Genomic DNA, 229,663 nt, shown 5'->3' with positions numbered 1-229,663 from the left:
CTAAAGAACAAACAACAAGCACCATTTTTTCCCACTAAGTAACTAGAAGCTGTTTTAAATTACACTTTTCAGTATGCCCAAGATTAACAGCTTTTTATGGATCAGAATTTTACCAACTGGCATAAAGGTACAAATCAGGTACTTTCTGCTGCAGCTTTTGTAACAAAAGGCAATTAAACATAATTATTCCTGGACTGCAGGGTGCATAAGGCCTTGAGCGCTCCAGCAGATGCTTCTATCTGTGCTGATCTTACCAGGAAAGAGGAAGAAAAGCCACAGCTGCCAGGACTGCTCACCAAATATGCCTGCAAAAGGACAACATGGAGGTTCACGTTTTGAAACTGCAGTTTGCACCATTACAAAATGCATTCTACATTTAAAATATTCTTGGTCCACCTTTTCCCACTATTTCACATTTGCTTATTGCTTCACACATTCCAAGGCTTCATGAATTGTCTCTCTTTTGGCTTTTTCAACAGGCTGGGAGGTGGGGAAAGAGCAATTTTAACCTGGAGCCACTGAGCAGCACCAGATGTAGAGCACTCACACAAAGCAAAGACATCTGTTTGAAATATGTGAGTGGAGAGGCAATAAGCCTCTTTTTACCCTCACAGAGACGTAGCAGTGATCCTCTGCCTTTCCTAGTCTCTTCTGAATTACATTTAAGAGAATAGATCTCCTAATGCCTTGCCACACACCCCTAACCCCCACCTATTCTCAGTCTGTATTTTTCTGCTTAAAAGCTGGTGCTTCCACAGTTGATTCAGAGTCATTGACCCTAGCAGTATCCTATTTTGTTTTGGGGCTTTTAAGAAAACAGGGAAGAGAGTTTCACGTTTTTTGCTAGTCTCTTGACAGGGCAGGAGAAGTTTCCCTTGTTAGCATCAGTCTTCATCACAGGATTTCACTACAGGCTTGTATGGCAGAGCAGTTTAAGGCAGGACAGCTAGAAACAACACATGGTAAAACACTGACCCATGATGAAATTAGCAGCCTTCCCCAGAAGTATTTTTCAATACACTAGGGCACCCACAATTTGCTATTTGATTTGTGTTGCCCCAAATTCCTGACAGTGCATAAGCAAACCACAGAAACTAACTAAAAAGGTTTTGTCTTATGATCCTTTTTATAAGGCTAGTGTCCTTGTTTTCTTAGGGCAAATCAATTTCTTTCCTGCCTCTGTTCTCCTGGTCAGATGAATGTGAATTTAAATCTCAGATCCCAAGGAGGAGGGATTTAATTTTACAATATGCTATCAAATGCTGAGAGTTTAACAAATAGTTGCTCCAAGGTGAGCACCTGGATTCTGTGTCATTTACAATGATTCAATTAGCAGACATCTAAGGAATTCTGAACATTTGCTGGGTATGAATATACTGGCTCACAGACATTTGCTGTTCTTAATCCAAATCCAACCCTGGCAAACAGATGTGCAAAAAAAACCAAACCCACATCTAGTCCAGCCAAGGTGAAGGCACTGCTCACCTAGTGCTTGGCTGGACAACAGCCTGCATCTATCACCTAAGAGAAGACAAATGTTACTGTCACTCAGTCTCCTGAGCTCCATCCATCACTGCTCAGCCAGGATGGATTTGGTTTGGGTTGTTCTTTAAAGAGGTGGATGTTAAAACTCACCTGCCAAACGATCTGGCAGGCAGAATTATCAGCCATGATAGACCAAAGAAACCTTTTGATTTGATCCCGATGGAGCTCCATGAATAGATTTGGTCTTTCTCTATAGTTGGTCCTACGAGGCACTCCAAAAGCATCCTCTGCCCTCCACAGCCCCTCTGTGCCTGGTGGGAGGTTCTGCAGTGCACAAGCACCTTCACACTGAGCGTAGCCTCAGGGCCACCACCTCCCTCCTGCCCTGCCTTCAGCCTGGCTGCCTTGGAAATTACCCAGACAGGGAGACAGAACCCAGAGCATCTTTCTAAATCAAGGGAGGGAGGAGTAATTTTATCATTCCTTGGGAGTGATCTGGGAACCAAAGTGCCTTAAAAAAGGCCCTAGAGCAGACAACACATCTCTGTGAAGGGCTAAGTAGGTAGCACTCCCTTATTGTTTTATCAGATATTACTGCCTGGCCATGGCTTGGCTGTCCACACTAGCAGGAAATAGGCACCGACTCATTCTGTTGCAGTCCTGCTCTTCCTGACTCATGAAGGCTGAAAGAGTCACCGAGCTCAGTTTGTTTTCCCGTTTCTGACCACACTCTCAGTTCTGGGTCAGTCTGCAGTGACTAACATCTGCCTCATCAGCTACTGCACAGGCACAGAGTTATCTCCAACTAGCCCTCAAACAAAGAGGCCAGAGGCTTTTGGAATAGCACTGTTTAACAGGTCACCCCACAGACAGCTGTCTCAAGCTGGATGAGAGGGTGAGGGATTTGAACAAACACTGCCCTGAAACAGGAACCAGCACTAGCGCCCTTTGCTTTGTTCACAGATTGCTTTGCTGTGCAGCTCTGTCCTGCAGAGTCTATGTAACAGCCAGCTAACATCCATCCCCTTCTGTTTACAGGTGTGATTTGCCCTTTGATTTGTCTTTAGGCAAAAGCAGTTGAACTGGACAGTGAAGTTGTGTCATTTTAGGGAATCTGAGCAGCTCTCTGTTCCTCTCTGTCCTGCCTACTGACCCCTAGCCTGACTTGCCACTTACTGCACTAAGGTGCAAATCCTCTACAGAGGGAGAGCATGTATTGTGTTGTACAGGCATTTAGTGAACATACAGGAAGGCCTTGAGTTTGTCACGAGTCACTACAGAACAGGCTTACAAATTAAAGCAATACTCGGTACAGGAGAAAAGACCCCATGCCTTACATGTATAGCTGCATAGAGATAGACTGGGGAGCATGGAGAGAGATTTGGCACCAACCATACCCCATACAACTTAACAAGGTTGGGAGAGGTGAAGGGAAGGAACAGAGCAGTCAGCAAAGAGCAGCCTATGCCCTTTCCCAGTCTGGGGCTGATCAGGACCAACCCTGGACTGGCAACAGCAAGTCCACTCCCATGCTGGATGGGACCCTTGCCCAGCTGCTACACCAGGAACAGTTGAGGAAACCTGCGTGAGGCTTGGCCTACGCCACTTACTAACACTATTACCAGTATCTCCCCTTTACAAAGAAGCTTTATTGCCAACACCATTCCTCTAACTTGCTGTACTGTTTTCTCCCTGATTTCAGCAATCCTTGGAAGAGGTTCTGTTCTTCAGCCTGCCTGTGCTGTCTTTTGTTTGACTTTGTTTAACAAGCCAATTTTCCAGCTCAAGTGGGACACTTAAAATTTTTACTCACCAGGAAAGTTTCACCAGAGGAAAGGCAGGGGGACCACTAGCTTTCACAGAGGCTTTTATTGTCTCATTAAGTTCTCCTTAATGAGAACTTCCTCACCTGCTGCAGTCTCTCTCCCACCCATTCACACCCACCATCATGCTGCTGGTGCTTTCAAGTCCATCTTAGCATTCATTCCTTCCTCCCTCTTTCCTCTTAATTATTCTGAGCCCAGTTTCTATTTCCATGCTCTCAACCAGGTCACAAGGAGAAAATACCTTTTCCTCTTGAGCCACTTCTTGGCTGCTTTTCCTCTCCTCCCAAGCCAGGCAGTGGCAGCTCATGTTGAGATCTCTTAGGCACTTGCTAAAAAGGTGTAGAATTGCTGGGCTTAGCAATAATCCATGGCTGTCCAGGACCTATCACATGCTGCAATTTGCCCCTGGCTTTAACTCCTTGAGATGCCCGATACATCCTCATCTAAGATCCTGTCTTCATTACAGAAAGAGCTGTGTCATAAGACCCAGTTACACTATGGTTGTCCCTCACTATGATTAAAACACCATGGTTATTTTCTCTTGCACTAGAGATGTTACCATCCTGCTAGACACTAGTCTGGCTAAAACCTTGAATGCTGATCCAGTGCCACACAGGCCTGTGACTGAATCAGGACAAGACTCAACCAGGCTGTAATTGGATTTTGCTAATTCTCTTTTCAGCATGTAGAGGTTTGATATCTGTCACCTGAACCAGCCCCATGACAAAATTCTTCCCATCTACACTGGCTAGTGAAGTATTACTGTCCCTTGCTACCTTCCTTGGAGCGCAGCTCTGGATCACAGCTCCGACCAGTACAGTTTCTGCACTCAGATGGGACAGACTGTGACAAAATCCCTAGCCAAAAACCACCTGACAAGTCTTCCTGAACTGTCCACTAAGATGTTCTGGTGATTCCTTCTTTACCTTGCCCAACACCAAAGTATTCATGACCTCATCAAACTGCTCACCATGGTCTGCTAACACATACCAAATGCTCTGACTATCAAGACTTGCTCATTCTCTCAGCTAAGACACAGCCTGAACCCCACATGCCCCAAGGGCTCTGCCTGGACCCCGCACACTCCAACAGCTCTGCCTGGACCCTGCATACACCAAGGGCTGTGCCCATCCCTGCCCGCTGTTTATATGAGCCGGGCTGTCGGATCGGCCCCTCCGTGGGACCAATGAGGGCCTGACACCAGCAGGGCAGAGGGTTCAGCACCTTTCTCAATGACTGCAAATACTGGGGGTTCAGGCTGTTCCACCCATCTGATGGCACCTGAAAGAGCCTTGAGAGCAAAGCTGCTGCGTCAGAGGCAGGCACAGCTGCCAGAGGAGTCATTCAACCCCTCTGGATTGCTTGCATGCCTTTAGAAAAAAAAAAATCCCTTTTTTGTCTCATTCAGGCTTTTCTAGATAAGTGCATGACAAGCACAAGTATCAGAGAATGAGCAGCCTGCCTTCCAGTTAGGAATGAGGAACTATCGCAGTTATCTCAGTGATAATGAGATAGTCTGAACAGCTCAATACAATGGGAGATTTCTCCTGGAACCAGTCCCTTGGCAGCCTGACCCCATAGTGATGTCAGCACAGTTTTTCATTGCACAAGGGCTGGGGATCAGACCCGGAGTGACAAACCCATCTCCATCTCAAGTGCGTTCTGTAACGCAGCAATGGTTGTTACCACTGATAAAATATTTGCTTCCTCCTTTTTTCTCCCAACAGAAAGTATTCTGAATGTGTGTCTGAAAGCCTTCTCAGCCCCTTCCCAGTCACAGAGGGAGATGTTCAGCTGTTTTGCTTAGGCATATCACGCTGCTTAGAGCGGTGGTAACTTCTGAGAGGGATGTTGCAAGAGCTGCTTGGTCTCCTATCTGGAGTGGGAAGGGGTTCAATGTCTGATGAAACAGAGCTGCAGTGTGAAAAGCATGCTGGGCTTAGCTGCGATGGCAGGAAGGAAGTGGTCATCACCTACCAGTATTGCCATGGTAATTCCTTAGATCACCCAGACACTCTGCATAATTTACATCATGTGGTCCCATGGGAATCCTGTACCCACCTGGCATGTCCAAATGACCCAGAAAATTGCTTTCTTTCCTACCACAAACCGGGTCAATACTCTCAAGTCCTGACCTTTGTGGTGCCGGGATGAGGAGAGAGGCACGACAGGAGTCCAAGGCCTTGGTCCGATGCTCTCAGACACTTGTCACAAGGAATTACGTGGGCTCTGCAAACAGATAAGGAGAACCAGAGAGAGCAAACACAGGTCTGCACAACCTTGACACAGCAATCGATGCTGTAGTTTACCACCAGGAGCGAGTAAATGGCCCTGGAGCTGCATGCTGCATAGCAAACATTGCAGTTCCATCAGGATGACAGGCAGCAATTTGTGGCAAAGGGTAAATCTCTCTGTTCATTCATGCTTGACATATGGATGGTCTTGTTCCACTCCCTGTTCTCAGTGGGTGTATGTGTGAATTTAAGGTTAAGTACATGCATGCCTGTAGGATCATGACCTTCCTTTAATATTGCATGGCCTAGCAGACCCATAATTAATCCCTAACATGTCTGAGTGACAGCTCCTTCCCAGTAGCGTCATCCACACAGAAGAGCGAGGTACGTGTAAATGTGTGCATTGAGGCTGGGAGTCAGAGATTTTCCAGCCGTGGGAGCAGTGAGGCTCCGAGGCAGGTTTGTGACAGGATGAGCAGGACAAAAGGGAGCATGGGCCACTCTACAGGCAGATGAGAGGAGTGATACAGTCATCTCCTCATTCAGCTGTCTAGGGTGGGCTGGGAGTGACAGGACTTTTTACATCTCCAACATTTTACACCACCACATTTTACACCACCAACAAACTATGAGAATCAAAGCAGTTCAAAGGCTGATCAAGCCTGGGAAGAAAACCCCCACCATCTTCATCTTGAACTGTTTGCAAATGTGAAACTTTACCAGGCGCAGCTCAGCCACATTTGCTCTTCCTTCTTCTCAAAATCACTGGTCTTCAAATGTGCCAAAATGTCTGAAACACACTGATAAAGCAGAACTGAGGGCGGGCAGTCAGGTCCACATGGACAGGGTGCCCTGGCAAGTCCTCACACCCAGGTCAAGTCCCATCTACTTCAGACATGAAAGTTGCTGCTAATGCTAGTAGTTCCCAAATTCTGGGTATTTAATCTTTTTATCTAGTCATTTTGTCATTGAAGATGAGGATGATCAGTCTGGTTGGATCAACAAGTGTTTTATCACCCAGGCAAGACAACAGGCTTGGTACATTTTACATCTGTTTAATGGGGTTTGGTATTTGTTCACCAACAGTACAAAAGGTTGGATCCCCACTACTTCAGGGCTGCAGACACGGCAAGCACAGACACAGACAAGCATTGCTCAGAAACAGTTATGCTGTATAAACTTTAAACCAGAGTAACGGGAGCACAATCAGTAATTTGCCCTGCCACACATCTGGGCAGAGAAAAGATGAGTGTCTTACTAGCTATTCCAGACCCTACAAAAACACATGTAGCGAGTTCATGTAACCCTGTTTGTTTAAAAGATACATGTGTGGGAGTGCCTTCAAGGGATTCCACTGCAAATTCGTGCTGCTTTTTAAAGATTATTTTCTCCTTAAGCTTTAGCAGCCCATTTGTCAACTGGAATGATACATGGGAAAGGACTTCTGTATTTTCTTTACTGATTTAATTACAAGGGACTTTGGGAAGAGCTCTCCCCACCCTCCTCTCCTCTGGACAGCCAAAATGCCAGCACAGCCATACACCTCCAGCACAGCTGTATTCCACCACTGCAGCTGCACTCATTTTGCCTCACGGTGGAAGCCCCACCAAGATGAGCTGCCAGGAAAGTCTGGCAAGGGCACAGAAGATCTCCCATCAGCTCGCCACGTGCAAATGCACTGTAGGCAGATGAACCCAGTGGAGCTGCAAATAGCATTTGTTCCCAAATGCCACCCTGGTGACCCTGGGCCCAGCTGGGCAGCATGGAGAGCACCTGAGAGCTCCCTCCTTGGGAGCCAGGAGGAGAGGACTGCAAAGGGAGCTCTGCCAACCGAGCCACAAGTCTGGTGCATTTTATGTGAAGGGTGGTCTGTAAGAAACTGGAAGCTGTAACACATCAGCAGCGCTGAGGCAACCACGTCTGAGGACTGCAGCCACCACCCAGGCTGTGGTTGCCCTCAGCATGGCCAGCCAGGGAGACATTGTATGATGGACCAGAGGGGATGGAAAAGATACAGGGAAACAGCCACAGAAGTAGCACAAGGAGCAAAATGTACTTTGACTTTCCCACCCTGTTGCAGCTCCAGATGGTTGTTTCATTTTCATAATATATTAAGTCACCATAAGTTTGAGATACCTCCAAAATGTCAAGTCACATTTTGCTAGCGTGCACAGCCCTTTGTAGTCCCCAGTCCTACAACTGCAGCTCAGAAATGAGGGGAAAATGCAGAGAGCAGAAGCTGCCCCTCCACACCAGCACCCACCTGCTCAGACCCTTGGGATCTCTGCTTCCGAAGCAGACCTGGACTTTCGCCTGCTGGCCAGGCTACCCAGCACAGACTCCTCGCTGAAGGCCCCTTCAAAGGTGGACAGAATGGACTGGCAAAACTTCTCCTTGAAATCTGGCCCCACAAATACATACAGGATGGGGTTGATACAGCTGTTGAAGAAAGCAAGGCTGGAAACCAAGGGGATCCCTATGTAAAGGGCCATTTTCATCTCATGGCTGGAAGAATTTTTGGATATTTCCAGCAAGGAGAAGACATGGTAGGGGAAATAACAGAGGAAAAAGGAGACGGTGACAGCAATGATAATTCGGTACGGCTTCGCAGAGTTGGCTAACTGCCTCCTTTTCAGTTTGACAGCAACAATGCTGTAGCAGATGAGAATCACTGTGAAAGGGATGAGGAACCCACACAAGAACCGCGTTACGATCATGGCTTTGTGGCGCACCCTCCACAGCCTCCGCGTTCCCTCGGTCGTGTAGTCGTCGGACAGCGCAAAATTATTATAGCAGGTGGTGACGTTCCTGGAACTGACCACAGTGTCCCGAAAGACGAGGTACGGGGAGCTGAGGAGGAGAGCCAGGACCCACGTCCCCAGCGCGATCCTGGCCGCCAGCTCCGGTCTCCGGCGGTTGTGACACCAGACGGGAAAGGCGACTGAAACACAGCGGTCCATGCTGATGACCGTCAGGAGGAAGACGCTGGCGAACATGTTGAGGAAGGCGATGGTGCTATTCAGCTTGCACAGGAGCTTCCCAAACGGCCAGTGGAAGCCCAGGGCGGTGTAGGCAATGCTGAGGGGCAGGAAAAAGGTGAAGATGAAATCAGCAACGGCAAGGTTGAGGAACCAGACAGAGTTCACCGTCTTCTTCATCTTGAAGCCAGTGATCCAGATGACGAGGCCGTTGCCTGTCACCCCCAGCAGGCAGGCAATGCCATACACCACCATGGAGAGGATGTGCATGCTCTTCTGGAGGCTGGAGTAGTAGTCGTGGGCAGTGGCATTCTCCAGCGGCACAGTGGGGGAACTGGCAGGGAAGGGGGAAGTGGAAGAAGAGCTGCTCTCCATCGCCAGGAAGCCAGAGTCCTGAAACCATAACAGCACATGCTGCTGTTATCTGCAGCTCCTATGGCTCAAGAGAGGTGAAAATCTTTGCTAGCAGCTGTGCCAAATGTGTATGCAGAGGTAGATTGTGTAACTTCATTTATAATTAATATAAAGTCCTTCTCTACAGCATCTGTATGTCACAGAAACCACCGTGACCAGAGAATCCTCCCCCAGGTATCAGAACACCCCACTGATGGAAACCCAAATCTCTCAGCCATGACAAGGCCTTTCCAGATGACCGCTGACAAGTAGGAAAAACCATCCATATTGGTAAAGATTTGAGTAAAAGATTGTTCCTTCAACAAGCACCTTCCAGGGAAGAACAGAAGGGTACCAGAGGTGTGTTCTGGTGTAACTGCCAACCCTTTACCCCCAGCTCACCCTCCCAGTGAGCCTGCCCTCATCCCTTCTGCTCACCCCAGCCCCATTTCACCCCATCCCATTGGCACTCACCACGGCGCTGTGCTCCTTTGCCACTCTGTCCAGTGATGGTGGTCTCGCCTCCCGGCTTATTGCTCTCTAGAGTGACTCATGGCTTGGGATCACGAGGAATTTAGTAGGATCCCTTATTCCTTAATCTTGTTCCTCAATTTGTGGTGCATTGATTTAACCCCTGAAGCACCGGCAGCCACAGGCCCCTTGGGCAGTTGCCCGAGCCCACCCACTAACTGGGCTTCGAAGCGCAAGGAAAACATGGCCCCACTCCCTCTTGCCCTGCTCACCCCTGCGAGGCAGCTTCTCCCTGCCCATCTTGCAGGGCTGCCCCACCATGCTGGGGTGGGCACAAGACAGGCTCTGCTCCCCATGGCAGCGGCACCACACTGGCGCTGCCAACCCGTGCCGCGGCCCGGCACGCCTGAGACGTGGCTTCGGCCAGCAGCTTGGCCGGCAGCGCCTCGGGGAACGTGCTCCCTGCCCGGTGCGGGTGGTGGGGGCTCGTCCTCCAGCTCACGGGGGAGGCGAGAGGCACCCGCGGATGGCGGTGGGGATGGGGAGGGCGCGGCAGCGGGGCCGGGGCTGCGGGATGCCGCGGCGGGGTAAAGGCCACAGCCGGGTAAAGGCCGCGGGGCGCCCGGCCAAGGTCACCCGCGCCACGGCCGCCGCGTGCCGGCAGCACCACCAGCCCCGCCCCGGCTCGGGCCAATCAAGCGCGGGCAGGAGCAACAGCGCGGCGCTGATTGGCCCAGGCACTTCCGCAGCAAGTTGCCCGCCGCCGGCCTGCCGGGGCGGAGCGAGGCGCTGATTGGCCGAGAGGCGGAGGGGCGTGTCTGAGGGGGTCAATGCTAGGCGCGCGGGCTCCCGCGGGAGCAGTGTCGGTGCCGCGGGCGGGTAGGGGCCGTGCGGGGCCGGGACAGGGCGGGCAGGCAGGGGCCGTGCGGGGCCGGGACAGGGCGGGCAGGGGCCGTGCGGGGCCGGGACGCGACGCGACCGGGACGCGACGGGCAGGGGCTGTGCGGAGGCGGGACACGGCAGGTGGGTGTGTGAGAGAGAGAGGGAGAGGAAGAGGAAGTGAGAGAGGGATAAGCGGCGCACCCTGGAGGGGGAGAGCCGAGAAGCAGCGCTGCTCCCCACCGCTGGTATCAGGGCTAGGGGAGCATGTCAGCAGGAACCTCTCTAGGTTGCGGCGGGTGCATAGCCAGGCTGGGATGGAGCCTCAGCACTGGGATTTGCAGTTAAATGCCAGGGATGGACTGGTGTCCCACCACGAGGATGGAACTGGGGGCCTTGTCTCAGGTGGGGAATGGGGAGCTCTGTGTCCCCCAGACTTCTGCAGTTCTGTGAAAGCCCTGGGTGCAAGTAATGCTATGACGAGCACTGGGGCAACACAATGGACCCAGCTGGCCTGCTCAAAGCCAGAGCAGAGCACCCTGCCCTTTCCCCAGCCCAGCTCTTCTGACAGTGGGGTTCCCTCCCAAACAGCAAGGCCCTGGGCTCGGGCAAGATGGTGGCTGATGCTCCATGGCTAGCCGGGGCAGCACCCAGCAGAGCCCTGCTAAATGGACTTTAGCAAGCTTGGCACAAGCAGCCTAAGTGTGATTGCTTAAGAACCTGCTCAAGGCCCTTCCTTGCCCTTGCAGGGTTAATGGGTAACAAGATGCATTGTTTTAAGCCAAAGCAGAAGCTGAGCTGTCACGCCTGCCTGGGAACTTGTGCTCTGCGTTATTAATGCTAGCAAGGATCGGGGGTCACATCAGGGGGCTGCTGCCAGGCCTGGGCATCATGCCTGCTGTGGAGTCAAGATGAGGCAGAGCTGCTGCTTCTTGGGGCCCTGCTCCTTGAGCTATGCTTGCTTCAGTTAAGGTTTGGGGCAGGACTCTGACCTGTGGGGGTTTGCCCTCACAGCTCTGCATGGGGGAAAGCAGTTGATAGGTTTAAGCACTCTAATTAATGAACTGGTCCTAAATTGGTGGGGAAAGCCTGACCATTGTCCTGTTACTGACCCAATGAGTGTCAGCCTGTGGCTGGTCCCTCTGGGTCTGCAGGGAAGATGTGGGATGGGAGCAGGCATGGCATGGGGATACAGCCCAGAGACACCCGGCTGCCATCTCACAGCCTCCCCTCTCCACTGGCAGGTGACCTTGGACACAGAGCAGGACAATGGCAAACTCAACACAGAGTGACAGGGGCCTCCCGAGCGCCGAGCTCTGGGCCTCCCATAATAAGATGGTAATGGAGCCGCTTGACAGCAACGACCCAGAGGTGAGAGCCCCTGCAGGGCCCCTACCCAGCAGCTGCTGCATTCATCCCCTGGACAGCGTGGGGATGCTGACCTCCTTGAGCCAGAGATGTGGCAGGGGGACAGACCAAAGCTGAGCTGATGGGACCCATCCATCCTCCCTGCCTGCTCTGCCTGCAGCTAGAGAGGGAGAGAGAGGACATCTTCCAACCATCTGTAGAAAACATGTTTGTAACTGCATCTATTGCTTATATCCCCCTGCTTGAAGCTCTGATGTCCACACCAGACCAGCTGGCCCACACAACCAGGCGGCAGCTGCCCTTGACCCTCAAGCCCAAATGACATCTGATTTATCTGGCAGCTTCCTGGCAGGTAGAAACCCCAAACATGGCCTGGGACTGGATATATAAACTGTTTGGGATCAGCTGTACGAAGAAGGGAACTTGTCTCCCTTCTCCAACACCTTTTCAGGCCTCTCTCTGACACCATCCTCTCCAAGGTGCATCTCCTACTGCATAACATCCATATCTCTGTGCAGAGCCAGCATGGGTGAGGCTGTTTCTTTCCTCTCCCAAAGGTGCACAACATCATCAAGAAGGAGAAGCAGCGGCAGCGGCTGGGGCTGGAGTTAATTGCATCGGAGAACTTTGCGAGCCGAGCGGTCCTAGAGGCCCTGGGATCCTGCATGAACAACAAATACTCAGAGGGCTACCCAGGCCAGAGGTATGGGGCTGGGGCAGAGTCCCACCCAACCCACACCCTCACAGAGGGGGAACAGTAAGCTCCCATGCTGCCAGACCTCACCTTGGAGAGAAAGCAATGTCCTGGCCCTGGCAGCCAAGCTCCTCCAGGGCAGGATCTGTCCCTCTCAGCTTCTGTCGTCGGCCACATATGGAACAATCTCAGCAGGGTTACAGCTATAGCTGCTGTCCTAGTGTCTCCCCAGCTTGGTCACAGGGACAGCTCCAAGTATTAAATTTGGTTTTAACCCCTGCCCCATCCTTTACTGGCAGGTACTATGGTGGAACAGAGTTTGTGGATGAGCTGGAAAGGCTGTGCCAGAAGCGAGCACTGCAGGCATATCAGCTCGACCCCCAGAAGTGGGGTGTCAACGTCCAGCCCTACTCAGGTAACAGGGTGCTCAGAGAGCCAGGCTGGCTGCACCGGGCTGCACATATCCCAGCCCCATAACCGGCCTGATGTGCTCTCACCACAGGCTCACCTGCCAACTTCGCGGTGTACACGGCCCTGGTGGAGCCCCATGGCAGGATCATGGGGCTGGACCTGCCTGACGGGGGCCACCTCACCCACGGGTTCATGACGGACAAGAAGAAGATCTCTGCCACCTCTGTCTTCTTTGAGTCCATGCCCTACAAGGTATGGAGAGCTGCTCTAGCTGGAGCCAGGCTGTGGTGCTCATAAGTGCTGGTGCCTCTTAAGGTTAAAAGTTCTAGTGTTGGGCTCCCAGCAGTCCTCCTGTGGGATGACATCTAAACTGAGTGGGCCAAACCCTCCTCTCCCTTTCCCAGGTCAACCCCAAGACTGGTTACATTGACTATGACAAGCTGGAGGAGAATGCCCGCCTCTTCCACCCCAAGCTGATCATAGCAGGTAAGAGTCAAACCCTTACCAAGTGCTCTGGGAGCACACCCTGAAACCAGTAGCATCCTGGTCAGCCCATGGACAGCCACAGGTGCTGCAGTGCTAGAAGGAGACCTCCAACTCATCCACACTGGCAGGAGCTTGTGTGCTGTCCCCATTGTAGGGCCGGACCTGGCTCTGTCCCAGGGTCCTCCTGTGTGTGCTCCTGTTCCCCCCACATCCCGTCTCCCCACAGGCGTCAGCTGCTACTCCCGCAACCTGGACTACGCTCGCATGCGGCAGATCGCCGATGCCAACGGTGCCTATCTCATGGCTGACATGGCCCACATCAGCGGGCTGGTGGCTGCCGGTGTGGTGCCCTCGCCCTTTGACCACTGCGACGTTGTCTCCACCACCACCCACAAGACCTTGAGAGGCTGCAGGGCTGGCATGATCTTCTACCGCAAAGGTGCCTGATCCAGCTAGGGAACCGGGACAAATGCTGCCCCCAGGCCAGGGGGGCTGCAAGTTAAAGTTCCTTCCTGCTCTAAGCTGGGAAGGACGGAGGGCAGGAAGGTCCAGGGCCTCCTGGGAGCTTATGGGGAGCTTCCCAAGGCCAGCAGTGGCCCAGATTTGAAGAGGAACAACCATCATGTCTGCTCTGAGTGTCCAAGGCAGCTGGGAGGAGGGCAACTGTGCTGCCTAAGAGAATCCTCATCCTCCCCTCCCACAGGCACCCGCAGTGTGGACCCCAAGACGGGCAAGGAAACACTCTACAATCTGGAGAGCCTCATCAACCAGGCGGTCTTCCCCGGGCTGCAGGGAGGCCCACACAACCATGCCATTGCAGGTATGCACCTAGGCTGTCCACCAGCTCCAGGGCAGCAGAGGCAGCTGGCAAAGGTGTCCTGGTGGTCTCCGACTCCAGGCAACAGTGTAGGGGACTCCAATGGCCCCGAGGGGCTCATGGACTGGAGATACTGCAAGGAGCAGCCTGCCCTTGGGCTCATGGTGTTGCCACCAGCCTGGTTAGGGGAAAGGACTGACCATCACTTAGCTTCCAGGATTACTTCTGATGGTCGAGCCACACACTGCCCCTGCCACCTGTCCCAATGGGAGTCCCCAAAAGCTCACTCTCATCTGCTTTCCTCCCCAGGCATCGCTGTGGCACTGCGGCAGGCCATGACGCCTGAGTTCAAGGCTTACCAGCAGCAGGTGGTGGCCAACTGCAAGGCGCTCTCAGCAGCGCTGACGAAGATGGGCTACGACATTGTCACAGGTGAGGATGGGGCCTGGCAGTGGGACAGGGCTGACCCTTGCATGTGGCCCAGAGTCTGAAGGTGGCACACACATGGACACGATGGGCAGGTCTTTGTCCTCACATTTCCTCAGGACAGCCACAAAAGTGTTTGGAAGCAGCCTCCCCTTCCCAAGGGCAGCCTGCCTTCTGCCCCCCCAAAACCAGGAGCAGGGCCTGGCACAATTCCCAAACTCCTTTTGATGAATTTTCATGGGAGCAGCATTTACCTCAATCTAATGTCCCTCCTCTCTTTGCAGGGGGCTCTGACAACCACCTGATTCTCCTGGACCTGCGCAGCAGAGGCACTGACGGTGGCCGGGCCGAGCGGGTGCTGGAGCTCTGCTCCATCGCCTGCAACAAGAATACGTGTCCTGGTGAGGCATCTCACAAGCTCTGCTCTGCACGCTGGGCATCTCCCACAGCCTGTGCAGGACTTCCTGCAGGGCTCCCAGCTCCCAGCCAACCCCAGGCACTGGTAACCAGGCTGAAACCCTGTGTGTGGTGGTTCTGTGCCAGGTTTGATCACGTGTGGCTTCTTCTGGTGCAGGTGACATAAGCGCCCTGCGCCCCAGTGGCCTGCGGTTCGGGACACCAGCTCTCACCTCCCGTGGCTTCCAGCAGGATGACTTCCGCACCGTGGCTCAATACATCCACCGAGGTGAGGCCAGGGGCTGTGTGCATGGCTACATCTCCAGAGGGGCAGCTCCTCTGGACCACGAGGCAGAAGCTGGGTGGCCTCGCCAGCAGCTGGTGAGGAGCAACTGTCCCACTTGCACGTTGAGGTGTGGGCGAGGATATCTGGCCACAGCTGGGACCAGCCAAACCCTCCCCACTGCACAGGCAGCAGGCTGAATGCCTGGATGAAAACTGCCCCCATTCCAGCCTAGTTCCAGTTGTACTCGGGGTCCCAGACTGGTTTCCCAGGGCAGTGTGTCCCCCGCAGCTCTGCTCCTGCTCTCCCCCATCTCGGGCAGCAGCCCCAGGGCCTCCCAGGCTCTTTGTGGCAGGGCTGGGAGAGCTGTGGGCTGAGGTGGCTGGAGGCAGAGATGCTGCACCTGCGAGGGCTCACCAACGTGTCTCCCATCCTGGCAGGGATCGAGCTCACACTGCGTGTGCAGAAGGACATGAGCCCCAAGGCCACGCTGAAGGAATTCAAGGAGAAACTGGCAGAGGAGAAATACCAGAGGGAGCTGAAGGCGCTGAAAGAAGAGGTGGAAGCCTTCGCAGCAACCTTCCCACTCCCGGGGCTGCCTGTCCTGTAAGGGGAGATACCTGTGCCTGCTCCCTGGGACTGCAGCACGCTCACCCCCAGACCAATGTCCCAGTGCCTTCTCCCAGCACCTCCCTGCTGGCACTGGCTGCAGTCCAGCAGCAGCTCCTCATTTGCCTCTTACTTCTTCCCTGCTGTTTGGGGCACAGGACTCCCCCTGGGGCAATAAGCCCTTTCCCCTTCAGATGTAAGCAGGAACCCCACGGCCAGGCTCCATTCAGCTCTCACTGGCTGTGATGAGATTCATCCCAATGCCCCCACCCACAGCGCTGGGAGGGACGGTGTGGTCCATGGTGGTGGGAGCCACCCCCTCCTGTCCTTCCCTGCACCACAGACTTAGTAGCTGACACAAGGCTCCCTGCTGTCAGCCCCAGGATTCCCCTTTGTGCGCACAAACCTCTGCCTTCCAGCCTCTGTGGGCTGCAACACGGGACCACCGCCATCCCCCCCCGGGATGCCATCCCTTCCGAGCCAGCCAGCCTCTCTGGCATTGCCTCAGACCTCTCGAGCACAAAGCTTTAGGTAGAACCATTTTTTAATAAGCACGATAAAATTAAGAATGTAACCACACTGTATGACAAGAAGTAGAAGCTTTAAAAAATACAACCAAGTTGGGTTTTTTTGTATTTCAAAAATATCTCAACCCAAATAAATAATTTTTTGTTTTTAAAAGTACATTTCTCAGACTAGTCATTTGGTGTTAACGTCTGTTAAACTCTTGTGCAGTAACACTTACAGCACGACACTAAGACATGCTTCAGGGATTTCTCCCGGTCACACTCGCTCTAACTACCGCCGCAAGCATCCGGCACGCACAGGCACACACACCAACTCCACATGCAGTAATAGGATGATACAGTGCTTTAAAAGAAGATGAGACTCCACTGCAGCCTCCTCACGGCTCTGCGCCCAGCCCAGGGCCAGCGCCCAGGCGGCCTGTGGGCCCAGCTACCCTGTGCTTCTGCCTTCCAGTTAAAAGGGGTGGGCTGGAGGCCCCTCTGCTGGCGGGGTGCAGCCTGCTGCAAGGCTGTGCTGGGGGCTGGCCCGGGGCCAGGTGCTCCCCTTCAGCCTCAATTCCCAACCCGCCTCCTTACTGGAGTCTTTTCAAAGTGCAGTGATGAGCCCCCAGCACTGCCCTGCTCTCTGAGACACTGAATCCACAGCCTGAGTGGTCACCCACTGCTAGACTAGGGGGGGGTGACGGCCCCCCAAGCTCAACCAAAACCAAAGCCATAGTCCAGGGGCAGAGAGCTGGCAGCTCTCCCCCCTGACATGCCTCTCCCACCCCATACAAAGTGGTGAATATTGCTAGAGTGTAGGCAGTACTTCCCCAGGCAAGGCAAAGCAGCTCTGGAGCTGCCTACAGAAGTGATTGCTACTGGATGACAGTAAATCCGAGCACTATTCTCTGAGAAATGAAACCTGTGTAGGGTTAGTATCGCCCACTCCTATGGCTGATCCTCCTGGCGGGGATCTGAAAGCATCGGGTTAGCATAGAGCAGAGCAGGAGAAGGGAGCCCTGTGCTCCTGGCAGAAGGACAGGGGAGACTTTATCTGAAGAATTCCCCATCAGGCTTAAAAGCCTCCGCTCCCCCAGAGAGAGAGAGAGAGAGAGGCGGGCAGCAGAGCGTGCGTGCGGGAGGCGGGGGCATGCGGGCAGCACTCACAGAAGCAGGCGGCGGCCATGCGGAGTCCCGCAGCACTGGGAGGGAGGCGGGCAGGGAGGCAGGGCCCGAGCACATCGCGCTGCGGCTGCCCGGAGCCTGCCCTGCCTGGGCCAGGACGATGGCGGGACGGCGACACGGGACGGCACAGACCTGGGTTGGTTGCAGTCAGTGCGAAGGTGGAACTTGTTACAAGTCTGATAATATTGGAAACGAGTGAGGTAACACAGTGAGATGAGGAAAAAGTCTTAAAGTGCCGATACAGGGATCGTTACTGTACAGGAGCAGACGGTCAGACTGAGAGGTTACTGAGCAAGGAGGACTTCAGCTCCCGAACTACCAGCTCCACTCAGATCCCTCCTGATTGCAGCAAGGGCCAGCTGGGCACCGCTGCACCGAGGTGCCACAGCCCAGTGTAACTCCCCCTCTCCTGGAGCGGGAGCTCAGCCGTTGCCCTGCACTGAGCCAGCTCTAGGAGGAGAAGCACACCACGTGTCTCCGCAGCTCCTGCTCCAGAGCCGAGCTGCAGAGAGCGCAGAGCTCCTGGTTTGAAGTGAAGTCCCAGCAAAGCCCCCAGGGCAGCCTCCCAAATCAGAGCTGCTCTGGGGGAGAGAGATGGAGCAGGTCAGCTGGGGGGTAGTGCAAGTATTGCTCCACACAGCCTTGAATATCAGATACTACAGGCTTGGTAGAGGGAGCAAAGAGAAGCAAGTTAGTTACCAATTTATGAGTGCAACTGACTACCACAGGTCGAGGTGGCTGTGACTGATCAGTCAACCCCAACCATCCACCCTTCTCTGCCACTCTGGAGGAAGACATGAGTGAGTCAGCAGGATAAATGTTCATCCCTCCCTTCTCCAAGCCAAACAGCATCAGGTTGTTTTCTAGTAGGAAGCAAGCTCCAATGCTGAGCACTTCTCCAGAGCTGGGGTCAGGCAGAATCTTGCCTCGGCTTTAGTGTGGAAGTCACTCAAGAGTACACGAATCGACAAGGAGATGCCTCAGGTCAGTTCAGAAAGTAGGGGTTTGTGACAGGCATGGAAGCCTGTCACCAGCAGACCCAGTTCATGTGGGACAAGAGATACAGTTAGGAAAAGAAAAGGCCTTGAAACATCCTTCAAAGGGGTGCAGCCCCAAGCACCGGCACACCTCTCCCTTTGGCAAAGGCAACGCCACGCTGCTTCCCAACCATGACCTAAACACACCCTCACAACAGCCCCTGACCTTGGAAATCCCTCTGGAGAATGCCACAAGCTCAGCTTGCCCCACTGAGCTGGCCTCACTATAGGCCACCAGAAACACCGCTGCCATTTAAAATAGCCTCTGCCCTGAGGGCTCACACCCCCCGCACTGGCCCACAGCCTGTTCCAGTAGCTGTACTGAAACACAGACACTGGGGCCAAACATCAGCCTTCCCAAGGGCCCTCTCACCTTTGGGACAGGTTCTGGAGCAGTGCAGATCTCACAGAGGGGTTTAAACCAGACTGACAGACATCGGTGTCTTCACAGGGACTTCCCCAGGCACAGAGGTAGCATCACATTCATCTCCAGCACCGCCTCACATCACCATAGTAAACAGAGGTTTAAACAACATCCAAACCAAACAGGGCATCAGCTCATCCTGTACAATCTCATCCCATCATCAGAAGACTGCTAAACACAAATAAAACCAAGAATGTATTTCCTAGCAAGGCTCTTCTTGTGTAGGAGGTACCACGGAGGCTGCTGCTGCTGCCACACAGCACGAGGCAGAGCAGAGCACAGCCCGGGACTGGTGACCAGCATCTCCTACAAGACTGGAGGAGACATGCCCATGCACAAAGCCTTCTGCACCAACAGGAACAACCTGGGAGCATCACCATGTTGGCAGCACAACCTTTATGGCACAGGAGCTTTGGAAGGAAAGCCCTCAGCATCCAGGCTGGGAGAGCAGCAGTTCTGCCTTGTCCAGATCTACCCAGGAGTGTCCTGGGAGAGGTAGTCGAGACATGCCAAAGGCTCAGCAAAGCAGCAGCATGCAGTGACCCTGACCCTGCTTTACCACAAAGCACTAAAGTCAAGTCCCTGACAAAACAAAACAAAAACAAAGAACCAAAACAAAACCAAAAGAAAGTATTTTGGATACCACATAGAATCCAGTACATTCATCCCCTGTCTCTCCCCAGCCCTGGTATCTCCCCAGCCAGGCAGCCTGCTGTCTCACTGCGTAGCTTCAGCTGAATTGAAGTTAGTTTCCCCATCACAAAAAGCACCTAAAAATGAGGGGTCCCCACAAACACTGTTCAGTTCCCCCTCTTTCCTTAAATGTCCACCCTCAACCTCACACGTTTTGAGGACTCCCAGTCTCTCTCCCACCGTTCTCAGAGGTTGCCCAGCAAACAGGATGTGACACGTGAACAAGGCACAGGGCTCTACATTCACAGCAGCAGGTGCCTTGGTGCTTGCCAGTGTTAGAAACTTCTTCTCCATCCCAGATTTCAACAAAACTGAGAAAAAAAACCAGAAATCTGTCCTGGGAAGTGCCAGGAAACTCAGAAAAATGCACCAAGGGCCACACTATCTCCCACCACAACACATGGACAGGCAACTGCAAGCTTCCACTCTGCCAGGGACCTTCTGGGCTACACGCCCCCGAGACACTGGTGAAAAAACTTGACGTGGCCATTACATCTCCCCTCTAGTCTCAGTCCTGACTCCATGAAAGGGACCCACCGCATTTAGGGCTCTGGCAGAAGTGTGCAGAACAGTGAGTTATCTGGGTGGCTGCACACTAGTAAGTACTGATCCCCAAGCCAGCCCACACCTCTCTCCCCGCGCCGTAATCCCCCTGGGACGCTGCCACGATACGCTTCACAAGTTCACAGTGCCCCTTGTAATGCTGAAAACCAGAATGCCTGGTGGTTTATGGGATGGAACATCTACGTTCTTGGCTACGGGGAAGACCACAGAAGTCCAGACACGGATTTCTGTGGAGCAGAGGGCGCAAATGCATCGGCTTCTCCGGCCCTTCCCGCCGTGTGAGAGCTACCGCAGTCAGCGTCAATGTCAAGCACGGATGAGCTTTGTCAGGCTCAGAGCACGCAGGCAGACAGCCCCTGCAAGGCTAGATTTTGTACAAATAGCTGGGAACGTAGTCAAATCTGAGCAGGGGGCTGCCCCCCTGGCCGGGTTCCTGAATGTACTGCAGCTTCAGTAGCTCCGCTAGGTACTGCACGATTTTGATATCTTCATTGGCAAGGCCCAGCTGAAGCTTCAGAAAGTTCATCCTGCGATTCACAACGGATTCCTCGGGTTCCCTTTCGCTGATGGGAAGGTGCAAATGGTGGCAGAAGGCGAAGAGGAAGGCTTTTGAGCACAGCTGGGTGAGGATACTTTGGACGTGCATATAGTAGGTGCTTCCGCGCTTGATCTGGGTGCGGTGGTCGGCCAGCCGGGACACCACGGTGCCTTTGTAAAGCGGGCAGCGCAGGGTCTTGCTGTCGGTGTCCAGGATGCTGACGTAGCGGCTGTAGCGGCTCAGGGCGTGCAGCACGTTCACCCCCCCGGGAGACCCCGTCCTGAAACAGCAAGGAGAGAGGTGATGGCTGAGAGGGGGACAGGGCACACTGCGAACCTGCCATGGGAACTGTCCTGCTGCCCCACATGCTGCTGCGAGAGCCTCTGTGGGTAAGCAAAGCCTGGCACGGAAGAGAACGGCCAAATGGTCTCTCCTGACTGCCAGATCCCAAAGGAATCTCCATCCCCTGGATCCCCATGTACATGGAGCCAGTCCCCTGCCACACCTCGGGGCCGCCTCACAGAATCCCAAGGGTTGGAAGGGACCGCGAGAGATCACCTAGTCCAGCCCTCTGCCAGAGCAGGACCATCTAGAGTAGGTCACACAGGAACTCATCCAGGTGGGTTTGGAATGTCTCCAGAGGAGGAGACTCCACAACCCATCTGGGCAGCTCATTCCAGTGCTCCATCACTTTCACAGTGAAGTTTTCCCTTGTGTTTCTTTGGAACCTCTTACGTTCCAGCTTGCACTCATTGCCCCTTGTCCAATTGGACATCAGTGAGAACAGCCTGGCTCCATCCTCCTGACATGCCCCCTTTAGCTATTAATTAGATCACCCCTCAGTCTCCTCCAAGCCGAAGAGCCCCAGATCCCTCAGCCTTTCACCATAAGGGAGATGCTCCACTCCATCATCTTTGTGGCCCTGCACTGAACTCTCTCCAGCAGCTCCCTGTCCTTCTTAAACTGAGGGGCACAGAACTGGACACGATATTCCAGATGTGGTCACCTCCCTCAACAACATGGTGAGGGAGCGACAAGACAGCTCTGGAGAACAGAAGCAAACCTTGCTGCAGCTGGTAGCTCCAGAGTGTGACAACAAGGGCCCAGAAACCCAAAGCAGAGCCCCCTTACCCAGAGCTCCACCTTCCCCTGGGACAGCCGTTTCGGGAGGAAGCAGTTCAGAGGCAACCGAAGCCCCAAGCAGAGCAAAACCTTCAGCCTTCCCTTTAAACAGGAACCATCCTTAAACCAGAATATTCCCTGTCTGAGCCTAGGCATTGATCACTCAGGTGTAAACCCACAGCACATTCACAACCTACAATTATCCAACAAGCCTAAATTAAGGTTATTTAAATGCAAATGACAGGCCTACGCGCACTCTACCTTCTGCTCCTCAGTTTGGTATGGTTGAAGCTGTTTGGCTGAGATACAGCTCCCAGTCCCAAACTGGGAGACCTGGTTGAAAGGCTTCCCCGTGCCCAGGCAGCATTGGGCCTTAGGAGACACAGCACCCTCACGAGAATAATTAATTTAGCCTCTAAGTTCCTTCCCAAAGCTCTTGTACAAATGGTTTGCTGACAGCAATCACGTTAAACTCAGCCTGTAATTAACATTCCAGGGAGGAGAGCTTCAGTGACTGACACATGTTACAAGCAGTTCTTAAACCTTCAAAAAAACCCCTTTTGTTTATAAAAATTGCATCTAACCACAAACCCTGAGCAATGAGTAAACACTTAGGGCTTTTAAAAACCCCACCGACAGTCAGAGAAGTTTGGGAGCAGCTGCTGGCAGAGCTGTCGTCCTGCTGCACCAGCCCAGGAACAAGGGGAAGCTCACAGCTCAGGATAATCTCAGCAGCCACAGCCCCCAGTGACACCAGATGCAGATTTCTGCCTTTTGCTTTTTGTGTTGCTCAGAATCCAGGAGTTATTCCAGCCTGGCTCTGAGCAGTGGGGCTGCTGCTCTGAGGCGTGTCTTCCACACTGAGGCCGCCAGTACTGGCCATTCCCTGTCATACCCACGGCCAAAGAGCCCCAACACACCCCAGGAAAACACCAGGAAAATCCTTTTCATAGCAGCAACAAAGGCAGGGCCGAAATCCTGAGAGCTGAGCAATCTCCACTTGCTAATATAAACCAGGACGCCACATTTCAGGCCTGGGGGTCGGGCAAGGGGTGCTGGCTTTCATCATGGTCCCCAACCTGAGCAGAAGTTTCCTTTGCACCTGGGCTCCAACCCCAACACCGCAGCCCACACAGCTCCATGGGCCTTTTTCTTTTCTTTCCCTGCTCTAAGGCTTGTGATAAGTCTCTGTCCATCTGCATCTCCTTGAAGAGGGCCCAGTAGCTCCACGGGCTCCGTCCTCTGCCCTTCCCCACACAACACCCGGCCGGCATGCCTTTACTGACATAGCCCAGGGTGCTGCAACTCCCTGATCCCCATTTCTGACCTCCCCATCCCATCGACAGAGCATCAGCTTTTCATGCAGGTCTGCAAGGGAAAAAAATACCCTCCCTGTATCAAAACATTCACTTCCAAAACCAATGTTCCATCTAGAAATGTCCAGAGAGTTGAGGAAAGTCGAGGGCACAAGGGGACTCTCGGAGCATGCCGCTGTCACATCAGCCAGGAAACCACTGGGAAACTACTGGGTCATGCTTGGCTGGGCAAAGGCCTAAAGCAGAGGGAAACCTCCTGGCCAAATAACTGCTGTGAGTCAGGCGGCAAGCGCTCAGCGCAGGTTTTAGATATTGACTCTCCAGTGAAGCTGGATATAAAGAGACAGGCAGATCTCCCTCCCTTCAAAACACATCCCACGAGCTGAAAGTCACATCAGCTGTGCAGGAAATCAGAGGCCGCTGCTGTGCTCCCACTCTCCTCTGCAATTCTCACTGAGGAGGAGAAGTTTGTATCATACACCTCAACCCCGACAAAGCAGAGAGACTCTCGATTTACCTCTGGAGCCCGATCAGCTTCCACTTCTGGAAATCCAGCAGGTGCAGAGGGGAGGTGACCCAGTGCTTCACGGGCTTGGCGTAAACGGCGCCGTTGGGCACGAAGATGGAGAGCGCCGTCACCAGCTTCCTCACGACGGCTTCCTCCTCCCCCAGCACGACCAGGGTCCTGCCGCTGAGCAGGGAGTAGATGGCGGGGTGGGCGAAGGGGTACTGCCTGATGAAGCGCAGCGCGCCCTGGCCAGCCCTCTTCCTGTGCCTGTCGCCCGCCCGGCAGCCGGGGTGCGCGGGGGACGGCGTCCTGTCGGAGCACGTGGAGGCGGCGCTGCTGATGTAGCTGGTGGAGTCCGAGCACTCGTCCAGGCTGCTCTTACTGACCTCCCTGCTGCCCGTGAGGTAGCGAGAGTCCAGCTCGTAGGGCAGGAGCCCCCCCGAGACGCCCTCGTGGGAGGGGAATCCCCCGAAGGCCCCGTGCAGCCCCTGCTCGGCCTCACGGTAGGGCTGCGGGGGGATCCTCACCACCCCGTCCTCGTCGCAGGGCTTCTGCCCCAGCTCGGCCAGAGGCTCGAGGAAGCCGGGACTCTCCTTCCCGATGCAACAGGCGGAATCGACCTGCACCAGGGCTTCCTGGTTGGCAGCGTCCTCCCGCTGCTCAGCGCCGGCCGGGGCCGGCTTGGGGGCGAAGCGCAGGCCCCCGTCTTCGTCATCCGCGTAGGGCTCCTCGTTAATGGCACTTGGGTAGCTGGCCTTGAAATCCTCCGGGATGAGCGCCTCGGAGGGGCAGGTGCTGAGCACCTCGATGCTGTCCTCGCTGACGGTGCGCCGGCTGCCCACCTTGCTCCTGCCCGCCTGGGGGCTGGGGCTGACAGGCAGGCTGGCCTGGCTCTCCGATTTCGTCAGGCCAGACGCAGACTTCTCGGTCCCCAGGACCTCGATGCTCTCGCCGCTGCTGATGCTGCCTTTGAGATCCGCGTCCAGGTAGTCCAGGTTGTCCTGCTGCTCGAACGTGACGGACTCGGACATTCTGGACTCCTGGGAGTCCTTCATTTCCTGCTCCATCTTGATGGGCACACACTCCACGCTGGACTTGTAGGAGCCCAGGCTGATGACCACTTTAGGGGCCGAGGACTCTTCCAAACACTTTCTATCGATGTCATCGTGACCGAGCCCCTGGCAGCCTCTGTACTGGTTTTCAGGTTGTTTCTCGTCCAGAAGGGACACATCCTCGAAAAGAAAGTTGGTTACTCTTTGCTGCTTTAGAAGTGCCCGGCTGATCTGTTCTGTCAGGAGATAGCACATGTCCCCTCTGAAAGTCCTCTCGATCTGGTACAACTGGTCGAGGGTCTGGGTGAAAAAATAAACGTCGCAGAGTTCCTCCAGCGTCTTGAGCTTCTTGTCAAAGCACTTGGCAGACTTGGCTTTGATGAGCTTGGGGGTATAGGAGGGCATGTGATTGTAAAGTTGCATTTCACCGGCCTCAGCGAGGTCTGAGGCTGCCGGGTCCTGCTCACTGCCCGCGTCAGCCTGCTCCAGCGCACACTCTGGCTCATAGGGGTGGAAGTCGGACTCCTTCAGCTTCCTGTAGGGATACGACCTGATCTGTTTCAGCAGATCTTGGTGCTCGATAATGGACTTTTCCACGCTGGCCAGCTCGTTGGCCTTCTCGATGGCTTGGGTGGTGTAATACCCTTTGTCGTTGGCTTTCTTCTGTATCTCAGTCTCGTTGTGCAGCACAGTCCTCGTGTAGTCAAGATCCTTCAGCTTCTTCTCCAGTTCGTTCGCGAAGGCTTTCCTGTTCCCTGTCTTGAGGCATTCAGAGGCTTTGGAGAACTCGGCGGAGAGTTCCTGAAACTGCTGCATGATTTTGTGCTCGTCAGCAGAAATGTAGGCCATGCAGAAGGGCCTGACGAAACCCCTGGCTTCGAGGTCATACAGAGTCAAATGGTGGACGTAGGCGAAGGCCCCTTCCTTCGAGTCCCCCAGCACCACCTTGGAGTCCTCCACAAAGTTCAGCTTCGGGTAGGCAGAGCCGGGAGGGTGCCCCACGAAGGACGCCTGGTAATCCACAGACATGATCCGCAGGGAAAAGTAGTTGAGGTCGAAGGTGCCCGACACTTTGGCGTCATCGGGGATGGTCAGGAGGGGCTGAGGCCCCACTTGCTCCGAGAACTCGGAGATGAGGATGAAGTCCCGGGTGAACTTGGAGCTGGCGACCTTGGCCCAGGGGTTGGCACCGTGGCTGGAGAAGGGGAAGAGAGGCACCGAGTACTCCTCGGGCAGGGGCGGCTCGCTGTACAGCGCATCGTCCAACTGCTCCTCTCTGGTGAAGGCCACCACGTCAGGGGCGCTGATCATATTTCCCGCAGGAGGGGACCGACATGGAGCGGCGAGGCCCTCCCCGGAGCGTCCAGACCCGCCACCGCCGGGCCCTGCGGGAGGCCCCCTCCCGCAACCTCAGCCCCCTGCTCCCGCCGCCTCCGCTCGCCTCACGCCTCCGCCATGGCCCGGCGCCGCTCAGCCGCCTCCCTCACGGCCGCCGCAGCCCCGCAGCCATCTTGGGGTCACATGACGCCGCGTCCTCTCCCCCGGAAGCGAAGCGGCCGCCGCCGCCTCCCCGCGCCCTCGCCTTTGCTTTCGTCCATCGCCGGCTCTCGCTGTCACGTAGCCGCGGGAGGAGGCGGTGGGACGGCAGGGAGGGGGCAGACGGCCGCGGGCCGCCGTGGGGCATCCGGGGAGCCGCAGTTCCCGCCCAGGCGCGGCCGCGCTTTACGGCAGGACGTAACGGCGCGGGAAGGCGCGGGAAGGCGCGTCCCGTCCCGCCGGCGGGTGCGGCAGCGCGCGCGGTGCGTGAGGGACAGCGGGTCCGGAGCGGGGAGCCGGCGCGCGGCGGCACGGCGGCACGGCGGGGAGGGGGCCGGCCCGGGCGGGGGAGAGCTCGGCGGAGCGGACCCGCCCCGCCCCGCCGGCGGACAGCGCCGGGGCCGTCAGGCAGAGGAGACCCCGCGCCCTCCCGGGGTCGACGGGTGAAGGCTGCCCGGGGCCTTGCAGGCACCGTTCAGCGATCACTGTCCATCCTCAGCAGGCCCCGGCCGCAGGACAAGGACCCAGCAGCATGCCGTGGCCCGCCGGGAGCTGCCGGCGCCCCCTGCCATGACCCTTGGAGCGCGGCTCTTCGCCAGCTGCGGGGTGAGGATGCTGCCGCAGCCCTGGCGCCTCTTCTCCCGGGCTGCAGAGGACATGGCCTTGCAGAGGATCCGGAAGGTCCTGTGCGTGGCCGAGAAGAACGATGCTGCCCGAGGGATTGCAGATCTGCTCTCCAACAGCAGGATGCGACGGGTAGGAATGCACCACATCTCCTTACCCCTCCCTGGCACACATAGGCCTGGCTCAGCTGGCTAGAGAGGCTCAGCTCACCAGGGCCACTGTGCAGCGCAGCCCTGGGCCTGGGTACAGCCTGTGTGGCGGGTACAGCCTGTGTGGCAGCCCCAGCCACAGAGCTTGGCGTGAGCAGGCGTGCTCAGCACCTGCAATATCCTGCACTATTTTTGTCTCTGTCCGCTTGTGGCCACACAAGGGTACAAGGACAGCTTGCTTTTGTGGACAAACACCAGTTGCCCAAATATATTTGGGTGTCTCTGACCTCTTTTCCTTGTGACTTAATTCCTGTTGGAATCTAGATACGCTCCTGCTGCCCCAACTGCCTTCCCTGGGCGCTGAGCTCCGTGGTGGGGGCTCCCTGAGTCATTCCTGGCTTTGCAGCGTATGTGAAAGGCTTCAGGAACTGAAACCATCTGTTGGCGTATATTTCCCTGTCAAAAAGCACCACTTACACCACATCAGCAAGCGTTAGGGGGTTTTACCAAGGTTCAGATAATAAAGCAAAGATGGCCTGTGGTTTGGAGAAGAAATGTTCAGAGATCTGTCTTCCCTGCTGCTTTGTTTTGTGTCCTTTAACAGTTTGCATAATTGCTTGGTATCTCCAAGCTAAGGAACTAGGAGGTGCTTCTAGACAGTGATAGTCGAACGGAAGGTGTTCTGAGAACCTGAGTGCTGACAGTTCCAATCAAGGAAGATACAGTGCTGCTTTTGTAGAATAATCAGCAAACGCCCAAACTGGAAACTCCCACGAGTCTCAGTGAGGTGGAAGGCAGTCTTGGGGACCTGAACCTCACACACTAATTGTTGTTTGGAGTGAGGCAGTTGTTTGTCAGGATTGTAACTGGCCATCCCTATTGAACAAGCCCGTCCCCCTCTGTCTGCCATTGCCGAGTGGGATGATAACCCTGGCATCCTTCAGACATTGTTTAAAATAATCTTAGGATCAGAAAGCAGCATTTCAATGGCTCCATGAGTGTCATGTGCAGTTTCCATTCACCCTGCTATAGTTTCCCATTCCTGCAGTGCCTGGTCTTCACTTCGCTGTCTCTGCTCTGCTGTACCAGACCGTGTAAAGCAAGGGGGGAACGCGTTTGGTTTCTGTGAGGAGACAGAAACTCAGCACCTCTCCTTTTCCTTCTAGCGAGAGGGGTTTTCCAAGTTCAACAAGATCTATGAATACGACTACCAGCTGTTTGGTCAGGTAGAGTTTTCTTTCATTCTACTGCTGGATTAGTGCAAAATGCTGATTAAGAAATTCCTCTTGTCAGAAGTTACGAAACACATACCCGGTGATGGGGACGTTTTGTCTAAAGGTGAGAAAAAGACAGATGTTCTTTCCTTGGCTCAACTACTGACGTGGTTTGAGCCCCTCACTACAAGAGGGACACTGAGGTGCTGGAGCGTGTCCAGAGACGGGCAGCAGAGCTGGGGAAGGGTCTGGAGCACAAGTCTGATGTCCCCATCAGCTGAGGGAACTGGGGGTGTTCACCCTGGGGGAGGCTAAGGGGATACTTTCTTGCTCTCTGCCTGACAGGAGGTTGTATCAAGGTGAGGGTTGGTCTCTCCTCCCAAGTTACAAGGGACAGGACAAGAGGAAACTGTCTCAAGTTGCACCAGGGGAGGTTTAGATTGGAGGTTTCTCCGAAAGGGTTCTGAAGCCTTGACATAGGCTGCCCAGGGAAGTAGTGGAGTCCCCATCCCTGGAGGGATTCCAAAGCTGTGTAGATGAGGTGCTGAGGGACATGAGTTAGTGGTGGGCTTGGCAATGCTGGGTTAACTGTTGGGCTCAATGATCTTAAAAGTGTTTTCCAACCTAAAGGATTCTGTGGGCCTGTGCTTTCCTGCTTAAAGTCTTTCAGTTTTCTGGGTTTATATCACATCCAAAAATATGTTGCTATTTAGAATTGGGAGCATCTGACAAAAACTGAGGATGAGGCCACAGATGCAGCCATCAGTAGAGAGAAGAGCTTGTTACAGTGTATTAGGAAGGAGGTGTCACTGATTATGTGAGAGCTGCACCAAGGTCTTGGTGCTGTGGGTAGCTTTTAGCAAACTAAGGGCACTAATTGCCTTGCTCTGTCTCTTGCAGAATGTTACTATGGTGATGACATCTGTGTCAGGGCACTTGCTGGCTCATGATTTCAAGATGCCATTTCGCAAATGGTTAGTACTGAGAGCTCCTTTGCTGGATGAGGGGCTGTTCTTCCTTCCACTCTGAGCTGAACACTGCTCACAGAGTCACTCCTCACTGAGTTTGAAGATGAGGGAGCAAGGAGGGGACTCATGACACCATGTAGCAAGCAGGGTGATAGGAACAAAATTTTATGTAGAGCATCTAAAACATTGTTTCCAGAGGCTGTCTTCAGGCTGCTGAAAAGCCTCCAAAGTTGTAATACTGGTTAAAACACATAAAGCAGACCCAAGGGATTCAACTGATCCCTACACTTGACTGATGGTTTTTTGGTTGTTGTTCAACTGAGACTTGTCCTGGGCAGTGAGGCACTTCCTCTGCCCTCCCCTTTCTTCTCCATGCTTCAAATAGGAGAAGTTCCTTGTTTAGGGCTGTTTTCTCTGGTTGCTTTATGGTTCCATTGTTTTTTTAAGCATAACTCAGCATTTCATGCAAACTCCAAGTTGTTTAAGACAAAGCCCATAATGTAATGTACTACTGATTCCAGTACCTCAAGAGCACTTCTTCACAAGGCAGCACCTGTTAGTGTCTCACAACATATGTTTTAGTCTTTGCTATGCACACTGTTTGTCCTCTGTTTACCAGGCATGGCTGCAACCCTCTAGCTCTTTTTGATGCTGAAATCGAGAAGTATTGCCCTGAAAATTACCTGGATATCAAGGTAAGTTGTTTTTAAGAGCCTTTCTGAAACTCTGGAGTTCAAAAATTAGTTCTACAGATACTGTCTCAGACAGAAGGCAGATTGTACCATTGCCCTTAATGTGTTAAGTTTTGGAGTTTAGCAACTTCCTCCTGCCTTTCCTAGGACTATATATGCTGATCATTTGTGACAGGGAGTCTCCTGCTCGTGTACAACTAGTGCATTAAAGAAACAACTGCTTGGTAAAAGTAGAAATCTCCTTTTTTCATTAAGGTGGAATTGTTAATTGCATCTCAGTTTTGCAAAACAATGACACTTTCAGGAAAGAGGCTGTGGTACAGCTCGATCCAAGCCATGCTTTTTCACAGCTAGAGGTAAATAAGTGACTCAGTTCTTTTGAAAGCTGCCTAATCTCACAAAAAGACATCTTTACAAAATGCTATTGCTGCAGTCTCTCTTGATACACGTTGTGTCTCACGTTCAGTTAGTGAGTCATTCTAAAACTAAATGCCAGGTGTCCCATTTTGCCTCGCTCCTTGTGTTCTTGTCTCAGAGAACCCTTGAACGAGAGGTCCAGCAGTGCCAAGCTCTGGTGATCTGGACCGACTGCGATCGAGAGGGAGAGAATATCGGCTTTGAGATCATTCACGTGTGCAAAGCTGGTGAGTAGAGCATCTCCTGCATCCACCTGGGTTCCATTAAGGTGCTGAGTTAACAGGTATCACTGCTCAGAGTTCTCACAGCAGGCGTGTTCTCAGTCTTACTGTGTCCAGGTTAAATGTAGTGACTATGGTTCTGACATATGTCGCTCTGATAAATCAAAAGTATATTCAGCTGTTGACAGCATACTCTTTCAAAGACAGCTCTTTGGTAGTTGCTCCTTTCTGATGGGGCTTGAGCCACTCTGATTTCTTTATTGTTTGTTTTCCTATCTGACAGTAAAGCCAAACCTGCAGGTCTTCCGAGCCCGTTTCTCAGAGATTACACTTCATGCTGTCAGAACAGCCTGCCAGAACCTCACCCAGCCTGACCAAAGAACCAGCGATGCTGTTGACGTCAGGCAGGAGCTGGACCTCAGGATAGGTACGTAAACTCGTGGTGGAGGGACAGCAGGCTGCTGGGCACACGTCTTCTACAGGGAAGTGAGCAAGAGCGTGGTAGGTAGGCAGAGGACAGCTTTATTATCATTGTCTATAGATACTCAAACTTCCTTAGACAAACGAGGTAGCTGGCGTGAGGCTCCTCCTCACTTCTCATCTAACCACATTGATTGCACATCACTGAAGCCCAGCAAGGGGTGTTCAGAAATCATCCGTTCCTGTAGCCTCAACACAAGACAGAAATGCCCTCTGTGGTATCATAAGTCAGATACAGGCAAGTCTGGGAACATGCTCTTTGAAGCAAACATTGGGTTTATAGCTCATACAGCCGTGACAGGCTGCTGCAACTTTTGGTGTTAACATGAGAGGAAAATTTGTACTCAGAAGTATTAAAATGAACCATCTGAAGCGTTGTGATTCTCCTCCACTGTTGTATTCCATTCTGCCGTCCCTTCTGTTTTCTCAGGGGCTGCCTTCACCAGATTCCAGACACTGAGGCTCCGGAGGATCTTCCCCGATATTTTAGCAGATCAGCTGATCAGCTATGGTAGCTGCCAGTTCCCAACGCTGGGGTTTGTAGTTGAACGCTTCAAAGCCATCCAGGCCTTTGTTCCTGAAGCCTTCTATAAAATCAAAGGTATGCTTGGGAAAAGTGAGTCCCAGGCTCCATCTTAAAGGGTTTGACATGTATGGAAAGGAAAAACATCAGGGCAGCTAATAAACAGTGCTGCTGAGGGAACTTCCTCTTCCTTTGCCATGACCACTCAGCAGAACTGAGAGGTTTCCCAAGAGCATGGCCTCTTGTGTTTCCATTGTATTACTCCTGTCACTGGCATCTGTTCTTCACCACAGTGACACATGATCATGAAGATGGCAGCGTGGTCTTCAACTGGAAGAGGAACCGGCTCTTCAGTCACACAGCGTGCCTGGTCCTTTACCAGATGTGTATGGAGGTAGGAAAGCCTGTAAATAGTTTTATAGGCCACCATCAGCCAAACATCCTCTGTGTCTGTCTTGCTCAAGGCCTCTAAAGAACAGTTTGTGGAAACCCTTCAAGGTGATTGTGTGTGTGATATTTTGCACTTTGCTTACTCTCTGTGTTTAGGATCCAGTAGCAACTGTTGTTGAGGTTGGGAGCAAGCCAAAGAGCAAGTGGAGGCCCCTGCCCCTGGACACTGTGGTAGGTTTGATGTTGAAAGGACTTACCCCAAAGCAGCTTGGAACAGATATTATACTCACCACTCTGAATTATGCACAAATATGATGTTTTTTTCCTGTCTCCTCCCAACACAGGAACTTGAGAAGTTGGCTTCCCGCAAACTGAAAATAAATGCAAAGGAAACCATGAGAATAGCAGAAAAACTCTATACTCAAGGGTAAGACTTGGCTTGGAAAACGTAATTCTTCCAAACTAAATGGTCTTTAGGCCAAAATGGGAAGCATCTTGGAGCACCTCTTAAAGTGCTCTTCTGTCTTTCTTCTTAAGGTTCATTAGCTACCCTCGAACAGAGACCAACATTTTCCCCAAGGAGCTGAACCTCTCAGCCTTAGTACAACAGCAAACACAGGATCCAAACTGGGGAGCATTCGCACAGAGGATCTTGGATCAGGGTGGGCCAACCCCTCGGAGTGGAACCAAATCCGATCAGGCTCACCCTCCCATTCACCCCACAAAATACAGTGCTAACCTGCAGGTGAGTCTAACAAAGGCAGGGGTAAATGGACAGTTTGTGTTGTTTGATAAATAAACCTGGAAGGCTTAAGAATACAGTCATTAGCACTGAGATCTCACTGATATTTCTTGACATCTGCTGAAGACAGGAGGTCACTGACCACTTTTCCCCTCGCTGTTAGGGCAACGAGCAGAGGCTGTATGAGTTCATCGTGCGCCATTTTTTGGCTTGCTGCTCTCAAGATGCCAAAGGGCAGGAAACAACGGTAGAGATTGACATTGCTAATGAGCGATTTATTGCTCAAGGACTAATGATCCTGGCCCGAAATTATCTGGAAGTCTACCCTTACGAGAAGTGGAGCGATAAGGTAATCATAGAAACACAGAATGGTGGGGTTTGGGAGGGACTTGTAGAGATCATATAGTCCAATCCCCTGCTAAAGCAGGTTCCTCTTCATCAGGGGGCACAGGAGCGTGTCCAGGCAGGTTTGGAAACCTCCAGAGCAGGAGACTCCACACCCTCCCTGGGCAGCCTGTGCCAGGGCTCCCTCACCTCAACAGCAAAGAAGTTTCTCCTCATGTTTCAGTGGAACTTCCTGTGTTCCGGCTTGTGCCTGTTAGCCTTTGTCCTGTCACTGGGCACTTGAGAAAAAAAGTCTGTCCCCATCCTCTCAACACCTGCCCTTTAGGCATTTATCAGTACTGATAAGGTCCCCTCTCAGTCTTCTCCAGGCTAAACAGCCCCAGATAATGCCCTTGAATAACACAGATGGGAGAGGTTAAAGTGCCTGGAGTTTAAAATGGCACTTCACTGCCAACTTCAGACCCCTCTACAGAACTTCCTTTGACAATTTCTGGCCCACTGGCTGTTTGACTCGAAGCCATCTCAGCTGCTGAAAATCTATGCAGCTTCCTTAGGCCAAGTTTGGATAGATTCCTCCCCTCCTGACTCTGCAGCAGGGACCATCCAGGACTGTGGATTTGGCTTTACTTACCAAGAGGAGCTGCAATTGCTGTTCCATGGTCTCTCTGGCAGCTGAATACTGGCTAATCCTGAGGACCCTGAGACTGGATCTCCTCTAGAACAGGATGCTGCTCTGTTACTGCACCAGCCTGCTGTTAGCAGGACATTTTATTTTCAGTGACTGGACCAGAAGGCAGATTCAAAGAGATTCTCCTTCCCTTCAGGTTATCCCACTGTATCAGAAAGGGTCTCGCTTTCAGCCCACTACAGTGGAGATGGTGGATGGGGAAACCAGCCCTCCATTGCTCCTCACAGAAGCGGATCTGATTGCTCTCATGGAGAAACATGGCATTGGTCAGTATTGGCAGCATGGCCTTTCGCTCTGGGGACAGCTCTGTTCATAAGCTGCTTCTTAACTGCTGTAATACCAGTTCTATCCCACCCTCAGAGTAGGGACTTCTCTAAATGTCCCTTCAGATAAGAAATCACTGAAATGTACAGACCCAAGGGATGGTAGAGATCTGTGGGCAAAGTCCAAAGATCCTAAGGAGTCTGCAGGGTGCCTCCAGTACCTAGGGAGATGTGCAGTTTAAGGTCCAGTTAAAGACCTTAAATTGCACCTTGTTGGCCTCAGTGCCCATGGGACCTGAGGGCAGTGCTGCTTCTCACCGTTTTGTCTCCTTATCCCTTTAGCACCTTACACTCTGCCCTAGGCCTGGGGGAAATCACTTCTTGGCACCCAGTTGCACTAACAAGCTGTCTGCTTCCAGGGACTGATGCAACTCACGCCGAGCACATTGAGACGATTAAGACACGGATGTACGTGGGCCTTACGGCGGATCAGCGGTTCCTCCCCGGCCACCTGGGCATGGGGCTGGTTGAAGGTAAGGGCAGTGCCCCCTTGGAAGGTCCCAGACTCCTTCCTTTCTCCTTCCTTTTGCTTACCATACAGTATGTTCCTCAGGCTATGATTCCATGGGCTACGAGATGTCCAAGCCTGACCTTCGAGCTGAGCTGGAGGCTGACCTGAAACTGATCTGTGAGGGGAAGAAAGACAAATCTGCTGTGTTGCAGCAGCAAGTCCAAAAGTACAAGCAAGTCTTCATCGAAGCTGTGGCCAGAGCCAACAAGTGAGTCCTGTGGTTGCCATCTTCCATTTGCTCTGCCCCTCTGTGAGATGCTGACTTCTCACCTGGGCTCAGCCTGGGGTGGGATTCTGTCACACCATTTCACTGGAGCTCTGCCCAGTGTGTGTAGGCAATTGCATGGGAAGGGGTGACTCGCAGCCTGGCACGCTGTTAGGAGTTGGTGCCAGCTGACTGCTCATCTTGGTTAAAAACCTCAAGATTAAAATCAGAGCTGGCTGAAGGAGACAGCAACGTGCACCAACCTCTCCTGTTATAGCCACACCTAGTCTGCTCCAGAGGCACAATGCTCAATTCATGTACCCACGGAGAAGCTCAGAGGGGCTGTGGAGGGGGCAGCAAGTGCTAATTCACTGTGGTGCCTGACTGCTCTTTGCAGAGGAGACACACAAGATGCTCTGCTTGTTTGTTTATAGGTTAGACCAGGCCCTGGCGCAGTATTTTGGAGAAGCCACAGAAATTGCAGAGCAAGAGGAGGTCTACCCAGCAATGCCTGTTCCTGTCCGGAAGTGTCCACAGTGTAACAATGACATGGTCCTGAAGACCAGGAAGAACGGCGGGTTGGTGATCTCCTGTGTAGCTTTCTGTGTTGATTTGTGTTTTTCTAGGCACCATTTGTTTGCCTTCCCTCTGCAGCAACTTGGGCTGCAGCTAGCTAACTCCACCAGCTATGTGAGCTGTGTGGACTCAGCTGAAGCTCTTCTCTCAAGCACATATTTGATCTTAAAAGTTGTTTTGATGATTTCAGTGGCTGAGAAGATGGGAGAACAGATGATTGACTTATCTTGGCTTTGCCTCTTGCTCATCCAGTGCCTTTGTCCCATGGCAGGTTTTATCTCAGCTGCACAGGCTACCCAACTTGTAAAGTTGCAGTCTGGTTTCCTGATTTTGTGCTGGACGTGGCCAGGGATGAGAGTGTCTGTGCTGTGTGTAAACCTCATCCAGTTCACAGGTAGGTCATGGCAGTTATCCGTTGTGGACATGTAGTCCCTCTCACAGCCATCAGAGCCAGAGACTTCTGTGCGCTGGGCAACTGGTCTCCATTCCAGTCTGGAACAGCTGGAGCAGCACTGTCATGGCTTGGGGACAGAGAGAAGAGGGGTTGAAGAAACTGGTGTAAAAAATATTAAATCAAGCTCAAATCGAGGTCTGCTGATGAGTTCCTTGTTCTTCCTTTCCTTTTAGACTGAAGTTTAAGTTCAAGAGAGGCAGTGTTCCACCCATGATGCCCCTGGAGTTCATTGGTTGCATCGGGGGCTGCGATGACATGCTAAAGGAGCTCCTGGACCTGAAGTACTTACACAGGTCATCCCAGCCCACATCAGCCAGCCAGCAAGCGAATCACCTGCAGGCCAACAGCTCCTTCAACAGAGCCAGTGGCGACAACAGGCACGTGAGGGGGAACACAAACCTGGCACCAGGACATCTGCTGTCTTTGAGCTCAGCGAGAACACCCAGGGCCGCTCCTCCTGCTGCTCCAGAGGACGGGACCAACGCGGTGGTGTGCAACTGCGGGAGCGAAGCGCTGCTGCTGACCGTGCGCAAGGAGGGGCCCAACCAGGGCAGGCGCTTCTACAAGTGCAACGCTGGTGCCTGCAACTTTTTCCTCTGGGCCGATCAGCAGCCAGAGGACAGAAATGAGGCGGCTCCACGGGGCTTTGCAGGAAGGGGCCCTGGGGCTGGGAGAGGCCCCGAGCTGTTTGGCAGCAGCAGCGCGGAGCGGGGAGGCAGCACGGTGTGCAGGTGCGAGCAGCCGGCTGTCACACGCACTGTGCAGAAGGACGGGCCCAACAAAGGGCGCCAGTTCCACACCTGCGCCAAGCCCCGCGACCAGCAGTGCGGCTTCTTCCAGTGGGCAGATGAAAACGTGGCACCAGGTGAGGCTGGGCTTGGGCTGGGAGGCTCTTGAAGCTGCGCCGAATACACGTGCGTAGTAATACAGCAGCATGAGAGCCGCTGCTGCAGTTGCGTGTCTGACAGGCTGCAGGTCGGTCTGCACATCTGGCAGCAGCATTACGGCACTTCAGATGTTGCTTGTAACAGCTGAGGCTGCCATACCTTTCCAAAGGCTGGCAGGGTGCATCCCTGTAGCACCTGTCTGCTGAGCTCTGAGCAGGGCCTTGCATCTGGGAAGGAACAACCCCATGCACCAGTACAGGCTGGGGGTCAAACTGCTGTAGAGCAGCTCTGCAGAGACCTGGTTGATAATAAACTGAACATGAGCCAGCAATGTGCCCTCGTGGCCAAGAAGGCCAATGGCATCCTGGGATGCATCAAGAAGAGTGTGGGCAGCACACATTCTAGGAGGTTCTTCTCCCTCTCTACTCTGCCCTGGTGAGGCCTCATCTGGAGTCCTGTGTCCAGTTCTGGGCTCCTCAGCTCAAGAGGGACAGGGAAGTGCTGGAGAGAGTCAAGCACAGGGCCACCAAGATGATCAGGGGACTGGAGCATCTTCCTTATGAGGAAAGGCTGCAGGAACTGGGGCTGTTTAGTCTGGAGAAGAGGAGATGGAGGGGTGATCTTATTAACATTTATAAATATCTAAAGGGTGGGTGTCAGGAAGTTGGGACATCCCTTTTTTCTATAGTAGCTACCAACAGGACAAGGGGTAATGGGATGAAGCTGGAACACAAAAAGTTCCACTTAAACATAAGAAAAAAACTATTTCAGTGTTCAGGTGAGGGAGCCCTGGCACAGGTTGCCCAGAGGGGTTGTGGAGTCTCCTTCCTTGGAGGTCTTCAAGACCTGCCTGGACACGTTCCTATGTGACCTGATCTAGGTGGATCTGGTTCTGCAGGGGGGTTGGACTAGATGATCTCTAAAGGACCCTTCCAACCCCTACCATTATATGATTCTATGATAAGGACATGGAGCTGTTGGAGCAGGTCCAGAAGGGACCAGGAAGGGCTGGAGCCCCTCTGCTGTGGAGACAGGCTGGGAGAGTCGGGGGTGTTCAGCCAGGAGAAGAAAAGGCTGCAGGGAGACCTTAGAGCAGCCTCCAGTCCCTAAAGGGGCCAACAAGAAAGCTGGAGAGAGACTTTGTTTTACAAGGGCCTGTAATAGGATAGGGGGTGATGGCTTCTAACTGAAGGAGGGTAGCTTTAGATTAGGTATAAGGAAGAAAATCCTTGTGGGGGTGGTGAGGCACAGGTTGCCCAGAGACGCTATGGCTGCCCCATCCCTGGAAATGTTCCAGGCCAGGTTGAATGGGGTTTGTAACAACCTGGTCTAATGGAAAGTGTCCCTACCCATGGCAGGGGAGGTGGAATGGGATGGTTTTTAAAGTCCCTCCACAACAAACCATTCTAGGATTTTATGCCTTGCTTCTAAATGCAGTAAGCATCAGCATCTGTCTGTCTGTGACTCATAGGATAAAGCTCAGCACTCTTTCCAGCTGTCACTTTTTGGATTTTTTTCCTCCCAGATTAGGGTGCTCAGCTTTGTGACAGCTGTTACTGACTTGGTGCACACTTGAAGCAGTGGCATTGCTTTTGGAGATCTTAAGCCCCATTCTGTCATGCCAGGGAAACCATGCTGCTCCCCCTGCCCTATCTTAGGAATGCAGGAAAAGGCCAAGTCTTCCTAAGGCTTTGATCAGAGCTGAGAAACTGAGCATGGCTGCTGTGGAAAGATGCTGAAAATAAATACCCATTAAAAAAATGATGACAAAATAAGGATGCAAAGAAAACAGTGACACAGAGGGACAGCAACCAACATACAGAGGTGGAGATGCAGTCTGAGAGATCTTCAGCACTGGCCTCCTCCAATGTTTGATGTTTAGATGTTTGAGCCTAAAAGGGTACAATCAAGTTTTCAAAATACTTTGCCACCAAGTTTTCCTTTGGCATGTTTTGTTGATTCTGCCTCAACTGCAGACCAGAGCATGCAACCAGGCAGGTCGGTTTCCCTTGTTCCCACGTTTCTCTAATGCTGCAAGACAAATGGGTAACATTAAACTATTGTGTCAGGAATAATCTGAGTGTCTGAGAGAGCAAAATCCTTCATCTACCATTTTGAACTTGTTTTCTATTTCTCACCTACTTAAAATTTCAAAGGCACTTAAATACAACCTGTTCCTCTGTAGGGCCTTCAGGAGATGCCCCTCTCAACCACTTTGGGAGCAGCGGATACTCAAGAGGGTTGGGAAGTAAAGCCAAGAGACCAAGTAGCCTGGCCCCAGGAGCTGCTGTCAAGAAACCACGGACTTGTAGCATCTGCCACCAGCCTGGCCACACTAGGAAAACCTGCCCTCAAAACCACTGAGCCTGGAAGGACATCTCTTGGGAGCCTGAAAGCTCCAGGGTTGTGAGCTGCCCCAGGCACACCTGCTGCCAAAAGGAAGTGGGGTCCAGAGCCAAGCGTGGGGTGCTTTGTAGCAAGGCAGCGTGCAGGCTGCTCCTGCCCTGCCCAGGGCCACCAGCCTCATGCAGGCATCGCCTGCCCAGGCACCAAGGGCTCAGCCAGCTTTGAAAGGTGGCTCCACTGCTGCTGGCAGCCTTTGTTTTTTCAGCTGCTCTTCTGCTGAGCAGATTGGGATAGTCTGAACATTTCAAGGAGGCACTTGGGATCAGGATCCGCAGAGCAAGCCACAGTGGATCTGGTCTGCGTGCAGCCTTTCTGCACAGGGAGGAGGGAGCAGCGCTGCTAGGACAGGCACCAGGGCTGCTCAGCTCTTCAGGCCCCTCTTTCCCACAGCAGGGAGTTTCAAGTTCCTTTCTAAGTTGATACCACCTGAGCAACGTTCCCCCTGTCCCGGTGCCACAGCCCTTACCTTGGTTGTCCCTGCTGGTGACAGAAGGCCCGGTGCAGAGAAGCTGGATGCAGTGCTTGCCCTGATAGGGAAGCTCAGCTGCAGTGCTGAGGCAAAGCCTCCATTTTAGACAGTTGCTGAATTTGAAACAGAGTTCTTCCTCAAACCTAGAGAGTTATCTCCATGCTGCTGCTAGCTAGTGGAAGTTATTTTTGTCCAATTAATAAGTTTCTTATTAAAAGGTTATTTAATTTTTTAATTTGATACAGTGACATTTAACTCTGCCACATTATTTCTTCCTACTTGAAACAGTTTAGTTAAAGGATTGCTGTGAAAGCATCCTCTCAAACCCTGCTCTTTGCACTCACTCATTGGGACACCACAGCATCTTTCTTGGCCGAAACTCTCAGTAGTTACGTAGCAGTCGGCTGCCGACAGGTAGGGAAAGTGGTTCTGTCTCAGCAGCTGCATCTGCTGGAGTAGTGCTGCCCAGGGACAGACAGACAGCTGTCTGAGCTGATGGCAGGCTCTGGGTTCCTGCACTTTTAGGCTAAACTGCTGTCTCCTCCCTTACTGTTGGGGCTTCCTGTCCTCATCAGTGTAGATCCACAAGACTCCTGTGTCCTCTTCTGCCAGAGGACAGCCATCAGTTTTTCCCCAGGGCTGCTCAGGACTCTGTTCCTGGACACAGGGGAGTTCCTTGGGGTCAGCACTGAGCAGACAGGCAGCACACAAAGCAGGCAGGAGGCTGAAGCACTTTCTAGAGGGTAGCTCGAAGCAGGGGAGACCACAGCAGCACAAATTCACTTAAAGGTCTGCACAAGAGAGGGGAAAGTCTTTTAACTCTGAGCAGTCCCTGGCTGTTGGGCCTGCACATCTCTGGAGTAAGGCCAAGAGAGCTTGGGTTGCATTTCCCTGTACCCCTCCCACGATTAACAGCTGTGGCCTAAAAATACAGACCCGCTGGCTAGAATAACAGGATTAGGAGGCTTTGTAATGCCATCACCTCTCTGCTGAAACCACAGTCAGGGACTCATGGGGGTTAGGAGGAAGAGGAGGGCCTTGGAGGACAGAGCTGGCCCACCTTGAGCTCTCAGGGCAGGGAGAACACGCTGGGTGGTTCTCAGGCTTGCCCACCACAGCTGGAGCATCACTTTGCCCCTTGTCATGGGAAAGGAGACAAAAAGCTGACAAGAGAGGGATGGTATAGGCAGGGAAGGTTTATTCTCATTGCTACCACCTGGGAGTGGTTGGAGGAACAACTTAAGTAATCGTCAGACCAGAAGGACAAGCACAGGGGTTTTTTCCTCCCATAAACAAGACACTAGCTGTAAAGAAAACTAAACCACAACAGCTGCTCACATTCAAGTCCATGGGATTCCTCCACCTTCACCAGTGTGCAAAAACAGCTCTTCCCATTAAATAGAAGAATATAATCCTTTGCCCTGGGACTACAGCCAGAACCAAAGACTACTAGCAGCCACTCAAATGAAAAAAAACAAATCACAACACTACCCAAACAAAACATACCTTCCTCATAAAAAGCATAAACCATGTCATTTCTTGTAAGTGCTCTGCTCGGAGCATCATTCCTCTGCTGCTTTCCTGCCCTCTACCACGAGGCTCTGAGGGAACAGGACCTCAGGAGAGCAGCAACATGGGTGTGAGAAGATACCTGGGCAGACAAAAGCAATGCCGTGGGTTGTGGCAGAGCTGTGAGTACCTGCAGACAGACGCTGGGAGGGGACACACAACCCTGAGCAGCTCCCACTGAGGGACTAACACCAGGAGCCTCCTGGGAGTCAGCAGCTCTCTTCTTGCCACTTTCTTTTTTGGGACATCTTCCCGCAAAACACAGCTGTAGGACATGGGGCAGGAAGCCCCAGTGCTGTGCTGGAAGCACACCCCTTCCTTGGGGCAGAGCCAGCACTGGCAGAACAAAGAGGTAGGGCTGAGCTCACCCGTTATGGCAGCCAAAGGGTGTCCAAAGAATAAACTCACAGCCCCATGTGCTATGGGTGTACCTTCAAGTGCCCAGAAAAACACCCCAGGTGGTCACCGGGGCCTTATTTCAGATTGGCAATATCCTACAGATGGATGAGGCTTCCAAAAAGCTGTCTTGTAGCTATGGCACAGTAAGACCAAGCTGGGGGCTGCTGAAAAGACCCACCTAGGATGCTGCATGTGGGGTGTGCAGGACACAGCAGCAGCGAGGAACTGCTCCACTCCAGCTCCAGCTTGGCCTCAGAGCCTGAGGGGAGCCCAAGTTGTGACAGCAGGCTGGGACAGGCAGAGGATGCTGGAGCCAGGGACCAAACATGCTTCCCATAAGCACCTCGTGCCCATTGGACAGGACTTGAGATGTGGGCTGCACTGGCTCCGAGCTCGGCAGAGCCTCCCAGCCACGAGCTCTTCACCCAACACCCACCTCTGCTCAGGCATGTTTTACTCAAACAGGAAATATTAAAGTGCAAGAACTTTGCCTCGTACTGGCTAGTCAACTAGAAGCATCACAACCCTCACAGTAGGGAGCAGCAGACGAGTGAGGAACACCTTATGTTCGGGAGATCCTGACGCACCAGTCACTTGTCCTTCAGCAGCAGCTCGGGCTCAGCTATGGCCCTGTAGAGCATGAAGCCCATCTCATCGATTTCCTCTTCCAACAGCTCGCAAAAGAGGTTGATTTTGTGGTTGAAATAGGAAGGCAGGACCCCTTTCTCCAGGTAGACTACCAGCTCCTCCAGCACCTCCTGGAACCTGTCAGCAAGGCTCTCTTCTGCCCAGTCCGAGGTGGTGGCACTGAGGTGCAGGATGATGTGGGTCAAGGGGCTGCCACTCAGTTTGTACAGGGCAGGGTGGCTCTTGCAGACACCGTTGAGGATGCGGAGGCAGTGCTGCCGAGCCCCGGCGTCGCCAGTGTCCAGCTCCTTCACCTTCGAGACCTCTGCCCTGTAAAAGCTCTCAAGCCAGAGGTTTTCCACAAATCCTTCAGGAGGACCAGCCAGAAGAACCTTGTCCTCCATTTCCACCATGGGGAAGAGGGTGATGCTCAGCTCAATCTGGTCGTGTTTGACTTCCAGCTTCAGCTCCTGGGAGGCCACGACGGGGCGGATGACACTCCCTAGCAGGCTGCCTATGGCAGGCCAGTTGACAGAGGCCACCAGCATCTTGTGGAGGGTCTCACTCAGTGTATTGGAGGAGAGATACTGGCCCACGATGAATCTGTCCCAGGGGCTGCGCCCACGAGGGAAATACTCCAGATCAGTCCTCTTGATCATCCAGTACTGGGGGTTCCCCACCACAGTGTCCTCTCCCGGGATGAGGCTCCAGAGAGCGGTATCCAGGACCACCGGCAGCATGAGGTGGATGTGGTCAGCTGCCAGAACACCGAGGCCATCGAGCAGGGGACCGCTGAGGAAGAGGCTGCCAAAGGGCAGCTCCGGGCACTTGATGCGGAGGAAGTTCTGCAGTTGGGTGCAGATGCTCCTGGCCAGCTGCAAGGCAAGCGACGCTTGTGCCTCAGGCACGGCCAGATGGCTGCTGTAGTGTGAGAGGAGCTTCTCCTGTAGCGTGAGGCAGGGAGGGGGGCTGGGTTCCACATGAGGAGTCTCTGGAGGAGCAGAGCAGACCCTGGGCTCTGTGAGAAGGGGATGGGGCAGAGGGAAAGAAGTCACAGGTCTGAGCAGGTCATATGCAACCTACAGCAGCAGCTTCTGCTGCAACCAAGGGGGAGGTACTCACCTATCAAGCCCACCTCTCTGAACAGGAGGCTGACCTTGCCAAGGGGGCCACCACCAAGTCCTCTAGTATTAACAGCACTTCTCAGCCAAAGCAGATCCCAAAGTAACCTCAAAACCCCCCAGGCAGAGATAGGTAAGCCAGCCTAAGCACCAGCAGCCAGGCAACAGACTCACTGCTGGGTTCCCTATGAGCCTTGGCCCCACAGAGGCTGCTGAGGTAGGTCCAGCCTGTCCCCATGGCTGCCTGGTTCCTGCGAAGGATCTCACTCGGGGAAGGGGATCTCAGGACCTGCCCTGCACTGAGCTGGGCTGCTTTCCCACTTGGACAAATGCTGTCTCTTTAGGCAGCTGGACAAGGCAACCTTTGTCTCTGGCAGCTCGTGAGCACACCTCCTCTCGGCAGAGCTGACCCAGAAAATGAGCTCAGCAGACACTGCTCCAGAGGAAACAAAGCCCTGACAGCCTCCACCATGCCACGGCAGCCCAGGAGGGGCCGTTACCACAGGCATTGCCTAAAAAGGGGCCACAGCTCAGGGGCCTCCCAGGAGGGAGGGCACAATCAGGTCAGCTTCCCAGACACCGAGCTAAAAATAACACAGAGCAGGGAGCAGAGGTACAGACAGCCCAGAGCACGTCAAGGTGATCTTTGGGAGCCGATGTGCACACCGTGAGCCTCACCTGGTGCTGGTGGCTGGGCTGAAGCAAGCAGAGGCTTGCTGAGGTCTGACTTTCTCTGCTTCACGGGGGGTTTTGGCGTCGTTTTGATTAAGGCCAAGTCCTGCCAGCTCTCTTCCAAAGTCTTCTGCTCAGCTTTGGGATCGCCTTCGTCACGAGGACTGGTGGCTCGGTCTATCAGCTGGAGGGAAAAGAAACCCACGGGGACAAGTCATTATCATTGTACCATTTCCCCATAGTCTCACTCTGAACCAAGAGGGACAACAGCCCCTTGAGCACAGGTGCAGGGAAATACAATCCCATGCAAGGCTTCTGCCAGCAAAAACTATCTGAAAGTCCATTAAGATGTGTGTTACTGTCTTGAAGATTTGAGGTGGAAAACGACTAGGTGTCCAAACAGGAGTTAGGCCTAAGGTGCCTTTCTGTACAGGACAGCATTTCCCACACCCTCCAAATGCACTGTACCAGGAAAACTTGGGTAGAGTGGCAGGGGGAGCGTGTCCCCACAGGGTGGGAGCAGGCAGTTCCCTGCACCAGCAGCATTCCTGCCAGACATGAGTCCGGCTCGGTTAGCCAGCAATGGGCAGCGAGGTTCATAGCGCATCTTCCCCCCACCACAGTCGGGGCATGAAGCAACTCTCCTCCACGGGACGACCAACCACTCCCTCCCCGGTCCGCTGAGCCCCGGCGGTGGCCACACCAACCTTACCCGCTTGACGGCCAGCGTGGCGATGGCCAGCACGGCCGCGCCGCTGACGCCCAGCACCAGCCTGGCGTTGGCCAACAGGAAGTCGAGGACACTGCCCAGCCCGCTATCGTCCTGCCGCTTGCCCCGCCAGCGACTCAACTCGGCCATGGTCGCCCTGCGAAGAGGGAAGAGAAGAAGCGAGGGTGTCACCCTGCCTGGGGGTACCCCGGAGGACGCAGGGCGGGAGGGTTTTGGGGAGGGAGGAAGGTGGGTTTCCGCTGTGTCCACCCCGCCGCTCCGCTCCACCTCCGGGACGAAGCCTCCCGCGGTCACCGGAACGCCTGGGCGCGGCGAAGGAGCAAGGGTCACGGCGGAGAAGGGTCACCCCGCTCCGAGCCCAGGCTCGGTGCAGCCGCCGCGGGGGGAAACGAGAGGAACCGAGGGGTGGGATGGAGACGGGAAGGAGGCGGGTACCGCGGCCCGTGTCCCGGGAGGGACCCCCGGAGCGGCCGGGCCGCAGGGAACCGTCCGGGACCGCCTCCGCGCTCCGACCCGTTCAAGGGCAGAACAGGACCCCACGTATCGAAACGAAAGAGACTGAAGCGGCCCCCGGCGCGGCCCCCGCCCGCACTCACCGCCGCGACGCGCGCGAGCCGGCGCGCCCGCAGCAGCCCCCTAGGCGCGGCCCCAGCCAATGGCAGCGCGCAGCGGCCCCAGCCAATGGTAGCGCGGCGAGGCGTGGCCCCGCCCACCCGCGCGCGGAAGTGACACCGACACCGCCCCCCCCACCCCGCGCGCAGCGTCACCGCCGGGGCGGGGGCGGGGCCTGGAGAGGGGCGGGGCCTGATTGGAGGGGCGGGGGCGGGGTCTGATTGGGCGGGGCGGGGCGGGGCCTGGTGGGGCGGGGGCGGGGCCTGGCGGGGCGGGGCGGGGCGGGGGCGGGGCCTGGCGGGGCGGGGCGCCGCTGGGTCCCCCCGCCTTCCTCCGCCAGCGCCGCCATGGCGGCCACCGGCGTCCTGCCCTTCGTCCGCGGCGTCGACCTCAGCGGCAATGACTTCAAGGTACGCGGGGGAAGGAATGGAGGACACCGGGAGCGGGGAGGACAGCCCGGCCCTACGCCCCGAGCGCCGGGAGAGCCCGCTCGCGGCCCTCGCAGAGCCCTGTCAGGCCCGGCCCCGCCCCGCGGGCTCGGCTCGGTCCCCCCGGGCCTGATCCCCTGGGGATGGGTTGTGGGGGCACCCCCTGGCTCCTGCTCCTGGCCCCAGAGCTGGGGCGCTCGTCATGGGGCAGCCTTGACCTCATGACAGGCGATCCCTGACCCCCCTGGGCAGCCTCTGTGCCCAACCCCAGGGGTCCCGGAGACCCGGGAGATGTTGGCCTCCCAGGACCTAATCCCGTAACACTGGGTGATTCCCCACCCTCAGGGCCCGATCCCATAGGCCTAGGTGGTCCCAGCCCTGCCAGCTCCCAGTCTCATAGAATCGGGTGATTCTGGGCCCCAGCTCCCAGCCCTACAGGACTGGGTGATCCCAGCCCTGCCGTCTCCCAGTCCCATAGGTCTGGGTGATTCCAGTCCCCCAGGTCCCAGTCCCATAGGTCTGGGTGATTCCAGTCCCCCAGGTCCCAGTCCCATAGGTCTGGGTGATTTCAGTCCCCCAGGTCCCAGTCCCATAGGTCTGGGTGATTTCAGTCCCCCAGGTCCCAGTCCCATAGGTCTGGGTGATTCCAGTTCCCCAGGTCCCAATCCCATAGGTCTGGGTGATTCCAGTTCCCCAGGTCCCAGTCCCATAGGTCTGGGTGATTCCAGTCCCCCAGGTCCCAATCCCATAGGTCTGGGTGATTCCAGTTCCCCAGGTCCCAGTCCCACAGGACGGGCTGATCCCAGCTCTTCCCCTGAGCTCATAGGGCTGATCAGCCTGAGATCCCCAGACCCTCACCCCACGGGGCAGGTGGTTTTCTCAGCCTCCTCCTCCTCGCAGGGTGGCTACTTCCCAGAGCATGTGAAGGCGATGACCAGCCTGCGCTGGCTGAAGCTGAACCGCACGGGGCTCTGCTACCTGCCTGAGGAGCTAGCTGCCCTCCAGAAGCTGGTGAGCAACACATTTTGGGCAGGGAATGGGGCTCGGGCTCAGACAGAACCCTGCACAGTTGTGCAGAGAGCCCAGTGCCTGCCAGCCTTGTGGCTCATCGGCGGATGCTCTGGTGTCTAATAATAGGGCTGAGCTACGACGTGTGGTTGAAATTGGATGCAGGAGCAGTTAGGAGTGGGCTTGAGACAGATGTGTATTGGGTTTCACCTTGTTTTCCTAGAAAACCAGACTAAAAACCATGTTTAAATTCTCTGACCTTTAATAGAAGGGAAGGGTGAAGGTTTAGTATGGGGCAGATTAAGGATTTGGGGCTTTTTTTCCCCTCCTTTCTAAAAAGTAGTAGCTGGCAGCTGCCTGGCTTTGTTTTTTGGGCAGCTTGAGCTTTGTGCATGACCAGGCCTGTATTGTAGGCCATGGCTAATGCTCTGTGGGTGTCCTGCAGCACCTTACAGCCATCGTTAAATTGGTGGCAGCCAATCACAATGCTTCAAGCGCTGCCAAAAGTCCTGGTCCCTGTGGTGGGTGTGCCCTGCTCAGGCCCAGGGCGCAGGGAAGCCCTCAGTGCCACTCTGAGCCAGTCCTGCCAGGTGCTGGGGGGGCCACAGCTAAATGTAAACCTTGGCCCCTTGCCCACAGGCTGCTGATTCCTCATCTTCCTGAGCAGGAAGCAACTGGGCTGGTGATGCCCAGAGGAAAAGAAACATTTCCCTTGGGCCCTCTGGTCCCAAAGTGGCTGCCCAGTTCTAAGTCACCCAGTATTTCCAAGGACTGGGGTCTGGTTGCTCAGGGACTGTACAGGACTGACACTAGCCAGCCTGGCAGCAGCCCAAAGCACCTCCAACCCTGCAGCAGGGCTTAAGTGTCTCAGCCAGGTCTTCCCCAAGGAATGTGGAGGCAGCGTGAATGTGCTGGGGCCAGACAGACAGTTTTAGACTGGGAGAGTCCCAGCAGCCTTGTGTGGGTCAGGCCTGAGCTCACTCTACGCCTCCACAAGCCCCTTATGCTCCTGGGATCGACAAGCCCCCACCTAGATGTGGCAGCCCAACTGCTACCTCACACAGCCCTGGCTCCTTTCTCTGCTCACTGGGGATTGTCTGGGGCTTCCTTGCAGGAGCACCTCTCTGTCAGTCACAACAGCCTCACCACGCTCCACGGCGAGCTCTCCGGCCTGCCCTGCCTCCGGGTAAGTGTCCCCATGGTGCAGCAGGGCTGGTGTCGTGTTCCCAGGCACCTCTCAGCCAGCCTCTGGCTCTGGGGACGTGAGTTTTGTCCCTGGCCACCATGGGAGACCCAGCAGATGTAGAGCTGGTGGGTGGCTGCAGTCCTGCTTCTGTGCCTCCTTTTCAAGGCAATAGTGGCTCGTGCAAACAGCTTGAAGAATTCGGGAGTCCCTGATGACATCTTCCAGCTGGATGACCTCTCAGTACTGGTAGGTGCAGAGTCTCCTTGGCTAACACAAGAGCCAGCTCAGACCCCTGCGTCCCAGGTGCCCCTTGAGGAGCACAGTGGAGCTGAGGAGTAAATCAAGAATTCCCGTGCCCTATCACTGACAGTCCTCCTGGCCCTGTGTCTCAGCTCCAGGGAAGCTATAGGCAGGATGACCCTGTGGCACTGCCTCCTTCAGTGGCCAGTGTTGCAGCTGGGTTCCCCATGTGCTCATCCAGCTCCTGCTGCTGGGCAACAAGCCACAGGGCAAAGCCCAGAGTAGCTGGCAGCAAGCTGTGCCCCAAGAGATGCCTCTTGGGTTCGGGTGGTGGTTGCTGGGTGTGGAGCAGAGGGTGATGCCTGCTTTGCTCTCCCATTTGACCCAGGACCTGAGCTACAACCAGCTCACAGAGTGTCCCCGGGAACTGGAGAATGCCAAGAACATGCTGGTCCTCAACCTCGGCCACAACAGGTAGACTCAGGCCAGGGCAACCATCTCTTCCTGCCTGTGGCCACCTCCGTCCGTCACCCCCCGTCCACTCTGGGCCCCTTTTCGAGGGAGACCCAGGGCTGGTGCAGGTCCCAGCAGCCCTGAAGATCCCCCATCTCCCCACAGCATCGACACCATTCCCAACCAGCTCTTCATCAACCTGACGGACCTGCTCTATCTCGACCTGAGCGACAACAAGCTGGAGAGTCTCCCGCCACAGATGAGACGCCTGGTCCACCTCCAGACCCTCATCCTCAACAACAACCCCCTCCTGCACGCGCAGCTCCGGTAAGGCCCCGTTTACCGGGCTGGATCCTGCCGTGCTGCGGCTGGGTCAGGTGCCAGCTCTGGCCCCAACACCACCTCTGCCCCTTGTGTCTCTGCAGGCAGCTCCCAGCCATGACAGCTCTGCAGACCCTCCACCTCAGGAACACCCAGCGCACGCAGAGCAACCTGCCCACCAGCCTCGAGGCCCTGGTGAACCTGGCAGGTATGTCCGTGGCACGGGGCTCTCCACAGGCTCTCTCAGCCCCGGTGCAGGTCCAGCTGGTGGCATCACCCCCTTGTCTTCCCCCAGACGTGGACCTGTCTTGCAATGACCTCAGTCGTGTCCCTGAGTGCCTCTACACCCTGGGCAGCCTGCGGCGCCTCAACCTCAGCAGCAACCAGATCACGGAGCTGTCCCTCTGCATCGACCAGTGGACCCAGCTGGAGACCCTCAACCTCTCCCGCAACCAGCTCACCTCCTTGCCCGTATGTCCCTGCCCTTGCCTCCATGACATGGGGCTCTCGTAGAATCACACAATCATTTTGGTTGGAAAAGACCTTTAAGCTCATGGCATCCAACCCCTCCCCTCACGCTGCCAAGCCCATCACTAACCCACGTCCCTCAGCACCTCAGCTACATGGCTTTGCAGTATCTCCAGGGATGGGGACTCCACTACCTCCCTGGGCAGCCCATTCCAGTACTTTACAACCCTCTCAGTGAAAATGTTCTTCCTCATCTCCAATCTAAACCTTCCCCGGAGCAACTTGAGCCCATTTCCTCTTGTCCTAAACAAGACAAGGGGACAAACGAGACAAGACAACTTTCCCTCACCCCGTCATCACCTTCTCCTTCCCCAGTCAGCCATCTGCAAGCTGACCAAGCTGAAGAAAATGTACCTCAACTCCAACAAGATCGACTTTGATGGGATCCCCTCAGGCATTGGCAAGCTTGTCAACCTCGAGGAGTTCATGGCAGCCAACAACAATCTGGAGCTCATCCCTGAGAGCCTGTGCAGGTAGGAAACAGCCTGCAGCCGGGTTTGCTCTGTCTCCAAGAGGGGACGTGGAGGCTGTGTGGTGGTAATACAGGGTCTCTGAGGGTCCTTTGAAGGCTGTGCCCCTGGCCTGGCCCTTCACCAGAATCTCTGTGTCCTGCAGGTGCTCCAAGCTGAGGAAGTTGGTGCTTAACAAGAACCGTCTGGTGACGCTGCCGGAGGCCATCCACTTCCTCACGGACATGGAGGTGAGAGCTCAGTGCCCACTCCACCTTAGGCTGGGACCACCCCAGCCCCAGCACATCCCTGGGATCCCAGGGCCGTAGGGAGGGGTGGGCTGAGGCGGGGACGGGGGGTTGTGGGGCAAATATTTGCAGCCTGGCCAGTGGTTCGGCCCAGACAGGTGGTGAATTTGGGGCTCCCTCCGCACCCCCTCACCTGACCAAGCCCAGCTTGCTCCAGAGGTCTCCTGCCCCACCTCAGCGTCCCCATGAGCCTGTGTTTCAGAGCAGTGAGGTCTCCCATCTCGTCCTTGGCAGATCCTGGACGTGCGCGAGAACCCCAACCTGGTGATGCCCCCGAAGCCGGTGGATCGCACCTCGGAGTGGTACAACATCGACTTCTCCCTGCAGAACCAGCTGCGCCTGGCCGGGGCGTCCCCGGCCACCGTCGCGGCCGCCGCAGCAGGTAAGCGTGCGGGGAGGTGGGGGACAGCCCCAGCCTGGGGCAGCAGCCCCGGGGGGGCTGGGGAATGAGCCGTGCCCCATGCAGGGAGTGCTGGCTGACTCTGCCCCCGTCTCCCCGTCCCCAGGGAGCGGCACCAAGGACCCGCTGGCCCGCAAGATGCGGCTCCGGCGGCGCAAGGACTCTGCCCAGGACGACCAGGCCAAGCAGGTGCTGAAAGGGATGTCGGACGTGGCCCAGGAGAAGAACAAGAAGATCGAGGTGGGGCCTGGGGTGGGAGAGGGACTCTGAGCAGCACCGCCGTGCCCTGGGCCCACCCCGGGAGCCAGCAGGGACCCAGTTGTCTCCAGCTTAGTGACCTGTCCCCGTCCCCACAGGAGAGCGGGGAGGCGAAGGCGCCGGACCTGAAGACACGGCGCTGGGACCAGGGCCTGGAGAAGCCACAGCTGGACTACTCCGAGTTCTTCAGTGAGGACGTGGGGCAGCTGCCCGGCCTCTGCGTCTGGCAGATCGAGAACTTCGTGCCCACGCTGGTGGACGAGGCTTTCCACGGCAAATTCTACGAGGCTGACTGCTACATCGTGCTCAAGGTACCCAGGGAGGACCGAGGGTCCCTCCCATCCCCAGCCCAGGGCTACGGCTGTCCCATCTCACACCCTGCAACCTCCCCAGACCTTCCTGGATGAGAACGGGTCCCTCAACTGGGAGATCTACTACTGGATCGGGCAGGAGGCCACGCTGGACAAGAAGGCCTGCTCTGCCATCCACGCCGTCAACCTCCGCAACTACCTGGGCGCCGAGTGCCGCAGCATCCGGGAGGAGATGGGGGACGAGAGCGACGAGTTCCTGCAGGTGAGGCCGTCCCCTGCCCCCCATAGCCCCCTTCCATGCCTCTCCACCCACTCACCTCCTCCTGCCCCCTAGGTCTTTGACAACGACATCTCCTACATCGAGGGTGGCACAGCCAGCGGCTTCTTCACTGTTGAAGACACGCAATATGTCACCAGGTACCGCTGGGGCTGGGGGCTGAGGATGTGTGGGGCAGGCAGTGCCCCATGTCCCACCGTGGCCATCTCTTACCAGGCTGTACCGTGTCTATGGGAAGAAGAACGTCAAGCTGGAGCCGGTGGCTCTGAAAGGGACATCGCTGGACCCCCGGTGAGCAGGGCAGCAGCCAGGGGACACAGGGGCCCTGTGCACAGACAGGGTGCTTGGCAGGGCCCACCCAGGGCATCAGAGCTGCACCTCTGGGGTGAAAGTCATCTGTGCCAGCACCTTTCTACAAGGATATGGGTCCAAACCCCACTTGTCAGCCCCAGCAACTGCAGTGCCCAGGGTGGGGAGGCCGCTTGGCGCACCTCACTCCCTCCTGACTGTCCTCTCACCAGCTTCGTCTTCCTTCTGGACCACGGCCTCAACCTCATGGTGTGGCGCGGGAGCCAGGCCACGCTGAGCAGCACCACCAAGGCCAGGTGGGGCTGGTGGAGGGGCTGGGGGTGCAGGGAGCCTGGCAACGCAGGGAGCCCCGCTGCCCTCTCACTGCTCCCACCACAGGCTCTTCGCCGAGAAGATCAACAAGAACGAGCGGAAGGGCAAAGCGGAGATCACGCTGCTCACCCAGGACCAGGAGACCCCCGACTTCTGGGAGGTGCTGGGGGGCCAACCCGAGGAGATCCGGCCCTGTGTCCCTGACGACTTCCAGCCCCACAAGCCTAAACTGTACAAGGTGAGGAGCCGCCGTCTGTGGGGCTGGGGGGCACCTGCAGCCCCCCTTCACCCCACCCCTGTCCCCTCCACAGGTTGGCCTGGGCCTGGGCTACCTGGAGCTGCCCCAGATCAACTACAAGCTGTCAGTGGAGCACAAGAAGAGGCTGAAGGCTGACCTGATGCCGGAGATGCGCCTGGTAGGATGAGGCGGGGAGGTTCTCCCAGTCTGACCAGCGAGACAGGTTTTGTGCCCCCTCTGCCTCCAGCAGTGCCCTGGGAGAGGCAGGTCCGGCCAGCCAGCCAGCACAGGGGCTGCTCTGCTCTTCCCGACTGGCTTCTGGGAGCAGGCAGGGCATTTTGCAGCCCGGGGGTGTGCCTGACCCGCTTTTCCCCGCGGTGCCTTCAGCTGCAGAGCCTGCTGGACACCAAGAGCGTGTACATCCTGGACTGCTGGTCCGACGTCTTCATCTGGATCGGGAGGAAGTCGCCGCGGCTGGTGCGGGCGGCGGCGCTGAAGCTGAGCCAGGAGCTGTGTGGGATGCTGCACCGGCCCCGGCACGCCATGGTCACCAGGAACCTGGAGGGCACCGAGTGCCAGGTACCGCGGCCCGGGCACGGACGTGCGGGCAAGGGGGATGGGGGCACAGAGCCCTGGGCCAGGGTGCCAGGGAGAGTGCCCGGGCTGAGATGCGTTACCTGCTCCCGATGCAGGTGTTCAAATCCAAGTTCAAGAACTGGGACGACGTCCTGCGCGTGGATTACACCCGCAACGCCGAGACGGTGCTGCAGGAGGGCGGCCTCGCCGGCAAGGTCCGCAAGGACGCCGAGAAGAAGGACCAGATGAAGGCCGACCTCACGGCCCTCTTCCTGCCCCGCCAGCCGCCCATGCCCCTGAGTGAGGTAGGGCCGGGGACCGTCCGTCCCCTGCGTGTCCCCACGGGGCTGGGTGCCGGCGGAGGGACTGGGGAACCGCGGGCTGACGGAGCACGTGGGGCCACAGGCAGAGCAGCTGATGGAGGAGTGGAATGAGGACCTGGACGGCATGGAGGGCTTCGTGCTGGAGGGCAAGAAATTCGCTCGCCTGCCTGAGGAGGAGTTCGGCCACTTCCACACCCATGACTGCTACGTCTTCCTCTGCAGGTGATGCCAGGCTCGTCCCCGCTTTGGGGCTGCTGGACTGCCTCATCCCATCTCCCTGCCCCGACCCCCAGTCTGCCCCATCCCTCACGTCACCCCCTCTTCCTGCCCTCAGGTACTGGGTACCAATGGAGTATGAGGAAGAGGAGGAGGAGAAAAAGAAGAAGGGTGAAGGCAAAAGGGAGGAAGAGGGTGAGGAAGAGGAGGAGGAGAAGCAGCCTGAGGAAGACTTCCAGTGCATCGTCTACTTCTGGCAGGGCCGGGAGGCCTCCAACATGGGCTGGTTGACCTTCACCTTCAGCCTCCAGAAGAAGTTTGAGAGTCTCTTCCCTGGCAAACTGGAGGTGACTCTGCTGCTGCCCACTCCTGGGGGGGTGACACAGGGGTCCCCCAGCTTTGCCTCACTTCTCCCCACTCCCCTCTCTGCCCTCCAGGCTCAGGGCAGGGGACAGCAGCAGCAATGGCGGCTGTTGGGGAGGGTGCACCTGGGCCATGGGGTTGTTTGGGGACAGGGGTCCTCATGGCCCTGCTGACACCCACCCCATGCCAGGTCGTGCGCATGACCCAGCAGCAGGAGAACCCCAAATTCCTCTCGCACTTCAAGAGGAGGTTTGTGATCCACCGGGGCAAGCGGAAGGAGAGGGCCAGCCCGCCCCAGCCCAGCCTCTACCACATCCGCACCAACGGCGGTGCCCTCTGCACCAGGTCAGCCCCTGGCGCCACCGGGGCCAGCCAGCCCCCGTGGGTGCTGAGCTCCTGCTGGGGTACAGCCCCTGGGCCTCTTGTTGACTCTGCCTTGGGGGGTTTCTTTTCCAGGTGCATCCAGATCAACACCGACGCGGGGCTGCTCAACTCGGAGTTTTGCTTCATCCTCAAGGTACTGCTTGTGGATGAGCAGGCTGGGGGAAGCCCAGATGCTTGTCCCCTCCTTCCTGGGGTAGCCCTGATTCTCTGCCCTCCCCCAGGTGCCCTTTGAGAGCACAGACAACCAGGGCATCGTCTACACCTGGGTGGGCCGGGCAGCTGATCCTGACGAGGCCAAGCTTGCCGAGGACATCATGAACCACATGTTTGATGACTCCTACAGCAAGCAGGTGTGTGGGGGCAGGGGGGGCACAGCAGGGCTTGGCCTGGCTTACCTGGAACAGGGACCAGTCCTGCTCAGCCCTGTCGCTGCGCTTGCAGGTGATCAATGAGGGAGAAGAGCCTGAAAACTTCTTCTGGGTGGGCATTGGGAGCCAGAAGCCCTATGATGAAGACGCCGATTACATGAAGCACTCCCGGCTCTTCAGGTGGGTGCTGGCTCAGTCGGTGCTGGTCCCCTTCTTCCCACGGTGCCCCAGGCTGTGCTGGCCTTTGCCAAGGGCTCAGCTGCCCCAAGGCAGCCAGGACACAGCTCCCCAGGACAGGCAATGCTCCTCTCCCAGCTCTGCACATCCCTGGGCATCAGGGGCCTGAAACAGCTGCTCCATCGTGTCCCTTCCTTCCACACGAGCTCAGTCCCAACACAGTGCCCTCTTCCCTGCGTCCCTTCCCGTTCTCCCCACAGGTGCTCCAACGAGAAGGGCTATTTCTCCGTCTCGGAGAAGTGCTCAGACTTCTGCCAGGATGACCTGGCTGACGACGACATCATGCTGCTGGACAATGGGCGGGAGGTGAGGAGGGGCAGGGGGCTGTCCTGGGGCTGGGGTTGCCCCGGCCCCCACAGCTGAGCCCAGCTGCACGTATTTCCCACAGGTCTACATGTGGGTGGGCACACAGACCAGCCAGGTGGAGATCAAGCTGAGCCTCAAGGCTTGCCAGGTACGGCCTCCCTCCTCTTGCTGCTTCAGGGGAAGGAGTTGGGCATCTCCACCTCCCTTTGTGGCCCCAATCCTGCCCCAGGCAGGGTGGTGCGGACGTCTGGGGCAGGGGAGCCCCAGCCCACAGCTGTGCTCTGCCCCAGGTCTACATCCAGCACATGCGCTCCAAGGACCCCACACGTCCCCGCAAGCTGCGGCTGGTGCGGAAGGGCAACGAGCCCTGGCCCTTCACCCGCTGCTTCCACGCCTGGAGCGTCTTCCGCAAGCCGCCCGCCTGAGGGCCAGGGGCGGCCTGGGACCCCCACCTGCACTGCCACACGCCTGCTCCCAGCCAAGCTCTGCTTCTCCCTGAGCTGGGGCCAGGAGGTAGCACTGGGACTGACCCTCTGTGTCCCCTTCTCCCAGCACCAGGCCCGCCTCTGCACCTTCCCTTCCTGGGGGGCAGATGAGACCTGCTGCTTGGGGATGCTGCAGCACCACACCAGGGCTGAGCTCCCCTGCATCCAGGGGAGAGGAGCTTTTCCCAGTTTGGGTGGGAGGATGCTTTGCTAAAGAGCGCTGAAGTAGAGATGGGGGTTGCAGCCCTGGGCCTGGCCCTGCACTCCTGGACACAGACTCAGGAGCAGAGGGGTCAGCCTAGTGGTATCGTATCAATAAAGGCTGCACTTACTTCTCACCCTGAGGCTGTGCCAGGCTCTGACTCCGCCCATGTTGCTCCCAAACGGATTCCCCCCACCTTGATCCTGCCCCTGCACAGCTGTGGGGGGTCCCTAGCCCCACCTGGCTCCCCACACACCTGCAGCCAGGGCCATTGATATTAAATGCTTTATTTTCAATATTAAAAACCAGTATTTTTAATAACTAAACAATGCTAAATTCATCTTACCAAAAAAAAGGATGAGGTGGGGGGGTTCTACCAGGAACGCTACAGCCCCAGCCCCGGCAGGCGGGACAGAGCCCGGGGCAGCGCTGCCCCCGGTCCCCCCACCCCACACGTACCACAGGGGAGCCCGGGGGTCTGAAACAGCCCCCCATCCCCAAAAAGAGAGGGACTGGTACCAGGCTCAGCACCCATGAGGCAGCCAGCATGAGTCAGAGGGGACACAGCCAGCATCACTGCAGCCCCCTGTGAGGCTGAGGCCAGGCTGGGCAGCCCAGCATGGGGGGAGGGATTTGGCACAGTGAGACCCCCAGGATGGGGAAGCCCCATGCCCTCTCTGGCCCCCGCCAGCACCAGGAGCAGGGCCAGGAGCCGGTGTATCCCTCGCAGCAGCATGATCCCATCCCAAACCCACCCGTGGCAGGAATTAGTGTCAGAAAGGAGCAGCAGGCACAGAGCCCAACCTGGAGAATAGCCCTTGGAGAAGCCACTAAGAGATAAAGGCCACCTGTGACCTCCCTCGTGCCCCCTCCCCGTGCCGCTCAAGCTCTCGGGTGCCTGCCCGGGAAGGAGAGAGTCCCCGGGTGGCAGCCGGAGCCTCGGGGCAGGCAGGGGCCGGGGCTGTAAACTGCAGGGAGCCGGGCATGTAAACACAGACAAGGGCCCAGGGGGGCCGTGCCGGGGCGGGGGGGGGCTCCGGGCCCCCACCTCCCCCAGGGACTGAAACCAGGGCACGAGGTGGGGGATCAACGAGCCGCAGTCCTCCCCGTGGAGCCGGGGAAGCAACAGCACCCCCAGGGGAAGGCGGCTGTGGAGCAGGGGACAGTGACACTCGACGGTGTATAAAAAAGAGAACGATCTTCCTCCCGGGGAAGAGCCTGTGCGCGGGGCTCGGGGCCGGGCGGGGGCAGCCGGGGCCGGGGCGGCGGCCGGCGTGGATGTTAGAGAAGAGACGAGTCTACGTTACGCGAGGAGGGGGCGCGGGGGGTCCAGTCGAGTCGCGCGTCCCGGGAATCCGAGCACTGAGATGGGCCGGTGATGCCTGTGGGTGACGGGGCCCCTGAGAAGGGGACCTGGGGGACACGCTGTCCCCCTGCTCCCCTCTCCTCCACAAGCCCCTGGGAGCACTGTCCTGTCCTCCCCGGGATGGATGGGGGTCCCAGCTCTGAACCCCATGGCACCTTGGGGTCTGCAGCCAGAGCCATGTCCTCCCCCTGCCCCCTCACTCCGGGGACCACCAGCTTCTCACCCACCTCACTTGATGAGGATCCCCGTGGGCCGGGCCTCATCCTCATTGGCGTTCCTCAGGTTCCTCTCCGCCTCCTCCGAGGACCTGGGGCAGAGCAGGGTGAGGGGCAGCCAGGGATGCTGGCAGCAGTGGCCACAGGCACTGGTCAGCCATGGCCACTGGTCACGCCTTTCCCCCCCAACAACTCACGCCAAGAAATCCTTCACTTCCTCCACAGTGATGTCCCCGGTGGTGTCCAGCGGGTTCTCCAAGCTGCTGTTGGGGGAATCGATGGGGCCGGGCGAGAAGGCAGCCGGGTGCTCCTCGGGGGACCCTGGGGAGCATGGGGATGGGAAGTCTGAGAGGCAGCCAGGACACAGGGCCAGCCCCGGAGCAGAGCCCACGGGGACACGGGGCACGGACGGGGAGAGGGCGGTCACTCACGGTCGCTGTCGGTGGGAGAGCTCTCGGGGCTGCGCAGGACGTGGGTGCCGTTCGCCTGCTGCAGCTTCGGCGTTGCCATGGAGCTGTTGCTGGAAGGAAAGGTGGGGAGAAGTTGGTGCCGGAGCCGGTGCCATGGGGTGGGTGCACAGGGGTGCTGCTGTAGCAAAGCCCCTGAGGCCCCCAGGCATATCTCACCTGAGGCAGGAGGTGTCCTGGAGCCGGGCAACCTCCAGCCGGCACAGCGGCTCCGTCACGTTCCTGGCGCTCAGCGAGAAGCGCTCGAACTCGGACGGCGAAATTAGGTAGAAACCTAGAGAGGGGGGAAAAAAAAACCCCAAAGAGCCTCAGAGACCCCCCACGGGGCTGCAGTTAGAGACAACGTCCCAGCTCCAAGGGCCAGCAATCACTCCCACACGGGGCTGGTGCCCTCACCCTGGCCATGCTTGGTGAAGACGCAGGAGGCGATGCCGCTGATGTCCTCCTTGCGGATGCAGCCGTAGTGGACCTGAGGCCGCAGGCCAGGCACGGTGAAGATGTGGATGTCGCCCAGGTTGGTGAGACAGGCCAGGCAGTTCTCCAGGCGCTCCTCGGAGCCGGCGCTGGCCAGGCTCACCAGGGCCACCTTCCGCACCCGGCAGCCCTCGTGCGCCGTCAGCTTGAACTTGGTCTTGGCGCTCACTTTGGGCAGAGTGAAGACCTGGGGAGGGTGAGAGGAGACAGGTGCCGGGGGGAAGAAGAACCTGTGCAGTTTCGGGAGGCACCTGAGAAGCTTCCGACTTGGCAAAGGGCAGCACCCTCCCCTCGGAGCCATCATCCCGAGGACAGGCAAGGGAGCGCCCCAGGAGCTGCACCCTGGGGTGATGGGGACACCGAGCAAGCCCCACGCTCACCTTGAACTGCTCCTCGGAGGAGATGAGCATGGAGTGGCTGCCCTGCATGTCGGGGGCCTTGGCCAGGTCCCGCGACACCTCATAGGGCTCGGGGAGAGGATTCCCCCGCCCGTCCAGCACGGCGATGGCCACCACCGGCGCCCGGTGCATCAGCTGGATCTCCTTCCCCAGCACCGCCTCCACCGCCCGCTCCGAAAACTTCTCCTGCGACGGCACCTCCAGGGCGTAGGCGAACACGGAGCCGGAGTTGGTCCCTGCCCACATCGTGGGGCCGTGGTGGGCAGCTGTGGGGATGGGAGCAGCGTCAGAGCCCCCTCCCCACAGCGTGACCCAGCCAGACCCAGCTCGGGTGGCTCTTCCCAAGGAGGATGGGGGGGGTCCCACCGTCTCGGAGGAAGGTGTCAGCGAAGTAGAGGCATCGCACCACCCCTGACAGCGAGTCGTCAGCTGAGCGGGGCTCGATCCGCCGCTGCACGGGTGTCATCTCCACCTCAGGGGGTCCGGCCTGCTCAGCCAGCTGCGCGTTGGCCTCCTGCACCTGGGGAGGGGGCACGGGGGTCAGTCCCTGCCCGGCGGGGCCGAGGGGCGGCCGTGGCTGCCCCGCTCCCTGCCCACCTTGCTGGAGGGGCTGCTGGCGTTGAGCCGCTTCTTGCCCGACACGCGGCTCTTGCGGATGCGGCGGAAGGACTGCCGCAGGGACTTCTTGAGGGACTTCACGCGGGACAGGGGCCCCTCCATGGCCAGCGAGTCGTTGGGGTGCAGCGTACACCTGAGGGCACCGACGCTGCTCAGCGCCCAGACCTCCACTACGTGCCTCTGGGGAGGCCCCCGGCACAGAGATGCCCCCCAAATACCTGGCCAGCACGGGGTTGCGCCGGTAATAGTCGAAGAGTCCGAAGCCGTGGCTGGTGCCAAAGGCCACGAGGTTCCACTCGGAGTGGAGGGTGACGGCGGTGACGGCAGCGGGGGGCACGCACTGCACCAGCACGCTGGGCTGGAAGCCAGGGGCAAAGGGCAGGGGCCCGTTCCTGGGGGCCAGCCGGTCATGGCCTTTCCAGGTGAAGCCCTCCCGGTCCTGCAGCAGGTCCACGGTGGCCACGCTGACCGCATGCTCTGACTTCTCGTCACTCAGCTCCATCACCAGCACCTGGCAAAGGATGAGCACGGATGGTGGGAGGGACATGTGCCAGCCCCACGCCAGCACAGTTGCCCTGCTGGGGGCTAAACACCACGGGTGAGAGCCCTTCATGGACAGGCACAAGGGTCTGAAGTGTCTGTACCCAACCCTCATCCTGTGTTTCCACAAGGGGCAGGGCAAGAGGTGGACAGCAGCTCCCTCTCTGCCCCCCTCACCCTACCTGTCCCGCCGTGCCGGCCACCACCATCTTAGCCGTGTACTTGCAGAGAGCAATCTTCTGTACGCCCAGGCGCGGGTCGTCGCTGTAGGGATCAAAGCAGCCCACCTGCAGGAGGGAGTGGGGGGCACAGGCACCTTCACACAGCTGTGGGGCAGCCCCACGGTGCACTCCCACATCCTTCACCCCCCCTCAGCCCAGCTGGCAGGCACCGGCTGCGGCGCACGGGCTGCTCTGGGCATTGTGCCCAGGAAAGGTCTGTCTCCACGTGTCCCCCAGCTCTCCCCCCATGCTGGGGCAGACCCACAAGACACGGGGAACAAGTGTCCCTTGTGTCCCCGCAGGGCGTCACACAGCAGCTGTGCCCCGAGCCGGGGGACATGTCCCCGGGACGCAGCCGGGACAGCTCCGGCAGGTGCATCCTCCAACACTCGCCTCTGGCACAGTGCTGGCAGAGGCAGGGGGGTGCTGGCAGAGGCAGCGGAGTGCTGGGGGCCCCAGTGTTGTACCCCCTGGCCCCAGAGACCTCACCTTGCGGAAAGGCGGCCACTCCTCCTCGCCTGCCTGGTTGAGGCTGTCATTGTGCTCACAGTCAGTCTGGAAGATGCTGGCGGTGCCCAGCTTGTAGAGGGGCTTCAGGGAGACCCCTGAGGCGTCCCAGAACCGCACTGTGCCATCCTCGTGCCTGGCAGGGGGACGGGGGAGGCCCTGTTAGTGCAGAGCCCTGACATCTGCCCAGCTAACAAGAGCTGCCTGTGTGCTGGCAGCCACACTGCCAGAAGGAGCAGTGACAAGAGGGGGACAATGCAATGGGTGACAAGTCCTGCCCAGCCATCAAGCTGAGCAAGAGGAGGGCAGCCCACAAGACAAGAGCAGCTGAGTCCCCCATCCCAATCCTCAACCAAAGGAAGGGGCTGAGGGGACCTGTGTCCAATGTGTTTTAGGTTTCCCAGGACCACCTTCCCACTGCTAGGCCACTCACCCAGTGAGGAGAAGCCCCCTCTGCGTGGGCTCTTGGGCCAGGTTCTTCCCTCCATCGATGGGCCAAGCCTAGAGGAAGGGACAGAGGGATGAAGGGAGCCCAGCCGCAAGGAGCAAGAGTGTCACTCCTCTGACAGTCCTGGGGGGAGCTTACAGACAATTCCCCTCCCCACCATCTCCATCACTCACTGCAGAGGAGAGCCGGGGGCTCTGCTCCTCGCCAGCGCTGATGATCCTCTCCCAGAGCTTAAGGGGCACGTTGGAGACGTGGCAGGAGCAGGTGATGGCAGAGGAGTGCAACGGCGCCAGGTACGGGGCAGGGATGGTGGGCCAGCCCGGTGTCTGGAGGTCGATGGCCACCAGCTCTTCCTCCACCAGTACCACAAGGGCACGGGGGTTCTCAAAGCCTGAGGAAGGGGGAGATGGCTGCTGCTAACAGAGAACTCCCTCCTCAACACCCGCTCCCTGGGGCCGCCTGGGCCGGCCATACCTCCTTCAGCCACCTCGGCGCTCTGGACGGTGAAGAAGTCAATGACACGGGAGGTGAAGTCAAGCGTGGCCAAGGTCTGGCCCTGCAGCACGCTGACGCAGTGCCGGTCGCCATAGCTGGCCCGCGGCATCCCCCCACTGAAGATGATGAACGGGTTCCTAGGTAGGATGAAGCAGCTCCCGTCAGACCCTGGACCCCACAGGGCATCTTCCTCACAGTCCAGCTCTGCCAACATGCCCACTGACAGCCCACCCCCACCACAGCATCCCCCCACACCCACCACCAGCCCACCCCCACCACAGTATCCCCCCACACCCAGTGCCAGCTCACCCCCACCACAGTATCCCCCCACACCCACCGCCAGCTCACCCCCACCACACCACCCCCCACACTCACTGCCAGTCCAACCACATCACAGCACCTCCCACACCCACCGCCAGCCCACCCACACCACAGCATCCCCCCACACCCACCACCAGCTCACCCCCACCACAGCACCCCCCCACACCCACTGCCAGCTCACCCCCACCACAGCATCCCCCACACCCACTGCCAAGCCACCCACACCACAGCATCCCCCACACCCACCACCAACCCACCCCCACCACAGCACCCCCCACACTCACTGCCAGCTCATCCCCACCACAGCATCCCCCCTGCCATGCCACGGGGACATACCCTGACTCGCAGGTCCGCCAGAGGATTTTGCTGATGGCTTTGCACGGGAACGGACCTGAAGCACAGAGATGAACCCTGTGGCTGCAGTGCTGGCCCCAAGGTCAGCCTCCAGCCTCGCTGACATCCCCGCCCCGGTCCCCGTACCGTAGGGGATAGTGGACATGACAGGCTGCTGGGTCCTCTGGCCGGCACCGCTCACCGCCCACACCATGTACCCGCCGTCGCTGTGGGAGCTGACGATGCTCTTCCCACTCTGCTCCCAGGCCAGGCTCTCCAGCTGCTGCAGGGGCACATGAGCAGCAGGTTCAACACCCAGAGTGGGGGGCACACACGAGGCCATGGCCTTGACAGCCTCCCACCAGCCCCGGTACCTGGTTGCCCAGGAAGAGGTGCTGGACGGTGCGTGTGCTGTGCTCCCACAGGACCACCAGCCCCCGGCTGTAGCCGATGAGGAGCCGGTTGCCATCACGGGGGTGCTCCTGGATGGACTCCACTGGCCCCAGCGCCTTCCCGCAGCGGTACTCATCGGGAACACTGTGGGGGGACACACACGGCAGGGGGTGGTCAGGGGGTTGTGGGTGGGGGTGGTGGGGAGGGGGTGCGGGGCTGTCAGGGCTCACCTCTGCAGGATCTCGTCTGGGAAGAGGGTTTTGTCCTCCAGCAGCACCAGAGCAGGCAGGGTGAGGAAGTACACCGCGCCGCCCTCCGTGCCCAGGCAGGCCACCGTGCAGGCGGCCATCGGCAGCACCACCGTCACCCGTGTGATGCCGGGGGAGCAGCTGGAGGGAGGAGTTGGGGAGGGTTGCATCAGACCTGTGGTGAGTCTGGAGGAGCGGCTGAGAGACCCCAAACCTCCCTGCTCTGCCCCAACACTGCATCCCCACCCCCCTCAGTGCAGGGTGATGGGGATAGGGACAGCCTCAGCACTGCAAAAAGCCCAGGGCTGCATTTCCCCCCCCGCCCCGCTGCAGCATCCCAGTAGGGATCAGAGGAGCATCCCAGGGACCTTGGCTGCCAGCCTGTCCTGAGCAGGGACGGCTGCTCCCACGCGCCATTCCCAGTCCACAGCGGTATCGCTCCCAGATACCAGGGCAAGGGGTGCAGCTGGGGACACCCCCACCACCCGCCCCAGGGAAGGACTTAGCGCTGTCGGACCCTGGGCGTCCCGGGAGGCCGAAGCTGCGGGTCTCTTCCAGGTGGGAGCACCCGTCCTTCTGGCAGATCTCCCAGAGGTGCAGCGTGTTGTCGTCCAGCAGCGACAGGAGCCAGCCCTGGGAGAAGGGGATGACAGCAGGGTGGGTGGGAGAGTGGGGGGGCTGCTGCCAGGCCCTCCTGGGGACACCTCCTTACCTGGCCAGGGAGGAAGTGCAGCTGGGTGACGGTGGCCATCTCCTTGTGCAAGCCCGTCAGCTCCACACCTGGCGCGCCGTATCTGGGGTGTCCGTCAAAGAAACAACGAGGGTAGAGCCCTCCCCCTGCCCCCAGGGAAACCCTGGACCCCTGAAATTCCCCACAAGTCACAGTTTTGCCAGCAGGTGCTAGTTCAGCCCTGTGCGACTGGGGAGCGCTGGAGCAGAGCATCCCTGGCAGCACCTCACACCACAGCTGGCCTAAGCCCTGCTTTCCCAGCAGGGACCCTCTGAACACTTCTGACCAGGATGCGGTCGACACATGGCTGGGGTGGGTATGCGAGGGCCAGGCAGGCTCCTGTGCCCTCTGCCACCCTCTTCCTCCTCCTCAGCTGGGCCGTGGCCCTGCAGAGGCGCCAGCAGCCCCGGCCAGCCCGGCACGCACCGGCAGCAGGGTGGGGTTTGGCATGCGCCGGCACAGCCTCACTCACCCGACAGGTCCCAGCTCCTGTGCCGGCACCGCCGCTCAGCAGGAACCGGGGCAGGACCCGCGCCGCAGCTCCAGCACTGCACGCTGTACCCCGACCTGGTGCCCTCCGCGGCATCCCTGGCCCCAGTGAGCTGTTTCCCTTGGGCCCATCACCAGGGTGTTGGCACATGGTGTGCTGGAGGTCTGTGACAGCCACCCATGGTGGTCCTGGCCCCCAGCCACCCCCTCGGCACTGGGAACCAGCCCAGCAGCTCTGCCCAGACCAACTGGCAGGAGCCGTCTGGCAGCACTGGGCACAGTTGAGCCAGCAGAGCCAGGCTAAGGCCATGGGGGCTTCAGGCAGGCCAGACAAGAGGCTCTGGGCTCGATGGGGACAGCGGAGGCCATCCATCCTCACCCACTCTGGGGTCCTTCCCCACCCAAAAGGCTGCCACCGGCAGCCCTAGGGGCAAGCAGCTAGTGAACACCGGTGGCACTGGCTCGCCATGATGGGGGTCCAAGCCCAGGGAGATGCCCCAGCTGCTCCAGGAGATCCCACAGGCAATAGCAGCCCCTCTATGCCGAGCTGTCTGCAGTCAGATCCGCCCAGTGTGTCCGGGAGCACCCATGGGTGCCCCCACTAACCAGTACTGCCAGTCAGGCCAGCTCTGGCTGCTGCCTCACCCGGCCCCATCAACCTCCAGAAGCATCTTCTCAGTGGGACTGGGGCATCGGCTGCAGTGCCACGGGCAGCCCCACTGCCAGCCTCACGCTGGGTACCACCCCAAAAACGTCCCCACAGAGGATGCTCGGGGCACCGCAGTTCCCGGCCACGGCAGCTCCTGGGGAGGTTTAACTGGGGGGGCGCTGGAGCCAGCACCCTGCGGCGGGGCAGCCACATGGAGCGGAGCGGCCGGCGACGTCGCGGCCGGGCTGGCACCGGGGCGTCCCCGGCATTGGGGAAAAAAAAGCAATCACGCCATCTTTGTGCTCGGAAGGCAGCGAGCCACCGGCCTGGGGGAGGGGGAGCGAGACGGCCCCCCCCAGCCCCGACCCCAATCCCGGCGCAGCCGCCCCCGCTTCACCCCCCCGCTCCCCGGACTCCCATCCCGCATTCCTGCGGCGCAGGGGCCCCCGAGCGCGGGCCGCATCCAGCCCTGGCCGCCCGCCAGCAGCCCTCTGAAGTCTCCCTGCACGCCGCCGGCAACAAAAGCCCGGCCGGGCCCCGCGTCCGCGCCCCCCACCCGGGGCCGGGCTCAGCGCCCGCTCCTGGCCCCTACACCCCGGCGCTGGGCCCGCCGCAGACCCCGCCGCCTCCCCGCCGATGAGGATGAGGCCGGGACGGACGGGAGCACCCCCCCGGGACAAGGGGGAGGGGGTGCCCGTGGGAAGGACCCCCCGCCTGGATGCCACCCGGGACGGCCAAGCCCCCTCACGCCCTCGGCGTTTCGGGCAAGGCGCGGAGTTTCCTCCGGCCACCCCCTCCCCGCCCGGCCCAGCTGCAGCCCAGCTGGACGCAGGGACAGACAGACGGACGGACGCCAGCAGAGCCGGGGCGCAGCCGGAGGGGCCGGCAGCCGCTCGGCCGTGGCTCCCGGGATGGGGGCAGCAGGGCGGGTGGGGAAGGGGTGCGGGGGGAGGGTCTTTACCTCGGTGGGGGGAAAAGGATACAGTTTGACGGCTCCCGCCTTGGTACCGATGGCCATAACGCGCAGGGCCGGGTCGTAGGCCAGGGCGCTGGGCTGGCTGGGGAAGCCGTGCTCCACCGTCTGCCGAGGGGACAGGCAGCTCAGAGCCAGCACCCCCGCTCCGAGCCCCCCCAGCCCCCCGCTCACCCCTACGGCTCTGCTCCCGCGTCAGCCCGAGCTTCACTCCTGCCACAGAGAACGTCAAGGACTCTGCCTTGTCCCCCACTTGCCACCAAGTCTCTGAGAACAGGGGACATCTCTCCTCGCCCCATTTCCACCTGACACCCCAAAACAGACCAAACCCTGTCAACAGCCCTGCCAAGGGCCGGGATGGGCCTGAGGTCACACAAGCCGCCCCCACCACCCACCGGCACTTTCGGGGCAGGATCCCCCTGCTCTAAAGCCCCTGCCCGAGGTGAGGGTGCCCCGGGAGGGGTGGGCAGGGTCCAGCTCACCCCCACAATGACATCCCCCGGAGTCCGCGGCGCCAGGCGGCAGAACCAGGCGAGCGGGACCCGCCAGCGCCGGGGCCGTCTCCAGGGGAGCCGCGTGCCGCCCGCGGGCACCTTCCCAAGGAAGTCCCGGTGAGCGACGGCGTGCCCGGGCTCGTCGGCTGGGGAGGGGCTGACCGCCTGGCAGCGGGGGGATGCGGGGGGCACCCACCGCCCCAGCCCACGGCGAGGGCACCGCGGGGCTCCCCGGGCAGGGAAGCAGCCCCGGGGCAGCTCGGCTGAGCAGCAGCGGCGCGATGAGGCGATAGGGAGGCTGCCGGAGCCAGACTGGCCGGATCCTGACCCGCTCCCTTTGTCTGGGGCGGCCGAGAGGCGCAGTGGGGTGGCTTTTCGCACCCGCTGGCACAGCCACCATCACCACGCTGGCCCTCGCTCCCCTCCAAAAGGACACCTTTAGGAGCGTGACAACGTCCCCAGACAATTTGGGGCATCAAGCCCGGCTCGGGGGTGAGTTAGTGGAAGCTTGTGGGTTCTGGTCCCTGTGGCAGCTTCATGTAGAATCACCCCGAAAAACCCCTGGGGACAAACGCCGCACCAGAGGATGGCGTCAGGATCCAGGACAGCAGCAGCATGGGGACACTTTGATGATGCTTTAGGCAGGGGATCCACGTGACAACAGCAAAGATCTCCCCACAAAGTACCCTCCCGGCTCCCCTGCACCCCCAGCCCTGGAGAGGGGACGATGTTGGCGGCCCCCCACGCCACAGCCCTTCCTCCCTCCCTCCCGCCCAGCAGCAGGGCCGCATCCGGCTATGCCGGCCCGGCCAAGGCGCACTCCCGGCCAAATTACAGCAAATCCCCGGCAGATCTGGAGCTCGGGAGGAAAAACAACCGTTAATGGGAGGCAGGTGGGACGCCAGCAGCCCCAGCGCTGGGGTGGCCACAGCAGGGCAGCTCCCCAGCCCCCCAGGGATGCCACAACGGGTGCAGACCCTCACCTTGCTTGGGCAGGATCCGTGCGTGGGACCATCCTCCCCAAAACCGAGGGGACTCTGGCTGGGCCCAGCCCCATACCCTGGCCAGACCCTTGCCCACAGCAGTGAGCTGGGGGACAGGGCTTTGCTGGGGATGTGGGTGCTGCCTCTGACCCTCATCTCACAGCACACCCCGACATGCCCCAGCCCTGTCCCGCCGTGGGGTCAACCGGGGGTCCCGTGGTGCAGGGCACAGGCTCCACCATGAGTTTGGGCAACTGTCCAAGGCCAGTGCCAGGGTGCTGCTGAAGGGTGGACAGACAGACGGACACGCTCTGGGTTCTGATGGCATTTACCTGCCCATGGGACTGGGGCAGGAGGATGGTCACAACACGGCAGGGCCCCAGGGATGGGCACCCACAGGCACAGCCCATCCTGCCCATGCACCGAGGGAAGGGTCTGGCACGCGACAGCTCACAGGGTCCCTCCCCAGTTGTTTGAGGAACCGCCGGTGCGTTCCCACCTGACATGAGGGGGTTGAGCAGAAAACATCCCTGGTGCCTGTGACGGGGCCAAGCTGATGTCCCCCAGCCCCCAGAGACACATCTTAGAGGTACAAGGCAACTCCCAGCCTTAGGACCACTGCCACAGCCCCTCCTGTTGACACAGGGAGTCCAGTGCCTCCGTTCCACTGGGGAGGTTGGGTACAGGGCTGAGCCCTGGCACGGGGCTGCAGCGCGGATGCTGCAGGGTTGGACAGAGTAGGGGGCCACTGGACACCCCAAAATGCTGTTGTCAGTGAGTGAGACCTGGGGGAAGCCAGGGGCCAGGGGAAGCTCAGGAAGCAGTGTGACTGGGAGAGGGGGATGTCACGCCTGGAAGGGGGTAGCTCGCTGCCCCAGGGTGTCCCCTGGGAGCAGGAAGGGTGCAGCCCCATGCGGGGATATCTGCTGCACCCCAAGAGACGAGGGCAGCCCCCTAGCCTGTCTCCACAGGGCACATCCTGCACCTGGAGGTCTCGGTACTCCCCGTCTGGGGGAGGGTGCATCCTTCCTGGGGTGCAGGCTGTGGGGGCACCCCTGGGATCCCCCGTACGCGAAGTTCCCGCCTCCCTGGGCCCAGACTGGCTCCCCGGGCAGCGCGGGGGTGCCGGTGCGTGGGTCCTCGCCGCGGCCGCCACCGGGGGTGCACCCCGGTCCCCGGGGGGGCGGTGCCCCGCTCGCCGCTCCCCTCCCCGGGGGGCGGCATCCCGGCCGGGGCGGGATGCCGGAGCCCGCGGCGCCGGGACGGGGCGCTGCCCGCACCCCGCCGCTGGGGCCCTGCCCGACACCCCCGGTAGCTCCCGGTGGTCCCCACCCCCCGGGGTCTGCCGCCGCGCCCCGCCCCCACACGCCGGACGCACCTTACTGAAGGCGAAGAGGTCGTGGCGGAGGCGGTCGCGGTGCGTGTCGGCACCCTGCCGCCGGAACCGAAACTTCATCATGGTGGAGCCGGTGGCGGCGCGGTACCGGGAGGGGCGGGCGGGGCCGACGATCCCGGGGGCCGGTACCGGGGCGGCAGCGGTGCCGCTCCCGGGGCGGGGGGGTGACCTGTCCCGGCGCGGGGGGGGGGGGGGGGACGGGGCTGGCTCGGGTCCCGATCCCGGTGCGGGTCCGGGTCCCGGTGCGCGCGCCCCAACGCCGAGCGCTGCGCGCCGAGCCCGGGCAGGCACCGCCGCGGCGGGGCGGGGCACGGCCCGTGACGGACAGCCCCCGCGGCCAATCGGCGCGCGGCCCCGCGCACCGCGCGGCGCGTCCCCGCCCATTCACGCTGCGCCTGCGCCGCCGCGGGGGTTGATGGGAGCTGTAGTTCCTGCCCCAGGCGCATTCCATGGGACGCGGGTTCGTTTCTATTGATTTTTGTTACCTCTTCTAGGCGCGGTTTGGATCACAGAATCCCAGAATGGTGGCGGTTGGAAGGGACCTCTACAGCTCATCCGGCCCAACCCTCTGCTAAAGCAGGTTCCCTTCCATCAGGGGGCACAGGAGCGTGTCCAGGTGGGTTTGGAAACCTCCAGAGCAGGAGACTCCACACCCTCCCTGGGCAGCCTGTGCCAGGGCTCCCTCACCTCGACAGCAAAGTCCTTCCTCGTGTTTGAGTGTAACTTCTTGCGTTCCAGCTTGTGTTCATTACCCCTCGTCCTGTCACTGGCCACTATGAACAGATAAAGTCTCACCCCATCCTCGTGACATCCACCCTTTAGGCGCTTACGAGCGTCAGTAAGATTGCCCCTCACTCTTCTAGGCTAATCAGCCCATGTCACACAGCCTTTCCTCCTGATAGCCTTATTGTTGGGAGTTTTTTGTGAGAGGGAGAGCAAGGACTCTCCCAGGCCCCTCATCCGGCCCCCCACGCCCATGAGGTGTCCTGGCATCAGAGCTTCCTCCCAGCCCACGGGCCCCAGAGCCAGGGATTGCCTCGGCACCACAGCAGCACCCTGCTCCTGGGACCTGTACCACCAAATGCTGAACAGGGGCTTGCTCGGACCTGATGCAGCAACGGTGCCCTCTCCCACCATTAGGATTCAGACCCTGTCCCCAGTTGGCAACTAATTGTTCCTGGGACAGCCTCATCGTGTGCCCAGGGTGGTGAGGGCACCCTGCCCTGCACCCGGGTGTGGGGTGAGTCACCTCAGGTAGGGCAGGGCTTCCCCTCCCTGCTGACTAACCCTGGCCCCGAGGAGATGCCACAGTGGGGTGACGCAGGGCTTCAGGGTGGAAAAACACCTCGGGGGGGCGAGCAGGGGCCATTGTCACAATGGCCCAGTGATGGGCTCCCCGATGGATGGAGTGAAGGGGTCTGAGCCCAAGCACAGCTCCGAGGCTGGAGCTCATTGCTGCTGGGGAGAAATGGAGGGGAGGAGAAGGAAGGGCGAGAGGGGGAGAGAGGAAGAGAAGGAAGAGACAGAGAGAGAGGAAGAAGAGCCACTGTATGAGGCCAGCAGACCACATCCAGCCACTGTCATCTCCCCGTTGCAGGAAGACACAGGGCAGAGAGGGTGAGAGTCTTCATGTGAGGCCAAAGCACAGAGTACAGACCCTTGGTGTGCTGGGGCCGTTTAGGGTGGCAGGGCAGAGTGGGAGCTGCAGGGAAACATCCGCATTTGCATCCTGGGCAAGAGAGAGCAGGAGGAGGAAGGCAGCGAGCCCCATCCCTGCTTTTTAGGGCAGCGGGGCGGGGGACAGACAGATGCAGCCAGAGACTCTCTTTATTTAGAAGCGGTTCCCCACTCCCTCCAACCTCCCTTCTGCCAGCAGGGACATGAGCACATGTCCCAGCCCTGTCACCACCACACGGCCAGCCAAAGGGATGCTTTCTGCTTTTATTCAATTAATGCAGCAATCTATACAAGAAAAAAAAATAATATAATGAAACCATGAAAATTCCAAACCCTGACAGTGAAGAACCAAATTCTTCCTAAGAATCAACCAGAATTAAAAGATTCTCCCCGCGTCAGACTGTACATAAAATAATCTCTGCCCCATTTACAGTGTTTCACACAGTACTTCTCGTATCTCAAACTTCAGAACTGTACAACTTTGTTACAAACCACGCTTTTTCCTAGGAAAAGCTTACGGAAAAAAATATTGCCACTTTCTTTTGTAGGTTTTTTTTATTCTTATTTGTAACAAAACCAAAGAAAAATTAGAATCTTTAAAAAAAACCCAACCAAACATCCCTCAAAATTAAAGTCAGCCAGAATTGTGAGGGCAGGGCCATGGGAAGGAGCAGAGACACGCTTCTCGGCCCAACACTTCTCCTCCCAAGGAAAGGGAACACTTGGCAGATAAAAGGTACTTGCTACTGGTGGAGGGGGTCCACATTCCCCACCCCTCCCCCAAATCACTGCAGCTGTTCCAGCCCACGGGGCTCAGCCCCTGCAGTGGTAAGAGTTGGGTACCTAACAGCACCCAAAGGCAGAGGCCTAAACTCAGCCCAGCAGAAGTGGGCTTGTGGTGGTGCTGGCTCACCCCAGCGTGGGTCAAAGCCCTGTGCCCCAGAGATCCCCCCCTAGATGAGCCAGGCCTCTGGAGCAGGATGGCAGCTCCTGGTTGTCACGGCTCTCACCTGCCTGGCAGCTGGATAGGAGTTTGGCAGATATGGAGCCAAACGTAGGCAGGCACTGCAGCCCACCAAGCCCAGCGAGGCAGGGGCCAGGAGAGCTTCTCTCCGGCAATTGCAGCCTTTCCTTCTCTTCCTAGCCACACACTGCACCCACACCACTCCTGCAGTAACTCGAATTCGATCACCGAGTCTTCTTGCGATGGAGGTAGCATTAACAACCCCCACATTTCTCCTGTTCTTTGCAGAAAAGCAGGGACAAAGCCCACTGAAGCAGGGAGGAACCCCACCTTCTTCCCTCTTAGGAAAGTCAGTTCTCAGGGTCTGGGTTGGTGGGATGGGCACATTGGACGTAGCCTTATTCCCCATTTTGGGCTGAGCAGGTTACACGAACAACACCCTGTGGGTGGATGGAGAGGTCGGAGCACACGACTGCACCAGACAGACACAACAAAGCCAACAGGATTGGGGGGGATGCATGAGCCTGCTCTGCAGAGAGGAGGGAAGTTTCACCTCCAAATTGGAACTCATCACTCTCCATCCTCCACACCAGACTCATGTCACCAGCCTGCCCCAAAGCCTGCCCCAGCCAGTAACAGGGAACAGGTATGGGCATCACCAGGGTTTCTGAGCCAGTTTTACCAGGCAGGTTACAGGAAGGGATCTAAGACATCTGGATCCGCGTGAAAAATGTGTCTTCTGGTTTCAGATCAAGGTTTCACTCCAATGTTGTTCAGTGCAAAAGAGTTAAAAAACCATGTTATCTACACATATACATCCGTGGGTATAGAAAATGTCTGTACAAGTGGGCAGACGGGCTGCCTGTGCCCTGGAGACTCCTCGCCTGGGTCAGAGCAGCGCGCCCCACTTTCTCTCTCTCTCCAAGGTGTGAAGTCCCAACCAATCGGGTTGGAAATGGAGAACAGAGGGCAGCTGCAGAGCAGCTCCTGTTTGGAGCTTGTCCTGTCCCTCCAGCCGCAGCTGCCAGCTCAGCCCCACCACACGGATGTGGAGCAGGGGGAAGGAAGGAGGGCAGAGCTCCCGACAACAGCACACGGCAGTACTGAAAGAAACTGAGAGAGGGGGGATACCTGCACAAGGACCGGGGGGGGTGACGGTTGGTACTGGGCTAGAGGCGAGATCTCAAGATGCCTTGTTCAGCCTTCAGTGGAGATAGAGCCTCATCCCAGGGGAGCACTGCTTGGAAAGGTGGGTTGCCTCTGGCTTCACTTTGAGTTGAGACACCAGGGTAGAGTGTCTGTATTGCAGAAGCAGGAGTACAACTGGCAGCGAGACAGGGAGAGCAGGTTGCGCAGAGCCAAGATCTCCACAGTGACCACTGTCAGTGGCACAGCGAGCAGAGCCTGGTACCAAGGAGAGCAGAGGGCACAGAGCATGCCCAGGATGAACCTAGAAAGACAATCAGAGCCAGCCATTGCTAGGCACCCTGCTAGCAGGTCTCTAGTTTGCTGGAGATGTTTGCACCAGCTCTAAGGAGGAGAGGGAGGAGGGATCACTGCTCCCTGCATGCGGTTCTGTTATCAGGGGAATGCTAAGCTTTCCAAAACAGGGAGTTTGTAGGCAAGAGCTGGGCTGGATTCTCTGCAGAAAGCTGGGAGGGTGAAGAACATAGCTTCCAAAGCTGAGTGTAGTCTGAAAATGTTTTTTTAAAGGTTTCAGAAGCAGCAGAAGCATGAACTTTCAGATCTCGGGGCAGACAAGGCAGGTTCCTTGAAAGGCTGGCCCTTCTCAGAGACAGAATGCCACGAGCCCACGCTGGCTTTGGAAAAGGGAATGAAAAGGAAACCTAAAGCATTTAAAACTGGTACTAAAGTGCAACAAAAATGTCCTAAACCTTTTGAAATCAGTTGTAGTAAGAGGGGTCTGCAAAGCTTCAAACTTCCAGTTACTGCAGGGCACCCTTAAAACAAACCCAACAACAACCAGGTAAGAGCAGACCAAGGAGCCCTCCGCTGAAGCACGGAATATGAGGCCACCACAGAGAGTTTTAGCTCCCGAGGTCAAACATCATATTTAGAACAACTGGAAAAGAAGACAGTTAAAGCAAAAAGAAAAAATAACTCCAAAAAAAATATAATTCTTGAATCTTGCGCAACGGAACAGTTAAACTTTTTGGTGTTTTCAAAAGAAATCACAACAGACAGCCTGGCATAACTTTATCTGCTTCCTAAGGGAGAGATGCCCGTTTGACCCATGACTCAGGACACCATGTGCACTGGACATGTTCCATCCTTACGTACGTCTCAGCATCCCTCCATTCATAAAAACAAATCTCTAGATCTTTCCTGTTTACTCTTCAAGCCTGAAAGGAAAAACCAAAACTGAAGCTAGATGGAAGAAAGCCAGAGGGAGGAGAAAGTTTTCACAGACTGGAGGCCAATCTCATCAGCTCCACGAGCCTGGAAAGTGCAATCCTCAGTGTCGCCTCATTTTAACTTTCCTGGCTGGGCTGCCGTCCTCCTCTTCCTCGTCACAGTCCTCCGTGTACTCGTAAGACCTTCGCCAATAGTTCTCGGAGCTGAAGTTGCTCCGTCTCCTATGTTTTGGTAAGAGGACTGAGCGCCTGTTCTCCTCTTTATCCATTTCTAGAATCCGTGGCCTACGGAGAGAAAGAGAGAGGGGGAGGGTGAGAGCACATCCACCAGAGGAGTCAAGCGTCCCTCGCACAGCCGCTATCTGCAGGTTTGTGTACTGGGAGCGATACGCCTGCTTCCACACTGCCTTCCTTCCCAGTCCTGGGCACCCAGCAGAGCAGGAACATCACCAAGTTGTACCTCCCATGAGAAGCTGAGAACTTTTGCTTTCCATGGTGCAAGCCCTTCCCCTTCCCAGGGCAAATTTTAGTCTTTACCTCAAGCAGGAATATTTCTAAACAGCCCAGGAACCTCTTTTCAAGTGCAGCTTGTGGCCACAAGGAACATCCCTTGTGCAGAGGGCTCCGTCCCTCCTACAGCACGACTTCTTTTTAAGCTGCTGAGGTATACGTGGTACAGGATGAAATCACAGCTCCCACCTCTTTCGTCCTCTCACGCATTAGCACAGTGCAATTGTCATTTCTACAAAGCTGCCTCTGCCCTCCCAATGATCTCTTTGTGGCAGGACTGAGCTGGTGGGCTGCACAGATCGTTTATTTGATGCTATGTGGCAACTCCCCACCTCCTCTAAGAAGTATCACAATCTGATATTTGTGCTATTTACCTAAGGAATGCTAAAGGAAGAGAAAAACATGTTTTTGATACCCAGAAGCCTGTGCAAGTCTCCTCCATCCTGATAAGGTCACATCAGGCTGATAAACAGTTCTCAGGGATCTGCAGATTTGTCCTGCATGATCGCTTCCCTAATCATACAACAGCCCACTGCGTGCTCAGAGGTAAGCCTTCATCTGCAGGCGCTTCTTCTTGATCTGTCTTCCCAGTTACTGAGTCCAGGTGAATGAACAGTGCTCACAAACAAGCCACCCCTGCTCTCCTCCCTCCAAGACAGGTTGAAACACAGGCTGGGGCTGCACCACAGCCAAGCCCCAGGACCAAGCTGACTTTTGTTTTTTACAGAAAGCACTGAGAATGCCGTTTAGGGAAGCCTAGGAATTGGAAAACACCAGAAACATTGCAGGACAGCTGGCAGACAGGCTATATCAGTCTGCTCACACAGAGCAAGGTGGTATTTAAGGGAAGCCTTGATGCAGAACTCAAGCTGTGTGAAACACCAGCAAGGACCTCCCCTGAAGGTCAGGCTTAACGCCTTCACACGGTCTGGTTACCTACACAAAGATATACACACGCAGCTCTGGAACCAAAACAGATGTGAGAAGCTTCCTGAGAAGGCCTTCACCTTTCCCAGGGAGCAAAACCTCACATTCTCTCCCAAGGCTGCTTTCATAAGATAGTTTAACGCAGCTGCACAGGTTGCTTGGCAATAGAGGTCAAAAATAATTAGCTGCAGGGAAACTGTTGTTCTGAATGACTGCATTATCAAGCGGCAGCCAAATCTATTGCTTCTTCATTATGCCACTCACAGGATAAACAATGTAAGCTGCTTACAGCCAGAGCTTAGACTCTGCAAACCTAGGAGGAACACAAAGAACCGCATCCTGATAAAGCAGACCTGTGCACCATAGCCAACGCCCAGGAGGTGCAAACCAGGGTAGCTTCTCAGAGAGGGGCCAGGAACCTCAGACAGAAGCCAGCCTGGAGATACCACCCACAACATCGTTCTTAGGAGAGATAACCCTACCTGTGAGCAGCGTCTGGATCTGCTTTGCGATGGGACCGCTTTGGTTTCAGGATCTGGTCCCGGTTGCTTCCCGACAGACGGTCAGAGTTATAACCTGGTGGCAACACAGAGCTACTCAGGGATTTTGTTTCCAATCGAGGTGCATCTAGTCTTGTTCTGCAAATATTTAAAAAGAAGAGAATTTGCAAGGAGTTCTCTACAGAAGCGCTAGTGTGCTGCAGCAGACAGCTGTCCTAGATGTGCTGAGGCACAACCCTCAGCCCCAGCCCTGCAGCTCAGGAAGAGGGTCAGGAGTGTTGCACTCAACAGCACAGCACGAGCTGCAGCTTTCTGGTGTCTGCAGCTTCAGCTTTAACCTTTGCTGCCTGGTTAGAAGGTGGCTCAGTGACACACACGGTGATGAGATGAACAATGCTGGGCCCGCTGCAATCCCGGTTACAGGTCACAGAGCAGAGGCGTTGGAGCCCCTGTGAAATCCCAGTGATTCGTCAGTAACTCGCAGCTCCAGTTAAGCCACCTGAGAGACATCCTGTGAAATTCATCATCGCCTACTACAGTAATAACTGCTTCTATCTGGAAACTCCCTACTATCTCATGATCTCATGGGGTCAGGCGTTTCTCAGCTTGACTAAGAGGTCTGAGGAGTCGAAGCAAGAGTTAGGAGAAGGTCTATCAAACAGAAGCCAAGTCATATCCCTTCCAGCAGTGCAGCACATGCTTCAGCTACACCAGAAAGCAAGCACAGCTCGTCCCAGAGCAGAATCATCACTGTCCCAGGCACAACTGCAGCCACACAAACGCAGAGGGAGGCAGTAGGCTGTGCAGCACAAATGAAAACTCAATGGTGCAGCACCTTAATAGTGGCACTATCACCATCTCCAAGCACAGCACAGGTAAGTATCAACTTACAAGCTCTGCTCAAGTCTATTTCAAAACACACACTGGCGCCTAAAAGTCAGAAAAACAAACTAGAAGGTGGGTGAAAATTTCAGGAGGATCCAAGCCACTTCCCAGAAGGAAAGGCACCCTGATATTGTTGCTGCAGCCTGTCTCCCACTTTGGGATTAGGGGTAAATACAGAAGGGTTCTGAGTGAAGGAGTTTGCTCTCTAGTGCTGAACTTCAACTGCTGAGGGAAGTTTACACAGGAGAATCTCAATCTAAACTCCTGTTAGGAAGCACCATCCAGATGCCAAGCTTCCTCTCTGCCATCAGGGAAAGGCTGTTCGGTTGGCCAGGGTGATGCCAGGATGGCACATGTGAAGCTGGGCATGGCAGTACAGCTCTGCCCAGCATGCCAGAAAGAAGGAAGACCTCTGCAGGCAGTTGCCAGCCAGGCTGGAGCCGGCAGTAGCCCAGAACATCATCATCCTGAGCTGCTCTCAGCTCCAGGGTGGACCCAGTCCAGCTTGAACACCAAAGACACTGCTGATCCTGCCCCGGCCAAGTTTGGCAGTTTAAATACATTTCAAATACAACAGTGACCACAGGCTTGCAATTAAAACAAATCGTCAAACACACTGCAAGGAAGTGTCAGCTTTCCTCCTTCTGAACAATGCAGGAGCAGGTATGAGGAGAGGCTACAGTAAAACAGGGAGCAAACCACCTACCAAAGTGAAAGTTAAGTAGAACAACTCCCGGATGTAACTACTTACAAAGAAGTGCTTACAAACAGCAGCATAAGCCTTCTAAGATGACTCTTGAGACCCGCTTGGATAGTTCTCATTTCTATCCCCACCTCCTACATTACCCCTTTCAGCATCTCATGAAATTGAGAGCACTGTTCCTTCCCCCGGCAACCCTCTTGCTCAAAGCACTTCCAAACCTTGCTGGGTCCCTGCCAACCCGCCCTCCAACCTGCAGGAAACACTGTAAATATCATCACACTGCAGCACTCAGGTGTTTATGACCTACTTGGTAACCACACTGCTCTCAAGCATCCTGCAAAACCCCACTGCTCCTCCAGCTTGCACTGTTTTGTTCTCCCACTGCTGCCAGCGAAGCCGTCTCTAGAGTCACGCACTCAGTGTAGAGGCAAGAACAGATCCAAGCTCAAACATCTGGGGCCCAGCAGCCTGTTCAGAGCTGAACGTCCCACCCCCGAGCTGCAGCAGAGTTTACGCTGCTCTGTGACCCAACTGATGTGATCCTGCTGGAAAGCTCGAAGGCAAGGAAGAGGAGTTTCAGGAGGCCGCTGGCTGCTCTGCTCGCAAGCCTCTCGTGCTGTAGCTGCCAGAGGAAGTGGCTGTTTTCCTGGTTGCATAAGAGGCTATTTCAGCCTGCGCAGAGTCGCATGACGCGGGCCCCGGGAGCGGCGGCGGCCGCAGCAGCACATGCCGTGGGGATGCAGGCGCAGGCAGAGGCCAGCGCAGCCCTGCGGCGCATGCAGGCGTGCAGCCGGGCTGCAGCCACCAGCACAGGCGATAAGCAGCGAGTCATAAGCTCTGTTTGGCAGCAATGGGAGCGCGCCCTGCGGCAACCCGGCCGTCGCCCTGTGCTCACCGGGGCTGCTGAGCTCCACGGAGATTACACTGAAATAATTACCAGGGGGTTTCCACTTTGCTCAAGAGGAAAAAAAAAATCCTGTTGTGGTTTCCTTCGGCCTGCCAGTCAAGTCAGCCCGTCGCTGCCTGTGTCTGACTGGGCAGAGACACTTCTAACACTAAGCAAAGTGGGCCCCTAAAGTCAGGGAAGGCAGGAGACGCTGCCACAGAAGGATGGCCAAGCAAACACAGCCAACACAGCTCTGCCCAGTGCTAACGGCCTTTGTCTCTTCAGCAGTGACGTGCCAGGTCAGCTGGGTACATCTCAGCCAGCAAGGTGCTTGCCCAGCTGCACTTTGAGGACAGTCAGGCTAGACCAAAATATCTCAACACGTCTCACTTACAAAGCAAGGGGTAGCACCAGTTTAAATAAGTATATTAGATATCTGCACCAGTTTGGGCAGCTTTAGCTTATTTAGCCCAGTCTGCCTTTCCCGGGGAACTGTTCCACAGCCTGAGACAGGCAGCTTCTCCGTCCCCAAGTCCGAGTAAAGTAGCTACAGGTTCTGGAGGTGCCTTCCAGTGGCACACACCAGCACTCACACTGCTTTTTCTTGGCTGAAGTAACCAACAACACAGTCACAATAGCCCGTCAGTTCTTATCACAGCCTTCTGACCTTAAACCTCAGGTGGCAATAACCAGCTATTGGGAGGTTTGGTTCCAATCTTGTCTTTCATCGCCCTCTACCACCTGCCACATCTCACTGTGTCTCCCCCGGGTCCATACTGATTTTGCCTGGCTAATGCCTCAGGGCTGCAGTCTTTCCTACCTTCATTTCACAGCTCTCTAACCAGATGTCCAACCCCACTCCAGTGGCTTTGTGCCATATCTTCACAACGTTGTCAGACTTGTTTTGAAATCAACTAAGCCATCCAAAAGCTCAGCAAGTCTGAATCCAGAATACTTGCCCGCTAGCCTTAATGCCAGTCCGGGCCACAGCTGCGGCCCTGCCACTGATGTCCACATTTTCAGCTGAACTTACAGGACTCAAGTCACATGTTTTCACTTGCAAATGGATTTCCTGGCAGCAGAATTACTGCTAACACCTTCTAAGGCAAGATCAACGTAGGTCAATGCATCGCAGTCATGTTTGTTGGAGTCCTAGCAGGAGGGACTGAGAAGAGAGGACATTTCTGAGCTCTAAAAAATGTTACACTGAGGGCGTTACACTTGGAGTGGGGTTGGTTTATTTTTTTCCCCATTTTCTGAAGAGCTGTAGGAACAGGCTGATGAAATGCCATCAGCTGACTAGGACGGCCTATCTTCTAAAAGAGGAAGAGATGTGACACAGCTTACAGAGCTTGGCTTCCCAACACTGACTCGAAGGATGAGCTCTGTAAAGCTATCACTAAATTCACCGCACTCGTTTCTCCTTCAAAGCCAGCGTGTTCCCCTCTCTCCCCTAGAAATGAAAACCATGCTACCAAGAAAACTGCATCTGCTTTACAGGAGATTCTTCATCGTCAGTCTCAGCTTCAAAGGACCATCCAGGACATGCATGTGGGTATCATATGATCAGACACCTGGATACATAGCCCAAAACAAAAGCTTGAAATCCTAGCTGTTTGGAGTTAGGCAGCCAACAAGAGCCAGGTGTTTGGATGTGAACAGCACATGCAAACCCAGACATCACAACAAAGTACTGCTGCACAGAGCCAAGAAGTGATTAACTCTGCAGTAACAAACTCCATCTACTTCCACCAGCCAAGTGTTGGGTACAGTAAGACAAGTGAGCATCAGTGATATCTAATCAAGATTTAGGATCAAGCCAGCAAATTATCCAGCAAGGCAGTTTTCAAGTGTTTCTTTAAAAGCACCTTAGGAAACATACAATACTACATTCAGGTTTATCTCACTGTCCAGAGGGCTTCAACACTTACTTTCGAAGAATGATGACAGCTCTTCTCTCCTTGATGTCTTGTGGTCGAATACAGTGTGTAATTTCATCAGCTGCATATCCACTGGCAACAAAAACAAAAAGCCACTGTGAGAAAAATGACAAGCAGAAGCACCTCTTAACTTCCACCAGGAATTCCTCCCCCAAAACACCATTCCCCAGATGCACAGCAGCTAGACTTAGAGGAAGGAAGAAACTTCAGGAAAGGACATGGACAGTCAGGAATGGGGTTTTCCTTTTTTTTTTGACTCAATTTTTTAGCATACACTAGAGGAAACCACCACTTGCCGTGACATAAGGCATACAGAAAAATGAGTTTATGGAGTGTAAATCACAGTCATTCATTTATCAAGAGATTGAAGAGAAATATATATATAAAAAAGTTAAAATCAGCATGTTGCTTCCAGAGCATCTTCTCACACGTCCTGGAGTAAAACACCATCTCTCATGGCTGAGGTGTGCAGCATTCCCAGACACGAGCGCGTATGGGACTTGATGCAAAGATCTGTCAGTCAAGCAGGAAGAGCCAAGGTGAGTGTCTCACCCTCCTCACCGAGGAGACACTGTCCTCTCACTCCCCTCACCTTCCCTGCCACCCCCTATGTGGTAAATCCTCTGCCATGGTACAAACACCAACACCCAGCACAGCCCAACCCAACGCACACAGGGCAACCTTCAAACTCAGACCTGCAAACCAAGCTGCCCTAAAACCTCCCTGCTACAGGGCTCTCAAGGCCAGACGTTGATTTGGGCTGAGGAGAATGACACCAGGCTCAAGCAGATACGTCACCATGCAGCAGCCATTCCCGGACAGAGAGTGTTTTGCTGTATGAGATGACTTCACCCACTCCACACTTCTAGCAGGTAGGAGGAAAGCCTCAGCCAGTTTGAGTCTCAGCTACCCACAACACACAGGAGTGTATTTTTTTTTCCCCTCTGGCTGCTTCTGTTGCTCAGCACAAGTCCTGGTGTCCAGCACAGCAGGTGAGACCACGGTGGGTCCGTGGACAGCAGCCATCACGCCTCCCTGGAGCACTTCCCGTCACTTGGGTGCTAAGGAGCTGGTCTGAGAGGTGGGCCTGCCCTCTACCTGCTGTTTGGAGAGCGCCTGATCACAGGAAAGAGCCTTCTAGAGCCCAGTACTGGTAAAAGAGAAGTTATACACCTTTAGAGCTTCCTGAAACAAGGCCAGCAATGCCTTTGAAGGCACTTGGGTGAAGGCAGCTCACACCACACATATTCTCAACGCTGGTTTAACTTGAAGCAGAAATCACAGAGCCTGCTCTCCCCACGAGGCCCTCTCCTGAGGCTGGCAGCCAGCCCTCCAGGAGCAGGGCCAGGTCCATCAGCTCACAGTTGATTTGGGACACTCAAGAGCAGAGACCATCACGCATATGCATGTATTTTCTGGGGATGGGACCGGGTTTCCTTTATCTGGTTAGATAATCCACCCACTCAGAGGAACACACACCTCTCAAAGATGGATTTACCGCTTTGAGAAGAGAGTTAAGAGCCTAAAATCTGATGGGTAAAACCAGGAGTTGATGTCAAGCCCCTCCCAGCCTCCAGGGCACTGCAGAACAAGACAGTTTTATGCGAAGGGGCTCACAATGATGCTCTATTATGTTCCAGGAACCTCTGCATCAAGCTCCAGCAAATTCATTACTATCACCCACGACAACATTCAACTCAGCGCATCCTCAGCAACACCCTGAGCACCTGCTTCCACCAGAGCACTTGCTGGAAGCAAGGCCTGCTTCCAGACCTGCGAGATCTCACCCTGACCACTTGTTCTCACTCCCCAGGCAGGAAGCCACCCCCCAGCTCACTTTCAGAGCAATGCTGGGCAAAGCTTGTGGTGCCAGGGACATGTGGGCAGCACCAAACAGCCCCCTTACCCCTGTCCAAAGCCATAATGCGGACCCACCAGTCTGCCCCAGTGCCACTGGTATAAGAAAACCCAGCATGCAGCATGTCAGGTATAGCGACAGCATCTCTCTGCACTGCCCTCAGGTTCACACAGGCACTAGGCAGAAAAATGGAAGAAAAAGACTACATGGCTGTGTCACACTCGTTCTGCTTTGTGCCAGCACGAACTTGTCACCCACTGCACGGCCCTGTCACATCCTGGTGATGGATGAAGGGGCAGAGGCTGGGACGAAACACCTATAATGATATCAAGGGCCTAAACAGAGATTTCTCACCCAAAGCATGAGGCGAGAGATAACTTAGTAGGGAAAACCCTGAACTGCTGCCCATGACAACATCCAAATGTTCTGTCTCCAGCCTATAGCATTTTCCAGAACATGTGCGGACAGCATCTGCACCTCCTTGCTTCCCCAGCTAACACTCCAACTCCTAACTAACCTGTCAGATCTCACACTCCCAACTCCTCCCCAGGTCTCTTTTTCAGTCCAGAAGAGTTGCTGCTGAGCCACAACATAACTGATCAAGGAAAGATGAAGGTAGCTTTTTGTGTACAAACATCACCAGAAAGGAGGCACTGAAGCTCTGCAGTGTCTCTAGTGAGAAATATTTGCCAGGGCTGACAAAAGCCAGGCCAGCTCAGAGGCAGAGGAACCTCACACACCAGCCCATGGCAGGGTTTGAGCAGCTCAAGCCTTTACTTGTGGCTCAGGAAAGCTGCTGCCACAAGCCACAGAGGTGACACTGACCAACTGAATCAGAGCTTGAACAAATCTATTTGCCTCATCACCACCGGCACACACAGAACTCCCTCTGCACCAGTGGCCTTTTCTAAGGGATCAAGACTTTTCTGGAAAAACATCTAATTCAGGCAGTTGAGGAGAGATTCCTCCAGCTGGGAAAAAAAAGAGGTTCATCCTCCAGAGACTGCACCCAGCTCTGATGATCAGGCATGCGTCCACACAACAGGAGACACAAACGCCACCATACTTCCACTGCTATGACAAACAGCCGGGAGGCGACCTGGAGCACTCCCCAGCTGCAGCAGGGAAGCCCACATGGTGTACAAGCTCTCAGAATCTGGGAAATGTTACTTCTGGGTGCTTATTCCTCTAGCTAACTGCACCTGCATTATTTCTAACCACAGCCCAGAGATGCAACACCCACCTGCTGAATAACAGCTACTTAGGGGCTCACATTTGCTACCAGGGCATGGTGTAGTGGTGCAGGGGTGCAGCTGGAACCACCTGCCCTGGCTGGCTCTGCATCTCCCAGCTCCCTTCCCTTTTTTCCAGGCTAAGCAGGCTTTAAAGTAAACATTCCCCAGATGAACAGGCAAATTCCTCCATCCCCAGTGCTTCCATCAATTGATGCTTATCAAATTTTTGTTAAAAAAAAAGAAAAGAAAACCCACAATGTGGCACAGCCATCAGCCCCCAACAGAGAGCTGATGGTCCACAGGACCCAATTCACCTTCACTCCAAGTGCCTGAGAAGAGCAGCACAGACTTGGGCTTTGCTGCCACTTCCTCTTGGCCTGGCTGGTAGCAGGACAAATCCACAGGAGCACCCGCTTCCTGGAGCTGCACGAGAAGAGACTGGAGGTTTTCTAGGTTTTAGAACCCACAAGGGCAAATTGTTACCACAGACACATAAGGAGGGAGGAAAAAAAGTGTCATGTGAAAGAGCAAAGGGCCCATCAGCAGGTCACGGGGTGGCTCAGCCTTTGTCCTGTTGGCAGAGGTGCACAGCCCAGCCAGGAGAACCTCCCTTCCACCTTTTAAACACTAACCTCTCATTGGAAATCTGAATGCTTTCCAACAAGCTTGAGGCAGGTTCAGTGTTTGCAAACATCACAGCCTGCTTCATGGTAGGCAAATAAAGTCAAGGGAGGGATATGGGGAAAGCCCCTCTGCGAGGCAGGGGGCATACCTGGCTACAAAATAGGGAGGACAATTTGGAATAGGCTGCTGAGAGCAGGAACAGGGCAGGCATGACCAGGGGAGACCCCAAGAACAATGTGGGGCTAAAGAGAGGGATGGAACAGCTTTCTTTTGATCCTCACGATTTCCAAATGGTAAGCAATGCCTGGCTTCCCCAGAAAGGCTGCGTGCCAGCAGCAGCCACTGACCCAGCAATATTTGAATCACAGACATTACAAGCATGCCATTTCTATCTGCAACATTTCCCTATCTCCAGGGCAACTGCCTTCAGCAACTGTTTACTGAGAGGCAAAAACACCCCAAGTTTGGAGAGTTAAACATGACCAAGGGCTGGAATTCAGAGATACAGCCCTGAGAGTACACAGACACACCTCTCCACGCTACTCCTGTATCAGTGAGGTTAGAAGGATGACAGTGAGCAGAGGAACTTGCATCCAGCAAGGATCATATCAATCCCAGAACAATCACTTTGGCAGAATCTCTCTTAAATGACTGCTAAGTATCTGCTAACTGCCATACCCAAATTGAAATAATCCCCATTTTAAAGTCTATTATTTGCTGGAAAGCAGAACAACTAAGAGTGGATTAAGCCAGTGAAGACATGCGGTAGGTGGGTCAGAAAGCAATCCTTCTATTTGCAGGGAAAAATATGTCTTCCTTTAATTTGTAGGATTGTTTCAACCCCGGGTGACAGCTTGTCAACAACCCAAACTCACAAGCCTGGGAAACATCCTGCTCCAGTTCTTGGAGCCCTGAGTCAGCTGCCTCTTCCTGGCAGTTTTGGGGGAAGAGCGAGGGTCTGGGACAAGAAAACATCACTCTGGTCCTGAAGCAGAGCAGAGCATCTTTCCCTCCTCCCATAACCTTCCACTGCGAGGCAACCATTGCAGACCCAAAGCCACCAGTGTTCCTACTGGCTTTGACTACAAGACTTCAGACTGTGTTAACAGCTCTGCCAGCATGCTCCTAAGCAAGGAAAGAAATCCCTCTGTCTTTAAAAAAGAAAAAAAGTTAACCTCTGCCTCTGAAAAGAAGGACAGCTATTTACTCCAGGCCCACCTGGGAAAGGCAGCAGAGGGGTTTGCATCACCAGCAGAAAAAAACAGGGTAAAAACTTTCCTTCCTGGTGTCTAAGGGAAGTGAGGGAGCAGAGCTGCTGCTTTGCACCTAAGCTTCCATCCCCTGGGACAGAGCCTGCGGCAGGATGGGTGTCACTCCTACCCTGGTTCCCCTTCACAAAATGACCCTGACCTCTGCCCAGCCCCTGCAGCCTCCCTGCCCTGGCCAGTTCACCAGAGAAGGAGAAAAAGTCCCCAGCGCCGGTTCCTGCTTCTCCCTGCAGCCTCCCTCATCCCCGGCTGAGCCACAGAAGTTACCTAACGGCGGGGGGACGGCGAGGATTAGTTAATGTTTGTGCAGCTTTTCCCAGATAAAAGCTACGCGAGATCTCCACATTTATTATTGATGCACCGAGGCTGGGGGGATGTGGGGGGGAACATTCCTTCCCGAACCCTGCGGCGATCGCTTTACAAGCCAAAGCAGGGGATTGTGTTACGGCCTGGGAGCCCTGAAAACCAGCCTGGAGCTTCACCAGGCCAAAAAAATAAACCCCAAACGAGGATCTAGTTGGTAGCTGGGAGCACTGCTTGGCAGAGGCCGGGCAATCCCTGCTCCTGGCAGGGAGCACTCTGACCTTCAGAGGCAGGAGGGACTGGTGCTCACCCAAGCAGGCAGTCCTGGCGTTGGCCTTCAAGCCGCCTTCCCCAAGCCCTGGGCAACAGCAGGTCCCTAGGCAGCAGCCTGCACGCACCCTGCCCGTCCCCTTACCTGCCCGCCCGGAGCCTAACGGGAGCCACGGGGATTAGGAAGCGTTTCCCAGCGCCAATCCCAGCTTTACTACCGACCAGCTGCATGACCTTGGGCAGGTCATTTCACCTCCACGGCTCTTCCTCTTCCACCTACACATAAGGTCCCTTCTCATGCCCATGACTGGCCCAGCTTCCAAGTGACAGTCCCCTGGGGCTCTGCACTCTGGTCTCCCTGTGGTGTGGGGCAGGGGAGGGTTTAGCATTCCCAGGTTATGAACTGGGGAGGCGAGGCCATCCACACCTCCTCTCCACACTTAAGGTCAGGTTGGGGAGGCACCAGCTGAGCTAAGAATAGATCCAGGAGCCCCGTCCCATCCAGCTGCTCCTCTGTGACCACTCTTGGGCAGAGAATCCATTTTGTGTCTCAATGTGTTATTTTAACTGTTCACAGAAACTATGGCAAAGCTTTGCTCTGCAACCGGCCACGCTCCTGCCAGGACCTGCCTCAAGCCCCACAGAGACAACACCCACCCTCCCCCAACCAATCATTCACCCACATCCCCATCCCCCGTGGGGGCAGGACCCCTCCCCTAGATCCCTCCATCATCTCCTCTGCCACAGCCAGACCCTGCATGCCTACAGGCGGGCAAGATCCAGCCCGAGCTGCCATGTGGGGTGTGTGTCCACGCGCCTCGTGATTAGCGTTACACAACCAAGCCCTGACACACGTTAGCGGAAGCCTCGGCAATGCAGGAGAGTTACCTGAGCACCGTGACACTTCCCCTCTTCACGGGCAGGAAGAGAACGGGCTCCGAGACCCTGATGGGTTTGAACTGGAATTTACACCCGAAGCAGAGCGCTGAGTCGCTGAAGAAGGAGACTGAGACGATGGGCCTCTCGAAGATATGGATGGGATCCACATGGGAGACAATGCAGCCCCCCGGCTGGTAGTCGTTGATGACGGCACTGTTCACAAAGCCCTCGGGAATCACCCGGTGCTCCACCAGCTTCCTGATCACCAGGTCGTGCACCCACTCAGGGATGGCGTCCACCTCCCCCCGCGGGTACAGGCGCTCCTGGCCGGGGCCTCGTCTCTGCAGCTGAGACCCGTAGGTGTAGCCCTCCCCGAAAAAATACTTGTTCCGCAGCGGGGCCCGATCCACCGTGTGCTCCTTGTAGAGCCCCTTCTCCGCCCGGGACACCACGTCCTCGATCCGCGCTTCAATCTTGGCGCACTCCTCGGCGCTGAAGAGGCGAAGCTGGCGGATGCCACTTTTGACTTTCCGAGCTTCTTCCTCCTCCTTTTGCTCCTCGTAGTCGCTGGGCTCGGAGCCGGAGTCCTGGTGCCGCCGCTTGCGATCGTAGGGGGGTTCGGGGGCCTCCCGCGGGAGGCTGCCGCCGCCGCCGCCTTTGTGGCCGTCCCGGTAGGGCATCATGGACTTGAGCTTCTCCCGCAGGTCCGTGTAGCCGCTGCCGGCCATAGTGCGTCCGCAGCCCCCGCCTCTATCGATCCCGGCGCTGCAGGCGGCGGGCGGCGGGGGACGCGCAGCTGCTATTCATGGCACCCGCCGCCCTGCTGGAAGAGCCCCGGAGAAACGGGGAAGGTGAGAACGGGACCCCCTCACTCTCACACACACACACGCACTCCCGGCGCCTATGGCACCCCGCCCCGGGGAGATGGGACCCCCCTTCCCAGCGGGCAGCACGGCTCCCTCCCGCCCCCCCTTCCTTCCCTCCCACCGTGACGCCCCTCCTGGGAGAAAGGAGGCGGCCCGGCGGACGCCACACTCACGGCTTCGCCCGGGAAGGGCGCGGACAATGCTGCCGGTGCCGCAGCCGAAGCTCACGCGGTGACCGGGCCTGGCACATGCCCAGCGGCGGCCCCGGCACGGCTCGATGCCCTTCCCACTCCCTCCGCCGCGGCGCTGCCCATGGCGGAGGGGGAATAGCGGAAAGGGGGGAGGGGAGGGGGGGTGGGGGCGGGCCGGAGCGCGGCGGCGGCGGCGTCCAGGAGTCTCGCGCGGCCCTTCCCGCGGCGCGCTACGTCACCAGCAGCCAGCCCGACCTCCCGGCCCGCCGCGGCGCCGCCCCCTGCACCGCCCCCCGCCCCGCCGCGCACGCGTCCGGCCGCGCCACCGCCTCCCTCCGTCCCCAAGATCCCGCCCCTCCCACGCAACGCGCGGCGCGGCCTGGCCGCCGCCATTACCTGCGCCTCACGCCGTAACGGTTACCGGCAGCTCCGCCAGGCCCCGCCCCGCCTCCCGGCTCGGCACTGATTGGCTAGAGGGGGCGGGCGCCTGCGGCGAGCCAGCGGCTGATTGGGCGGCTGGCCGGCGGCACTAGGGCCCAGTGGCGCGCGACGGCGGGTGGCGGGGGGGGGGGGGGGGTTGGGGTGGCCGCCCAGGTGCCTGCGGGCGCGCGGCGGCGGCGAGGCGCCACCGCCCCCTGGCGGGCGGACGGGGCAGCACAACTGGCGGGGCAGCACAACTGGCGGGGCGTCACCCGGTGGCGGGAGAGCGCGTGCCACCCGCCGGGCGAGAGCCGCGGCACGGGGCTGCGGGAGGCTGGTGTGCGGGGAAACAGGCTCAGCGAGCGGGGGAAGCGAGGCACACGGAAGGGGAAACTGAGGCACGGCACGCAGCAACCGCCCCCGTGGCACCGAGAGCAGCACAAAACCGTGGACACGAGTTGGGCCAGGCTCACGGGCGTGTATAAAACCTCCAGAACCGAGCAGCGCAGAGGGGCCGGCAACCAGCGTCCAGGCTGGGACCCCGGTGCTCGGCGCGGGCCCTGCGGCAGCGGTGGGGTCGGTGGTGGGCTCAGAGCAGGGTGATCTCACTGGGCGGCAGCGTCAGCCTCTTCTCCCGGGCGCCCAGCAGCATCTCCATGTGCGCGGCCACCACGCGGCACAGCTCCAGGCCCTGACGGGGGAGGACACACCATTGGTGGCCGTGCCATCACCGCAGGAGCCCTGGCAGGGCCTGTCCCCCCGCCCCACGCGTCCCCTACCTGCTCCAGCTGCAGCTGGGTGATGCCCTGGGCCAGGAGGTCACCCAGCGTGATCTCCACGTAGGGGTAGCTGGATCCGGCCGTGGGACGCTGTGTCCGCGTCGACTGGATCTCTTTCAGCGAGAACTTGGCGATGGGCTCCTGTGGGGGACGGGTTTGGGTTGGGGTGGCCCGCGTGCCCCGGGGACCCCAGCAAGGGGACCAAGGACCAGAGCGAGTGCAGACAGGAGCAGGGCAGAGGTGGCCACTGGTGCAGCACCCCACACACAGGCTGAACACGGGCAGGCAGACTGGGCCTGACGGGGCCAAACCTGGGGACTCTGTCTCCTTTAGAGAGGGATGCCACCCCTCACCTGCTGTTACACGCTGCCACCTGGCTTGGAGCAGAGAGGCCAGGTGGTGCCTGTGGGATCCCATGCCTCCCCCAACCCCCCCACCTACGTGGGTCTCCTTGCTGAGGAAGTTGAGGCCGTTTTGGTTGACAGCCAGGATGCAGGGTGAAACGATGGCATTGTTGCTGCAGCTCTGGATGTAGAAGAAGGATGAGCCAAACATGGGGTAGGCACTCAGCAGCCCTGTGAGGCAGAGGACAGGGTCTCAGCACTTGCTGCCACTCTCTTGTGTCTGAGCATCAGGGTGACTCACACCCACGAGGACTCTGCCAAAGGTCCCATCTAGCCCCGTGCTTGGCAGGAGCCAGGTCAACTCCCACAGCCTTGCACCACATGAGGGTGAAGAATAGGATTGCAGTCTGCTGGGAAAGCGGGTGGCTGAGCATGAGGCCTGGGAGCAGCCTGCCTTGCTGCTTTTGCCCTGCCACTGCAGTCCTGAACCCCATGTGCAGCACCCTGAGCTCCACACAGGGCCAAGATCTGCCTGACCCAGTGAGCCACCCAGCAGCATCACATCCCAGGCAGCAACTCTTCTTTGTTAGCATCACATCTCCAAAATTATTGCCTCCTGGGCAGCATTGTATCCCCAGCAGCCTCATGTCTCCTGCAGCCTCACAAACTCAGCAGCCTCATATCCCCATCAGGACGTCATCCCCAGCAGCACTGCATCATCAGCATCGTGTCCTGCTTAGCACAGCCTCCCCAGTTGCATCATCTCCCTGCCATTGTCCTGTGCCTGCTCACCCAGGAACTGTGCCCTGGCCTGGTGGGTGCTGAGTGCCTGAGCTTGCTGCATGTGCTGGGTCACCATCTGCAGCCAGGACTGTGCCTTCAGCAGGCGGAAAAGCTGTGGGGGGATGTAGTCCTGCACCTCCCGCCTGTGGGGAGACACTGGTCAGGTCTCACACCCCACGGGATGTGTGTGTGTGTGTCCTGACCCCCTGCCCCTGGCCATACGCTGTGGGGAGGTGGTGGTGGTCCTTGGCTCGGTGCTGGAGGGCAGCCAGCTTGGCCACCTGCGGGAAGTGGTGCTCTCCCGGCCTCGCGGGCGGCAGGATGGTGAACAGACCCTTGAGGTAGTCGGGGAGCACCTGAGGGGTACAGAGCACAGGGACATGGCTTGGGGACAGGCCATGCTCCTGGGGGGACACAGGGAGATGGCCTCAAGGTGCAAGTCTGTCCCAACCTGGTTGTAGTGGACAGTGACATAGAGCTCGTTGTCAAACTTGAGGGGCTGGCTCCAGACCACGCGGCGGCACCAGAAGTTGTAGCTGGCATCCCGGCGCTCGGTCTCCGCGGCCACATCCAGGACGTATTCCCGGCGTGTCAGTGGCCGCACGCTCTGCCCTGCACCGCCCCAGGAGCCTGAGCATGGCTACCACCCTGCCCAGCACCCGCCGGCAGCACAGTCGTCCTGGCCCCAACAGCCCCTCACCTCTCTCAGTCACCACAAAGAGGATGTACTCGTCAAAAGCCTCTGGGTGCTGCAGCCCCATCTCACAGCATAGCTCCTCGATCACGTCCAGAACCACCTTGGCATGGGGACAGGCATAAGGGACACTGCCACATGTCCCAGAGCCATGTGCCAGGCCACCAAGTGGTCCTGCATTGAGGCTTATCCCACGTGGCCACCAAGGAAGGGATCTCCCTTGAAAAAAGTCCCCTGGCTCAGGAACAGTAGGGGTGCTGGCTCTGCTAAAGCAGCTCCTGAGCTCCAGGACACCCTTGTGTGTTCTTCCCAACGTGCACCGAGCACCCTGAAGTGTGCACAACCCCTAGCCTGGAAAGGCAGCCCCAGGTGCCTGCTGGCATCCTGCAGGAAGGTCGTCAGCCCTTCCTCAAACCCACACCCCGAGAGCACCCACAACTGGGGGTCACCAGGAGCCTAGGGTGTCCCCTCTGACTCACCGAGCATGTCTTGATCTTGAGGTGCCTTTCGATGCCGCCAGGCAGGAGGAAGAGCTGGCGCTTGGCACTGCGTCCAGCCTGCATGGGCAGCACACAGTTGGGGTGCAGGGGGGCCCTTTGTACACTAGACTCCACACTAAAGGGTGCCCTTTTCACCCCAAATCTCCAAGCTATCCCTTGGGGACCATCCCATGGGGATCATCCTGTATCTTGACCATTCTACCCAGGTGGGCCATCATGCCCCCCACCCCACCTGCACAGAGTTGTGTCCCTGCCAGGGAAAGCTCTGGGTACCCTCCAAGTGGTGCCCCAAGAAAGGACTGGGGGAGGATTGGCTCAGCCCTAGGGCACTGTGTGGGGTGCATCCCCAGCCCATGGATCTCAAGGATCTCAAGCTGGCATCAGCCCTTCCCTGCAGCCCACAGGCACCCATAAGCACCCAGCCTCACCACCATGGCCCTGAGCTCCATGCTGCTGGGGAAGAGGCTGCGGCCGCCGAACTGCAGGGTTTTCCGCAGGTTTTGCTCGCAGGCTTTGGCGATGCCTGGTGGGGACAGGGACCAGGGGGAGGGCCGGGACTGAGCCACCACGCTGGCTCTGCAGAAGCACCTCCTGATCCCTGGGACACCCCTGAGTGTCCCTTTCCACCACACACCCAGCACCCTGAAGTGTGCACAGCCCTTACCTTGGAAAGGCAGCTCCGGGTGCCTGCTGGCACGCTGCAGGAAGGCTGTGAGGAAAGGCCTGAGCACCTCTGAGCACTTGTGGTAGGCAGCGAGGATGTAGAGCAGCCTCCAGCCCTTCTGACAGCTGTCCCTGCCAGGGAGAGTCAGGGCTGAGACCCCGGCGAAAGCCACGATGCCCACGGTGGCTGTGCCCAGGGCAGCAGCACAGTCTGCTGCGAGGATACGGTCCCTGAGTCTCCCCCCATGGCAGGGACACAGGTGTCCCCAGCGCCAGCCACTGCTGTCCTGGCCAGGGCAGGTGGCACTCACGGCTTGGCGCTGGTGTTGTTGGTAATCTGCTTGATGATCTGGCAGTACACCTCATCCTGCAGGACCTCGTGCTCCGCACATAGCTGGGAAAGAGGCACAGCATACTCTGCGGCTGGGGACAGCCCCAGCTGCCATTCCTGCCCAGGCCACCCCCAAGGCCCAGTGGGGGATTTACCTTGAGGATGGTGCAGATGGCATCCAGCTCTGTTTGTCCCCGCAGAGGGTGGTCACCCATGAACTTCATCACAGCTGGGGATGACAAAGCCACATGGTGACACAGCTCACCCTGTCCCTTCCCCAGAGACATGCTCCCGTGGGTGTGGACAACATCCTGGGCATTTGGGGCACTGGGACTGGAGGAGTTAAACTTCCCCAGACTATCCTATCTGCCCACTCAGGTCTTGCTCCCACCCTCTTCCAAGGATGGGGCTGGGGATGGCCACTGGGGCAGGGGGATAGGGTGTTTGTGGCCCCCACCTTACCTTGGAAAGCCTCAACGGCCAGTTTGTTGATGCTACTGTCTGCAAATTCGATGAGTGACTCCTGGATGGGGGTCTGGGGATGGGGAGAGAGGGTCAGCTCCTGGGATCAGCCAGAGGGATGGGCTAGGTGTTGGGGTAGCATTGAGGGAGCTCCCAAGCACAACAGGACCTCAGGGGAAGCTGCAGCTGCCAGCAGGGCAGGGGCACACAGGGGGAACCCCGCTTCTCCGTACCTTGGTGAACGTCAGCATCTCCAGCACATCGGGCACGTCCCTTTTGGCCTTCATCCCACAGGAGTCCCTGGGAGAGGGATGAGGGAATGGGTGGGCATGGGTGCCCCTGCTGTGGGGTGGCCTTGTCCCACTGCAGCCACTCACGTGGTCTCACGCCGTGCGGTGCGGAAGTACCGCCGGGCAAAGGCTGACATGGAGCAGATCCCTGAGCCGTCCCCAAGCCGCTCAGCACCGTCTCCCTCTGGCCCCTGCGCAGAGGCCGTGCTGCCCGGAGCTGCCTGTGGAGTGGGGAGGTGGGCACCGGGCACAGCTGGCACCGTGCTGGCAGCCACCCTGGGCCTGCACCCACCTCGGTTTTACGGTCCAGCTCCTGGGCCACAGCGGTGGAGGCGACGGCCATGGCCACAGCCGCTGAAGCCACCACCTTGCCCTGCTTGTCCTTGGGCTCCTCCTTCCTCTCCGCTGGCAAATGGACAAAGTCAGGCGCTGCGACGGGTTGGACACAGTCGGTGGGGAAGAGCCCCGACCTGCCGTGGATGGCCCCGAACTTCCACCCTGCACCAGGCAGACAGCAGGGATGGCCTCAGGCTGGCAGCCCTGGGGATCACCCCCTAAAAAGCCTCTGCTGACTCCCTCCTGCCCCCTGCACTCTGAGCCCTTTCCAAGGAGTCTGGCTGCAGGTTTTGGCAGGAAACAGCTGTCGTTTGGGATTGCTCAAGGTAAGGGCACAGACCAGGACTCACAAAGCCTGCAGAGACATGGGGCAGCAAGCACCCAGTGCCACTGAGGCTGGGAACCACCAGGGAGCATACCCCTGTGTCAGCCAAAAAGAGCCCAAACCATCCCGCTGAGGGGTGACAGAGGCAGGACCCTGCCTCACGCCCCAGCCTTAGGAGGCAACACAGCTCAAGGCAGTGCACACAGACCAGGGACTCGCAAGGGGACAGCATGGCACCCACCAAAATCCTGGGTGCCTGTCTTCAGATCCTCCAGGTACACCACCTTCTTGCGGACCACGCAGCCATAGTAGTGGTCTGTGGGGACATCATGGGCACACAGAGTGTAACGGGATGCGAAGACAAAGCCATCAGTCCTGCCACCCTCACTGGAGGCGTTTTGGCGTGGGGGGCTGGAAAGTGTGCTGACCTCTCTCAGGGCACTCCAGCGACTGTAGGTGGATGATATCCCCTTTGTGGAAGCTGAGCTGGCCCTTGTCCTCCGGGCTGTAATTCCTCACGGCCACCACGTACTGGGAGTCCTGGGTGCAGGGGTGCACTGGCACAGCCCATGCATGCAGGCACACGCAGGCACACTCATGCACACTCATGCACAGCCTCATTCCACTCAGCACTGGGACTTGAAGCACCCACAGCTGCAGGACCAATCCAGGGCCCCCCCCTGCCAAGCCCTCATCAGCCCAAACAGAGTCCCATTCGCAAGATCCCCTCCATTGCCCAGCTCAGCTCCCCAAACACAGGCACGCAGGCAAGACTTGACCCCCAGGACATGCCCCCAGATACCCCCCCACACCTTCCTGAGCTCCGTGATGAAGTGGTCAACCATGGCCTTGACCTGAGGAGCTTTGGGTGAGAAGAGGATGAGCTTCTCGCTGCTCAGGTTGAACTCCAGCATGTTCCTGGATGGAGTGGTCACGAAGAGCAAGTCGGCGTAGCTGTGTCAGGGAAAGGGGAGGCTGAAGTACCCAGCACCAACAGCACCCATCCCACCCCAAATACCTGGGCTCCTCGCCCCTACCTGTACGTCCGCAGCACCCGCAGCTGCTCCCCGGGGACGTTGCTGCCCTTCAGCAGCCGCAGCAGCTTGATGCCGGTGTGGGACACGGCCAGGATCTGCACGGCTGTCCCCACGCTGCCCTGTGGGCCGGATGCTGCTCAGCCTGGGGGCACGGGGCTGCTGTGACCCCACACTGACCTGACCTGTGGCCAGACCCTCACCGTGGCGGGGAAGAGGCGTGAGAAATACACCTCACAGCCATCACGGGCGGCAGCGATGATCTCCCTCTTGACGCTCTCGGTGGCCACAGGGCTGAAGGAGTCCAGCTTGTTTTCCACTGCGGGAGAAATACCCCCTGGTGAACATCACTCCTTCCACAGGAAGGATCTGGACACAGGGTTCACAGCCAGAGCAGGGATGCTAATCCCCTTCCCAAGCCTAGTAGGACCGTGATGTAGAGACAGGAGTTCTCCTGTCAGCAATCTTGGCTGAGACCAGACACAACTCATGACTTTGTGGAGCACCAAATGATAGGACAGAGAAAAACTACCCTGGCTTTAAGCAGAGCTTGTTGTGGCTTGGGGATGTCCAGGAGATGTAGAGGGGCACTGGAGCAGCTGGGTATGAGCCCCCCAAGTTTGTGCCCACACAGTGTGAGACCCCAGCCCAGGAGCAGCAGGACACAGGAGCGTGGGTGACAGTTACCAAAGAGGGATTTCAAGCGGAGCCGCTCCTCCTGACTGATCCGGATGCAAGTGTCGGACAGTGTGTCATTGAAGATCTGGGGAAGGGGGTGAGGAGCAGTGGGGCCATGCAGAGGGAGCCGTGTGCCCCTCAGCCCCTCTGCCCTGCACCTCAGCAGGGGAAGATGGGGTGATCATGGTGGGATGAGTAAACCATCACCTTGGTGAGGGGATACTCCAGCACCCAGGGGACCCCGGGGTGGCTGCGTGGCCAGCTGGATCACTCACCTGCCGGAAGATGAGGTCGAGCAGCAGTGGGTTGTTGATGCTGTCCTTGGGGTAGAAAACCTGCCAGGAGGGAGACCAGTCTGGCATCGCCCACCTTTGCGTGGCATCGAGCTCAGCAAAAAGCCCCCTTTGTCCCCATAGCACCGTGACACCTGCCTATCCCCATCCCCCTGTGCCCCCCCACACCTCCTTGCGGATGTATATTTTCCAGGGCACATTGTGGTAGGTGTAGAAGTCCTCACTGCAGCTCCGGTGCAGCTGGGTCTGGACCTGCTGCCCCTCAGATGGGAGCTCCCGTGAGACAGAGACTGCAAAAGGATGGAAAGCTCTGCACATCCCAGGGAGAAACACCACCTGGGGAAACTGAGGCACGGGCCCCAGCAATGAGGGCAGAGAAGGTTCAGCTGGGCACAGTGGTTATCCCATAAGGATGCTGGAGAGCCAGACCCGTGCCCAGCCACACCAGGCATCAGCCGGTGCCATGAGGGAAAGTGAGGTGCCCCACTCCACCCTGCCCCCCCCCACCAATGCCACGGCTCTGCCCTGTGATACCTGGGGGCCGTGTGGCCACCAGATGCCCCGTTGGTGCTCGCAGCTGGTACCTGCTGCTGGTGACTGGCTTCACTGTGGCCACCATCTCCTTGGCCCCCTGCAAAGCAGAGAGTGGGCTGAGGTCAGGGCTGGTGGCTCCCCCAGGCTGGCATGGGAGGCACAGGGCTGGCCACATCCCTACCACAGACACTGGCACCCGGGCTGCTGAGAGCTGCTCCTTCAGGATCTGCATGGCTTCCTCATGGGGATCCAGCTTCTTGCCAAAGAGCTTGCTGCAGAGACAGTAGCCCACATCATCTGTATCCTCACATCACCTGTGCCACATATCATCTGCATCCCGGTGTCACCTGCACCCCGGCATCACCTGTATCCTGCATCACCTGCACCCCAGCATCACCTTCACCCTGGCACTGGTTGCACTCTGGCATTGCCTGCACCTTGGCATCAGTGGCACCTCCAGCATTCACCTGTACCCCAGCAACACCTACACACTGCCACCTGCATCCTGGCGTCACCAGCACCCCCAGCATCGCCTGCACCCCAGCACTGCTTGTGCCCTGGCACCAGGGCCAGCACATGGACCGGGAGACAGGACAAGCCCACGGCTCGGCCGGGGCCAGGGTGGCTACCTGTGGGGCTGGGCGCCGCGCGGGGCCGGCTGGCACTGCCGGATGATGTTGCGGATGTCGTGCGTGGGCCGTGGGAAGTGCTCCGAGTTGAGCCGGGAATGTCGCACCAGCTCGCCCGGCCAGCGCCGGCCCACGGGAGCTGCGGGGCCAAGCACATGGCTCAGGGAGGATCAAGCACTGCCCTCAAACTTGGGGCACAGCTCGGTGCCACGAATCCCCTTTGCACTGGGACCTCTTACCGGCTTTCTGCGAGTAGGGCCGGGGCTGAGGGGCGTGGGCTGGTGTCCTCTCTGCTGCTCTGCCCTGCAAAAGACACCACACTGCGACCATCCAGCACCCCTCAGGCTGCCCTCATCCCCAGAGACCTGCCCGTTACAGCTGCCTCACAGCACAGGCAGGGCCTGACCCCTGCTAGCCCCCCGGCTCTGCCCCACTGACCGGGGACCCAGGCGGCTGGTGGGCATCTGCCCGCCACTGCGAGGACGGGACTGGCTCCGCTCCTGCCATGGCAAGGGAAAAGAGCTCAGACGGGGCATCCCGCACCCCACACCAGGGCAGCAGGGCTGCGGGGTGCAGGGATGTCCTCCACAGTGGGGACCAGGGATCAGATGAGGAAACTAAGGCATAGAGCCGGGCCAGACCGCAGCAGTGCTCGGGGTGCTCACCCCTCGGCTGACGCGTCTCCGCAGCTCCGGCGCCTCCGCTCCGCTCGGCATCATTGTCCCCGCCTCCCACGCCACCTCCTCCCTTCATCCTCTGTGACAGGACGGCCGGCTTCTCCAGCTCCTGGGCCACAGGCGTCAGGGGAGGGAGGCCGAGACACCTGCACCCCCAAAACACCAGAGTGCCTCTGCCCCGGGCAGGGGAACGCCCCACTCACCCCATTGCCATAGGACAGCACGGGGTCGAAGAGGCTGTCCAGGTACCGGTCCAGACCCTTCTGGCCACGCGGTTCCCCAAATTCTCCATCTGCCGAGGAACGAGATGAGCTGCCACCTGTGAGGCTTCACCGGCACGGCAGAGCCTCACCGGCACGGCCCCACAGGCAGCTCCGTGGGCCAAGGGGGGATGGTGCCCTACCATGGGGGTGGTACGCCTCCATGGATGGCAGCGTGGGGGCTTTCACGGCCGGGGGAGGAGGCACTTCATCCAAATCCAAGCTGTGTCCCAGCACCCTGCAGAGAGGGTCATCGTGCACCCACTGGGTACCAGATCCTCCCCAGGAGGACCCACACTGCTGCCAGCGTTGAGCCAGCCAGCTGCCGGCATTTCCCCCAGCCCCACAGCAGGCGTCCCATCCCTGCCCGGGTACCTACACCCGGCTGTCCCTGCCATGGCTCACGGCCCCCTCCCATGCGACGAGGAAGCAGGACTTCTGTTTGGGGAAGCCCCGGAGCAGCTCGAGGTCAGAGATGAGATCCAGGACATAGTCGTGGCCAGCCAGCTCAGCCCACCTGGCACCCGCCTTCATGGCCACAGACCAGCCACGCCAGCCCTCCGCCAGTCCCCTGCCAACAGGGGAATGCTGGGGACGGGCATGGGCTGCGAGCAGTGCCCCGACCCTATGGGTACACCCTGCCCATGAGCCAGGCATCCCACTTCCCAGATCGTGGAGTCACTTGAAATGGCCCCAGGATGACACTGGCGCCCCATGCTCGCCCCACTGGGTAAGGAGTGCCAGTCCAGCAGGTACCTGTGCTTCAGGACATCCCCTGCCAGGTCCTCGCCTGTGCTCCAGGAGTGGACAGGGCAGGAGAACTGGTCACCTGCGGAGGGATAGGCATTGAATGAGCCTTGCCGGTCCCCTCCTGCCCATGAGGGTGGCAGCGTGGCCAAGCCATGCCCAGCCCTCACTGCCACCGTCACCCCACACCGCCCCACACCATTGAAGCAGTGGAGGAGCAGCGCCATGCTGGCTTGCTGCCGGTTCGCCGTCCACTCCAGCAGCGAGGGCGGGTAGGTGCGGGCGGCCGCGGTGCCCAGCTGTGAGCGTGCCATGGCCTGCATCAGCTTGCGCTGGCACACTGCTTTGTATCCGGCGAAGGCGTAGTCAGAGACGAACCTGTGCAGAAGGGAGGATGCTGCAGGAGGCACCCCCAAGCTGGCCAGAGGGTCCCCGGATGGGTCTGAACATAATCCCTGGGTACGTGTGCCAGGCTGGCTCAAGGGATCCTGGAGAAACCTGAGCATAATCCCAGGGTACATGTGCCAAGCTGGCCCTCAGGGACCATGAGCACCCCCAGGGACCTCAGAGCCCAGAGGGACCTGGGCAGCATCCCCAGGCACATGTGCCAGGCTGGCCCCAGGGACCACAGATAGACTCAGTGCATGCCTGAAAGGACCTCGGTAGTATCCCTGGCCATGTGTGCCAGGCTGGCTCAAGGGATCCTGGAAGGATTGGTGGGACCTGGGCAGCATCCTTGGGCACATCCACGCTGCTGGCCCGCAGAAACCCTGGAGAGCCCCAGCAGTGTCCCCAGGCACAAGTGCCAAGCTATGCCTGTGGGTCCCAGCCAGTCACGGTGCCCGTCCCTGTGCCCAGCCCCCACTCACTTGAGCAGGTACTTGTCGAAGGCAGTCGAAGGAGGGAAGGCACTGAGGCAGGTGGCCAGCAGCAGCCAGCCCCGCTCCTCGTTGTTGACGTTGGTGTTACGCCAGACCTGGTTGGCAGCTTGTGCCAGGAGCTCATCCCGCAGCCCTGGCACCGACAGCCCCTTCTGCACGATGTAGTTGCCGAAGAGGGTCTCCTGGGAGCCACCCAGCCCCGGGTCCCCCATGAACCGCAGGATCTGCCGTGAGGACAGCGAGGTCCTTCCTCTGACCCCAGGCAGGGAGTGGGCAGGGGACCGTGATGCTGGACCCCGTGATGTCCCACTTACCAGCTGGAAGAGGCTAAGAGCCTCGTGGCACAGCTCCTCATCCAGCCGGGTAAGGGGGGCTGCCAGAGGGGCCGTCAGCATTCCAAATGCTGGTTCCTGCGGTGACACCCGCACCCGTGGCTACCTGGGCCCGGGAGACAGCCTCGGGCCGTGAGTGGCCAGCCCCACGGCACTGAGCATGGCGATGATGCTGGATGGGGACTATGAGGCTGCGACAGGGCTGGGGTGTAGGATGGGACCGCAGCCTCCCAGAAGCTGGGCAGGGACAGGCTCGGGCTGTGCTGGCAGCACCAGAGATGCCAGCACCTCGGCGAGGCCGAGAGCAGGATCTGGCCCCAGTGTTGTCGTTCGGGATTTTAGGGACTGGGAAACACGCGGCAAAAATAAGGGGCGAGGAGGAGGAAGAGGGCAAAGCAACCGCGGATGGGGCTGGGGTCCCGGGAGTAAAGCGACCTGGTCTCCCGCCCCAGCGTTGCCGAATCTGCCCCGCGTCAGGCGTCCAGGAGGGCTCGGCGGGTCTCTCTCCGATAACCTCAGCGGGGTCCCCCCGGCCTCTGGAGACGACAGGAACCCACGGGGAGGGAGGGAGGCAGCAGCCGGCTCCCTGCAGCACCGCGGCCGCTCCGGATCCGGCCCCTCTCGCGCCTCGCGCCGCCCCCGGGGCCGAAGCCGGGGCAGAGCCCGGTGGGATGATGCGGGGACCTGCCGCGGGACCCTGAACCTAAACCGCTCCACCACGACCGGGGCGCCGAGGACTCCCCAAAAGCTGTCTGCCCGCGGGGCAGGTTCCCCGCCGCCGGCCCGCGCCGCCCGCCTTACCTGGAAGTGGCCCCGCACGTACTTGGCCATGGGGTAGTCGTTGATGTCGAGCGGGAGGGTGAGCTGGGAGTCGGGCTGCAGTGCTGGGGGTGGCACTAGGACCACGCAGCCGGCGTTCACCTCCCGGGCGGCTACGGCACAGCGGGCAGCTACGGCACGGCCGTGGAGATGGGGATGCGGGGCCGGGAGCAGTGCCGGCGGCACCTCTCACCTGCAGCAGCCTCCAGCAGCCCCATCAGCTCGGCTGGGATCTCCAGGTGGGTGACGTCCACCACCTCCCTCCTCGTCAGCTCCTGCCGGCGCAGCACAGGGGTGCGCCCGCTTGCCGCGCTGCTTCCCTCCCCAGCGCCCGCCGGTGTCTCGGCCGTGGGCGCGGGGACACGCGAGCGCGCGGCAGGGACGAGGGCACGCAACACGGGTCGCAGGTGCATCACGCGTGCATGCTCCTCGCCAGCACCGCACGCCCGCCCCCCCCTACCTGCTTCATCCTCTCCTTTTCCTCCTCGGCCCGCCGGCGGGCATCTTCCTTCCTCTGCAAGCAGAGCAGCCGTGCTGGGGCACCAGTTCCCTCCCCGCTCCGGGGTGCCATTGTCCCCTCGGCATCACCAGCCTTTCACCCCAAAGAGGCGCTGTCCATGCCCCACGGGGCACGGAGGAGGTGGTGGGGATGGGGTCTAGGGGGTCCCTCCAGGGTGTGCCAGTCCCCGTCTCACCTTCAGGTACCTCCGGCGGTTCACATAGATGTGCACCAACGACCTGAACTTGATGAGCGTGCGTCGCATGCGCCGGTACCGCCGCCTGCGGGAGGGCACCCGTCACCCTCTGCCACCCTCCGCTGCCCCCCCGCCACCCCCAGGACCCCCACCTGGCCAGGTAGCCCCGCGCCCGGGTCTGCAGGAGGACGATCTTTCTGCGGAGGGAGCGGAAGCGCCTCTTGATGAAGAAGGTGCGAGCGTAGCGCTGGAGCGTGAGCGCGGCCAGGTGGTGGGCACGGGCTCGCTTGCTCTCCAGCGCCTGGTACAGCTGCTCCTTCAGGAAGAGCTGGGAGGGGACAAAATGCCGTGAGCCCCCGTCTCAGCCGCCTTCCCTCAGGGTAGCCAGGACCCTGGCCGGGACGGCTGGTACCTTGCTGACACCGACGTAGTACATGCTGGGGCTGACGGGGCAGAGGCTCCTCAGCATCTCCACACAGTTGGCTCCATTGGGAATGACGTTGGACCACATGTCAACGAGGCAGCGGTACCTGGGCAAACCCACCATACTGTCACCGTCACTGTCACTGTGTGAGACCCCACCGGGACATCGGCACAGCCCCTCCCTGCAGCAGTGAGCACGGTGCCTGGGAAAGCAGCTTCTGCTGCTGTGCACCAAAACAGGGGCTCCCAGCTCCCGCCATGGGGGAACCCCGAGTCAAACGCTGTGCCCTAAAACATCCACAAGCTCTGTGCTCGCCCCTCGCTGGGACAGTGGGGTGGGATCCAACTCCCAGGCACCTGTCAATGAAGACGAGGAAGGGGATGCGGATGGGGAAGCCTTCCTTGCGGATGCGGATGGTCTCCAGGATCCCTGAATACCGCAGCTGGCTGCTCACCACGTCAGCCTCAAACAGCCCTGGCTCCTGGGGAGGAGATGAGAAGCCTCGGTGGGCGTGCGGGCAGACCCCTCCCTACACAGACGAGGGCAGACACCACCAGCACCACCGTGGGTAGGAACCCCCTGAGACAGTTCTCACCTTCTTGTTGTTGGGTTTGAGACAGCGCACAAAGAAGGGATTGCACCTGCATCAGAGACATCTCATCGGTCACAGGGGACAGGGGACAAAGCCAGCCAAGCCACCTCAGGCTCAAGGATGGCGGTCACCCTGCTCCCGCCAGCTCGGTGTGTGGCCTGGCTGCCCACCCTGCCCTGCTGCCTTGGCCAGCCCTGACCTCTCCATCTTTTCCACCAGCTCCAGGAGCGATTGCTGGAACCGGGCGGCCACAGTGGGGGCCTTGTACCGCCGTGTCCTCGTGCTGCTCCTCCTGACCAGGCTCCTCTGCCGGGCCAATACCTGGGCATGGCCGAAGAAGAGGTTGGCCACCACCTTGGGAAAGATGGAAGGGTTAGGGAGAAGGAAGGTGGCCAGGGTGGCACATTCCTCCTTGTTCCTTTCCCCAGCCTGGCTGCTGCCTTTTTGCCCAGCATCAAGTGAGTCTTGTCCTCTATTTGTGGTTGGATTCCCCAGATGGAGATGGGGAAGCACAAGAGCATCCCAAATGCCCATTTGTGCCAATGCTTGAGGGATCAAAGCACAGAGGACTCCGTGGGAAGATGGCACAGAACAGACATATCTTCCTGCTCCTTGTCCTCCTGGGCTTCACCAGCCGTGGAGGACACGAAAAGTGTGTATGGACGGGGCTATCTGTGCCCAGTGCCCCTCCAGCACTGCAGAGCCAGGGCTGGGCAGGGCCCTACCTTGGTCCTGCTGCTGATGAACAGGTCCAGCACGTCCTGACGGACCTGGTCATAGTTTTTATCCAAAAACTTGTGAACCTGGCAAAAAGTGAAATCTCAGGATGAGGAGTCTGACAACACAACGGCAGGAGGTGAGGAGCTCCATCCTGGGATGGAGAGCCCCCAGCCAGACCCCTTGGTGCAGGCTCAACTCCTTAAACCTCCTCTTTAACCCCCGTCAGACCCCCAGCCGGGCATCCCACTGCCACACACCTGGTAGGTCACCTTCCCCGCATAGTGCTTGATGGTGAACTCGGGCAGCGGCATCTTTGGTTTGGTGTACAGTGGGTTCGTCCCATGGTGGTAGTGACACTTCTGGAGGAATGTGTGGTCAGTGGCCTGGGGATAGACATAGGAGTAAGATGTAGGCTGGATGGTTTGCCAGCCCCAGGGTTGCAGGCATCAGGGTGGGGACGCCTGAACAACCAGCCAGTCCCTGCTCTCAGCTCTGCCACCAAGCAGCCATGTGGTCATGGGCATCTGCTGCTCCGTGCCTCAGTTTCCCCATCAGCAGAGAAGGTGCAACCCCCTCTGCTCTTTTATAGGGCAAATGAGAAGGGGGTTCAGTAATTCCAACAGAAGTAAGTCTTCTGGGTGAAGCTGCTGCAGTGGCTCTGACCTGGGATCTCCTGGGGCTTGTCCAGCCCAGAGAAACCAGGAGGATCACCCAGGTTGCTCAGGACAGCCCAGCAATGGAGCAGTCCTGGGTTGTGGTGTCACCTCAGGCATGGTGACCACCCAGTGCTGCCACCTTGGCAGTCAGCAGCCCCTCACCTGGGGGAAGCAGCTCTGATCATCCAGGATCCGCAGGATGCCGTAGGGCTTCTGGGAAATGAGGTCGATGCAGGGCTGATTGTCGCTGAAGGGGATCTCCTTCCACTCAATCTGCTCCCGGAGGTACTCCTCCTGTGGGGCCGGCACCCGGTCAGCCTCTCGCTCCCAGCCCCACGATGATGCTGGCACAGGACAGAGCCTGGCACTGCTCACCAGCCCCACCTGCTCCTCCTGGAAGACGATCCTGTTGAAGAAGAACTGCAGGCACTCGTTGGCGTAGTTGATGCACAGCTGCTCGAAGCTGTTGAAGTTGAGGTCCTGTGAGAGGGAAGTTCCACAGCGCCTCAGACCCCACAGCCCCAGGGACAGCGGGGGGTTGGGGGGATGGAGCCAGGAGGGATCCTGCTCACCTCAAAGCCGTAGATGTCCAGGATGGCGATGGAGAGGGCCTCCTGTCGCGGGTACACCAGCTTGTTGATGCGGTCCGTGAGCCAGCCGAAGAGCAGGGCGTAGAGGGTCTTGGCAATGGCATCCCTGGAGAGTTGAGATGAGAAGAGTGATGGAGCTCTGACACAGACCCCCACCACGCATCACAGCCCCACATCGTGCCTTTGGGGCTGCAGTTTGAATAACCAGAGATCCTAATCTGCACCAGGGGACCTGCCCATCTCCTTTCCCAGCCTGGCATCTCACCCTCTCCCTGGGGTCCAGGCCCCCACCTCGCAGCACGGCTCCCCCTTCCCTCTACCTGGCATCCACAGCACTTTCGACGGTCAGAGGGGTAAATATCTTCTCCCGCAGTGTTTCCTGGTTGGGGTACACAAAGCCACCGGTGTGACAGAGTCTCAGCACCACCAGCTGTGGTCTTTGGGGACCAGGGATCCCCATCCCTGCCTGTGGCCCCCCAGCACTCACCGTCACCTTGAAGGTGATGGCTTTCTGCAGGCCCTCCGGGGAGACCTGCAGCAGCTCAGCCACGGTCCGGATCTCGGCAGCGCTCACCACTGTGGCGATCTCCTGGCAGTCAGTCTGCGGGACACGGTGAGGCAGTGGGACCCAGGGACACCCCCCACTCTGCCACATCCCAAATCAGGCCCGAGGAGCATGGCTGGGCTCCACTCAGGCTACCTCATGTTTCTCAAAGTAGACGTTGCCCAGATGGAGGACGGAGGAGAGGATGCGGAAGATGCTGTTCTGCTCCTCCACGCTGAAGCTCAGCACCTCCATGGTGTTCAGCAGCCGACGGAAATCCTCCGCGTCGTCCTTGCCGGGGATCTCACAGTTCCCACCCTGGCAGGGACCCCTCAGTGCCATCAGTGAGTGGGGGGCAGCACCCATGGAGGGGGGAACAGTGACACCCTGCCCTGAGCAACCTCCCCATCCCCACACTGAATCCATAAGGACTCAGGAACCCACCGGCGCCCCGAGCTTGGCCAGGCCCCCGAAAAGCAGGCAGCACGGGGGGCTTGGGCAGGGGGTGGGCTACCTGGTTCAGGTAGTAGTAGGTCTCGGCGCCCTGCAGGAAGTAGCGCTGCCGCTGCTGGGCTGGCAGCCCTGCCAGCATCTCGTAGAAGATGTGGTAGTTGCGCTCAGTCTTGGCCTGGGGAGCAGAGGACCAAGGTGTGATGGGGATGGCAGAGAGGGCAGCATCAGGCGACGGAGCCTGGGACCCCCTCATCTCCCACCTGGAAGACCACACGGGACTTCTCCAGCAGGTACTGCGAGGTTATGGCACCGCAGATCAAGCCGCTGCAGGGGCAAGAGCGGGCGCTGGGCTGGCAACCTTGTCTCAGGCAGAGGCTGTGCCCCTCACCCTCACCATGGTGTCCACCCCTGCCCCAGCGCTGCCCTCAGCACACGGCAAACCTGTGCCCAAGACATTCCTTTTCCCCCACCAAGGTTCAATCCCAAAAGCATCCCCATCTGCCTCCCAGGGCTGAGGGCAGCTTGGCAGCTCCTGCAGGGTGGACACAGGGCGTACGGGTGCCCACACACGGGGGTTGCTCAGCATTACTTACTCTTCCAGAAAGATTTCCACGAATTTCCCAAACCTGCTGGAATTGTCATTCCTCACGGTTTTGGCGTTGCCGAAGGATTCCAGCAAGGGGGTCGCCTCCAGGATCTGCCACAGGGATGGGGAAAGATGGGGGGTCATCCTGGACACTCCAACACACCATGGGCTGTCCCGCAGTTGGGGGACTCCCTTTGTCACCCTGCCACACTCCCCACCACCTCCTGCCCCACACAGTCACCCATGGGTGCCATAATTTGACATGTTGCATGAGGGTTTGGGAGAATGTGAGGACTCCAATGCAGGTGCATGCACCGAACTCCTGTTGCCCACCCTGCTGTCCCCTCACAGCTGGGGTGAGGTGGCAGAGATGCCACCATGATGCTCAGTCCCTTTGAACCATCCCAACCCACGTGTCCCCCAGATACCTCTATCTGCCATGGTCCAGTTGGAAGCGTGGGGACAAGGAGAAGAGCCATGAGCAAGGGATGTAGGGGGGAGCATGGGGATGTGGGATGAGGGGACACAGCCAGGGACGTCTCAAGGGCAGCAGCCTACCTGCGGGGCAGGGCTGCGTTTCTGGCTCACAGCTGCCAAGTAGCGCAGGATCAGTTTGGTGGCTTCTGTCTTCCCCGAGCCGCTCTCCCCACTGAAATGCAGAGGGGACAAATGGCCCAGGCCATCACCAGATGAGCAGGGGGCTGGGAGGTTGTGCTCACCCCAGACCCACCCAGCACTCCATCCCCACGGGTACCCATAGGCCCCATGATGGGGCCAGGTTGTCAGCAGCACCCTGCAAGTGATAATCAATGAGGGCAGCACTGATTAGAGGCCATCCTAGGGGGCTAGACGTCGGGGCAGCTGTGTCCCACCTGATGATGATACACTGGTTGTGTTTGGCATCCATCACTTTGGAGTAGGCGACGTTTGCGATAGCAAAGAGGTGCCTGGTGGGGGGAAGCAGATGTGGGGAGTGCAGTGCCACATCACCCTGGCACAGGGGACACCCGCTACGTCCTGAGCATTCACACACAGGGACACAACCGCTCCTGGGACCACCCAGGGGCTGCTTTAGGAGTCAGGGGTGGGTGCCAGCATTTTTTAGGGGAAAAGATGCCCTGATACTCACGGTGGGTTCTCACCCAGGGCTCTGCCTTCGTACTGCAGCACCTGATCCGTGCCGTAGATGTTGTAGAGCCGGTATGGGTTCACTGACACCAGGATGCTGCCGATGTAGGTCTGTGTGAGAGCGAGGGTTGGGGCTGGAAGCTTGTGGAGGGTGAAAAATCCCCCCCAGGAGCCCACGTCTGGGTGTTCAGGGGACACTGTGCACCCCTAAGCTTACGTAGATGAGCTGACGCTCAAACCGTGTCCGGATGTTGCTCAGCACTGCAGCCTCCTGGAGGTCCCTGGCATGGAGCAGAGGCTGTGACAGGGGGTGGCAGAGGGACAGGAGACATCCCCAAGCATGTCCCCAGTATCCCCAGCCCCAGGAGGCTGGAGTGGACCCCATCTCAGGATGGGATTGGGTGAGAGCAGTGGGGTCAGGAGGTGCCTGGGGGGGGAGGTTGCAGCCCCGTAGGCCCCTGTGGCACTGGGTCACGGCAGATGGTGAAGGGGACGGGGACACTCACTCCAGCTGGGTCATGTCCTCCAGCCCGTCCTCCTCCTGTGGCTCCTGGTACCGCATGATGGGCAGGCTGCACAGCGACTGCATCTGCACAGAACAAACCAGACCAGCTCCCTCTATGGCAGGGCTGTGCCAGCCTCCTCAGGGGTCCCACCTGCTCTCCACCAACATCCCAAAACCACCAGCTGTGACCCGAAACTGGGAAGCCTGCAGCCAGTTATGGCAGGAACCCTGTACAAGCATCCCGTTGCCCCGAAACAGGAGCCCCGGTAAGAGCGTCATGTACCCGGGGAGAGCAGCAGCACTGGAAAGAGGGATGTGGGGCCACCAAGGCGTCCTTGGAGACTGTCCCAGGACAGGCTGATCCTGGAGAATCCCAGCCTCACTCACCGTGAACCCAACAGGCAAAGGTGGCTGTGCCACTCCCGCCACAGCATCCTGCAGTTCACCCACACCCCTCACGGGGGCTGCAGGGGGTGGGCGATGGAGACCCGGAGGCGGGGTGGCATCTCTGAGGGAGATGGTGGAAGGGGGCTGCCGTGGGGGCTGAGCCGTTGGGACTAGGGGCTGCTCCCCATAGCCAAGCACAGAGGTGCCGGGGGGCAGGTGGCATTCGGGAGCCCTTGCTGGCGGACGGCCAGGAAAGCGGACACCGGCCAGGTCAGCGTGCCGCCCACCCCAGCCCGAGATCGGATCTCAGCATTTCCATACGCCGGAGTCAAGTGTCCCCGAGAGGCCCATGCACGGAGGGTACACACAACGAGCAATAACCGCCCCTTCCACCCTTCTCCCCTCGGCAGGACCCCCACCAGCGCACCCACAGCCGCTTGCCCCCCGCCCCGGGCGCTGCACTCCCCCGGCACCGGCGGCTCGGTGCCCCGGTGAGCCGGTAGCCACCTCAACACGCCGTCCCCGCACAGGTGCCGCCGGGTTGCCCCCACGCCGGCCCCCGCGGTGGGCTCCCCGCCGGCGTTACCTTGGTGCGCCAGGGCTGCTTGGTGCCCAGGTACCCGTCTGCCCAGGGGTGCCGGTCCCGCCAGCCGCCCGCCGGCGAGCGCTGGCTCAGGTATCGGGCGATGTCGACTCCTCGCTGGCTCGCCCACCGCCGGCCGCGCTGGGTGGGCTGCGGGGGGGGAACCTGCTCGGTCGTCCAGACGTCGGGCATCTCCCGCACCCGCACGACGTGCTGCGTGGACCAGTGCTGCTTGTACATGTGGGACGCCCGCCGGAAGGAGCCCAACCTCTGCACCTGCGGCGTCACCACCGCGTAGCGGCCCGCGCCCTCCTCCCCGGCCGCCCCGTCGCGCTCCACGGCCTCCGCCGGCCCTGGGCCACGAACGCTGCGGCGGAGAGTGGCCGGGGAGCCGGGGGATTGGCCGCGGGGGGCCGGGAAAGCGGCACGACGCTGCGGTGAGGGGCTCCGGTTGCCGCGTGAGATGGAGGAAAGGACGGGGCGGCCGGTGTCGGCCCAGCCCCGCTGCCCCGACGGTGGGCTCGGTGATCTGCGGGTGCTCCCGTCCCGCTGGGATGGGCGTCGGAGCGACGAGGGCGAGTGGGAGGAGGGACGGCGGGTGGGCGGCGGGGATGCGGGGGCTTTGGTGCGGGCTATGCTGTCCACAAGCAGCGACGCCAGCGACTGCCCCACGGAGCGTCCCGGGGAGGGGCTGCGGGCCCCCGCCGCCGCGGGAGGACGGGAGGTCATCCCGGCAAGGGGCTGCCCGATACGCTGGATGAAGGTTTTGGGAGTGCCAGGCGCGGGGCTGGGCGGGGGGGGCACGCCGGTGAGACCCCGTACGGCACCCTGCCAGGGGGACAGCTCCCCATCCCAGGAGGGACCGGGGCGGCCGAGGCGGCGGCTGCCGGGGCGGGAGGTCGGCGCCAGGAAGGGGGTCCTCTGCAGCGGCTTCACGGCCTTGGTGGGAGGCTCGGGAAGCCGGGGCCAGGCCTGGGGGAGCGGCAGCCCGGGGGGGCTACTCCGCCGCGACGGTCGTGGGGACAAGGGTCTCCCCGACCCCGCCGCGGGCATCCCCAAACGCCTCCCCACTGGCCCCGGGGAGCGGGGGGCGGGCGGCGGCGTGGCGGGCGGCTCGGGGCCGAGGCGCCGGAAGCTGGCGCCCAGGGACTGGGATCGCCGCGGCCCCTCGCCCCGCACGCTGCCGGGCCGCTGCCGGGCCGGCGGCGATGGGGAGCGCGCGGGGTTGGCGAAGGGGTTGCGGAGCGACGGCCGCCGCGCAGCGCCCGGCTCCCGCGGAGGCGGCTGCCCCCACGGCCCCGCCGCTGCGGAAGGGTCCCTGGCCAGAGATGGCCGCGGCGCAGGGTCCCGGCTCCCCGAGCCGGCGCTCTCCATCCCCGCCAGCCTGGGGCCAGAGCGCCTGTAGGAGGGCTGCGGGGTTCGGGGCTCCCGAATTCCCCCCCCGCCCCGCGGTGGGCGGCTGTGGGGCTGTGAGAGGGAGCGCTGGAGGAACTGCCCCAGAGGGCTCCCGCACACCCGCGCTGCCGAAAGCCGGCGTCCCGCGGCTGCCGTGGGGCCGGGGGCTGCCGCCGGCGGCTCGTACTCATCGTAGTCGTCTTCGTCGTGGGCGGCAGGCAGGTGTGGGGAGGGCAGGAGGGGGACGTCCAGGCGATCCCTGCCAAAAAGCTTGACCTGGGGCCGAGGAAAGAGCCTGAATTTCCTATTGAGGGAGAGTTTGGAGGAGAGCGTCTCCCGCATGCCCCGGAGCGAGGAGGCGTTGAGGATGGAGAAGGGGTATTCCCCATTCTCCTCCTCCTCGTCCTCCCACTCCTCGGGCTCCTCAGCTTCCGTGATCTCCTCCAGGCCCAGGGCGTAGGGGTTGCAGGAGGACTGGGCGTGCGGTGCCCATCCCGCCTCGCTGTACTGGATGCGATGCTCGGGGTACTCATCCCCAGAGTACCCCTCAGCAAGAGGGTCTCCAAAGTCCTCATAGGGGTCCCCCCTGTAGCCGAAGTGACCCACTGCCTCCTCTCCGTACTCGGGGTCACTGCTGTAAGGGTCATAGAGAGCTGAGGGGGACCCACCACCGAATGGCCCCTCCTCCTCGAGCTCTGCATAGCTGTAAGGGTGTGCCGGGGGGTCACCATCATCCCAAAACCCATCATAGAAGCCGTATTCCTCCTCTGCCTCATAGCCAGGGTAGTCAGCGTAGGGGCTCAGCACCGTGTCCTCAAAGTCATACTCTGTCGGGTAGGCTGGGTTTGGGATGTAGCCTTCCTCCTCCTCAGCGTAGCCATGCTGGGGGCCATAGGCCCCATTCTCCTCTTCGGTGTAGTCACGCCAGGGCCTGTAGGCTCCATCCTCAGCATAGCCATGCTGGAGGCCGTAGGCTCCACCTTCCTCCTTGGTGTAGCCATGCCGGGGGCCATAGACTCCATTTTCCTTCTTGGCGTAGGTACGGCGGGAGCCATAGGCTCCATCCTCCTCCTTGGCGTAGCCACGGCGGCGGCTGTAGGCTCCATCCTCCTCCTCAGCCCACCCGTAGCGCGGCAGCGGCGGCTTCGTGGGCGCGTGCATGGAGTGCCGCCGGGACGAGCGCCGTATGGTGCTGCCAGGCCTCTCCTGCCCGTGCCGCGCGGCGCCGGCAGCCAACAGCTCACTGCCGCCGGGGATCCGCTTCATGTTGGCCCGGTGCCTGAGGATCTCGTCTTCCGCAGGGAACGGCAGCTTCCTGGCACCGATACGGGAGAGCCAGGCCGCGTCGGCCGCGCGGACACCCCCCGTCAGCCGTCCCCGCCGGGAGAGCACCTTCCTGGCCAGCCAGCCCGTGGCAGCGGCCGCCTTGCTCAGCACCTGCGCCCGTGGCTTGAATTTCCTTTCCGGGCGCCGGCGGAAGAGGGACGCGCCATCCTCTGGCACCTGCCCGCCCCGCCGCAGCAGCAGGAAGGACGGCTTGTCCGGCGGGGAGCTCTTGGCTTCCTCCTTCCGCTTCTTGCCCACACGCTTGAAGCGAACCATCAGGTTGGAGGTGGATTTGAGCACGGCCTTGTTCTTCTTCTTCTTCCTCTTCTTGGTGCTCTGCTTCTGCAGCCCCCAGAAGAAGCGGGACGTGTTCTTGAACTGCCCCTTCTTGGGCCGGCGCAACCCCAGCTTCTTGAAGCCCAGGAAGAGCTTGGAGGTGCTGCGGAGGCTGCGCTTCGCCCGGGCCTTCGGCGCCGCTGCCTCTACCTCCTCGGACGGGCCGGGCTCTGCGGATGCTTTGGGCTGGCCCTTGGCCTCCGTGCCCTTGGTCCCTTTCTTCTTCTTGGCATTGTCGGTTGTCAGCCCCATCACCAGCTTGGAGGGGCCTTTCAGGTTCTTCTTGGCCGACTCAGCATTGCTCTCTCCCTCCTCTTCCTCCTCCAGTTGCACCTTCTTCCCTCGGCCTGGCTTCTTTGCCACCATCCCTTTGAGTACCCCCTTCTTTTCCTTCCCCTTCCCCTTCTTGGGCTCCTCTGCAGCCACCTCCTCCTCCTCCTCCTTCTCCTCCTTCTCCTTCTCCTCCTTCTCCTTCTCCTCCTTCTCCTCCTCCTTCTCCTTCTCCTCCTTCTCCTTCTCCTTCTCCTCCTCCACCACCTCCGTCTCCTCGTTCTCCTCCGCCTTCAGCAGCTCTGTGTCCGAGGTCTCCTCCGACTCGCTGGGTGCCTCCTTTTTGCCCTTCTTGCCATCTTTCCCTTTCCCTTTGCCCCCCTTCCCCTTGGCCTCCGCATCCTTCTTGGCCTCCCCTTTCTTGCCGACCATGCTGGTGGTGACTGGAGCTCATGCTCCGGCCCCAGCGGGGCCCTGGGAGAAGATACACCCCGGCAGCACGAGGCAGCTCCCGGCACACTGTCCGGCTCCCGCCCCCGCAGCCTGCCCCGGGCTGGTATTTACCTGCGCCTGGTTTCGGCGAGGCACATGCCGGTGCGTGGCTCCCTCGGCCGTCAGCGGCCCCCTGCTTGGCATGGCGCTGGGACGGACGGACGGAGGGCAGCCCCGGCGCAGCCCGGCGGGAGCTGCCTCCTGCCTCCCGCCTCTGAGTTGGGCAGCGCGGGGCTGGTGGCTCCGGCTGTAACCCAACCGCCGGGGCTCACGGCCGCATGAATAATGTAAGGAATGTGCCGCTCCGGCCCCGAGACTTTTCCGAAGGAGCAGGAGAGGGCCCCCGTGGCCAGGAGCATCCTCCCGGGGGAGACTCGGCAGAGGACGGCACAGAGCATCAGAACCAGACCCTGCTACCTCCCCACGCCTCAGGGTTGCTGGAGCTGTACTATGGGGAATCGGTCTCTTCCACCAGCCAGCACAGAAGAGAAGCCCAGGGACTTGTGTGACCCCCACAAAGCCAAACTGCAGCACTGCGAGAGGAGACAGTTTTGCAGAGCCCCAGGCACATGTTGCCCCGGCACTGGGAGCACGGCCAAGGGGAGAGACACAGGAACACAGCACCAGCCCCAATGCTGCAGCCCCGCTGGGAAGCAGAGAGGAGCTCAGAGCCCACATGGGTACCCCCACGCCACACCGTGCCATGCCACACCATGCCACGCCACGCCACACGTTGCAGAGTGCCAGATGCACCCGCAGGCAGCAGACAAAAGGGTTTGTATGTGCCATACGTGTGCCCCGTGGCAGTGCCAGCAATGTATTTGCACACACACATGCCCAAGCGCAGGGTGACCACATCAAATGTTAATGCCAGGGCTGGATTCCTGTGCCTGCAGGTTCATGAAAGTTTAAACAGCGGCAGTGGGAACTTGCTGGCCTGTGCATATCACCTGTGGGCAGGGACAGGACCCGCTCCACCCCCTCACAGCAGGTATATGGGGAGACCCAGGGGAGAAGCAGCAGTGGCATCCAGCTGTGCAGCAGCTGGGGGAACCCAAGAACCAGAGGCAATTGTTGGGGCTGAGCCCACTGGACTCCTCCAGTTCCAGTCCCAGGATAGTCCCACGGCTGGAACTGGATGGAGCTGTCTTCTCCCCAGCTCCATTCCTCTTGGCCACACTTGCAGCACAGGAGTTATCAGCCACCATCTGCAGCTTTGGCTTCCTCCTTACATTAATTTCTGAGCCTGAGACACCCCCTGGTGGGGTCTGAGCAGAGAGAGGTTGCCACAGAGCCAGAGGGAGAGCAGAGGGACAGAGCAGAAGGGGAGGCATCTGCAGGCATCAGGAGAGGGGCTATGGGCTGACATGAGTGTTGGATCAGTGGGAAAGGGCATCACAGAGCCTGAGCCACGTGGGAAATGTCGCCTCATGGGAGCTCAATCACAGCACTGGCACAGCCCAAGCACAGCTCGGCCATCGCCATCGTGCTGAATGGGGCTGAGGCAGCCTGCCCTGCCCTGCGCTGCCCTGCCCTGTCCTGCCCTGCCCCGCACTGCCCTGTGTTGTCTTGCCCTGCCTGCACCACTCCTCCTCCTGGCATAGATGCATGGAGTGATGCCTGGACACCATGATGCAGTGGGCGCCCAGCATGGTCACGGCCACAGCCCCTCCCTCTGCTGCTGGCAGCAAGCTGGGAGGTACCTGGATGGCGAGAAGATGCTGCAGGTGCTCACCTCTGTCCCACCACCTGTGCAACCTCCACCTCCCTCCTACTGCCCCTGCTGGTCGCTACCTTTGTCCCTGCCATCCTGGGCCAGCTCCCTGTGCTGTTGCCATGGCTGAACCCATGGTGCCTGCCCGTCGTACGGGCTCTCCAAGAAGAGATATGGAGGAAGGGAGAGAGGGCAGCCTTCCACAGCCCCAGCCCTACGTTCTTCATCTATGGGCACAGTGTTCACCTGCCCTTGGCATGGCAGAGCTGAGGAAGGGGCATTGGGCAGCAGGACAGTGGCAGACACTGGGAGTTGGAGGTAGAACTCGCAGCCATGAACCCAAACTATGGGGCACCTGCACTCATCTGGGCACAGTCACATCCAGCAGCAAGATGAGGGAGGGACCTTGGTTGACAAATCTGGCAGTGAGGGGTGCTGATAGGGACCAGGGCTCTGCGAGAAGATGCCCAGAGTATCTTCTGACCCCATCACCCTCTGAACAGCTCCAGACGCATGGTTGAGCCAGGGAAAGCCACCTCACCCCAGGGACAGGCCCAGGGCAGCCCCTGTCCCACCACAGTAGATCAGGCTGACACAGCTGAGTGCACAAAGAGGAGAGATATTTTTGGCCAGCAGCCCAGCGTGACACGTGGCTGCCAGGACTGTACCTTTGGAGCACCGGCATCAGTGGGCAGAGCTCTGCTGTCTCCAGGCAGGGCTGCAGTCACCACTGGCCTCAGGTCCCCTTACAGCCTGTTTCTGGTCACAGCAGGAGCAGATCCCCATGGAGCCAAACACCCCAATCCTGGGGCATCTCCTACCATGTTCCCTTCCCCACCACCAGCCCTGTACCATCGTGTGGCCACTTCCAAACCCCTGTGTGCCAGTGGGGCCCTGCCGTAGCTATTTCAGTTCGGGGCCCAAACTGGCTATTTCAGCCCCCTCCAGTTCTTCCCTCCAAATGGAGGATGGGGACATGGTCTCTGCCCAGCGATGCACTAAGGGCTCCCAGCAAGAGAGGAGTTAGGGAGGGAGAGAGGCCTGAGCAGATGCTGGAAGCAGAGACCAGCTGGGCACGACACATCCCGGGCTTGGCACTGGCATGCACCCAGGAACACTGGCTGGTGGCTTTGGGGCCAGGTCACAGCCCTGTGCCACCACCTTGGCCCTGCAACCAAGCCCATGGACCCACAGAGCTCAGCTTTGTGACCAGACAGCCTGTCTAGGGTCCCACAGCCCCAAGGCAAAGGAGTTTGGGGTGGTCAGAGGAGGAAGCTCCACTCCAGAAGGCAGCGGGAACTGCAGGGAAGGGGCAAGTCACAAGGTGAGATAAAAGGCCTATGGGCAGGGAGCAGACAGGCAGGGCCAGCCAGAGGTGACGCCGTCCACCCTGACCCAGGGCTCAGCCAACATCACACACAAAGGTCCCTCCCTGGGCCTTCCCACTGCGGCCTCCACGAGCCCCAGCGATGCGGCACCCGGCTGGGGGGCTCACGGCCACTCACCTGGGGTAGCCCAGCTCTCCCGCATGGCACGGGGCCGGCTGGGTGCTGCCCGAAGCGCGGGGCTCTGCCGGCGGCGTGCTCTCGGCCTCGCTCCCCGCTGGGGCCCATCCCTCCCCCGGCAGCCGCAGGACCATATTTGCTGCGTGGCAGCTGCAAGCTGCTGCCATCCAATGCATATTTGATGACTGCTATTATTCTCATCTCCACTCATGAGCAGAGGGACGAGAGCTAATCTTCTCTCTGCAGAGCTGCAGAGAGGCTGGGGGGAGCAGACAGAGGGGCAGCCAGCCCTGGTGTGTCCCCCTTTCCCTGGTCCTCATCCCTTCTTACCCCGGTGATGTGGCTGTAGATCTGTGCCACCGGCCCCAGCTGTGAACTCCCACCCTCCTCAAGCCCACACACAAGTTTAGGAGAAATCACAAGGAGATGAGGGTGAACTCACACACTCCCCTTACACCCCTGTCCAAATTGAGCTGGGACTAAGTCACCCCCCCATGCTGGGCACCAAGATGGGATCTAGACACACATCACCCCAAACCACACAGGCATCTCCCCCCGCTTCCCAAAGCACCAGAGCCAGACAAAGAGCCTCTTTGAGGCTTCCTCCCCCTTCAGGACGGGGTTCCTGCATCACACCAAACCAGGGACCATTTTCCAGCAGGGATGGAGGGAGCCTATGTCTCTCCCAAGGCCGGGGAGCAGCCAGAGCATCCTGCTGCTGCCCACAGCGGGATAATTTCCTCCTCCCCCTCCTCCTCCTCCCTGCAGACACCTCCCCGCTGCCGTAATGCAGTGGGTATTTATTATGCCGATTCCTCAGAAAGCGAGGGCTTAACTGCAAATTACAATCAATAGCTCCAATCCCCGAGGGGCAGGTTCATCATTTAGCAGGCGCAACCGGAGGAATTCCAAACTATTTGCCAGCCATAAATCCTCCTCCCCGCAGCCTGGCGAGCCCGCCCCGCGCCAGGCACGCTGCCTGGCTGGGGTGACCCCTGTCAGCCTGTGGAACGATTAAGCTGTCACTGCGGATCGTGGCTCTTATCTACAGCCCCGAGCGGCACTCGGAGGTGTCAGCGTGATGGGCTGAGGGAAGCTGGCTGAGGCGAGCCCGCCGCAGTAACTGTCTCTCATTGAATTAAATGAATGTATTTGGAGTCAGAGTCTCTTTTTATTACCCTGCAAACGATTCCTGACTAAATTAAATTATAAAAGGAGTGTTCAGCCAATCAAACCTGCTTGATTGCCTGGAACAGGCATTTTAAACAGAGCAAGCCTCGGGCCATGGCTGTTTCCAGGACTAGATGGAGGGTGGCTGATGGACTGTACAGAAGCCGATCCACCCCACTTCTCATCTCAGCATGGGCGCAGGGCCGTGCTCTATGGGCAAAGGGATGGGGCAGGACTGGGGCAGCCCTCTGGGAGAGGGGTACGTGGGATGGAAGGAGCAGTCCCTGCTGAAGGAGCAGGGGAACAGCAGGGGCTGTGGTGTAGGAATCACAGAATCACCTCAGATGGAAAAGACCTTCAAGACTGAGTCCAACCCCTCACCTCACACTGCCAAGCCTGCCACTAACCCATATCCCTCAGCACCTCAGCTACACAGCTTAGCAGTACCTCCACGAATAGGGACTCCATCACCCCACTATCTCCCTGAGCAGCCTGTGCCAATATCTAACAACCCTCTCACTGAGAAAGTTCTTCCTCGTCTCCAATCTAAACCTCCTCTGCTGCAACTTGAGTCCGTTCCCTCTTGTCCTGTCAGTCACCACTTCACTGTAACCTCCTATCAGGGAGTTGTAGAGACTGCTCATGTCTCCCCTCAGCCTCTTTTTCTCTAGACTAAACACTCCCAGTTCGCTCAACTGTTCCCCATCAGACTTGTGCTCCAGACCCTTCCTCAGCTGCATGCCCATCTCTGGACACGCTCCAGCACCTCAGTGTCTTTCAGGAGAGTGAAACCCCAGTCAGGCTCCGAGGCTGGTTTTCTCCCAGCATCATCCAGTCAAGCCTTCCCTCATACACTGAAAAAAACACAGCATGCTGCTGCTTCGGGGGGCAAACCCACAGCTCCTGCTTTCCACCAGCCCTCATCCACCTGACCAGAAGCAAATCCTCCTCCAATCACACTTAGAAAGGAAGCTCTGAGCCCATCGCCCTCCATTACCTCCCCTACGGAGCCAACAAGGGGTCTGACCAATTCCACAACCCTCCAGAAGCTCCAGTACAATCCTAACGCTGCAGCAGATTTCCCCCCAACCTCAGGACGTTGCTTTCTCAGGATCTGAAGAGATCTCCAGGCAAACCTGCTCCTGCCCCGAACTGCAATGTTTGCAGCTTTTAATGGTAGCGCAGTGCAATTAGGGAAGCCATCTGGAAGAATGAGCGCTGCAATTAAATGCAGCACTTTCCCACACAGCCACAAACTTGCTTGCAAAGAAAAAAAATAGCTACTCCCACTAAAAAAAAAAAAGAAGTCAGCTTCTTCTGGCTTGACTATTTTTACTTCGGGCCCATTCCAAATGTAATCAGGTATCGGTTCACTTTGAACCAGATGAAATGCCTAATTTCCTAACTGAAGAGTGAGGCTAATTAGACAGAGGGAGTTTTAATGATGGCAATGCTGGACTGGTTGACTTGAAACCTGAAGGCACTGAGAGGCAGGTGCTCGCTGACTGAGGACACGTTGCAGCAGGTACCACTGTGCAGTTCAGCCCCAGGCACACAGGGGCTGTTCCTCCCGCCCCACACACTCCCTGGCTGAAGGACAGGACTCCCTGGCACGGGCATTTCTGGCTGCTCAGGTGTGTGCCAGGGCTTGGCAGGCTCCCGGCATTGGGGTGAGAAACTCAGGGATGAAAGCAAAGGAACTCTTTGTGAGGGCAGCTCTGCCTGTGCAACCTTCACAGGAGATGTAAAGGGCAAGTTAATGTGCTGGAACAGCATCCCACCCAACTCACACTGAGAAGTGCCTGCTCCCTGCAGCCAGCTCCGGCACAATGCACCTAATTTGGGGCTCGTTCTCCACCAGCTGCCTCTGCAGCCCGGATTTGCTCTGCACCCCAGCTGTGAACAAAGCCAGGGACAGAGAAAGGCACTTAAGAGAGTTTAAAGTCACCTTCTTAGCTCAGGCATTGTGTACAGTATCCCACCACCACATCCCATCCAGTCTCTTCCAGCCTCGGAGCCCTCTCACAGCCGCTTCACAATCTATTCCCTGCTACAATCTCCTGCCACAGCATCCAGGATGCCTCAGGTGGCCAAAGGTAAAACAAAGAGAGATGCAGAAAACACATCGAACCATCTACCCGCTGCAGGCAGACACCCTACTCCAGTCCACATGAAATAGCAACTTTTATTTTCTCAAATAAAATAATCCTTTCATTTCTGCTCGATCAGTGTGTGAGGGGTGGGGAGGAGCACAAAGGACAGGGAAGGAGCCCTGCTCAGACAAGTTTGAGATCAGACCCATCCTCACAGTTAAGAGTCCACATCAGACCGAACCCTTTATTTTTTCTCCTAATGAAAGAAAATAAAAGCTATTGGCAGCTCTGGATCCCAGAAGGAAAGAGCTGTTCTCTATCAGGCACTCTGAATTGCTTAGCATCAGTGTTCAATGAAAAAGCATGAATAGAAAAATCCCAGCTTTCTAATGAGGAATACCCAGACAAGCAACAATGTTTAACAGGGCTGGGGTAAAACCCATGGCATAGGGTGGTGCTTGGAGCTCCAAGAGATGCTACTGGAATTTAGGGGCATGACTGAGAATAAAGGAGATCCCCAGAAATATTCTTGGGGACTAAGGGGCAGGAGAAGCAAAGGAAGAAGCTCCCCAGACAGCTCCTCGTCAAGCGATCCGCAGGGAGCGAGCCCTCGCTGCAGCCTACGGCTCTGCGACCGGACCCTGCCGAGGCTGGGACAGGCTGATCCCTCACAGAAAAGGGGTCACTTCTCATCTCTCTCAGTACCAGCAGGACCAGGGTGCCCCACAAACCCCACTGCAGAGCTGAGGAGAGGTACAGAGCGCAGGGTTTTAAAGTTAATTGAGGTGAGACCCTTACAAATTCACTGGGGGTTGTCTCGGGTGCAGAGAGTGAAGCCTCCAAGGGTGAAAGTGGCAGAGACAATGTGTCCCACGAGCAGGAGAGAGAGAACTTTGTTTCTGTTTCAGATCAATGCTTAAATTAAGTGACTGGATAAACAGCAAAGCATCAGCAATGTTCTCTCAGCCTGGGCTTCCCAGGTTTGTTCACACAAACCTGGAACTTCCCACTGCTGACGCATGGGCGGGTTAACACACGGATCCCCGTGCCAGGGGCAGGACATTGCCAGCTGTGGGAACTGTGTCCTAGAAGAATTGGCTCCTTTTTTAAGAAACATTACTTTGCCTGAAACGCTACAAGGTGGAAACCCATCTTCCCCATCCCCACCTGCAAGTAGAGCAGCCGCATTTTCTGCCTGTCTCCAAGAGAAGGAGCTTCACGGAAGCTTTCCTGCTTTCTTGGCCATGGAACACATCTCCCCTTTTTCCTTTCCTTTTTTTTTTTTCCTCTTTTTTTTTTTTTTTCAATTTTCTTTTGCTTTTTTTGTGGTCAGTTCCAATTCTAGTGATTAAAGACAAGGCCAGGCACCAGCAAAGAGGGTTACTTCTTCACAATCTGAATGACATCTTCATGCTCCATCATATGGGTTAAGCCCACTCTTTGAGGGCTGTATTTTGTGCTTGTCCCCTTTAAAGCAAAAAGGGGGAGGGGAAAGGTTAGAAGAGCAGGCTGAGACACCTGGGGACAAGGGTTTCGTTTGCTGTTAAACACTTACCCACACCAAGGCATATTTGAACTGGCTGGCTAAGGACCTGTGAATCCGATGGCACTGCAAGACAGACAGACAGACAGCACGTGAGGCAGCTCAGCAACAGGGCTTTGCAAACAATTTGCTCAGTGTCCAGGAACTAGAAGCAACTCAGGCCTGGGTCAGAAATTACATTAGTGACTTTAGGAGTCAGTTTACAGCACTTGAAAGCACACACAAGAGACACAAAGGAATCACCACTCCACCGCTTCCATGCACTTCCTCACTGGACTGATTGCTTTCAGTCAGTTTTTGTTTAACCTTACGTAGCTAGGAAAGCAACCTGAGGCACATAAATCAGTAAAGGCAACAAAGGAGAAGCCCAGCTAAAAACACTGACATGTCCTGAGCTTTCCAAAGCACAAATCCCAGCAGGCTCCAAGAGGAACCTGCCTTCTACAGGCAAGGAAATGTAAAAGATGCAGAGAAATTACCACGTGCTCCACAGAGGCCCCTTTCCGTAGAATAATGGCATCTGTAAAGTCTGGTCTCTCTGTGGAGAAGCAGAAGGGGGTGGGGGGAAAAAACACTGGCTTTCCATCAAGTGTGTCATAACACACTGACACCGTCTCACATTGACTTGTGCTTCCTACTCCCAAATTCCTCCTCCCCCTACACGTGCCATGTCCCAGATAATGCTGCAGACACTCCAGCAACCACAAGTTTCCCCACAGTCAACAGCTTCCCCACAATCCACCTGCTCCAACTCCATTCCAAATTCTTGACGTAGGACAAACAGAACACACCTGCTCACGTAAACCCAAATCACTCTGGAGTTTCCTGTAAGACCCCGAAGATTTCAGAGCTAAACAAGCTCAGGGAAAGTTCCCTAATCTTCTCACATCCACCCATTTTCAGTCACAGCTGTTCACAGCCAAATAGGAACAAGTTATAGACGTGCTTTCACCACTGGGAGAAGCTGCAAGGGAATTAGGAAGCAAAAGGAGGATCAAAGCTCTCCTGAGCCTCAGGAGCCTGGCACAGGAATCGCCACAACTCTCACAGTAGGATCAGGAAACCTCCTCTGGGTAGCAATGGGCTGCCCCATTCATCACAGGGTGTGCTCAATAAGGAAGCAAGCTGCCCACTTGCACACTTTGTTTCTTTATAGCGTCATGTAAAGTCTTACGATAATTCAGCTCTACTAGCACAGAGAGGAGGGCTGTGCTGGGATACAGGCGTGACTGGAGCAGGTGGAACAGAAAGCACTTGCCAAGAGCTGGAAGCTGAAGCAGTGCTGAGCCCAGCACGCAGCCTGTCTGCCTCTGAAGAGCAGCAGCCCTTTGTGCCTCTCACACCTGCTGCTTGGCTAATGGTCACTTACGTCCTCTTTTCTTAGTGTAGATACAGGTAAGTGCCAGGTACTCCCAGAGCTTCTCCAGCAAGTAGTCCAGGTTCAGTTTCATGCCACAGCTGCAAAACACCAGAAACATCTCTGTGTTTATTGCTGTGTTGATTTAGAGATCAAGAACAAAGTGAAATGTCTTATTAAAGTGCTAGGGAAGAACGAGGAAAGTCTTTAATGAGGCCAAAACACTAGTTGAAATAAACAAGGCTTTCAGAAGGGCAGGCAGCTTTGAAGCAGCAAAATCCCAGTCAGATATATCAGCACTTCTAAGGGAGCAAGCTAGACTGGCTTACTCTGGTCTGCAGACAGCATGGAAAAGCCCAGCAGCCTCTCTCCACAGCAGAGGCCTGGGAAAAGCTGCACAGCAGCTCTGCTGCTCAGCCAAGTCGCTGCAGGCCACCCTGGGAGAAGCCCCTTTCTGGGAGAAGCTCCAGCAAGGAGTATGAAATGCACCCGCACACCAGCTGTGACAGGCTCCTACCTGATAACAACACTGTGGGGTCTCCGAGCGAGGCGATCCACTTCTTCCATAGATATCTGGTCAATCTTGTTATAGACCTAAGTCAAAGGAAAAACAACATCCCCTTTAGAAAGTCCATTCAGCAGCACTGCACAGAAGCATAGAATCACAAAAAACCAGAATCATTTCAGTTGGAAAACACCTTTAAGCTCATGGAGTCCAACCCCTCCCCTCACCCTGCCAAGCCCAGCACTAACACATGTCCCTCAGCACCTCAGCTACACGGCTTTGCAACGTCTTCAGGGATGGGGACTCCACCACCTCCCTGGGCAGCCTGGGACAGTGTCCAACAACCCTCTCAGGGAAAAAGTTCTTCCTAATCTCCAATCTAAACCTCCTCTGGTGCAACTTGAGGCTGTTCCCTCTCGTCCTGCCATTTGTTACTTGGGAGCAGAGACTGACCCCCACCTTGCTACAGCCTCCTGTCAGGGAGTTGGTGAGTGATCAGGTCTCTCCTCAGCCTCCTCTTCTCCAGACAAAACACTCCCAGTTCCCTCAGGTGCTCCCCATCAGACTTGTGCTCCAGACCCTTCCCCAGCTCTGTTGCCCATCTCTGGACATGCTCCAGCACCTCAGTGTCTTTCTTGCAGTGAGGGACTCAACACTGAACACAGCACTTGTGGTTCAGCCTCACCAGTGCCCAGTGCAGAGGCACAAGTAAGATGCCAGCAGTGGAACAGAAACTCATATCCTGTCAGACAGAAGACAAGCCAAGGCCCTCACTAAAACAAAATTCTGAAGCTGAAATATAACTTTGTGGCTTTTAAAATTGTCCCTTTAGAGCAACTTTCAACACATTTTCCGGTATCTTTGATTTCACTATAGACCCAGCTGCCCTCAAGCAGCCGTTAAGTGATCTGTGGCACATGGGATGAGCAGTGACAAGCCAAGCACGGGCCGTGCGGTGCAGGAAGGGAAGGCTCCCAGCCGCAGGCTTCGTTCCCGCGTCAGCAGCCCAGGCTGCTCACGCTGCTCCACGGCTGGCAGCCACAAGAGGGCACAGGGAACACACACAGAGCACAGCACACACTGACGCTTCAAAAAGGCTTCCTGTCGAGCTTCAACCCCAAATCAAAGAAGCAACGTTTCCTTCAGCAGAGAAGGGAGAAGCTCGGTGCTGCTTCCGAGGTACTCACGTAGAGACACGGCATGTAGACCCTGTTGCCTACAATCACGTCAATGAACTCGTCAGGGGAACAGTCCTCTCTGAAGAGGACCTCAGCATTGAAGATTTCTGAGGTGAATATTGTCAAGGCTCAAATCCCAACACATCTACAGGCGGTTGTGAGGCAAGGGGTTGAGCTTGCATGTGAAAGCCTATCATCAACCCAGAAAGCACCAAAAATGACAGCCAAGCTGTCCCACAGCAGGGACCACCTGACTGGGGAGCTGCTGGTGGCTTAAGGGTCCCCTGGTTTAGGAAAGGATACTGTACTCATGGAGGATGAGCTGCACCAGCTTCTCGGAGCACTGAGTCAACGTGACAGTCGAGTTGAAGGAGATGCCTCCACCCTTCTTCGGCTGCAGGGAGGCAACAAAGCAACCTAAGAACAGGCTGCAAAGCCCTCAGGCCCCTCTTCAGTCTGTCCTGCATCAGGGGCAGCTCAGAGCAACCTGGCTTTGGGGAGGCAGCCAGACAAGCTGTGCCTGCAGCAGCCCAGGAAACCTCACCTTGAAGTAGATATTTGGTTTGCTTTTGTTCAGACGGATCCCGACCGACTCCAGCTCCTTCTCCAGCAAGGCCCTGTGGGGACACTGCACCTCAGTGCTCCTCAGACCCAGCGCAGCCAGGTCATCCCCACACCTTGCCTTTTTGACTGTCATACTGACACAGTCTTGTATTAAGCTTTCAGTACAACCTAAAAAAACCCCACAGCTAACACAGGACAGAGTCTGTAGTGGAAATGTAGGCTGGCATTCCCTTCTCTGAACAGCCATCCCGTGGGAATGGTCCCGCAGCTGAGAAGCTCAAGTGAGCTGACACGCTTCTAACGGCATATCACCTCCATCGCACACTCAACTGCTTAAGCACTGCTTCCCCAACATGCAAGGGACACACTTCAGGGAGCTGGTGTGTTTTCTGGGCATGTGAGAACCCCTGAACCTGGCCCACCACCCTCAGCAGCACACACTCACCTCTGAACTTCCCCCTTCGTGGCATCCAGCATCATAATAACGACATCGGCTGTCCTGGCCACCGCTATCACCTGCCGACCTCTGCCCTTCCCTGAGAAGAGAGGAGATGGCTGCACCTCAGCAAGAGAAACCAGCCACAAGTTCTGGGACAGGCTGCACTCCTGCCCTGCACAGCTGCTTAGAAGCAAGGAAAAAGACCCCACAGTGCTGTGTGGGCTGCAATCAGCTGCTGGGGGCCCTCAGCGAGCATGTCTGGTCCGCCCATACAGTCTAATGTCCAGCATAAGCCCTAACAACTGCTGCTGCTCCTCCAGCACAGTAACGTGAACTAGTGTAAGACAGTAGAGAGAGCTTCCCCACAGCAGTGCTTCCCCTGAGCAGATGGGTTACCTACCCTTGCTGGTCAGAAAGGAGAGAGATCTCATTAAGCATGCTGTGCCCCTCCAAGAAGAGACCACTAGGAGGTCTTCCAAAGTTTCCTAAGGCACCTTCTGACATTACCAGAAAATGAGGACAATGACAAAGCAGAGGGACAAAGCCAACACCTCTTCCCAGAATGTGGAGTCATGGGAGGACTGTCAAGAACTCAGGAAATTAGTCAAAAGAGGTTACTCTTTAGCTGTAATTTCCCCCTCCGCCTCTCTAGAATCTTTCTTTAGATATTCTCTGTGCCAGAAAACAGATGAGCAAGATAACACTCACGCAAGGAGGTGAGAAGTGACTGGCTTGCTTTGGCTCCCACCTCCAGAAAAGCAGCTTTCTGCTACATATAGAACATTCTGTGGGCTCAGGGATAAGAATCGTGCCTCACATAAGATCAAAGACTCTGAAATGTGGAAAGCCAATGCAGGAACTATTGGCCCGGAAACCTGCGAATGTCCCAGACACCCAGGCACACTGCTGAGGGCAAAGCCCTATTTCACATGACCCCAGAGATCAGCCAACAGAGTCACACCTTGTGCTGCTCCTTCGATGATTCCAGGCAGATCCAGCAGCTGGATATTGGCTCCTTTGTACTGAAAAGGAAACAGAAGGACAGAAAGTCCAACATCTCACGCAGGGCTGCCTCAAAAGCCCCAAAGCTTGCAGGGAGCAGAACCCAATGAACCTGACAGAGCAGGACAACTTTGCACAAAGCTGTGCAAAACCTGTGTTGTGCAGCTGCATCCACCACCTCACACTGTGCTGCATTTAGTCCTGACCTCCTGAAGCATCACATGGCAGTAGTTTGACACAGCACCAGGAAAAGAGCACAGCAGGAAAGGAAGAGGGAAAGAAGAAGGGGAAGGGAGGGTAGGGGAGGGTAGGGGAAGGGAAGGGAAGGGAAGGGAAGGGAAGGGAAGGGAAGGGAAGGGAAGGGAAGGGAAGGGAAGGGAAGGGAAGAGAAGAGAAGAGAAGAGAAGAGAAGAGAAGAGAAGAGAAGAGAAGAGAAGAGAAGAGAAGAGAAGAGAAGAGAAGAGAAGAGAAGAGAAGAGACGAGACGAGACGAGACGAGACGAGACGAGAAGAGACCCTTGCTTTCTTGGTCTAATGAGAAAGCACAGTGACAAGCAAGTGCCACCATTTCTTACTGCACTCAAGACCTGCTGAAGTTTCAAGCAGGAGTCAGCAGAGACCTTTAGATATTGCTGCTTCTTAGAGGCAGCACAAGTGTACCCAGCATAAACAGACACATTTCCACATCTGGGTTTCCGACCAGCACTGTTGTGCCAAAGGGAGGAGAACCCCACTTACCTCTATGACTCCTGGGATACATGTCAGGGTTGTGAATTCGTAAGAGGCAGCTTCACTGGCAGTTGAGGTCATTAAACTCAAAAAGGTGGACTGAAATGCAAGAGATCAGCGTCACCAGGGAGACACAGCAACACAAGCAGGACCAAAGTGCTCCTCAGCTTTTAGAAGTCCTGCTGTGGCCTGAAGCAGCGATGGGACAGGCAGCACTTTGGCTGAGCAAAGGTAAATCCCACCCTCTCACCTGTTTTCCCAGCAGTGCTGTGGCCAGGCAAGCCCCAGCTTCAGGCTGCCCCCATACACATGATGAGGAGGGGTTGCTCCCCTGGCTCAAACCCTCAGCTCACAATAACCTTCTGTTAACTCGTGGCAAGGTGGGGGGAATAGGAAGAGGAGACGGACATGGGCTTCACAGCCCGTGCAAAGCACAGACTGGGAACACAGCGGGCAGGTGGTTAATGCAGCTACTCACTGACCTTACCCACAGAAGGGAAACCGATCAGTGCCACCCGGGCATCTCCAGATTTCATCACATCGAAGCCTTCTCCCTTGGCAGCTGAGGATTTGGAGGGTTCCAGCAGCTGAGCTCGGTATTTGGCGAGCTTTGCCTTCAGCAGGCCGAGGTGGTACTCGGTGGCTGGAGAGACACAAACACAACAGCTGCTTGGCTGACAGAAAGTTGTTGGTAATTCACCTCTGAAAATAAGAACTTTCCTAAAAAGAAACACTGTGGAGGTCAATGTCTTAAGCACTGCCACACACACAAACACATCCCCCAGGTATTCTATAAACCTTTGAAAATTTGGGCTGAAAAAGTCAGATTCTAGGGAAATAAGCAAAAAAAAATGCTGAGGAAAAGGAGCAAAGCAGGAGGGAGTGTAGGTGCAGGGATGGAGTGTGAAGGCAGTCGGTTTGGAGGGAGAGGTCAGAGGTGGAGCAGCTGCTCCTGAGCAAAGGCTCTTCCTTACACCCTGTCACACTCAGCTCCAAAAAACACAAGGTTTTCCTCCCTTGCTCTTGTTGAGTTTTAAAGACACATTTAACCTGAAGCTCATGCGTGTGAAAGTACTTTGAAAACTCATTCTTAGCAAAACAGTTGAACTCATGCCTGATACAACAATTAAAAGGAAGAAAGTAGCTGTGTCCCTTTGCAGCAGGGAAGGGTACAATCTCAGGAGCTTATCAGGTTTGCTATTTTCCCTTCCCATTATTGACAACAGCCTCAAGCCTTCAGAAGCAGCAAGGCACTGGGGACCTGCTGGCAGATCCCGGGGGGAGCTCTGCTCCCCAGTCCCCTCTTTAAGGCACTCAAACTCCAGCCCAGGGCCCTCAGTGACAGCAGCACCCAGGCTACTCGGCACAGCTCTGAGGACACCTCCTCCGGGAGAGAGGCCTGAGGCTTGCATGGGCCAGGGCATCCACAGCAGGAAGGCTGTGGGAACAGGGGCTGCTTAGCCTGGGAAAGACTAAGGTGAGACCTCATTAACACTTGTAAGTACCTAGAAGATGAATGTCAGGAGGGTGGGTTGACCCTTTTTTCTGTGGTGCCAAGTGAGAGGACCAGGGGCAATGGGCACAAGCTGGAACACAGGAAGTTCCACTGGAACACGAGGAGAAACTTCTTTAATGTTGCTGTGAGGGAGCCCTGGCACAGGCTGCCCAGGGAGGGTGCGGAGTCTCCTGCTCTGGAGGTTTCCAAACCCTCCTGGACACGTTCCCGCGCTCCCTGACGGAGGGGAAGCTGCTTTAGCAGAGGGTTGGGCTGGATGAGCTCCAGAGGTCCAACCCGCCATTCGGGGACTCTGTGGTTCTGTGACAGCGGGCGGCGGGGCGGCCCCGCGCGCTTCCCGGCCTGCCCCAGCCCTCCCCCGCGGCCCAGGCCGCCACCTCCCCCCGCCCGGTCTCCGCGGGCGCCCAGCCCCGCACCTTTGTTCTTCTGCGTGCGGGCGATCTCCTTCTCGATCTCGGAGATCTTCTCCAGGATGCCCATGGCGGGGCCGGCCCGAGCGCCGCGCGCCGGAACTGCCTCGGCCGCCGCGTCCGTCCCCGTCACGGCTCCGGCCCGGCCCGGCCGGGCGGCGCGCTGTGCATCGCCGGCGCGCTCCGGCCGCCCGCCGCGCCCCGCACCACGCGTTCCGCCCGCCGCCACCTCTCAGGGGGTGCTCGGGGCCGGGGGAAGGGGCGGGGTAACGGGGGCCGCTCGCGGCAGCGGCGTGGAGGAAGCAAGGGGGTTTCGGAGGGACCTGCCCCACCAGCCCTTGCCCCTCCTGGCCCTCGCATTAAGGCCAGATCCTGCATCATCACTCCCAAGGAACCAGGGACAGGACAAGAGGAAACGCCAGGGGAGGTTTAGATGGGAGATGAGGAGGAACTTCTTCCCTGAGAGGGTTGTTGGACACTGTCCCAGGCTGCCCAGGGAGGTGGTGGAGTCCCCATCCCTGGAGATGTTGCAAAGCCGTGTAGCTGAGGTGCTGAGGGACTTGGGTTAGTGCTGTGCTTGGCAGGGTGAGGGGAGGGGATGGACTCCATGAGCTTAAAGGTCTTTTCCAACCCAAAGCATTCCATGATTCTATGATTTCAGGCAATCAGGGGCTGATGGGATTCCTGGGGAAGCCCTCAGGAGAGGAGGCGCAGCACAGCTCTTCCTGGAGCTGAGAAGCACTTCGGTTGACAGACAGACACAGACAAACATCCCTTAAATACATGTCATGTTTAATTTGGACGTTCATTGCTCTGCAAAAGGCCTCCTCAGCCCCTGCTCCCTCTGCCCACAAGCACACCCCATCCCCAGCCAGGGCCATTCCAAACAGACATCACAACCCCAGACCAAACACCTCATTTCTCATCTCCTCCCCCCAGATCCTCCCCAGGTCAGTTCTCTCTCACCACAGCAACATACCTAACGTCTCTCAGCTCGTCCAACAGGTCAAAGGAAAGAAAAACACAAGGAAAGCTTTGGTGGAGGGAAGCTCTGAACATCGACAGCCCCTGCAAACCTCTCAGCTCCATGACCCCTTCTGCACCCGCCAGACACGTCCCATGGGGCAGCAGCACCCCGACAGTTTGGGATTTCAACAAAGCTGGCTTCAATATGGTGGGAAGGAGAAAGGCAGAGAGCAAGACACTCCTTCCCCACCCTTCTCACAACATACCAAGCCTCAGAGAAATAACTTCAAGGACTTTGGAGTAGTTATTAAACAGCCTCACATTTCTTCTTAACCCAGCTTCTGCCAACAACCACAGTGTAATTCAACTAAAGCATGTCAGAAACCCGAGTGTCAGGCTCAAGGGAGGGAACTGCCATGGGTATTGCACAGACAGCTCTGGGGGTCTGCACAGAGCCAGCGCTGCTGTGCCTCTGCACCCACAGGGCACAGGGCAGCACCCTCACACTAGTCACAGCACAGCACCAGAGCCAGGACATCCCTCAGCACGCCTGTGGGGACGAATCCCCAGTTCCTCTGAGAGGAGCACAACAAACGGGGAATCCTCTTCCAAACTGTCCCTCTCACAGCTACTCTTTCCGCACTGCTCTGCACACCCATCCCAGAGGCCAGGCAATGGCACCCACTGCCTCCCTCGCAGCCCCCACGGGGCAGGGCCGGGCCTCCCCCTTCTCCCCTCAGCAGATCTCTCTCCATTTGTGCCGGGGAAAGGCTCCATCCCCGGGGCACAGCGCACACGAGGCAGGCGGCAGCCACACCACCCGACCAGCCACAGCTCCCACCATGGGAGACCCAGACGTGGGACAGAGGAAACGGGCTCACCCAGACCCCAGCACTTTCTCCTTAAGGCTTAAACCAGCAATTTGGCTGCAGCAACAAACCAGAGATGCTGCTGAGAGGAAGAAAGTGAATGAAAAAGGAGAACAGCCCGACCACCTTGGTGCAAGGCACGTAGGGGGCTCGGAGCGGCGAACCCGCCCTCGCTGCCGCTCCCTTAACGGCCGACACAAACCTGCTGCAAGGGGAGTGTTTTTAAAACAGCCAGGAAAACACAAACTAAACTCTCAGCAAAGCCCCACAGGTGGGACTGTGACAGTAAAGACACAACTGAGGCCAACTTTTAAAATGTCTTTAAAAAAACAACCCAACAAACCCACCCACACACACACGCAGCCACACACACTTTGGCACACAAGCCTTAAGTTATATCACTTGAAACATTTCAAAGTCAGAAGAAAGCAACTGGGAGGGGAGTGGGGGGGGTTCCTTTTCTTTTTTTTGCCTTGTAAAAAGGTCTGAAGCAGTGGTGTTGAAGCATGAAGAGCGAGCACGAGCGCTGAGCGGCGCCAGGGCTGTCCCCAGGGGGCTGCTCAGGGCTTGTCCCCCCTCCCCGTTCCTCTCCCAAAGCAGCGAGCTGAGCACAGACACAGACAGAAAAACTAATGAAACGTTCCCAGTTTTCAATGTGAAAACGGGGGAGTGTAACCAGGTACTTGTGCACTTGCCATGGGGTCCTTTGGAAAAGGAACCATAAAAATAGAGATTTATCATAAAAGTCTTTTTTTGTTGGCTTTTTTTTTTCTTCTTTTTTTTTTCCTTTTCTTTTTTACCCTTAACTTAAGTAAAGAGCAAATATACACCTATAAGCAGAGTTCAGATCCACTTTACTGAGAGCCTGGAAGTCCATACATCAAAAGAATTGCCAGTGGTGGATCCAGACACCAGCAGAGCTCCCAGCTCCAAAGGGCCAGCGTCCCTGAAAGCCCTGCAGCTCTGGCTATCTCCTCAGCCAGCACAAAGCAAAGGCTCCTTCAGCCTTCTCTGCCTCAGCCAACACTTCCCCGACAGCCTCTGGAGCCGTGCAGCTCTCTGCCGAGCAGAGCCGCACGCGTGGGACCCAGCTCTGGAAGCAGCAGAGCTGGCAATGTGGACAACAAGCCCCGAGTCCTGGCGATTTCCAACCCATATCAGGCCGTAACAATGAAAATATAAGCACTGAGCTTATATTTTCTTATTACTCAGAGGATAGACCACTGATTCCAGCTACTGAGAAACAGCTTCCAGAGGAGAGCCGGGAGGAAGGTTCAGTGATAGAGAAACTAGCTGTGCAATAAGAAAAGTGCATTTAAAGGTAGCTTAAAACCAGATTAAAGATCAAATCGCCACTCGACAGGAGGGAGGATCAAGCTCCAGCAGCCACACTCCTCGGGCTGGGTGAGGGGGGAAACGTTCAGGCTCTCTCTCGCGAGTCCGAGGGGCAGGAGAGGAGCCGTGCGCTCCCCTGCTCTGCTGGGGACACAGTTCTCCTGGCAGGCCACTCTCCCCTGCCCCTGTGCTTCTGTGCAGCATCAGTTCCAGGCAGCTGTCATCGGAACTCGTAGATAGGAGCGCTGTGCTCGGGGACGTGAGTTAAATTCAATGACTGATACCTGGGAGAGAAGGAAAAGACGGACGAGAGGATTACGGGCAGAAGTGCCCTGCTGCTGGCAGTACCCGCTGGGCCGGGCACACAGCGGGCATCCTGCTGCTCTCCTCCCCCGCTTCGCAGTCTCAGAGGAGTTCAGGTGCCCAACACCCCTCACTCCTGCTGCCAATCCTCTCTTGAGGACTCATTGGTCACCTCCATGCCGGTGCCCCCGAGCTCCCTGCAGCCAGGCTAGCTCCCAGCTGAGCTGACTGTGGCTTCTGGACGCTCTTTGAAGTCCAACAACTTTCATGTTCAAATGGTGTTTGCTCCAACTGCAAATTACAGTCTGGTCTTTCAAAGCTTAGCTCAAGAGGATTTGTGTGAAAGCTTCCCCAGGTACCTTCCCTCTCCCTGACAGCTTCCAGCCACCCTACAGATTCCATTGCTGTGCGTGACTGTATCCAAGGCTGTCAGAGGGAAAGGAGCTCCCCACAGCTACTTGTCAGGTCGTTGGTTCTAACAAGAAACCAACCAATTAACCTTGACCATTCCCTGTATCTTACAGCAACACCCCAAAGACCTCGGGCTGCAGAGCACTGGCTTAACAAGATTTCAGCCTGAAGGGACCAAGAGCTGAGCTGTTACCTGTGAGAAAGCATCAAGCTCCCTCTAGAAGGCCTTTCCAATGCCCTCTGAGGGGCCAAGGCACAAAGAGGCTCAAAGCTTGAATCACTGCAGAGTATAAATGGAGGGAGCGCAACCCTTCACACGAGGCCAGGCTGCCTTATGTTTGCCTGTCCTCACAGGACGGCAGGGGCAGGCAAGCCCTGGGAGAGTTTGGACTGAAGACCAGGCTCCCAGATGGTGATGGTGAACCACAGCTGCTGTTTGCCTCCCCATCAACCTCACCGACCCCCAACATATCTCCAACTCTTGTGTCCCTCCTCCTTGCAGCCCCATTATCCCCATCAAGTCATAGCCTAGGAACGGGCTGCGCTGGTCTGTTCTGGCCAAGCATGGCCCACACACCCTCCCCTTCTGCCCCGAGGTCCAGCTGCCAGACCACACATCCTTCCCAGCCCACAGAAGCCCCACCTGGACACTTCCAAGCAGAAGCTTGAGGAGCTACCCTTCAGTCCACAGGAGGAAGGCAGATTCCTTACCATTCTGAACTCCTATGGTAGTAATAGCCCTCTATAGATGCTGCTGACTTCTGGAAGCAGATGTAATAGAAACCAGCAAAGGAAGCACCACTGATGTCTTTGATGGTGTGATCTGGCACCAGGAACTGTTCCTGAACACAAAACATAGACCGTATTTTAAAATGCTGGTCAAATACTAACCCCCCCACCTCAATCTGCACCCTCAAACTGAACATGGGTCCCACTAACACAAAGGCACTCCTGGCTGAGCACTCCTTGCCCAGAGTGTTCTTTCACCACTTGCTACTAGAGGCCTCTCACGGGGAAGTGGGCGACTGAGAGCAGAACCAGTTTTAAAGAGTGCACAAGATCAGCTTCAGCTCAGCAGCTGTCCCCTGCAAACAGGAATTGGAGCCACTCCACGATGAAGAAAAGGCTCAAGGGACATCTTACTGCAGCCTTTCAATACTTCCAGGGAGGTTATGAGAAAGATGGAGAGAGACTTTTTTTTTTACCAAAGATGAGGGGAAAGAGTTTTAAACTGAAAAAAGGTAGAGCTATAGTAGATATAAGGAAGAAATTATTTCATGTGAGGGTGGTGAGGCGCTGAAGGAGGCTGCCCAGAGAGGTGGTAGATGCCCCATCCCTGGAAACATTCAAGGTCAGGTTGGATGGGGCACTGAGCAACCTAATCTAATGAAAAAACATCCCTGCCCATGGCAGGGGAGCTGCTCTGGGTGATCTTTAGAGACCTCTCCTGACACAGACCATTCTATGACCCCTAAGACTTCTTCCCCTCGCAGCTGCACAAGGCTCTTGTAAAGAGAGAGGAATGGATCCAGCTGAAGAACAGAGGTGAAGAGCAGCCAGTCTGCATCACACACACAGACCCCACTCTGGGACCAGAGACACCAATTCTCTCGTCCTCTGCAGCATCACCAAGCAAGATATTCCTGTTGCGTTTTGAGCCATGGCTGCAGCTCTTAAAGGTGCAATTAGCTGGTTACACAGGAGCCACACTGGAACTTGCAAGCACAGTGGTTACAAGGTTGGCAGGGTCAGATCCTTCATTAAACCAGTGTAGCTGAAAGAGCTTTCAGGCACCACAAGCCTTCGTCAGGCATTTGTAAGCAACTCAGAGAAAGAGACATGCAGAGTTTACCTTCCATCTCATGAAGACATAGTCCCCATTTTTCAGATCCTCATAATCAAAGTCATCTGAGTTAAATGTTTTTGCATACTGGTAAAAAGCCTGGAACTTTCCCTGAAACCAAAAAGAAAACAAGAAGACCCAGGATGCTTATTCTGGGAGTAGAGCTCACTAGTGCCAGACGCTATTTAGGAGGTAAAAACTGCTACAGAAGATCTCCTCACCAAAGGGGTTGCTCTTCCCCTGAAGCAGTGCTAAACACACACCCCAGGACTAGCACAGGGGAGCAGAGAGGACTGCCAGACACCCACAGCCATATCCAGTCCAGCTGGAGAAGCTCCTTTGCTTCCAGAGGAAGATATTTTGACAGAAACATAATAAACATCAAAGTCTGGCAAACAGCAGCAAAGGTCAGGGCGGGGAGGCAATCAGCAGGCTGCTATGGCCCTAATCCAGAGCACAGAGGCAGACACATCCTACCCTGAGCAGAGGGCTGAAACAGGGGTACAGAGAGCCCTGCCTGCACCAGAGGGGCACCTCTCCCCTTCTCGCCTCACTTTGCAGTAAGTGTTCAAAATAAGGGGTCAAGAGTTGAGGATTGCTCCTGCTCCCTTCCAACCCCAGGGCCAACAAACGGAAAATGAGAAGCCCTCTGCCTTCTCACGGAGCACCAGCTGGCTGAAAGGACCTCTAGGCTGAAAGGATCCCTGGGGGGCAAAAGGAGGGAGACACCCAAGAAGAAGATACTTCCAAGCCCTTCAGACAGCTCTTGCATGGGCACACGCAGTGCACCTCCCCTCCAAACCAGCTGCTCAGCGAGGACTGCAGCAGACCCACATCTGCCCCCTAGATTTCTTTACCCAGTGTTTACGATCCACGTCTTCATCAGCGTCCCACTTGCGTGTTAAGAAAGGGTGTTTTTTACTGATTATTTCACCTTCAAAGAACGTGGTGAGGGTTGGGTACTCCTAGGAGAGAAGACAGATGAACCAGAGGTCAGGAGATTTGTCAGAGACAGAAACACAAAGGCAGAGAGAGGTGCAGATGCTCAGCATAAAGCAGCATCACAGAGCAAGAGCTCCAGGCAATGCAAGGCCGGTGCTCCGGTCCCTCCAGCAGCAAGCTGACTCGTCCTGCTTCATGCCGCCTCACATCTGACAGCCTCCACCCTCCCTCTCATTCCAGCCTCCCTCTGCCTCTCTGGTCACTTCACAAAGTCAGCAGGAGCTGTGTGGGAGCTGGGAGGCAGGGAAACTCCCAGTTGGACATCATGAGTGATCTGGTGGATAGCCGGCTGCTGCTGCAGTGCTGGATGAAGCCACCCCACCATGGCAGAAGGTGCCCCTCCTCAGCTCTGCACTGGCACTGAGTTAGCAGCAGGCAGGCAGGGGGTTGCAGGCTCAGCTGGGCCAAGTGAGCTGCTCCAGGCACCCCCTTTCAACAACCCCCCTAGCAGTAGCACTGCCCCAGGACACAGCTTGTCCTGACCACACGACATCATGAGCCGTGGCAGAGGGAGAAGGCGAAGGCAGCCTGGAGGGATGTGTCTGTCTGGGCCCCAGTTTGGTTTCTTTCAGCAGCACAGTCCCACAGGCAGAGTGCCTCAATCTGACTGCAGGCTCAGGTTCAGCTCTGCTCAGACCTCAAGGGCCGCCAGAGAAGCTTCTCCCATTTCCCCTGAGCCCCCGTGCCCTTGCTCAGCACACCAAGAACAGGCTGAAGGTATTAAACTACGCAGTGGTCAAACCTACTCTCTATGCTCCATCCCTCTGCTTCTGTGTCTGGTGGCAGCTTCTCCCACCCCACCAGGAAAAACAAAAGCCTTTACACGGCTCCTTTTCTTGCTGTGCAGTTAACACTCACCTCTGTAAGGCCTTTAATCTTCAAGTATCCACAGAGATAGGAGTTTTCCATATCCACATGCTACAAGAGAGGGCAAAGTCCAACCATAAGCACAGGCATGAAGGCACTCAGTTGACCCAAAGTGGTTTCTAACCCCTCTAAGGCTAATTTCAGCTTCAAGCAGTACAGACTATCCAGCATATTGCCCCAGGCTCACACTGGCAGCCCTTCCCTGTAGCTGGGAACAGCTTGTAAAGCTCGTTTACAGGTGCCCAGCTCAACTCTAACAGCCTCCATGCCACAGGCCTGACAGCACTCTGCCTGCTTCCAGCTCCATCACACTGAGGCAGCACCCTCTGCCCAGAGGTCTCCAAGGGGAAGCAAACCTCCCTTCTCCCATACAGAAGGAAACAGTCCCACATTTTTCTCTAAGGGAGCACATCACTGCCAGAATCACCTCCAGCCCAAAACTTCTCAGCTAACTGCTGGCACGTGTTGAGGTGAGAGAATCAAAAACATCTATTTACTGGAGACAATTCAGGCTAGAGAAAGAACACTGTTCCAGGCTGCCCAGGGAGGTGGTGGAGTCCCCATCCCTGGAGACATTGCAAAGCCATGTAGCTGAGGGACATGGGTTAGTGGTGGGCTTGGCAGTGTGAGGTAGGTGGTTGGACTTGATGAGCTTAAAGGTCTTTTCCAGTCAAAATGACCTTATGATTCTGTGATGAAAGCACAGCCCCAGGCTTTGTCATTTGTTCATGTACCAGGCCTATCATGCTGTGCCCAGCACCCAGCTGCATGGCACACACCAAAGCCCGCTCAGAGCCACACAGCCCCTCCTGCCTTTTGCAAGAGGCCTTTTCCCAGCTCTAATGTTTTTATGTCAGCCTTCTTTTCAGTCCCAGGGCTGCAGCTCGTTGCCTCTGCCCTGCAGGAACTAGGCAGGGGGCTGTGTCTCTTCCAAGCACCTTTAAAACAAGGGTATTTTCCACACTTGTCCCCGACAGCTGGTTTCAAAGCCAGAGGTGAGTTATTTGGGGAAGCGCAAAGAGCGTCTGGGAGATGGCTCTTCCCCACCTGGGATCAAAGACAAGCACCACTGCTCTGCACTCTGCACAGGAGGAGCAGGCAGCCACCTCCCCTCAGCTGCCACACACACACAGCAGCCTTTGGAGCACAAAGACAGAGCCAGTTGCTGTGAGAAGGCAGCATGCAGGGGAGCTCATCAGCTGTCCCCAGCACAGCAAATCCTGCCAGGTATGCTGGGGCTGCTGAGAAGGGCAGGAACAGACTGTCTGGCTCAAACATGACCCCTCATCTGCTGCCCCTGGGGTTCTGACTCTACTCCAGCAGGCTGACACAAACGCCAAGCTCCGTCACTGCACTGGTCACATGCTCAATCCTGGGTCCCCAGATCCCTGAGCCACCAAAGTGGGAACAAAGGTGTGAGTTGCAGGGTGCTCTGCAGGAAAGTCTCTGTCACACACCTGCTTTTCCCCTGTGCTCATGACCCCACACCACAGCAGCTCTGCCCAAAGCCATCACACCAATGTCTGGCTCTAAAAACAAAGCATGCAGGGTGACTGTGACTGCAGGGAGGAATGGGAAAGGCAGACAGCCCAGCCCAGCCCAGCATTCAGGGATTCCCCAGCACAGCTGGGCACTGCAGCTGTCTTGGCTGCATTCCTGCCACAGCCAAACCATCACACTTTGCCTCAGACCCTCTGCTCAGCCTGGTGGAGCCTCTGACACCGCAGGGATGGGGAACCCTGGGTCCCAGGCCCAGCCAGGCCATGCTCTGCCTGCCAGGGACTGGGACGTGGATTCCTGCTGATTTCCAGCCAGGCTTGAAATACAGGCTGTCCTGCTGCTAGGGACTTCCCAGGACATCACTCACATCAAGCCAGGCTCTCGCCCTCCCATGCTGTGGCATGGAGGTGCACGGCCACTCCAGAGCCTGAAGAGAATGGAGAAGGGATCCAGGGATGGGGAATGAGGCAAAGCAGTGGGGAAAAAAAAGGCTTGAGTACTACGGGCCCTCCTCAAGAGTTTGAGGGGAAGGAAGCAAAGAGGTGGCCCTGGGCCTCACTGGGCATAAGAGAAATGGATCTTTCCTGGGGCCTGAGGGGAATAGGACAGGGTGTTTCATGCTGATCCTGAAAGGAAGGGAGACATACTAGGACAGAGATGTCTCCACCTGAGTGCTGATGGCTGTTACCGGGATGGATGGAACCAGGGGAATCACAGGGAGGCACTGCCAGGTCAGAGGGCAGGGGGGCAGAAAAGACCATGGGCCATTCCAGGCCTAAGGGGAGGGGCCTCCCTGAGGCCTCTGCCACCCTCGTCCCACCCCGAGGGGAACGGGTACGCTGAGACTAAAGGAAAGTGGGCTCCCCTTCCTCACCGGGGCTCCGGGGATGGGACGTACAAGGTTCTGACGGAACTAGGAGGGGAACACCTAGGCGAGCGGGGCGGAGCGCCGGTAACCGGGGCCTGGAGGGAACGAGGTCGGGGAGGATGGCCCGGGGAAGGAGGAAGGGCGACTGGGCCCTAGGGGACAGGAAACCGAACTACTGCGGCTTTAGAGACCGGGACAGCGTCAGGAGGAGCGAGCGCGACCCGAGGCGGCGGAGGGGCGGGAAGGGCGAGCGCGGCCTGAGGAGAGCGGGGCCCCGCCGAGCCCGGCCCGGGGCGCCAGGCGGCCGCCGCCGGGGCCCTCACCTGCATGACGACCTCCACCTCGTACGCGTTGCCCTTGCTGCGCTGCTGCCCGCGGAACTTGGCGCCGCTGTAGAGCAGCGAGGTGGCCACGCCGGGCTGCGCCGTGTTGATGGGGGGCGGCGGCACCAGGCTGCTGGCGGCCGCCCCCGAGGGTGACGAAGAGGCCGAGCCCGCCGCCCCGCCCGCTCGGCACCGCTCGCTGCGCACCGGCATCTCGGGAGGGTCCCCGGGCGCCAGCGTGGCCGCGGGGAGCGCGGGGCGCGGCCGGGGGTGGGGGCTGCGCTGCGCTCCGCTGCCGCCCGCCCGGGCCGCGGCCGGGACCGGCACCCGCTCACGGCCTCCCGGCGGCGCCTCCGCGCGCTCCCATTGGCCCCCGCGGGCGCGGCGGCGGGGGGCGGGGCGGCCGCCCATTGGGCGCGGGGCGCGCGCTTCCTCCCGGCAGGCGCGGCCGCGGGGGCCGCTGGGAAGGGGAGTCTCTCGCCCGCCCGGTGGCGGGACGGGGCGCGCGGAGGGACAAAACGCGCTCGCGGCCCGGATTGGCTGCCGCCGCGCCAACATGGCGGCGCTCGTGGCGCCGCGCCGGTGCGGGCGGGCTGTGGCTCCTCCTCCCCTTCCCCCTCGCCGCGATGTGGTGTGGCTGCCGCCGGCTGCTGTGGGGCCGCTGCGCTCCCTCCCGCTTCCCCCGGCCGCCCCCTGCCGCTGCTGGTGGCGGCCCGGCGGCGCCGGGCGGGGGCCGCGCCTACGCGCCGCCGGCAGGTGAGGGGGCGCCGGGCCGCTCGGGGCTGCTCCAGCCCGCGCCGGGGAGGGGGTCCAGGCCCGGCGCGTCTGGTCTCGCTCGGGGATGTCCCTCCCGTGGCACTCAACCCAGGCCAGGGGAGGGCTCAGCTCGCGTGAAAACGTGGGGAGCGGTCAAATACCGCGCCCGGCGGTGCCCCGGCTCCCCCAGCCCAAGTAGAGGATCATCTGACGCGGCTCCAGTGCTAGGCCTGCCTCTGCACCCTTAGCCTGGCGTTTGTGGGTTTCCAGAGGTGTGGGGGAGGATGTTGCTGGCAGCACAGGCAGGCCCTCAGTTCATCCATTTTGCTTTTGTCAGCTAACAGTTTTTAGAAACGGGGGGCATGGGACCTGCCCGGGGTAGTTTAGGCACGTTCTGGGCCGTGCTTTCCCTCCACAGATGTTGCTGGAAGCATGGGGGTGTGAGGACAGTAAATTGGTCTCATTCTGTCTGAGAGGTGAGGCTGCAGAGTGGCAGTGACTCATCGTGGGATGTGGGGAGCCCACAAACATGACTGGGGGCTCCTCTGGGGGTACATGCATGTTTCTCTCAAAGCTGTGCTTTAACAGCGTGGCTTTTCCCGAGGCTTTGAAGCTTGCAGGGCACTGAGCCTCTAAGCAAATTGTGCTCCATTTCCTTAGTAGGAATGGGCTTTTTTTAGCATAGAACAACAGCTTTGCTGCTTGGCCCTTCACAAGGTAGATTTCTGGGTTCAGGATTTGCAATCAGGCTTCTGTCATCAAGGGAACAGCTTGCAGGTTCTTCCGCTCTCTGTGAGCAATAGGAGCCTTCACACCATGTATGATCTGAACTGGTCTGCTTTGGAAACTGCCCACCACACTCTGCAGGAACTCAGTACCTGGCAGCTGGAAGGTGGCTGAGACCCTAGCCTGGCAGAGATGAGCCCCAGCCTGGCACAGGGGAAGCTGGTCCCATTCACTTGCCCATCATGCCCAGCAACCCTGAGGCTTTCACCAGTTTCATGGCACTTCCCCAGTTGCTTGGAGCTCGCTGGAACAATGTAGTGCTTGGAAGCTGGGGTTTTGTGGCCAGGCCACCTGACGGCACTGAGAGCTCTGTCCTGGGTTGTGATGAGGAGCAGGGGAAGGGACCAAACCTCCTCTAAGCCCTCTGAATGGCTCTGGTTTTGCCCCCAGAGAGGAAGCGGTTTTACCAGAATGTGAGCATCTCGCAAGGAGAAGGTGAGTGCGACGGATGGGATGGGATGGGATGGGATGGGATGGGATGGGATGGGATGGGATGGGATGGGGAGGAGTGTTGCCACCCCACACTGCTTCAGCAAGCAGGGTGCACCCTCAGCCCAGGCTGTGCCAGGGGCCTATCTGCTGCCAACTTGCTGTGCCCTTTCCTCATCCACAGTGAAGTTCTGTGGCAGGGAATAGCTTCTAAGACCAAAAACTTCTAAGTGTGGCCAAATGATGATGGGAAGCTTGAGCTTCCCTGGTCTCCTGCTCTGCATCTGCTCCCTCTCTGGGGTTGTCTGTTGTTTCTTAGTGCCTGCTCCTCTTTGATTCCCCAGGATTTCTAATCTGATTCCCCAGGCGGCTTTGAAATAAACCTGGACCACCGAAAGCTGAAAACGCCCCAGGCCAAGCTCTTCACTGTCCCCAGTGAGGCCTTGGCCATTGCAGTGGCCACAGAGTGGGACTCCCAGAAGGACACCATCAAGTTCTACACTATGCACCTGGTGAGTACGATGGGTTGGGATGCAGAGACCTCATGGGGCAGAATGCAGTCTGCTGGGAGCAGCTATGTCAAGGAAGGTGGGATTAAAGACAAAGAATCAAAATGCCAAGGGCTAAAAATAGGTTTGCCAGGCCACTGCTACCTGGTAAGGGCTCTGTCAGCTGCCTGAATAGATTGCAGAACAGGAGCTGAGAACTGTTTTGGGGTGTCAGCCTTGTGCTGGGATGTGTGAGATGGAGGCATCTTCTGAGAATACCTCTTCCGCACCCTGCTTCCCCCAGCTCTCCTGAGCACTTGCAGCAGAATGCATGTGGCTTGCTCTAAAACAGAGGTGGCCCCATAGATGTGAAAACAGTGTCCAAACACAGAACCTGGAGAGAGCAGCTTGTCCTAATGCTCATGGAAACAGGGACAAGAGGCTGGGCACAGGGAGAACTGTGCAGTTGTGAGGATGGTCAGATACTGGCTGGATAACTGACTAGGGGGAATCTGTGTCACTAGGGCTTCTGAGAAGGAGCTGGACAGTGTTATTGGGGATAGCAAGGGGCAGGAGGAAATCAGGTGAGCTCTGAAGGAGTCCATGAGCCCTCCTCCCTGGTGCTTTCTGGACTTGCTCCAAAAGCTTTTGAAGGTAGTGAGAAGATTCCTATTATGTGTTCTGGCCCTGCAGCCCCTTTATCTGTGATCTCAATTCTCTGTCTGACATGAATTCCTCTGCTGCTTCTTGGCTTTGTGCAATGGAAGCTGCTGCTTCCTCAAGCCTTAAGTAATGGGAGTTGGAACTGCCTTTCTCCTGCAGACCACCCTGTGCAACACGGCGCTGGACAACCCCACGCAGCGGAACAAAACGCAGCTGATCCGCGCAGCCGTCAAGTTCCTGGAGACCGACACCATCTGGTACGGGACAGGGGCCCCCTGGCACAGAGGCAGGGCTGGCTTACCACAGGCTGGCTCTGGGAAAGGTGCTTGGGGAAAGTGAAGGAAAATTGACTACTATAACCCAGCATGGCAGGGCTCTGATCTGCCCTGCTCTTGGCCCGAGTGATTGAAGTATTTTAGGTCAGTCTTACGTCTGCAAACCCAGGGGAAGTCTGTGCATCCAAAGGGCAAAGGTATGAGGGAGGGTGGGGATCTGGGCCTCTCTTGAACTCTTGTTTTCGACACCTCTGTGATGGGCAGGGGTGGGAGCAGCAGGAAATTTAAGATCTTCTTGAGGAAAATATCTTGGAAAGGCCTTGGGGAATCTGGCAGCCCAATCCCTGCTACTCCTGTGACAGTACAGGCAGCTCAGATTGCTTGTACCAGCAGCAAAATGCCCTTTGTTCCTTAAAGTCCCTGTGGGCTGCAAGATCAAGCCTGTTCATGTCCAGGTCCTTATCTCACAGTCTGAGGTGTCCACTGTCTCAGCTACTGTGGAGAGGGGGGAACGGGACTGCCCCATCTGCCTCAGTGGCAGTGGGGAGTGCTGAGCTGAGTCCCTGCTGAAGTGAGGCAGGAGTGGCCCCAGTGGGATGTGTCCCCTTCTCTCACCACTGCATCTTGTGGCTGGATTGAGGCTGCCTGAATTTTCTGTTGGCTGGTTTGCTGCTCTGTTGTAGTGAGATAGACTTGTCCTTCCTAGAACAACAAAAAGCTCTGAATTCAGGGAGGGGCAGGGGGATTGTTGGCAGTCTGCTGGTGCTGCGGCTGTCTGGGTGCACAGAAGGCCCTTGCTCCCTTTGCTGCGCTCTGGGGAGGGGGCTGTGCTCCCCTTGCTGTGCTCTGGTGGGGGCTGTGCTCCCTTTGCTGTGCTCTGGTGGAGGCTGTGCTCTCCTTGGTGTGCTCTGGGGCAGCCCTCTGCCTGAGGCGTGTGGTGGGGCAGCCTGGGAGTGACCACCCGGTGGGGTTGGTTCTGTGGTGTCCCAGCTATCGTGTGGAGGAGCCACCCGCCTTGGTAGAGCTGCAGAAGAACGAATGGGATCCCATCATTGCCTGGGCTGAGAAAAGGTAAGAGGTGAAAGATGTTTCTGTCTGGATATTCCCTGCCCTGCTGAGCCCAGGAGCTCGTGTGCTCCTGACCAGCATCCTGTGCTTTTCTAAGGGGCTGGGCGATCATTCCAGGTACAATGTCGCAATTGGCTCCTCGACCAGTATCCTGGGGCCAAACATCCCAGCCAGCACCAAGGAGACCTTCATCAGCCATCTGGCCTCCTACAACACGTGGGCCCTGCAAGGTAAGAGAGGCTGTGCCAGGGAGCCCTCTGCTCACACTGCCCCAGGGGAGGAGGCTGCTGCTCTCTCTGCATGGGGCAGAAGAGTGACTGCACTGATTTTCCTCTTTTGAGATAATGGGAGTGTTGAGGTTTATGTTTTAAATCTGCAGGCCTGTCCCTTAGCTGTGTTTGTTATGGGTAGGGACTCTCCTTGTAGTGCCACTGGCATTCTGGGCCTGACCAAGCCAGCCTGTCAGCTGTCTGCTCTACTCTAGTGCAAATAACTTTTCTAATGCCAAACCTTCTAGTGGCTTAGTCTGCAGCTCTGTGACCAGGGAAAGAAATGGGTTTTAGTACTCCAAGTGCCCATAGTTCTGCACACTGTCATCACTCTTTCACCCTTATAGCCCACTTGATCTTACTTGATACTGCTGAATGACACCTAAAGATAAATGAAGGAATGTTAAGGCCCCGTTGAAGGGCTCAGATGCAAGACTTGAATGAGCAGGGGACAGCAAAACCCACAAAAGGCACCAGCTTTGAGCCAAGGGAAGTGAACAGTGTTGATGCTGGGGATGGGACTTGCAAAGTCTTTCCATTACCCGTGTGAAGATACTTTCTGATGAATCATTTCTTCCACTTTGTTGTAATACAGGCAGACAGGGTGGAAGGGAAAGGTGTATGCCTCCCCTGGGGAGGGGGGAAGACTTAGGGCAGCTGGTCAACTTTAGAGCTAAAATTCAAGGTCTGGCCTAGGCTGGTAGCACAGGACAGGCCTGACTTCAGTTCCTGTCTGTGTGCAGGTACCTCCATTTCTTGTCAGCTTGAGCTGAACTGAGTGCTCAGCAGCTCAGAGCTTTGAGACCTCTTTCCTTGTCCCCCTGGGGGGGTTGCTCTGGGCCCTCAGCCATCAGGCTCCCCTCTCCTAGAAGAGGGGTCTCTTGTAAGCCAGTAGTTGGTGGAGTGGCAGGGAAGAGCTGTGCTGTTTTGTCAGCTGACCCCATCAGCCATGTCTTCCACTGAGGCACAGCACACCACACACACTTACAGCCTGTTTTTCTAAGCTGTTGTTATAGATGTGGACAGTGCTTTTAACACTTAACGGTACCCAAGTCACTCTCACTCTGGGCTTTCAGCTGAGCTCTGGAATACTTGGGTGGGTATCTTTTCCCTTTGCACAGGGAGGGTTTGTGGCAGAATCAAAGGAGGTTGTTTCCAAAGCATAGGCTTCGTCACTGCAGTGACAGAGCTGTGCCTGGTGTCTGCTGTTAATTGCAGATCTGCTGCTTACGTGCCCAGATGGGCCTGGGAGGATCACTGGCCCTGCGACCTCCCTGAGGAGGTACCACACCTTGACTGTCTCTTCAGAGCACATGAAGATGCTGCTGTAATGCAACAGCAAAAAAACCCATGAATCCTGTTTGATTTGGGTTATTCCCTTCCAGGTATAGAATTTGTAATCACCCAGCTGAAATCTCTGATTCTGTCCATGGGTGTGATTGACAGGCACATTACAGTAGAGAAAGCCGTGCTTCTGTCTCGCCTGGAGGAAGAATACCAGGTAAATTATGTTACAGAACAGCCCTATAATTCAAACAGCAATAATCTCAGCATGACAAATGCATCTCCCACCACAAATAACTGCCAAGGGAAGTGCCTGCTATTGCAGGAAAGGTTCCACTCTGCCAGCCTGCCCGTTTGAGAGAGTCTGGAGGATGCTGCTGTAGAGCATCACCACAGGCACAGCTGCCCAGCATGCTCCCGGGACTTCCAGTTCCTTTTTGCAGAGCCCGGATGGCTGCTTTTGCCTCTCTCTCATCTGAAGTGCAGAGCTGTGGCTGGCTTCTTGTGCTGTGGGCTATCCAGCCTGGAGCCATGAAGCTAATAACTTGCTTGCTGGAAACTGGCCTGGCATGAAGTTCTCCCCCACCCCAAAGTGGCTGAAGCTGATGGGAATCTTTTCATCCTCCCTTTAAGGGGCTTTGCCTCCATCCCAGTGCAAGTGAAACACATTCTTCCACTGAACGCATCTGGAGATTTCCCTGAGGCAGTAGTCAGTGATCAGCACAGCTCCTGGGGTTGACCTATGTTTTGCAAACATGAAAAGGGAGGCTGAGAGTTGCTGAGCAACTCTATGTATAATCCAGTTCTGAGCTGCCTCGTGTTCCTCCTCTCCAGATTCGGCGGTGGGGCAGCGTGGAGTGGGCCCACGACTACGATCTGTGTGAGCTGCGTGCTCGTGCAGCAGCTGGGACTCTCTTTGTTCACCTCTGTTCAGAGAGCTCGACTGTAAAGCACAAGCTGTTGCAGGACTGAGGCTGCTGGGCTGGGTGCAGGAGTGAGTTGCTGGCGTGACCCAGTGGATGGTAACCGCCTTCCTGACACCGTATCTCCCCTGGAATCGGCTTCGTGCTCTGAGGAGCTGCATCTTTGTGGGCAACTCTTGGCCTGGGCTGTCTGCCACAGTGCAGCACCAACAGTTTTGAACCCACAAGGAGGAAAGGTCAAGGTGGGTTTCCTCTGCATCCCCAAGTCAGCAGCTCTGGTGTCTAGAACTCGGAGGAGCTCCCACAAAAGAAACGGCTTCCTGGGCAGGGCGCGGCACAGACATACCCAGCATATGCCACACGTCTGCAGAGCTGCCAGCTCCTGACACACACTTGTTATGGAAATCTGAAAACAGACTCCATTGCATCTGTTCTTCATCCCTCTGTGTGCCTGTACATAACACCAGGGTCTCTCTGTTTGATTAAAGGCACGCCCCTGATAGATATTGAAAGCCAATGCTGCTGAGTAGTTCTTTGTTTTAATCACCAAAGCAGGGTAGAGGTCTGGAGCTGCCAGGTGCTGGGATGGCTGCAGGCAGAACAAACCACGGAGCAGAGCTGAGCAGATACCACCTACCAAAGGGATCTGCTTTGCTGCATGAGCCTCTACATGCTCAGTGCCCTGTCCTTGTCCTTGCAGGGAGACAAATGTGCAGACCAGGAGCAAAATGAGGGGAACCTGGGCTCTGCCATCTTCAAAAGCACAGTGTGCTGTGAGCTAAATCTGTGTGTGACAGGCAGCACCAGCCACGGGCCTTTCAGAGAGACCTGATCTCTCCTCAGCGTACTTTTGCAGCCACCCTCTCATTTAACCTTCCCACCTTTTTCCTTGCTACTTGCCTCGAGCTGTACCACCCTGGCCGGCATCATTCCTCAGAAGCTGCCCACAAGTGAGCGTAGCAGCTGCTGTCACAGAGCAAGGAGGGGAATTAATGACTCCTCGCTTGGCTGTCACGAGCGGCGGTGTGTGAGCTCCCGTGGAACCATTGATTTCCCTTCCTGCAAGCTGGGGGCTGCGCTGTTCACGCTGCAGAAAGCTGCTTTTGCGAGAGGCAGTGAGCAGACAAGGCTCCCAGGCACGCAGAGCCCCCGCCAGCCTGCTGCTTGCTGAGCTGGAAACCCGCTGTTACCTTGGGGGAGGTTTGATGGAGAACACTCCTCTCCCAGGCTGCTGCCTCATGCCTGTGGCTCACAAGTTCCTACTGCTGTGCTTGCAGGTACCAAAGCTTTCAGGCGTGCTAAGCCTCGATGATTCAGTTCAATCAGCACGCAGCTGATCCGTAACCCCTTGTGACCAGGTCTGAGCTCCATCTGCACAGGCTTCACGCCAACGTGATGGAAGAGACAAAGCTTCATGTGCTTTTCTAGAGTAAAGAAGTATCTTTTATTGCAGTCTACGAGGGGATACAAGAAGTATGCCTTTGGCCTGGTATCTCCCAGGCAGCTCGGGCACCGAGGCAGATGTCCTTGCTGCGTGTGCTGTGCTGGGAGATCCTGTGTGCCTCAGCTCAGGCAGCTGCCCAGCCCCTGGCAGACCTATTCTACCAGGTCCAGGATTTCCATGTTATCCAGCTCCTCCTGGAGACTATCAGTGTACAGAAAAATCTCTTTGATACGCTCATGGCTTCTGTCAGCCTCGTTTTGAAGAGCCTGAACAGATTGAAACCAAGCAGTGAATCCACAGGCTTGTCAGGGTCCCTGGAGCACCAAGGGTTGCAGCAAAGGTTAGGGAACAGCTCTCCTAGCAGTGTCTTCACCCCTTGGACCAGAGCTGTCAGTGCCCCATCCCCCTGAGCAGGCAGGTCCCTTACCTTCTCTGTCACAGAGATCTGCCAGCGGTAGACGTTGCAGAGGAGATCGCTCCCTCGCTTATCAATCTTCCGCAGGCGGATGCCATGGGATATGTTGGCTGCATTGACAACGGCAGTTTTGTCCCCCAGAAGCTGTAGGGGGCAATGTGACCGGATGAGAGGAGGGGGAAGACATGCAGGAGAAGCAGCAGGGCTCAGAACCAGCATCACAGTGACTGCATTGCTCAGCCCTTTGTTTCAGATGGACAAAGCCCTACTCAGCAGGATGAAACCAGTGCGTTGTCCTTTCCAAGGATGCCTCTGGACTTTGCTATGGTGTAATGGGAGTATTATCCCTAGTACGAGTGGGGAAACTGAGGCAGCACCCTTGGCTTTACCTGCTAAAGCTAGCAGCAAACGGCTGCTACCGAGCGCCATGCTGCAGGCAGGGCTGTCTCACCACACATGGCAAGCCCTGTGGGCAGCTGGTGGTGTGCAAGGCTGCATATGCTGCCGCACGCCTGGCCCGGCAGCTGCGGGACGTGGAAAATCACACTTGGAAGGGTCTCTTGCACTGGTGGCGCTGGCTGTAAATCTTCATTTTTGCAGAGTCCCAGCTTGTAATCAAAGCAGTGACTTCCCCTGTGGCTCTAAATAGAGGGTGGCTTCGCTAAGCCATAATGACTCTGCGCCTGCAGCCAAGTGCAGCTGTTGAACAAATGAAGATTGCTTCTCTGTGGAAATGGATGGCAGCGAGGCAAAATGGGTGCGCAGCAGTGGTGCGTAACCACAGCCATCTGCACAGGCCATAAAGCAGGGAGCTCCCCCGGGGGCTCAGGGGTCTGGTTTGTGTCTGTCAGCTCTCTGTTACCTGGAGTAACGGGGTGGGGGCTGGGATAATCCCAGAAGAGCAAAACCACAGCAAATACAAAACTCAAGTCATTTAGCTGCTAAATGAAGGAATAATGGGGGCAAAAAGGTCAGTGGTGTTGCTGACCAGAGCACCGTAAGGATCTCTGTACTTTCTGAAAGGCTCCTGGGATCTTTGCTATCACAGTAAGACTGAGGGCACTGTGGAGGATTCTGTTTGAAATGTCATGTCTATCGGCTCCTGGGCTGGGGAGCTCTAGGGAGGGCTTTTGAAATCACTGAAGCAAACAGAGCCCCGCTGCAAAGAGGTCAGAGCAGTGTTGGGATTCTCCTGGGAGAGCAGTAAGAATCTGAACCAGACAATCTGTGAGTGCAGCAAAGATGCTGCCTATGTGGTTGCTGGGTTGGGGCTGTCTGGAAATAGGCCAGAGAAGTGAGCTGTGCTGGAGGCAGGAGAGAGATTTCCTCAGCACCTCTCCTGGGCTGCTGCCACCAGCTCTGGCAGTGCCCAGGGAAACCTGCAGTGCAGTTATCCTCTGTCCTAGGCAGTGGAATGTCAGGCAGCACTGCAGTTCAGCCAAGCGGCTGGGGCCTCAAAGGAGGAGGTTATGTTCTGGTTTAGGCCTGGCTCTAGCTGGACTGAGCCTCCTGGAAACCCCATCCCTTCTCAGAAGAGGCTGTGGCCTCCTCCCCTAGCCAACTCCCTAGCAGAGTTGAATTTCTTGGTGTCCTTACCACTTGAACATCAGCTGGCAAATCCTCCTCAAGCTCATTCTTGACTGACTTCTCCAGTGTGGTGATGGCAATCTCTAGCAGCTTTTCATGGTAAAGATTTTCCAGGTCCTGGCACTGGGTCATTGTACAGAAGAGAGTTAAGGAAAAAGCTGACCATGGCACTCACTTGTAGAGATTAAATGACTTCCTGTAACTACAGACTGATTGTCTGTGCAGTGGGCCTCCCCTCCCCAGGAACAGGCCTGGCTGCTGCCAGAAGCTGCCGTGATGTCACGATGTATGCTTTCTGCTCTTCATCACACATCAGGTCTCATCCTCCCTGCCATCTATTACACAGAACTGGGAGGCGGCCTGAGTTTGCAAAGGAAATTGAAGGAGGCCTTCCAGGAGAGGAGCTGAGCTCTAAATGGGATACAATTATTTGCACCGGGCCAACAGATTTCTATATTCCAAGTAGTGTGACCTGTCATTGAAACACTTTGGTGCTTCTCACTTTGTTGCAGAAGACACCAACAGAAAAATAAAGGCCATTTAAAGAAACTTCAACAGGCATAGCAGGTATTTCATTGGCTGCTGTGGTAAGAATGTACACAGAAAACAGCCAAAACCAATCCTCCCAGGATTGTGTCGTGTCAGGCTGTGTGGAGAAGAAAGTAAGATTCCCAAGGGGAAGAAAGCTGTTCATGTCCTACAGACTTTCAGCACAGGAGAGCTAAGATCCTTTTGTGTGCTCCAGAGTCTCCACAGAAAGAAGCTGAGCACCTTAAAGGACCATTCCTGTAAAGCTGAGAAAAAGCCTTTTCTGTTGGTTTAGGTTTGTTTGGTTTTTTTTCTAAATGTATATAAAATTCTTTCCTGCTGGCTTGTTTCTGGGTTTGGGGCTGAGAGATCGGTGCATCACTGGGAGGAAGACCCACATACCATCAAAAGGATATATCCCTTTAACATTCTCAATGAACGTTGACACTATGACAGCAATGTTTCTTTTGAAATCCTCTATGAGTTCCTTAACAAAGGGGAAAAAGAAGAAACATTACAATGAAAACTTGCATAAACATAAAAAGGAGTCAGGGAGTCTCGGAAGAATCTACAACTGATTTTAATTTGGACTCACTGCTGTTATTAACACAGTCAGAAACTGAGCTGCCTCAAGCACTTAAAGTGTTTTTAAAGTGCTGCAAGATTTTCTTTCCTCCTTCAGGGACAGAAAATCAGCATCAGTTTATTGTGGGGAAGCTGAGTGACTGATACCTTTACCTGGTGTCTGGAGCAAGCCAGCTGATCCCTTTTTTACCCTCGCCTAAGTAGCGCTTGGAGAGCGCTGTATTCCCGTACACTGCAGTCCCCTCACACACATGAAGAGCCTCTTGTCAGAAGCACAATCAGTGCCTGGGCTTACTGCAGCTTTTGTCTCAGTCCTCAGAAACTAAAATTGCTGCTGTCTATTACCTCTCTCAAAAATGTCTGTTGGAGAATCTGTGAAGTGTTGCACTTAAATGTCTTGATACTCAGCTCAAAAACAGCCACCTGAATCACGCAAAAGCAGAAGGGCACACGGGGAGGAAGGTTCCTGCTCACTCCATCAGTGACTGCAGATACACGAGGACCAATTCAGAAAACGCTAAAAGGCACAATTCTGATGCAGTGAGGAATCCATTTTCAGTTGCTGCTCTCTGTCATGGACATTCACAAAAGTAAACTGCAGCATCTGCTCGCACCCAGGCCCCAGCTCCTGCCTGCTAATTTTTAAACAGCACATGACCAGCCTTGCCCTAGTTTTTGAAGAATAATCTAGTGAGGGGAAAAAAAGGCAGCTATTATGCAAGCAAATGCATTAAGTGAGCAGGAATGTGTGTAATCTTATTCATAGCAAAGATCATCTTCAAAGAGTTACACCTCTAGAATCCCATATGCATACCCCATGCTTTGCAGTGCCTTCTATACACAGACTTCTCTTTAAAGAGTAGGAATTCAGCTTGGATAGAGGTGAAGGACATGCCAGCTCTGAGAAAGAGAAATCTGTTGCAATGGATCCATGTCCAGGGCCTGATCTTACACAGATCAACTATGAGTAGAGGAAGACTAAGATAGAGCTTGACTGGAAGACCTATGTCCCCTTCTTTGTGCAGTGATCTACTAAACAGAGGGGTGCAGCAACAGAAAAGTTGCTTACCTCCAGCTGGTCAGCTATCAGCATTTCCAAGGTCATCAGTGCTTCTGACAGCTGAAATATGTCCTCCCTGTACTCTGCTTGTTTAGACTCAGCGATATCGTAAGTACTGGCATTATGAATCTCATCCAGCTTCTAAACACAGAGATCCATAAATTACTTACAGTTTGTGTTCAGCACTCCATTGCAATTTAATTAACTTGTTACATGTGTGAGAAAAGTTCCTGCTGCTGCTGAGCTGAAATGAAATGTGATTCAGGAAGCCTCCACATCTACATAGGAGGTAGTGGACAGTGCTGAGGTGTGCCGCTGTGCTAACGATGCAGGGCAGTGCAGTGCCCTCGGAGACAATGCTTCCTCCAATCAGAAGAAGACTTTGCCCCTTCTGTGCTTCAACTTTGGTTTCCCTTCTGACATGTTTCAAGTTTATTTGTTAAAAAAAAATACTAGATTCTTGACATTGGTGGCCACGAAGAAGAGATGAACACTTACTGCATGGAGAGAAATGCAGGCCTAAATCCTCATCCCCTTCATGACACGGAGAATCTTGATTGACTTCCATAGGCTCAGGATTTAGTATTCAGAATATGGAATACCTATCATGGCCTGCCTTCCTCTTAGAGCAAGGATTTATTGCCCTTCAGAATTAAATATTGACATCAGTTTTGTACCAGACAAGATTTACAATTTCTTGGATCAAAACAAAACAAATCCCCTTTGTGCTGAGCAATGTGTTATTTTCCAGTCTGTGCAAAATGAGTTAACAATCAGACGTTAATAGCAGGGAAAAATATACTTGTTTTAAGATGTCTGATCCACTTCTCCTGAGAGGGAATGGAATAAAATAGAGAATTCTGATGAAAATCATTGCCAAGATTTGTGTCTGGAAACCCAACCTGTGCAGTGCTAAAAGCAGGGAAGGGGAGAGCAAGTTATCTCCTTTTCTAGTGTAAACAAGTTAGGAGGTTCAAACAGCTCCCCAGCCATTCAAACTGCAGCTTGAGGAGTAATAACTTCAAAGTTCAAGGCCTTTGATGTTTCTTTGCTCCTTAACCAACTTCAGAGAGCAGAGCTATCTTACAGGTTGCCCCAGCTTATGTGAAGGGATTACAGCAAGACAAACAGCCCCTAAGAATGGCTCAGAGGTTTCTGTCTGCTGGGGCCTCTGCACCTTTTGAACTCCTCTGGCACTTTTAAATGAGTAGGGAAGTGCTGCTCAAATACAATCATGAGTTTTGACATGGACTCCTTCAGTATTTATATAGAAACTGTTGTGCTGACCACTGTGTCCTTTCTTGTGGCTCACTTTGTAGCTGAGCCTGCAGGTCACTGGACAAAGATGAAGGGCCAAGATCTGGCCTCAGATGTGCTTCTTTGGGTTTGATTTTGGGGATTTTGTTGTTGGTTTTGTTTGCTTGTTTGTTTGTGGGGGTTTTGTGAGTTTGGGTTTTGGTTTGTATTTTTTTACATGGAAGATCTACTGGGAATGCAAGTGCAAATTAACTGAATATGTATCTCAAACTTTCCGTTTCCTTCATAGAATCATAGAATAGTTTTGGTTGGAAAACACCTTTGAGCTCATGGAGTCCAACCCCTCCCCTCACCCTGCCAAGCCCAGCACTAACCCATGTCCCTCAGCACCTCAGCTACAGGGCTTTGCAGTATCTCCAGGGATGGGGACTCCACCACCTCCCTGGGCAGCCTGGGACAGGGTCCAAGAAGGTCTCTCAGGGAAAAAAGTTCTTCCTAATCTCCAATCTAAACCTCCTCTGGTACAATTTGAGGCCATTTCCTCCTGTCACTCGTCATTTGGGAGAGGAGACCAACCCCCACCTCGCCACAACCTCCTGTCAGAGAACTGTAATGAGTGATCAGCTTCCTCTTCTCCAGACTAAACATCCTCAGTTCCCTCAGCTGCTCCTCATCAGATTAGTGCTCCAGACCCTTCCCCAGCTCTGGTGCCCATCTCTGGACACGCTTCTGGTAAGGCTGCAAACTGGTGTCCTGCCTAGAGCTGATGGCATCAGTTTGCCAGCGTGAATCAGCAAGGTTGCAGGGCCAGGGCACAGAGTGACTCAGCAGGCTGCCAGCGCCTGATGGCACCTAAATAAAAGTGACCTGCTTTTCAGAGGGAGCCAGCGCTCGTGACTCTGCCTGGTGTCAGTTGACTCTGCTGAGCTGACAGAGTGTTACCAGGCTTTAGCCCTCCCCTTATTTTTTTTTCTGTGGAAACAAAATAATGATCCATCTATTATACATGGTCAGAAAGGGATCCAGCTAGAAGCTACGCCCGTAGCAGCCACAATGCGTGGCTGTAGTTGAGCAGAATGAAAAAAAGACAGTTTCTCCTTTAAAAAGACTAGAATTACATTACAATAACTCTACCCAATTTTTCTATTAAGAGTTCTTTGAGCTGTTGTTGACAAAAATGAACTGAAGTAGAAAATTGGCTGAAAACAAACCGAATACCCTAGAATCTCCTTCCTTTTTCTTCCCCCTTTTTTCAATAAAAGAAGAGCTATTGGAGGCCTCAAAGAGAGGAGAAGTGGCTATAAATTGGATAAAGGGATATGTATTTTTTAAGCACCTTCATTAAAAATATTTAAACTAAAAGAAAAGTTGAACATTTCCATTTTCTTCAAGACCAGTAACTTTTCTGGATGAGAAAAGAACCCTAAAAAGCCCTCACCTTTTTTTTTCTTTTTCCTGAAAAGCCTTGAAGGCCCTTTACCTTTGTGGTCAGGAAGGTGACACTATGCCATGTTCATTTTGTCCTATACTGAATTTTCAGTATAGATAAAGGCTCTCAGTGTCAGCTGGCTGTGGTTTGCCCACAATGTTGGAACTTCAATCCCCAAAATCTTTTCCTACATAAAGTACTAAAAACCTTTTAATATTATATTAGCTAGCGACATTATGTTTTGGTGTAGATTTGTGCAGTGAAAACCATGAAAGATCAGTGACTGAGGACTTGAAGAGGTTGCCCAAAGAGGTTGTAGAGCCTCCATCCTTGGAGATATTCAAAGACATCCTGCTATGGGTGGCCCTGCTTGAGCAGATGCCTCCAGAAGTCCTTACTAACCCTCAACCACTCTGTCATTCTGCCATTAGGGATCAAGTACCAATTCCTATTACAACAGTGTAAATCCAGTATTGTTATCCTCACTTGAATGGAGTTACCCTTGTTCTCTGTCAAATTAAAAGCTGGCATAGGATATAGAGAAATCACGTTCTCAAATGAACTAAAGTATAACAACATTACCGTTTTGTTCCGATTTTCAAAGTCTAGGATTATTTTCCTGCATTCTTGCTGGTTGGCTGTTAATGCTTGATGGAGACCTTCGTAGAAATCAGAGACTTCAGCTTCTCGTTTTTCATACTCTTTCAGCCCATAGTTAAACAGGTTCTCACAAACTGAGACAAACTCCTTCCTGTATGTGACATCAGAGTCAAGGTATTTTGCTTGTTCAATGGAGCAACATGCTATGTTCCTTCTACCTCTGCAAATCTGAGCAACACGAGTTACAAGCTACTGTGATGTAAACGTGGCTCTTGCTGGGAGCAGGCTGCCAAGTATTCTGTCTGTGGTAGGACTGGGTCACCCGTTCACATTTCATGGATAGGATTTTGCTACCTGAAGGGGATGGAGAAAACCGTGGCAACTCAAGGCAGAAAAAGGCCTTGGAGATTAAAAAAAGGAAATACATATACTTCTCAGACTCTTTTCTGACACAGCAGCAGAATGAAGCACACAGCCCTATCTGTCTTCACAAGTGTGAATACAGTGCCTGCATAGTTAATAAATACAGCTGCAGAGCCCACAGCCAGAGCACAGAATAAACTACCGGCTTGGTGGCATCACAAAAATAACGTCAATTTTTCATCTGCTATTATCTTGGCAATGGAATTGTTTCTAGAGTCTATTGCAGTTAAGCCGTGATGCATTTTCCCCCAACAGTGTAATGCAATTTTAAGGAAGGTCAAGTTACTGGCCTTGACAATGCTCTATTAATCTGAATGAGAAAAGAAAGAAGACAAAAAAAGTGTCTGCTTTCTGATCCCCCATGTAGGAGCAATGATCAGAAAAAGTGCTGGCCTGAAAACTTCATGTTGCCAGCTCTGGCAGGCTGTGAGATATGCGACTCATATCATTCTGATTAGTCTGTTCCTATCTCCTACCACTTCAATTTCAACATGATTTTAGCAACTGCGCTCTTACAATCTAACTGACAGAGATTTCTCTTATAGCTCATTTTAAACTTTAAGTGGATTCCAGACTTAAAGAAAGCACAAAGCCTTGATTTGTGAAGGGTCAGAAAAGAAGGCTGCTGAAACTGTGTTTGATTCAAGTGAAGGAAAAGGAATATGGTAATTACAACGGTGAGAATTTTAAACACTGGAATCTCATGACCTGTTGGTGATATAAATGAGTGGTTTTACAAATGGGATGTTTCAAGCTGGGCTGGCCAGCTCACCAGTAGGATAAACCATTTGTTTGGAGCCCTCATATTTCATGAGATACCAAGCCTTAAAGCCATCAGTGGTCTCACAGTCTCACACTGGGTTTTTTGGTACCACTCCAAAACTGAACACAGACCATCTCAGATCTTAGATCAATGTAGCTTTCAGCCCTGGACCAAAGCAGTGGATGAAGAGTGCCTGTGGATGCAGCTCCTTCTTAAATCAAGGCATTATGGTTTAGCTGTAGGTATTCTAAAGCCAGGGAGGATATTCCTGCAGCAGGTCACCCACACCAGGGAGGTAAGCCAGTTTGGCAGCTTCTGCATCATCTGCATACATACTGTCAAACAGAAATGAGCCATTCAAGTACTCCACAAAGGCTGCCTTTGAAGAGAAACAGAGCAATGTAAGTAAAATAAGAGTGTCAACCTGCTGTCAGTCTCCAGGATGGGTCTCTCCTATGAGCACTTCACCAGCAGACGAGCAGTGGTGCAGACACAGGGATTCCAACACAATACGTATACCAACCAAGGCATGAAAGTACCCTGCCACTGGAGTCAAACCCATCCTGGTGGTCCTTCTGCTAGAACTCTCTAGCCTAAGGATAGAAAATGCTGCTTAATCTTATATAAAACATTATCACATACAACCACATCCTGAAAGGCATACACATATTGAAAGGCAATTAAGCCTTTCAGATAGGATTCAGTAGAGGTGCCCTCCCTCTCTCTTAACCACCTTCTGCTCTTCAGCTGGTCTGGTCTTCTAGATGTCTGCAATACAAAGACAGACCATAACTGAAAGCTTCATTCTGCCTGGTCTTGTTTTCAGTCTGTTCACAGGACTACAGTGATCTCTGAAAGCCCTGAAGGGTTTAACTGTAAAATTAATGAAGAGCATTAACTTAGTGTGAAGGAGAAAAAAAAGTCAGTACACCATGGAAATACTAACAGTTCCTTCAGACCTGTAATTTTCTTAATCTCCTGTCAGGCTGATAAGATCCTCGGGTGTGATTTATCATTTAGCTTCACAGGGTCTATATCTATAGTTTCATTGTTCAGCCAAAAGAATCCCGTTCCTCCACATCTTGTGTATTCCACAGCAGGTCCTGTTTTCCTCCAAAAGATGAGATTCAGAGATCACAGAGACTAATCCTAGCCTTAGTTTTAGCACAGTCAACGTGTTAACCTCTCATTACATCTTTAAGCAGGTAAAAGAGAAGTGAATACGTGTTGCACTTCTTTCTCCTGAGACAAATATATAACCAGTCCAAGGAAACCTACCTTGTGGTACTCCAGCTCTTTCTGCTTTGCCTCTTTCTCCTCCAGCTGAGCCTGAGCCTGAGCTGCCTCACGTTGCAATGGCTCAGTAAGATCTCGATATTCTAAAACTGCAGCTTCTCGCTGACACATGCAAAGAAATAGAAGACTTTTTATTAGATTATCCAGCATTGCTCAGCAAATCAAGGGGTAATGGAAAGAAGCTGGAATGCAAAAAGTGCCATTTAAACATAAGGAAAAAAATATTTTACTGTGAGGGTGAAGGAGCCTTGGCACAGGCTGCCCAGGAGGGGTGTGGAGGCTCCTTCTCTGAAGGTTTCCACCTCTACACGTTCTTGTGCAGCTTGATCTAGGTGGGCCAGCTTTAGCAGGGAGGCTGGACTGGATGAGCTCTAAAGGTCCCTTCCAACCCCCACCATTCTATGATTCTATGAAATCTGGGCATGAGCAGTTGATCTTTCTAGAACATATACCTGAGTGACATCTGCATCTCCATTTCTTTGTGGGCTTTTTATTAAACTCCTTATGAAGTTTCTAATCCATTCCTCATCACACTTCTTTGTTGGCATATTACTTTGACTGCATTCAATGCATCTGAACTGATTCAGTCCCAGGAAACTTTTCTCTCCCCATTTCCTCATCTTTAGGGTTGGGTGGTTTGTTTTTTTTTTTTTTTCTTTTTAGCAGGAAGGCCCTGTTTTGACTTCAAGAGTTTGAGCACTGATTTGATCAGCTAGTGAGTTTAATACATTTACCAAGAACAGGAAGGCTCTTCAGAGGAGTGGATGGCAAGGTAGTAGCAGGGGCAAGAACCTAATTAACTTGAAACTGAAGCTTGACAAATGTAAGTATGCAATTCTATGACGTACTGTCTGTATGAGCAGGGACTGGACTCAGTGACCTGGAAAGCCTTTCCAGTCCTGTGGTAAGAATAATGTGTGTTTCAAGTACAGATCCTGCTCTGTGCCAAGAAAATTTACAATTAATCCTGTTCCCTGGTTCTTAAGAAAAACACATCAATCCAAACAAAACTCCCCTTGTTTGTTCCTTGAGCCCTGGGATCAAACGGCAGTCCTACGGGTTACTGGTGCAGATGCACTGCACATGCAGGAAGTGTGTTTGATGGCACCTGCTTGTCTGAAACAAATTGCTCAGTGAGCAGCAGGACCACCAAGCCTCCTTTCCTCTGGATCTGTGTCTGAAGACTGATCTCTTTTGAGATTTTCTCATCTCTACAAAGGCTTGCACTCACGCACACTGCAACGTTAACCAGGTTCCTCTCCCACACACAGCTGCTGATTTTCACAAAATCTGTGAAGACATCATGCCTCTGACACCTCTGCCTCTCTGTCAGATTTGATAGAATTTGGCCTACAGGTTCACAGCTGTTAGGTGGAGGCAGAATAAACACTGCATGTTTCTGTAAGCCTAATTTCTGCAGGGAACCTGCCCTGAATGCTAGAATATTGCTGGCATACCAACAAAGCAAATGCTCAGTAAGATGCCACTGCTCATTTTCCCAAGCAGTGAATGCAGAAAAGCTTACCGTGGTGTCACTCACGAGCTTGAAGTCCAAGTACACCAGGTCTGGAAGATGAGCAACAACAAACAGCGTGTACCTCTCATTCTCGCAGAGAGGGTTCCCCATCAGATTCAGTGTGCGTAAGTTTTTAAACCTCCTGAGGTAGGTCACCTACACCAAGAGGAAAGAGATGCTGCACTTCCCAGTGCTGGGCAAACACACAGCCTTGAAACCCATTGCTCTTGCTATGATTATGTTCCAATACATAACCTGCTCTGCTGCTAAACACAGGTGACATGAAATTATGAGTTTCTAATGCATTCAGGAAATGAAATACTTATTTGTGAATATATAAACGATGGATGTAGCTGAGGTGAACAAATCAGGGGCCTTAGATAAGAGTAAAGAGTAAAAGAAATCCTAGTCTCCACTCCCCCCTTTTCTTGCAAGTAGCTACTTAATCCTTTTCCAACTTTCATGGGAACCTACAGGAATTTTGCCATGGCTGATAGCAGTAACAGAGACAGGCCTCCAGGAGTCAATAATCTAAAAGAGAAATAGCTGTAGTAAGCACTTAACACCAGGACAGCTTACCAAAACCATAACTTAGACTACAGAGGAAGTGAAATCCTAAGGAGAATTTTCTCCTCTAAGGAGGTGCCTAGGCACAGTGACAAATGCCATTTTTAGGCTATTTGATCCTTCAACAGGGAACATTTGCAAAGCCAGAGAGCACTCACATCTTCCAAAGTGGACAGGTTATTCTTTCCTATGGAGAAAATCTGCAGCTCTTGCAATGTGTCCATGTGCTCAATTTTAGATATTCTGTTACTGTAGAGACTTAGGTCCTGCAGTTTGACAAGGGTATCCAGGCCCTCAATTACTTCAATGTTGTTGAAGGACAAGTCTGGGGAAAAGTTTACAAATCAAAAGTTTTCCAAGCAAAAGTTAAATTATCTCTAGCAGGACACCCTAACTCAGACCTTGTATTTAGCTTGATTGCTGATTTAGGAATTTATATACAGTGTTTTTGTCAGGGGTGTTCAGTTTCCCACAGGAAATTCTCAGCATGAAATCATCATCTCCTCCACACACACAACCTGAAAGCGATTTCTACCTTATGGAGAAACTCAAAATACCAGAAGAAAGGTGAGGGAGGTATTTCTATGGGAAATATGATACTGCCTTGTTTCTTGCAGGCTCTTTCCTGCCACTCCAAGGCCCACTGTCACAGTCATTCCCATTGGACCAATGTGTGCCAGCCCCATGCTCACAATCTCCCTCTTGTCACCAGAGGCATACAAAAGCATATACTCACTTTAGCTATTTCACTGGTATTTCCTCTTATCCTTCCAGAACATCTATCCTAACACCTACTTTCATCCTGACTAAGGAAACTATTTGCCCTCAGGCCAGCACCAGGCGATTCAGGAGTCCAAAGGCAGTTGCTGAGGTTACCAAGTGCCTGCACCACCCCAGCCTCTGGATAGTTAGGACACTCATGCAGCAGCTGCTGAACCACTGTGGCCTTTGGCAGGCAAAACCTATGAGTGTGCTTTAAAACACTCTGCCTACACTGTGGTGATCAGCTGTTGATTCACAAGTGCGTTAGGCATCTGCACAGCAGAAGAGTGCAGACAACTGGGTGGAAGAACCCATGAAACATTTCAAGATGTGCTTATGAACCAAAGCCCCACATGCTGTTTTCCAAGACAGTTGAGGATGTATTTACAGTGCCAGCCAGCAATGTGGCTGCAGTTGCCAGAGAGCAGGAATCTGTAGCAGCAAGTTCACTGACCTGCCCAGCATCCAGACCTGCACCACTGTGCGATGCTGCTCTCAGCACCTGGAGTTTTCACGTAAAAGTAGTCACATGAGACTACAAGGACAGGCACTTCTTGGGATAACAATGACCACAAGCTCTTAAGCATGTGAGGTAAATATTGTGTGTTCTGTGCTTTGAATACAAAACTGAATACAAACTTCTAAATCACAGGGGTGTTTCCACAAAGAATTCTGAAGGTAACCTCCAAATACAAGTACAAACCCTAGAGACAGCCTTGAAAAATCTCACCTTCCTCTTCCCGCCACAGCAAGTGTATTAAAATCATTTTTAAACATTTGAAGGATTGTTTTGCAGCTCTGATATTGAGGCATTTTGACATTTGACAGTCAAATGAGGAAACACACAGACAGCTGACAGCCTTTGCTGGGAAAAGCTTGTATCAGTCATGTCTGAGCAGGAATGCGACACCCTGGCTTTGTTGCAGATTGCTTTGCACCTGAGAAGGCATCCCACCTGTATCTTACCAAGCCATACAAGGTGAATCAGACTCTCCAGAGCTTCTATCTTCTCAATTATATTGTTGTCCAGCTGCAGTTTAGTCAGATTCTCAAACTGCCACAGATTATCAATCTGCAGGATATCTAAAGTCACAGGGAAAAAAGCAAATTGCCTTTCATGTGAGACAGCTTTCAGTTTAACAGACACGCTGTCTTGCACAAGGAAAATATGCCCAGTCTTACCTCCAAAAGGATTTTCAGCAGATTACAACAGCATGTGATGACTGCCCTAGAGAGCTGAGAGGTCCACTGACTGGACGAGATTTCAGTGAAACAGCCCAGTTAACCTCAGTGTCCTGCTCGAGCGCACACTGCTCATCAGTGAAGCCAACAAGGCACTGAGGGGATGCTGACTACTGCCCTGCAGTCAAGAGTGGCTTTACAAATCCACTACTAGGAGGCCTTGACCTTCATTTTTCTTTCCAGCTCCAAGAGGGAGGTTTGGGACGAGACTCTGCTTTTCTCTGCATTTGCAGGCTAGAGGTGGCCAGCTACTGCTTTTGTAAATGACTCTCCTGCTCCTGGGATTCTCATCACAGGAGAGCAAGTTGGGATCTACTCTTTCTGTGAGAGCTGCAGTTTAGAAGCAATCAATATCCCTGCATTTAGCTTTATCCAAAAACAGAATCACAAGGGCAGTCCGTTAGGCACTACAGCAAAACATTGGGACCAAGGTGACAGAAAACACAGAGCAATCTTGTTCTCTGCAATGCCTTCCCAGAAGATTTCATTAGTTGCTCTGCTGTTGTCATTGTTTAGTGAGTGCAGCATACAGCAAGGAATTCCATGCATGAAATATTCACACCATTCTCTATCTTGTATTTGCAAACAGATTCAGGCAGGATCGGGAGACTGGGAGACTGTTCTAGGGAACTCACCTAATACACGCATTACTGTGCTGAAGCACGCCATGAATAATCAAAAGTAGATCTCAGCCCACGAAATTACATACCCCCGAACCCTCAAATATTGAGCAAAATGTTCTTCCTTTTCATTTTGTGAAAGCAAGTTTACTCTTTGACAGTAAGAGGCAAACTGTGATAATGCTCTGGATGACTGGAGAAAGCCACCAAATCGGGCTGTAATCACCATAATCTACCAAATAGCTCTCACATCATCGCCAGTCACGGCAGAGCCTGCGCAGGGTTTGATTTGTCCCTGTACAGAAGGGCTCAATAGGCCTGTGGCCTGTAGGTGTCCCCACAATATAAATGTTAAATGAGAACAGCAGTGACAAGCATAGTGGGAAGTTAAGCAGCTTTAAAGTTACACAGCCCTCTAATGAAACTACTCCATACATGTATGCCTAAAAATGTAAGCCCAGATGTTGCTTTTCACATAGCAAATCCAAGCTAATCACGATTGTTTAATTGCCAGTTAGTCACTTCATGCTTAATTTTAACAAAAGAAGAAGTAAAAAAACCCCGTACATGTTCTGATACTCACTTCTAAAACTAAGCTGTAGCTCTGTCACATCTTCCAAAGGAATACCTTCTCTTTTGGCAAGCTTTTCTATGTCCTCTGGACACTGTTCTTCAATAGCTTTCTGAACCATTTCATCATCAATAACATTTGGCTCAATGTTTTTGTACAACTCGCTCATTTTTAGATGGTATCAGCCTTAAAGGACAGAAAAGAAAAACAAACAAAATCACTGTCTAGCTACTATTTCCAACACCAAGGGAATAGGCCTGACAATTCCAAGGAATTAAGAGCACAGCTGAGCATTAGGAAGGTGATATCAAAGACAAGATTCCACTTTAGTCACAAAGACAGATTTGACTCTCAGCACAGCCTTACAGCCCCAGCACTGTAAAATGGCACCATCATATGCAAACTGCACACTGTGTTGGAATGTTTTCCAGGAAGAATGCCATAATTTAGCCAGATAAATACAATGGGAAAGGAGGCCTTGTGCAGGCCCATGCAGGTCCATCACACAGCAGTCATCTGCTGCTGAAACCCATCTTCACGAAGAGGGCATGGGCAAGGCTTGGTGTGCCATTTAATCAAGTTTTAAAAGGTGAGTTTCTCATGAGAGGCAAGTTTGATTTATAGAGTAAGCAGGTATTTACAGCATAGGAAAATTAACAACAGTTCAGTAAATTGTAAACACCAACATGACAACAAAAGTAAAAACAAATTTCAGGAAGGAGGAAAATTTATAGACAATAACAGCAATTTTCTGAAGTAAGCACTTTACAGAGATCCACAGCAAAGGCTGTGTAGTTCAGCCAACTTATAGTACTGCACATAAACCCCTTTGCTTTGGGAAATGAGCAGTTCTGTCAGAACCTTTTGTGCTGGCTTTGTCATTTAAATGTCGCTGACGTTGCCCAGGATGCAATGAGACTACTTCTCTTTCTAGAACAGTGCACAGTTAACGAATCAGTGTGAAGGGCTTGAATTGTCCAATGCTTGCTTGCATAACATGTCTGTAATTATGAAAGAAGTTCTGCTGATTTTTTGCATGGGAGGGCAAGAAGGACAAGCAGCTGGGTTTAGAGAGTTCTCTCTTTATCGTGGCTTTTAATTAAAAACCAAACCTCGATATCTGCTCAGCACAGACCAAGGAGTGGCAGGTTCTGGGTTCATTCACCCTTGACCTGCCAGACCTTCCATTGTCTGTTTTAAGCAATGTTGGTTTCACACACACACACAAGGTCAGAAGGTGGGTGTCAGTGTGAGCAGTGGGTTGGCCATCCAGACCAGAAGCTGCTGTCTGCTGCCGGCTGGGGCCTAGGCCTGGGGGAGCACTGCCATGTCCCCGACACTCCCTGGCTCCAAAGGGCCCAGGACAGGGACCCTGCCCTTTCCTGTCAGAGTGACCCAGTTGGATTGCCAGCTTCCCCCCGAGACCTTTCCAGGCCCAGATCCCGGCCTTTCACGCCTCCCCACTCCCCAGGACTGCAGGCCCGCTCCGCGCCCCCGCCCTGGGGTCCGGCCCGGCTCCCACCTGCACCTCGGCCCCGGTTGCTACGGAAGCCCGGGCGCGTTGCTGAGGGCGGCCACGTGACAGCTTCATCCGCCAGTGCTCAGGGGGTGTGTGGGAAGGCTGTCTGCAAATCAGAACGCGAGAAATCCGTGTCAGCCAATCAGCGCCGGCACCGTGCCCTCGGGGCGGGACGAGAGCTCGCATGACCGACATTTCCCTTGCCCAATAACATTAGAGAATGTCTTGGCCGTTGCCCAATGGAGAATGGCAGCAGCGCTGTGCCTGCTGTCCATCCACCGGAGGGCGCAGAAGGAGGCGGGACCTCCGCGAGGGCGGCCCCTCGCTTGACAGTGATGGGCAAGCTTTTAACCTATGGCGCGACGGGGCGTCCAGCCGCCGTCCAATCGAACCCAAGGAGGCGGGGACACGCTTGTCAGAGTGAGCCGTGATTGGTGCGCTCGGATGCCGGTCAAGGCGGGGTGGGGGAGGAGGGGGCTCCGGGCCGCTGTTTGTTGTCATCCCAAGATGGAGTTTCTGCTGGGGAACCCGTTCAGCACCCCGGTGGGGCAGAGCCTCGGTAAGGCGGCCCGGGTGGTTCAGGAGGCTCCGGAGGGGGGACCTGGAGAGCCCGCGGGGCCCCTGGAAGAGGAGGGGGGCTCCAGGTAGCCGGGAGCCCTGGAGGCAGCGGGGGGCTCTGGGGTCGGTGAGGCGCTGTGGAGGCAGTGAGGCCTCTGTGGGGGCCCACAGGAGGCTCTGGATCTGCTGGGAGGGTGAGGACGTGTGGCTTAGTGGAGGTCTTTGGGAGTTGTGGGTCGCTGTGGGGGTTAATGAGGAGCTCTGGAGGCGATGTAGCATCTGTGGGGGGCTCTGGGGGTATGGGATGGCCGCTGGTCACAGAAGCTTCCATGTTTGGAGGTGGTCTGGAGGTGTTGGTGGGCTGCTAGGATTGGTGGGTGTTGTAGGCCTTATTGGGTTCTCTGGGAGTTAGTTTGGGTCACGGAGGGCTCTGTGGACAGGAAGAGGCTGTGAGGGTAGTGGTGTTCAGGGAGGCTGTTTGCCGTGAGAAGGGAGCAACTCCACTTCAAGATAGACGATGGATGAAGGAAAATTGTTGCAAACCCAGATCCTTTTCCTGCATGTGAGCACCTTGTTATGGAACAACCCTGTTGTTCAGCCACCTTTTACCCAAAATCTTGAAACCTCTCCGGACCTGTGCATATGCAGGGAGGGTGACGTGGTTTAGAGGTACCAGTACCTACTCAGTTTTCAGCCCAGAGCTTGAATTGTGGTTTTGCTAATGGTCTGATGACATTAGGCAGGTGGGTTTTTTTGAGTGTGCTTTCATTGTACAGCTAGCCAAGGCCTTCCTGGGTTGCTGGTTCTACTCCCACAGATGGTGTTGACTGTCAACTGTGGCAAGTCTGGTTTTGGTCTGTGTTGCCACAGCCGGAGCCACAGGAGAAAATCTGAGCATTGCTTCTGCTGAGTTTGATAACTTGCCCACAGTTTGGTGCGCTGTCGTTGCCTCCTGCTTTCTTGTGATAGGCCCTGAAGAAATGTAAGATCTCTCGCATTACAGTGGGGAAAAAAACAAGAGGCCAGCTCAGGTTCCTGCAGTGCAGGGATGGGGGCATAAAGCCCCAGAAGCCGAGGCGGTGTTCAGTTGAATGCACTTGTGCTAGTGTCCCTCTCCAGTGGAAACATGCTCTTAGGTTCCTTGATTTGTTTCATAAGTAGCATAATTATAATGCCTTATTTAAGGGTTATATAGCTATATAGTCTAGTTTAGAGCTATTCAACATTGATTTATGGAATGATTGTGTCTTTGGAAAATGAAAATAGAAAAATTTTGCAGGGTACCAGATCATGACCTCAAACCCCAGAAGTTCTTTTTATGGTAGTCCCCTCACCCACAAATGCAGAGACATCTCCCTGTAGGGCTTTTACCCCTTAAATGGGTAAGTCTCACACTGTGCTTTGAAGATGGCTGGACTCTTGTTTTCCCAGACTATATGGAGCATATGTATAGCTTGCTGTTTTTCCTTAGCCATCTGGGGTGTTTATTTCTTGTGCTTAGGGAGAGGAGTACCGAGAGTTGGAGGATAACAATGAGAACGGTGAAAGTTGAAACATGATTTTAAAGTGAATTTGCTTTGTTGTGTTTGGCCGTCTGACCACATCTGCCAGGACAGCTGGTTGCTTTGCTGCCTGGACAAGCCTTTTACAATGCATGTTGTTAAGGGAAGGCAATAATTTCTCATCTATTTATTGTCAGACTCTTTTAGCATAAGTGGCTTAAAGGGGTTTCCATCAGACTTAAGAATTGTAGGGGGAATTGGCAGTAAAATCTGCTTTTCTAACCTTCAGTGTTTCTAGCCTTCTGGCTTTTCAGCACTGGAGAGCAAAGATTTTCATAGCCCTTACATCCCCTTGCTCTCTTTCAGTGAGCAGTCGCTGCCAACGTTGAGGCTTCAAACGCAAAGCTCAGAGAGAGCTGCTTTCATCAGATAAGGTTAGATGTGTGTCGGGGCTTATAATCCATCTGCCCTTAATGCAAAATTCAGCTGCACTTTAAGAATGTTTTTTCATTCCCATAGAAGAGAGATAGCTGCAGATTTTATTTTGGAAGGCATTTTTTTTCTGCTTCTCATCTTACTGACAGTTATCCCTTTCTGAGACAACAGTAAAACAAAAGCATGCCTTGTTCTCAAACAGTGCTATTTGCCCACTGTTGCCACAGTTTTGTTTTTCAATGAGCTTGTGGAATATAATTTTCACTTATGTTTCTCTTCATTCTTTGAAAGAAACTGAATAATTTTGTATTTCTGTTTAAACATATTGTGTTGAACACAGTTGTGATGTTTTCAAGCAAGGCCTAACACTCACCATAAGGGAGAAGTACAGAAAATTATGTAGGTCCATCAGCACACCAAGAATGTATGTTTTCTGCCAGGAAGTAGCAGTGGTTCACATGAAGATTTAATTAGGGCTAGACAATATCTTCAGATGAATGACAAGTCTGAAAGAAGAAAGATGTCAGGGAAGGTTTGGGAAGAGCTGAGAGAGGTAATACAAGGGATTTTCTCTTTTCTCCTTCTCCTTATCTGGATAATGTCTGAAGCTAGACAGGCGTTTTATGCTAACTCTTTTGCTAATGTGGGAAAGTAATGCTAGGATGAGCTCAGAGGATTTGTAATGGAGATGGATAGAGTCTCCTGCATCTCAAGTGCCAGTTGAAATGGCAGCCAGGTTCCTCATGGCTGTAAGCTACCTGGTTTTGGGGCTGGCATAGATGGTAGCCTCTCTAGTTCCCAGATTATACCATTCCAGAAATGGTATAATCCATCACCATGGCTACTGATTACAAACCTCACTTAATTGTTCTTTAATACTTCGATCAGCCCATGGACAATGAACTGTCCTGATGTCCACTCCTGAGCAGAGGAGGTAGTTTTCAACAGGGTTGCTGTGTGGAAGGCAGTCAGCTGCTGCTGTGTGCTCAGGAGATTCCTCAACCATAAAAAAAGTTGTTGCTCATTCCATGTTGCTTTTTATCCGGAGGCTGCAGTGAAGGGAGGTAATTGCACCATTTTATATATCTTACCTAGGATTATGTGGTAGAATCCATTGCTTCTCAAGGGCTTTGGGAGCAAATGAGGCTTTTCAGCATCTCACAAGACTTAGTAGAAGTCTTCCCAGTCCCTTCACCCCTTCATAACATCGCTTTTGTTGGTGGGCAGCCCTTCCTAGCAGGTGTCCTTGGGAAGATCCCTGTCCAGGGGTTGTGGGTGGAGGCTCATGTGCCACTGGGGGCTTTTAACCCACACTGTGTGCTTTGCACCTGCTGAATTCATCAGGTGTTGGTGATGCTGGACGACAAGCCTGGGGAGGTGCAGGAGCTTTTACTGACAGCCTGTGCTTTGTGGCTATGGCTGGCTGAAGGTTGGTTGTGCCATTAGTCCTGGAGAATGTCTTTGAAAACTGGCAAGAGTCTAGAGGGTGGAATTGAGCGCTGTGGGTTTTGTAGGCTGCAGAGTATATCAGAGCTGACGAGATCCTTTGTGGCATTGAGTGTTTCTTAGGCCTGAACTGTTTATTTTTTTCCAGTTAATACTGTAAATACAATAGGCTGGGTCCTTTGAGGAGGACTATTTTGAAGAATACTCATGATCAGTGGGGAGGAGAAGCAAAGGAAGATGTGTAGTAAAACACTGAAGACAGACGGCTTGCTATTGTGAGAGGGGCTGACCTGGGGAAAAAGCTGCAATTTATGGTAGCGGGAATTTGCCTTGAGATTCAACATCCTGCCATAAATTGCATTTTTATCTTTCTTTGTTCAAGGGAGCCATCTTTAAAGTGTCACTACTCTATTCAAGGTTATTAGAACAAATACCCTTACCATGTGTTAGCGAAAACATCTTAGCTGATTAAAGCTTATTGGATTATGAGAATGTAGAATACTGGTGACTTTTTGCTCATTGTTTGATAGAGGCCATTTGGCTTACAAATGAAGACACGGGAAAACCAGTTACATTTTTGTAGTGTTTGATTTTTTTCCTTACTCTGGAGGCTTTGGAGTCACCTCAGGAGAGCGTTTATTTGTTTAAATCCAAACCAAGTCGTGCTGCTGCTCCCCCCCCCAGCCCCTTCAGGTGCAAAGGGCTGAGGTGGGGCAGTGGTGTGTGAAATGAGCTCCTTGTAGGGTGATGGATGGGAGCATCGAGGTCCATTTTGGTAAGGGCTCTGGTCAGGGCTGTGTGTGCTGCTGAAGTCAGCCTTTCATGCTGCAGCCTGAAATCTGCTTGACTTGGAGCCAAGGACCTCCGGGGAGACAGGTCCAGCACTAGAGTTAAGTGCACAGAGACCTGAAAGGTAATTTTTTACAATATAGTAGAAATTAAGGTGTCCTGCATGAGTGAGGATGGAGGTGTTGATCGGATGATGCTAGTTTACATCTCAAGTCCGTGTTTGAATGAGAGGTGCTGACCTGGGCACGTGCCTTGGAATCTGTTTTCAGAGGAGGCACAGGGCAGTGATTTAATACAGAATGGTGTTTAAGGAGGCTACAAAAACAGAGTTTCAGCAAAAGATACAGTAGCACTTTATTGAAGCAACAGTGAGGCAGACAGCTTTTCAATTGATTTTTATCAAAGCACTTGCAGTTTCCATTCAAGACTGTTAAATTGATAATAAATATGGTGGACAGTCTGTTTCCAGCACTGCTGTTTTGTTCCTTTTTTTTTTTTTTTCAAATGAGAAAATGCCTCAGCTTGGGAGGTGTATAAACACCATTTTATTTTCCTTTCCACAAGAAACACTTAAGACTTTTCTTCAGGTTTCTTAGGTCTTAAGATAATTAAAAGTCTCAAAAAAAAAAGATTCCTAAATAAATGCGTTGATGGCTACACACAAGAACAGAGAGATGTATTACAGTGAGCAGCCCCTGGTAATCCTGCAGGATGAATTAACCAAGATTTTTTGTCCACATACACAATTTGCCTAAGTTTCCTTCAGAGAAAACTTACTACTTTGCGATACTTTAAAGGCAAACACTTTCTCAGTGCCAAAAGTCAGCGTTTAGTGTGCACACAGTAACCTTACAATGTAGTACCAATAAAAATAGCTGTTTGCAGCATGCTGTTGGGGTCTGAATCATCTCTCTCTTCATTCATTGCGTTATAATAAAATTAAAAGACCTTTGCATTTACCCACAACCGTTGAAGTATCTAAGGGAAGCTTTCCTCGGTATGAGGCAGCAGTAAGTTTTCTTGCTATCAGATGCCTGCAGCATGTGCTGTATCAAAAAGACGGATTTTATCTTTGCAGTGAAGAGGGCACAAGCAGTACCTTCCTCAGAGATTAAGCATTTTTATAGGTGCTCCTGGAGCTGGTCAGTTGTTAAGTATCCAGCCCGCCACTGTTCATGTAGAATTGTGCTAGTCATGCAAAAGAGAGTCTGATGAAGTACTTTTAGTTTTATAAGATTATTTGGATCTGCTTTCATTTTATGACAATGGATTATGTTGTAAGGAAAATCTCCATGAAATATGGAAATGAATATCTCTGCTTTTAAAGGTGCAAATAAATACTGAGTCATGAATTTGGCAACTTGGAGAAACTACATGTGTGAAGCTGGATAATTAATCTAATACCATTTAATACCAGATTTCTAAGACTGGATTTATTTTATAGGCACAAAAGCAGATTGTAGTTCATGAAGGTATTACAGTATGTATTTTTGAGTAATGCAGTTTTCTCTTTTCTAGCGTAGTATGCTTAAATGTATATTCCATATGCTTCTAATAGTAATCTATATATCACAGAATCTTAAGGGTTGGAAGGGACCTTGAAAGATTATCTAGTCCAAACCCCTGCCAGAGAAGGACCACCTAGAGTAGTTCACACAGGAACTCATCCAGGTGGGTTTTGAATGTCTCCAGAGAACGAGACTCCACAGCCCATCTGGGCAGCCTGTTCCAGTGCTCCCTCACTCTCACAGTGAAGAAGTTTTCCCTTGTATTTCTTTGGAACCTCTTATGTTCCAGCTTGTACCCATAGCCCCTTGTACTATCACTGGACATCACTGAGAAGAGCCTGGCTCCATCCTCCTGACACCTTCCCTTGTGTTTGTAAGCATACACATATACATATATACATATAAATTTTGAGAGATTGTAGCGTGAGAACAGCTCATTCCTGGTTTGATACCGCTCTGTTCATGTAGCTGGCAGATTTTTTAAACTACATAGTTAAAATGTGTGCAACCAAAAACACAGGTATAAAATCCCCGTGGACTCTTCCAACTGATTTAATCCAAAACAATTTTCACCAAAAAAGAAAATATTTCTGTATTCCTTAGTTGAATAAAGAACAAGTTTTCATTAATCAGCCTTTCCTTTGATTTGGTAAACTATATTGGGTTTTTAATTTAGCATTCTTTGAAGGTGATTGAGGCATTTGGTGGTATCCCCAGTGATGACGGTCAGTGGAGGAACAGCAGCAGCTGTTGCTGACATTTCAGTGAGATGACTATTCACAGGGAAGGATGCTGTGTAGTACCTGCAGGGCTGGTGCTCTTCAGAGCTGGCCTGGTCATCTCTTTCCTCCTCTGATGTTTCATATTGTACTCTGAGTATATCATTTCACACTTTGTTTTTCAGTTTCAAAATCTGTGTGATGTGTAGGTAGTGAAAGCATACGTTTGGAACACAGGGAGAAAGAAATATTGTAAGAGCCCTGAGAAGTTAGGAAGTGACCTCAAAGGCCAGCCTGCATAACACTGTTTCCCCCCATGTGTGATGTCTCTGCTTGGACCATGTAGAGCCAGTTCTCCATTTTATCTTTTGCATCTGTCTGGGGAATTACTAGTTTTTTACATGACAGAAACTTGTTGTTGAGTATAAAACCCTATCTATGATAGAAAGGCCTTATCTTCTGGATTTGCTTAGTCATTCTGATGATGGTTCTCCACAATTGTTTTGCTCACTTGTTTCAGTTATCATCAATGGGAGAGGGCTCTTTTAAAATTGGTGATTTCCAAGCACAAAAGATGCCGGCATAAAGGCTTTGCTACAGCTTGGTCTCTCTTCTCTTAGGAGCAGGTCCTTTGCTACAGGGAAACATGTCTTTACCTAACTCGTGGAGCCAGATCTTCCAGTCTTCTGTAGATGCTCTTCCTGTTGATGAAGGAGGAGAGATGCTGATAAGATTACTCATTCTATTATTGACAGTGCTATCTTTAAAAATATACTCTCTACAATTATTCTGTGCCTGCCAGAATAGGCCCCATAATGTAGTACCTCATTTCAAAATCAAAGGTCAGGGAAGAAATAAAGTTCACGGATGTATATAACCTGTCTATGTTTGGGCAATTCTGTATGCAGACTATTTACCTGTTGAGTTTCTATATCTCTCAGTTGACAGAAACCCTTTAGCAGCTCAGTGTTTCCAACATAGTCTCAGAGAGCATCAAGAGACTCCAAAACTGAGAAGGTACTCAGAAGAAACCTGTTGAATAATTTGGTTAGTTGCTAAGCCTGATTATTCTTTGAGAGTAAGCCAGTCTGCTCGCCAGCTGCTCCTTAGAAACCTTCTGGCTTAGATTACTGGGAAGAAATTAGTTGTTCAAATTCAGATCAAAGAAAACATACACCAAGTGAAGGCACAAATTGGTGCTATAAACTGTTTGAACCCCAGAAACTTTGCAGAGCAAAAGATAGGGGAGACTTTGTTATATCCCAAATGTGGTTAGGAGTGTTGTGAATATTGTTTCTCCTCTCTTAAATGACATCATCAAGAATCCGAACTCCTAAGTGTTCACCAGAAAGCACTCCTGAGTGTTAAGGAGTTTAACCAGTTAATTGGTTCCTAATTTAAGATTAGGAGAGAGGATATGCAAGCTTTGTTTCATCTAGAGTGAGCCTTGCAATCAGCCTCCACATTGAGACCAGTTATTACCTGAATGCTATCTAGTATTTTTCTGAGCAGTTGTTATGGGATATGGATACGATAATAAGGTGATGGATAGTGAAAGGTAGGGGTTAAGCAGGATCTGGCATATATTTGAGTTTGGGATACCCTTATCTCATGTTTAAGCTGTTGTAGTAAATAGCTTGTTTTTTTCATTATCTTTGAGCTGCCCTTTCTTGATGATTTTCAGTTCTTCTAATTAGAAAGGTATTTTAGTGAAAAGAGCGATCGTAGACCTTTGTGAAATTTTCTGCTAGTACAAATAATGGTAAATCTGAAATCACTTATTAGACAAGAAGTTGTTATGGCAACTATAAGATGGCTGGCTAATCGGGGAGTGAGATCAGTTTTTATTTACAAGCGTAATGAGCAATTAAGTTTGAGCAGCTGTCAGACTTGGAAAGTGATTAAAGTTCAGCAAACAACCCAAATGGGTCAGCGTTCAGTTCTGATGGTTTTCTGACACTGCAGCTTGATCATGTATGGGTTTTACCTACTATAATTAAAACTGCCTTTAAAATCCCTATCGATGCCAATGACTTGGCTTAGGAAGAGAGTAATGAAAATTCCCTCTTCCAACAAGGTTCCTTAAAGGACATTGGCTTTGAGTCTTGCTGCAGCTAATGAGGTATTGCATATGTAGCATCCCATACAGCAAACCGTTGTTTGCACTGTGGATTGCAGAATCATCTCCAGGCTGTTGGTGGTCACTGAAATGTGGCAGCCTCACTCAGGCAAGCTTTACATCTCTACAGGGCACTCTTCCATGAAAGACGTTGTTATACTGGTTTTGGTTGCTTGGGAAGCTGCCGCTGGGCTCAGACATGTTCAGTGTACACGAACTTTCCACCCAAAAGAGGTGGAGAGCATCTTGATTCACCCAGAAACATAGAGGAATGGGCAGGAGAGGATAACCTCAGCCATTGAGCTGGCCACCAGTGAGGGAGCCAGCCTAGTGGCTTTCCCAAGCAGGAGCAGTGACATTATCAGTGTCACATTGTCAAAAGTTTCTGTGGGTTTTGTATTTGTTACTCAATATCCTATAACATCTCCTGTGTTGCTGATGTAAGCAGTGAAGACCAGAAAGCTGGATCTCTGTAGATTCCACAAGATCTTTCGTGTTCACACTGGGAGAGTTACCTCTTTATCTGTACTTAGCAGTTTTCAAAAGACACTACATCTGCCCTTTTAATTCTCTAGGAATTACTTCCCCACTGCATGTGGTAAATAAGCCAAAATATTAAGCCATGCTCAAAATTAGTGTTCAAGTTAGAATTTTAACTGTCCATGGACAAATATATTTATTTTCCAAAAGCATGCTGCAGTCCTCTGACACATTTACATTGTTTTTAATTTCCCCACACTAGTAGTATCATGTAATGTAGGTGATTACAGTGGGATGTAGTGGGCTGGTTCCCGATGTGAAGAATTTACGAAGTCATATGACTGGATAACATAACTTCATGTTATCTCATGGGACTTACGGGAAAATTAAAATGACAGCCTCAGAAACAGACATTTGCATACTTGATCTAAACTTCTGCTATTTACAGTTTCTATTTATCAGTCTTTTTCAGGCTTATCTACGGCAGTAGCACATGAGAAACAGGGCTGTAGAAATGGAGCAGAATTTTTAATAGGGTTTTTTGAGGCCAAGAAATCTGCGTTTCTCAGCCTGTACAAGATGGAATTGCACATGTGTATCCTGCTAATATTGTTGCCTGATTTGCACTCAGGTTTCCTGAGAAGATCCTTTGGAAATGTTTAGCTGCTAAGCTTCTTTAGGCATAACAAGCTCATGAGAAGAGGTAGCTGGTAATAGAGCCCTTCGATGACAGTAATGTTGGCAAAAGTAACTCCTGTTACCTAGTGGAAGAGATGTCAGCTCTCCCCAGTTCCAATGGTGGAAGCATTTAGTATATTCCAGGTGCTGATTTTTAAGCCACAGAGAGAATTTGAATGAGATGGGAGCTAGCTGCCCTGTACACACTCCGCTATCCTCCTGTAGAGCAAAGGCTGAAAGACTGAAAAGCAAATGGAAGCATTTCACCCTAGAAAATGTGAGCTGCCAGCCCCAAAAAGCTGCAGACCTGCTGCTCACTGTCTAAATTGTGGTTTTCCAGAGGACACAGCTCTCCCCTTTGTAGTAGTAGATATATAGGAGGGCTGGCTATGGGAACACACACGTGGAATAGTCTACGGCGAGATTTGGGCTTTTTCATTTGTAACACCTTATTGTGTATGAACATTTATGTAAAAATCTACTGTGGCATGATGCAGCTAAGGAGTAAACTTTTCCTTGTAACTGCTTTTGCCCACTTTTTTCCCCCCCAACTAAATGTAGTTGGTATTTTCAATTTATTTTGAACATGTGAGAATGTGGGCAATTGACTTTAGGAGTAACCTGTAAAGAAAAAAAACCCCACAAATAATGTAGGAGCCTGATGGGTTATCTTTGCCTTATAGTTTGTTTGCGTCAAACAACATGGTACAAGTGAGTGAGTGGGAGGGGGAGCTTTAAATATATGGGGATGGATTTTTAGAGTTTGCAGCTGACATGGATTAAAAATTCTCAGAACATTTCATCCATGAAAGGCAATTAGTTTTGTTTTATGAATATGAAAAGCACGTAGCTTGTAAGTACTGGAATGAAGTCCCAAGTGAGTTATTAGAACTTGCTTTACTCATGTAGTACAAAATTAGCCATCAAGGGCTGATAGATTTCACATATAGCTCACTGACACACTGATCATCCATAACTTTTCATAAAGGCATTTTTTGTGTCTTACCTGTGATTACTGGATGCTGTTGAGTTCTGAATGGGGCAGCTAGGCACAGATCAGGACATCTTCTTGCTCTTGATGGTGCTTACGATACTTTGAGCAGCAGGGATATCAAATTGTAATACCTCACTGCCTGAAGTTTGGGTGGTGAAATTGCATTTGGATGCGTGGAATATTTCTCTCTCTCTCTTACCTCCTGGTAGTATCTTACTGGTCAAATACATTCTTTCACTTCAATGTGTGGTATTGTTTTTCTGCATTTTGTGGGGAATATTTTAAAAAGCAGTTTGCACAGTTCAAGGAACTGCCACACTGGTGTTCTGTGTGACTCTTAGAAATAACAACCCCACTGTAATACAGCCTTTGGGCATACTTGTTAACAGAGAAGTTGAGAAATAAATCACTACTTTCAGCTGACTCTTATCTCAGAGTTGTAAGTTAAGGCTGATAAAATGAATGGAGTCTGCATTTTCTTTTAGCAGTTATTTTTTGGCATTGGGACAAATTCATGTATATGAATTAGGTAGTTTTTAAGAGCTTTTTTTGGAATATTGTGGTTGTCTGTAGTGTGTTTTATTTCTTGGTAGGAAAAGCTTCTCAGCTACTAAGGGATGTTTGGGAAAAGACTATTTTTTTCAGCTTCTTTGGCAAGTTTCTTTATCTGGTTTTCTTTTTATGTTTATGTTTGTATTTCTAGTGTTGAAGACCAGGTCAGGCACAGCATATTCACTCCATAGGTCAGAGTTCTAGCACCTGAGGTTCTTAGTTAAGAAACTGGTAGCCTCAACTGAGGAACAAGGTGTCTCCCCACTCATCCAAACTCCTTTGAGAAATGAAAATAGTATAAAAACTCTTTGACAAGTAGAAGGCTACAGTCTGCCTATGGAAATGACTAAATGTTGGTGGGATTTGGTATAGAGCACCATCTGTCTCACTGTGGTCAAACGAGGAGTAGATTTGGGTAACCGCCCCAACCCAATGACTTTTTAAACACTGCCGTGCTGATAAATTCTCCTGTACAGAGTCCCATGGACAAATGATAGCAGTCACAGTCTAATTCAGAAAAGGCAAATTCAGGGGAGAGCATTTTGTCACCCAGAAGGTTTTAATTTATACTTTCGTGCCTCTCATCCAGAGAAGAAAGATGGACACTCAAGAGCGTGATAATATTAGACTACTGGAAATGTTGCCTAATAGATCACAGATGTGTGCGAAGGTGCGAGTCATCATCTCCACCAATACAACAGGACAGGGGGACAGTCTGTCAGGAGATGTGACATGTCATAAAGGAACATTGATTTGTCCCTCCCCTCCAGTAAATCACACGGTAAACATCTCCATTCGAAGCCATTAAAATCCATTAATAGGGGATGTATACTTTAAAAGTGCTTTGGCATTTCTGATTGAAGGCTTTGGTGTATTGATTTCTGATGTGAGCAGGTCCTTGTTTGTCAATTGTAAAGTAGCACCGTACTTCAACTGGAGTGGCTTTGCAGCCAGATGGGAATCTGGCCAAGGTCACTGCGGAAAGAGGTGTAAGAAATGTGCGGTGCAGGCTGAGCTTTAGGGAAAAGTGCCTCCAAATCATGCAAAGGGCTTGATGAAGTAGGAGCTGCTGCTGTATGACCTAGCTCTGAAGGACAGCTATTTACAGTACGTGGGTCAACACATTGGCTTTAATGAGTGTAAGGTACATAGGAGGAAGATGAGGTTTTGTGGGTTTTTTTCTAAAGCTGTGTGGAATGAAGAGTCGGAGGGATTTCACTTTGTTTTTGAAAAAGCAGTAGTCTCTTTCTGCCATCTGTTTTGAAAGAGAGGAACTTATATACACACGTCATTCAGCTGAGCATGCTGTCAGCAGTAACAATTTCTGCTGATATGGGAACTTCAGCAAGAAGATTCATAACAAAAGTTTTTATTGTATAGAAACACACCGTTCTGCTTTGGATCCAGATTCCAAATGCTTTTAAGAACTATGACTAAACCATCATTTGTGCCTGAGATGAATGACATCTGAGTAGAGAAACTGCCTGGAGCAGATTAGCCTGTCAGACCATTTCTGCACAATACAATAACGTAGCACTGGAAGGGCCATCTGGTTTTACAACTTGGAAATGCACTGAGACCTGTGAGATGGGATAAACTGAGTCAGACTGATACGCTCTCTTGCCTACTCTGTCATTATTATTATTAGGATTTCTGTTTTCTTTTTCTTCTTGTTCAGGTGAAGCTCTGATCTGGGTGGGAAAGAAAAAAACTTCTTTGTTGTACCGCTGTTAATATTTGTTTAATAGATATTAGTCCCTCAGTGGATATTAATCCACTGAGCAGCAATGCTGCATTCATCAGCTGTAGTTTCCTGCTCCTGAGAGGCTGAATTTGTGGGAGATGTCGGGCAATATCTTTACTGTACCATATGTAAATCACAGGAATGTTGTAGTATAATTGTGAGTACCATGTGGTCTTTAAAAAGGCACATGAATTGCGTGTTACATCTTCATGATTGCAGGTAAATGTGATCTGGAAGGCACATTGGAAAAAGTTTCTCATTTGGGCGGCAGCTTCAAAAAGAAGAAAACCTGAAAGTTAATTGGAGACAATGACAGTTCCCGGTTTACTGCTGTGCCTTCAAACAGTATTTCAGCTAAATACTCATTACAATTGCACACATGCTTGGCCACAGCTTCTCTTGTCATTTTATTTTAATGTAGGCTCCACAGTCGTTACAAACTATGATTATTCATTTATTCAGCACCAGAAACTTTGGCAAAACAAGAGTGGTGAGGGATAGATGACTTCATCCCAAAGAGTTTCAATGTAAGCATAGCTAAAATCAATTGAAAAATCACAGCGGTCAAGTGGATGACCAGTGCTGCAGGAGTACAACCCAAATCACGTTTTCCTGTAATGCCTTGCAGTTCAGATTGAGCCCGTTTGTTCTAGCTGACTGGCTTTTTCTTTGGAAGTGTGAAGCTCAGCATTTTCAGAGCAGTGTGAAATAAGGAATGTAGAAAAAGGACTTGGAGCAGTGAGGTGGCTAATTGAAAAATGCTATTGGAGCTGTGCTTTCTGAAAAAGAAACTGGCAGGTTTTTATGGGGAAGTCACTTCAGAGTTGAGTTTTGATCTTGAATTTTGAATGAGTCACATTTATTTTTCAATAGCAGTGTTTTGATACAAAGGAAAAAACCCCTTCCTGCTGGTTACCATAATGTCTAAGTGTCTGTGACCGTCTTTCTAAAAGCAAACATAAAAAAGTAAGAGTAGACCGTTAGGTCTAGGAGTATCCAAGGGTGTTGTTCTAGTGATCTCTGTCTTCCAAGTGAGATCTCGTGAACTCGGCAGCCATGAAAATGCTGAGGATCTTTAGCCTTATCTTCATGTTGCTTGGACAGCTGAAATATGTTTCCATGGCCACCATATGGTCTTTCCCCAGGTCTTGTTGATGGTGCCATTCAGAGGAGAGATGTTATTGTCTCTTCAATAGCTTATCTTCCCCTGTGAGCTATCTTACGTGTTTTGCATTGCCTTTCGAAACCTTTTTCCCCTGAAGGACCATTGTCCATTCTATAAAAGCATTTTGCATTTGACCTCAGATGCTATACCTTGCTTCTGAGAGAGCTCCACTGTGATGAAGAAAGAGAGACCAGTAGGATGGAGATGAAAGCCTGCTGTTCCCTGCCACATATTATGCAGAGTGAAATCTAACACATCTGACTGATTTGCTAACTTCAGTCTTGGAGCACAGCTGGGAGGCAGGTGGACTGTTAAGAAGCAAGGCAAAGATCTGAGATCCACAATCTTCTGAACTTCCAAGCAGAAACCAAAAAAAGATGTTTTATGCTGCTTGAACACCAAAAGCTGTTGGAGGGGAGGAGAGAAAATGGGAATTGGAACTTTCTTGCTTTTGAACCTCTGTAATGTGGTGCACTGGGGTGCGTGCTTCTTGCATAAACAAAAGGTGATTTTTTTCCAAGTGTAATTCTTCCCAAACATATGAATCAGAGTCTCTGAAGCAACATCTGGAGAAGTCTCAAGAGAAAAATGATTTATTTGAATGCAAAGATCTGCTCATTCATGAGGTTCTCATATTCAGACAGAAAACAGTGCAGTTCTCACATTTGCGTTTCATGTGATTTGTATCTAGTGCAACACTTAACTTTTACATTTGCCTGTCCTTCCAAGAGCATTGTGTAGCACCACAGCCTTTTAGTGGCACTCACAGGTAGACCTTTGGGGGAGATTTGTACTCTGGTTGTTCTCGCTGTCTTCATTCAGCTAGAGTAGGTGTTCTCCGTGCTTCCAGCAGTTCCTTTTTGGGTCTTGACTGCGTAAAGATGCATATGGCATGTGAGTTCGTTCAATAGAGAACAGACTTCAACTTGTGCAATTGCAATCCTCATGGGATGTCGCCATCAGTGGGTTCAGTGTAATGGTCAGAGATGAGCACTGGAAGGGAAAGGAGGGAGGAGTGAGTAGTTCTGCTTTGTCTCTTCTGTATTTGAACAAAGTAAAATTTTAAGAGTGAACACCATTGAACTATAACTTTGAGGCGAAAGTGATTTGGACTGAAAAGGGCTGTGAGAGCAACTGCTCAAGGACAACTAGCACTAGCGTTTCTTTGTTAGATGACTTTTGAGCTGAGTTCAAGATGGGTGGTAAAAGTTCTTCTGGGTTTTCCTCATGTTTAGAAGAGCATTCCTGTACTGCCCTGCCCTGCCCAAACTGTTTATTACGTAGTGGTTACATGGACATTTCTGACTTGATTTCCTTGTGGTGACATCTCTGGGGTCAGAGTAGGTTGCTTGGGAAGAGGCTTGGCTGGGAGGTGCATGCAGTGAGACTGTTTGCTCTGGAAACTTGATGCTACAGAGCAGTGTCTTCGGAATGCCACAAAATGTGCATGATTTCAGTGCGAGCAGGGAAATACTGATATTGCCATTTGGCAGACCGTGGAACTGTGGCCACAAGAGTTAGAACTCAGAGGGAAGGTGTGAATGAAGAAAATAGCACTTTCTTTTTTTCCTCCTTTTCTTTGCAGACTAGAGATAAGCTAATGCTTGCATGTGCATATGCAGTGTCCAAGGTCTGCAGCATGTCAGGCGTGGAGTGCCAGATTGTCTTTCTACCAGAACATTTATGCTTTAATTTGGGAAATGTGGTGGGAACTGATAGCTTCTTGTTTCTGAGAGAGACTTTCTGATAATCGTACTGATGGTATCATGTCTCTGTGTGAAACAATAACTCCTGGCCCCTGCTGTGGTGACAAAGTCAGCAATAACGTGGTATGCGAAGCTGCTCTCGGGTCAGAAGCTGTGCAAGGCACTCTTGGCATCCATGCGTGGAGTTGCCAGCCCTTTTGTTACACAATTAAGCTACATCATCAACTCTTCAGTTCAGCCAGGGAAGGGGTGTGAGGGGCTCCTACTCATTGCCTTTTTCCTTGTCTGATTTAATATTTCTTGTGTCACCCTGGAATCCTTTGGTCGTGTTCCAGAGTCCTTGTGTGCAGTAGTGCCATTTAGATGCTTTTTAATGAGCTTTTAGGAGATGAAGGAACTGGTGACTTTTTTAAAGGGCATTTGCATGATTTGTGTGCGTTCCTTTGCAATTCTGTGATAGTGTTCTAAATCTGTTCAATCTTGTTAGTCATATTAGGATTTTTTTTTCACTGAAAGGCTTGTCAAGTCCTAGAACAGGCTGCCCAGGGAGATGGTGGAGTCACCGTTCCTGGAGGGATTTGACAGCCGTGTATAGATGTGGCACTGAGGGAGATGAGTTAGTGGGACTTGGCAGTGCTGGGTTAACAGTTGGACTCAATGATCTTAAAGATATTTTCCAACCTAAGCTAATCTGTGATATCTGTTTGAGGAATAGCCTTAGAGAGATGCATGGCTTCCAAAATGTCCATTAAATACGGGATGGGTTATTATATTTAATTCACTGCATTTTGGATATGTTGGGCAGCAGTTCTCTTACAGATGAGTGAAGCTGTTTCACCAGAAATCCAGAGCTACAACCTGCTGCGTTTTGGTTCTAGAAGAGCTCTCCAGGCTTTCATTTTATTGCAGCATAATACTGTTCTTCAAACAAATCACACACAAACTCCTATGCCTTCTCTGCAGTCAGTTAACTCCTTTGTAACAGTTGAGAGCGCACTACGGAGCGAATCTGGGTCACACACCCTACAAAGGACAAATGACTACAGAAGAAGAGTGCTTGTGTGCTCTCTCTGGTTGAAGAAGAGACTAAAATTAGCTTCCAACTCTTATTCGAATTAAAAATTACCCAAGGGAAAAAGAACTAATTCTCAAAAAGGCAACTGTTAACGTCTTAAACCCACACAGTCTCAAACACATGTTACTCCAACTAAAGAACAGAAATGTAAAAGTAAAAAGGCAGTAACCAGACTTTCTGGGAGAAAGGGGATTTCGTTTTCCCTCGTGTATCTCAGAAGGGAAATATGAGTGAGGTTATTGGGAACCCCAGACGAGTGTTCCTGTGCCGCTCTCCATACGGTGCTGCAGCAGTATCTCTTCACTCTACTGGTTCCAAAAGATCGCAGTTTTTAGCTGTGGAGTACTGCTATACATATGTTTTGTCAAAATAAACCTTAACTAAATGGGTTTTACAAGACCAGTGAATGAACTAGCAGCCAGCACAACTTCCTGCAGGATCAGCATTTTCCACGATCATTTATAAAATGGGATTATAGCAGACCAGACAGTATGAATATTGCTAAGTCGCTGCCTGATGCCAAATGCTGTCAAGAACACATACATTTGTTAATATAGTTTTAGATTAAGGAAACAAGCTGTATGCTCAGTTTGAAGAATACCCTCTATTTAAGGCATAATCTCTCATTTTGCAGCACTGTGCTTATAAATCCTTTGCAGCTTTGGAGAGGGCCTTCTCCAGCAAACTGATGTTGTGATTTTTTAAATATCTCTGAATATTAAGGGTTTTTTTGTGATGTTACATGCTTTCATGATCAACAAGGACTGTACTTAGGTGAAGGCAAGTCACATTCTATAGTGATAATGCCTTACTTAGGGTTTAAGAACAAAATGCAACTGAGTGATTCTTACAAGTAGCTTTGCACAAAGATGAATTCCTGTATCCCAGAAAACACAACAGCTCTGCCTGCACTATTCCTTAAGCGAATCCCTGCCTAACATAGCCTAAACAGTGAAAAATACTCATTAACCTGTCCAGTATTTCACAGGATCAGAGTGAATTTATTGGACGTTTTGGAAGGCAGGTATCTCCCAAGAGTCCTCCTCCAACAGAACATTTTCATTGCCTAAGTGAACTCTACCATGAGGTGGTGATGGCTGAGAAGGACCCAGAGGTGCAGATGGCACAGCTGGGAGTTTTGCAGCCCCTGTTTTCTCTCTAGTGGGTGAGACCTTCGGCAGCAATCTCTGTGCCTTGCAGCACTGTCTCTCTGAATGAGAACTGAGGCCTGTGTAAAATGATCTCCTCTTCCATAATCCCCTTTTCCATGGAGTCCTCTCTACTCTGGAGATAGATGGATTCTTTTCAGCACTTGCTGCTTGGCTTTTGCATAGCTGCCTGGTTACTGCCCTCAGTGGAGCTGCTTTAGTCATGGTTCTGGTGTAGACAAGTCACCAAAACGTGAATTGCCCAGACACATGGTCTTTCTTCAAATAATGTCCCATCATTGTGGCCTGTGGACATCTATATCCTCAGTCACAGTGGTAGAAATGTTAATGGGAAAAACATAGTTGGTAAACAGAAAGAGACCTGTGTGAAGTTCTTGTTCTCAAACAAAATCTGCCTTGTTCTGGGAGCCAGATTGGGATCCCATGTAAAACCAGAAGTATAGTTGGGGAAGGTTGTACCTGCGGTTTTATTTCTACTTTAAAAAGTTTAAAATATGGGGTTTTTTCCTTGGCTTATTTTTTCATTTAAAAGGCTTTCATTTACCTTATTTACCTTCCAACACTGGATTCCTGGGATGTGTAGGAAAACCTTGACTAATTTAGTGAAGGGGGTCACGTTTGGCTTGAAGGTCCCCTTTCAAGGTCTTTGGCAATAGGCCTTATGTTCAACTTGACATTCAGCATTTCTGAATGTGTGTAAACAGGATTTGAATGCTGCAAGTGAGAAGTGTGAAAAAATCAGGGGATATTCTAGGCACCACTAGATAGAATTATATTGATTTAAGAGGAAATGCCAATGAGGAAATAGTTCTTGTCAACTGATAACTGGAAGTTATGGTTATGCTACTCTTGCAGATGTCTATAAATTAAACTGCCAACAGTTGGCATCTGCCACTGTCACAGTGCTGTAGGTCATCCTTCCCATAGAATTCAGTCTGAGGTGTGATTATGTGCCAGGCAAATAGTGAGGGAGCATTTGGGACTCAGGAGGAAGGCAGATTGTGATGGGGAGATGTGTACAGAGCCCCAGCACAGAGAGAAGCCTAGGGACATTGTATGAGACAGAGGAAAGCAGTGTCCAGCCCCCTGGCAAGCAGGTGTTGAGGGACCGTGGTACAGGAGTAAAAGAATCCTGGGCAAAAAGGGGTTCCCATGACTGACATCGTGACCCAAACTGTCATGTGCTAAATATTTTCACATGCTGGTCATTCTTTTCACATTGAAATTCTGAACTTCCTTGAATTTTGTCTCCCAGTTGCTATTTTTTCTCCCTCAATTCATGTGGAGGTATTATCTACTAAACCAGGGGGGAGATCATGTTGATTTTGGGGAGATTTACCTACCTCGTGACTTGCCAACAGTGCAGCATCTGAGAAGTTTAAATTGGAATTAGCTGACATTTTCCTATTCTCCCAGGAATTCAGGAGTCTTTGAAGAACAGCCCATCTATGTGGGCTGCAGATAGTGAGCTTGAGGGATAATCGATTCTGTCTGGAAACCTCTGCGCTGATCCCTAAAACCAGGAGGGAAGGTTTGACATTGCTTACAGTCAGTGGGGACTTTTTTTTTTCTCCTGTCTTTCTTTTACTGGCTAGTCACAGCTCAGGGTAGCTGAAGATAGACTGAGGTGTAGTACCTAATCAGGTTGATGTGAAAGGATTTATTTTTCTTTACAGAAAAGGCCACAGATGGCTCTCTGCAGAGTGAAGACTGGACACTTAACATGGAGATCTGTGACATTATCAACGAGACAGAAGAAGGGTATGTGCCATTTCAGCATACTTGGAAAGGTTCATGAACACAATCTTCATCCAGTTGTACTGAGCATGTGAGGAGGTACAGTGAGTCTGGAGCAGATGCTTCTAGTTTGAATGCAATTTGCATTCAAGTAACTTTGTTTTCCTGCTCCTTAGATGTTTCAGAAAACCACTGTATGATGCAGCACTTTGTGTGGTTGGTCTCTGCTTGGGAGGGCTGGCATCAAAAATATTTTGTTGGAGGGGGTACTGAGTTTGTACTTCTGGGGTTCTTGTTTTCAGCAGATGTATCTCTGCAGTGCTGCAATGCTATTAATTTCAGCCGTTTGAACGGAAAGTTTCTCCAATCCATCTCCTTCAGCACCAGAAAAGCTGTGCTGCTTGCAGTTTGCAGGAGAACTTGTCATGTGCCCTGGGCCTTTCTCTGAGTGACTGGCAGTCTTTCCTGCTTGACCAACATCCTACCATTTTGGAGGCCTCAGGCGTTGCTCTGGCCTTGACTTTGGTGATATGTTTTCTCCTTACATAATTCTACATGACCTTAGTTTGGTTGTAGTCAAGTAATTTGAAGTCAACACACATGCTTATGTCCAGCTGAAAATGGTAAAGGATTCCTTTTCCCACAATACACAGTGTGTGTGAAGTGTGTCTGAGCTCTCTTTTTAAAAATGGTGTCTTTCTCCCTCAGTCCAAAGGATGCCATTCGAGCACTGAAGAAGAGGCTGAATGGAAACAAAAATTACAGGGAGGTCATGCTGGCACTGACGGTGAGTGGGGGCAGGCTGGAATGCCTCAAAAGGCCAGAACCCTTCTCCGTTGTCATTTTCCTTTTCCTGGCACTGTCTTGAAAGAACACACTATTTGCTTTAACAGCCACTGCTCTGCCCTTTTCTTCTCTCCAATTGCCTCCTCACTTCCTTAGGGAGAGTTGCTGGAAGCTTTGCATAGCATTTTTCTGACTCAATTGATTTCTGCTTTTTTTTGGGGGCTCTTATTCATCACAAGTACTTACTGAGGAAAGTTAAAGTAGCCCAAGCGGGTCTGTGTACCCTTTGGGGCTTTCCTTTCTACTCTCATCTCTCTGTGTCCAACCATTTCTCCACTCTAAGACAACTGCTGTGGGCATATATGCAACTGAGGATGATGAACTTGCCATATTTTCAGCTTCCTAAGTAGCTGATGCACGATTTCCCTCGTGAATGAATCTCCGTAGGAGACTCACATTAATTTATGCTGATCTAATTTCACTCAATAAAGTGTAAATTATATTCTGTGCATTTAGGCAGCACTGCTAAGGTGTGAGATAATTTGCCAGTGACCTTTCCTATTGATGGCTTTAGCTGGAGGTTTCCTGGGTAATGCAGCACTCCTGAACACACTGTGCTGGGCAGGCTCTGTGCTTTGGCAGTCTGAGGAGCGTTCAGCAGTAACCAGGTCGAGTTATACTGCTGTACATAGGTGATCTGAAGCATACTTTGAGTCTTGTTGCCATTTCCTATCCTGGATTGTCATTTTGACAGATTACCAAAGACCCAACTATGAGATTATCCATTGTGCAGTAAAAAATGATATTCATCAGGAATGAGCCCGTGTCATCAGGGCTGATGAAAGCAGCTGAAGTAGGAGAGTAATTACAGACTCCTCAGATAGAGAGTCGCAGTGGTTATTAGGCATGGCTGTAAGGAGAAGTGACGCGTTGGATTTATCTCCATGCTAATCATGTTCTTCAGAGAAAAATCAACAGCTGTTCTTCCGTGGCAGTTGAATGGCAAGTGGAAGGTGCCTCTAGCTAGGTTGCAGGGGGAAAATGTGTCAAAGTATAACCTGTCAGAACATTCACAAGGGAGTGTTTTGAATGAGTGAAGATCATTCACCTGAATTCCCAGCACTAAAACATGGCTTACAGCTCAGAGCAACCGGGTCCAGCTGTGTTCCATGTACATTGAAAATGGTGGAGTGCCACAGCATGGTAATATCTCACTGTGACAAGATGTCCTTTGTCTTACCTGCTCTTGATATGATGCCGTGTACTTTGCTGTTCAGCTGTGCAGGTAAGAGAGTTCTGCTCTAAAGAGGAAGAAACTTCATATTTCTTTTTCTTGAAAACAGGCAAACAGAGATCACAAAAGTGCCCAACGTGTTACTGGTGCGTGAGGTACATGTGTTTGTGTAGAAAAGTAAGCTTTTTGGTAAAATTGGGAAAACAAAGAGTAGTGAAGAATAAAAGTGCAATTTCTCCTCTTTTCTTCTTTCCCTCACACTGAAAGTTTTAAAATTGAAGAAAAACACCACAAAATAAGAAACCAGCAACATAGATGCTGTGCTCTGTGTGTCATCAAGCTTTCCTCCAATAATGAATGTTCTTTTCCCGTATGTGTAGGTGTTGGAGACCTGTGTGAAGAACTGTGGTCATCGCTTTCATGTCTTAGTGGCAAACCGTGATTTCATAGATGGTGTTCTGGTGAAAATCATCTCGCCCAAGAATAATCCCCCTACTATTGTACAGGATAAAGTACTAGCGCTGATTCAGGTACACAGCTTGTTTCTGCTTCCATATGTTGCTGGCTGAAATGAGGACTGTCTGCTTCAGTGCTATGCATCGCTAAACACGCTGTCATCATTAAAAATGTGGCAAGTTTTTTGTATGTAAAAGTAAAGAATATATCCAGACTGACAGGGAAGAGCAGACATGCACGAGCACAGGTATTTTATCCAGGGAGAAGTGTCTGGATTCTAGTTAGAGAGGTACCGCTCTGCTTTAAAACAAGAGGACTTAATAAAAGATGAATGGATGGCTTTGCAATTTAACAGTCACATCTAGAAGCTGGAGACCTGCTTCTGTGATGGGCTTGTCATCTGAGGCCAGGAAATTTTAGAGGATGGTGCTTTCACTGTCAGTTGCAGAACACTTACCTTTCTGTGTCTGCTTCCCTGACCGTAAAATGGAGCTGTTTCCCTCCATTAGAAAGCTTTCTGAATTCCTTTTAAAGATGGTTATAGAAGAGTAAATGACCATATAGGAGTTAAAATGGTTTTGGTGTCTTTTCTCTGGTTATTGTGCAGTATAAGTGCACTGTCAGATCCTTGCCTGCAGTGGGTAAGCTCAGACATAGGCCTGTCTGCCACTTCTCCTTCTGTGCAGCATAACAATAAACAGCCATGTTAATTCCACAAACCATTAGCAACACATGAGGAACCATTGGTGCCTGCCTGGAGGAAATCTGACAATTATAGGAAGCTTTATCACTGAGCTCCTACAGGCTATTGCAGACACCAGAGACTAAAAGAGACTGCGTATTTAAAATGATATAAACCTGCTGCAGTGTTTCTTGTGGGAGGGTATTTACAAATGCGCAGCATAGTTTTCCAAATATACCTCCTGATTTTTGTGGCAAAGCAGGCAGTTGAATTTCTGCTGGTTTATTTGTTATTTGGACACACAGGTGGACATCATTAGAGCACGGCAATGTAAATAAGTGATTTCTGAACAAGGAAACAGGCTGGGTGAGGGAAATAGGTGGGCATTGCACTGGGGGCTGGGGGGGACCATTATTTCCGACCTCAAGGGTTTTACAAAAAGGAGCACAAAATTAATGAATTTTTTAAAAGGAATTGTCATGCATCTGCCTCCTTTGGTGGGAGAGCTGATGCATGTGGTGACCAGGAGATGAGGTTAAATACTGTCCCATAAAGAGAAACTCTTGAGTGTTTCCAAACTGTTCTGCTGCAGTGTCTTAGGAAAACGTTGGTTATTCTGAGTCTTATATTTAAGTGGATTCCCAGCCATCAGCACAACTAAGATGGAAGTGTTTGTAACATAACCTAAAAGCTGCAGTCTTTGCCTGCATGTATTAAACAGAGCTTTATCTGAGAGACTTAATGCAGTAGAGTTAAAAGGCTTGCTTTGGTACTAAATGCCTTTTGGTATAAAAAGCCTGAGAATTATGAAAGTTGCCTGTGGGTGGGATCTGTTAGTATCTCTCTAGCTGGAGGTGGTAAAGGACTATTTTTTTCAGATTGCCTGACAAGTTTGGAAAAGTGATTGCAGTCACTCATCTTGAGTGCCCTATAGACACGCACACACAAAATATCCTGTGCAGCATGACCACTTTGCTCAGCTTAGACTTTGCTCTTTAGAGCTCTCTGCAGTTGGAGTTAACTCCGTTCCGGGGGGCTGATCCCTTCTCCGCTCTGCTCCACTAACATTGCATTTATCCCCTCCTGTAGGCTTTTTACAATTTGATATCAGGGAATTAATAAGAACAGAAATGAGAGGATTAATAGCATTTGGAAGCATGGAAAAAAAACTGTACAAACAGCATATGTCTTCAACCATACAGCTTTTGTCCTCCTGGGCCTTACTGTAGCAAGGGTAGATGAAGCTGCCATCCAATTTCTTATCTAGAGACTTGGCTGTTTTGAGACACTGGGCATCATGTCTCACTTTCTCAACCTATTTCCCAGGGTACATGAATTAGCATATATTACATATTGCTTCCTTCCTCACCTTGCTAAAGGGCCTTGGAAATGCTCTTTATTGCCATACCTCTGGTAAGAACTTGTGTATCATAGGATGTATCACCTCAGAGTTTGTATCACCTCACTGCCCATTAGCTCAGCATCATCATTAAAGATGAAACTCGGGGAGATTTTTACTGGTGTGGCAAATTCTTTTGATGGTACATGTGTTAAAAAGTGCCCCAAACTGGAAAATTATCTTGGGATGCTCACTGAGTAAGGGCAGATTTGCAATGGTATTTAATTAACCTGTTTGGGCATGCTGAGGTGCCAAGTGGGATTTATGCAGCAGTATCCTTAAGTATCTGCCTTTGATAGTCTGACCCAAAGTCTTAGAAGGTCTGCATTCCATCTCACCTCTGCCATACACTTGTTTGGACAATGCGCAAGTCTCCTAAGCTCTGTGTGTAGCTCCTTATCCGTCAAGTAGAGCTAGTATTACTGTTGCCCAGTTGAATTGTAAGCTGTCTAGGACAAGGATTGTCTTACAATGTATATGGAGAGCACTTAGGACAATAGCATCCAGTCCTGCTTATGACCTCTGAGAGACAGGCTAATGTAGATAATGCTGCCAGGCAGACAAATGCAAATAAAAGTGTCTCCTTTCTCCAGGAAAGAAGGCTACAGGAGAGAGAAAATACTAAAAAGACAGAGTGCAAATGAAATGAGTTCACTGTCATTAGTGCCTACAACAAAATCTATAGGAAGACAGCGGATATATTAGTACATCCTCCTGGACAAAAAACCTCCTTAAAAGCTGGGAGCAGCAACACAGCATTCTTTTGCCTCTAAGTTTCTTTTGAGTGATTATTAAATACAGCATCCCTTGCCTAACATTTTTCCACCTTCCTTGCAAATAGAGTTGAAGTGGGGAACACCATAATGTAGAAGCATCATTCAGATGACTTCTTATGTAAATTGAAAATGCAGAGAAAGTGCAAAGGTAGAGTTACTTGTACAGTCAATATCTCTGTCAGAGTTAGGGACGGTTTGGAAGGTCAGCTCCAAGGAAACAGAATGGCTCTTTGCAGCTGGAGCTGTTTTCTCTGTCTTGAACAGGACTATTCGGACTTGCACTGCATCAGAACAGTTGATACAGTTAATTTAAGAAAGCTGAGAAGCAAACCCAGAACTGTTAGCATGCAGCTGATAATGGATTGTCTCCTGGGCATGTAGGATAGGAAATACTCTTTCTTAGCATTGAGCAGAACAGGAACGTAAGTTAAACATTAATGTTATTTCTTATCTTGCTTTGCTGTCTTTGATTTCTCTCCTCTCAAATAAAAAAGTGGTTAAAAACAGCTTATAAAGTAAAAATAGTCAGAGAACTAGTGTAAAAGTGATGACTAAATGAATTAAGTTCTGAGCCCACACACACACACACGTCTCGCAGTAGTTCTAGATCCAGCACACTGATACTCTGCTGCACATATGTGGGGGTTTGTGGAATGCTTCATTTTTTAATTGAGTCATAATATTTCAATTTTTTCCTTCCTCTAAATTTTTAATATTTGGCTAATTTCCAGGAGAAGTGAAAGGGAGTAAAGGCTTTTGAGATATTATGCTTCTAGCAGCTTTATGAGTACAGGAGGCTGGCTAGCAAAGAGAAACACTTAGTACTCCCACTGAAGGAAAAGCTCAAATGTGAATTGAAGTGTCTTTAGACACCAGAGAATTCATGCAGGAGGGATATTATGCGTATTCTGGCTGTGGGAAATTCTCCTTTTAAACTTTTTCTTCATGACACACCAGGGTGTCTAAGTGTTGGATATGCTCTGTAAGAGCCCAGGCTTCATTAGTTCTGCTGCTTGTGTGTTTTGGAATATAAGAACCTCAGAAACTATTTTTTCTTACTGAAGTGTGGTCCAAATAAAGTACTGAAGACAACTTGACAGCTTTGTTATTTTTTTTTCTTTGGCAACAAATGTGAGGGTGTTTCATAAAGTAAAATGAGATTGCCTAAGATTATTGTATGACTTTATGATTTTTGCTTAAATCAGTTCAATCTTGCATACACACCTCATTTGGTGTGTCATTGTCCGTAGAATAGGTAAGAAGAGATCAGCATGTGATCACTGCTATATAGAGGAGATTGGAAGAGGCTTTCATTTGAGTTTACAGATTCTGATGATGTCAGGGGTTAGACATAGCTACTGTGCACTGGGTTCCTGTCTGGTTTATATTGTAATAAAATGTGTATGTGACTTTCTTAATAATATTTGCAGAATCTTTTAGACCAGATCTAATGATTACAGCATCTCTTTGAAGCTGAAATACATTACATTGTAGTCAATATCTGAGGTCAGGGTGGAGCTGGAAGTTCGTTTGGAATGTTCATGGCTAATCCCTCATGTTTTCCAGGCTTGGGCCGATGCCTTTCGAAGTAGCCCTGATTTAACTGGAGTAGTGCATATTTATGAAGAGCTCAAGAGGAAAGGTATAGAGTTTCCAATGGCAGATCTTGATGCTCTGTCTCCAATACATACACCACAGAGGGTAAGCTGCAGCGTTACAATTCCAGAGGTATTTTCTCCAGATGTCTAAATAGTTGGGTAATTACTCTTCATTCACATCCCGTTTCTCTGAATTTCGCTGATTTTATCATTCCTGGAAGGACTTTTTTATAGTGAAAGGGTATGTAGAAACAGCATAATGCAGGTACATTTCAAGTGCTGATAAGCTAGTGGTACCTCCTTCCTTGAGCCAAACATCAATCTGAGAAGAGAAGGGAGTTTGGAGGAGGCTTGTCCACTTGTCTTGTACCGCAAAAGAGAGAGTCCAGCAGGATATACAGTTGAGATTTACTACTTTTTTCTGAAAAATATGGTTGTTTGTGTTGGTGATAAAACTGAACTGAGGCCTGCCTGTCTTTTAAAAGTGTATGGGGTCTGAATCTCTTGCTCATCCCATGATAGTGTGAGATCTTTACAGCCTTGAAAAGTTGGGTGTATAAAGTTGACAGAACTGCTGCCAGGAAGCAGCGTAATGATCACAGGTGTGCTGATTATCCACTCTGAAAACTGAAGTTAATGAATCTTTGAAGCGGTAAATGCAAGTGATCAAGGACTGAAAGATTACGGTTCTTGTGTCAAGATTAATTAAATCCAGTATCTGTATGTCACATTGTTTTTTGTAAGCCTGCAACTTAATTCCTAGTTTAATATACTTTATTTATCTTTGTCTCTTGTTTTTACTTCGTTTCTCGCTTTTCTTATAAAGGTAAATTGACTTAAATGCACATGGGTTGAGTCAACAAGATTTTGTTGGGGCTGTCTGTGTATGGGTTGGCCTGCCAATCTGTTCTCGTGACTACCCTGACCTTTTCCACAAGGTGCAATTTTGTTCTATATTTGTGCATATTTGGCCTGGGCTTACTGACAAAGCAAGTGCTATCACAATTCAGCTTTTGAACTCCTGTCTTCCTGATGTGGCAGAGCGTTCCTGAAGTTGATCCTGCAGCAAATATGCACAATTCACAGTCTCAGCAAAGGATGAGCACCAGTTCCTACTCTTCGTCATCTCCAACAGCGTATTCTGCTCCTCAGGCCCCAGCTCTGAATGTGACTGGTCCCATCACTGCTAATTCTGAACAGGTATTGGAATGATAATTCTTTCGAGTGAGACTCTTTCATCAGATCAAATTAGAAACCAAATTGCAGAGGAACTTTAATTTTAACTCTTTTGACTTTGATTGCTTTCTAGGTCTGATGCTATTTAGTAATCTTTCCTCCTGTTACACCATAAAATCTAGGCCTTTCGATTTGTACGTAACATAGAATCATAGAATGGTAGGAGTTGGAAGGGACCTTTAGAGATCATCTAGCCCAACCCCCCTGCAGAAGCAGGTTCGCCTAGATCAGGTCGCATAGGAACATGGCAGCAGTTAGGAAACCTCACACAGTGTGATACACCAGCCCTCTCAGCGATTATGCAGTAGGTTTGCAGTTATTCACTGTAGCCTTCTTCCTCTAAATGCACAGAATGCCTTGCAGATGCAGGCAGTCTAACAAGGCATTAAGTCTGCATCCCTGAGACTCTTGCAAATGCCCTAATATAGGGTCTTCTTTTCTCTCTGCAAAAATAATAACTTCAGAGCCAAAGATCCTGCTCAAAATTTGCCCATCTTTCCCCACACTTGAATGAGGCACACAAGACACACTGCAACTGAGGTCTGTTTTTAGCTGCCATTTTCAGTTGCTTCCCTTCCACACAAGCATAGCACATCTGGGTTTGTGATGATAGTGAGGGATTCCACAAAGTTCTTTTTCTGTTGCTTTTCTAAAATCCTCTCCTGGGTTAACTTTTTATCTTTCCGTTTTTTTTTTCCTTGCCAGAGTGTCTGGGGCCTCAGATATCAAGTTAGACAGAACTAGAGGCATCACAAAGTTGGTTCTTTAAAATGATCTGCTTAAAGAAAAAGATTATGCAGTGTTTAACTGTCTTGTTACCCCAATTTAGATTGCCCGGCTGCGCAGTGAACTGGATATTGTTCGTGGGAATACAAAAGTGATGTCTGAAATGCTGACAGAAATGGTTCCTGGACAAGAGGATTCCTCAGACCTTGAGTTACTTCAGGTAACAGTTTCCTAGTAAATGCAATTCTGATCCATCCTGAATTTCTATGAGGGATGTGTGTTTTGTTGTAGTTCACTGCCTTGGTTTACTTGCCTTTGCTTTGCCATTCATTGCTTTGTAATGAATGTGGACTGTGCTTAACACTGATTAGTCTCATAACTTGACGTTCTTAATTTGTTAAAGCTTCCAGTGACACCGATTTCCTAATTTCCCTTGAAACTTGGTTCAGTGCTTTCTCTTCTGTGTAGCTAGCCCTTCTCCCCAGTGTTGAATATATGGTCTCCTTTACCACACAGCAGCTTAGAACTGCCAGAGGCTCTGTAGACTCTCAGCATTTCTGCTTCTTTTACATCCTTCATCATCATTTGCAGAGTGTCAAAAGATTCCCAGTCACTATGCAAGAAAAAAGTACTCCATGTTTCCAACTGGACTAAATATTGTCAAGGGTCTGTGGATTCTCTGCCACTTGAGATCTGAAATGTGAACTGTCTTTCCAGAAGATGTGCTGTAGCTTCTTTTGATGGTAGTGTCTTAAAGCAGATTTGCTGGAAATACTCAATCCAGTGCAGCATTTATGATCTCAAGAGGAAAAACAGTCTTAAGCTGAGGTCACATGTCAGGTTTCATACCTCTTTCCTCAGGCCAGTGGTAGTAGGGTAGCCTTTTGGCTCAGGAAAGTAATACAGAACTACATGCAACACAGATGAGGAATACTGTGATCTAGCATTCCAGCTGCTGCCCTTAACATGCTATTTGCCTTTCCATAGTTTCAGAAATAGGCTTCTGTTTTGATCCTCCAGCAGGGAGGATGGGCTCTTGCAGCAGTACATTTGGAGGAAGGCAGGGAATTGCTCTCTGTGATACATCAGAGTTTGAAATCCATCCAAAAACTGGTCTCTTCCGTGCAGTGGCGTTGTGTGTTTGTCTCAGAGCCATCATGGCAGCTGATGAGAGGCTCTGCAATAAAGAGCCTTTCAGTTACTGCCCATTTGGGTTGGACTGCTCAAAACAAAAGAAGCTTCCAGGAAACCACGACAGACCAAAACAGCGCAGAACAGTTTGCTTACGTTCAGAAACAACTCCTAGCGTCTTTACAGCATAACCTTACAGCGTAGCTTTAAGGTAAAAGGACTTGATGATCACAAAATGGAGTGACAGCAACGGTTCTGTATTCCAACTGGTGCCCTTCTTTGACTGATGCATCCTAAATCTGAGTCGCAGAGCTGGGGAGAACTCATTTTTGATCACAAGGGATAGTTAGTCTTTTGAAAGCCATGAGCCGGGTGCTGCATGCAAAGACTCCTTGCTTTGAGGTTTATATAGCACTCCTCCTTAAATAATTCCTGACATTTTCTCCAACAATCAAATGTAAACAGCTTGCTAGAGAGCCAGCTCTGAGCAGAATAGATAGGTACTGTCAGCCCTCTCGGAAAGGCAGCAAACAAACCTCTGAAATGTCACAATCTGCTTCTAAAGTGATGGGATCAAAACTGACATTGGAGAACACATTCCTCAAGCTGTTAAGGCAGCTGGATTGCACTAGGTGAAATTTATCCAGAGCTTAGGATGTCAGACCAACCAAGGAAAACAAACACATTTTTGCTTTCATCCCGAAGGTTGTGTACCAACAAGTCATCCTTGTTTAGTGCTGAATTTTTGCTGTGAAGTGGAGCTGGGCTGGGGCTAGAAGATGACAGAGGGACATTTAGTCGGAATGTCAGTGCTTATTGAAGTAAAACTGTGGGCCTAATCAGTGGTGCCATGCCATATGTCACATTTCTTGTAGTTCCTCCTCAACAGACTGGTTTTGGCCTTTGGTCCTGAGACCTTTCAGGAGTAAGGAATTCTGCTATGCAATTGGTGATGGAAGAGATGTCCTGGAAGCATGAGAACTCCAGGTTTAGGCAAACTCAAATCCAGATTACTCGGCATGAGCGGCTTCTAAAATAAAAGCCCTTGTTCTGTATCCTTTAAAATTTTCATCTGAAACTCCTCAGCGCCTTTTTGCAGTCTTGATCAGTTGAAGGCAGGGTTTCTGTGTATAGTTCAGTACTGAGTGTGTGGGGGATGCTCATCTTTCCACACGCCTGCTCCTTGTTTTGTCTTCACTCTCACGTTCTCAGTGGTTGGCAAGTTGTGTGTCCTCAGCACTTCTCTTCCTAGCACATACTTAGCTATTTGTCGTACCCCTGATGAACTTTTTTCCCTACTTGTTCCATCATGTGCATCTTTTAGTTTTTAAGGATGATATTGCCAAAAAGAGCAGATTGAATTTTCCTTGAAAGCTCTCTTCTGGAAAGCCGTTGTATTAATATGCTTTATTCTTAAAACAGATCACTAAAATAAAGATATTTATTTTCTGAAGTGCTCAGAGTTAAAGAAGAATCAGGATGTTGAATTGTAAATAGGCTCTCAAGGTTCTGTGCCATCGTCTCTTGAAGGGCATGTTTGATTAGATGTGCTTTTGGGTGACATTTAATCATGCAAAGATAAACTTGTCTTAGTGTTTCTCAGCTGGGGGATATGTTTGGCTGTGAGCAGAGCTCAACTAAATCTACTTATTGCTAGCTGTTTATCAGAATGTGTGTTCACAATGCATTCCTCTTAGGAACTGAACCGAACCTGTAGAGCTATGCAGCAGAGAATTGTGGAGCTTATCTCACGAGTGTCCAATGAAGAAGTCACAGAGGAACTGCTGCATGTGAACGATGACTTAAATAACGTCTTCCTCCGATACGAAAGGTGAGGCTCCTTCTCCATCAACCATTTGCATTCATTCTGGGTTTTCACTTAAGTGTAAAATAGGTCAGTTGACCTGAGTTAGCCGTTGGGGCCGATGGGCCAACGTAACAAAATGCAGAGAATCAAACCACAAAAGGCATTTACAAAGTCTTTTATGGGAACATTCCAGTTTCAATTGTTTCTTTTAATACTATGTTGCTTTTTTTCTTTTTCTCCAGACACTGAATTTTTTGTGAAGCATATCCATAAAATGCAGGGCAACCTTCCCAAAACGCTCTGAACTAGCAGAGACTTGAGTCTGCAAGTCCCTGTTGTGCAGTGCTGTACAGATGTAGGGACTTGGGACTGAAAAATAGCACAGCCACAGTCCCTGCTTCCACTTGATGGCCTGGGCTCTGCACAAATGCTTGCGCTGCTGCCTGGCTTGGGGAGGCTTCTGTGACCTCTCTCTGTCTTCTGATCTCTGAGCTTTCTAGTTCCAGTAGGGGTGGATGGGGAGCTGCCTGAGGTGGGCGTGACCTTCAGGCATGTAAGGGTTTTGTTTTTAAGTAACGTTTAAAACCTGGAAAAAAAGCCTGACTTGCACAGGACTGAGGTTTTGAAGAGCTGATCTGTGGGAATCATCCCCAGGGGCGGGACTTGGGTCATAGGACTTTCGACATGTTAGACAAAGGCCCTGTCAGCCACATCTGCTGCAGTAGGTGACACGTGATACAGCAGTCTTGGGAAAGTTTAATCTTCCCCTTAATGACAGGCCTGGGGAGTGAGGCACTAAAGAGTACCCTTTGTTCCTTGTTCTTAGCACAGGGCTTTGTTTCTCAAGCCTTTAAAAATAAATTAGACTCTAGATCTGTGAATCGGTGCTGTCACGGCAAAGGCTGTAGAGAAGACTCGGTGGCCTCAATTTTGTCTTTGATTTAGTTGTACAGAGGAGATTGGGCAAACTTTGAAACAAATGCTGTCTTTTTATGTGAAATGGTATGCGTTTCATGCATGAACATGATTTTACAAGTGGCAGACTGTAACTGTCACTAAGGCTCAGTCTGGTCACCCTTAATATTTTTTTTTCTATCTTGCTCCATCTGCAACTTTGCTGTCTGGGGCTGATGTATTTGTAGTCATTATATGCTGAAAGGTGAGCTCAGGGATGTTAGCAAGCTATTTGTGGTAGGATAGATGCAATGGCCTGAGTGTTTCAATAAATTCCAGTTCCTCCCCTGCTGTTTCAAAAGCTCCACATTCATCATGCTGTTTTCTAGTATGGTTACCAAGCTCTGTCCGTGACTCAGGCAGGAGCTCTGGCCTTCTCTGTGAAGCTTTGGATGTAACCAAATGTGTGCTTTATACGCCTTTTGGTGAGAAATAGGAGGTGGGAGGTGTCTTGGGTTTCCAGCTAAGGGAGCTGGATTTCCAGTAATAGTAGACACCCACAGTTTCCTAAAATTGAAATTCACTCCTGAATTTGTTTTTTGCTGCCTTTCAAGTCTGCATTTTTCTCTGTTACATTAAGAAAACATTTTAATTTGCCTGAGATTCCCTGTGGTACTTTGTCCATCTGGGAGAAAACTCACAGGATTATATGAATATGATGGGGCTTTTTTACTGAAAATAGAGGTTATGTGTGAAACTGCTTCTAAATAAGGGGAAAAAAAATCTAACCTCAGAGAAATCACCGTGCTTTTCCTGGCAAAGAAGGAGATTCGACTGGCCTCAGATAGGCCTTGGGAGAAAGTAGTTCCCCTGCTTTTTTGAGTTAGTGAAAGCTGGGTTAGGTTTGTGGTCTTAGGGGAAGGAATAGAGAAGAGACCAGATCTTGACTAGCCAGACTTCTTCCCCTAAGAAGTATGAGGATTTTTATCCAACATTATTACTTTTCATTCTTGGGAAGTACCAACCTATTTGAACATAGGCTCTGGTGATCTTTGAGCTGACCCAGAATGTTTTAAGAAATGAACTTGCTAATCATCATTTCTCGTGCCATGTTGGGTTTCCCAGCCTGGGTAGGGTTGTGCTGGCATGCATATGGCTTCAAATTTACATGGATTGCAGCAAGAGGGAGCTGTTAAGTGGGAGTAAGACTCACTGTGGTGCTTGGCTTATTTATCTGGGAGCATCAATCTTGCTGCAGTTTCTCCTGTCCCTGGGCTAACAGAATAGTCTAGTACAAGGAACTTAATGGAAAAAAAAAAAAAAACCAAACCAAAGACAAATCTTACAGTGTTTTTTTAGGCACATGTGTGCTGTGAGATCATATTAGTCAATTTAATATCCACATGTGCCAAGAGTGCAACTTCTGCAGCTATCTTCCCTCTGTCCTGGCTGAGAGTTACAGCTTTCAGTGTTTCCTCATGAACCAACAAAAACTAAATTCAGTGACAAGAGTGTCAGAGCTTTGTTACATACTCATGGTTTATTGGTGGCTTTGATAATCCATGTTGGGGTTTTTGTTGTTTTCAAAACAGATTTGAACGATACAGATCAGGACGTTCCACACAAAATGCCAGCAATGGAGTAAGTACCTAATTCCATTTACTATATCAGCAGCTACACCATACTAACCCTACTAATACCACTAGTATCAGACCTTTTACCTGTCCAGCCCCATGTCCTGCCTGTAGTGGGTAATAGATACCAGGAAGAGAGTGTAAGAATGAAGCAAACAGCAAGTGACAACTTCTACATTCAGACATCTCTGTGTTTACAATCCTTGATGGATTTTCTTTCCTCTGTTAACTTTTTTGATTGCTTTTGACTCCATGTGGACTTTAGGCATTCACAGTGTCCTCAAGCAATGAACAGTTTCACTATGCATTTTTACATATTTATATGAGTATTGATATAAATATTTTGTTTACATTTGAGCAAGTCACTTAATGATTTTTATTTACTCCACCTAATTCTTCTCTGTGTCTTATGATACCATTCAGGTTAATTTTCTTTAAGCCACTTCTAATTTTAGGAACCTCTCTCATCTCCTTTTTCAGCAGCCCCTTTCCAAGCTGAAAATTTACAATTCTAACTATTATTTCAATTGAAACTATTTTATAGTTGGTTTACAGCGTTCCAGGTATGAGTTCATGATGAATGAATACGTGGCACTATTACACTTTCTGTTCTGCATTCTTCTAACCATTTTCTCTATTTACTTTGCTTGGTTGATTGCCACTTCTACTGCAGCATGGTGCTAACTTCAGCACAGGCTCTGCGTTGTAACTCAGCCACAGCAAAGAAGTTTTGTTTCTGAAAACTGTTTATACCTTATGGGGAAGATGGTAGGAAATTCAGTTTGACTTGGGTCCGATGTTAAAAGAGATGGAGAACACGGCTAAATCTGAAGAGATGTAGATATCCTCCAGGAGAGATTCCTGCTGTGCTGAGCAGTCAAACTGATTTGGTTTTTTTGGGTGGCTGACCCTTTTTATTCTGCATTCATCACCATAGTATCCAAGAGACAGGGTTCGTATCCAGGAGACTGATCCATTTGGCAGTGTGCAAGAGAGATTTTTTTTTAAGGAAGCACCCATTATTTTTTGGTGTTTAATGTCACACTGTAAGAAGAAGTCTCTGGCATGTGTAACTGTTGTTTCTTGTGTCCCAACAGGTACTGAATGAGGTGACAGAAGATAATTTAATAGATTTGGGTCCTGGCTCTCCAGCTGTAGTGAGCCCAATGGTTGGAAACTCAGCACCCCCATCTTCACTTTCTTCACAGCTTGCAGGGCTTGGTGAGTACCTGATGGGAGTAGTGCTGGTGAGCCTGAGTCTGTAGTGCATTGGCATTGCCAAGCCCAACCTCTCTGTGAGACTTGAACAGCAGGCAGAGGCTGCTGGGAAATCCAGGTGCAGCTGGGAAATCCAGGTGCATGATTGTGGGAGCCAGTCTGAGCAGATGCTAAGATCTCTGTGACCAACCAGAACATCCAGTACAAGCCCTTATTGCAGTGGGATGTTGTGATTTATTTGTGGGTCAGAGAGTTTCTGCTCCCTTTGGCTCTCCTGCTACCTGATTAATGTTGCCATGTAGCTTTTGGCAAGTTTGGGTAAGTGGCTCACAGGATTAGGAAGGCTTTCCCACTGCTTTGCACTGTAGCAATCTGTACTTGGGATCCAGCTTGGCACAAAGGGAGGAATTTATTAACCAAAAGGTAGACTGAAGGAAAGAGGAGAGGTTCTTGTTCATGGAAAAACTTGTACTACTACTTTTATTTCTGCTGAGGTACAGCTCTCCATGAAATCAATCTGTTGAATGTTCTTGATTCACCTTCTACAAGTAATATTTGGAATAGTTAGATGAAAATTTTTATGGAAGTGTTAGATGTTTTACATTAAATGAAACTGAAGATTGCTTAATAGGATCACTTGATTTGACTGAAGGTTCTCCACCTCTTTCAGCACTGTGCCAGTATGGCATCACTTGATTGAAACTGTTGGTTTCGCAGTCAATAGCTGAGAGAGAACCTCGTGGAGAAGACTTGTATCCATGCCCAACATTTTAGACCATGTTAGCGAATAGTAAATACGTGAGGACGAGACTGGCAGCAGGTGCCCACCAAGTCCCAAATGGTGGCTTCTCAATGAGGAGCACTTATGATGTGCTTCCAGGAAGAATAAGACAATTTCCACATTTGTTTTTTAAGAAATGCATCATTAGCTGCCTCCAGCCTCTCCTGAACAGAACTGTGCTCAGTGCTTCGACTATTAACTAGATGGTATCTACAGCTGTCCTGTAACAACTTCCTCTGTAACGTACACAGTCACAGCAGTGGTGCTTGTGGATGATTTGCTGTTTCATTGGTTTGCTTTCTTCGCCTCTGTTTGCAGACTTGGGTACAAACAGCGTCAGTGGCACACTCAGCTCTCTACCACACTGTAATCCCCGTGATGACTTCGACATGTTTGCACAGACAAGAGGCAGCTCCTTGGCTGAGCAGCGGAAGAAGTATGTTGGAGTTTGTCTTTAGCACTGTCTGAGTCACAGCATTGCTGTTTTCTAAGGGCATAAATCTGAAACTCCCTGACTTCATTCCAGACTAAAAAAGTAGTTTTTGTGTATGTTTCTGTGCTTGAAATTCAGTTCCTATCCTGTTGGTCATTATTAATATGAGCAAGTGGAGAAGTTCTGCTGCTGGGCAGAGCAGACCGGCTGAGTAATGTTATTTGACTATCTTAGTTAATGAGCTCACTGGAAACTTGGAATTTGCTTTTACTTCTGCAGATGCTTCTTCTCATAAAGGCTTGTCATCCCAGCCATCCAGCCAGTGCTTGAGATCCAAGAGCATAAGGGTCCTTCACCTGAAGGTCGTGGATATACTTTGGTGACTGAATTACTGTCATCAAGGGCTTGGAAATAGAATTACTGTCCAGTTAAACTCTCCCTTTCTCCCAGCAGTCAGACTCTCACAGGCTGTCAAGGCAGTGTAGCTTGCCCAGCTGCCATGCTATCCCTAATTTGTTTATATGCATAGGGCTTACATCACTAGAGCTGCAAATCTGGCACTTTCAAGGGCATTTAACAGGTCAAATTATTTTAATGTAACATAAATCTGTGCACTTATTAAGAAGTCCTTTGATCCCTGTCAATCGAGATTCAGGAAAAAGCACACTCAGGTGTTTTTCTTTCATATATTATTTCTTGCCTCTTTCTGGTTTCAGATTCTAGAGGATGTAGTGGTTACCAGCAGTAAGAACATCACCAATATCTTGTCTCAAACCAAGAAATGTTGTTACATAGTTCAACTCAGACCTTAGCAGATTATTGAAATCTTAGCAGCTCTGGAAAACTTGAGCCAGCAGATTTTTTGAGGATCTTTTATTTGCAGTTATCATTATAGCTGTTGGTACTGCCTCAGTGCAGTATCAGTGTTGAGGCTTGCTCTGCTGTGCAGGCGTCCGTTACCACTAGAGATTTCAGGCTGAGAGCCCTAATGTAGAGTCAGAAAGGAGATGCACTGCAGAGAGATCTAATGGAGGTCCCTCTGTCCCTTGTGCTAAACGAAGCATGAAACTAGTCTTCCCACACTGCACCTCTATCTCCTTTTGTGATCTAATGGAACAAGGAGCATGTATCAGCCCGTGGTTTCACAAGGGAGGGCTGCTATCTCTCCCTTGGATTGTGTGCTGTCTAACTGGGGCAGCGACAAGGCAGCGAGAGGTGTGTGTCCGGCGCAGGACCAGAAGGGCCTCGCTCCTCCCGCTCAGACATGCGGCTCCTCCCAGGGACAGCTGTTGGCATCTGCTTCAGCTCATAGAAATAGAATAGGAATTATGCTCTTGCCTCTGTCACCTGACTGCTACATCTTTTCTTGCATAGTGATTTAGGAGTCTTTTTAAAAACCCAGCCTCTGTAAATAGTGCATTTCTTTGTGTGCTTCACTGTAGTTGCTCAGCATCTGTCTTCGAGTCTCCCTTTGCTCCCTTCCTGTGCATGCACCAAGGTCAGGCTTCCAAATGTCATCGTCACAGCTTTGCAAAATGTAATCAGCAATCAGGCCTCTTCTCACAGTCCCCTGCTAGCTCTTGGATGTGCTTACCGTGCCTCATAACCTATTTGCCTACCTTTCACAATGCCAGTCTTGCTCTTTTTACTTTCTCATGCTTGCTGAAGCCAATGGTTGGTCCTTATACAGAGCACCTTCCTCTTCTTGGAATACACTTAATACACTTGAAGCCCTGTAAAGAAAGAGAATGTGCTTTCCGATTTCCAGGGGAGTAAATCAGAATAGCAAGTGCATTCTGCAGGGGTGACTGCTGGACTTCTAGTTCTGTGGTTTGTTCCTTTCTTTCAGTGTGACGTATGAGGATCCACAGGCTGTCAAAGGACTAGCATCTGCCCTGGATGTTCGAAAACAGAACACAGGAGGGGTAGGTCATTGCTCTGCCTTTCGTTTTCTGAAGCTGTGGGTGCGACTCCCAAGTTGTAGGCAGCTGCTTTCACTGAGACTTCTCATTCTGTATTCCAGCAGCATGCAGGTACTGACTATTTTTAAATGTCTAGGAGCAAGTACTTGCTCAGTAATGATCTCTAAAGAGCTGCTACTTAGAACACCAGCCTAAAAGACTTCAAAATCATAGTGGGTGAATTCTCCTGTATTCTTACAGCTTGCCTGGGGGGTCCAGCTTTTTGACTGGAATCACTGATGAAAAGAATAAGTGGGGAACACGTTGTGAGCACTGATGTGCATTCTTTTGGTTTGGTTTTGCTTCTGAAAGTCTTAATCTACTAGACTTTGCTCTAAGTGCATGGATACATGACCAAGTTACAGGGAGATAAGTTGCGTAGACTTTTAATGCTTCCCATGCCTTGTCATAACTGCCCCACATGCAGCCTGTTCGTCTGTCCCAGGCAGGCTCCTGCTAGCTTGTGTGGGCAGAAGAGGCCCACACACTGTCAGCTCCCAGCAGCTGATGTTAGAAACGTATGTGAGGGAGTGACCTGAGCCAGCTTTGCTTGCATACCTTGATGAAGGCAGAAGTGAAAAGAACTTTCAGATCGTCCCTCAACCCCTTTCTACTACCCTGCTTTTAAAAAATGTCCTGCTCTTTTGTACTCAGCTTTGTGTAAGTTTTTGGATGCCAGAGCAAGTTGGGAGCCTTTTTCTAGCCTAATTTTGGTCTGTGGTGACCACTAGAGAGCATGGCAGAGCCAGTGTAGCCTGGGAGAGCATGCACACGCCTCCTTCCATGGAGAATTGCCTCCCTGTGCCCTGGCTGATCCCGCCCTGGTTCTTTCATAAGATGAAATGGGAGTGTTCAGGGCAGCTGGCATGCCTGGAAGCTTGTGCTCTGAGCCAGGGAGAATTGGTGTTCAGAGCCAGTTGGGGTCAGATCACAGCTGCCTGCCTGCCTGGGCCATAGTTCAGTGGTAGCAGGGCTTCAGTAATGATTTTTTTATGGAGCATCCCCCTGCCCCACAAATCCATATGCTTTTTCTTGTCCCTGTCCCTGTGCAAAAAGGGTAATTTATAACCTAGGTCAGCATCATGACCAGTTTTAAGCTTGGCCCCAGAAAAACTCATGCCAGCAGTACTGAGGGAAGAGAGGGAAGCATGGGAAGGCAGGGGCATACTAAGGGTGTAGGAGAGGAATTCCTGAAGCCACTATGACAACCCAAACCCTCAGTATCACTGAGCCCTGTTATTGGCAGGACCTGAGAGAGGATCTGAGATTCTGCTCTTTGTTCCTGGCTAACCAAATGCATGGGGCTTGCATTTAGCTCCTGGTCAAGGGGGGCTGTACTCCCTGGTGGCCACGGGGTCGTGTCCTTGTTTATTAACACTTTTGTTCTCAGCCAGTTCTGCTTGAGGCACCAATGTGACGTGTCATTCACACCAGCGTAGCTGCTGCTCTGCCCCGAGTGTTCTCAGTTCAAAGGGCTGTGTGGAAGCTAATCTGACAGTCAAAGTTTTTTGGGGCAAATGATTTCTGGGTTGTGGAACTTCGGGCTCTGACCTGTTGTAGAGACTTTCAGCCCTTTTTCAAAGGTCCCGATGACTGTGTCGTGTAATCAGAGTAGCTTGTTTTGAAACGCAGTCTTCCGGTAATTGGTAAACATTACATTTTGTCAAGTGTGGTGAGGCTTGTGGGTGTCTCTTCTTGAAGGAAACAAAAACTAAACTCTCCAAAAGTTACCAGCCCTAGCAATGTGTAGCAAAAACCTGACAGTGCTCAGTAAACGAAAGACATGCATTAATTTGGGTAGAGAGCTAATTTAAGAACAGCTCTAGGGAGGAGCGAAAAGCTTCGCAACACATTCTTCACACATGTCTTGTTCCAGCACAGTTGTCCAGTGGTAAAATTCAGCACATCCGACGTTTCTAATGTAGTCATTCTCAGAGTGGTCTGTAGAGAGATGGCTGATCACGTGGCATTAGCTGTCTTTTAATATGATTTAGCAGCTGGAAACGAGACGAGCTAAAAATACCCTGTTTTCTTAATATTGCTTTTCCATGTTGGGAATTGCTTTTGTTGCCACAGAGTTGTTGCATGATCGCAACTGGGAGGAGAAGTGTCCAAGAAACAATTCTCTAGGGTTACACAGTAGATGAAGCTGGAGTGATTTCCCCCGTTTTTTTCTCAGCACAAGTACTGAAATGATACATAAAAGATTACAGCTGATTTGCTATTCTCTGTGATAATGGAGATAGGAGAGGTACTTCACATATATATATCTGGTGGGGGTACATAAACACACCAGTGGCTCGGTGCTGGGCTAGCCCAGTTTTGGCAGGGCTAGTGGGCTCAAACCATTGTGCTCTGCCAGTCCCAAGCAAGCCCCTCCAGAGCCAGAGATGACTCTGTGTCTGGGCCCTGGCTCAGGGACGAGATGCTGAAGGATAAGAAGCCATTTTGAGAGTCTTTGTGTTTGCTGCACCATGCAGTCTGCAACCTGCTCAAAGGAACTGGATGCATCAGCAGTCCTTTTAACCTTTGCTGCTCTTCAAGAGGGGCAGTTTGAAAGACTGCCAGAGCACTGCAGCAAACTGCCATTACTTACCCTCCTGCTCAATGCCATCATTAGAGCTGTTGTACTGTTAGAGTTTGGGGCAGAGTCTGTCTGCTGAGATCAAGGAGGTAAATAGGGTGTGCTGCAACTCCCAGCTTCATAAACAAGGAAAACTCCACGGCGTGTATACTAGTGTTTCCAGTAAAATATGACTGTTAGTAGATTATGTAGCACACACTTTTTCTTCTTTTAAGAAGATGACAAACATCAGCCTCACTACTAGCCAGTGATTTTTTTTTTCTAAGTAATTTCTTTGGTTTTTTAATATCAATGTGGAGGAAGTGCTAAAATTCTGTGACCTGTCTGTAGGAAGTGCAGAGGTCAGGGTGAGGTCTGTCCCTCCACAGACAGCTGACACACAGGGATGCTGCTGCTGCCGCCAGAAGCTACCTAGCATAGGCTACTCTGTGTGCATGCGTGTGTGTGTGTGTGTGTGTGTGTGTGTGTGTGTGTATGAAGATTTGAACTTGCTGCTGTTCTGTTACTTTATCATGGGTTGTTGCTGTGGTTTCTCTCTTTATGGACCTTTCTGTTCTCAACACAGAGGAGAGGTAAAGGTGGGAACTCAGACATGGAGCCCATAGACAAGTGGCTAATTACACAAGGAATGGTGAGGACTTCACCAGTGAAGCAATTCGTACTGCCCACCCCAGTCCCTTTACCTAGAATAACCATCCTCCACTCACCTCTTGTCCTGCCCTACTGAACCACTTGAAATCAGACAGTACAAGGAGTTTGTTTCCCAGCTACATCATTACCTGGTGCAAGGGAAAGATTTGCACCAATTTCTGGTTTATACAGCACAAAGGCCTGTAACCAACTGAATCATTTGTAGGATCCCACAACACCTTCAGAAAAGGCGTCGGGATCCAATTGGTTCCTTATACTGTCTCGATTTATTTATGCAGTATCCACTTTTCGAGGATAAACACAAGTCTCATGGATCTTGTTCATACAGAGGACACTTTCTAGGTGTCTTTAAAGCAGCCTTTTCTGGTAGTGCTTAACTTTGTGGTCTGGAATAAACATGCAGAAGTTGTACCTCATTGAACTGAGTAATGTAAAGATAGCTCTTTATGAAAGGACGGGAATGGGAGAACTGCTACCCACATTGACATCTTCCACCCCGCTGGCATTAGGATTCAGACTCCAAAAGGTACAATAGTGTTTCTGGCTTTAAGGATTTAATTCCCCTGCCTAGCGATGCCAGCGCTCTGATAAAATCAAGCTTCTGAAGATCACTGGATCTGTGCACATTTGACCTTGTTTGAAGTTGTCCTTCATTAACATGCTTGTAGGGAGAAGTTCAAAAGCCCACTTTAAGTGCAAAAGTCAGAGGCAGGTAAAAAATAGCCTCAGCTAAGCCTTAAAGCCAAGTTCTAAGACCAGTTTTGTATTTTTGGACGACGTAATCCATTACTTTAAGTGTGTGATATTAGTACTAATAATGGGACCTAACTGTCCAAAGTCCTGCTGAGACAGTCCTGCCTGGAGCTGAGCTCAGAAGGGTGCAGTGCCCAATTCCCCATGTGCTGGGGTGTGCTTGCAGTGCAGCGTGTGAGGCTGGCATCAGGACATCTGTGGAGAGAGAATACCTCACTCCAAGGGACAGCCTGGAATGTCCCAGACTAAGCTGCCTCGTGCTTAAAAAGAGAAATATCTCAGAATTTAAGACTGAGAAAATCCAGAGTGTGCAATATTAAAGTGCACCAGCTCTGTTATTTATTCTTCTAGACTTAAGGCTAATCCAGGTGATTTCTGAGGGCCACCTTGTGAATTTCTCAGGAGTTTACATGGCTGGTGCACGGTGACTGGACACCTGCAGTTATATGGTTGTATCTGCATGTCCATGCAAGCACCCAAAGGCAGTTCTGTTCCTGCTAGCACATGTGGGTCAGCCCAGCTGCAGGTACCTGTTCCTTGGGAGCCAGCATTTCATTTCAGCTCCCGTCAGAGACCTACAGCTCGTAACATGAGACTGGAAAGCTATAAAGTGAGCAGTGCTTGCTTTGCCTCTGATATTGTTGACTGTGGTTCACAGAGGCTCTTGCTGTTTGGTGGCTTTGTTGCAGACGGAGATGTACTGTGCCACTGATAGATGTTCATCCATAATGAATAATCCAGTCATTGAGTTAGTTCCTCTTCTTTGCCTTTCCACTGTTTACAAGAGCAGGGAAGCATGAAATCGGCACCCCTGCTGTTCACACCACTCATACCACTGCTTTATGAAAAAACCAAACACAATATTCCTGCACTGGCTTGTGGTTATTCAGTCTGGAAAAAGGATACTGCAGCATTCATGGAGGCATACGGATCTGGGGAGGGAAGGGGGTCTGGCTGTCTGGCCAGTTACTGTTCTCACAAACCTGTCACCTTGTTTGTATGCTAAATGTGAGAGAGAAATACCTAAACCGAAACTAAACTAATCATTAACTCAATTTCTCTCTTAGCTGGCTTTAGTTCTTAACCATATACATTAATATGACTTTGTAGAATTTGCAATACCAGTGCAATAACTGGCTTCCCAGGTATGAACTTGATGTGCCCATTCTTTGGCAACTTTTTGTGCTTCTGAGATGATGAAGAGGATGAGTGAGCTGCCATTGTCATTACCCATGCTTGTACAACACTGAGACTCCTGAAGGGATATTCTCCACTTGCCAGAGCAGGACTCACACCCCTCATGACCTGACGTCATTCTTCCCAAACTGCGAGACATTTAAGCTTAGGGTTGAGTTCTTTCCACTCCATTTCTGTGCATCCCTTCTCACCAACACACCTTTGCAGAGAGATGCTCATTCAGGACTCCGTGTGCAGTCTCCCAGTGAATTTGGCAGCATTGTTTCTTTTTCAGCCCAGTTCTGCTGGCAAGGTGATGCCAGGACCACAGAGGCACAAAACACACCTTTACCCATTCCAACTATGCCTACAAAACTAACATAGACAATATGTTATCAGCAGAAAATGTTACTGGTTCGAACATGACTTAGAGATGTTCCAGTACCAGATCTGTTTGCAGTGCAAGGTCTGGGTTTTTTCAAGTGTCACCATGAAGATGTCATGCAGGGACCTGTATCAGCACCTCTTCAGCACAGACTTTAGCATAAGGCCCCTGCAGTTTAGTACAGGTGATTCCAGTTCCCTTTGCAGGAGTTTGGGCGTGCATTGACATTTGCATGAATATATTCAGTTGTGAGAACAATTTGTCATCCCAGTTACATACCAAGTGGATGTTTGTTACAAAAGTGAGAAGCAGGTGTTGCTTAAGCCACCACAGCAGGAGAGTTGTTATTTGGGACAGTGGCAAGGGAAGAGTGAAAATGAATCAAAATTCACAGAAAATGATGCAAACAGCTTTCAGCATTGTGTCTTGACCACCAGCAGCATGCCTGGCCAGAGAGGAGATTTCTTCTCTGTGGTAAAGGTAACACGGGTAAGGGTTAAACTATTGCTGAGGTGTTGTAATTAGCAACAAAGTGGGATGCTGCTATGTATACCTTCAATCCAGAGGTGAGATCTAAGGTGCCAAAATGACTTGAGTAACATGAGACTGTTGACATACATAATCTTCTTGGAGACTAAAGTGCATGAATTGAGGACAAATTGAGAAATAAACCTATGGAGACCTCATGTCTTCTGTGTGGTAGGACGCCTCTTCCTTTTGAAGGCATGCAGGCGTGCTACCTTGCTTTGAAGAGCACGTGGGTTTCAGTACCCTGTCCAGCCAGGGCATTTCGTGGAGCACTCCCCAAGAACAATGTGATACCCCACGTGAACAAAGGCCTTCTCTGTCTGGATGTGCCTGTCAGATCCAGATGGGCTGGTGTTTGTATGGGCACAACAGGCAGCGTTGGGGAACATTCTGCACCTCAGCTCTCGCCTTCCCCATCTGTGCAATGTGTAAACACAGTTACAAGGAGTCAAGCAGCTAATTCAATCCTTACACGTAAAGTCAAACCTGTTCTAATATTGAGGCCAGGCAGCTATTTCAAGATCACAACAGCTTTAAATAGATGGTAAGACTGTAGTAGTAAGCTGGAGTAACCTGCTAGTCTGCATCTTAGTGCTCTCCTCCTGCTAGGGAAGGAATGACAGATCTTTACTCCTGCTAACTAAAGGGGGAGTGGATAGCAACTAACCAAGTATTGGTGTCAGCTTTATTAAACATCTAGAAAGGAGTGGAATTAACTAAGCTACTACAAGACAGTAGTCTAGCAACAATTAGCATGAACCTTGTTAAACATTTTAAGAACATTAATGAGCTCACCTAGAGACCTGAATTGTCATTTCATACCTGCTTCTTTTCCAGTGGGATCATTTTTAATAGAAATTAAATGTGATAATAATAACCTTAAACTGTCTTTTTAAGGGTAGAATATTGGATTTTATGACTTGTGAGGAAATATATTGGCAATACTCCTTGGCTTTTGATTGCTAGTGAGAACACCAACACAATCTAACTGAGATAAGTATGAACTCGAATTCCAGGTTCCTGTGGGTTTGTGGGACTGAACACTCGCTTTTGTTCTCCCAGCTTTCCTTTTCCATTTCCCTTTTGGGACTGTTGAGATGATCCCATTTGTAGGATTTTTCCAAAGACTAAGTAAAGAAAGGATTTGAACAATGAGCCTAAGTTTTAATTAAAGCCAGTTACTTAAAGTACCCGAAAATATTTTGGTGGCTTCATTTCCATTTACTTTGAGTATAGACTTTTAAAAAAGAAATCACAACGTCGTTATAAAAACAGCTCTTGCAGCCAACACTGACTATCTAGGGAGCTGTCTTGCCAAGACTCAGAGCTTCACTAGACCGTGTATGTTTGCATAATCAAAGTATTAACAAGACGGTCTCCCATTCTGGAGCCATTTCCACATCGTCTGTGGCTGCCACTGCTGTTTGTTCTCAGAAACTGTTGTCTTTTTTAATGTGTAAACTAGCTAATTTATTTTTACATTGCTTCTGTTGTGTTCCAGGGGATTAGTTTGAACAAAACTCCCCTCTGCATTTTTCAGTTTAGGGCTTCTGGAAAGGGGGACACTGTGCCAAACACACAACTGACTGGCAAAAAGCGAACTTCTGTGTGTGGTCAGCTTCAACTGAAACATAAATGGTGCAGCGTTAAAATATCTTGAGAGTTACTCTTGAGAGTTTCCCCCCTTTTTATTCTTGAACAAATTAAACCTGATACATTTAACCCATCATTTATGTAGAAAATGAGGCTCAGAGTCTGGGGAAAGTAAACTGGAAGTTTGAGCATGGAAGGAGCAGTAGATACAAACCCTTGGCTCTTCTGTCAGTGTGCTGGAAGATGGAGGAAGCTTTTTAAAAGGTCAGTGCTGAATAGCAAACAGCTGACATACTCAAATGTTTATCTTACAGCTCTCTCTGCTTCTTATGTATGACCCGTGAGAAGTGTTCTTGCACTTCTGAGGGGTTTGTTTGTTTGTTCCATAAAGTGGGTCTGTCTCAAAGTGGAATTCCTTTTTTTTTTCTCTTTTTTTTTTTTTTCATCTTATAAAACCCAGCAGCCCAGACCCCTCTGCTGCTGAGCTGCTCTTGGAGGACTCCTTCAAACTCACAAGTCCTGCAGGTCTCAGGAATTCATTACTTGCTCAGTCATCATGTGTTTTTGGGATACCCAGGGTTTGAATTGCTGTCCCTCCTGATCCTGGGGCTGCAGTGCCACCACGCTTTTTATTCACAGAAAAGGGGAAAGCCCTGCTGTTGTTTCTCCTTCTCTCTATAAGGACTTTCTTATCCTTAAAGAAATGTAAGGACCTTTCTGAGCTGCAAACTAGCCAACAGCTCTGAAGGCTACACTTTCCAAAGCATTACTTATTCTGTGCAGCGTTAAGCAATACAGGAGAGAGATGACAATGAAACTTCTGCAGTAGATTTTAGGTTGCTGTAGGCTGAATAAATTCATTGCTTTGTATCTCTGAAGCTAGTATTTTCTAAAGCTGTTAAACTGACAAGACAGTTCTACAAGATGCAACTTGTCCTTGAGAGGGAACATGTTGGAAGATGCGTGCAGAGCCCTCCTCTGGTTACTGGCCGTCTGGGCCAGCTCATGTCAGCTTCAGCACACTGTGGCAGTGTCGTACATGCATGAGCTCTCCATTGCAAATTAAAAAGGGCCAATTATCCTAAATCTGGCCTATTCCAAAGGAAGCTGCAGGAACTTCTCTGTTTGGGCTCTTCATGTATTAACTGAAAGCAAAATGATAACTTACACCTCTGACCCTTCTTGGATCTGTCACAATGCACTTTGTCCAGCAGCCTGCACAGTTGAAGCCAGGCCACCTTCCCAGTGCCTCTCTTGGTGGAGATGTTTTTGCTTGAGCCCTGGATTTCCAGTCCTTTGACATTAAGCACCCCTCACCTCAAGCAAGGGCTTAACTGACCTCCTCCGTGCCACTTGATTAGAGGAGAAAATTCTTGTGGAGCTCTGCTAAACAGCATCAGGCTGTGATGCCACCTCTGTAATTCAGCATCTTCTGTCCTCCTCTGCTACAGTTCCCTGAGAAAACTACATCTCCCAGCTAATTCACATGCAGAGCCTCTTTCAGCTCTTCATCCCATAAGAGATGCCAGGCAAAGCTGTGGACAGCCCCTGACACCTCACTGGGAGAGCACTGTGAGGCCTCTTGCCAGCCAGCCCTGCTGCTCAGTGGCCATGCTCTGGCCTAGAACCTACGTGTCTGATATTGCTTTCCAAGTGTTTTTCAGGTCATCCTTAGGAGAACTATTGTGGTGTTTTCCTGTTTACTTCTGCAGCCTTCTGTTGTGCTTAAGCAGCGTAGCTAAGTCAGGAAGCCTACACCTAATAAGCAGTAATTTCCCTTTGCTGACCCAGTTGCCTGTAGCACTTTGTGAAACAGCTGCACTTCAGCCCTCGGCGCGCTGCATTTGCGCTGCTGTCGCAGGCACACAGCGTATTGTGAGCGGTCTCATCACAGGAGAGGCAAATCTTCCCTGCATGTTCATTAAACCATCAGTGGGGGCCTGACATGCAGGCTCTCGTGAGCCTGCAAGCTGATACTCATGCTGGAGCCAGAGCCATGAGGATACCGTGCTCTCTTCTGCTCATACCGGGAGCTGTTGTCTCATCTTCTTCCTCACCTTCACCTTTGAGACGCCACACTTTGTGCTGGAACACGTTGGGTTCTGCTGCCTCTGCTGCGAGAAGGTCACCTTTGGCAGAGGATAAGGAACTAGGACAGTATTGCTTTAAACTGGTGTGTGGAGGCTTGCCAAGGCTCGGTGGTATGGTGGGAGGAGGATCAGGAAGGAAGCATGACTGTGTACCCTGGGCTCTGACTCTCCACCTCCAGAGAAAATCAAGTTGTTTTCTTAGGAGTGTTGCCTGAAGACTTTGAGCCCCTCTTTTTTGCCAACCCTTCACCGTGGCTAATACCCATTTTACAAAACAAAAGATGTAAAGGTAACATTTCAATACCTAACTGATATCCAGTATTCTACCCTTAAAAGCTTTTCACGATCAAGATTAGAATCATCAGTCCACCTTGATGGTTTTAATGTGTGGTCGAGAAGTTACCGGTCTTACGCTGGCATCCAGTCACATCATTCCCCATGATCTTTCTCTTGGTTTTTTTTAGCCTTGTTGTTCATAATTTCCTTTCCCAAGTGTTTCTTTATTTGAAATGCCATTTATATTTTGTTGCCTTTTTTTTTTTCCAGCACATCTTACATCTTTGTTTTTGTTTTGTTTTTAATCTTACTTCTGGCATTTTCCATCGCTCTGTGGCCATGATTGTGGATGTGTTTTGGTTTTTGCCTGCCTTGCTGTTCTCTCGCTGCACTCCCTAGATCCCTGTTGCACAGTCCTCTGTCATGGATGACATTGAGGAGTGGCTCAGTACCGACTTGGTGAGACTCTTTATATTTTCATTTTTCACATGGGCAGTAGCACTTTTGCAGATAATTTTCAATGCATTGCTGAGTTCCTGGTCCTTCTCGTAACCGGAGGCAGTGATAGTTGCAAATGCTACAGCTTATTTCCCTTTGAAGGGAGTACCTAAGCAGGAGGACTTAGGGTTGTATTCAGCAATTCAATCCAAACGTTGTCTATTCTCCGAGTTGTTTTATTTTCACTTCCCCATGTTAACATCACAGAGTAGCATGTGTTCCAGACATCCATGTTTCTGGCCCCCACATAGGGAAGCATGTAGACATGTGCTGAAGCTCACCTGTGTCCCCCACCGGGCCTGCAGCACATGTTTAAGGCTGCGTTAGCTTTGGCAGGATCTAAGCACATGCTGGTGTTGAGGCATGCTTTGAAGAGACACTGGATCAGGGTTCAGATCCTTTCAAAGTGAGATGTCTCTGTTAAATTGACAAGCCATCTTGACGTGTTTCGTAACAGTAACAATAAAAATTTGTAACACTCTCTCTTTGATGTTTATAACTTTCAGTTTCTCCTAAATGATTATTGTCTGGTAATTATTAAACAAACAAACAAAAGACAGAACTAAAAGTAGCATTTCCTTTGGTCTGGAGTTTGTTTTGCTGTACCAGTGCTCATTTGGTTTAGGCAGTGGTTCAGCTTGTACACATTTATTCCAGTCCTGTTTTTTTCATGTAAGCATCTGACTCAAATTACCCGAGTGCATTTTGGGGATGGGCAGTGGGTCGCGTTTCAGACTGTTCTTTTAAATGTGTTTTTTGTGAACTGAACTGTTTCCCTGTGGTCACCATATCCCCAAGGATCATCTCTTTCCATTCTTCAGGCTTCTGATACTGTCCCTAAACAACACCCTGCTCTTTAAGGTCTCCCCTAGCCCTTTGCTTCTGCCTACCCAGCTCCTAGCTAGGAGCTGTGGGGTTAAGGCCCCACTCCCCAGCTCTGGCAGCAGTGCTGCAGGCACACTCCAGCACCAGAGGAGTTGCCTGTACTGAATGGAACAAAAGTGCTCCTGCTCTCCAAAGCTGCCTGAAGTGCTTAAGAAGATTCTGGGTTTCAGTTGTTTGAGTTTGGCAGGCTGGCTTTGTAATGTCACTGGTTTTCAGCTGCAGGTAGTTTTTTCAGGCCTCAGTACAGGCAGTTACTTTCAAATTTAATTACAAACTGGCCTCATTTTGTTAAAGAAATACAGTAAATGCAGCATGTCCACTCTGCTTAAACAATCAACTTTTGTCTTTGCCATTTAAATTCATTTAGCAGGAAGGAAGATCTTATGGAGAGATATTGAGGTAGCTCTGTACGTTTGTCATCCCCCAGATAGTCTTGCTCCAAAAGAGCAAACCAGAGAGGTGCTGTCTAAATGTCTGGACAAGCCTGGCCATTCCAGGCGCTGCAGCTTCCCTCCCCCTGGGCACCTGGGTTCCCATCCTGACTGTATGTGGGTGCAGCATAGAGATGCCCTGTGAGGAAGTTTGGGCTGGATTTTTGGTTTTCACTCTGGGTTCCTCCCCCTCCTTTTTTTGTTAGTGGTTCATTTTAGTTCTCTGCTTCTCAGCTGAGAACATTACAGTTTCTTTATTTCCTTGCCCTTTTTGGGGTACATTGGAACAAACAGTACCTCTGCATGTGAAGCAGGGCTGTGTGGAAACCCCTGTGCAGTAGAAAGCCAATAGATGCTCGGTGGTTTTAATGCTCAGGCATTAAAAACCTTTCAGAGGCCAATCAGGGTGTTCCCACTCTCCTGAGAAAGAGGCCAGGTTATGGACAAATACTTTCATTTCTCAGAGCAGGTTCAACATGAAGTTTTCAAGTAGTATTTTTGTCCACCTTTAACAGACCAGCTTGACAAGGATGCCACATCCTTGCACTTTTAATTTCCTTATTAAAGCACTGTTGGAAACCTGCACAAGGCACACAGCTGGCAGAAATGCCCTGACCCCCTGGCATCCCAGACTCAGTGCCTCAGGGACAGAAGGTATCCTTCATCCAGCCCATCCTAGGCCTGTCTTTGTACAGCATGAATGCCAGGAAAGCTGCTATATTTTTATACAAAATCTCAAATGAACTTCCACAGGGGGAACGTTGGCCTCAAACTATTTCACAGCCTGTCCCCTGTGTCAGCTAAAAGTGTGTTTTATTTGAAGACATGATGCAAACCACAGTCCTGACTTTTTAAAGGGCTATGTGACAGAAAAGATGGCATCTTGACCAGTGTTTGTGTGACCCGTACAGCTCAGTTTTTGACCAGGCCTGCTGTATGAAGTGGAAACAGCGCTGGACTGCTGTCTAGGTCCAGTGAGGAAAGTTTAGCTCTCCATCAGCAATCTCTAGAAGCATCTCTAGTTGTCTTCCTCTTGCTCTGCAGCACAGTGACCTGTCAGTGGCCACGGCCTCCCAACGTGGGAGCCGTGCATTGCCCTGGGTCACTATGCTCAAACAGTTACCGTGTGGGGACAGGTGGTGGAAGCTGTCTGGTTGCATTAACCACTTGTTGGGGGTAAGAGCAAAGGCGACGCGCTGCCCCGTGTTCACACGCCTTTTTGTTCCAATTGCAGAAAGGAGATGAGCTGGAAGAAGGCGTGACCAGTGAAGGTAAGCAAAGTGGCCTGTGGCTATGAGCTGCTCTCAGGTTAGTGCCCAGACTGAGCAACCTACTTTGATCCCTGATGAGGTGCTGACATCTCCCAGCCTGGTGTTCCCCAGCAAATGGAAAGGTGGGAGTGGGGTGCATTTTGGAGCAAAACGTTGGTATTTAAGGTGTGAGGAGCCCTCCTGGCTGTCAGTGCTTTCCTGCCATCTCCCTTGGCTCTGCACTGTGTTGGTGCCAGCAGGAACATGTCCCCAAGCTGCTCAGCCCTTTGGAATGATATTTTCCTGCTGCTGCTGTGGCCCATGGCACAGTGTGGGTTTGATTCCCTCTGCTGCCTAGGCTCAGGTGTCTCACAGGACATCTGTAACCCTTCCTGAGGAAATCAGGCAGCACAAGTCCATGTGCCTGTGGACACAGCCCAGTGGGATGCCAGGCACTGGAATTTGGGACCCTGCTCTCCTCCATCCCCAGGACTGAATGTACTGGACATACATCCTCACTTCTTACCCCTCTCCATCCCTGGCACTGAACACACATGACATGCAGCCTCACTTCTTACCCCTCTCCATCCCTGGCACTGAACACACAGGACATGCAGCCTCACTTCTTACCCCTCTCCATCCCTGGCACTGAACACACAGGACATGCAGCCTCACTTCTTACCCCTCTCCATCCCTGGCACTGAACACACAGGACATGCAGCCTCACTTCTTACCCCTCTCCTTCTTTTTTTTTATCTTTTTTCTGTTTTTTTGCATTGCAGAGTTTGACAAATTTTTGGAAGAGCGAGCCAAAGCAGCAGAGATGGTTCCCAACCTGCCATCCCCTCCCCTGGAAGCCCCCACCCCCCCGACAAATGCTTCCAGCAGGAAAAAGCAGGAGCGCTCGGAGGACGCCCTCTTTGCACTCTGAAGATGGCTGTCGGCCGCCCGCCCCGTGCTCCGCTGCACGGCCACCTTGTTCTCCCACAGTCCTCGCCTAACAACGACCCCCTTCCCCCACGATTTCATAGGTTGCTTCTCCTTCCCCTCCCTCCCCAAACAATCCACCCCCACAAGCTGACTCTTTCTATTTAAGTCCAACACTATTCCTGCCAGACCATGATTCTCCAGCACTGCTTAATCCCCTCCTTCCTATCCCAGCTGCACAAAACCAGCTCTTGATGCTGAAAACCCCTTTAGAATGCATGAGTACGTCACACTGTGTTGAAACAAAAGCCCAGAGGGGAGAGAGCAGCCTTGCCCTTCAATTTATGTAGGGATCATCCTCTTCTGTAGGCAGGTCCTGCCAAGTAGACTGCTCTGTCGATCAGCATGTAATTGACTGAGCTGGAATGTTCAGGGGGAGTGTGTCTTTATTTTTAGATAAAATGTTAATGTATTGGCTTTCGTGTCGGATTCGACAGCAAGGAACAACTGTTCCCCTTTCAACATGTGCTTCACAAGTTAAAATCCTTTACTCTCCCACTCACACATCTCCCGGTACCATATGGTGGTCGCTTCCCCCTACTCTGAGCAGCGCTTCATATTCTAAATCTCACAGGGTATTTTTTCCCTTGTGTTTTATCTGGGCTCTCTCTAATTTGAAAGCAGTCTGTTGGCCATGTCCAGTGGCTCTGGCAGTTAAGGAGAATGAGAAACACTGAGCTAAATGGATGCTGTAACGTTAGCGCATGAAGCATTTTGCTCTTTGGGAGAGCATTCTCACATGAGGACTTTTTTCTAGTGTGTTTGCCTTTTTAAATAGCTAGGTTATTTTTTTCCCTTACCTTAGATTCCTCCTTCAGTGACTGCAGAGCTCTGCATTTGTCTCAGCTGTTGTAAATAATATCCCTGCAGATGGATGGGACTTGCTTGGGGACTGGGTGTGAACTGTGCCTCCTGGGTTCTCTGCCGTGCCTGGTAGGATAGACATGCGGGTTCTTGGTGGTGGGGATGAGGAAAAAAGGCAAACTTGACAAGATGCTTGTACAAAAATGCTGAGGGAGATGGTTACCGTGGGGGGATTAGCCATGCCTGCCTGTTCTGGAGGTGAAACTCCTCATTTCCTTCTAGAGTTAGGCCTGAGAAAGTGTTGGACGATTGTGGCCGTGCTATTTGTAATGCTTGGAGTGTCCTTTGATACCTCTGCCCCTTTGGTAACTCACAGCTCCTGTGGGGCTGCAGCCTCCCTCCTGTCTGTGCAAGCAAGCATATTGCCAGAGGCATGGCTGAGGGTGCTGCTCTTCCTGGAGCTGCCAGAAGGGATTCCAGCATGTGTGCCTGCCTTGCTGGGCTGACAAGCAGAGCTGGAGCAGGCAGCTCCAGCCATGGCTTCATCCCCCAGCATGTTCCTTGGTAGGAAGCCAGGAGTGCAAGATGGCAGGATCAAAGAGAAAGCTGAACGCTGTGTGGCAGGGAGAATCTCCTGTCCTGACAGAGAGGCACTTTATCAGATGAACGCCCATGCAGGCAGCAGAGCCCCAGCCCCTGTTCCTCAGGGTGCTTGCTCCTTGTCTTGGGCAGCCAGCCACTTCATTCTGACTTGGCATGTCTGAGCTTCCTGGGATGCTGCTGTGTGTCGAGCTCTCACAGAAGCTGTTCTGGACCAAGAAGCTGTGCTATGAACAGCTGATGTGAAAGTGATAGAAGGTTTCATCTAAGCAGAGTTATTTCAGCTGGTACCATGCTCTCTAGGGTATGCCACGCTTTGGTAGGTTGTGGCACATGAACAGCCCGATTGCAGCACTAATGGTCTGTGAGAGTGGTCACGTGGATCTGTGGAGGGAAGCGTTGTCTCAGGCAGGATTTCCAGGCCATCCCAGGTCAGATGTTGCCCTGTGCTGCCCCTGCTCTTCCTCTCCTCTGTCCTGCCCTGCCTGCAGCTTCTTCCTGGCCTGCTCCTTGTGCAGCTGGGCCCAGGCAAAGCTGCCCAGCCCCCCCCCGCCAGTGCTGACTCGGCCCCTTGTTGCTGCTCCAGGGCTCACTGCTCCCTTTCAGCTCTGCAGCGAGCTGCGTGGCTGGCAAGTGTAAAACATCAGGGTAGGGAGGGAGGATAGCTTTGGGATCAAGCTGCCTCTCCTTGCTGGCCTTCTCCCCAGTTGAAGCCCTTCTATGTAGATCTCCAGAGGGTTTCTCTCCACTTCATCCTCTCCGTGGCTAACAGAAAGAGCCAGGGCTCAGTTGCATGCCTGCACTGCTGCTCTTGCCCCGTGCCCCTGCTCTTTAACACAAGGTGAGCCCCATGCTCAGACACTGGCTGCCAGACACCCCGCTGCCAGCTGCTGACAGGCCCTGCCTTGCTGCAACACCTCAGGTGTGGCCACCAGCTCCCAGAAACCTGAGGAAAGTTCTGTTTTGGCACTGATTTGATTTCAGACAGTGTCTGGTGATTGCCTGAGCAGTCTTGCCAGGACAGAATGAATTGTTGGTATTCTCATCAATGCAAAAAGCTCCACGGGTGTTTTAAGTGTGTATTTTCTCTTCTAAATCCTTGAAACGCATTGACCCTGTAAATGGCCGCATCAGGTGATTCTAAGCATGTTAATCCAGCTTCCCTGCCAAGCCAGAGGAGATAATCGCATTGCTCAAGCGTGGGGACATTGTCAAATGGTGCTGAGTGGCAAAGAGCTCACCAGCACTGTCACTGAGCCCCCCGGCAGTCCCACTGCTGCGGCTGTGCTGGCCCGTCTCCCACCACCCCAAAGCAAAAAGCAGAGGCAGGGGGGCTGTGCTGTTAATGCTGCTTTCTTTCGTGCTAAACCTGCTCTGAGCTTTCCAAGTTGTTGCTTTAGAGAGAATCTGATCCCTTTCTGGAAGCTGTCAGTGACTGGGGAGGGAAAGAGATGAAACGAGAGCAATGCTGAGGGGAGGTACAGAGCATGTGGTGGCACAACTCGAGGGACCCTCTTCATAGGATCCCAGGATGGTGGGGGTTGAAAAGGACCTCTAAAGATCATCCAGCTCAACCCCCTGCTAAAACAGGTTCCCCTCCATCAGGGGGCACAGAAACGTGTCCACGTGGGTTTGGAAACCTCCACAGCAGGAGACTCCACACCCTCCCTGGGCTCCCTACCTTTACAACAAAGAAGTTTGGCCTCGTGTTCCCGTGGAACTTCCTGTGTTGCAGCTTATGTTCCAGCTTCTGTGCTTGCAACCCAGGCATGTTACCTGCTGGAAAGTAAGGGCAGAGGCTGGGGGGTGGCAGGTGGGGGGTATGCCCTGCCTGGGGGGCATGTGCTCAGCCTGGGCCAGTGGCAAAATGCCCTTCAGGAGAGACCCATGGTGGGGCTGGTAAGAGTCCTGCCATGAGTTAAATTTGGAGCCCGATTCCACCAGACCTGGCTCTGGCGGGGCCTGGAAGCACTGAAGGGAACAGAACACTTGTCAGAACAGGTGCTTTAGCCCAAACCTTCTTTAACAAATACAAGAGCTACGCTAGAGCTTCCCTAATGTCCTGTATCAGGATCTCGCATCTCCCCCCTCCTCTGGTGGTCTGCAGGGAGCCTGAGCACAGGGAGCTGTTGGAGAGAAAGGGAAGGGGGTTTTTCGCTTCAGAAGACTCTCGGTTTTATTCTCCCCTGGCTCTCACTCCCAGCGCTTGCCTCTGTGCACGTGGGCAGAGGCGTCGCGTGGCTCCGGTGGCGGAGCTGCCTCCGGATCCGCTTTCCCCGGGGAACAACCTCCCGGCGCTCTCTGGGGGCGGTAGGAATCACACAGCCTGACACTGAGTGACACTAAATTATTCTTGGGGTCCATTGTATGTTCTAATCGTGCCCTGCTCAAGGTTAAGATATTTATTTTGTCGATATATTTTCTTTCCGTTGTGGGTTTTTTTACCCTGTTAACCCTTCATGTGCTGAGATGTAAGAAATGAATGGTTTCTATTTAAATATCTCCTTCCGGGGTTGTTTTTAATTGTTACGTGTAGATTTGAGCTGCATCTTTGGCAGGTGTAGTAGATAACAATGTGCTGTACAGACGTGTAGGGTGTTCAGTATGTAGGTAAGGCTCAGAGGAGAACTGCTCATAAAAACGTGGCGTGGTGTCTCTTAAAGGGAACAGCAGAAATGCAGAGTGGTCCATACTGGGACCCTCACGTAGCCTCCAACGTACCTTTCCCCTTCCAATTATCATGGCCTCCGCCTCTGAAACGTGCTGATCACATCAGCTCTGCTGTTTCCAGGGCTGCTTTTAACTCCTCCAAGCTGAAGGAGGATTTTAGAGGGAGTTTCTGTCAGTTTGACTTTGTTTGGCCTTTTCTTGTTTTCTGGGGTACATTGACTGTTTCCCCTTTTAAATGGACGACTGGGCAGAGCTGGCTGCAATGGCAAGATGTTTCCCTCCAGTGGTGGCCGTGGTTCCAGCCCCCCCGGGCAGGGGCCATGGGCCCTTCCAAGGGGGGCCAGGCCCACGCTCCCCCCGCAGCCCAGCCAGCCCCAGCGCTGCCTCTTGCTCTCTGCTCAACGCTGCCCTGCTTTCCCCCCGTGAGGACAGGCTGTGTGGAGCAGGAGGGCAAACACAGCAGCGTTGTCAGGAGGCTTTTTCACCTGATGGGTTGCCGGGTCCTGTGCAGCTGCCGGGAGGCCTGTGGAGTGGGAGCTGTTTGTGCTGCCTGTCATTGTTTACCTCCTCAGCGCTGACCGCACGACTTGCAGAGCCTACTCTGGAAAAAAACAGCTCAGGGTGGTTGTTTTTGTGGAAATAATGAAGCAGGCAATCAGTGAGTGGGTTTATAGCCTTCTTGGAGGTAACTCTTCAGCTGCTGGGGGCACCCACCAGCAGTAGAGAGGAGGCAGAAATCTCCTTGCCAGGCGCCAAGAGGCACCTTTTGCTCAAACTTCCCAAACCTACCTGCTGGCCCTGTCTGCAGGCTGCCAGCCCCAGCACCCTGTGCTGCCCAGGCTCTGGCAGCAGGTTGCTACCCAGGCAGGAGAGCAGAGGCCAGGTAGCTGGCTTTCGAGGCACACCGAGCTCCGGTGCTTGTCTTCTTCACCCCCGGCAAACCTATTCCGACCTTCCCACCCTGCTCCGTGTTTTTATGAGTAGGAGCTCCTCGTTCTGTACATGTTCTCATGAGCTGTCGTTAACCCTACAAACATAACCTGTGTAATAGCTTCTCTGTATATTATAGCTCTAGGCTTTCCAGATAAAAGTGGATAATATTTATTTACTGAAGATCTTGGATATTTTTTTGTTTGGGGACGGGGTAGGGGGAGAAGGGGGACGTAACTGTTTGAAGAGATTGACTATGTAAAGAGAAACAAAACACACAAAAAGAAACCCAACACTAAACCATCGCTGTATTCATGTAGAAAGTGTTTTTACGTTAAGGACGATCCAACTGTATTAATCTGCCATTGTTTAACTTGCTCCAGAAATCATCTCTACTTTGGTTCCTGCATGTGAGATCCTCCAATAAATACACCAGTAGTGTGACCCGGAGGATGGTGTCTGTCTCTGCTTTGGGAGAAGGGTTGTCCTCAGCAGAAGATGCTCTTTGTGTCTTCACCAGGGTCTTGCTGTTGCCTCTGTTGCTAAATTCATTCCCTGCTAAGTGTTCGGCACGTCTTTTGTGGCTGACGTCAGATGGGCACTCGGGTGACAGCCTCGGTGCTGGGTGGGACGGCTGCCCACCTTGCAGGCCTCACCAGATGGTCCTCGGAGGGTAACGTTGCCTCGGTGACCCAGAAAGAGGCGAGTAGGGAGCTGCTGTGCGCTGCAGTGCAGGTGGTGTTCCCAGCCCAGGCACTGGGCGACTTTTCCTGACTCATCAGCCAGGAATTTGTTCCAGCATCCTCACTGATGACAGTGGCTGTGATGGGCAGAGGAGACGGGAGAGCAGCCGTCTGGGAACCCTGGAGTAGTGGTGTGGGGTCACTTCAGCCAAGGATGAGCTGGTTATCGGAACGGTGCCCTCCGTCTCACCTCTGTCTCTCAGATGAGTGGTCTGTGGTTTAAAAGCCACTTTGGGGTAGCAGAGTGTGTGGAACCCCTTCCCCTTCTCTTAGCTGCTGTGTGCATGGAATCCAGCTCCGACCAGGCTTGTATGCTGAGGTCCCATCATGTGCCTGGCTCTGTGTCAGGTATATTTGGGTAGGTTCATGGCCCGGCTCAGCTGAGAAAGGTGTGGAGCTACCACTACCCTGACAAGAGTGTTACTCACCTCCAAAGCCCTGGGGAACAGATTTGCAGCACTGTGCAGGGGGGGGCTGTCTGAGCAGGGAGCTGCTGCCCTCCAGGGGGGCTGCACCCCACTGTCTGCTGCAGCAAAGATCCTTTCACCCCAAATTCTCTCTCCAACAGGGGGCCAGCATGAGTGCAAAGGGAAGGATGTAAGAGTAGAATAAGGATTTGGGGACATTTTACTTGTGTGACCCCAGCCCCATGTGACATCTGACTCTCCAAATCGAGCATGGGGGGGTGACCCTGACAGGCTTCTCATCTCCAAACTTGCCTGAGGGGCTCCTGCAGACACCCTGCAATCTCCCAGCACAGACTAGGGTCTCCCTCAGAGAACCTGCAAGCTCCCAGCACAGACTGGGGGCTTCCATGGGCCAGTGCCCTCCCCAATGGGCTGCCGAGCCCCTGCAGGGAGTACCCTGAGCCTCATCCCGGGTGCATGACGCAGAGTTTGGATCGCAGTGCGAATGGGAAGTGACCACAGGTGCATTTGCCTTTATCCATTTCCACTTTGGGGTAAACAAACACCGTGCAGTGGCTGTGGGGCACGCTGGAGTGCCACCAGCCCTGGCTGCGTGTTCACCCAAGCCGTGGCTTGGCAAGGGGTAGCTGACAAAGCAGAGCTACAGGTAGCGAAGGAGAGAAGAGGCTTTGACTCTGTTTGCGACACAAATTAATGATTAACGCCGCGCTCTGCCACAGCAAAACAGACCCGGCGCGCGTGGGACGCGGAGGGCCGGCTGCGGGGCACGGCTGCGGGGCACGGCTGCGGGGCTGCCTTCAGCGCAGCGGCCGCTCTGCTGGCGGCCAGCAAACCTCGCCCGGGGGGGCACGGCGTTCTGGGGGAGCGGGGGAGTCAGCAGGATGGCGGATGCTCCGCGGGGCCGCTGCACTCGTGCTCTGCAGCTGCGGCCCGGCACGTCCCGCAGCCCAGCGCTGCCTCCGGCCACGCTCCGCGCCGCCCAGACGAGCCCCGCGCCGCCGCCCCAGCGCGCTGCAGCCGCACCAGCCTGCCCGGCCGCCGCCGTGGCCGCCACCCAACCATCTCGGGGCCGGTTTGTTTTCTGTCTCATCCCTGCGGTTTCCTCCCAGCCTCTGCGCTCGGGAAAACCATCCCAGCGCCTCTGGAGCAACCACGTGGCCCCGCCGCCGTCCCCGCAGGACTGACATGATGTAATCGCGGGCCCTGAGCTGTGATGTAGAATCACTCCACTCCGGCCCGCCGCGCTTATTGGCTGCGTGGCCCTGGTCCTACGGGCGGGGTTTTCCCTGCCCCACAACCGAGCTCACCCCGGGGAGCCCCACCCCGCCTGGCATCCATCGCCCTCCAAAGCCACCCCGTCCCTCCGAAACCCACGGGGTGCTGAGTTCTTCCCCGCGGCACGGAGGATGCCGCTCGTCTGCTTCAGTCCCTCCCGTGCAAGGGGCAGCGCCGTTCCTGGGATGCACGTCCCCTCGGGCTTAGGGGGAGGGAGGCGTGGGGAAGGGGCCCTGCAAAACGTGGCTCTGCCCACAGCTTGTGTGAAAATAAAGCTGTGCTGATGCGTGTGATTTCAGGGGGAAGACTGAGCCTTGGATCTTGCATGGGTTGCTAAAGGGGGGTGACCCTCACGTTTCGGGCGTGAGGCTGCCCTAAAGCATTGCAGAGCCATGGCACATCCTTCTCCCTCCCTCTGGAAACCTGCCCTCTCCTCCTGCGGCACACAGAGCCCAGATGCTCCCCAGTGACCCAAATAAAAATGGGGGAGAGCACGTGGCCCCCTTGCACACCCCATGACAGCTTGAAGGTCTCTTGCGCCAGAGACGTCCAAGCAAGTGCCAGTGGCCTGTGTGGGGGTGATGCAGCCCCAGAACGTGGAGCTGGGCCGTGACTCCCTGGCTCAGGCCCAGCTTGGACACGGGAGGAGGGTGCAAAACGACTCTGCCACCCACCACCACACGTCCGAGGTGCTCTGTGTGGTCCTCAGCAAGCACAGCATCATGCTGGGGTGCCCCATGCCATGCAGAGGATCCCCATATTGCACAGGTGAGCCCACTGTGCTGCTGGGGAAGGTGTTTATGGCGCAGCAATGTTTAATTAATTCACAGAGAACCTCAGGTCATGCTTGGAGGTGCAGAAGAGGAGTGGGCACACTTCCACAGGGCTGATGTTGCAGCTCGTTTTCTTCTCCTCGGTTATTCCCAGCGGTAATACAAACCAGCAAAGCTTTGGGATATGGCCTTGCCCTGGCCAGAGCCCCCATGCTGAGAACCCCCTACCCATGGGAGCCACGGGGCTGCCCCCACCAGCACCGGTGGATTTCCCGGTTCTCACAGCTGATGGCATCTGAGTGGGTGTGTGGGCGCTGCAGGGGCTTACAGGGCAGCCTTGGTGCTTTGGCATCCCCTAACCAGCGCCACGGGAGCTTCTCCAGCCCTGGAGCTGGGCCTGCCCTGGACCTTGGAGCTGGGAGAAGGAAGGCTGATAGCAGCAGCTGCAGGAGCCTCCAGAACTGACCTGGTGGCCCAAGCTCACCCCGGCACGTGGCCTGCACGAGGTGCTGGGGACTTCTGCAACCATGACCACCACTTTCTCACATGCTGGCTCTCCTGCCAGCTCCCACGTGTGCCCTGAGCCAGGACTAAGCACTATTTAATGCCCAGCCCAGGGATTTAGAGCCCAGTCCAGGTATTTAGTGCCTGTCCCCAGGGTTGGTGCCTGTCCCTAGGGGTTGGTGGCTGTCCCTAAAGGTTGGTGCGTGACCTCAGGAGTTGGTGCCTATCCCCAGGGATTAGTGCCTGTCCCCAAAGGTTGGTGCATGTCCCCAGGAGTCGGTGCCTGTCCCCAGGGATTGGTGACTGTCCCCAAGGGTTGGTGTCTGTCCTCAAGGATTGGTGCATGTCACCAGGAGCTGCTGCCTGTCCCCAGGGGCTGGTGCCTGTGCCCAGGGGATCGCTGTCCCGCTCAAGGCCCGCAGCCTGCCCATCGCCTGCCCCGGTGCCGGTGCCGGTGCCGGTGCGGCGGGGCGGAGCGGAGAGGCGGGGGCGGGACGCGGCGGCGGATCCGCCTCCGTCCCCTCCCTCCCTCCCCTGCCCGGTAGCAGGTCTGGGCACGGTTCGCGGGAGCAACTTGGCGGCTCGTCCCCTCCCTCCCTCCCTCCCTCTCCCCGGGCAGCGCGGCCATGGCGGGCGGGCGGCCCCGCCGCTCCTAGAGCCGCCGCATCCAGGGAGCCGCCGCCGCCGCCGGGATGAGCGCCCTCGGCTTCGACGACGCGGCCCTGGAGGGGCTGGCACCGTCCCTCGGCCTCTCCGGGGCCAGCGACATCGACACGGCCCTGCTCAGCGACATCGACGGTGCGTCCCGACCCGGGGCCGGGAGCGGGCTTGGGGCTGGGGGCATCGCCAGGGCTCGGGGCACGGCTGGAGAGGTGGGCTCGGTGCGGTACCGGGCTCGTGGCGATGCAGGGGCACGGGGCGATACTGGCGCTTGGTGCATGGCCGGGGCCGGGGAGATCGGGATCGGTGCACGGTCAGGGAACTGGGACATGACCGGGAGAGAGCGGGTTCGGTGCGTGAGCGAGACCCGGGGCACGGCCGGGGGACCGCGCTTGGTGCACAGCCGGCATCAAGGGAGCCGGTTCGGTGCACGGTCGGTGTACCGGGGCACAACCGGACAGACCGGACTCGGTGCAGGGCTCCGAGGGGGGCGGGGGGGCACCGATCTGCTGGAGTGCGGAGCCGGCGTGCAGCCAGGCGTTTCGGGACGGCTCCGTTACCGGCGACCCGTCCGTCGCACGGGAGACGGGCGGCCCGGGGTGCAGCGGGTCCCGAGGAGGGGCAGCGGGTAGGACATCGGGCTCCCCGGGCTGGAGGTGCCAGTGCCGGGACAGCCCCGACGGGCCCCCGACTCCCCCACCACGGCCGCAGCATCGTGTCGCCGTTGGCCCCGCCCCGCGTGACGCCAGCGGGGTTACTCGCGGTCATTCCCTCCAGGACGGCTGGGTTCCCCGAGCGCGGGGGAAGGGAGCGAACGCACCCACCCCCGGTCGCCTCATCAGCACCCACCTCCCCACCGAACTGGGGGGGCCTGTGGGGTGGGGGTGCTGCCGAGGGGACCCTCTCCCCCGTGCCAAGGGGACGCGGTCCCCGAGGGGCTCCGCTCCGCACCGCTGTGGCACCGAGGTCTTGTGGGTGCTGGGTGCAGCGTTGTAATGGACTTAGCAAGAAATGTTGGGGTTTGGGGCCCTTGGCTGCCTCGCCGCAGGCTCCACCGGCTCCGCCGGTCCGCACCGATGGCCTGGAGCGACAGAGCCGGCGGAGCATGCGGTGAGGTGGGCGCCAAGCACCGAGGGGGCTGAGAAAGTCGTGTGGCAGCAAGGTGGGGAGAGGAGCAGGAGGGGAGCACCCCCCCTCTGCACCCCTAGGCTTTGCCCTCTTGGCCCTAGGCCGCGGGGAGGCCTTGGGGAGGGACGCGACAAAGTGCCCCCCGTCCTTCCCAGGAGCGGTCTTTGGGGTGCTGGGCACCGGCGGAGGGGCTCCGCGCCGGGCCGCTGGGGCACAGGGCGAAGGGGTTTAAGGGCATCTGAACGCGAGTAACCGCGTCGTGGCGGGGTGTCGTTCCGGCGCGGAGCCCGCGAGTAACCCGCTGCCGGGCTCACCTTGGCGAGGCCTCGGGGCTGTCTGGGGGCGGCGGGCGGGCGGCGATTGGCGGAGTCGCGTCACCCCATGGCCGGCCTCGCTGCGGGCCTGGCGCCGGCCGCGGCGCGGGGAGGGCCGGGCCGCCCGGGAAGAGGCGGTGGCATGGCTTGTACACCGCGGCCCGGCGCTGAGCGGGGCCGCAGGCTGCTCCCGGGGAACCTCCGCCCCGTGCCCACGCTCCTCCTTCTCCCCTCTCGCCTGGCAGGGCCGCGGCCGCCGTCCCTCTCGGGGTGCTGCGCCCCGTTGAGGGGGTGTGCACCCCGGGGGGGCATGGCGGGGGATGCGCCTGTGGGTGCCTCCGTGAGGGCACCTCGGACCCCACGGGGTGTGGGTGTTGGGACATGTCGGTGGGGATGTCCCTGGGTCCCATTGAGTGGGGCAGACCCCCAGCGCCCCCGGGACTATTTAACCCTGCTGTGAGCAGGCACGGCTGGAACGGGGCTCTGGCACCACGGGTGTCCCACTGCTTTGCTGCAGCCCCAGCAATCCCTCCTGGTACGGGGGCTGCTTTGGGGATTGTTGGGGTTTCAGCACAGGATCAGTGAATGAGGTGACACAAGCCTGTCTCTGCCCACTTTGACTTCAGAAACAGGCTGACATCTGGCCCTGCCACCCCCAGACTGGGCTGAAAACCTCTCACCACTGGTGGCCAGGCTCCAGCATCCCCATTGCAAGCGCCGTGCCTCAGTTTCCCCACTGGCAGGGCAGTGGGAGGCTGTGAGGAGCAGGGCACTGCACACTCCTGGGCTGGTGGGGAATTTTGCCCCAGGGTTATGCGCATCCATCCCCAAAGTGCTGAGCTTTGGGGTGGGCAGCACAGGTGCAGCCCGGGGACCCCTTGGGAGATGCAGGGCCTGACGGCACAGTGGGGGTTGTTTTGCAGACATGCTCCAGTTGATGAACACGCCGGACAATGACTTCTCGGGACTATTTGACTCAACCTTCAGTGCCCCTGACAGCAGCGTGCCCTCGGGGCTCCCCCCAACCCCGGGCACCCTGGGCACTTTCCTGGGGCCCAGCAAACCTCCCCCCGCCACCCCCACCAGCAATGTCTACCCAGGCTCCTCCATGATGACGGCCTTCGCCCCGCAACCCCCGGCCCCACTCCTGCCCGCACCGGCCCCGGGTGTGAAGGAGGAGGCAGCAGCTGTGCCCAGCAGCCAGCCCCAGCCCGGTGTGGTGCTGGCCTCCACCTTCGTCCCTGCGTCCCCCGGCCAGTTCAACCCCCAGCCCTTGGTGGGCTACCAGAACCAGCACAGCTTCTCTGGTGAGGATTTGAGGGCACAGGGGGGGTTTGGGGCTCCTTGGTGGGAAGGAGGCTTGTTGTAGGGGAGGTCTTGCTGAAGGGGATGGGGACGAGTCCCTGTGGGATGGGGCTGCCCAGGGTGGGCCAGTGCCAAGGGGTCCGGTAACGCTGTCCTGTGCTCTGTGCCCAGCCGTGCAGCCTGGGGGAGCGGGGCAGGCCCTGCCCAGCCCCCTGCCCGCCCCACAGCCAGGCCAGCCCGTGACCCTGCCCAGCCTGGTGCAGAGTGTGCCGCCTCAGCAGCTCCTGGCTCCCGCTGCCCCCGCCACACAGCCTGTCTCACCCCAGATCCAGCCTGTGCCGGTAAGCCCAGGGCCTGGGAAGGGGGGTGGTCCCAGGGGCTTTCCCCAGCCCTTCTGACCACCCTTCACCCCACAGGTCCTGCTGCAGCCCCATTTCATCAAGGCTGACTCTCTGCTGCTGACGGCCGTCAAGACAGACGCCAGCAGTGCCAAGACCTCCAGCATCACCTCCCTGGCCACCAGCACCAGCGCCTCGGCTGCCCCGCTGCAGGTGCCGGTAGGTCTCAGTGCCGGGGAGCTCTGGACTGGGAGGACGCTCCGGGACTTGCTGCTGACACCACCCCACATCCCGACAGGCGCTGGTGAGCGGAGGGGCCATCCTGGCCACTGTGCCACTGGTGGTGGATGCCGAGAAGTTGCCCATCAACCGTCTGGCACCCAGCGGGAAGCCGGCGCTGGTGCAGAGCCGGGGGGAGAAGCGCACGGCGCACAACGCCATCGAGAAACGCTACCGCTCCTCCATCAACGACAAGATCGTGGAGCTCAAGGACCTGGTGGTGGGCACCGAGGCCAAGGTAGGAGCCCAGGGGTGGTGGGACAGGGGTGGGTGAGGGAGGAGTTCACCTGGCATTTTGAGACTGAGCCATCCCTGCCCACCGGCAGCTCAACAAGTCAGCGATCCTGAGGAAGGCGATTGAGTACATCCGCTTCCTGCAGCAGAGCAACCAGAAGCTGAAGCAGGAGAACCTCACCCTGAAGATGGCCATGCAGAAGAACCGTGAGTGGAAGAGCAGGTCCTGGGGTGCGTGGGGCCCAGCCCCAAGGCTGCTGTACCCTGCCAGCACCCCTCAGCATGCTCTGCTCCCCACAGAGTCTCTGAAGGAGCTGGTGGGCTCCTGCAGCGGGGGGACCAAGACGGAGGCACCCATGGAGGTGGTGAAGGCGGAGGTGATGGAGATGCTGACGCCGCCACCCTCAGACGTGGGCTCTCCAACCCACAGCAGCCCACTCTCGCTCAGCAGCAGCAGCAGCAGCAACAGCAGCA

The 229,663-nt window shown here is 53.5% G+C and overlaps 15 protein-coding genes across 32 annotated transcripts in view; 6 read left to right on the top strand and 9 right to left on the bottom strand.

Moving 5' to 3' along the window:
* Positions 1–6,584: 6,584 nt before the first annotated feature.
* Positions 6,585–15,124, bottom strand: LOC104550318 (chemerin-like receptor 1). 2 transcript variants are annotated; one of them, XM_061993078.1, is made up of 3 exons: positions 15,098–15,124; positions 14,723–14,846; positions 6,585–8,916 (listed from the first exon to the last, which is right to left on the bottom strand). In XM_061993078.1, the coding sequence occupies exon 3, from the start codon at positions 8,896–8,898 to the stop codon at positions 7,813–7,815; it is 1,086 nt and encodes a 361-aa protein (XP_061849062.1). In that variant the 5' UTR covers positions 8,899–8,916; positions 14,723–14,846; positions 15,098–15,124; the 3' UTR covers positions 6,585–7,812. The 2 variants fall into 2 exon arrangements, with proteins under 2 accessions (XP_061849062.1, XP_061849060.1); XM_061993076.1 differs by lacking the exons at positions 14,723–14,846; positions 15,098–15,124 and adding an exon at positions 9,391–9,999.
* SHMT1 (serine hydroxymethyltransferase 1) lies at positions 10,211–16,437 on the top strand. Of its 3 annotated transcripts, none has more exons than XM_061993072.1 (12): positions 10,211–10,266; positions 11,511–11,637; positions 12,192–12,337; positions 12,628–12,743; positions 12,831–12,991; positions 13,144–13,225; positions 13,452–13,664; positions 13,929–14,045; positions 14,352–14,474; positions 14,753–14,869; positions 15,043–15,153; positions 15,588–16,437. In XM_061993072.1, the coding sequence occupies exons 2-12, from the start codon at positions 11,536–11,538 to the stop codon at positions 15,755–15,757; spliced, it is 1,458 nt and encodes a 485-aa protein (XP_061849056.1). In that variant the 5' UTR covers positions 10,211–10,266; positions 11,511–11,535; the 3' UTR covers positions 15,758–16,437. The 3 variants fall into 3 exon arrangements, with proteins under 3 accessions (XP_061849056.1, XP_061849058.1, XP_061849057.1); XM_061993074.1 differs by lacking the exon at positions 10,211–10,266 and adding an exon at positions 10,337–10,410; XM_061993073.1 differs by lacking the exon at positions 10,211–10,266 and adding an exon at positions 10,622–10,671.
* Positions 16,261–26,410, bottom strand: SMCR8 (SMCR8-C9orf72 complex subunit). Its single transcript, XM_061993071.1, has 2 exons — positions 23,662–26,410; positions 16,261–20,986 (listed from the first exon to the last, which is right to left on the bottom strand). The coding sequence occupies exons 1-2, from the start codon at positions 26,013–26,015 to the stop codon at positions 20,533–20,535; spliced, it is 2,808 nt and encodes a 935-aa protein (XP_061849055.1). The 5' UTR covers positions 26,016–26,410; the 3' UTR covers positions 16,261–20,532.
* On the top strand, positions 26,259–39,759 carry TOP3A (DNA topoisomerase III alpha). Of its 5 annotated transcripts, none has more exons than XM_061993066.1 (20): positions 26,259–26,503; positions 26,743–26,996; positions 28,180–28,239; positions 29,128–29,201; positions 29,815–29,890; positions 30,423–30,531; positions 30,809–30,952; positions 31,436–31,606; positions 31,822–31,922; positions 32,075–32,149; positions 32,263–32,345; positions 32,456–32,663; positions 32,824–33,009; positions 33,830–33,959; positions 34,376–34,489; positions 34,570–34,735; positions 35,167–35,310; positions 35,580–35,702; positions 35,936–36,627; positions 38,835–39,759. In XM_061993066.1, exons 2-20 carry the CDS (start codon positions 26,811–26,813, stop codon positions 39,011–39,013), a joined length of 3,021 nt encoding a protein of 1,006 aa, XP_061849050.1. In that variant the 5' UTR covers positions 26,259–26,503; positions 26,743–26,810; the 3' UTR covers positions 39,014–39,759. The 5 variants fall into 5 exon arrangements, with proteins under 5 accessions (XP_061849050.1, XP_061849051.1, XP_061849053.1 ...); XM_061993067.1 differs by having other exon boundaries at positions 26,740–26,996; XM_061993069.1 differs by lacking the exon at positions 28,180–28,239.
* Positions 30,293–45,288, bottom strand: MIEF2 (mitochondrial elongation factor 2). 5 transcript variants are annotated; one of them, XR_009818456.1, is made up of 5 exons: positions 44,625–44,856; positions 43,919–44,096; positions 41,031–43,137; positions 32,209–32,289; positions 30,293–31,932 (listed from the first exon to the last, which is right to left on the bottom strand). XR_009818456.1 is itself a non-coding variant. In XM_061993075.1 (4 exons), exons 2-4 carry the CDS (start codon positions 44,769–44,771, stop codon positions 42,083–42,085), a joined length of 1,380 nt encoding a protein of 459 aa, XP_061849059.1. In that variant the 5' UTR covers positions 44,772–44,778; positions 45,239–45,288; the 3' UTR covers positions 40,701–42,082. The 5 variants fall into 5 exon arrangements, 1 of the variants encoding a protein (XP_061849059.1); XR_009818458.1 differs by lacking the exons at positions 30,293–31,932; positions 32,209–32,289 and adding an exon at positions 38,521–38,541; XR_009818457.1 differs by lacking the exons at positions 30,293–31,932; positions 32,209–32,289 and adding an exon at positions 38,556–38,680.
* Positions 45,289–45,558: 270 nt separating this feature from the next.
* FLII (FLII actin remodeling protein) lies at positions 45,559–56,045 on the top strand. The gene is made up of 30 exons (XM_061994200.1): positions 45,559–45,664; positions 46,583–46,693; positions 47,805–47,876; positions 48,042–48,122; positions 48,505–48,590; positions 48,735–48,896; positions 48,995–49,098; positions 49,186–49,361; positions 49,734–49,891; positions 50,034–50,118; positions 50,410–50,557; positions 50,682–50,815; positions 50,932–51,144; positions 51,227–51,406; positions 51,479–51,561; positions 51,638–51,712; positions 51,943–52,026; positions 52,109–52,280; positions 52,354–52,458; positions 52,668–52,859; positions 52,973–53,161; positions 53,262–53,401; positions 53,514–53,742; positions 53,949–54,103; positions 54,215–54,275; positions 54,364–54,492; positions 54,584–54,690; positions 54,948–55,053; positions 55,136–55,201; positions 55,344–56,045. The coding sequence occupies exons 1-30, from the start codon at positions 45,602–45,604 to the stop codon at positions 55,476–55,478; spliced, it is 3,801 nt and encodes a 1,266-aa protein (XP_061850184.1). The 5' UTR covers positions 45,559–45,601; the 3' UTR covers positions 55,479–56,045.
* LLGL1 (LLGL scribble cell polarity complex component 1) lies at positions 56,026–68,617 on the bottom strand. 2 transcript variants are annotated; one of them, XM_061994201.1, is made up of 23 exons: positions 68,481–68,617; positions 65,636–65,733; positions 63,497–63,578; positions 63,302–63,417; positions 62,767–62,925; positions 62,518–62,680; positions 62,291–62,426; positions 62,147–62,201; positions 61,469–61,626; positions 61,168–61,385; positions 60,980–61,047; positions 60,529–60,682; positions 60,001–60,105; positions 59,497–59,789; positions 59,258–59,411; positions 59,027–59,180; positions 58,643–58,926; positions 58,185–58,449; positions 57,948–58,062; positions 57,753–57,841; positions 57,519–57,642; positions 57,334–57,413; positions 56,026–57,122 (listed from the first exon to the last, which is right to left on the bottom strand). In XM_061994201.1, exons 1-22 carry the CDS (start codon positions 68,559–68,561, stop codon positions 57,335–57,337), a joined length of 3,150 nt encoding a protein of 1,049 aa, XP_061850185.1. In that variant the 5' UTR covers positions 68,562–68,617; the 3' UTR covers positions 56,026–57,122; position 57,334. The 2 variants fall into 2 exon arrangements, with proteins under 2 accessions (XP_061850185.1, XP_061850187.1); XM_061994203.1 differs by having other exon boundaries at positions 56,026–57,102.
* A 1,808-nt stretch (positions 68,618–70,425) lies between these two features.
* Positions 70,426–87,792, bottom strand: ALKBH5 (alkB homolog 5, RNA demethylase). 3 transcript variants are annotated; one of them, XM_061993379.1, is made up of 5 exons: positions 87,756–87,792; positions 86,312–87,125; positions 79,857–79,937; positions 75,434–75,589; positions 70,426–73,799 (listed from the first exon to the last, which is right to left on the bottom strand). In XM_061993379.1, the coding sequence occupies exons 2-5, from the start codon at positions 87,028–87,030 to the stop codon at positions 73,616–73,618; spliced, it is 1,140 nt and encodes a 379-aa protein (XP_061849363.1). In that variant the 5' UTR covers positions 87,031–87,125; positions 87,756–87,792; the 3' UTR covers positions 70,426–73,615. The 3 variants fall into 3 exon arrangements, with proteins under 3 accessions (XP_061849363.1, XP_061849361.1, XP_061849362.1); XM_061993377.1 differs by lacking the exon at positions 87,756–87,792 and adding an exon at positions 87,342–87,634; XM_061993378.1 differs by lacking the exon at positions 87,756–87,792 and adding an exon at positions 87,342–87,634 and having other exon boundaries at positions 86,312–87,122.
* A 576-nt stretch (positions 87,793–88,368) lies between these two features.
* Positions 88,369–111,030, bottom strand: MYO15A (myosin XVA). The gene is made up of 64 exons (XM_061992096.1): positions 108,037–111,030; positions 107,065–107,147; positions 106,776–106,839; positions 106,560–106,669; positions 106,303–106,377; positions 105,989–106,079; positions 105,859–105,864; positions 105,438–105,541; positions 105,105–105,168; positions 104,906–105,019; positions 104,548–104,709; positions 104,335–104,448; positions 104,168–104,226; positions 103,830–103,953; positions 103,642–103,737; positions 103,420–103,551; positions 102,859–102,984; positions 102,607–102,684; positions 102,081–102,235; positions 101,885–101,930; positions 101,646–101,770; positions 101,278–101,395; positions 101,018–101,193; positions 100,866–100,950; positions 100,631–100,684; positions 100,364–100,445; positions 100,153–100,283; positions 99,334–99,429; positions 99,008–99,243; positions 98,338–98,516; positions 98,148–98,220; positions 97,771–97,962; positions 97,535–97,614; positions 97,335–97,423; positions 97,120–97,240; positions 96,893–96,954; positions 96,694–96,757; positions 96,455–96,593; positions 96,007–96,097; positions 95,826–95,922; positions 95,460–95,581; positions 95,274–95,333; positions 95,008–95,083; positions 94,524–94,639; positions 94,324–94,442; positions 94,099–94,240; positions 93,715–93,826; positions 93,528–93,602; positions 92,918–93,123; positions 92,713–92,846; positions 92,569–92,635; positions 92,336–92,408; positions 92,029–92,102; positions 91,854–91,936; positions 91,544–91,674; positions 91,308–91,402; positions 90,859–90,936; positions 90,386–90,482; positions 90,137–90,297; positions 89,908–90,041; positions 89,695–89,828; positions 89,000–89,133; positions 88,559–88,699; positions 88,369–88,470 (listed from the first exon to the last, which is right to left on the bottom strand). Exons 1-64 carry the CDS (start codon positions 111,028–111,030, stop codon positions 88,369–88,371), a joined length of 9,753 nt encoding a protein of 3,250 aa, XP_061848080.1.
* Positions 111,031–118,406: 7,376 nt separating this feature from the next.
* On the bottom strand, positions 118,407–127,701 carry DRG2 (developmentally regulated GTP binding protein 2). Of its 2 annotated transcripts, XM_061992373.1 has the most exons (13): positions 127,584–127,701; positions 126,134–126,294; positions 125,661–125,750; positions 124,882–124,942; positions 123,927–124,017; positions 123,462–123,534; positions 123,221–123,311; positions 122,927–123,024; positions 121,752–121,828; positions 121,247–121,335; positions 120,357–120,415; positions 119,890–119,943; positions 118,407–119,801 (listed from the first exon to the last, which is right to left on the bottom strand). In XM_061992373.1, the coding sequence occupies exons 1-13, from the start codon at positions 127,645–127,647 to the stop codon at positions 119,715–119,717; spliced, it is 1,095 nt and encodes a 364-aa protein (XP_061848357.1). In that variant the 5' UTR covers positions 127,648–127,701; the 3' UTR covers positions 118,407–119,714. The 2 variants fall into 2 exon arrangements, with proteins under 2 accessions (XP_061848357.1, XP_061848358.1); XM_061992374.1 differs by lacking the exon at positions 120,357–120,415.
* Positions 127,702–128,352: 651 nt separating this feature from the next.
* GID4 (GID complex subunit 4 homolog) lies at positions 128,353–138,156 on the bottom strand. The gene is made up of 6 exons (XM_061993863.1): positions 137,865–138,156; positions 135,165–135,224; positions 134,162–134,269; positions 133,314–133,415; positions 132,173–132,303; positions 128,353–131,031 (listed from the first exon to the last, which is right to left on the bottom strand). The coding sequence occupies exons 1-6, from the start codon at positions 138,075–138,077 to the stop codon at positions 130,968–130,970; spliced, it is 678 nt and encodes a 225-aa protein (XP_061849847.1). The 5' UTR covers positions 138,078–138,156; the 3' UTR covers positions 128,353–130,967.
* A 182-nt stretch (positions 138,157–138,338) lies between these two features.
* On the top strand, positions 138,339–145,317 carry ATPAF2 (ATP synthase mitochondrial F1 complex assembly factor 2). The gene is made up of 8 exons (XM_061992983.1): positions 138,339–138,620; positions 139,797–139,841; positions 140,202–140,347; positions 141,146–141,243; positions 142,252–142,332; positions 142,447–142,559; positions 143,984–144,099; positions 144,717–145,317. Exons 1-8 carry the CDS (start codon positions 138,491–138,493, stop codon positions 144,852–144,854), a joined length of 867 nt encoding a protein of 288 aa, XP_061848967.1. The 5' UTR covers positions 138,339–138,490; the 3' UTR covers positions 144,855–145,317.
* Positions 145,318–146,401: 1,084 nt separating this feature from the next.
* DRC3 (dynein regulatory complex subunit 3) lies at positions 146,402–161,639 on the bottom strand. Its single transcript, XM_010199281.2, has 12 exons — positions 161,483–161,639; positions 160,004–160,120; positions 158,434–158,600; positions 157,718–157,864; positions 156,175–156,294; positions 155,163–155,275; positions 153,693–153,867; positions 150,434–150,565; positions 149,196–149,266; positions 148,261–148,384; positions 146,677–146,808; positions 146,402–146,515 (listed from the first exon to the last, which is right to left on the bottom strand). Exons 1-12 carry the CDS (start codon positions 161,637–161,639, stop codon positions 146,402–146,404), a joined length of 1,569 nt encoding a protein of 522 aa, XP_010197583.1.
* Positions 161,640–163,484: 1,845 nt separating this feature from the next.
* On the top strand, positions 163,485–219,397 carry TOM1L2 (target of myb1 like 2 membrane trafficking protein). 3 transcript variants are annotated; one of them, XM_061992547.1, is made up of 16 exons: positions 163,485–163,548; positions 183,305–183,389; positions 184,074–184,152; positions 185,766–185,915; positions 190,265–190,399; positions 191,338–191,496; positions 192,362–192,478; positions 195,087–195,220; positions 197,683–197,731; positions 198,822–198,945; positions 200,042–200,159; positions 202,006–202,081; positions 205,267–205,332; positions 212,553–212,612; positions 215,202–215,238; positions 216,000–219,397. In XM_061992547.1, exons 1-16 carry the CDS (start codon positions 163,497–163,499, stop codon positions 216,146–216,148), a joined length of 1,590 nt encoding a protein of 529 aa, XP_061848531.1. In that variant the 5' UTR covers positions 163,485–163,496; the 3' UTR covers positions 216,149–219,397. The 3 variants fall into 3 exon arrangements, with proteins under 3 accessions (XP_061848531.1, XP_061848532.1, XP_061848533.1); XM_061992548.1 differs by lacking the exon at positions 205,267–205,332; XM_061992549.1 differs by lacking the exons at positions 205,267–205,332; positions 212,553–212,612.
* A 6,100-nt stretch (positions 219,398–225,497) lies between these two features.
* SREBF1 (sterol regulatory element binding transcription factor 1) overlaps positions 225,498–229,663 on the top strand; it is a 9,429-nt gene continuing 5,263 nt past the window's right edge. The window contains exons 1-7 of the mRNA XM_061992714.1: positions 225,498–225,729; positions 227,957–228,340; positions 228,510–228,679; positions 228,755–228,895; positions 228,975–229,193; positions 229,282–229,396; positions 229,490–229,663. The exon at positions 229,490–229,663 is cut by the window's right edge and continues 41 nt beyond it. Of these exons, the coding sequence (XP_061848698.1) occupies positions 225,624–225,729; positions 227,957–228,340; positions 228,510–228,679; positions 228,755–228,895; positions 228,975–229,193; positions 229,282–229,396; positions 229,490–229,663 (1,309 nt within the window). The 5' untranslated portion in view covers positions 225,498–225,623. The remainder of the gene's footprint in view (positions 225,730–227,956; positions 228,341–228,509; positions 228,680–228,754; positions 228,896–228,974; positions 229,194–229,281; positions 229,397–229,489) is intronic.

This window comes from Colius striatus, chromosome 3, assembly GCF_028858725.1.
Source record: "Colius striatus isolate bColStr4 chromosome 3, bColStr4.1.hap1, whole genome shotgun sequence".
Classification (NCBI taxonomy): domain Eukaryota; kingdom Metazoa; phylum Chordata; class Aves; order Coliiformes; family Coliidae; genus Colius; species Colius striatus.
This window is presented reverse-complemented; position numbering and strand designations above follow the sequence as displayed.

Bases quoted from the DNA above. Each gene is read 5' to 3' on its own strand.
- FLII (XM_061994200.1), top strand. From the start codon at position 45,602: ATGGCGGCCACCGGCGTCCTGCCCTTCGTCCGCGGCGTCGACCTCAGC. The intron at 48,123-48,504 runs GTAGGTGCAGAG...CATTTGACCCAG, and splicing joins TGGATGACCTCTCAGTACTG to GACCTGAGCTACAACCAGCT. The intron at 55,202-55,343 runs GTACGGCCTCCC...GCTCTGCCCCAG, and splicing joins TGAGCCTCAAGGCTTGCCAG to GTCTACATCCAGCACATGCG.
- GID4 (XM_061993863.1), bottom strand. From the start codon at position 138,077: ATGCCGGTGCGCAGCGAGCGGTGCCGAGCGGGCGGGGCGGCGGGCTCG. The intron at 132,304-133,313 runs GTAAACTCTGCA...TTTTGTGTTCAG, and splicing joins ATGTCTTCATGAGATGGAAG to GAACAGTTCCTGGTGCCAGA. The intron at 131,032-132,172 runs GTAAGGAATCTG...CTTCTCTCCCAG, and splicing joins TACCATAGGAGTTCAGAATG to GTATCAGTCATTGAATTTAA.
- DRC3 (XM_010199281.2), bottom strand. From the start codon at position 161,639: ATGAGCGAGTTGTACAAAAACATTGAGCCAAATGTTATTGATGATGAA. The intron at 160,121-161,482 runs GTGAGTATCAGA...CTGTGACTTTAG, and splicing joins GCTACAGCTTAGTTTTAGAA to ATATCCTGCAGATTGATAAT. The intron at 157,865-158,433 runs GTGAGTGCTCTC...CTCTTGGTGTAG, and splicing joins ACCTGTCCACTTTGGAAGAT to GTGACCTACCTCAGGAGGTT.
- MYO15A (XM_061992096.1), bottom strand. From the start codon at position 111,030: ATGGTTCGCTTCAAGCGTGTGGGCAAGAAGCGGAAGGAGGAAGCCAAG. The intron at 98,221-98,337 runs GTGTGGGGCGGT...ATCCCTCCGCAG, and splicing joins GCTCCTCCACTGCTTCAATG to GTGACCAGTTCTCCTGCCCT. The intron at 91,403-91,543 runs GTAAGGGCTGTG...TGTCCCCACCAG, and splicing joins CCCGGAGCTGCCTTTCCAAG to GCATCGCCAAAGCCTGCGAG.
- TOP3A (XM_061993066.1), top strand. From the start codon at position 26,811: ATGACCCTTGGAGCGCGGCTCTTCGCCAGCTGCGGGGTGAGGATGCTG. The intron at 29,891-30,422 runs GTAAGTTGTTTT...TTCTTGTCTCAG, and splicing joins AAAATTACCTGGATATCAAG to AGAACCCTTGAACGAGAGGT. The intron at 34,490-34,569 runs GTAAGGGCAGTG...TATGTTCCTCAG, and splicing joins GGGCATGGGGCTGGTTGAAG to GCTATGATTCCATGGGCTAC.
- LLGL1 (XM_061994201.1), bottom strand. From the start codon at position 68,561: ATGATGAAGTTTCGGTTCCGGCGGCAGGGTGCCGACACGCACCGCGAC. The intron at 60,106-60,528 runs GTGAGGTCTCTG...TCCCTCCTGCAG, and splicing joins AGTGGCCGCCTTTCCGCAAG to GTGGGCTGCTTTGATCCCTA. The intron at 57,842-57,947 runs GTGAGATATGCC...CTTTCCTTCCAG, and splicing joins CAGGACACCTCCTGCCTCAG to CAACAGCTCCATGGCAACGC.
- ATPAF2 (XM_061992983.1), top strand. From the start codon at position 138,491: ATGTGGTGTGGCTGCCGCCGGCTGCTGTGGGGCCGCTGCGCTCCCTCC. The intron at 139,842-140,201 runs GTGAGTGCGACG...CTGATTCCCCAG, and splicing joins GAGCATCTCGCAAGGAGAAG to GCGGCTTTGAAATAAACCTG. The intron at 142,560-143,983 runs GTAAGAGAGGCT...ATTCCCTTCCAG, and splicing joins CAACACGTGGGCCCTGCAAG to GTATAGAATTTGTAATCACC.
- SMCR8 (XM_061993071.1), bottom strand. From the start codon at position 26,015: ATGATCAGCGCCCCTGACGTGGTGGCCTTCACCAGAGAGGAGCAGTTG. The intron at 20,987-23,661 runs GTAAATCGAGAG...TTGCTGTTTCAG, and splicing joins AAGCTGATCGGGCTCCAGAG to GACGGGGTCTCCCGGGGGGG.
- SHMT1 (XM_061993072.1), top strand. From the start codon at position 11,536: ATGGCAAACTCAACACAGAGTGACAGGGGCCTCCCGAGCGCCGAGCTC. The intron at 11,638-12,191 runs GTGAGAGCCCCT...CCTCTCCCAAAG, and splicing joins TTGACAGCAACGACCCAGAG to GTGCACAACATCATCAAGAA. The intron at 12,992-13,143 runs GTATGGAGAGCT...TCCCTTTCCCAG, and splicing joins TTGAGTCCATGCCCTACAAG to GTCAACCCCAAGACTGGTTA.
- MIEF2 (XM_061993075.1), bottom strand. From the start codon at position 44,771: ATGGCCGAGTTGAGTCGCTGGCGGGGCAAGCGGCAGGACGATAGCGGG. The intron at 44,097-44,624 runs GTAAGGTTGGTG...TTTTCCCTCCAG, and splicing joins CCACGCTGGCCGTCAAGCGG to CTGATAGACCGAGCCACCAG. The intron at 43,138-43,918 runs GTGAGGCTCACG...CCCTTCTCACAG, and splicing joins AGCCCAGCCACCAGCACCAG to AGCCCAGGGTCTGCTCTGCT.
- ALKBH5 (XM_061993379.1), bottom strand. From the start codon at position 87,030: ATGGCCGGCAGCGGCTACACGGACCTGCGGGAGAAGCTCAAGTCCATG. The intron at 79,938-86,311 runs GTAACTCTCCTG...TTTTGTTGCCAG, and splicing joins GGAAGTGTCACGGTGCTCAG to TGGATATGCAGCTGATGAAA. The intron at 75,590-79,856 runs GTAAGTGTTGAA...AAATATTTGCAG, and splicing joins GCTGTCATCATTCTTCGAAA to AACAAGACTAGATGCACCTC.
- DRG2 (XM_061992373.1), bottom strand. From the start codon at position 127,647: ATGGGCATCCTGGAGAAGATCTCCGAGATCGAGAAGGAGATCGCCCGC. The intron at 124,943-125,660 runs GTAAGTGGGGTT...TTTCCTTTTCAG, and splicing joins GTATCCCAGGAGTCATAGAG to TACAAAGGAGCCAATATCCA. The intron at 121,336-121,751 runs GTAGGAGCCTGT...GGTGTTTTGCAG, and splicing joins CCCCACAGTGTTGTTATCAG to CTGTGGCATGAAACTGAACC.
- LOC104550318 (XM_061993078.1), bottom strand. From the start codon at position 8,898: ATGGAGAGCAGCTCTTCTTCCACTTCCCCCTTCCCTGCCAGTTCCCCC.
- TOM1L2 (XM_061992547.1), top strand. From the start codon at position 163,497: ATGGAGTTTCTGCTGGGGAACCCGTTCAGCACCCCGGTGGGGCAGAGC. The intron at 192,479-195,086 runs GTAACAGTTTCC...CATTCCTCTTAG, and splicing joins CAGACCTTGAGTTACTTCAG to GAACTGAACCGAACCTGTAG. The intron at 202,082-205,266 runs GTAGGTCATTGC...TTCTCAACACAG, and splicing joins GAAAACAGAACACAGGAGGG to AGGAGAGGTAAAGGTGGGAA.